General features: G+C 44.6%; 1 protein-coding gene across 1 annotated transcript; it reads right to left on the bottom strand.

The window, feature by feature from the left end:
- Positions 1 to 111,831: 111,831 nt before the first annotated feature.
- Positions 111,832 to 229,858, bottom strand: TGFBI (transforming growth factor beta induced). The gene is made up of 17 exons (XM_063928218.1): positions 229,676 to 229,858; positions 229,129 to 229,227; positions 186,911 to 186,975; positions 183,219 to 183,376; positions 182,907 to 183,071; positions 177,398 to 177,544; positions 175,552 to 175,696; positions 173,175 to 173,387; positions 171,839 to 171,976; positions 167,416 to 167,561; positions 163,969 to 164,105; positions 151,983 to 152,113; positions 129,425 to 129,549; positions 127,513 to 127,615; positions 120,288 to 120,343; positions 116,879 to 116,903; positions 111,832 to 113,756 (listed from the first exon to the last, which is right to left on the bottom strand). The coding sequence occupies exons 1-17, from the start codon at positions 229,792 to 229,794 to the stop codon at positions 113,713 to 113,715; spliced, it is 2,016 nt and encodes a 671-aa protein (XP_063784288.1). The 5' UTR covers positions 229,795 to 229,858; the 3' UTR covers positions 111,832 to 113,712.
- Between the last annotated feature and the right edge of the window lie 39,800 nt (positions 229,859 to 269,658).

Genomic DNA, 269,658 nt, shown 5'->3' on the forward strand with positions numbered 1-269,658 from the left:
CGCACACTGCAATCCAACCTGAATCAGCCCCAAAATCTGTTTTTTTCAAAGTTAGTGTAACATCCACAAGTCACTAAAAGCTTGATTTCCGAAAGGTATTCTGGAGATTTCATCCATTAACAGTATAGAGTAACGCAGGAGGTAACTGGAAGTTTGTGGGCCCCATAGCAAAAAGTACACACGTAATGGGGAGTGGGGGGCATCATTAGCTGATATCAAAGAGGTTATCAGGAGTCCTTATTGGTGACAGACATATTGGGTGGGATGTAATTGAGTCTGAGATCGCCGAAATGTGCGGGATGCCAGATGATTTTACAGGGGCAAATGGGTTTTCCTTGTAAATGATTGCCCCTTTAAAAAAAATGTCAGAGATTTACTGGTATCCCGCATGTCCGGCAATTTTGAACTCCATAACATGCTGCCCATATTATAACAATCAGTCACTGACAACTCTACATCTCCCCCAATAGGACCCCTCCCATGTGGCGGAAGTAAATGTTACATGAGATATGTGGATGAGTGTTTATGGCAAGTGGAATATTCTCAGCTCGCTGAGTAATGCCAAAGTCCCCAAAAAGTGTCACTGGTTTGTCACCAACACCATAAAATACAGCACTTCTTAAAAATTCACAAATAGTGGATTGGAAATCAGATGGAGCTACCAAAATAGTTGCTTTCATGAGTCATTAGCTATGTCAGATATTCAAGCTATATAAAAAAATAATAATAATAATTATATATTCACATATTGGTGAGTTCCTGGAGAGTTGATTTTGTCTTTTAAATGATTGCCACTTTAAAACATCAAACTGACTTTACGGAACCTCACCGATACCGGTAAGCAGTTTTTGTGCTTTTACCATAACATAGAGGGCACAGGGTATAATAAATGTTAAGACAAATCTGTGCACATTTAATAACATTACATTGTGCAAGAAATACTCTGATTTATGGGCTGTCTGACAACCTGGGGACCAAACGTTAGTAATTGGCTACGGTTTTCTTTGCCAAAAATAAAAATATTGGAGTAATAAAAATATTATGGGGCCCTCCATCCTCAAGTACCCCTTATTCAGGTTACAGTACACAGTAGTATCCCTTATATACACATTATGCCACACAGTAGTTCCCCTTACACATAATGTCCACAGTAGTAGTGTCGCTTACACACATAATGTCCATGGTACTTGTGCCGCTAACACACAATTCCCATGATAGTTGTGCCGCTTACACACCTAATGCCCATGGTACTGTAGTAGTGCCACTTACACACGGTGCTCACACACATAATGCCCATGTTGGTAGTAGTGCCGCTTACACATATAATGCCCACTGTAGTTGAGCTGCTTATACACATAATGTCCACAGTAGTTGTGATGTTTAAACACATAATGCCCACCATAGTTTGCCCCTTACATACCAAGCTGGCAGCCTCATGGGTGTAGCATAGCTGAGGCAGCCTGGAGTTTGGAGCCAGCAGTGGAAGCTGGCTGCACAGGTGCGGCCCTTGGCGCAAAGAAAGACAGCTTCTGCAGTATGTTTCCATGCACAGCACTACTTGCTACCATTGGGGCAGGAGGCTAACATCACCGGACAGTCCGGCACTGCACCACACTAACAAACTTAAAATAAACTATTGCTATTGCTGCCTGGAGCTCCTGCCTGCTAGGGTTGTTGGGAGCTGTAGTTTATTTGGAGTTTGTGTACTGCGGTGTCGGACATCGGCACACCTTCAGAGATTCAGCCCTGTTGGCGGCCCACTGGGACCCGCCATGCTCTAAGCAACCACTTTGGTCACAGAGTGGTGAATCCACAACTGAATGGGCATAGTACTAATGAGGGCTTGTACTAGTACTAATACTACGTACTACATAGTACTAATAAAGCTTTGTGCACAAGACCAGGTGCAATGGAGCAAAGAGGTTCACCTACCCCTCCAGGCAGAGGTGGATTTAGACATCATGGGGTCCTAAGCAAGACAATGCTTTGGGACCCCCCCCCCCCCCTTCCTGAAACAATCCATATAACTATATTGTGGGGGGAGATGTATGTGTGTATGCGCTTTCTGTAGACTATAAATTAGGTTTTATTTTTTGTTAAAGACAAATAGTCCATGATTCCATTGGGTTCCAGTTGCAAATGTCTATGGTGTGCATAGCATTACTAACCAGCCACTCAGCCGGCGGATCCATGGGTTGGCAGACAAGTCGGCAAGGTGTGCACCCAGGATTAGAGAAAGCAGTCCCAACCATCCTGACTCTGCAGGAATAGTCACACTTTTGGGGAACTGACCCACAATCCCACCCGCAGTCCGTAGTGTGCAGTACTACCCTGGCACTAGCCTTGCTTCCCTCTACGCCACTGCACATTGTCTGTCCCCCCAGTCAGTGAGTGTATGAAGCTGCTCACCCATGCCTCCACACCCCCAATCATTGTGTGCCGAAGGGTAACCCTCCCCCCCTCACCCGGTCACTGTCTGACATAACGCATCCCCTTATGCGAGACAAAGCCCAGTGCTTGCAGTCTGCCATGATTCAGCCTTATTACGGGCCACCTAAGACCTGTAGGGCCTTAAGCAGCTGCTTCGGTTGCCTAACGGTTAATCCGCTACTGTGTGGTTGATTAATGTTGATTTAAGGTGCACAATATAATACATAGAGCATTGTAGTGAATTATATACAAACAGAGCATTCTAGTGGCCTATATACAATACAGAGAGCAATTTATGAGCCTGTTTACAATAGAGAGTATTCTAATTACCGACAAAATGCAGAGCATTACAGTCAGTGACCTCTATATATTACAGAAAACATTCTAGTTTCCTGTCCTGAGAACATTCTAGTGAATTTTGTCAACACACAGAGCGTAACAGTGGCCTCTGCATAATGTGGTAATCACCCTAGTAAAAACAAAACAAACATAATCGTATTTACAAAATACAGCATTCCAGTGTGATGTGCTCATAAACAGCCTGTAATGCGTTCATCATAGTATCAACAGAAATGTTTATTCCAAAACATCAATAATCTAAGTGTACTCTAGACAGAACCGAATGGTTTGCATATTATCTTAATCCTGTTTATAAAATTTATGGACATAATTTCTGATATAGTTTAGGCTGATACTGTTATCAGGTTGATGTTTGGGGTTGGTCCTTAGATGCATTGCATTGCCTTGATCAGTCTGCATACACAGTAAAATAGTGTATATCAGAGAGGTGACAATTTGGGATTGTGATTCCAGGAATACAGTAATTTTAGAAAACTAAAGTAACATAACAACTGCTGATTTTATTGTGCTGGTAATTTGTATTTTATCTGTGCTTTGGAAATAAAAGCAATGCAAGGAGGTTTTTGGAAAAAAATATATATATCTACAGTATCTATCTATCTATCTATCTATCTATCTATCTATCTATCTATTCAATATCACCAATACGCCCGTTACACATCCCCAAACCCTAGTTTCTGCAGGTTTAAAGTAACAGGTTTCCTTCATTATTAGGGTCCCAATAGGCAGCCTAGTATTCCGCATACTCTGAAAAAGTAAACATTTTTGAGTATGCCTGTGAGAACCAACTCCATCTTTAGATGACGTTGATTCCTGGAGGCCCACGTCTGCTTATGGGAAGGAGGTCTGGAGTTGCAAAGAGTGATCCAAGCAGATCCCGTGCCACCTCTATACTTCATGACCTTCACTCATGTGCAGTCTGGGTAGTCTCCGATAAGTAACCCTGCTACACTGCAGATGTCTTACTGATCGTGAGACAGCTGTTTTCAGAGGAGGCATTTGATATCCTGGCTGTCACGAACCCGGCGCCTACCATACCGACGCCGGAATCCCGACAGCCGACATACCGACAACTATTCTCCCTCTTGGGGTGTTCACGACACCACTGGAGGGAGAATAAATAGCATCACGTGCCACCGTGCCCGCAAGGGGCTCTTTTGCGCTCATCCCGCTGCCTGCATGCCGGCGGTTGGGATCCCGGCGCCGGTATGCTGGGCGCCAGGATCCCAAGCGCCAGCTTAACATACTATACCCATTTTCAGAGTAGATGTCTCCGCAACGGAGCAATAAAGAATTACTCTGGTAATTAAGTATCTACCACTGCAACTCGCAGCGAGGAACTTAAGTAAGGGCCCTTCCAGCCCCCAGTACACATCAAAGAAATATCAGGATATAAAAGTAGAAAATAAAGTACAAATATAACAAAATTCATCATTGCTTATGCGCTCAGAACGATGCGGATGTCACATCAATAGGGAGCATGAATCCTAACTTATAGTAGATTTTACACATCTTTAACATAATCATGTCAGAGAAAATGTTACTCTGCTAAATTCATATTGTAAAAATCATGAGGTAATTTAATAGTTCCACAATCAAATTTACGCAGAGCACAATACTGGGTTCACTACTGAGAAAAACAATGCAGTAGTGACATACGTAAAGTGATTTTGGAAGTGTTAGTTTAGGGGGTACAGATTGTTACGAGTCCCATGTAATGTTGAGGAAACTTGCCTGTGATGTTCTCTTATGAGAGTTTCTGAAGCACCTCTGTATGTGATCCCGCTGATGAGCCTCTGTCAGTGCACACTGATTAGAGTCTGCTGTAGCATGAACAGAAGTGTGTTAGTTCCTTTTAGCAGAACCACAATGGAATCCACAGGCATTTTGGGGGTCATTCCGAGTTGTTCGCTCGCAAGCGGATTTTAGCAGATTTGCTCATGCTAAGCCGCCGCCTACTGGGAGTGAATCTTAGCATCTTAAAATTGCGACCGATGTATTCGCAATATTGCGATTACACACCTCGTAGCAGTTTCTGAGTAGCTTCAGACTTACTCGGCATCTGCGATCAGTTCAGTGCTTGTCGTTCCTGGTTTGACGTCACAAACACACCCAGCGTTCGCCCAGACACTCCCCCGTTTCTCCGGCCACTCCTGCGTTTTTTCCGGAAACGGTAGCGTTTTTTCCCACACGCCCATAAAACGGCCTGTTTCCGCCCAGTAACACCCAATTCCTGTCAATCACATTACGATCGCCAGAACGATGAAAAAGCCCTGAGTAAAAATCCTAACTGCATAGCAAATTTACTTGGCGCAGTCGCAGTGCGGACATTGCGCATGCGCATTAAGTGGAAAATCGCTGCGATGCGAAGATTTTTACTGAGCGAACAACTCGGAATGACCCCCTTTATACGTTACTGGTAATGAATAAATGGACAGCCCCGCATGTCTGTGTGACTGATCGTAGATGTGCTAAATTTAGCACATCTACGATCAGGTCTGAATTAGGCTCACTATCTAGCTAGAGTGCGATATAGCGTACTATGGGGGTCATTCCGAGTTGATCGCTCGCTAGCTACTTTTTGCAGCCATGCAAACGCTATGCCGCCTCCCACTGGGGAGTGTATTTTAGCTTTGCAAGTGTGCGAACGCCTGTGCACCCGAGCAGTACAAAAACAGTTTGTGCCGTTTCTGAGTAGGTCTGAACTTACTCAGCCGCTGTGATCACTTCAGCCTGTCCAGTCCCGGAATTGACGTCAGACACCCGCCCTGCAAACGCTTGGACACGCCTGCGTTTTTCCAACCACTCCCTGAAAATGGTCAGTTGACACCCATAAACGCCTTCCTCCTGTCAATCTTCTTGCGATCGGCTCTGCGAATGGATTCTTCGTTAAATCCATTGCCCAGCAATGATCCGCTTTGTACCCGTATGACGCGCCTGCACATTGTGATGCATACGCATGTGCAGTAGTGACCTGATCGTTGCACTGCGAAAAACGGCAGCGTGCGATCAGGTCGGAATGACCCCAAATATCGCACTGTGTTCACACTATATTGTATGCGATATAGCGCGGTGCGCACTCCCGCAGGTTGGATCCGATGTTCTATATTATTCTATATGGGCCTAATACACACCTGATCGCTGCTGTGCGGATTCGCACAGCAGCCGATCAGGTCTGAACTGTGCATGCGCCGGCACCGCAGTTTGCCAGCGTATGCCAGACAGCCGACGGCTGTCTCAGTCCTGCGATCGTCTCTGCCTGATCGTGGGAGCTGCGCTGGCAGGGAGCTACTCTTCCAGTACAAAAGCATTGCCACTGTGCGATGCTTTTGTACTTGTGCGGGGGGGGGGGGGGGGGGGGGGGGGCGGTCGGGCCTGACATGCGGGGCGGCGGGGCGTCCCCCCCCATATGTCTGTGTGACTGATCGTAGATGTGCTAAATTTAGTATACAGCTAGATGTGAATGGCCAAAATATTCTCTGTAAAGCGCGGCGGAATATGTGTGCGCTATATAAATAACTGGTAATAAATAAAATAAATAAATATTCTGAGTTGGCTGCATTTGCATCTTGCTGCGACTGCTCACTTAAGCCCCTTAAACACCACAGTGCATAACCCGGGTTACTGCTTTGTGATAGGTATTGTATATGCAAGATACAGATTGTGCCACGCTAGTCGTGGCTCCGTCTGTGACTGGCACGCCTATCGCTGAGAGCGTCTCCAGCTGGCCGGGCTCTGAATGGGAGCATCTCTGTGCACTCCCGGCGTGACTAGGCGGACGGATCGCCTAGTCACGCCGGGAGTGCACGTTTGCGATGGAGACGCCTCAGATGAGCGCGGCTCCATCTGTATTTTGTGTGCGGCCCTCGAATATTCACTGGATGTGCTAAGTGGCCCCCCAGCTGAAATAATTGCCAACCCCTGTTCTAGACGATAATAGCTTGAATCTGATTTGTTGCTATGAGAAACATTTCCATTTCTAAAAACCAGCACCTTAGTAAATACACATGTCAGTACCAAAAGTGCTGAAACAGAGAAATCACTCGAAACTCAAGTAGATCAGCGGTTCCCAAATGCTATCCTCAAGACACCCCAAAAGTCCAGCTTTTAGGGATTTCCCTTCTTGTGCACAGATAGTATCATCAAGTGCTGGGGTTCCTTGAGGACCGCGTTTGGGAACCACTAAAGTAGATGTTTCACTTTTTATCTCTATAGTAATCACAATTACACTCAGTTGACTAAGGGGCCTATTTATCACCATCTGCATTCAGGATACGGATGACAGGTGATAAAATCATCACTGCGATTATTGATTACATGCAGGGATGTATCAATTATCGCATGCATAAAAAATACCCCGATGTCCTGCTGCACATGTGCCGCCCCCACCGACATCGCCACTACCACCGCCGCCCGGTCGACCCCCCCCCCCCCCCTCTTCATGACTACCCCCACACGCTGCAAACTCCCCCAAGCAGGATAATATACTAACCTGTCCAGGTAGCCGGTTCGCACTGCTTCAGGAGGCTGCCGGGCATTCTCCTGCGCTGTGACCCCCGGTGCTGTAAAGTGTGCTGCCGTTTGCAGCGTCACTTTACTGCACCGGGGTCACATTGCAGCATATGGGGCACCCGGCGCCTGGCAGTGCTCACTGAAGCAGCGGACACCAGCTGGACAGGTGAGTATGTTTTGTTTTTTTGTTAACACTTATCAGCTTGTGTGTCCATCGGACACACATAGCTGATCACTCTGCCAAGTGATGAACTTTATTTTCTATCATCAATATATTGGGGACGACGGCCGACCTCCATTTGTGGGCAATAGCGGCCTTAGAGGCTATAAGAATATAGCCCAAAAGGTATTTATCACAACTAGACATCTCACCAGAGTAATAATGGAAAAGTGCCAAGAGGGGGTGTTTGGAGCAGTTTTTCATGAAAACTGCTCCAAATGCCCTTTAATACATTTAGGTGATACTAAAATAATGTGAAAAGGGTGTGAAAACACCCCTTTTCACATTATTTTAGTAAAAATAATGTTAATAAATAGACCCCTTATGGTGTGTACACACGGTGAGATATTTTCTTACGATTTTGACTATAAAGTCAAAATCGTGAGAAAAGTTAGTGCAGATCGCGAGGTGAAAGTCACCTTGTGATCCCGATTCAATGCCGATGTGCGGTCCCGCGCGGTCAGCATCGCAAGACTAGATAGATTGTGCAGGCAAGTCAATTTTGACTATCTCTATAGAAGAGAATGACACTTAGCCAAAATCGCACATAGTCAGTATCGCAAGTACACTCATTATGTTCTTGCGATACTGACTATGTGCGACCTAGCCCATGTCGCATAGTGAGAATCGGGCATAGCCCGAATCTCACCGTGTGTATGGGCCTTTACAATGCTAAGCTGCTGGTGTTTTATATAGGATAACTCCTGAATACAGTACATAATGGAGTCAATTATTACAACACAATAATATAAAACAAAATGCAAACAAAGCATAGAAAAATATAAACCTATAATAATGCTATAAAGTTAATGTATTAATAAAATGTGTAATGCCTCATTTGTTTCTATTAAAGAGCAAATTACTTGCCAAACCAGATATGTTCTACATTGTCTTCTCCACATATGAGCAATATGTGGAGCGAAACCTCAAAACAACGTTACCTAGAAGCATCATCAGCCATTTCCCTGAAATCCATACAATTCTGAACCCCACATACATGTTGTTTTGTAGCACTGAAATAATTTCCAGAATGAAGTAGGTTAGCCCATTTACAGAAACAAGAGGCCCCTAATCTAAAGGCCTGTACACACTGGTCGATATATCGGCCGTTCTCTTAAACGGCCGATATATATCGCGGGACCGTCGGACAGTGTGTACGGCTGATACATCTGTGAACTCAGTCGTTCACAGACGTATCGCGTCGGCCCCGCAGCACAGCCGACGGCCAATATATCTACCGATATATTGGCGCGTCGCTGTGTGTGTACGGGGCAGTCGGCCGACCGCCCGTACACACGCTGCGGCGGCCGGTGGTGATTGACAGCTGAACTGGGCGGGCGTGTGTACACGCCCGCCCAGTTCATGACGTCAGTCCCCGAAGGATCGGGCAGTGTGTATGCACAGTACACTGCCCGATCCGTCCATAGGTATATCTGCAGATCAATTGATCTGCAGATATATCTACTAGTGTGTACCCACCTTAAGACTTTAGAACAGTGGTTCTCAAACTCTGTCCTCAGGACCAGGCCCGGCGACAGGGGGGGTCATAGGGGACACCCGTCCCGGGCCCCGACATTGTGAGGGGCCCCAAGGTCCACCGATGGTATAGGCAGCTTGTCATAGATTAAAATAATGATATAAATCGCGCCAGCCGCGGGCCGCCCGCTGTGTAGTTAGACGTAATCAGTAACTAACTGCCTTTTATTTTTAAGCGTTTCTCCCAGCCCTGTGGTCACCACAGTGCCCCCCAGCCCAGCCAGTCCCTGTCCCGATCTCCCCTCCTCTCCGAGTCTTCCCCGCCCACCCGCTCTTTCTCTGCTCTGACTGATGCTGCTGCTGCACCGGCAGCTGTGTGACTATAAAGTGTGGCTCCTCTCCGGCACTTACAGTGGAGTAGGCCAGGCTTCAGCAAGCCCCCTCTCCCCCTGGAGAGTGCGGTATGCCGGTAAGCTCCGCCCCCTTACTCCCCGCAGCGCCTCATATTGCTGCTGCGGCCAGCCATGCCTTGCACCTCCACGTCCACCATGAAACCCCCAGGCCCAGAGTCCCTCATCAGCATACAGCAGTGCACAAGAAGTGCGCTCTCCTGGGCACCAGTGAGTCAGACAGCCGGCGCCGGAGCCAGTAACTCAGCCTTCCTATGGGGTGGATGCAGGTTTGAGCTGTGCAGCACTTTAGGTCACTGGGCTGGGGGAGGGCACGGGGGCACAATGGTTAGCATAACCACTGAGACTGTGTGATCAGTGGTCACTGTTTCAATCCCCCCCCCATGTTCTGTCCCAGCCTTTGTGTCAAACCCCCCCATGCTCTGTCACTATTCCATCCCCCCCATGTTCTATCCCTATTCCATCCACCCCCCCATCCCCGTGTTCAGTCCCAGCCATTGCGTCACCCCCGTGTTCTGTCACTATTTCACCCCCCCTCAATGTACTGTGCCCCTTGTGTTCTGTACCTATTCTGTCCCCCCCATATTCAGTCCCAGCCAATGTGTCACCCCCCCATGTCCTGTCACTATTCCATCCCCCCCATGTTCTATCCCTATTCCATCCACCCCCCCATCCCCGTGTTCAGTCCCAGCCATTGCGTCACCCCCGTGTTCTGTCACTATTTCACCCCCCCTCAATGTACTGTGCCCCCTGTGTTCTGTACCTATTCTGTCCCCCCCATATTCAGTCCCAGCCAATGTGTCACCCCCCCATGTCCTGTCACTATTCCATCCCCCCCATGTTCTATCCCTATTCCATCCACCCCCCCATCCCCGTGTTCAGTCCCAGCCATTGCGTCACCCCCGTGTTCTGTCACTATTTCACCCCCCCTCAATGTACTGTGCCCCCTGTGTTCTGTACCTATTCTGTCCCCCCCATATTCAGTCCCAGCCATTGTGTCACCCCCTACCCCCTCGTGTTCTGTCACTAATTCACAACCACTTCTGTGTTCTGCCCCAGTCTTTATGTTACCCCATCTGTGTTCTGCCACTATTACAACCCCCCCCCCCCATTGTGAAATATGGTAAGGGGCAAGTTTGCAAGGGGGGCGCTGTACACCCTGGCACCGGCCCTGCATGCATTGCATCTGCCCTTTTTTTAATCAGTATTCAGAACACCGTAAACCTTGTATTACTGTAGAATGCATATTTAGCTGTGTCTTAGACATATTCAGCAAATCAGACGTGGCCCCTGAGCCATCAGCTTCATGAGATCACATTTGGCCGGTTATGTGGGCATCTTGGAAGCATTTCGCATTTACTGTAAAATTGCTGCATCTACACGCTCCTTCCAATCCCTGTCCTGATCCCCTTGGCGCATGGAAGTACAAAATACGGGCATATGTGTGTGTGTGTTGGGGGGGGGGGCCCACAGAGATATCAGTGTACCGGGCCCCAATATTTCTGTTGCCGGCCCTGCTCAGGACCCCACACGGTTCATGTTTTCCATGTCACCCAGCAGGTGCACTGTGTATGATCAACTGTCACATTTTAAAAATCTACAGGTGACTTGCAAAACATGAACCATGTGGGGCCCTAAGGACCGAGTTTGAGAACCTGTGCTTTAGAACAAGTGGGATTTAATGATAGTTTTGAGAAGTTACTTACTAAAAAGTATACAAGCTTTAGGTGAGATATTTAAAAAATGCTAAAGAGGATAAGTGGGGGTATTGCCCATAACAACCAATCAGATTAAAGCTATTATGATATACTATGTAAAATAATATCTAGAATCTGATTGGTTGCCGTGAGCAACACCTTCAGTTTACAACTCTTGATAAATCTCCCCGTTAATATTATTCATTATTAATTCGGTTTTATAATATTGAATGTTTTTGTTTTTTGTATTTGTCTTACGGGATTTTGCTGCAACAAATTATTATTTTGCAATTGTATTCATGTAATTTAATGCATCGTTTACCATCATTAGGCAATAACCGATTCAATTATGTTTGGGAAATCACCAGCTGTTTACTATTGTGAGAATTGCCTCTAAATAAATCGCCTGCAAGAGTAATCCAAAATGCAAAGCAGATGAGAACAAATGGGACTGACCATCTGACCCAATGATACGCCTTCTCCTAACAAACTAGTGATAATGCCATTACTATAGTAATAAGTGATAACCATATACTAATATCAAAAGAGCGCTTTCTCTGGTGTCAGTCATCTCCATAGCTATATACACATGCACAGCACTGAGCAGTTACCCAATATCACCAACACTCCTCTGATAAGGAAACACACACGGTTTCCAATTTATTATTATATGTAAAAAGCAATTTGATTCAATAACACGTAGATATAAAACAGTAGAGACATATGTGGAGATTCGAGCACACAACGGGTGTTCCTGTATTAAATGCCATGTGTACCAGAGTGCTGCATGATATTATTCAGGAGTCCATTGGCTGTTCTCACCATATGGCAAATATTCACTTGTTGTCCAATAAAAATATAATAACAAAATATGTGATCCAGGCACATGAGATAAAAGATCCCCCCCCCCCATCCCTATATATAAGCCCACCCTATTCCACATCTCATCTGCCCCTCTAGAATTATCGGGTCCTAGAGATGTGTGCCGCTGTTTCTTCAATCAGACATACAGTAACCACATCTCTCTATCCATGGCTTCCTGCCACGTGCACACGTTCCCCTACAGTTCCCGTCCGCGCACGCTCCTTCCCATTCTGTCCGACAACAACTCGGTCAGGTCAAGTGACTGAGGGGCAGATTTATTAAGCCTGATGAAGTGATAAAGTGGGAGGTGATAACGCACCAGCCAGTCAGCTCCTAACTGTCATTGTTCAAACCCAGCCTGTGACATGGAAATTAGGAGTTATTTGCTGGTGCGCTACCACTAGAGATGAGCAGGTTCGGTTCCCTGAGAACCGAACCCTACCGAACATCACGTTCCGAGCCCAGCTTGGGACTTCCAGCCAGACTCAGAAACCAGAACGAGGCAAAACGCCATCATCCCGCTGACGGATTCCATATAAGGAGCTGCGCATCGCCCCCATTTTCTCTCCAGTCCTGGAGAGTGTTGCGAGAGGACGTGTGTCTCTCCTCAGTGTCTGTCTGTGCGGGAACGTGGTGTGGCGACCTGCTGTTATGTGTCATTCCAGTGCTGACTTGTGCTGCATCAGTCCAGTGGTGGTGGCTTGTGCTGCATCAGTCCAGTCACAGTGGAATGTCCTGTGCTGTCATAAGTTCAGTGCTGCTGTATAAGTCCAGTGCAGTGGTGCTGTGTTGTGCTGCATCAGTCCACTGGTGGTGGCTTGTGCTGCATCAGTCCAGTCACAGTGGTGTGTCCTGTGCTGCCATAAGTCCAGTGCTGCTGTATAAGTCCAGTGCAGTGGTGCTGTGTTGTGCTGCATCAGTCCAGTGGTGGTGTCCTGTGCTGCCATAAGTCCAGTGGTGGTGTCCTGTGCTGCCATAAGTCCAGTGCTGCTGCTGTATAAGTCCAGTGCAGTGGTGGTATCTTGTGCTCCCATAAGTCCAGTGGTGGTGTCCTGTGCTGCTATAAATCCAGTGCTGCTGCCGTATAAGTCAAGGGGTACCGCCATATAAGTCCAGTCCAGTGGTACTGCCGTATAAGTCCAGTGGTACTGCTATATAAGTCCAGTGGTACTGCTATATAAGTCCAGTGGTACTGCTATATAAGTCCAGTCCAGTGGTACTGCTGTATAAGTCCAGTCCAGTGGTACTGCCGTATAAGTCCAGTGATACTACCGTATAAGTCCAGTGGTACTGCCGTATAAGTCCAGTGGTACTGCCACATTAGTCCAGTGATACTGCCACATAAGTCCAGTGATACTGCCGTATAAGTCCAGTGATACTGCCATATAAGTCCAGTGGTACTGCTGTATAAGTCCAGTGGTACTGCCGTAGAAGTCCAGGCCAGTGGTACTGCCGTATAAATCCAGTGATACTGCCATATAAGTCCAGTGGTGGCATCCGGTGCTGCCATAAATCCAGTGCAGCTGCTGTATAAGTCCAGTGCAGTGGTGCTGTGTTGTGCTGCATCAGTCCAGTGGTGGTGTCCTGTGCTGCCATAAGTCTAGTAGTGGTGTCCTGTGCTGCCATAAGTCCAGTGCTGCTGCTGTATAAGTCCATTGGTACTGCCGTATAAGTCCAGTGGTTCTGCCGTATAAGTCCAGTGGTACTGCCGTAGAAGTCCAGGCCAGTGGTACTGCCGTATAAGTCCAGTGATACTGCCATATAAGTCCAGTGGTGGCATCCTGTGCTGCCATAAATCCAGTGCTGCTGCTGTATAAGTCCAGTGCAGTGGTGCTGTGTTGTGCTGCACCAGTCCAGTGGTGGTGTCCTGTGCTGCCATAAGTCTAGTGGTGGTGTCCTGTGCTGCCATAAGTCCAGTGCTGCTGCTTTATAAGTCCAGTGCAGTGGTGGTGCCCTGTGCAGCCATAAGTCCAGTGGTGGTGTCCTGTGCTGCCATAAGTTCAGTGCTGCTGCCATATAAGTCAAGGGGTACTGCCGTATAAGTCCAGTGATACTGCCATATATGTCCAGTGGTGGTGTCCTGTGCTGCCATAAATCCAGTGCTGCTGCTGTATAAGTCCAGTGCAGTGGTGCTGTGTTGTGCTGCACCAGTCCAGTGGTGGTGTCCTGTGCTGCCATAAGTCTAGTTGTGGTGTCCTGTGCTGCCATAAGTCCAGTGCTGCTGCTTTATAAGTCCAGTGCAGTGGTGGTGTCCTGTGCAGCCATAAGTCCAGTGGTGGTGTCCTGTGCTGCCATAAGTTCAGTGCTGCTGCCATATAAGTCAAGGGCTACTGCCGTATAAGTCCAGTGATACTGCCATATATGTCCAGTGGTGGTGTCCTGTGCTGCCATAAATCCAGTGCTGCTGCTGTATAAGTCCAGTGCAGTGGTGCTGTGTTGTGCTGCATCAGTCCAGTGGTGGTGTCCTGTGCTGCCATAATTCCAGTGCTGCTGCTGTATAAGTCTAGTGCAGTGGTGGTGTCCTGTGCAGCCATAAGTCCAGTGGTGGTGTCCTGTGCTGCCATAAGTCCAGTGCTGCTGCCGTATAAGTCAAGGGGTACTGCCATTTAAGTCCAGTGGTACTGCGATATAAGTCCAGTCCAGTGGTACTGCCGTATAAGTCCAATCCAGTGGTACTTCTGTAAAAGTCCAGTGATACTGTCGTATAAGTCCAGTGATACTGCTGTATAAGTCCAGTGGTACTGCCATATAAGTCCAGTGGCACTGCCGTATAAGTCCAGTGGTACTTAAACAGCAATCCAGTCCAGTGGTACTGCCGTATAAGTCCAGTGGTACTGCCGTATAAGTCCAGTGGTACTGCTGTATAAGTTCAGTGGTACTGCCGTATAAGTCCAGTGGTACTGCCGTATAAGTCCAGTGGTACTGCTGTATAAGTTCAGTGGTACTGCCATATAAGTCCAGTCCAGTGGTACTACTGTATAAGTCTAGTCCAGTGGTACTGCCATATAAGTCTAGTGGTACTGCCGTATAAGTCCAGTGAAACTGCTATCTAAATCCAGTGGTACTGCCGTATAAGTCCAATCCAGTGGTGCAGCCATATAAGTTCAGTGGTACTGCTGTTTAGGTCCAGTCCAGTGGTGCAGCCGTATAAGTTCAGGGATACTACCGTATACGTCCAGGGGTACTGCCATATAAGTCCAGGGCTACTGCCATATAAGTCCAGTCCAGTGGTACTGCTGTTTAGGTTCAGTCCAGTGGTGCAGCCGTATAAGTTCAGGGATACTGCCGTATAAGTCCAGGGGTACTGCCATATAAGTCCAGGGGTACTGCCGTATAAGTCCAGGCCAGTGGTACTGCCGTATAAGTCCAGTGATACTGCCATATAAGTCCAGTGGTGGCATCCTGTGCTGCCATAAATCCAGTGCTGCTACTGTATAAGTCCAGTGCAGTGGTGCTGTGTTGTGCTGCACCAGTCCAGTGGTGGAGTCCTGTGCTGCCATAAGTCTAGTGGTGGTGTCCTGTGCTGCCATAAGTCCAGTGCTGCTGCTGTATAAGTCCAGTGCAGTGGTGGTGTCCTGTGCAGCCATAAGTCCAGTGGTGGTGTCCTGTGCTGCCATAAGTCCAGTGCTGCTGCCGTATAAGTCAAGGGGTACTGCCATTTAAGTCCAGTGGTACTGCCATATATGTCCAGTCCAGTGGTACTGCCATATAAGTCCAATCCAGTGGTACTTTTGTAAAAGTCCAGTGATACAGTCGTATAAGTCCAGTGATACTGCTGTATAAGTCCAGTGGTACTGCCATATAAGTCCAGTGGCACTGCCGTATAAGTCCAGTGGTACTTAAACAGCAGTCCAGTCCAGTGGTACTGCCGTATAAGTCCAGTGGTACTGCTGTATAAGTCCAGTGGTACTGCCGTATAAGTCCAGTGGTACTGCCGTATAAGTCCAGTGGTACTGCTGTATAAGTTCAGTGGTACTGCCATATAAATCCAGTCCAGTGGTACTACTGTATAAGTCTAGTCCAGTGGTACTGCCATATAAGTCTAGTGGTACTGCCGTATAAGTCCAGTGAAACTGCCATATAAGTCCAGTGGTACTGCCGTATAAGTCCAATCCAGTGGTGCAGCCATATAAGTTCAGTGGTACTGCTGTTTAGGTCCAGTCCAGTGGTGCAGCCGTATAAGTTCAGGGATACTGCCGTATAAGTCCAGGGGTACTGCCGTATAAGTCCAGTCCAGTGGTACTGCCATATAAGTCCAATCCAGTGGTACTTTTGTAAAAGTCCAGTGATACAGTCGTATAAGTCCAGTGATACTGCTGTATAAGTCCAGTGGTACTGCCATATAAGTCCAGTGGCACTGCCGTATAAGTCTAGGGGTACTGCCATATAAGTCCAGTCCAGTGGTACTGCTGTATAAGTCCAGTCCAGTAGTGCTGCCATATAAGTCCAGGGGTACTGCCTTATAAGTCCACCAATATTGTGCGTGCATTACATCTGGGCAAATTCCAGCACATCCCATGTTTTGCACATACAATTAATTTTGTGGTGCAGAATTTTTATAAAAATGACAGGGGCATGCAGGAGATGCTGTCAGTGGCCCAAAAAATTGTGTGCCACTTTCGACATTCAGCCACTGCATGCCACTCCTAGATGGGCCAGGTGTTTGTGCCGCACACTTGTGTCGCTTAGCTTAGTCATACAGCTACCTCATTGCACCTCTTTTCTTCTTTGCATGATGAGCTGTTTGGGGCCTAGTTTTTAAAAGTGACATCCTGTCAAAATGGCTCCCAAATTCTGTGATTTTAGCTGTTTTTGTGTTTTTCCCCCAAAATATCCAGATCCAAAACCAAAACCAAAACCTGAAAGGGTGGTTTTGGCAAAACCAATCCAGATCCAAAACACGAGCGGGGATCCAGATCCAAAACCAAAATACAAAACACGAAAAGTGTCTGCCGCACATTTCTAGCCCTTTATCACTTCACCAGGCTTAATAAATCTGCCCCTGTGGGATGCGCCTCCTACCCCTAGCTCCCATGATGCCATGCAGGGCCGGATCTAGACCTCCTGGTGCCCAGGGCGAAAGTTTCCTGTGGTACCCCCCCCCCCCCAGGTAAGATAAAGATGGTGCACCCAAAAATAGGGGCGTGGCTTCTTCATAGGGAAGGGGCATGGCCACAGTTATCCCCCTGTACTTGTTCCCCCCTGTAGCTGTGCCCCCAGTAGATGTGCCCCCTGTAGCTGTGGCCCCTGTAGCTGTGCCCCCAGTAGCTGTGCCCCCTGTAGCAGTGCCCCCTAGCTGTGCCCCCAGTAGCTTTGCCACCTGTAGCAGTGCCCCCTGTAGTTGTGACCCCTGTAGCTGTGCCCCTCTTGTAGCTGTGCCCCCAGTTGATTTGCCCCCAGTAGCTGTGCCCCCAGTTGATGTGCCCCCTGTAGCAGTGCCCTCTGTAGTAGTGCTCCCAGCAGTTGTGACCCCTGTAGTAGCGCCACTTGCAAACACCAAAAAACAAAACAAAAAAAAACAATAATCACCAGCCCCACTCCTGCTTACGGACCGCTGCTGCGCTGTCCTCCGTCTCCAACCGCTGGCTCCTCTGTACGGGAGAGACGTCTCTCCCATAGCAGCTCTGCACAAACACTAGAGGTCAATTATGACCTCTAGTGTCTGTCACTGGAGCCGGCTGCAACGGGCGCCCACACAGCCCACGGCGCTTGCTGCAGCCGGGGAGAGCGGGGATCAGGAGTAGCGGCTCTTGCCACGGCGGCGGCGGTGCCCTCGGGGCAGTGGCGCCCCAGGCAAAAAGCCTGCTCTCCCGTGGCAAGAGCCGCTACTGATGCCATGCTCTATAGGCTCCTCCCCTCATGTGAGTTAAGCTAGCCAGCTTGGGATTTTAATACATATACACAGTACATGGCATGCACAGCTGCGTGACAGAGCTGCCTGCTCATTATTAGCAGACCTCCCAGGCAGAGCAGTGTGTGAGCCACATATACTCATCTACATATGAAATGCAATATTAAATATTGCATCAAATATTAAATAACAAATATTAAATATAATTTAACAAATATATAACGATTATTAATTTTAAATATATGACAAGATTAAATAACAAATACAATATGTTACACTAATTGGGGTATCCAGTTACCTATCCTATTAGCCCTGATTTGGCAAGCTCCTCCCCCTGATGCCGGCACTTACGTGGATTATGCTTTGGGTGCCTCAGGTATTTTTGTATACACTTGTCCCTGACAATAGGAGTATCCCTGAAACACTGTAGGAATAAGGGCATAGCTTTATAAATTACAAGTCTGCGGAGTGTCACCTGATTTCTGTGGACATATACACTTACACAGTATATTAGAGATGTGTGCCGGACCATTTTGTTGGATTTGGATTTGGCTCTGTTTGGTTGCATGGCTTTGGATTTGGATTTTTTTGTTTTTAATTGACAAAAGCCAAAATAACTTAAATTTTGACCTTTTTTGGTTCCTAGACTATTACTAATCTCAATAACATTAATTTCCAGTCATTTCCACACAATTTTGACCACCTCACCAACCACCTTTCTATCAACCGTTCTCTTTCCAAGGTATTTTTATTACATAAATAACTGTTAGTCATATAACTATAATTCTTTATACGTACGTCTCAGACATGCACACTGGTAACTGGTACTGTAGCTCCACAGGAGCTATTATGTCCCACTGTAGCAACGGAACATAAGTTAGATGCAAGAGCATTAAACTGTTGGCAATCGGTTGATTATTTTTATCTGTATCTGGGATTCATATATTATTATTTTTTTTGAGAATGATGTAGAAAATGTAGTTTCTGCATACATACCTCCCAACATGACCTTCTCCAGGAGGGACACAATGATCTGCTGCTGTGCTTCCCTCTTAATTTATGATGGCCATCACCTGTGCTGAAACACCTTTTTTATCCATTAACCTGTTCAACACAGGTGCCAGCAATCACAGATTAAGAGAAAAGTCCAGGAGCAGAGCATTTTGTCCCTCCTGGAGAGGGTCATGTTGGGAGTTATGTGCATAAGTATATGTATCGTTTCAATGTAATATTAGTCAAATACAGGAGATATCAAAGAAATTTATTCCGATAGGCCTGTGGTTCTCAAACTCGGTCCTCAGGACTCCAAATAGTTCACATTTTCCATGTCACCGAGCAGGTGCACAGGTGCATTCATTACTCAGGGGCAGATTTATTAAGCATAGTAAAGTGATAAAGTGGAAGGTGATAAGGCCCAGCTCCTAACTTCCATGTCACAGGCTGGGTTTGAAAAGTGACAGTTAGGAGCTGACTGGCTGGTGCTTTATCACCTTCCACTTTATCCCATCACCCGGCTTAATAAATCTGCCCCTCGGTGACACATTTTGAAAGATCCACAGGTGGTGCTAATTATTTCACAAGCGATTATGGGGCAGATGTATTAAAGGGCCCCATACACTTATACGACCACATGTCACAGGCGATCACTCCGGCAGCCTCCCGGAGGACTGGATCACCCAAGATACATTGTATGCTGTCCTTTTCCATATGATGTATCTTGGGCGATCCTGGGCGATCCCAGCCATGCCCCCAGGTCGGACCTGAATGAATGTGCAGCACATTCAATCTGGAGGATCCAATCCGATGCCCAATACGTGCATCGGATCTGATCGGATCGGAAACACCTCCAAAATGCCCGACTTCATCCGATATATTGGGCCGAATGCCCGAAGTCAGATGAAATCGTGCATTATCGCTCTAGTGTATGGGGCCCTTAAGCCTGGAGAAGTGATAAAGCAGTGATAAGTGCAGGGTGATAACGCACCAGCCAATCAGCTCCAATATGTATATTTACAGTTAGGAGCTGATTGGCTGGTGCATTTTCACCTTGCACTTATCACTGCTTTATCACTTCTCCAGGCTTAATACATCTACCCCTCTGTGAGGAGACCTGGAAAACATGAACTGTTTGGGGTCTTGAGTCCTGAGTTTGAGAACCTATGCAATAGGCTAATTAGGTCTGTAGTCCCAATAATTCTCAAAGGGGAATAAGTTCTGACCCATACTGTACAATTTATTTATTTAATAGTATTGCTCCTATGGTTAAAGCCAGCTACAGATGGCGTCATCTGCCTTGTGCCTATGGAGGGATTGTTACAGGACAGAGGGCCTGATTCGTTAAGAATTGCAAATGTAAAGCTGCTCGCATATGCAGCTGCGGGTCCTGCGCATGTGCAGTTTCCCCATCATCGTGAAACTGCACATAGGAATGCTTAAGCGATCCATAATGAATACCCCCCAGAGAGCCTACATTCCTCTTCCACATCTTCAGACTGTCTCTGAAAATTGACAGTGTGTACATGCGATGAGTTAGATACCCCCGAGTAGCATATCCAAAAAAGGCACTTACTAGACCTGCAATAAAATGTAACATTTATATGTGATAGCCGCTGGTATTAGGTATGCAAAAGCTGCAGTCACTGTGTATAGTGCATCACACTTACTCTGCCCCGGCTTATCATGGGTTCAGGCACGGATACCAGAGGGTGCCCTGAATAATCAGGTGTTTAACTGCAAGTGCATTGTGGCTGTGGACTACAGGTGTCGGTGCAGCGCATAAAGAATTGGGCGCCAGGCCATCTCAGATAAACAGCATAAAGTTTATTTAAACATCAAACAGGGAGATTGCAGGGATAACTTGTGAACACTCCTCCAGCACAAAGCATAAGTTACAGTGGATCACACATCAGGGCACCTCCTCCAGCGCATCGCTTAGTCGCAGCGGCATATACATGGCAAACAGCATTACGTACCAGGGCATTCTGTGACCAGTAGTCCTACACATCAGGTGACCGTCTCTCTCTCTCTTACTTAGCGAGGATTCTTTTCCATGGGGGCGCTTACTCACGCCGCGTGGCTTCCGACCACTTCACCCAGATACCTCTCGAGATACTTTTCCATGGGGGCGCTTACTCACGCCGCGTGGCTTCCGACCACTTCACCCAGATACCTCTTGAGACTCACACCATTAGCACACTTTTCTCCTGGCATCACCCTTTCACTGGATTCTGCATACTGCTGCTCTCACACTGCGATGTCTCCCTCTGTCATCAAGTGCTTTGCTGTGGCTGGCATCACTCCCCACCTAAACATGTGGGGAGCCCTCACTGGGGCTACATCTTTCTGGCTAAATCCACCTCACTGTCTGCTCACTCTCCTCACTGACTGTCCTCACTTCACTGACTGTCCTCTCCCTAGGCTGCTGCAGGACAACCTTTTTATAACCCTGCATTCCCAGGTACACATTCTATCTGGGATTTCCCGCTCTGTGTTTCCCGCTCTCAGTTTCCCGCTCTGAGTCTGCAAATGAGTGAGTCATGCCCTTTGCATTTTGCAGACTAATCTGTATAGCTATGAGCTGTGCTGTTAACTCCTTCTGTGCTGCAAGCCGTAGGCTGCTGGCACAGTGCTATGCAACTCCAGCAAACATTTTACTTTTATTAAAGTCATGCTGGCACCTGTAGTGCCACAGTTGATTTGGGCTGCAGTTTCAGGGTATCACATATACATTTAATCAAATATGTAAATCCATAAACAAGCCAACGTTTTGGACCTCGCAGGAACCTTATGGCAGCAAGATATCCCAAATCAACAGCAAGTGACTTTCCCCACCACAAATCTGCCTTTTATAGCACTTCTATTTGTGCAATGTTGGGCAATTGTAATCACGCTCACAGCACTTGAAGTATGTGTAGTCCTGTTATTAACAAACAAATACCACTTATAAATGTATATAAGCATTGGGTAGGAAATACCGGCGTACAGGATGCCAGTGGTCAGAAGACCAACTGCAGCATACCGATGCTTATCCCAAAATGGGGAAGATAAGTATATTGACTATACCTCAATGCCCCCCTAACCCTCCCTCCCTGCAGCAAAGACCTACATCCTCCCCCAGCCCTCCACCCCCTGCAGCCTAACTCTAACAATCCCTGGTGGGGCCTAAACCTCACCCCTTATCCAGCAGCCTAAACCCAACCATCCCTCCCCGCAGCCTAACCCTAACCCTCCCCAAGGGTGCCCAAACTCACCCCTCCTCCCAGCAGCCTAACTCTAACTCTCCCTTTTCCGCAGCCTAATCCTAACCCTCCCCCCATAGCCTAAACCTATACCCCAGCCCCCACCCCATCCCCGTCCATGCCATTCACGATTCCGGAGCCGGGATGGTGCTTCATGTTAGGATCCCGGCTCCGGCATTTCGATCTGTGTCAGGATTCCGGCTGTGGTATTTCAACTGCTGGGATCCTGACCGGATCCCATATATAATCTGAAATACAGTAACTCATTACTGCAGCATCACAAGCTCCTCAAATACTATATAGAGATCACCAAGTCTAGCCTGGACTGTTAAGCTAAGTACACACTGGCAGATATTTTTGATCGGGCCGACATCAGGCCCATTTTTTGCCTAGAGGGAGGTCCCGATATCTGTGCTACACTCTTTATTCTATTTTTAACACAATGAACTATGAAGTCGCCACCCACAGCGCATGACCAATATGAATATGTCCCCCGGCTGCTTCTTGACTAGCAGAGTCTTGTGCTAGTTTCAAAAATACGCGGGATCCCTACGTCCTTTTTTCCCCGTATTATCGGAACCAGTACCGGTCCAAGAGTGCAATGCTGGTTCTTAAACTACTAGGAGACCCTACGCAAATTTTTCCCAGTATTTTAAGAACCAGGACCGGCACAACGAGCCCGAGGCTGGTTGTGCTTAGGGAGGACTCCATGCATTTTTTTTATTTCTGATTTTTAACTGTTTTAATACTTAACACAATGAAGCCCTGAACGGCTCTCACTGATCCAGCCGGGCTTCTTGTGTCATGTTCCGCAATGTTTTATTAAACTCCTCGTAAAACACTGCCCTGCAATACATACAACATTGACATTGGAATACTCGAAAATAAGAAGCACAGGAGCTTAGTAAATTCCCAATTAAAAAAAATAAAAAAGTTACAATCTGAAACGGCCTATGTCAGTAGAGATCAATCTCGGCTAAAATCGTCAGAAACGCAAATCTGCAATAATACGTGCTTTTTTATGCTATGCTCCAAACTCAGGGGTAAATTTACTAAGGTGGGAGTTTTTTTTAGAACTGGAGATGTTGTCCAGAGCAACCAATCAGATTCTATTATCTTCTAGAAGCATTTAGATACTGTAAATGTTAAGCAGAATTTTATTGGTTGCTATGGGCAACATCATAAGTTCTAAAAAACTCCCACCTTAGTAAATTTACTCCTCAGAATCTGCAACGTAATGTGCAAGTATATTTTACCTTTCTATCTTGCCTCTCCCTATCACTGTATCTTCTGTCTAACTTTACTTTTCTATTTTCTAATGAACCTTTTTTTATATTATTTGTTTGTTTGTTTATTTGAACAGTCTTGGTCCAAATGGGGATTGTTTACTTTACTGTTCATAAAGAAATAAGTAGTCAGCAGATTCCACTGCCAATCTGAGGTTTGGGGTAGTTGATTTTGACCTTCAAAGCCAACTGATTGTCTCCACAACACTTTGGGCTCTAGTGGTGTTCCTGGACAGGATTCCTTTACTTTTACATGTTAGCAGTACTAATCAGTTGTGTTTTGGTTGAATATTATAGGGGGGAATTCAAATGTTTGAAAAGTCGGTTGGGTGTCAGTTTTTTCCTGTGTATTAGATAGGAAAAAACAGACACCCAACTGCCTTTCCAAACATTTGAATTCCCTCCTATGTGTGATGTGCTAGAATAAAATTGTTTGTATATTACAATATACAATACAGGCATAAATAAAAAAAAAAGTGAAAATAAAAACATGTAGGAACATAACTGTACCAAAACAACCCCAGGTAATAACAATACGTAATAAAATAACACTTGACACAAACAGCACAATACAGTAGAACACTATTGCCACCTGCTGGATAAACAACATTCCATCTACTTGGAAGTGATTCTATTGAACTGAGGTCATACTATCAGTGTCAGAGGTGCTAGAGCAGAGGAATCATCAAACTCCTCCGATACAGCAATACAAGTATGGCTTCGACCAGAAAAAAAGTCATTATTATTTAATGAAATTGGCTATCATCAAATAAGGTTTTATAATCAATCAATACAAATGATACAATTAGGCAGGTGGAGCACGGCTATTACTGTTGTGCCTAGGGGCGTCCTTACTCCTAAATCCACCCCTGGTTGAGATGACCCAGGCGGTTCTTCAGATGACATATATGAAGTAGCATGTTGGAACAGGATGGATCGGGCTGGTTTGAATGGACAGTCAACCGCGCTCATCCTTCTTAAAGAAACCATACCCATTTAGTGTATCCACTCTGCTTGCCCATTTAGTGTGGATAGCTAAGGGCAAGGGTGGTCATTCCGAGTTGATCGCAGCCAGCAACTTTTTTCTGCTGCTGCAATCAACTAGTACACGCCTATGGGGGAGTGTATTTTAGCTTAGCAGGGCTGCGATCGCTTGTGCAGCCCTGCTAAGCTAAAAGAATTTCAAGCAAAACTAGACTAGCCCTGGACATACTTACCTTGTGCGACGATCTCTGCGATGCTGGAGCCGGCTTTGACGTCACACATCCGCCCTCCATTCTGCTGGACACGCCTGCGTTTTCTTCTCCACTCCCCGAAAACGGTCTCCAACGCTCCGGATCCGCCCAGGTACGCCTTCTTTCTGTCAATCTTCTTTGCGGTCCGCTCTGCGACCGCTTCCTTCGTAGGTCGCGACGTAACGCGGCGACTCCTGTCGCCGGGCAATGTCACGCCCGTGCATTGCGCCCACTGCGCATTCATATTCCGGACCTGTTCGCACCCCAGCGACAAACCGCTGCGTGCAAACGGGTCGGAATGACCCCCAATACTTAATGATTATTATTAACAAAACATTTAAATTCCTGTAATGTGAAGGCAGCCACATTCCCAACATAATGATATCAGGCATTACATGACTTACAAAGAGCTCTCATATGGTGGCAGCAGTAACAGCAGAAGTTTGATACATAACTAAGATCACATTATACCATTCTGAATGAGAGCTAGCTACCTTCACATTTTCTCTCTGAAACGACTCAGCAACTTGTCGGCCAGGATCAGTAGATGAGCGGGTATTTGACTATGCCTGCTCAACTGTGACGTCTGCCCCTCGCTGCAAGTGTACAGGTAGATATATCGGCCAACGGCTATGCTGCACAGCTGATCAGAGCCGGATTAAGGCTTTGCGGGGCCCGGGGCATTTAAGACAGGGGGGCCCTAAAGACTTCCCCAAAAACAGAGCCGGATTAAGGCTTTGGGGGGCCCAGGGCATTTAAGACATGGGGGCCCTAAAGACTTCCCCACAAACTAATCATACACATGTGCAAACACACATAATAATTGAATCACTGTGTCATGTCTCTAGGAATGAAATGGAATAGAGATCAAACAGAGAATGGAGGCTGGACATAGGAAGGGGTGGTGGAGGCAGTGCCATTTCTACAAGTGGGCGAGCCGTGCGATCGCACGGGGTGCCCATTGCGACACCTGCTGGCTGTTATTACCTGCTCTCCCTCCTCCCGCCCATAGCACTCCGCTCAGTGGGCACAGTTTTGTGAAATGATGCAGTTGTGTTATGACATCGCTACACAACCACGTCATTTCGCGAAACTCCACCCGGCCTGTGAAGTACTATGGGCATGGAAGAGTGAGAGTAGGTTATAGTAGTTCTGGCACCAATGAGCATTACACCCCTGGCAAAGAGTATTACACACCCTTGGTTACAAGCATAACCTGGCAAAGAGCATTACACACCCCTGGCAACAAGCATGACTCCCAGACCATGAAACCCCGGGCAACGGGCATTACACTGAAAGCATTAAAAACCCTGGCAATGAGCATTACACAACCCTGGCAATGAGCATGACACAGAGAGAATGAAATCCCTGGCAACGAGCCTTACACCCCTGACAACAATCATGACACCCAGCGCATGAAACCCCTAGCAACAAGCATTACACCCCAAGCAACGAGCATGACACCCAGAGCATGAAACCCCTGGCAGCGAGCATGGAACGCAGAGCATAAAACCCCCGGCAACAAGCATGGAACGCAGAGCATGAAACCCCTGGCAACAAGCATGGAACTCAGAGCATGAAACCCCTGGCAACGAATAACTGCAAACATGGTGGATGCAGTGTCTTTTAATATCATTTAGAAGTCCGCTGAGTGCTGCCTCCATTTGCAAGTTGTCTTATTACTATGAAAGGCACGGAGGCATTTATGTGAAACATCTGAGTGCTGGGGTTCCACACACACATATATAGATATGTGTACACACACACACAGGTATATATATACACAGATATAGATACACACACACACACACACACACACACACACACACACACAGGTGTATATATATATATAGATATAGAGCTATATACATAATTGATAACAAAACAACAACTACAGTAAACACGCTCGCTTACTTATCTAGGTTCAGGTGACTGCAGCATGCTGCTCCTCAAAACACATACAGTATGCCGGCTCGATGAGTGGCTCAGCTGGCCGCCGCCATCTCCTCCCTCCCCCGTCCCCCCCCAGCCTGCACCTCCTTGCAAGCCGCGCGGCCAGTCAGTTAAACTGAGAACCAGTGCAGGCTTTCAAGCTGGGTGGTCGCCGGAAGCACAACACATAGTAGCAGGTGCGGCGCTGTCAGTGTGACGGCTGCTAGTGCCTGGTGTTGCGGCGCTGCAGATCGGTGTTTAAGACCCGATCTGCGGTTGGCAGCGGGGGGCCCTTTTAGATCGGGGGCCCGTGGTACTTACCCCCTGTGACCCCCCCTTAATCCGGCTCTGCAGCTGATGCGATATGTCTGTGAACAACATTGTTCACAGACATATCGGGGTTCACGATATATCGTCCATTTGCTTGAACGCCCAATATATTGGCCCATGTGTACCCAGATTAAGAATACAGGTGTTGTACGGGGACTGTGCTGAGTGCACAAGTTAATGATACATTCCCTGCCTGCATTACTCTTGGTCGAGCAGCCATATCTCCTGGCTACTTCTCTCATGTGCAGGATTCCTGGAACGGCAGCATGTTATAAAGCAAAAAAAACTTTGCAACCTTTTTCCAGAATGCACACGTGGATTTAGGGGTCAGACGACCCTTAGCCACAATAATATTGCCCCCCCCCCTCCCCCACATCATTCACAACTACACTAAGTCTCCATGGTCATGAGGAGGGGGGTAGGAACCACTGGGGTGAGGTTAGGTTTAGGCACTAAGGGTTCAGGGTAAAGGTTAGGCTGCGGGGCAGGAGGGATTAGGTTTAGACATCACTGGGGGGAAGATAGGGTCAGGCACTAAGGGGGGAGGTTTAGAGTTAGAGGGGAAGGGGAGAGGGGGGGGGGGGGAATAGTCTTACCTGTCATGATGGCGTCGGTATTCTGATCGGGTGTGGTATGGAAGGTAGATAGTAACTAGGTCGACAGTGTCTAGGTCGTACACTATTGGTCGACAGTAACTAGGTCAACAGGGTTTCTATGTCGACAGGGTCTTTAGGTCGACAGGGTCTAGGTCGACAAGTCAAAAGGTCGACATGAGTTTTTAATGTTTTTTTGGTGCCGTTTTCTTCGTAGAGTGACCGGGAACCCCAATTAGTGCACCGTGTCCCCTCGCATGGCTCGCTTTGCTCGCCATGCTTCGGGCAAGGTGCCTCACTCCACTACTGCTTCGTTCGGCACAGATTACTGTTTCAATCGTAATCCACGTGGATCATTAAGTATGAAAAGGTTCAAAAAAAGAAAAAAAATTGTGAAAAACTCATGTCAACCTTTTGACCTGTCGACCTAGAACATGTCGACCTAGAGAACCTGTCAACCTAGAAACCCTGTCAACCTAGTTACTGTTGACCTAGACACTGTTGACATAGTTACTGTCGACCTAGAGACTGGATCCCTTCTGATCGCAGGTATCCTGTCTGCCAGGAATTCATACTAAACCCCGGACACCGGATAGTGGGCACAGGATGTATATAATGGGCATGGGACAGTAAGGATATTAGATAGGGGATCAGTATGAGATCCCGACAGTCGGGATCCCGGCGGTAAGGAGACCAGATATCCTTCCAGATAATATAAATATAAAACCACACAGTTAAATTACACCCCACAACCAATTTATCTCCCCAGATAATATACGTATAAACCCACTGATAAATTGCTATACCCCCACCCCCCAAAACGCCTTGTCCCCAAGAGACATTACACACCTCAACCAGTGGTGCAAGTATAAAAAATGTCTTACGGGTATGGCCAAATGCCACATGGGGCGTGGCCAATGAAAATGGGGGCGTGATACACATATGAGGGGAGGGGCAGATACACGTATGACCCCAATAGTGCCAGATACACATTGCCCCACAGTGCCAGATATACATTGCCCCACAGTGACAGATATACATTGCCCCACAGTGCCAGATACACATTGCCTCACTGTGCCAGATACACAGATGCCCCCAGAGTGCCATATACACAAATGTCCCCAGAGTGCCAGATACACATTGCCTCACAGTGCCAGATACACATTGCCCCACAGTGCCATATACAGAAATGCCCCCAGAGTGCCAGATATACATTGCCTCACAGTGTCAGATACACATTGCCCCACAGTGCCAGATACACAAATGCCCCCACTGTGTCAGATATACATTGCCCCTCAGTGCCAGATACAGAAATGCCCCTACAGTGCCAGATATGCCCCCAGTGCCAGATACAGAAATGCCCCCAGTGCCAGATACACAAGTATGCCCCCAGTGCCAGATATGCCCCCCAGTGCCAGATACACAAGTATGCCCCCATTGCCAGATATGCCCTCAGTGTCAGATATGCCCCAGTGCCATATACACATGTCTCCGCAGTGCCAGATATGGCCACAGTGCCAGATACACATGTCCTCCCAGTGCCAGATACACATGTCCCCCCCAGTGCCAGATATGCCTCCAGTGCCAGATATGCCCCCAGTGCCAGATACACATGTCCTTCCAGTGCCAGATATGCCCCCAGTGCCAGGTACACAAGTCCACCCCAGTGCCAGACATGCTCCCAGTGCCAGGTATACATGCCCCCCCCAGTGCCAGATATGCTCCCAGTGCCAGGTATACATGCCCCCCCAGTGCCAGGTATACATGCCCCCCCCCGTGCCAGATATCCCCCAGTGCCAAGTATACATGCCCCCCCAGTGCCATATATCCCCCAGTGCCAGGTATATATGCCCCCCTGTGCCAGATATGACCCCAGTGCCAGGTATACATGCCCCCCTAGTGCCAGATATCCCCCAGTGCCAGGTATACAGGCCAACCCACCCCCAGTGCCAGATATCCCCCAGTGGCAGGTACACATCCCCCCCCCCCAGTGCCAGATATCCCCCAGTGCCAGGTATAACATGCCCCCCCAGTGCTAGATATCCCCCAGTGCCAGGTATACATGCCCCCCCCCAGTGCCAGATATCCCCCAGTGCCAGGTATAACATGCCCCCCCCAGTGCCAGATATCCCCCAGTGCCAGGTATAACATGCCCCCCCAGTGCCAGATATCCCCCAGTGTCAGGTATACTGACAGTGGTGCATGTGTGTGGGTAAGGCGTACCCGTAAGAATTTAGCCGTGGGTACGCCGTACCCACACCGACGGGCTGCCGCTCCTCTTCCCTCCCTCCCTCTGCTGCTCCACGCCATCCCCGCCGCACCGCCGCTGATGTGAGGGGAGGAGAGCGCAGCCTGCGCCTCTCCTTCACCTCAGTCTCCGGCGGGTGTCTCAGTTTAATTCAGCGCCGATCCGTGAGCCAATCAGAGCTCGCGGTGCTCACGGATCGGCGCTGAATTGGCTCACGGATCGGCGCTGAATTAAACTGAGACACCCGCCGGAGATTTAGGGGAAGGAGAGGCGCAGGCTGCGTTCTCCTCCCCTCACACAGACAAACGGCAGCGGTGAGCAGGGGAGGAGGGAGGGACACATGTATACCTGACACTGGGGGATATCTGGCACTGGGGGGGCATGTTATACCTGGCACTGGGGGATATCTGGCACTGGGGGGGGCATGTATACCTGGCACTGGGGGATATCTGGCACTGGGGGGGCATGTATACCTGGCACTGGGGGATATCTGGCACTGGGGGGGCATGTATACCTGGCACTGGGGGATATCAGGCACTGGGGGCATATCTGGCACAGGGGGGCATATATACCTGGCACTGGGGGATATCTGGCACTGGTGGGGCATGTATACCTGGCACGCACTGGGGCATATCTGGCACTGGGGGGGCATGTATACCTGGCACTGGGGGATATCTGGCTCTGGGGGCATATCTGGCACAGGGGGGCATATATACCTGGCACTGGGGGATATCTGGCACTGGGGGGGCATGTATACCTGGCACTTGGGAATATCTGGCACTGGGGGGGGGGCATTTATACCTGGCACTGGGGGATATCTGGCACTGGGGGGCATGTATACCTGGCACTGGGAGCATATCTGGCACTGGGGGGGCATGTATACCTGGCACTGGGAGCATATCTGGCACTAGGGCCACTTGTGTACCTGGCACTGGGGGATATCTGGCACTGGGGGCATATCTGGCACTGGAAGGACATGTGTATCTGGCACTTGGGGCATATCTGGCACTGGGGGCATATCTGGCACTGGGGGGACATGTGTATCTGGCACTGGGGGGACATGTGTATCTGGCACTGTGGCCATATCTGGCACTGCGGAGACATGTGTATCTGGCACTGGGGCATATCTGACACTGAGGGCATATCTGGCAATGGGGGCATACTTGTGTATCTGGTACTGGGGGCATATCTGGCACTGGGGGCATATCTGGCACTGGGGGCATACTTGTGTATCTGGCACTGGGGGCATTTCTGTATCTGGCACTGGGGGCATATCTGGCACTGTAGAGGCATTTCTGTATCTGGCACTGGGGGGCAATGTATATCTGACACAGTGGGGGCATTTGTGTATCTGGCACTGTGGGGCAATGTGTATCTGACACTGTGAGGCAATGTATATCTGGCACTCTGGGGGCATTTCTGTATATGGCACTGCGGGGCAATGTGTATCTGGCACTGTGAGGCACTGTGTATCTGGCACTCTGGGGACATTTGTGTATCTGGCACTCTGAGGGCATTTGTGTATCTGGCACAGTGAGGCAATGTGTATCTGGCACTGTGGGGCAATGTATATCTGTCACTGTGGGGCAATGTATATCTGGCACTGTGGGGCAACGTGTATCTGGCACTATTGGGGTCATACGTGTATCTGCCCCTCCCCCCATATGTGTATCACGCCCCCATTTTCATTGGCCATGCCCCATGTGGCATTTGGCCACACCCATTTTTTTTGCGCGTAAGACATTTTTTCTACTTGCACCACTGGGTATACATGTGTCCCTCCCTCCTCCCCTGCTCACCGCTGCCGTCTGTCTGTGTGAGGGGAGAAGAGCGCAGCCTGCGCCTCTCCTTCCCCTTAGTCTCCGGCGGGTGTCTCAGTTTAATTCAGCGAGCTCTGATTGGCTCACGGATCAGCGCTGAATTAAACTGAGACACCCGCCGGAGACTGAGGGGAAGGAGAGGCGCAGGCTGCGCTCTCCTCCCCTCACATCAGCGGCGGGGACGGCGGGTGCGGCGTGGAGCAGCAGAGGGAGGGAAGAGGAGCGGCGGCCCGTCGGTGTGGGTACGGCTTACCCACGGCTAAATTCTTACGGGTACGCCTTACCCACCCGTACCCACACACTTGCACCACTGACCTCAACCCACCTCACCAATCCCCCCCTACCCCTGCCCCGGTATTATAAGTATATACACAACACTTAACCCACATAACTTAAATAAGTACACAGCCCTCCTCAGGTACTTACCTCTGTTTGCAGCACTGCAGGAGGCTCTATGTTTCCTCATACATCAGCTGCGGCAGCATCCAGACCAGGACCCGGGAAGAGTCAGTACAGACCAGGCAGAGCAGGAGAGAGGGAGGAGAACTTGCTGTGCAGAGGAGGAGAGGTGGTGGTGGTGTGTGTGTGGGGGAATTGGTGCGGGTCAGGCTGTGTGCAGAAGCAGGAGAGAGGGAACAAAGGGGGACTTACAGTGCAGAGCACTGAGCAGGAGAGGTGGTGGTGGGGGGGACTCGGGTCAGACTATGTGCAGAGCATGGAAAAAGGAAAGGGGGGACTTACTGTGCAGAGCAGGAGGGGAGGAGGGACATAGGGGAAACCTGCGCAGAAGCAGGAAAGAGGGACGGGAGGACTTGCTGTGCAGAGCAGGAGGGGAGGAGGGACATGGTGGTAGGCTGAGTGTAGGAGAGAGGGCGGGGGGATTTGCTGTGCAGTGCAGAAGAAAGAGGGGGGACAAGGGAATCGCCTGCGGGGGAGGGGAGGATGGGTCGTGGTCATGCAGAGGCAGAGCCTGGAGCAGTGCAGCACCTGGCCAGTAGAAGCAGGAGGAGAAAAAAGGGGAGGAGATATGGAGGGCAGATCAAATCCCCATGTTGCTGGATCTCTGTGTTGCTTTCTATTTTCACGCTGGGGGTCGGGGACAGATCCAGTATAGACAGGGGGAGGTAAGAGAGGAGAGGAGGGAAGTGGAGTGGTCGGTGCCCCCTCTGCTGTTCTCCAGCCGGACCGCCTTCTCCTTCTTTGGGGCTGTGGCCATCCGTGACATATTGTATGACTCATTACTAGTACTGCCGATGACAGGTGCTGGTTACGGGCCCCTTGAAGGCCCTGGGCCTTGGTGCACTACACCTGCTGAAGTTCCACCTCTGACCTGCAGCTACTCCCAATCATCAGCTTCCCTGATGGGGGGGGGGAATGTAGTGCCGCCCTCAGCAGGTGCCGCCCCTAGGCACATGCCTCACGTGCTTTGTGGGAAATCCGGCACTGCCAGAATGATCACTCAGTTTCCTCATAATAGCCTCTATTAGTGAGCAGCACGCACTGATGTTTGCGGATAGCTTTATTTCCCCAGAAAGTTTCTCAGTTGGCCATGCCCTCCAAATCCAATGGAAAACGTGGGCCATTATAGGATCTTTGGCCATTCATTTTTCTAAATGGTCAGCATTTTTGGGTAGCCCCCTGCACCCAAGGTAGAGAGCAGTGAAGCGGGCAGGATGTGTAGATTATACCCGAGATTTGTGGATCCGTATGGAGTGGGTAGGGATAAATAATGCACCGTGACAGCCAATCCCTGCCTCCCAAAGTGGCCAGCAGGGTTTCCTCTCCGGGCTTCTCCCAGAGAGGAGACCTCGAAGTAGGTAAAATATGAAGTACTGTATCTGCAATGCAGCATGGGCTGTTCCAGATACAAAGTTACAGTACTTGCTTTTTTGCTGTGCTACTAACGCAGCCCATGGCACAAAGAGCCTGAACATGTTAATTTAAAGCCATACAAAAATGTTTTCAATCTAGTTTATCATTTCAAAGCATGATTTTAAATACTTCTAAAACGGGTTGTGCCTACTCATACTAACCTACTTTTATTAAAGAAGATACAAATAATGGCCATTCTTTCTTTGCTTAACATTAACAGTCATTTATTTTATCACATTGTTTTATAAAATTAAAATTGATAAAAAATAATTAGCATTTCCTTATGAAGATCAATTATATAACACTTTTGCACACATATTTATAAATATAACCTAGTAGGCATTGGCTATTACACAGATCTAAAGTTATTTTCATTTTATTTCAAATTTGATGGTTACATTTATTAGAAGAAATAAGCAAACTGATCATTCAAAAAAAGAACATATTTGGGCAATGTCATCGTACTGTATTTAGGTGGATTTTCCATGTTAGTAGAATAATTTATTAGAGTCCGAAACCATTTGAAAGGGTCAAGGGATGGGTTGATATTGAAATACCGGCAGTTGGGATCCTGCAGGACAAAATTCCGAAGGACAGAATCCCCACAGGAGAATCCAGACACTCAGAAGTCTATCCCTAACTATCCCCTCTCACAACCAAACCCTAACCATCCCCTCACTGAGCCTAACCCTAACTGTTCCCTACCTGAGCCTAACCCTGACCCACCCCACCTACAGCCTATCCCTAACCATCTCCTCCCACAGCCTAACCCTAACCATTCCCTCCCTTAGCCTAACCTTGACCCACCCCTCCTGCAATCTATCCCTAACCATCCCCTCCCTCAGCCTAGCCCTAACTGTTCCCTCCCTGAACCTAACCCTGACCTGTGATGTTAGTGTATTAGAATCCTTAATATTTGTAGACACTCCCTTACTAATCTGTGTAAGCCTGAATCAGTGATGGTCCCTGGGACCAGGGGGATGCTGGGAAGTGGGTGGTCCAGTGTGCAGTGTGCCTGGAGTTGGTGAGGGAATAAACAGCACAGCAGTGAACTCACATGTCTCTGTATCCTGATGACTGGATTTACAAACGTATGAACAAAACATGACCCACCCCTCCTGCAGCCTATCCCTAACCATCTCCTCCCACAGCCTAACCCTAACCGTTCCCTCCCTGCACCTATCCCTGACCCACCCCTCCTACAACCTATCCCTAACCATCCCCTCCCACAGCCTAACCCTAACTGTTCCCTCCCTGAGCCTAACCTTGACTCACCCCTCCTGCAGCCTATCCCTAACCATCTCCTCCCACAGCCTAACCCTATGGGCTGAAACACACATGCCGGCTCTCGCCGCCCGGCAAAATCCCGCCCGGCTTTTTAACGCTGCTGTGCTGCAGAGACATATGCAGCACAATGTGTCCTTTCACACGGCACGGCCCCGGCACGGCTGCCGGGTTGCAGCCGGAAATATCCACTTGAAGGTCCTGCTGCCGGGCCGGGGCCGTGCCGTCTTTGTAGGCAGTGGACCATGTGTGTGAAGGGGAGATTTCACACACAACGTTTTTTTTTCAAGCCGTGTCTGCTGCTGCGCATGCGCATAGCAGTACACACGGCTCAAAGCCATTGTGTGTGAAAGACTCTACCAGGTGGCAAAAAGCTGGCTTTTTGCCATCCGGGGAAAACCGGGTAGTGTGTTACAGCCCTAACCGTTCCCTCCCTGAGCCTAACCCTGACCCACCCCTCCTGCAACCTACCCCTAACCATCCCCTCCCTCAGCCTAACCCTAACTGTTCCCTCCCTGAGCCTAACCCTGACCCACCCCTCCTGCAGCCTATCCCTAACATCCCCTCCCGCAGTCTAACCCTTGTATAGTCATAATTGCACAGATATTGTCTTGCCACTGTCTATATAATCAGACATAGTAATACACATTCTCATTAGGTGATTACAGTAATGAACCTAACAGTTCAATTATATTTGTAATTTAAGAAAAAACAAACATGCATTTAATTTATACTAAAACAAAGACATATCATAAAATATTTGAAAAGGTGACAGCGAACTTTGTTATCTTTTTGCGGTAGGGCATTGGCAAGTAGACTACTCATAAAAAAAGAAAATATTTATAAATACAGATCTTTCTTTTGCAAGCACTCAGTCACATCAAACATTTTACATTTTGATTTTATGTTCTTTGTTTTAATATATCCGAAAAAATATAATTGTGAGTATCCACAAATATAATTTGTCTCTTTTAGAACTGTAACTGTAATACTAATATGTGATTGGTCGAAGCATGCACTGAGAGATCACTTCTATCTTCTTTTGTGGACCATACATCAGGGTACTGATTCCCTGATCTGATCCGCTGATATGCCAATGAAAAACACAGATCAGTGGCCATCGATGATCAATGATCCATAAGGGAATCAGGGAAATTCTGAATGATAAAATTTTGATTTGACTATAACGTTGGATTTACCCAATTTCCAAACTAGGCGTTGTGGGATGAGAATTGTGGCAATCACTCAGTGATGTACTATATGAACTCCTTTTGAACATTTTAAAAAAGATTTCAATTCTCTCAAGATCCACCTGGACAGTGACTGTCTGTGACATTAATTGTGACATCAAACAAAACTAAGGATTTATGGATGCTCCACTACTTCTGCAGCCAAGATGCGAAGTCAGGCACAGGCAGCCATTTTCCAGGTTGCCGCCCCAAACCCGCCCCCATTTTCATAGCCACACCCACCCAATGCCATGTCACCGCCCCCAAAATGTCACCTCGCATTACTGAGATGCGGATCCTGCAGATGCGGGTGAAAGTGGAGAGATCTGATTGCATCTGCGGGGAGACCTGATTGCATCTGCGGGGAGATCTGAAAGCATCTCAGTAGTGACTGCTATCAAGTGCCAGCTTTAACATTTATCAAAATGTGGAAAATATATTTCCATCTGCCAGGATTAATAGTAACCCAGCTGTCCCAAGCAATAATGACTGGAACACAATGCAACCTATATAATGCATTTGAAATGGAAAACACATGTTTTATACTCACCTTAGAAAGCAGGGATTCAGTTTAAAGCATCTTGCAGACAGTCTGTTGGTTATAGCATACAGGTGCGTGCAATGTATTATCCAAAGTCTAGACTAGAATTAAGCCTAAAATTGAAAAGATTCCCACAGTCACATAAAAGGATAAAAGTAAATGAAAACATAGCTTATACAATGTGACATAGCGGATGGATTTAGAATGCGCCATGTAAACACATTTTTTTAATGTTTTTCTTCTTTGTTGATCTTGCACTTGAGATAACCCTTGTGCTGGAAGGCTGCTAGGGAACCTGAACTGTAATTTCCTGTTATTCAAAAATAAAAAAAGTCAGGGAATGTCTGTGCACTTCACAAAACAGCTGTTCTTTCTTTAAGTCTATAAATATTCATGTAAATATTCAGTACTGAGGTAGATGGGGCAGTGTATGAACTGCTGGCTGAGTCAGAATATCTTTGCTTTGCCAGATAAATATTGAGAAATGACTTTACAATCAGAAGATACAATAATAACAACATTTGACTTTCCAAATATTTGGGCACTGTGTTTTACATGCACCGTAAATATGTATTATTATTATTTATTTATTAACAGTTTCTTATATAGCGCAGCTTTGCAATTGGAAATAACAATGATATAACAAAACTGGGTAATAACAAACAGTCGAGGTAGAAAGGCCCTGCTCACAAGCTTACAGTCTATAGAATCTATAATCTATGTAGTATGCTGTTTCATGAAGTCATTAATTGAACAAAAAATACTTGTATTTCTATAGCACAGGCAGGGGTGTTTCCTACAAAGGAGGGGGCCCCTGTGCACCTCCGGGTGGGCCCCCTCCTCTGTACGGCGCTGTAGACTCCGGCATCGTCCAAGACCAATTTGGCTACCGCGTATGCGCGGCGGCTATTTTGGCATCAATTTCCGCTGCGATTGCAGCTCCCGGCGCTGGACTCCAGAAAGGTAAGTAATAAAATGGGTGCAATGGGTGCGGTGTGGGCCCCCCTGGACCCAGGGGCCCATGTGCACCGCACCCATTGCACCCATTATAGAAACGCCAATGAGCACAGGTTACTCTGGCAACATGTTTATTAACCACTTTCTTTTCATCTCTCCTTAGTTATCCATGGGGGAATGATGACTATATAGTAGGGATGTGCACTTGCAATTTTTCGGGTTTTGTGTTTTGGTTTTGGGTTCGGTTCCGCGGCCGTGTTTTGGGTTCGACCGCGTTTTGGCAAAACCTCACCGAATTTTTTTTGTCGGATTCGGGTGTGTTTTGGATTCGGGTGTTTTTTTCAAAAAACCCTAAAAAACAGCTTAAATCATAGAATTTGGGGGTCATTTTGATCCCAAAGTATTATTAACCTCAAAAACCATAATTTCCACTCATTTTCAGTCTATTCTGAATACCTCACACCTCACAATATTATTTTTAGTCCTAAAATTTGCACCGAGGTCGCTGGATGACTAAGCTAAGCGACCCTAGTGGCCGACACAAACACCTGGCCCATCTAGGAGTGGCACTGCAGTGTCACGCAGGATGGCCCTTCCAAAAAACACTCCCCAAACAGCACATGACGCAAAGAAGAAAAAAAGAGGCGCAATGAGGTAGCTGTGTGAGTAAGCTAAGCGACCCTAGTGGCCGACACAAACACCTGGCCCATCTAGGAGTGGCACTGCAGTGTCACGCAGGATGGCCCTTCCAAAAAACACTCCCCAAACAGCACATGACGCAAAGAAGAAAAAAAGAGGCGCAATGAGGTAGCTGTGTGAGTAAGATAAGCGACCCTAGTGGCCGACACAAACACCTGGCCCATCTAGGAGTGTCACTGCAGTGTCACGCAGGATGGCCCTTCCAAAAAACACTCCCCAAACAGCGCATGACGCAAAGAAGAAAAAAAGAGGCGCAATGAGGTAGCTGTGTGAGTAAGATAAGCGACCCTAGTGGCCGACACAAACACCTGGCCCATCTAGGAGTGGCACTGCAGTGTCACGCAGGATGGCCCTTCCAAAAAACACTCCCCAAACAGCACATGACGCAAAGAAGAAAAAAAGAGGCGCAATGAGGTAGCTGTGTGAGTAAGCTAAGCGACCCTAGTGGCCGACACAAACACCTGGCCCATCTAGGAGTGGCACTGCAGTGTCACGCAGGATGGCCCTTCCAAAAAACACTCCCCAAACAGCACATGATGCAAAGAAGAAAAAAAGAGGCGCAATGAGGTAGCTGTGTGAGTAAGATAAGCGACCCTAGTGGCCGACACAAACACCTGGCCCATCTAGGAGTGGCACTGCAGTGTCACGCAGGATGGCCCTTCTAAAAAACACTCCCCAAACAGCACATGACGCAAAGAAGAAAAAAAGAGGAGCAATGAGGTAGCTGTGTGAGTAAGCTAAGCGACCCTAGTGGCCGACACAAACACCTGGCCCATCTAGGAGTGGCACTGCAGTGTCACGCAGGATGGCCCTTCTAAAAAACACTCCCCAAACAGCACATGACGCAAAGAAGAAAAAAAGAGGCGCAATGAGGTAGCTGTGTGAGTAAGCTAAGCGACCCTAGTGGCCGACACAAACACCTGGCCCATCTAGGAGTGGCACTGCAGTGTCACGCAGGATGGCCCTTCCAAAAAACACTCCCCAAACAGCACATGACGCAAATAAAAATGAAAGAAAAAAGAGGTGCAAGATGGAATTGTCCTTGGGCCCTCCCACCCACCCTTATGTTGTATAAACAGGACATGCACACTTTAACCAACCCATCATTTCAGTGACAGGGTCTGCCACACGACTGTGACTGAAATGACGGGTTGGTTTGGACCCCCACCGAAAAAGAAGCAATTAATCTCTCCTTGCACAAACTGGCTCTACAGAGGCAAGATGTCCACCTCATCATCATCCTCCGATATATCACCGTGTACATCCCGCTCATCACAGATTATCAATTCGTCCCCACTGGAATCCACCATCTCAGCTCCCTGTGTACTTTGTGGAGGCAATTGCTGCTGGTCAATGTCTCCACGGAGGAATTGATTATAATTCATTTTAATGAACATCATCTTCTCCACATTTTCTGGAAGTAACCTCGTACGCAGATTGCTGACAAGGTGAGCGGCGGCACTAAACACTCTTTCGGAGTACACACTTGTGGGAGGGCAACTTAGGTAGAATAAAGCCAGTTTGTGCAAGGGCCTCCAAATTGCCTCTTTTTCCTGCCAGTATAAGTACGGACTGTCTGACGTGCCTACTTGGATGCGGTCACTCATATAATCCTCCACCATTCTTTCAATGGGGAGAGAATCATATGCAGTGACAGTAGACGACATGTCCGTAATCGTTGTCAGGTCCTTCAGTCCGGACCAGATGTCAGCATCAGCAGTCGCTCCAGACTGCCCTGCATCACCTGCATCAAATTAAAATATATATATATATCACACTAGTACTGCAGCCGGACAGGTATATATTATGTAATGACGGACCTGCTGGACACTGTCTGTCAGACTCAGCACTGCAGACTCCTAAAGTAAGCTACTAGTATCAAGAAGATAGAAAGAAAAAAAAAACCACGGGTAGGTGGTATACAATTATGGATGGACGAGCGACTGCCGACACAGAGGTAGCTACAGCCGTGGACTACCGTACTGTGTCTGCTGCTAATATAGACTGGATGATAATGAGATGAAATCAATATATATATATATATATATATATAATATCACTAGTACTGCAGCCGGACAGGTATATATATTTATTATGTAATGACTGATGACGGACCTGCTGGACACTGTCAGCTCAGCAGCACCGCAGACTGCTACAGTAAGCTACTATAGTAGTATGTATAAAGAAGAAGAAAGAAAAAAAAAAACACGGGTAGGTGGTATACAATTATGGATGGACCAGCGACTGCCGACACAGAGGTAGCTACAGCCGTGGACTACCGTACTGTGTCTGCTGCTAATATAGACTGGATGATAATGAGATGAAATCAATATATATATATATATATATATAATATCACTAGTACTGCAGCCGGACAGGTATATATATTTATTATGTGATGACTGATGACGGACCTGCTGGACACTGTCAGCTCAGCAGCACCGCAGACTGCTACAGTAAGCTACTATAGTAGTATGTATAAAGAAGAAGAAAGAAAAAAAAAAAACACGGGTAGGTGGTATACAATTATGGATGGACCAGCGACTGCCGACACAGAGGTAGCTACAGCCGTGGACTACCGTACTGTGTCTGCTGCTAATATAGACTGGATGATAATGAGATGAAATCAATATATATATATATAATATCACTAGTACTGCAGCCGGACAGGTATATATATTTATTATGTAATGACTGATGACGGACCTGCTGGACACTGTCAGCTCAGCAGCACCGCAGACTGCTACAGTAAGCTACTATAGTAGTATGTATAAAGAAGAAGAAAGAAAAAAAAAAAAACACGGGTAGGTGGTATACAATTATGGATGGACCAGCGACTGCCGACACAGAGGTAGCTACAGCCGTGGACTACCGTACTGTGTCTGCTGCTAATATAGACTGGATGATAATGAGATGAAATCAATATATATATATATAATATCACTAGTACTGCAGCCGGACAGGTATATATATTTATTATGTAATGACTGATGACGGACCTGCTGGACACTGTCAGCTCAGCAGCACCGCAGACTGCTACAGTAAGCTACTATAGTAGTATGTATAAAGAAGAAAGAAAGAAAAAAAAAAACACGGGTAGGTGGTATACAATTATGGATGGACCAGCGACTGCCGACACAGAGGTAGCTACAGCCGTGGACTACCGTACTGTGTCTGCTGCTAATATAGACTGGATGATAATGAGATGAAATCAATATATATATATATATAATATCACTAGTACTGCAGCCGGACAGGTATATATATTTATTATGTAATGACTGATGACGGACCTGCTGGACACAGTCAGCTCAGCAGCACCGCAGACTGCTACAGTAAGCTACTATAGTAGTATGTATAAAGAAGAAAGAAAAAAAAACAACCACGGGTAGGTGGTATACAATATTATATATATATTATATACAATTATATATATATATATATATATATTAAACTGGTGGTGACTGGTGGTCAGGTCACTGGTCACACTATCAGCAACTTGCAAGTAGTACTCCTAAGCAGACAATCACAATATATATTATACTGGTGGTCAGTGTGGTCACAATGGCAGTGTGGCACTCTGGCAGCAAAAGTGTGCACTGTACGTTATATGTACTCCTGAGTCCTGCTCTCAGACTCTAACTGCTCCCCACTGTCAGTGTCTCCCCCACAAGTCAGATAATATACAGTCACACTATCTATCACTTCAGCAAGTAACTAGTACTCCTCCTAATGCTCCCCAAAATTACTACTGTGTCTCTCTCTACTGTCTCACTCTCTTCTCTATAAACGGAGAGGACGCCAGCCACGTCCTCTCCCTATGAATCTCAATGCACGTGTGAAAATGGCGGCGACGCGCGGCTCCTTATATAGAATCCGAGTCTCGCGATAGAATCCGAGCCTCGCGAGAATCCGACAGCGGGATGATGACGTTCGGGCGCGCTCGGGTTAACCGAGCAAGGCGGGAAGATCCGAGTCGCTCGGCCCCGTGTAAAAAAACATGAAGTTCGGGCGGGTTCGGATTCCGAGGAACCGAACCCGCTCATCCCTACTATATAGTCCTAGGCAACTGAACGTCTCCCTTTAACGGATGTATTATGTGAGTTTTGTTCTACTGATCAAAGGAAATAGTTTGACTAGGATAACCAATTGACGGATTATAAATTGAACTAACACTTTATTATGCAAGTAACAAACAAACAAATAACAGACAAGAGTTTGCTGGGCATACACGGTCAGATGGATTGGGTGCGGTATCACGGCGGTCAGCATACTGATGCTGGAATCCCAGCCGCCAGAATGCCGGCAGGGGGGTGAGGGCAACAAAGCCCATTGTGGGCTCGCTGTGCTTGCCACACTGCGGGCTCGGTGGCTTGCTGCGGTCACCACAGGTTTTATTCCCACTCAATGGGTGTCGTAAAGACCCACGGATGGCAATAACCCCTGTTAGCTGGGATTTCGGCTACCGGCATTGTCGGTGGTTGGGATTCCGGCATCGGTATCCTGACCACCAGGATCTCAACTGCCGGCAAAGTAACCGCATCCAGTTCAGATAAAATGCCTGTCAGACTAACAGGCAATTTATCTGAAACTGCCGATATCAGGGACATACACTGTGAGATCTCTCACACTGTGTGTCATGTGATATTGGTGCTCCGCCCCCCTGGGAGGAGACATTTGCCGCTTTATTCCCATGTAAAGGAACAGAGGAATATCCGTCTTCAGCCGTGGCAGGGCATACACTGCCCAATGCGGCTGACATGACACTAGAAAATGTTGCATCAGAGGGACATGCTGGATGATTTAGCGTGGCCGACTGATTGATTTTTTATGGATCGGTCACCTGCATACATGCTGCAATTATCTGGCCATTCCGCTGATATCTGGGATAATCGGCCAGATAATTGTAGCTTGTATGTGCCCAGCACAATACCCAACTTTTTTCTAAGTTATCAGGCAGCACCAATGATTCATCTTCTTAACACAAGATAAAGTTCATGTCATTTCTGGGTGGACCCGGTCATTTGTAATGAAATGCATTTGCATCAGTCCATATATTCATCAGACATCTTTTTGAAATCTCAGATTCTGTGAGAGGCCCAAGCTCTTTGTTTCAGCCTTGTCGTATATACCTTAAACTAGGTGTTGGCTGCCAGATGTTAACCCATTTAACCATTTGCCTGGCATGGTCGCATCAGATGCGACCATACCAGCAAGTTCTTTATCTGACCTGGTCACACAGGATGCGAACAGTCAGATAAACAGTGTTAGCAGCTGCAGGGAAGGAAAACTTCCCTCCCCTGCTGATGTCAGAGGACCCGGAAGGTCCCACTGCCTCCCTGCACCCTCCCCTCAGTGTTACCATGCTGCCGATCATTGCTGATCAGTCAGCACGCCAATTTTAGTATGTTTGACTTGTCTATAATAATTCCAATAGTTACATTACCACTAGTTGCAATGCTGTAGTTTCATCTTTGGTCCAAGAGAAGGCTCCACAAGAGCAAAAAGCACAGAAGGACTTAGAAGTGGTCAGATCCTATTTATACGGTGCATCTGGAAAGTATTCACAGTGCTTCACTTTTTCCACATTTTGTTATTTTACAGCCTTATTTCAAAATGGAATAAATAAATTTTTCCCCCTCAAAGTTCTACACACAGTACGCCACAATGACAACGTGAAAAAAGTTTTTTTGAGATTTCTTTCTAATTTACTAAAAATAAAAAACTAAGAAATCACATGTAGATAAGTATTCACAGCCTTTGCCATGAAGCTGAAATTGAGCTCAGGTGCATCCTGTTTCCACTGATCATCCTTGAGAAGTTCCTACAGCTTAATTGGAGTCCACCTGTGGAAAATTCAGTTGATTGGGCATGATTTGGAAAGGCGCACACCTGTCTATATAAGGTCCCACACTTGATAGAGCCTTTTAAAGTAAAGAACTACTCAGATACTTTGTCAGCCAACTCTTTTTCCAGTACCTTAAAACTTCAAAGAAAAGTCTTATTAAGTTGAAAAAAAAAGTCAGGAAACAAGTTCTGATCAATATAGTAATTCCCTTATGTCTATATCAAGATATAAAAAAAAGTATCTGCAAAAAGATACAGTAATCAAATGATTTTTAATGCAGATCCTTTACTAAAGCTTTATCTTGCTCCTATACTAACATTATATTTACAAAGAGAAAGAATTTAGGAACTTTTTGGACTAAAGACAAAGACACACAAAGTCCCAAAAACCTTTCTTCTTTCATCACTCACTGGCTATCTAAGCCAGTAGCTGGGTACTTTACATTTGGATTTGCCAGATGTAACACGTGTTCATTTATTCAATACTGTATTTTATTATTACAGGTTGAGTATCCCATATCCATTCCAAATATTCCGAAATACGGAAATTCCGAAATACGGACTTTTTGGAGTGAGAGTGAGATAGTGAAACCTTTGTTTTTGATGGCTCAATGTACACAAACTTTGTTTAATACACAAAGTTATTAAAAATATTGTATTAAATTACCTTTAGGCTGTGTGTATAAGGTGTATATGAAACATAAATGAATGGTGTGAATGTACACACTTTGTTTAATGCACAAAGTTATAAAAAATATTGTCTAAAATTACCTGCAGGCTGTGTGTATAAGGTGTATATGAAACATAAATGCGTTCTGTGCTTAGCCTTGGGTCCTATCGTCATGATATCTCATTATGGTATACAATTATTCCAAAATACGGAAAAATCCGATATCCAAAATACCTCTGGTCCCAAGCATTTTGGATAAGGGATACTCAACCTGTATTATCTTTTTTTTATATGGTTCCACAAGGGATCTGCAGCGCCCATTACAGAGTACATAAACAAGTGAGCAAAACAAGAAAAAAGCACTTACAGTTTGAAACAATATAGTACAGTAAAGGGTATATACAGAAAACCAGGGGTTAGGTACCATCAAAGAGAGTATGGAGTATAAGATAGTGTAAGTAAGAGAAGGAAAGGCACATGAGGGGATAAGGCCCTGCTCTATTGCGAGTTTATAATCTAAAAGAGTCTTCAAACACTAAAGAAATGTTCCTATCAAACACTAATAAACTGTAACTCAAGGTTTGTCATCTGTATGGCATGTGGAACACAAAACTTAAATTGAACAACACAAAGGGGGAATTCAATTAGCCACAGTAAATTACTGTGGCTAATTGATCCCCAGGGACTTATTCATTTAGCCCCGATAGCCAGCAGTATCAGGAATTTTTTTCACCTGCCTCTGGTGATTGCCTGATAAGACCATCTGGCAATAAATAAATTTTTTGCACAACAATTTTATGTGATCAGTTGAATTCCTCCAAATGTCTGAAACAATGGTTCTAACAATACAGTAGAACAACTTAAGGGCAATCTTTCAAATATTCATTTAATAATTGTAGAAACAATTCTGCCAACAGAAAGAGAAAGTGACAGGTATTTAAGGGTGTGTTGGATCTCAGCAGACAGCTGCTGATGTGGATACCTGAATCAAGGTGTATAATGAGGCAGGATCCCGCCTCATTATACACCTTGATTCAGGTATCCACATCAGCAGCTGTCTGCTGAGATCCAACGGACTCATATACCGGCACCCTGGTTCCCGTAAGCTGCATATATCAGCACGCAGCTTCTATCCGCTACATCCGCCATACCCGCTATACCAGCCCGGCGGCCTCCACCGTCTCCTTGCTGCACAGCACGAGTGGGCAACGCAGGATTAAGAACCGGGGACGCCCGGCTTCGGACCAGCCCACAGGAGAGGTACTTATTACAACAGTCCAGCTCTGTGATGGGAACTTTGTGCACCACTTGGGACCGTTTTCATCCACCATATGCACAAGTGAATCCAAAAGTGATAACCTTGTGAGTGATTACGGATCTTCAGCAAGTTTATTCATACAAGCTGTTTCAAATTTCTCACGTTATCTATATTCATCAAGGTGTGCTTTATAACATAGCCATACATATTACTATTCCATATTCATTGGTATTATGATTAGTATGTTTTTATTCAGTGCTCTTGGTTAATAAATTGTGATAATTCTTTTAAACGTCGGCTCTTATCATTCTTTTCCCTGATACATTGCGCAGCCGTTCTTTTGTTTCTTGCATCTTCTATATGACACCCACTTAGTGTTGTCGGCCGCGCGTTCTATCAGGGGAATTTCTTTGTATTGTCCAGTCTATTATTGGGCGCTTGTAAGCAGTTATTTAGTTCTCTACTCTTATTATTGGGGCTAGACTATCCATCTCATTTAATTTGAGTCAGATTCATTTGTGACTGTGGAATACCACAATGCTGACAAACTATAGACTTGGTACAGTAAATGTTGATATTTAACTGTCGAAGGTGGTTTTTCAGTAAGGATTGCATAAGCGATCCTTACTGCAATTCCCCGATGTTACGCTCCTGTGCACGACACAAGACCCATTGTGCGCATGTGAGGAATAGGCACTGCAATCGCGGCATAGGTATGCGAACGAACGCCTCTGCCTGATTGACAGGTAGAGGCGTTCACGGGGAGGGGAGGGGGCGGTCGACATTCAGGAAAATGTGGGGGGTGTAGCCCCCATTTTCTGGGAGTCACGAGGTCAAGGACTATGTTGTGAGATGTAGTTTCCTTGGCCCCACAAGCCGCACTGCGACAGCAAGGCTGAGTAAGATGGTCGCGATGTTCATTTGAGATGCACTTCCTCCTGCATTTGCATTGCTAAGGACTGCAAATGTGCATTTGCAATCCTTATTGAATCAGGCACATAAGCAATCAGATGCAAATATACTTAACTTTACCTAAAATCAAGTTTAAACAATAAAGCAAAAATGCTAAAATAAAACAAGAAAGAACCTTCAAATGATCATTTGTTATTACTTCGAGCAATTCAAAAGTCATAAATGTAACTACAATATGCTATATCCCATATAAATTTGTAGCACCTCTTAGGTTAGAATTACAGTACAGCGGTCTCTATTGTGATACAGCGGTTGGCGACTTTTTCCATTGTACATTTTACAAATCCTTAAGTACATAAGTTTGGGCAGCTAAGAAATTTGAACCTCAGCTTGCATATTGGGCAGGACAAACTGGCATTATTAAATAAACATTAATACCTCCAGATATATGTATTTATCTTTGACAGCAAATTTTTATTCATTAAACACATGAGCCGATATATCATATTTCTTCTTTTCAGGTGATTGTTTGTATTAAGTGTCAAAAGTTAATATGGTGCCCAGCAATGCTAGATTATAATAGCTATTCAGTTAAGTGCCATATATCGCTGAAAGTGTTTTTTATTCTACTGATTTCCTTAACTCATTTGTGTCCTTTTGTTAGAACTAATAAATATATATCACCAGTGGCGCCGAGAGAGGGCGGGTACTCTTTACCCGGGCTTGTTGGAGGGTCCTTGGGTCCTGCTGCCTCCACCCCCATTTCCTGATGTAGAAAATCGGGGGAAAGAGAGGATACTGCTGCAGCTGCCTCTCTCCCCAGTGCAGCACACATGCAGATGCAGCAGAGTCCTATCTCCCTGCGTGACATGCGGGGGGGGGGGGGGGGGAGCAACCCCCCTCACTTTCCGCCGACGCCCCCAGCTTGTCACCCGGCGTCCCTCCCCCCATGTGGCTGCACAGACTTTTTTTTTTTTATTATAAAGGAGGGGGCTGGCCATACCTCCTCCATATAATCTGGGCCCGACTCCGCTGTCGGCTCCCCTGTATATCACTGTTTATGGACACGTATGTGATTTATCATCATCTCTGCAGTAATTATTGGGTTACTAAATGGAATGATTATTATACAGAGGTACTGTATAATGCTTCTTTATAAGTGCTAATTTCTATGCTGCTTTACAAGCCATAATGTGGCTGTACTGTATATTGTTACTTTGTAATAGTATTTAGTCAAGTATTTATTATTTCAGTGAAGTCAGTTTGGATTTGCCAATTACTTTTTAATAAGCACACCTGGGCCAATATTTACTAAAAAATCGAGTTTGTCCGATTTGTGGGTTTTTTTCAAAGTCCCAATCCGGGAATTCACTAAGCACAAATCTCGGCAGTGTCTGGTCTATTCGTAATGGATTTAACGGCAAAGTTCTGAAATACGAATGAATAGACCATCGGTCAAACGCGGCTGTTATTTCATACAATACGGGTATTCACTATTCATTCGTATTTGGGTGTTAGTCTCTGAGTGCTCAAGTGCGGGTCTATTTTTTTGCGAATCGTTAAAAAAAGCAGCAAAAAAATAGACCTGCTTTTTCCAGTCGAGTTTGGATAACCATGCACGGATCAGTGAGATCTGTGCATGGTTATCTATGGTAAAGGGTGTGTTTAGTGTAAAAACCGAAAGTAACCTCACCGCTGACCGCAAAGTTCCCACCATTGGATACAATGGAGCGCATAGGCGCTACATTGTATCTCTGCCGTGTGTAGCCTCACAGACACTACAGGAGCACACTGCCAATCAGGAGAGTGCCACGACGTGGCGCTCCCTGATTGGCTGAAGGGACCCTCTTTGACAGGAGTCAGGGGGGGTCCTGGCAGTCGGGGAAAGGGGTCCCATGTGTAAACATGGGACCCCTTTCAGTGCGTGGTCGGGTTTCCGTTTTTTTGTTTTGCCAAGTACGTGGATTATACAAAGAAGACAAGCAACACTGGATTATGTGAGTATAATTTTTTTCACAGGTACCCCGAGGATTGTACATGGAGAAGAAGACCGAGCCTCGTGTGAACATAGGTAAGTATGTATGTTTGGAGGTGTGCATGTATGTAATAAACTTATATTGTCAGGGTGTGTGTGTCCTGTTTTTTGTTGGGTATTTTTTTAGTAGTAGTACTACAGGTACCAGCAGGCCCGGTTTTCCACCGCATGCTGGTACTTGTGGTTCTCCAAGTACCAGCTTGCGGGGGAGGCTTGCTGGGACTTATAGTACTGCTACTAAACACAATATTCTCATTTTTTACACAAGGCTATCAGCCCCCCATCCGCCGCCCTTGGATGGGGGGGACAGCCTCGGGCTTCACCCCTGGCCCTTTGGTGGCTGGAGGGTGGGACCCCTTGATTTAAGGGGTTCCCACTCCTCCAGGGTACCCCGCCAGGGGTGACTAGTTGGGTATGTAATGCCAGGGCCGCCGGGACCACAATAAAAGTGTCCCCCGGCTGTGGCATTATGTACCTGGCTAGTGGAGCCCGGTGCTGGTTTAAGAAATACGGGGGATCCCTACGCTTTTTGTCCCCCGTATTTTTTGAACCAGGACCAGGCGCAGAGCCCGGTGCTGGATGATGAAATATGGGGGAACCCCTGTCATTTTTTTCCCCCTATTTTGTCAACCAGGACTGGCTCAAAGAGCCTGAGGCTGGTTGTGCTTAGGAGGGGGGACCCCACGCAATTTTTTCTGATTTTTTAACACTTTAAACACCTTCTTAAGGTACACAATGAAGCCCTGCACGGATCTCACAGATCCGTCCGGGATTCCTTGTGTTTTGTCAGGCAGTGTTTTACTCATCACTCCCGTAAAACACTGCCTGACATTACGAATCACATCGACATCGGAAAATACGAATTTGGAAAAATCGTCAGCTTAGTGAATGATCGTATCAGAATTCAAAAAGTTGCAGTAAAATGCACCCGATACCATTCGAGTTCAAACACCCTTAAAAACAGCAAAAACACGAATCTTTGTAAATATACCCCCAGGTCTGTCTTTTCCTAGCTGTTTCTTGGCTATTCTTTCAACCACGTTGGTGTGCTTCTCAAATAAATTTACTTCTGATTACCACTGTTAGGTACTGTATGCTGGATTTATAATAATTATTAATGCTAAAATGCTATTTTTAAGAATATTTAAAATTTTAAGAAAGACATCCCCTTAGACTCTTCAGGTATCTGCCAATTTATGTGAAGCTCCTATTGACTCAATTTTCCTTAACTATTCCAGATGCACAAGGATTCTAACATCTTTTTGATCAAAGTGCATTTGTGCACAGATTTGCGCAAGTTTAACTTTGTCAGTGTCCAGAAAAATAGGCACCCTCCAAGCTCATGAGTGTATAATATTTAATTCCAAACAGTCAAGCTTATATCATCATGCAGGGTATAATAATGCAATGTTTCCGTCATACATGACTTTTGTCAAGCATCATACCAAGACGGGGAAAATATTGAACAATCATGCCATGAGATGGTATGATTGTACACAGCTGAACCTAGCTTGGTCTGATATGAACTTGCCTGTTTGAAATTAAATATTATGCTCACATGAGCTTAGAGAGTGCCTATTTTTCTGGAACATTGGAGCCTGAGCCATAGTCGTTGTGGTGAATGGTGTAGTGCACCTCGTCGTTGACATTTGGAGACATAATTGTGGAACCCTTTGGAATATATATAGATATACAGTATGTGTATGTATGTGTATATAAATAGATAGATAGATAGATAGATAGATAGATAGATAGATAGATAGATAGATATGTTGGTGCAGTTTTTTTTTTTCTTTAAATATAATTTTTATTAGACTAGTAGATATGCATACATATACAATGCATATAGTAATAACAAAGAATATAAACAACAGAAGACACAGATACAAGAGCTATTCAGAGTCGTAATATAATCCTGAACCTCATTCCATACCGCCACTACTTTCGGACACAACCATAAACAATGTGTTAAAACCGTGTCTGGCGCATTACATTTATAACAGCATTATCAGCTTCACTTATCAAAAAAGTCAGTTTAGGCATAAAGTAAGCCCTATGCAAGATTTTCAAGTGCATTTCTGTATATGAAATAGATATCAACAAAGACCTATTTAATTTTTGGCATGAGGACAACATGTTGTTACGTTCTCTGTGCTCCGAAAGTAAGATACTGAGTGGGTAAGTTCCGAGCACAGGAACATGACACTGAAATTCAGGACAAAGTAAAGCAGTATCCCTAGGACCCTAACTCCGTTGTTCCACCCACGTGGTCAGTCTACGCCTGCGAGACTATGTGTTCTTGGGCCCACGGCAGCCACGTTTAAAGGGCGGATTAGGTCTGCCCAACTCCGATGCCCCCCGGTCTTAGTATGAGACAAGGCGTAAACTGAGACTGGATGGGAACAAGGGGACCTCTAACTAAACAAAACACAGAGCTAGGGGTTACTGCAGAACTAAAAACTAAATGTATGTGCGGCACGGCCGCCAATGGAAAAGGCAACAAAGGTAACACTGTCCACACCTACACGGCACCATCGTTTACCGGGGAGAACAGCTGTGGTGGAGCACCTCCGCAAAAACACCATCAAAATAATATAACGGAAACTCTTCGGCCAGGGCCGCAAGACGCGGCAAAGACCGCTACTCACAACACCGGGGAAACAACCGCAGGTGAGCAGGAATCTCGAGATCTTAAGACACAGGTTTCTACCAACAGGAAGGCTGGAAGGACCCCAGGAGTCAGCACCGCAGGAACGAGGTAGATCGGACCACAAAACACCGGACAGGGAATTTCTCCAGAGCAGGAACAGCTCACAGGAAGCTATCACCGGCGCCTGTGTGAAGCACTGAGGGAGAATATAATAGGTTTCTATACCAATGGCTGCAGAGAAGCTAATTAGAAAATGTCGTGCAGCTGCCCTGCTGCACGACCACACGCTGACAGGTGCTTGATTAATTGGATAGCAATGGGGAACGCGGTCCGCCTGTGGCGTCCCCCTCGCTATGGACCTGGCGGCTCAGCGCGCACGGCATCCCGGCGTTGCCATGGACCCGGCGGCTCAGCGCGCACGGCATCCCGGCATTGCTAGGCGCCGTGCGGAGAACAGGAGGAGGCGCGGCGGCCGTGACGCGCCGGGACCGTTGCTTAGCAACGGTCGGGTGCTGGCGAGAGCCGCCACCCCCAAAAGTCCCCCCCCCCCCTTGAGGAGGGGTTAAGGAACCCCTATATCCGGGTTTATGAGGAAATTCCTGAAAGAACAACCTCTTAAGCCTAGGGGCATGTAAATCCTTGTCCAGGACCCAAGACCTTTCCTCTGGACTGTACCCTTTCCAGTGAATCAAAAAATAGAGCCGACCATGAGAAAATTTAGAATCTAAGACCTTCTCCACTAGGAATTCTTGTTGACCCTGAACATCCACCGGAGGTCTACCCTGGAAAATTTTCAGAGGAAATCTCCTGGAAAGGACATATGACTTCAATAGAGAACAATGGAAAGTGTTGCCGATTTTAAGTGACTTTGGCAACCGTAGCCGAAAAGCCACTGGATTGACTTTTTTGACAATAAGGAACGGTCCAATAAATCTGGGTCCCAATCTGGCCGAGGGTTATCGGAGCTTGATGTTGTGGGTTGACAACCACACCTTATCCCCTACCTTAAATGTGCATGGGCGTCGGAACCTATCAGAAAAAAAAATTCTCCCGAAAGGCAGCCTTCTTAAGGGCAAGGTGTACTTATCTCCAAATAACTCTGAGATGGGAGGTTAAGGACAAAGAAGAAGTCGGATAATGGGGAGTAAAGGAATTGGCTCTAGGGTGAAAGCCCAGGACCGAAAAGAACGGAGACTCCTTGGTGGATGAATGGCAAGCATCATTGTAGGCGAACTCGGCTAAATGAAAAAAATCTGACCAATCGTTCTGAAGTTTGGCAGTATAAAGACATAAATATTGTTTTAGTGACTGATTCACACGTTCAGTCTGCCCGTTAGACTGAGGATAGTATCCAGACGTTAAACAGAGTTTCATGTTTAATGAAGCACAAAAACGCTTCCAAAAATGTGCAATAAACTGTGGTCCCCAGTCAGAGACTATATCCACGGGTAAACCATGAAGCCTGAAGACATGGCGGAGAAACAGAACTGCCAGAACTTGAGCGGAGGGTAATCGGGGTAAAGCAATGAAGTGGGCCAATTTGCTAAAACGGTCCACAACAACCCAACTTACCCGGAACCCGGATGAAAGAGGAAGATACACCACGAAATCCATGGAAATGTGTGACCATGGCTTGAGTGGAATTGTAAGGGGCATGAGTTGCCCGACCGCAAGGATCGGGACACTTTGTGCTTAGCACAATCCTGACAGGAAAGGACAAATTCCCTAACATCCTTGGAAAGATTAGGCCACCACACCGAGCGAGAGATTAACTCCAAGGTTTTAGCAATACCAGGATGACCAGCAACCTTACTATCATGAAACTCTGCGAGGACACTGCCTCTCAAGCGCTCAGGAACGAAGAGACGACCAACAGGAGTATCACTGGGAGCCTGCTGCTGAACCTGGACAAGTTGTATGAACAAATCCTGTGTGAGACTGGCCCGGATGACGGACGTAGAGACAATGGGGGTTGCGGAAGAATGGTTATTGTGAGCAGGAAGAAAACAACGAGACAGGGCATCGGCCTTGGTATTCTTAGAACCGGGCCTGTAGGTGATGATGAACTTGAATCGTGTAAAAAACAGCACCCAACGTGCCTGCCGAGCATTTAGCCGTTTTGTTGATTCAATATACTGTAGATTCTTGTGGTCAGTGAACACCGTAATGGTATGCTTCGCTCCTTCAAGCCAGTGCCTCCATTTCTCAAATGCCCATTTGATTGGCAGCAACTCTTGATTACCAACATCATAGTTGGATTCAGCAGAGGAGAATTTCCTGGACATGAAGGCACAAGGGTGTAACACCAGAGGCTTGGGGTCTTCCTGAGAAAGAATGGCTCCCACTCCAACCCCTGAGGCGTCCACCTCGACACTAAAAAGAAGATCAGGGTTGGGGTGTCTGAGAACTGGAGCTGAGACAAAGGCCTGTTTAGGGCCCAGAAGGCAGACTCGGCTTGAGGCGACCAGTTGGAAGGATCAGCTCCTTTTCTTGTTAACGCCACAATAGGAGCAACTAAATCTGAAAAGGCATGAATAAAATGCATATAATAATTTGCAAAACCCAAAAATCGCTGGATAGCCTTCAAGTTGGTGGGTTGCGTCCAGTTTAGGATAGCCTGGAGTTTCTTAGGTTCCATAAAAAACCCCTTTGGAGAAATAATATACCCTAAAAAGGACACCTCAGTGATGTGGAAATCACACTTCTCCAATTTCGCGTACAAATGGTTCTCCCGCAACTTTTGAAGCACTTGCCGCACATGGACAACATGCTGTTCAGGAGATTCAGAGTAAATTAAAATGTCATCCAAATAAACGACCACAAACTTCCCTAAAAAGTCATGGAAGACGATGTTAATAAGATCCAGAAATACCGCAGGAGCGTTAGACAGCCCGAACGGCATCACAAGATATTCGTAATGTCCGGACTGAGTACTGAAAGCCATTTTCCACTCATCCCCAGGTCTTATTCGAAAGAGGTTGTAGGCTCCTCTGAGATCGATTTTGGAGAAAATAACCGCAGTGCGGAGCTGATCAAATAACACAGAAATCAACGGCAAGGGGTAGGTGTTTTTAATAGAAATCTTATTCAAGACCCGATAGTCTATGCACGGTCTTAGAGATCCATCTTTTTTCTCAACAAAAAAAAACCCCTGCACTTAACGGAGATTTCGAGGGACTAATAAACCCCTTCTTCAGGCTTTCCTGTACATAGTCATCCTTGGCCTTAGTCTCGGGACCAGATAGAACATAAAGTCTCCCTTTTGGCAGGCTGGCACCAGGGACAAGGTCAATGGCACAGTCATATGACTGGTGGGGTGGCAGGATATCAGCGTTACCCTTAGAGAAAACATCAGCAAAATCCTGATATACTGACAGTATGAGTTCCGGAGTAGCAGCCACGACCAGGACTGGACGAGAAATACATCCTTTAACACAGAAGGAATCCCACCAAGAAATTTCCCCAGACCATCAATCTATGGTGGGATTATGAAGGGTAAGCCAGGGGTGACCTAAGACGACAGGCACAGCCAGACAATGGGTGAGATAGAACTCAATTTTTTCAGATTGTAAGGCCCCCACTGTCAGTTGTACTGGAGGAGTAATTACTCCATTTGAGAGTGGACCACCATCTAGTCTGTGCATAGTAAGACGGTCTATCTAATTGGAGCTGCGGAACTCCCAAGGCTTGAGCCCAAGCAAGATCCATAAAGTTCCCGGCAGCTCCGCTGTCAATGAAGGCTGAAACAAATGAACTGAGACTTCCAAAATAAATTTTAACAGGAATTAACAAGGAATCATTTGAGGAGATTAACTGCAGACCCAAGTGAACCCCCTCACAATTCACTTGGTCAGAGCGTTTCCCTGTTTATTTGGGCAGTTACGCGCAACATGTCCCTTGCCACCACAATATAAGCAGAGCCCTGAATTTAGCCCTCTGACTCTTTCTTCTGGAGACAGCCGGGAGAGACCCACTTGCATGGGCTCCTCGACGTCCTCTGGGAAAGCATACACACATGGACTAGACCTGAAATTAGCTCCTCTTTCAGCCCTCCGCTCTCGGAGACGACGATCAATCTTAATAGCAAGCTCCATGAGCTTATCTAAAGTCTCCGGAGCAGGATACTGAAGGAGACTATCCTTGATTACTTCAGACAGACCGAGGCGAAACTGACTGCGCAGGGCAGGATCATTCCAGCCACAGTCGTTCGACCAACGGCGAAATTCTGTACAATATGCCTCTGCGGGATTTTTACCCTGTTTAAGTGCACGCAGGTGGCTCTCAGCCGATGCTTCCCTATCTGGGTCATCATACAAAAGGCCTAATGACTTAAATAATGCATCTACTGTTAGCAAGGCTGCATCGTCGGATTTCAACCCAAAAGCCCAGGTCTGTGGATCGCCTTGAAGCAAAGACATCACTATGCCCACCCGCTGAGACTCAGTACCTGAGGACCGGGGCCTTAAACGAAAATAAAGTTTACAGGCTTCCTTAAAATTAAAGAAATCTTTTCAGTTACCCGAAAAGCGGTCAGGAAGGTGCAGCTTTGGTTCAGGAATCATACCCGGGGAGGCTCGTAAAAGATCTTCCTGCGATCTCACCCGAAGGGTAAGATCCTGAACCATCTGAGTGAGTTCCTGAATCTGATTGGCCAAAAGCTGGTTGGGATTTTGTCCTAGCACTGCCGGATTCATGAGGACTGAATTTCAAGGCCACCCAGGAAAAAATAACAGATTTTTTTTTTGGTTTGCTTAGGCCAGGGATAATGTTACGTTCTCTGTGCTCCGAACGTTAAGATACTGAGTGGGTAAGTCCCGAGCACAGGAACGTGATGCTGAAATTCAGGACAAAGTAAAGCAGTATCCCTAGGACCCTAACTCCGTTGTTCTACCTACGTGGTCAGTCTACGCCTGCGAGACTATGTGTTCTTGGGCCCACGGCTGCCGCGTTTGAAGGGCGGATTAGGTCTGCCCAACTCCGATGCCCCCCGGTCTTAGTATGAGACAAGGCATAAACTGTGACTGGATGGAAACAGGGGGACCTCTAACTAAACAAAACACAGAGCTAGGAGTTACTGCAGAACTAAAAACTAAATGTATGTGCGGCACGGCCGCCAATGGAAAAGGCAACAAAGGTAACACTGTCCACCCCTACACGGCACCGTCGTGTACCAGGGAGAACAGCTGTGGCGGAGCACTTCCGCAAAAACACCATCAAAAGAATATAACGGAGACTCTTCGGCCAAGGCCGCAAGACGCGGCAAAGACCGCTACTCACAACACCGGGGAAACAACCGCAGGTAAGCAGGAACCTCGAGATCTTAAGACACAGGTTTCTACCAACAGAAAGGCTGGAAGGACCCCAGGAGTCAGCACCGCAGGAACGAGGTAGACCGGACCACAGAACACCGGACAGGGAATTTCTCCAGAGCAGGTACAGCTCACAGGAAGCTATCACCGGCGTCTGTGTGAAGCACTAAGGGAGAATATAACAGGTCTCTGTACCAATGGCTGCATAGAAGCTAATTAGAAAATGTCGTGCAGCTGCCCTGCTGCACGACCACACGCTGACAGGTGCTTGATTAATTGGATAGCAACGGGGAACGCGGTCCGCCTGTGGCGTCCCCGTCGCTATGGACCTGGCGGCTCAGCGCGCACGGCTTCCATGGCGTTGCCATGGACCTGGTGGCTCAGCGCGCACGGCGTCCTGTCGTTGCCAGGCGCCGTGCGGAGAACAGGAGGAGGAGGCGCAGCGGCCGTGACATGCCGGGATCATTGCTTAGCAACGGCCGGGTGCTGACGAGAGCCACCACGCCTAACACATGTCTTGCAGAGGGATTTTAGGGAAGTCATTTTGCAATTTTTGCTAGTCCTGTTGTTACCTTGGATAAATCCAGTGTGGGGCAAATAAACAAGTAAATTAAGGGAGTCTTAAATTGAAAAACCGCACCCTTCCACGTAAAGTTATCTAAGGTGCAGTCGAAGCTGGACAGTGATATGTTCTTAAAAGCCATTTGAACATAACTGGTAGCCTGCAAAAATGGGAATAGTTGGACATCTAAACTAGGAAACTTTGACTTTAGTTCTGAGTAGGTAAGGGGTTTGGTGCTTTAGAAATTGGTATAGGTATATAAGACCGTTTGTATGCCAGAGCAAAAATTGCCCTGAAGCTTTATCAGGGGGGAAGGAAGGATTACCCCAAATTGGCAAAAACAAAGCGTACAGTACAAGCTGGGCGTATTGGGAGTTTGCGGGTCATCTGCCACACTATCCAAGTGGTATACAGCAACACATTATCTTTAGTAGCCGTATGTAAGGAACCTCTAGGGGAATGTAGAAAGGATACTAAATGTTGACCTCCTAAGAAGGATTGATCAGTCTGTGATCTAGAGTATACATTTATGCCGCACAGCCAGTCCATGGCAATTCTATAATTTGCTGCAAGCATATAAGTGTACATACACGACAAATTTACCCCACCGGACTCTGGTTGTTGTTGCAACTTAAAAAGAGATATTTACCTGCCTATATGAAGTTTTGAAGTGATCTGTTCAAAAGTTTAAGGTCTTCATCTAGAGGAATAAGCTGTAATATCTGCAGCACATACAATAACCTAGGGAAACTAACCACCTTATAAAGATGGCATCGTCCTATGTATGACAGTGGAAGATGGGCCCATTTAGTGAAATCATAAATCGTTTTTTCTGCAGCAGGTTACATTGGTTTCCACAGGGAAAACATCGAGGTGTAGAGTGGATCTTGATTCAAAGGCACCAACTGGCAAAAAATCTTTAGCTGTCCCAGGATGCATTGGGGCCTCCCAGAGCCGGCCCTATGCATAGGCAGACTAGGCAAATGCCTAGGGCATAAGCACCTTCCGGTGATTAAAATGATATGCGGCATGCCTATAATCTGTGTGTGACTGCAGCTGTATCTGCATACGAAATGTTACGTTAAAGTGTATTCCTGGAAATCACTGTAACGTAGCATTTCGTATGCAGATACAGCCACAGTCGCAGACAGAATATAGGCATGCCACATATCATTTTATTCAGCGGAAGCTGCTTGTGCATCCTAGCAACATAGTAATACAAATAAGATGTATTTTCATCAAAAAACGCACCCGACGTTAGCAGACCTGCCAGCTGACTCATGCCAGGCATCTCCTGCTGCATGGCGAATTGAGGCAAGATATATATGGACACATCTGTATCCAAGCAGAGGCAGATGTCACAGTGTTAGCAGCCATGTGATTGCTGTGTGCGGGTGGGTTGGTTGTGCAGTAGTGTTCGGTATATGTGTAAGGGGCATTATGTGTGTCATGTATAAATGCATTAGTAATGTACGGCATATGTGTAAGAGGCACTATGTGTGTCAGGTATAAATGCATTAATAATGTACAGCAAATGTGTAAGGGGCACTATGTGTGTCATTATGTGTATAAGTGCAGTAATGATGTGTGGCATATGTGAAAGGAACATTATGTGTGTCATAAGGGCATTAATAATGTGCAGCATATGTGTAAGGGAAATTATGTGTATAAGGACATTAATAAAGGTTGGTATAATATGTAAGTTGCATTATGTTCATAAAGTAATTAATAATGTGAGTCATATGCGTAAGGGGCATTACCGTGTGGTATATGTATGAATGCATTACTAATGTGTGGCATTATGTGTATAAGGTGCTCTACTGTGTGGTGTAATGTATAGAAAGGGCACTACTGTGTGTTCTAATGGGAATAAAGAGCAATGTGGTGTGATGTAATGTGAATAAGGAGCAATTTAGTGTGATGTAATGTGAAAAAGGGGCACTACTGTGAGGAGTAACGTATATAAGGTAAAATGGTACTACTGTGTGATATAGTGTGAATACAGTTGCGCTATTGTGTGTCATAATTTGAATTGGGGATACTGTTGTTTGGCCATGCCCCTTCACAGCAAAAGCAAACACCTTTTTGGGCTGTGCGCCGAATGTGCGCCCTGTTCCTATTTATAGTATAGGTGGTAGGAACACCAAAATGAGAACTGCTATGGGTGAGGGGTGATAGTGCTGAGAAAAGGAGTGCAGGGTCAGAGACGGAACCACCCAAAATTTTGCCTAGGGCATCATATTGGTTAGGACCGGCTCTGGGGCCTCCTCTATAATGCCGCCTCCAGGCACTGAGAACTCAGTTCCGAGTTGGTGCCTGCAGCAGCAGGTCACCTAACAGAAGGGTTGCACTTTCTAAGAAGATTTCTATCTCTCTGGGCTGTCGGTGCTGTGTATCTGTGTGACATTCAGTGGTGAAGCTCCATCACCTCCCAAGCGGTGTTGCATACTCCCGCGGCCTGGTTCCTGGGTACATGCGGTGGAGAAGTCACGGCTTAGGCACAGAGTCGCAGACCACTCTCCTGGTTCATGTGGCTGCTAAGGGAAGGAGGTAAGAGGATCCCCCTGGCGGGACCCACCATTAAATCATGTTCTGTCTGTGACCTAGGGAGACAGGTCGCAGTGCTGACGTGGACACTCACTGGGCAGGGTCCCCACTAGACCACCAGGGAGATTGAGTACAGGTCAGGTGTACTAACACCCCATTTGGTAAGGCTCAGAGTACATATGGTGGAAGTCCAGCATATGGGAGGTGGCGCTTGACCTGTAGCCCCTCCCCCAGCCCAGGGCGCCATCTCCTTGCAGATTTCCCGCCCTGGAGCTGCCTCACACTCTCTCTCACTCCCTTACTGAGACGACGGGTGCCATCTTTTGAGCATAGCTGCTGCTGGTCTCCGGGATTGCAGGGCAAGGTCTCCCTTGTAAAGCTGCCTATACACAACGCTGAGACTTTACAAACACTTGAGTATCCTACATGTCTTGATACAGACAGCGTTAGTTGAGAAAGAGTGTAATTATTACAGACTATAATGTACGAATATTCTGATATATCCTCCGGTCACTGACCGCGCTGTGATATAGATAGATAGATAGATAGATAGATAGATAGATAGATAGATAGATAGATAGATAGATATGATATATATATATATATATATATATACTAGTCCAGAGCAGCTTTATTGTGATAATAATTTATGCATTGCCTGTGACTGTGTGCCTGTATCTGCTGTGGGGTTTCACTCTCAGTGTTTCTCAGGTATAATTATCACTGTATTCTGTACCTTGGGCTAGGTGTGTTTGGGTCTTATAAAATAGTAATACACAGTATTTATCAAGTACGTATATTCCACTGTGTTACAGTCATATACAGTAATACCAGGTGTTTATTCGCAGGTATTGTATTTTGTTTGGCTTTATCGTACTAAATAGCCCTGTTGTTGCATTTCTGTCATAATGTCTAACAGAAAGGGCAGTAAATCAGTGGAAGCTCCTGCATCATGCAGAGCATGCTCCAAAGATTTACCAGAGGGGGAAGTGTTGTATGATGGTCTATGTACTTCTTGTCATGCACCTTCCAGTCAGTCCACGGCTCCTGCATCTACACAGGAGCCACCCTGGGCTGCAATCACCAACCTACTGGGTACTCTGGTGGAACGCCTAGTGCCCCCTATGGGACCACTGTTGCCATTACCACCACAAATTGTTCCTATGATTAATCTGCCTTGGGTGGAAAATTGGGTTAACCAACTGCAGCAATTAAATCAGGCTCTGGTTAGACAGAAATCTACCCCAGGTCATTCCCATGTCCCTGGGTCCTCTAAGCGGGCTGCTTCCTCCTCACATGGCCGTTACATAGACGATTTATTTATTATTTGGAATGGGGGAGCACTATTAGCGCAAGATTTTGTCACTTTTTTAAATGATAACGATTATAATTTAAAGTTCACTCACAATTTTGATTTATACACTACTCATTTTCTAGATATCACTTTATCAGTTAAAAATAATAAAATCATTTCAACCAATTATGTTAAACCAGTAGGAGCAGGAAATTATCTTCATTATTCAAGTGGTCACTATAAACCGTGGATAAGAAATATTCCAAAAAATCAAATTATTAGAATAAGACGTAATTGTTCGGAAGATTTAGCTTTTCAATCACAAGTTGAAATTCTGTTACATCAATTTAATGAGAGAGGTTATCCATCACATATCTTGGAGGAGTCCAAAAAGTTTGCTAATTCACTCATGAGAAATAATGTAGAGGTTGAATCAACAAATATAACCTCTACAGTCACTGTAGTAAAAAAAGAATCTAAGACTGAGACTAAAAATACATCCATAGTAGGCTCTTTGAAGTTTATCTCCAAGTTTAATAACAAATCTAAAGAGATAAAAAAGATGGTTCTTGATAATTTTGAGTTGGTCAAACAAGACCCTATTCTAAAGAAATGTTTAACAGATAAACCGAAAGTTATCTTTAGGAGAAATACAAACTTAAAAGAGTTGTTGGCTCCCAGTTATTTGAAACCGCTTGACCTTACTGTAAACTCCACTTGGCTACCAAAAAGACCATTGGGTAATTTTAGATGTAACAAGCAAGTCTGTCTGACATGTAAATTTATGTTAAACAAAACTACAAATGTTAGCTCTACAACGAATGGTAATATTTTTCCAATTAAACAATTCATTAATTGTGATACAGAATATTGTGTATATCTGCTACAGTGTCCTTGCTCCCTCCAATATGTAGGAAGAACTACAAGACCTTTGAAGTCCAGATTCAGGGAGCATAGATTAAATATTATCAAAAAATTACAAACTCATAGTGTATCTCGTCATTTTTCTAGGGTACATAATGGTGATCCATCTTTTCTTAGTATTGTAGGCTTGGAACAATTTACTTGTACAAAAAGAGGGGGTGATAGGTTTAGAAAATTGTGCATTGGAGAATCCTCCTGGATTTTTAAGTTGGACACCTTACACCCGAATGGCCTTAATGAAGCTTTGGATTATTTATGTTTAGAGTGATTTATATTTATATATATGTATGTACATATATATAAAAACATTTTTTTTTTTTTTTTTTTTTATACAATTATTCATATATATTTTTTATTTATTTTTTATTATTTATTTACAATTATTTATTATTATTATTACCATTTTTATTATTTTAAATTTATTCTTATTTTTATTTATATCTTTATTTTTATTTTTATTTTATAATTTTTGTATATATATATAATTTTTATATATATATATTTTTTTAATAATTTCACTTATACATATATACATATATATATGATAATATTCTAATATATATATATATTTCATTATTTACTGTTATATCTTTAGATTATTATTTTCTGGTTTTTATGTTTTATGTTTTGTATTTTATGATTTATGTGATATCAAGTCCACTCATGGGCTAATAAAAAATCAAATTATCAACAAAAAGAAAATCTATAGATAGTCCATTTGGGGTTATTCTCTATCTGAATTTGCTCACTAAACATGGAGTTCTTTATATCTATTATGGAAATAATTAATTAGTGCAAGACAAATGCTTGAAACTTGTGTTTTAGATATGTACTGATTGATTATAGATTCGTTACTGGTAGATTATATATATATACATAAATAAATCGAAATATTATAAAGATCTAATTATTGATTATTGTGTCCAGGAGTTTCATAATGTTTGGGGACTCTTGTCTACTAATAAAAGTAAATTGTTTAGCCAATTGTTTAGATAATAAAGAAACATATGTCTGAACCCGATGTTTGGCTAATGGACAGAAATTATGGTAATTAAGTCTAAACGGAAAAGAGATATTTATGAATGTATAAAACCGTTAGATTGACTCAGTAGATTTTTTAACATAATATTGATTGTGTCATATAATCAATCTCTAATTACAAAGAAAGATTTTTTATTATACGTAGCATATAATTTAAATATTTCAATCTATCAAACAGATCAGCTGTTATAAGTAATCTCATTAGTAAGAGTATAAATATGCGATCCAACAGAGGGGAGGTATTCGTCCTGAGGAAGTCTCCGGTTACCTAGGAGACGAAACGCGTTGACGCCCACTTCTCTGAGTTCAGCTGTTCGGTATCACCCGTTGGTCGATCCTGCTAAACGGCCACACAGCTAACCTTCTTCACAGCCTCATCGTATCACGGTTTGGATTCACGCCGGGCGCTTCAGCCGGCGGCTCCCGGCAAGTGCACTGATTCCATCATATGTGCCGCACTGTAGATGTCCGGTTCTCCGCTCACCTGCTCCAAGTGATTGCTACGAGCTGTATTGCAGACATCCAGTTCTCTGCTCACCCGCACCGAGTGACTGCTACTGGCCTCCGCAGCGAGGTCTAACACCCGGTTTGAGGAAGCGAGCCTCTTGGAGATTTTTATACAGGTTACCAAGAACTTTTAATTATTTGAAGCACAACAGTGGTAAATATACGGCTTTTTCCAAACAAGCTACGGTTAGCTAAAGTTATTTATTCATATATGTGCACAGATATCTTAAACGGACCCTGTTTATTTGTAATCTCAGGAACCAGCACATGAGTAATTATACCTCAATTTATACAAAAATTCATCAAGAATAAGGCTGTGATTAATTTTACGAGACATTTTTCAAAACACTGGGACGCCAGTGTATTTTAGTTTTATTTAGCATCATAACTAAGATATTTATCTCATTATATGCTACACCAATTGTGGTCACAAATCAATTGTTGCTGAATATATGCTGCTTGTTATGTATGAAATGCAAACCTTTTTTTATTAGATAAAGAATTTATTGTTATAACTATTAATTCTACTGAGTCAATCATTCTATATGACAGACTGCACACTATAGTCTAATTATACACAGTATACATATAGCGCGGAGTATACACCCTCGTTTTTTTTTTGTTTTTTCAAATTACTTGGCAACCTAGCTAGTTGTCCTACTCAGCTGCTTTTGATACACTTTAATTGAATTAATAATAATTAATATCAGCGCCGGAAGAATAACAGTTAAGGACTGGTGTCCCCTTCTGTTTATTCCTTTGAAAACATCTCCTGCTGCATGGCGAATTGAGGCAAGATATATATGGACACATCTGTATCCAAGCAGAGGCAGATGTCACAGTGTTAGCAGCCATGTGATTGCTGTGTGCGGGTGGGTTGGTTGTGCAGTAGTGTTCGGTATATGTGTAAGGGGCATTATGTGTGTCATGTATAAATGCATTAGTAATGTACGGCATATGTGTAAGAGGCACTATGTGTGTCAGGTATAAATGCATTAATAATGTACAGCAAATGTGTAAGGGGCACTATGTGTGTCATTATGTGTATAAGTGCAGTAATGATGTGTGGCATATGTGAAAGGAACATTATGTGTGTCATAAGGGCATTAATAATGTGCAGCATATGTGTAAGGGAAATTATGTGTATAAGGACATTAATAAAGGTTGGTATAATATGTAAGTTGCATTATGTTCATAAAGTAATTAATAATGTGAGTCATATGCGTAAGGGGCATTACCGTGTGGTATATGTATGAATGCATTACTAATGTGTGGCATTATGTGTATAAGGTGCTCTACTGTGTGGTGTAATGTATAGAAAGGGCACTACTGTGTGTTCTAATGGGAATAAAGAGCAATGTGGTGTGATGTAATGTGAATAAGGAGCAATTTAGTGTGATGTAATGTGAAAAAGGGGCACTACTGTGAGGAGTAACGTATATAAGGTAAAATGGTACTACTGTGTGATATAGTGTGAATACAGTTGCGCTATTGTGTGTCATAATTTGAATTGGGGATACTGTTGTTTGGCCATGCCCCTTCACAGCAAAAGCAAACACCTTTTTGGGCTGTGCGCCGAATGTGCGCCCTGTTCCTATTTATAGTATAGGTGGTAGGAACACCAAAATGAGAACTGCTATGGGTGAGGGGTGATAGTGCTGAGAAAAGGAGTGCAGGGTCAGAGACGGAACCACCCAAAATTTTGCCTAGGGCATCATATTGGTTAGGACCGGCTCTGGGGCCTCCTCTATAATGCCGCCTCCAGGCACTGAGAACTCAGTTCCGAGTTGGTGCCTGCAGCAGCAGGTCACCTAACAGAAGGGTTGCACTTTCTAAGAAGATTTCTATCTCTCTGGGCTGTCGGTGCTGTGTATCTGTGTGACATTCAGTGGTGAAGCTCCATCACCTCCCAAGCGGTGTTGCATACTCCCGCGGCCTGGTTCCTGGGTACATGCGGTGGAGAAGTCACGGCTTAGGCACAGAGTCGCAGACCACTCTCCTGGTTCATGTGGCTGCTAAGGGAAGGAGGTAAGAGGATCCCCCTGGCGGGACCCACCATTAAATCATGTTCTGTCTGTGACCTAGGGAGACAGGTCGCAGTGCTGACGTGGACACTCACTGGGCAGGGTCCCCACTAGACCACCAGGGAGATTGAGTACAGGTCAGGTGTACTAACACCCCATTTGGTAAGGCTCAGAGTACATATGGTGGAAGTCCAGCATATGGGAGGTGGCGCTTGACCTGTAGCCCCTCCCCCAGCCCAGGGCGCCATCTCCTTGCAGATTTCCCGCCCTGGAGCTGCCTCACACTCTCTCTCACTCCCTTACTGAGACGTCGGGTGCCATCTTTTGAGCATAGCTGCTGCTGGTCTCCGGGATTGCAGGGCAAGGTCTCCCTTGTAAAGCTGCCTATACACAACGCTGAGACTTTACAAACACTTGAGTATCCTACATGTCTTGATACAGACAGCGTTAGTTGAGAAAGAGTGTAATTATTACAGACTATAATGTACGAATATTCTGATATATCCTCCGGTCACTGACCGCGCTGTGATATAGATAGATAGATAGATAGATAGATAGATATATATATATATATATATATATATACTAGTCCAGAGCAGCTTTATTGTGATAATAATTTATGCATTGCCTGTGACTGTGTGCCTGTATCTGCTGTGGGGTTTCACTCTCAGTGTTTCTCAGGTATAATTATCACTATATTCTGTACCTTGGGCTAGGTGTGTTTGGGTCTTATAAAATAGTAATACACAGTATTTATCAAGTACGTATATTCCACTGTGTTACAGTCATATACAGTAATACCAGGTGTTTAGTCGCAGGTATTGTATTTTGTTTGGCTTTATCGTACTAAATAGCCCTGTTGTTGCATTTCTCTCATAATGTCTAACAGAAAGGGCAGTAAATCAGTGGAAGCTCCTGCATCATGCAGAGCATGCTCCAAAGATTTACCAGAGGGGGAAGTGTTGTATGATGGTCTATGTACTTCTTGTCATGCACCTTCCAGTCAGTCCACGGCTCCTGCATCTACACAGGAGCCACCCTGGGCTGCAATCACCAACCTACTGGGTACTCTGGTGGAACGCCTAGTGCCCCCTATGGGACCACTGTTGCCATTACCACCACAAATTGTTCCTATGATTAATCTGCCTTGGGTGGAAAATTGGGTTAACCAACTGCAGCAATTAAATCAGGCTCTGGTTAGACAGAAATCTACCCCAGGTCATTCCCATGTCCCTGGGTCCTCTAAGCGGGCTGCTTCCTCCTCACAGTCCACAAACCTCCCTGATGTCTCATCTGAAGAGGAGGGAGAGCACACGGTCCTATCAGACACTGAATCCTGTGTTACTGATAAGGATTCTCCCTTGCAAATTCATTTCCCTGCCTTAGTGGTTGCTCTTAAGCATATCCTACAAATCTCTGATGATGAGGATTCCAATACTATGGCAAAGAAAACTGATAATTTTAAAAAGCAGAAAGTGGTTAAAACTGTACTACCCCATTCTGATCATCTTGTGGTCATCAGGCGGGAACCCTGATCTAATCCAGGGAAGAACTTCCCTCTGCCTAAACAGGCCTTGGCTCGCTATCCTCTCCCTGCAGAGTTGTGTAATAAATGGGAGACTCTACCGCCGGTGGATTCTCACGTCACCCATCTTGTGGTGTCATCCACTCTGCCTGTCACCACTGTCACCTCACTGACGGAAAACGACAGATAAGTGTGTGGAGGGATGCCTGAAATCTATATACTCCCTTACAGGGGCTGTTCGTTGACCCACTATAGCTGCCTTCTGGGCTGCAAAAGGAATTGAGGCATGGGTACAGGGATTAGAGGAAGAGCTGCCCGAGGATATTTCTGACAATTGCCAGACAATACCTGTCTCACATTACCATCACCGCCTGTTACATTCAGGAGTGGCGTCCTCTGAGGCAGGAGTATTGGCAGCCAAGGTGTCGACCACGTCTGTCCTAGCTCACCACATACTGTGGTTGAGGTCATGGAAAGTGGACCTAGACTCCAAAAATATCTTGGAGGTGCCCCCCTTCACTGGGGACATTTTGTTTGGGGAAGACCTGAATAAAATTGTGTCTGTCTGAATTAACAGCCGACAAGACGGCTTTTCTCCGAGACGTCCACCTTGCTAGTTTTGCACTACGGATATCCCTTCAAATCCATTAAAAGCGCAAGCTTTACAAATGGTAGTGAGTTCTCTCCTGAGTACAGGAGTGAGTGTGCCGTTACCTCAGTCCCAGAGAGGCAGAGGTTACTACTCAACCCTGTTTCTAGTCCCGAAACCAAATAGGTCTTTCTGGCCTTTGCTCAACCTCAAATCTCTGAACAAGTTTGTGAGAGTGTCCAGGTTACATATGAAAATGCTGCGCTCAATTGTGCTGTTTATGGAACCCGGAGACTATATGGTATCCCTGGATATACAGTATGCATATTTGCATATTCCTATTGCCATGTCGCATCAGCAGTTCCTGCGTTTTGCTATTTGCAACTCTCACTACCAATTCCAGGCTCTGCCATTTGGACTGGAAACGGCTCCTCGGATCTTCACCAAGGTCATGGCAGTGATGACGGCACATTTGATTCGTCAGGGAATCAGAATTGTGTCATACTTAGATGACCTGCTGATTCTGGCGAATTCCCATGAAGTCCTCCTCAGTCATCTGCAACTGACGATAACCTTCCTGCAAGCCCATGGGTGGCTAATCAATTGGAAGAAGTCCTTGGTGGTCCCAGCTCAGAGCATGGTGCACCTAGGGAACTCCTGGAAATGCACAGTCAGAGACTGTTTCTTCTCCAGACAAAGTCTTGAAACTTCAGGACAGGATAAGATGCTTCCTTCGTCACCCGAGAGTGTCGGTACACTCGGCGTTGCAAGTACTGTACTTGGCCTGATGGTGTCGGCATTCGACATGGTAGAGTACACTCAATTTCATTCACGACCACTACAAAGGTAAATCCTTTCCAAGTGGGACGGCCTACCTCAGCAGATCAGATCTCACTTGATCTCTTTAACTCTGGAAGTTTGTCTGTCGCTGACCTAGTGGCTCCAGGACCAGCGGTTGAGCAGGGGCTATCCCTACTGTATCCCCGACTGGGTCCCGCTGACAACGGACACCAGTCTGAGGGGGTGGGAACCGGTGTTGGAGCAACACTCTTTTCAAGGTTGTTGGACTATGGAGGAGTCTCTCCTACTCAATAAATATTCTGGAGCTGAGGGCAGTGTTCAATGCACTATCACTTGACCTGCCTCTGGTACAGAACAGGCCTGTTCAAATATGAACAGACAATGCCACCACGGTGGCATACATAAACCATTAAGGTGGCACTCGAAGCCGCATGGCAATTAGGGAAGTGTCAAAAATCCTTTGTTGGGCGGAACGCCATCTGCCAGCAATATCGGCAGTGTTCATTCCGGGCATCCTAAACTGAGAAGCGGACTTCCTCAGTCACCAGGACGTGCACGACAGAGAGTGGAGTCTTCATCCAGAAGTCTTTCAGCTACTAGTGGACAGGTGGGGCCTACCGGATGTAGACCTCATGGTGTCTCGCGCACAATCACAATGTTCCCGGTCTTCGGATCTCGGACCAGGGATCCTCAAGCAGCATTCGTGGATGCACTGACAGTTCCATGGAACATTTAGCTGCCCTACGTGTTCCCTCCAGTGTTGCTCCTGCCCAGGGTCCTACAGAAGTTCAAACAAGAAGGAGGAATGCTACTTCTAGTAGTTCCAGCGTGGGCCAGACGGCAATGGTTCTCAGACCTGCAGGGTTTGTCAACAGGGCATCCCATTTTACTTCCCAGCGACCAGACCTCCTTGTTCAGGGACCTTGTCTCTATCCAGACCTGGCCGGACTGGCTTTGACAGCGTGGCTCTTGAAGCATCACTCCTGAGGGCCAAAGGTTTTTCTGTGGTGGCTTTATTTTATGTTGAAGGCCCACAAACTGGCCTCGGCCCGGATTTATTACAGGGTCTGGGATTCTTACTTCACCTGGTGTGCTGATAAGAATTACAAATTACAATGCCTATAGATTCAGAACTTCCAGAATTCTGGCTTTTCTGCAAAGAGGCCTGGTCTTAGGCCTTCGTCTGGCCTCCCTCAAGGTTCACATATCTGCCTTGTCGGTGTGGTTTCAGAGAAAAATTGCGTCTCTACCTGACATTCATACTTTCACTCAGGGTGTTCTATGGATTCAGCCTGCCTATGTCCCTCCTGTGGCTCCATGGGATCTGTCTGTTGTGTTACATGCCCTGCAAGAGTCTCCATTTGAACCTTTTGAATCAGTGGACCTTAAATGGCTCACGGCCAAGGTCCTGTTCTTGCTGGCTATTGCCTCTGCAAGACGGGTGTCTGACTTAGGCGCTTTGTGCTGTCGTCCACCTTTTCTGATATTTCACCGTGACCAGGCAGTTCTACAAACTCGACCAGGTTATTTACCTAATCACCTTAACCAAGAGATTGTGGTTCCAGCCTTTATCTCTCCGGACTTGTCTTACAAAGAGTGTTCTTTGGATGTGGTTAGGGCTCTCCATGTATATGTGGAGAGGTCTGCCTCTATCAGGAGGTCAGATGCCCTTTTTGTCCTGTTTCGTTTCCATAAACGTGGCTGGCTTGCGAATAAGCAAACTTTGGCCAGGTGGATTAAAATGGTGATTGTACAAGCTGGACTCCCAGCTCCTGCAGCTTTTAATGCCCATTCTACTCGGTCTGTTGGACCTTCTTGGGCGGCCCACCGTGGCGCGTCCACAGAACAATTGTGCAAGGCGGCTACAGGGTCCTCAGTGAACATGTTTCTTTGGTTCTATGTCTTTGATACATTTGCCTCCCAGGATGCTTCCTTTGGACGCCGGATTCTCACATTCACTAAGGCGCGTCCCCTCCCTTGAGGAACTGCTTTAGGACATCCCCGATGTTTTCCCTGTGGAAACCAATGTAACCTGCTGCAGAAAAGGAGAGTTATGGTAGACTTACCATTGTTAACTGTCTTTCTGCAAGGTACATTGGGTTCCACAGGGATCCCACCCTGATGCACCTAGCTTCTTTGAGTTGTATGGCATTAGTCCCTGGTGTCTTCTTCTGTTGTGAGAATGTGGTTCTATGTGACTAACATCTGCCTTTTCTCTTGCCTGCTCCTGCATTGGACTGGTTAACGAAACTAAACTGAGCTCTCTGTGTCTGGAGGCGGGGTTATAGAGGAGGCCTGAATGCATCCTGGGACAACTAAAGCTTTAGTCTGTTGGTGCCTCTGGATCAAGATCCACTCTATACCCCAATGTTTTCCCTGTGGAACCCAATCTACCTCGTAGAAAGAGAGTTAACAATGGTAAGTCTACCATAACTCTCAATATTTACAAACAGAGTAAAGTTAGCTTCATATAACTGAGAAGGATGAGGATGGATATGTGTTAGGGTCTCCTGCCCTGTGCTGCCACGTCGTCATGGCAACCGGGAGACAAGTGCTAGTGGAGTAACCTGAGCGCAGCTGATACTCCGGTTCAGGTCTTTTGCTGTGCAGTGGTTATAGGCTCTGTGCACGGCAGGGGATCCGGTGCTGGTTTTTGTGCTCACAGTCTGTGAGGTCTGAGTGGGGCGTGGACAGCACCTGCTTTATAAGGCCTCTTTTCAGGGTAAGCAGATGCTGCTGAATCTTTGTTGGTTAGTCAGTTCATGAAAGTTAGCCAGTACTGTGTAGCTTTGTATTTGTTTGTTGCTTACTGCAAATAGGCCTGGGGATTTGGTATTACACTCTGCCAATCCAGACCTAGCAGTAAGACTGGAGTCAGTCGTTTAGCTTGCTGGGGTTCTGTTACTACTCTGTGAACTTAGCAAGTTTGCGGCTGTATTCTAAGACTTGCCTGTCTAATCCTGTCTCACTGTGCTAGGTGTCAGGGGTCAGTTTAGTGGCAGTAAGCTAAAACCTGTGCACTGCAAGTGAGAAATAGGATTGTGGAGACTCTCCTTGTGTCTATCATTCCATCTCTGACCAAGGAGTTTACTGCCACACCCGTTGGTAACCCTTTAGGGTTTTGCTGTTGCCCTTAGCAACAGCATTTCAGGTTCTCTACGTATTAAAACACAACATCTTGCTTTTTCCATCTGTGCAGTTCTAATACAAGGGAGATACCCAGTTCCTTAGCCTCTGGGCTTCTCTGTTCACTTTGTGTGTATTTTGTTACCCTATTACCTTCTGTGTACGTTATGTCATATTCCCCAGTTTGTCTGTGAGTCAATTTGTTTTGCATAACATATTCAGCAGCCTAATACTCCTGTTGAAATTTTGTGGGAATATGGAGCATACCCCTCAAAATACGTTGCAACAGGTGGTCGATCAGGTGCAGGTCCTGACTCGACAATTTAATGATTTGTCCATTAAAATGCACACCTCCCAGGCTGCTGGCGGAGCTCCCGCAGCAGCAGCACCTGCAGGGGTTAAGGAGCCGAAAGTAAATCTCCCGGATCGTTTTTCTGGAGATCGCTCGCAGTTCTTTTGTTTCAAGGAGAGCTGCAAGCTATACTTCCGGCTTAGGCCTCAGTCTTCTGGGTCGGAGATTCAGCGGGTGGGCATAGTGATTTCCTTGCTACAAGGAGACCCACAGGTCTGGGCATATGGGTTGCAGCCTGACTGTCCGTCGCTTAAAAGTGTTGATGCTTTTTTTACGGCACTGGGCATGTTGTATGATGACCCTGACAAGACGGCCTCAGCCGAGGCTCAGATTTCGATCCTTAAGCAAGGGCGAAGGCCAGTTGAGGTTTACTGTACGGAGTTTCGGAGGTTGGCCCATGATACCCAGTGGAATGACCCAGCCCTGAGACACCAGTACCGAAGAGGTCTTTCTAACCAGATAAAGGACCAACTGGTACAATATCCCTTGCCTGATAGCTTGGATCAGCTCATGCAGTTATCCATCCGGGTGGATAGACGGCTGAGAGAGCGTAGGCTTGAAAGGGAGACTGAGATTTCCTTCCTTCCCAAGGGAACCTCAGACTCTGAGGAATTTTCTGAGGAGCCTATGCAGATTGGGGCTACCCGCCTCTCCTCGCGTGAGAAGACGCGGAGGAGACAGCAGGGGTTGTGTTTGTACTGTGGGAATAAAGGTCATGTGGTAGTATCATGCCCAGAAAAGCCGGAAAACTTCAGGGCCTGAGGGTGATGGGAAATATCCTGTCAGGCCAGAAGTCAGAATTTCCCAAGAAGACTTTTATCATTCCGGTGACCTTGAAGATCCTCGGTCAAACTGTCAAGACTGAGGCCTTTGTGGACAGTGGGGCCGACGGGGTTTTTATGGACCGCCAATTCGCCCTGAAACACTCTGTTCCCTTAGTACCCTTGGCATCGGAAATTGAGATTTGTGGGTTAAACGGGGAACCATTATCCCAAGGTAAAATTACCTCTTGCACTAGCCAGATTTCTTTGTTTATTGGAGCCACACACTCTGAAAAATTGTCCTTTTATGTGACTGTCTGTACTTTTGCCCCATTGGTGTTGGGGTTACCCTGGTTAAGGGCCCACAATCCTCAATTTGACTGGGTCTCTGGGGAGATTCTTAGTTGGGGTACTGATTGTTTCAGGAGTTGCTTGAGCCTTCCAGTCAGGCTCTCGCAGCTAAGTTTGCCAGGATTGCCAGGGTGTTATGCAGATTTTGCGGACGTGTTCTCCAAAAAAGTTGCAGAGGTACTACCTCCCCATCGCCCCTATGACTGTGCCATTGATTTGTTGCCAAATGCTAAGCTTCCCAAGAGTAGGTTGTACTCCCTGTCACGTCCTGAGACTCAGGCTATGGCAGAGTACATTCAGGAGAACTTGGCTAAGGGATTTATCAGACCTTCACAGTCTCCAGTTGGGTCGGGGTTCTTCTTCGTGGGTAAAAAGGACGGTTCGTTGCGACCCTGCATCGACTTCAGGGAATTGAACCGTATCACGATTAAAAACTCATACCCACTGCCTCTCATTTCGGTCTTGTTTGACCAGCTTCGTACTGCCACCATTTTTTCTAAGATTGACCTACGCGGTGCGTACAATCTAATCCGAATAAGAGAGGGGGATGAATGGAAGACTGCCTTTAATACCCACTCAGGGCATTATGAATATTTGGTGATGCCTTTTGGGCTCTGTAATGCCCCGGCAGTCTTCCAGGATTTCATGAATGATGTGCTCAGGGAATATTTGGATAGATTCTTAGTTGTATACTTAGATGACATCCTAATCTTCTCCCATTCCCTGGAGGAACATCGGAAGCATGTACGCTTAGTCCTCCAGAAACTCAGAGACCACCGGCTTGGGGCAAAGCTGGAGAAGTGCGAATTTGAAGTTCAGCAAATCGCATTTCTAGGATATATTATCTCCCCAGAAGGTTTCCAAATGGAGGGTTCCAAGGTACAGGCAGTCCTGGATTGGGTGCAGCCCTCTAGTTTGAAGGCGCTTCAGCGTTTCCTGGGCTTTGCGAATTTTTATAGACGATTTATCGCTGGATTTTCGTCTATAGTGGCGCCCTTGGTGGCACTCACTAAGAAAGGGGCGGATGTTGCTCACTGGTCTTGTGAGGCTAAAGCGGCTTTTGCCCGTCTCAAAAGGGCATTTGTTTCGGCCAAGGTGCTGCGACACCCAGATCCAGAGCGTCCTTTTGTGGTGGAGGTGGATGCCTCTGAGATGGGTATTGGGGCAGTGCTTTCTCAGATGGGAGTGTCTGATAATCGCCTTCATCCCTGTGCTTACTTTTCCCGTAAATTTTCGCCTGCCGAGATGAATTATGACGTTGGTAACCGGGAATTGTTGGCTATTAAGGATGCACTCGAGGAGTGGAGACACTGGCTTGAGGGGGCTAAGTTTGTGGTATCAATTCTCACTGACCATAAGAATCTGGCATATTTAGAGTCAGCGAAGCGTCTCAATGCCAGGCAGGCACGATGGGCTTTGTTTTTTGCTCGCTTTAATTTTTTGATAACATATCGCCCTGGGTCAAAAAAACATCAAGGCTGATGCGCTCTCGCGGAGTTTTGCTCCAATCCAGGAGACCACCGAGGAGCCGTTGCCCATTGTTTCCCCATCATGTATTAAAGTGGGCATTACCCAGGACCTCTTATCATTAGTCCTTAGAGCACAGGAGCAGGCTCCTCCAGACCTTCCGGTAGGTCTTTTGTTTGTGCCTCCTAGGTTAAGACAGCGAGTGTTCCTGGAATTCCATGCCAAGAAGTCGGCAGGTCACCCGGGTATTGCCAGAACTCGGGAGTTGCTATCTAGGGCGGTGTGGTGGCCCTCGGTGGCTAAGGATGTGGATCAGTGGGTTCGGGCATGTGACATCTGTGCCCGAAATAAGACTCCTAGAGGGGTTCCTGTTGGCCCATTACATCCACTCTCTATCCCATCTAAGCCATGGACCCACATTTCAATGGATTTTGTGGTGGACTTGCCCAAATCCTCGGGGATGACAGCCATCTGGGTTGTCGTTGACAGGTTTTCGAAGATGGCGCACTTCGTTCCACTGGTTGGGCTGCCATCAGCCAGACGCCTGTCTGAATTATTTATGCTGCATGTTGTGCGTCTCCACGGGTTGCCACTTGATGTGGTCTCTGACCGCGGATCCCAGTTTGTGGCCAAATTCTGGAGGGCATTTTGTTCCGATCTCCAGATTTCTGTCAGCTTGTCGTCAGGCTACCATCCGCAGTCTAATGGGCAGACTGAAAGGGTGAACCAGTCCTTGGAGCAGTTCCTCAGGTGTTATGTCTCCAAGTGTCAGACTGACTGGGTTGCTCATCTGTCCATGGCGGAGTTTGCCTATAACAACGCGGCTCACTCTGCTACAGGGATCTCTCCCTTCCTTTGTGTGTATGGGCATCATCCTAAGGCCAATTCTTTTGACCCCCTGGACTCCACGCCTGGTGGTTCCTCTGTGGTTTCGGTCCTTAGAGGTATTTGGCGGAAAGTGAAGAAAGCCCTTGTGTCTGTGTCATTAGTGACCAAAAGGGTTTTTGATAAGCGGAAAAGACCCTGCAGCTTCAAATTAGGAGACTTCGTCTGGTTGTCTACCAAGAATTTGAAGTTGAGACAGCCATCTCATAAGTTAGGGCCCCGGTTCATCGGCCCTTATAAGATCACCAGGGTTATCAATCCGGTGGCATTTCAGTTAGATCTGCCCCGTTCTTTGGGTATCAATAAAACATTTCATTGTTCCCTTTTAAAACGGGCGATTAGTAATCCTTCTTCCAGTGGAAGACCTTCCCCTCTTCTGATACGTGGCCAGAGGGAGTTTGTTGTTGAAAGGATTCTTGACTCCAAGGTGGTTCGGGGTCGGCTGTCATTTTTGGTGCACTGGAAGGGGTATGGCCCGGAGGAGCGGTCGTGGGTGCGCAGTTGTGATCTTCATGCCCCCAGACTGATACGCTCTTTCTTCTCGCAGTTCCCCGATAAACCCGGTGGTAGGGGTTCTTTGACCCCTCGTCAGAGGGGGGGTACTGTTAGGGTCTCCTGCCCTGTGCTGCCACGTCGTCATGGCAACCGGGAGACAAGTGCTAGTGGAGTAACCTGAGCGCAGCTGATACTCCGGTTCGGGTCTTTTGCTGTGCAGTGGTTATAGGCTCTGTGCACGGCAGGGGATCCGGTGCTGGTTTTTGTGCTCACAGTCTGTGAGGTCTGAGTGGGGCGTGGACAGCACCTGCTTTATAAGGCCTCTTTTCAGGGTAAGCAGATGCTGCTGAATCTTTGTTGGTTAGTCAGTTCATGAAAGTTAGCCAGTACTGTGTAGCTTTGTATTTGTTTGTTGCTTACTGCAAATAGGCCTGGGGATTTGGTATTACACTCTGCCAATCCAGACCTAGCAGTAAGACTGGAGTCAGTCGTTTAGCTTGCTGGGGTTCTGTTACTACTCTGTGAACTTAGCAAGTTTGCGGCTGTATTCTAAGACTTGCCTGTCTAATCCTGTCTCACTGTGCTAGGTGTCAGGGGTCAGTTTAGTGGCAGTAAGCTAAAACCTGTGCACTGCAAGTGAGAAATAGGATTGTGGAGACTCTCCTTGTGTCTATCATTCCATCTCTGACCAAGGAGTTTACTGCCACACCCGTTGGTAACCCTTTAGGGTTTTGCTGTTGCCCTTAGCAACAGCATTTCAGGTTCTCTACGTATTAAAACACAACATCTTGCTTTTTCCATCTGTGCAGTTCTAATACAAGGGAGATACCCAGTTCCTTAGCCTCTGGGCTTCTCTGTTCACTTTGTGTGTATTTTGTTACCCTATTACCTTCTGTGTACGTTATGTCATATTCCCCAGTTTGTCTGTGAGTCAATTTGTTTTGCATAACAATATGTACCCATAGATATTTAAATGAGCTAGTGGCCCAGCAATCTGGTCATCAAAAAGGCCATAGCACAGTTTTAGAATAGTTAACTTTGAAACCTTTGACCAGTTCAAAGTCACATAACAGATGCACTAGGTCAGGGATAGCTTGAGCAGGGTCTCACACTGTATATAACATTAGGTCGTCTGCTAACTGTGACATTACCAATTGTAATGCCTTTCCATGCTGTAGACTTTTCTATGTGTCTCAGTAAAGGATCTAGGGCCAGGTCGAATAGTATTGGGGAAAGTGGGTAGCCCTGTAACGTGCCCCTAGTTAAATAAAATGGTCTGGTATTTATAGAATTGATGGTTAAAAAAGAAGTGGGGCTATGGTATAATGTATTAAAGACATAAAGAAAATCCTCACCAAATTGTTGATACTGAAATAGTCTTGACAGATGCGTCCAGGAGACCCTGTGGAAAGCTTTATCGGCATCACAACTAATCACTATGGCCCTCATTCCGAGTTGTTCGCTCGTTCTTTTTCATCGCATCGCAGTGAAAATCCGCTTAGTACGCATGCGCAAAGTTCGCACTGCGACTGCGCCAAGTAACTTTACTATGAAGAAAGTATTTTTACTCACGGCTTTTTCTTCGCTCCGGCGATCGTAATGTGATTGACAGGAAATGGGTGTTACTGGGCGGAAACACGGCGTTTCAGGGGCGTGTGGCGGAAAACGCTACCGTTTCCGGAAAAAACGCAGGAGTGGCCGGAGAAACGGTGGGAGTGCCTGGGCGAACGCTGGGTGTGTTTGTGACGTCAACCAGGAACGACAAGCACTGAAATGATCGCACAGGCAGAGTAAGTCTGAAGCTACTCTGAAACTGCTAAGTAGTTAGTAATCGCAATATTGCGAATACATCGGTCGCAATTTTAAGAAGCTAAGATTCACTCCCAGTAGGCGGCGGCTTAGCGTGTGTAACTCTGCTAAATTCGCCTTGCGACCGATCAACTCGGAATGAGGGCCAATATTTTTTCTCTTTTTAAATAAATGAGTATGAACCATCGCCGCTAGGAGGGTGTGAACATTATGTGTAGAGTGTCTGTTTTGAACGAAACCAGTCTGTGCTGGATGCAATAACTTTGGCAAGAGCAACTGCAATCTTTGCACTAAGAGTTTCCTGAAGATTTTCAGGACCTGATTTAATATTGATATAGGCCAATAAGAGGAAACCTGGGAGGGATCCTTATCGGGCTTGGGCAAAAAAATCACGCTTGCTTGGTTAAACTCAGGAGGAGCTGGATTGCCTGTGAGAATAGAGTTGTATAATGAAACTAAGGGGAGCACAATCTTTTTAACATTTTATAATAAGAGGCAGTGAGGCCACCCGGGCCAGGAGATTTACCTGTGGGTTAGGAAGTAATTATTTTTTCCAATTCTGGAGCCGTAACTGGGGCCATTAAAAGTTTCTATAAAATCAAGCCCTCAAACAGGTTGGTCAGTACAGGCCATGGGGGTTATTCCGAGTTGTTCGCTCATTGCCGATTTTCGCTATACTGCGATTAGTCGCTAACTGCGCATGCGCGTGGTACGCAGAGCGCTTGCGCTTAGTTATTTTACAAAAAACTTAGCTGTTTTGCTGTAGCGTCTATGGCGCTTTTCAGTCGCACTGGTGTTCGGTAAATGATTGACAGGAAAGGGGCGTTTATGGGCGGCAACTCAGCGTTTTCCCGGCGTTTGCTAAAAAACGCAGGCGTGTCAGGGAAAAATGCGGGAGTGTCTGGAGAAACGGGGAAGTGGCTGGCTGAATGCAGGGCGTGTTTGTGACGTCAAACCAGGAACGAAACGGGCTGAGCTGATCGCAGTGTAGGAGTAAGTCTCGAGCTACTCAGAAACTGCTAAGAATTATTTATTCGCAATTCTGCTAATCTTTCGTTCGCAATTCTGCTATGCTAAGATACACTCCCAGAGGGCGGCGGCCTACCATGTGCAATGCTGCTAAAATCTGCTAGCGAGCGAACAACTCGGAATGAGGGCCCATATACTGTATAATATTTCATAATATTGTAGAAAGGCATCCGCAATTTCAGTAGGCGTTGTAAGAGGTTTTGGGGATGGGGTTTTAATAACAGAGATATGTCTAGGTGTATGTGACGATTTAATAAAGTGCGCCATTAGGCGGCCAGGTTTGTTACCCTAACGGGAAAAGGGCCCTAATTTGCACACCTTAATTAGGTAGTGAGGTGCTACTCTGCTTGAGACTTAGTAAAGTGTACAGAGGGTAAAGGTAGCAGGTGCACTATCTCACACTAGCTCAACCTGTAGTAACCAGAGGGTAAGCTCATAGCCCTGGCCAGGAATATGCTAAGTGCCTCTGGTTACTACAGGTTGAGCTAGTGTGAGATAGTGCACCTGCTACCTTTTCCCTCTGTACACTTTACTAAGTCTCAAGCAGAGTAGCACCTCACTACCTAATTAAGGTGTGCAAATTAGGGCCCTTTTCCCTCTGTAACTGATGTATTCATACATTTTTGAAGGTAGGAGACACCTTCACCCTAATTTAGCACCCTGCCCCACCCACCCCTCTGATTTTAAATAGTCCAACACTCTAGCCTTTACATTTGGAATGAGCACACTGAGGTAAGACTCCTACATTTTGTTTAATATGGCAGTCCATAATGGAGGGAATTCTCTGGGGTGAGGGGCTCCCTGTGCCTACCGTGGCTGGGTGTCCCTGGGGCATCGCAATTTAACACTATTTCATTACTCCATGGCACTTATAGTTTGTTTTATATATATGTAACACCTTCACATAATTTTCCCTTACTCCTCACATTATTCACACATGCAGCAATAGCTGCTCCTACCTCTTTAACCCTATATTTTTATCACTTCTGCGATGCCCTGGGGTTGTCTGGCTGGGTGGCTCTGGGGTGTCCTGCCCCCCGGACCTGAACTCCTATAGTTATTGTTAGGCACTTACCCAATGAGAGGCTACCTTGATGCGGTGGGTAAGCTCATAGCCCTGGCCAGGAATATGCTAAGTGCCTCTGGTTACTACAGGTTGAGCTAGTGTGAGATAGTGCACCTGCTACCTTTTCCCTCTGTATACTTGTTACCCTAACGGAAATATCTATTATGTTGGAAATTGATGCTGAGTTGGGCCATTTATGTACATAGATTATCATATCAAATTTGTGCGACCTTATAAGCCTGTACATTAGCATCTGATGCATCTGACTTCAAAGCAGTATAAGACTTTGTCACCAAAGTACTAGCTGAGAGGAATCGTTGCTGCAGCAATTTATATTTGTATGCAGTATGGCCCTCATTCCAAGTTGTTCGCTCGCTAGCTGCTTTTAGCAGCAGTGCAAACGCTAAGCCGCCGCCCTCAGGGAGTGTATCTTAGCTTAGCAGAAGTGCGAACGAAAGGTTCGCTGAGCTGCTACACAAAAAGATTGTGCAGTTTCAGAGTAGCTCGATACTTACTCCTAGCTAGCGATCACTTCAGACTGTTTAGTTCCTGTTTTGACGTCACAAACATGCCCTGCGTTCGGCCAACCATGCCTCCGTTTCCCCCGCCACGCCTGCGTTTTTATCTGGCACGCCTGCGTTTTTCCGCACACCCCCTAAAAATGGTCAGTTGACACCCAGAAACACCCACTTCCTGTAAATCACTCTGCGGCCAACAGTGTGACTGAAAAGCGTCGCTAGACCTTGTGTGAAACTACGTCGGCTTTTGTAAAAGTACGACTCGCATGTGCACTGCGCCCCATACGCATGCGCAGAATTGCCGATTTTTGACCTAAACACTGCGCTGCGTACAACGGCAGCTAGCGATCAACTCGGAATGACCCCCTATATGCAATGATATGTCCACAACAGGTTAATGTCATGGCTATGTGATTCATTACCTACCATGTAGTGATGGACAGAAGTTGTCGAAATTCCTCAGAAGATGAATAACCATCTGGAAATTTCCAGTTAAAACTAGAAGGCCTTGGTGACAGTAACCTCAGCGTAAACCATGTGGATGCATGATCAGACAATAATATCTCCTCTAGTTTAGCATTATGCAGCAACCAATGGTCTATCCTAGAAAAGGTTTTGTGCGGGTGGGAAAAGAAAGAGTACTCCCTGCTACCCGGATGCAGAAAGCACCATACATCAGAAAGTTGGAACGCATCCAGCATCATAGACAATGATTCCAGAGCTTCTCGCCTAACCGGTTTCCGCCCAATCGGCACAGAGGAGTCTATGGTCAGATTCATAACCGTATTGAAGTCACCCCCTATTCCCCCTATAATTAAGGAACCTTCTTGCCAATCCAGCAAGAAGGCATACAGTATAACTAAGAATAGTAAGAGGCATTCCTCTCGTTAGGGGCGTATATACAGGCTAAGGTGAGGAGCTCCAAATCTATTTTTACTTTAAGAAATATAAATCTCCCTTCAGGGTCGGCTTTTAAATCTATTATAGCACAGAGGAGAGATTTGTCAAAAATAATGGCAACCCCTCCTTTTTTAGACGTGTTAGAGGTATGTCTGTAATCCCCTACCCTTTTGTAACGTAAGGTGTTCATATCACCATTTTTCCAGTGTGTCTCTTGTAAAAATATGACATCAAGCTTAAATTTATGAATATGTTGCAATTTTTTTTTGCGTTTTATTGTCGTATTCAACCATTCTACGTTCCCAGAGAGGGACCTAACGGAATGTGTAGTTCTGGGGTTAGAAGGTATAGGTGCAGCCATCAGCCGACACCTGTTTTTGGAATGTCATGCAGAACAGTTGAAAATAACAGGATTCCCAGGCTTTCCCAGCGAGCAGCCAGGGAGCAGTATAGGCTAATGTGTCTGTGCCTTACAAAAAAAAAACAATGAAAAATAAATGAAATAGTATGACTTAGCCGGCGCTGCCAGAATGTAGTTCTTATCGTGACAACTTCCTCAAACTTCCATTTTCATGACACTCAGTTTCACCATAGGGAAATGAAACAAAGGTAGCAATAGTGAAGTTTGTTTATTACACAAGTGAACATAAATGATAAGTACAAAATTGGTCAAATATTCCACCAAACAGCTCCTGGTAACATGTAAATGCAGTGTAATTACCGGAAAACAATGGAACCGTGGCCAAACAGTTCCAAATAGCGCATGAATGAATGATGGAAACTGGAACAGGTTCAATCAATATCCACACTGGTCACCGGTAACAAACTCTGTGTGCCCTGTTATCGCAGCAGCTACCAACGCGTTTCCACCCCTATCCGGGGTTTTTCTTCACCTTGAGAAAGACCCCGGATAGGGGTGGAAACGCGTTGGGACACAATATCTGATATACTACAAAGTTACTATTACAGGTCAGGGAATGACAAATAGAATTTTTTTTTTACCACTATGTGTTTAAAAAAAATGTTCACCTGCTATCAAAAAGTTACATCTGGTACAAGTACAATGAAAGCAACAGAACTTTGTCTTGCTATAGGTAATCGATATGATAATCCAGACAGGGGGTAGGTAAGTATACTTACCCTCCCCCATTACCCCCTAACCATCCCCGGGGGTGCCTAAACCTAACCACCCCTCCCCGCAGTCTAATTCAACCCTCCCTTCCCCACAACCTAACACTAACCCTCACTGCAGCTTATCCCTAGTCGACCCTGGGGGTGCTTAAACCTAAATCTCCCCACGGGATAACACAGTGACAGTCCCTGAATACTTACGATCGGGATGCCGGGTGTTGGTATTCCAGCATTAGCATTTCGTCCACTGTCTAAGTTCCGGCTTTGGCATTGAGTCCGGGTGTCGGGATTCCGGCGCTGGGATTCTGACTGCCGGCATCTTGACCACAGAGACAGGACAATAGACAGGACAATAACCAGGGGTATGCACCTGATGCCAATACACAGAGCACAGAGAACCGTCGTTGGCCCATGGCTTTTGCTTCTGGTTAGCAGGGTCCATGGAATGGCACCCTACAACAGGATCTCTGCTGCAGCACTGATGAAGTGTTCTTTAGATGCTCCAGACAGGCATCCAGCAGCATGTACTGCTGATCAGGCAAGTCAGCACAGGGCGCATTTCAGCCCTGTTATGGCGCTGTGCAAAGACTCCAAGATAAATCAGATGTAATTAAAATGTATTCTAATGGGCTGAAATGTTGGAGCTCTGTGCCAAGCAAAGCAAGGTGTGTCAGACACAGTTATATGTATATATATATATATATATATATATATATGGATGTGGTGTAGACCTAACTCCGCGCTATATATGATCTACAACCTTAAGATGTACCCTCTGTTAGCTGGAGTACCAAGATAGAATAGAAGAAAGAAATGTCTAAGGGAGCTATATAATTAAAATTTTAGATGAAAATTCTCTTCCAAGATTATTTGACCACAGAATCATTAAAATACGTTCAATTTATTCACATATTGCCATTGAACAGTACATTTGCAGTAAGTAATGTGTACATGACAATATTTAAAATACAGACTTCAATTTAGGACTTGACATAAAATAACTAAATATGTTAATCCAATAATGTCTTTCAATGAATGTTTGATGTTTTCACATCTGAACCGCAACCCAATGCGTTTCGTCCCAAAGGACTTCATCAGGGGTTCATATCTGGATGAAAATATTATACATGTAAAAAATATATTAAGAAGATTTGTGTGTACTGCTATGGTGGTCGTGTTTGGGATAGTAGTTATATACATACCAATGGATATTGGAAGAGCTCTATGGGGTCAATAACCGATTTATCAGTAATGTTGTTCCCACAGGAATATCTGAAAGAACCATATCAAAAATAATAAATTCCTCAATAATATCAGAGGAAATGAGGTAGTTACTTTGTCCGATACAGTAGGAGGGGGTGAGTATCCAGGGCATATCTATAAGTTCATAAAAAAATGGCCCTGTTTGCATAATTAAAATGTCATACTATAGCAGAGGGTTAAATCAGACGAGGAAAGTTAGAGTTTTTCCTTAATGTAAATTACATATTTATATGTTAATCCTTTTTGCATTCTAACGATTCTAATAATAATAATAATAATTCATTGTTAACATTATGCATAGTTTTCATACATTATACAGACAAGCTTTCACAGCGGGATGTAGAGCATATATCAAGATATCAGTGAGGGATTCAGAATAGCGCAATACAAGGAAATCCATCAACCGTACATAATTTTTACATACCAGTATGCAAATAACAGAATAAGGACGCTGAGTTCGTCAGTATTTGACAATGGATCAGGCCTATAATACAAATAATATACATATATAGTATTTTTACTAATTATAATGTATTCCCATTTAATTAACGGTGTGGAAATGGGGAAAAAGACATTTTTTTCCTAAAGAAGCTAATCATACATACCAATATGATATTGTAATAAAGAAATTCAATGCTGTATTCGCTATCAGTTACAACCACAATTGTGTTGATCAGGCCTACAAAACAGTAATTAACATCATATAATGTTTTCCATGGTAATTTATAAGCTATACAGAGTACTTCAGTACATATAGACTATGCCTTTTTCATATTCTCAGATAGTCAGTAAACTGGTTTCAGATCTCAAAAAAGACTGTCACAATACTCTTCGAACAGACAATGGTTACAATTACTTTATCTAATGTGGATAAACATTCATGTATCAACTCAGTATTTCAGTGTAAAAACCTTACAATATCCAACAAGTATCTATGTACCAGTTTAAACAGTGGGTATGTAACAATATTAGCATTTCTGTGAAACCTAAGTGAAGATAGCAACAATGTAACTTACTTTGTAGTCTGACAGGCTCTCCAGAACAGCAGCGAACACTGTGCTGGATGGGAGGGTTTAAATACCTGATAGGCTGGTACCTCATTTCCTGTATGTCTTACAAATAATTAACACTAATATCTTCTTTAATCAGTGAATGATTTATTCAGTGTATCCACATATTAACATATCTTCATATATTGTATCAGCAGTAAAATGTATTAGAGTGAAAACTACTTAATTAGAGGCCGTGGGCGCAGTGGTAACTGGATGCGTTCCACTGCGGTCCCGGCGTGCATTCCACACGCTTCACTTCTGGTTTTGTAAACAGAAGTGATGCGGCAATCGGTCCGGCTCAATGCGGCCGTAGATATAATGTGGCAAGACCGGCCCAGCGCGGCCGCAGGCTATATATACAGCCCACCAAAGATGGCCTCAATAGGGCATGTGGGCTGTAAACGCTGATTTACATACAGGACTAAAAGCAACACTTTAAAAACACATTTCATACACTTTAAATGAAGCCGCTGCGGCCGCTATACTTAATCCACAATCTACGTACTTATTACACCATTAGCGTACAGAGTCCCGTACCGTGTACGGACTTTGCGTACAAACGCCGCGCTGACTGTACAAAGTACACACAGCGCGTACACACCCAAAGTTACGCAGTGAACCCTTAACAGATATGCATGCGTTAGTAATACACTTTAAACCTTAGCAGGGAAAGGAAAACACAACACCAGATTTGTATTTAAAACTGCTGGGTTCCGACACCACAGCATATTATTACTGAAAGGGGGTTACAATCACAAAGCAATACAATACAATAGAATAATGGCTACAGTCAATGGTACATACTTGTTTGAATTTCGCCGCGCTACCCAGTCTGGTCCTCGGTCATCTAGATAGATAACTTTGTGAGTCTTGATAGAGAGAGACCAGGCCTGCCGCTGGCTCCTTTTATACAATCTTCCAAAACTTTACACAATGGATACTGTAATCTCTTTGTCCATTGGACACAGGGATTGTCATTTACAGTACAGGAGAGGTCATAGGTTGGTTTGAATAGGTGGGCGATGTCTGTTCAAGATGCACTTGTGGGTGGTCTCCTCTGGGTTTCCACCGCATACCTAATGTACAGTAAATACAGTTTATATCTATATTCTGCTCCTGCACATAACTATTCGCAGGAACGTGCGATCTTCTGCAAACCAACACTGGAATATTACCCTTAAAATACCCTACAGCTGGATACCAAAAGTCATCTTATAACCTTGTTCTGTCCCCTCCTATCCTGTAAAGGTGAATCCCTTTGTTCTGATACCATTTAAACTGTTGTAACTTGCTGGTGTGATGCAGGGAGACTATGTGTACATTGTGCACTATTTGGATTAAATATGTAATGTATTCTGATACCTTTTCCATGCGTCCACAAACCCTACCATAAATACTCATACCACGCGCTAATGCACAGGACCGCGGGAGCAACCATACGCAAATTGCGAATATGCGCACGTACGGCAGAACAAGTACACGCACGGAGGCCATCTGTGTGTAGTTTGTACGTGATGTGTGTACTGCAATATTTTTCGACTTTGGCAGTCACCAATAACTGCCACTACCTAATCAATAAACAGAAAAATATCTATACAATATCTACAGAAGCTTGGATGGTCGAGGGAGAGTTGTCGGTGGGAAATGTATGACCTAGTGGAATAGTAAAAGCATGTATGTATGAATCCATGTCTGAGGGGCATGTATCATCGTGCCGTATAGGTTCTACATAAGCTTCGAGGTACAGGTACACCACCGATTTTCCGGCATCCTCAGTTCCAGTGCCGTGCCGGATTATCGATTTTGCCGGATTAAGGGTGGAAACTAATTTTGCATCTTCAGAACTTTTCTAAATCAATAAATAGTAAAATATATGCTACAGTATAATATTAATTAATGAATAAATACAGTAGTGTATGCAAAACTGTTTATAAGCAAAACAGGTATCAGGCTCAGGCTGTGTGTTCTGCCCATGTGCGGTACTTGCTGTGACCTTGGACGCCATAACAGCGCCACTGATGCTTGCTGTATCACCTGCAGTGTCCGTGGAAGCTGTACCCACTGACACTTGCGCGTATTGCGTGTTACGCCCATGCGCAGAAAATGTTCCGATTTAAAGGATGTCCCTAACCCCCTTTAATCAGGACAAATCAAAATTGTCCGGATTAAAAGAGGTTCCGGATCATCGGTTGCCGGAAAATCGGTGGTGTACCTGTATTGCGAAGTATACATTAAATCCTTCTCATCCCGTATTAAGGGTCTGTAAATGGGCTAACAAACACTACCGAGCTCTTTTCGGCTTCTAATACCAACAAATGGGGTGCACATTTAGTTGATGATACATGGATGGGGAAACATATGTGAGTGCTAGTATATGTGGATATCACCTGTCGACTATGTGTGCCATTAGCTGGAGGTTGCAGAGATGAAGATAAGACACATATATAAAAATACATTCACATAAACATTTTGGGTAGGGCTGATGTCTTTTCCGGATGGATGTATCTGGGCAGAGGGGGAGACAAAAGAAAAACGGGTGAATGAAACAGGCCATGAAATTCATTTGCAATCCTTATCATAACACTGTCTCTATGGATGGGTCGTAAATTAAATCTGCTGCTATAACAGCGCCCTCGCTCCTTAGACTTATTAAATTTGTGCCGTGCTTGCGCCGCATTAGAATTTGAACACACCTAAATATCGAACCAATAATTATGACGACTCCCAGGATACAAAGGAGAAACTTCCTAACACTCATAATGACATTCTGAGCCCACTCTCCTAAACCTGAGAACCATTTGCATGGGTTCAACCATGAGACCCAACCGGTCAGTTCATTACTCACAGTCGCTACGGTAAGGTTGTGCTTCCTCCTGAACTCCCACTTCAGCTGCAAGATATCGTCCATCTTTTGATCGATGATCTCCGTTGGGTCGTCAGTGCTGTTCGTAATATAAGTACAGCACTTCACACCATATTGAGTTGCCAGAGTAACACAGTACCTACCTGTCACGGCTGTGACATAATTAAGGACCATCCTGTGCTGAATCAGTTCCTTCTTGTAAGCTTGTAACTCCCTTCCCGTATACCTGAAGGTGTCGTCATACATCTCAGTGATATTATCTATCAAGTTCGCTAGCGCATGGATATACCTAGAATTTTTAGTTCCTCTGGCAGTACGGGTAATGTCTAATGCGAGAAGGAACTGAATCCCGGAGGATTCGTGGATCAAATCAGAGGCTGCGTGCTCTGCCCTATCTATGAGGTGTCTCTTGATGATGTGTTCGTAGTGAGTATGAGTATAAGGAGCCTGAGCACTGCGGTGAACGTCTTTCATTTTATCATGGGTTATGGTCATGACCTCTGGTAGTACTCTCCCAATATAACACAATCCCTCTGAGCTCGGGGCAAGCCACTTGTACGCCTTCCTCCCACATATGAAATAGGCATCATCTGGGAGAACATAGGGGACAAAATATAACATCACCATATTACTAATTTTCCAAGTAAAGAAACCAGTCCTTAGTTCTCCCATCTGCTCAGTACAAGTATCGGGCTGGATGATATGAGCACAATACCCTGGCGATACTTTTCCAACCCACATGGTTTTGCTTCCACGAGTATACCTATACCGAAAATACCTCCCACTATTGGCTATTTGGCGTACAAGTTCAGAGTCTATGGGTATCCTATCAGCTCTGTTTGAAAAGGTCATTGTCTGGTTATTCCAAGCCACTTCCCAATTTCCCGGTTTTCGGTAATTGGAAATATTAAAACACAATAAGGACCTGTCTACATGATACTGGTGGAGCTTCAAACTAGGGGGCCTAGAGATATTGAGTTTCTTGGCCACCGGTCTCCCACCCCGCAATTCGAGTACCTCATCTATTGCTAAAGGGTACGGTACTAATCCTGACTTGCTCTGACCTTGAGGTACTTGTGAGCACACCCAGCATTCTGTCTGGTTTAAGACCTTACCCACTAGTGAGTGGTAATCACTCAACGGATGGCGGTCCATGTTGATATTAAGGTTGGACTGACATCTCTGGATGCACCCATCCTCTACTATATTCTCACAATTCCTACAAATACAATATTCATTAGACAATAACCCCTCACAGTGCCTCCGAGCTCCCTGACTACCAGAGCGCTTACTGATGCCAGCCTTTACTAAAGTGATGTGCTGCTCCTGAGATCCTACAACTTCGTACTCGCCATCAGAACCCATTCTGGATCCCTGCTCGACCTCTCTGGGACCCTCACCAAAACAAACTGTCCTGATCAAAACCAGAATTACTAACAGAACCCGCAGTCTCTTGTGATCGATCCATTTCGTTAGGGGAAAGGAGGAAAATAAGAAAGAGAAAAAGAAAGGAAAATGCAGAGGGAGGTGAAAAAAGAAAAATGGTACGACAACCGTTCTAGATCTTGTTACTCTGTGCTCAGATGCCCTTCAACAGTCCTGCCACTCAACTTTCCCGAAACAGACACTCCAGTGATACGAGATTCTCTACACTCTGCTCTTTGTCACGAGTTCTCTCCAGGTCAGCAACCTTCTTGCAGTGGGACGAGTGGACCCAAGTCTCTCTTTTGGCGACCTTCAATGCTGTCGTGCTGGTTAACAAGACTTGATATAGTCCTTCCCACCTGTCTATGAGGCAACCTGAGCATAAGAAATTTCGAATCATCACATAATTACCAGGCTCAATGTCATGACAATTACTGTTCGGTAGGTCAGGGATCACCAGCTTTAAATTTCTTTGTTAATTTCTCAGCTGCTGGCTCATCCCAACCAAATATTTTACAGTCACTTCATTATTACATTTCAAATCATCCTGGGGGTCTATCATTACATGAGGTTGTCGACCAAAAAGAATTTCAAAGGGTGATAAGTTAAGGGGAGACCTGGGAGTGGTTCTGATGCTGTACAACACTAGTGGCAAAGCTTCTGGCCACGACAATCCAGTTTCAGCCATTAATTTACTCAGCTTGTTCTTAATAGTGCTGTTCACTCTCTCTACCTTTGCACTCGCCTGTGGACGGTACGGAGTATGTAGCTTGCTATTAATTCCCATCAGTTTGCACATGACCTGAAAGACTTCACCTGTAAAATGGGTGCCACTGTCACTTTCAATTATTCTAGTGATGCCATATCTACACACAAATTCCTGCACAATTTTCTTTGCTGTGAACATAGCAGTATTTGTGGCAGCAGGGAACGCTTCTACCCAGTTGGAAAATACATCAATACAAACTAACACATATTTCAAATTCCTACAGGGTGGTAACTGTATGAAGTCGATTTGTATTACCTGAAAAGGTCCGTCTGTAGGAGGGATATGGGATGGCTCTGTTGGTATTGTCTTTCCAATATTCTTCCTCAAGCAAGTAAAGCATGTCATTGCTCTCTTAGCTGCATGAGAAGAGAATCCTGGCGCACACTAGTAGGCTCTTACCAGCTTGCACATACCCTCTTTGCCCAGATGAGTCAGACCGTGTGCCGCCTCAGCTAGGCTTGGAAGATATGCTCTGGGGGCCACCGGCTTACCTTGTCCACCTGTCCACAGTCCTGAGGATTCCTGGCCATACCCCTTTGGCCTCCAGACTGCCTTTTCTTGTATGGAACTCAAATTTTGCATTTCGATTAATTGTTGTGTTTTGATCGTGTTAAATGTCATCAGTGATGTGATATTCGTTTGTATGGGGGTGCTTGCTGCTGATTTAGCAGCTTCATCTGCACGGCTGTTACCAAGTGATATTGGGTCTTGGTTGTAAGTGTGTGCTTTGCACTTGATAACAGCCACTCTGGTTCCTGTATTGCTGTCAAAAGCCTTCTGATGTGGGATGCATGCGCTACAGGTGTGCCACCTGCCGTTATGAAATTTCTGAGGCACCATAGGGCCCCGAAATCATGCACCACTCCAAAGTCATACCTAGAATCTGTGTATATATTTGCTGACTTACCCTTGGCCATTTCACACGCTCTGGTTAGGGCAACCAACTCAGCAACTTGTGCTGAGTGCGGTGGGCCCAGGGGTTCAGCTTCTATAATACCTTCGTCATCTACAACTGCATATCCAGTGCACATGTCTCCCGATTCTGTCTGTCTGTGGCAACTACCGTCAGTGTAGAAGGTAAAGTCTACTCCATCCAGTGGGTTGTCACTGATGTCAGGTCTCGCTGTGAAAGTCTGATTCAGGTATTCCATACAATCATGCGTATCAGTGTCTGCACTAAATCCTCCTTCACCAACATTCTCATCCTCCACCCTTTGTGCCTGTCCAGTCACACTTGGCAAAAAAGTTGCAGGATTTAGTGAGCTGCATCTCTTAATGGTGATGTTTACCAGGGCCATCAGTGATAATTCCCACTTTGTAAACCAAGTAGATGAGACATGTCTGGTTTGGGCTGAGTTTAGTAAGGCTGATACTGCATGAGGTGTATGAATGGTCAGGTCATGTCCTAACACTACGTCCTCGCTTTTACTTACCAGCAAAGCTATCGCTGCAACACTTCGCAAGCGGGGAGAGACCGCGCTACAGTGTCCAACTGGGCACTGTAGTAAGCTACCGGTCTGCTGGCATCACCATGTCTCTGAGTTAAAACGTCTGCCGCGCACCCTGCACTTTCTGTACCGTACAATTCAAAGGGCTTCTCATAATCTGGCATACCTAATGCAGGTGTTTGAGTCTCTCAAATGCTAGTTCGGACTCATCTGTGTGCGAGATCCATTCTGGTTTGTTCGAAGAGACCATTTCTTGCAAAGGTAAAGCCAGTATAGAGAACCCTGGAATCCAGTTTCGACAGTACCCACACATTCCAAGGAAAGTGCGGATCTGTTGCTGCGTTTGTGGCAGAGTCATGTCGCGAATCGCCTGTATTCTATCTGCAGTGAGGTGTCTCAGTCCTTGAGTCAAGCAATGTCCCAAATATTTGACCCTGGTCCAACACAACTGCAACTTATCCTTTGAAACCTTGTATCCCGTTTGGGAAAGATGAAACAGAAGCTGTTTCGTGTCTTTCAAGTTCGATTCGAGTGAGTCAGAACACAACAATAAGTCATCAACATACTGTTTTAGTACTGATCCACTCTCAGGTTGGAAGGATTGTAAACAGTCATGCAAAGCATGGGAGAAAATACTTGGGCTGTCAATGAAACCTTGGGGAAGACGAGTCCAGGTGTACTGTACTCCCCTGTATGTAAAAGCAAAAAGGTACTGGCTGTCAGGGTGAAGAGGGACAGAAAAAGCAGAACAGAGGTCAATGACAGTGAAGAATTTTGTAGTAGAGGGAATTTGAATGAGGATGACAGCTGGATTGGGCACTACGGGGAATTGGCTCTCAACTATCTTGTTTATCCCCCTTAGATCCTGCAATAGTCTGTATCCCCTCCCCCCACTCTTTTTCACAGGGAAGATGGGGCTATTGGCGGTGCTGGATGTCCTGACTAGGATGCCCTGCTGTAGCAGCCGCTCTATGACGGGGTACACTCCTAATTCTACCTCTGGCTTCAGAGGATACTGAGGGATTTTTGGAGCTATCCTATCATCTTTTACTTGTACTACTACTGGAGCTACATTCGCCATCAATCCAGTGTCTTGTCCATCTTTGGTCCAAAGGGAACCCGGTATTTGTGAGATCATTTCCTCTACCTTTGATGGACACTTGTCTATAACAGTAGAATGCGACATTAGCCTTTGAAGGGTGTCTAATATATCTTGCACTTCTTGCGCGTGGTTCTCAGGTATATCCAAGAAGACACCCTCAGGAGTACAGTATATGACACACCGCATTTTACACAATAAATCTCTGCCAAGTAGATTAGTCGGAGCCGATGCAGCCAGCAGAAAAGAATGTTTGGTTTGCAAGGGCCCTATCGTAATCTCTGCAGGTCTACTCAAAGGGTATTGTTGCACCGTTCCTGTTACTCCCATTGCCGAAATTATTTTTCCCGTGGTCTTTATACCTGATGTGGAATTCAACACTGACCTGGCCGCCCCTGTATCTACAAGAAATGGTAATGGTACACCAGTACATCAACCGTGACCTCAGGTTCGCTTCCAAGGCTAGCAATCAATTTCACTGGCTGCAGACTACAGGTGTGGTCCAAACCCTATTGTGTATGGGTACCCTCTCGCAGTGCATTGGCAGCTACAATATGTGAGGGGGTAGCTGAGAATTTTCGGAGGTCTGCCAATCTCTCCTTGGTGGGTTCCTCCTTGTTTCCCCTCTATGTGGCTCATAATCTCTTCTATATGGTCCCTGATCCCAATTATGTGAGTTGTTGTGTGGTTCATATTCTGGTCTAGGGGGTCGGTATATGTTATGTGTACCTTTATTCCTACAGTCCCTTGCAACATGTCCTTCCTTTTTACATTAGAAGCATATTATTGACCGTGACTTACCATCAGGGGTCTGGAGTTTTGGCTGATGTGGTTTTGTTGTAAGAGCATTTATACTTATTGTCATCAGCTTATCCCCCTGAGACTCCCTGTGTTTACTGATGTTCCGGTCGTGCTCGATAGCGGATTCTCTCAATGCAGCCACCGAGATACCTCTCCAGTTAGGTAGAGAGGTTTGTACCCTTGTTTTTAATGCCTCCTTTAACCCGTCCATTAATACAGTAACGGCTACCTCCCTGTGATGCGCATTATCTTTAATGTCCTCGATCCCAGTGTATCTAGACATTTCCTGCAGTGCCCGATGGAAATATTTGGATGCCGTTTCACCTTCCTTTTGTCTTATGGAGAAAATTTTATTCCATTTGACAACAGTAGGGAAATATACTCCTAATTGCAGATTGATTTGCCGTACATTTTCCTGATTGTATTCATCAGTGAGAGGTACTTCTGCATCTAACTTACTGTCTGCTATAAATTTCGTGATGTCAATATTTGAAGGTAAACACACTTGTAGCACTGTTCGCCAATCTTTATTTGTAGGCTCATGGGCGTTACCTAACTCTTTGATGAATCTCTGACATCCGACTAGATCTTTCCTGGGATCGGGAAATTCAGACATAATTGACCTTAACTCTGCCCGGGACCAGGGACAATGCATGGCAATGTTCCTGATGGGAGTTACTCCCTGATTGTCAGTTTTCCCGTTGGGGACTGCAATTACCCTGACAGGATTTAATTCAATTACATCCTTCTGGTTTGATTCTACAATGTGGGGAGATATAGTTTCTGCATAATGTATGGTACCATACTTACCTGTGGACACGATCTCACTTATCCCTCCGCTAGTGGGCCTTGCTACAACTCTTGATGGTTGGGCCGTGCCCACTTGAGTATCTTGTATGGTGGCTGCTAGAGAAAGTGCCGATATCGTGCTGGGATCATCTTCTTGCTCACAATCCTGAGGAAAATTTAAAATGGGATACAGCTGGCAAGGGTTAGCGTTAGTACATTTATCAATCACATTCCTATCCTGTACCAATGCAATATTGCTTGTAGCCACTTTCTCCCCAACAATATATGGTGATGGTGGTGCGGTCGTCATTGTTTTACCGCTAGGTTTGGAACCTGCTGCGCAAGCTAATTCCCTTTGCACATCCCCCTCTTGCTGCCATAAGTTTAAACAATCTGTATGTCTAATCCTTTGTTTTCTGGATTTTATCAGACATATCCTTATCCTTAAATTCTGCAATACCTCCGGTTCAAAGCTGCCCACCTTAGGGAATGGTACCCTATCTTTGTCAGTTATACATAACCATTCATTGCAAAAAGCGTCCGTGTGTGAACCATACTTTTCACACATAATTAACCTTGCTGACCCTCTCGGTCGCAATTTTGACCTTTTCGGTCCCACTTCTTCAGCCTGAACCCTAGCTACTAAACGCCCACCGCTTGTGCAATTGGATCCCATCGCGGACTTTTTGCCAATAAACGCAATCCCCAATGCATACCGCAGATAGACGGTGAAAGACACCTAGCGTTTTCACGCGCTCCTTCTCCACTGACTCCCTATACACTTATACACAAATCACGCTTGCGTATGCTCTATACAGCGCTAATGATACTGCAATTTTATGCAAAAAGCTTGTAAAAGGGGTATCAAGCTGAGCTATATATTACACCCACAAATGCGCGGTCCAATTGCACAGCGTATAGGTACTTGTTACCTATCTGCCGTACAACCATGGGTCGATGTACAAACTGCGACCCTCAGCTCGGAGCGTAACAAAAAACCTTTTTACTTCAATACTACACAATGCACAATTCCCTATTACGCTCCTCTGCAAATCTCCTCACGATTTGCGTATTTCAATCTATATTAACGTGAGTCAGCCGCCTCACGCCACCAAGCCTCCACTTACTTGGTGTACCACGGGACCCGATTTCCGGGGGTTCAAATCCACTCTCTCCTACGTTCGCTCACTCAAACACACTTTGGTTTTTTTGTACAGAAAATTTTAATTCATTCAGATAGGCAGCTTTACCCCAGAGGCAATACAGTTTAAACAAAAGTTTTATACTAATCTGCTTTAGAAACCGAGTAGTTTTGTGCTATTGTAGCATGGCTACTGTCCCACCTTTGAACTAAATGACACTATTGTGTAATTTGTACTTATCGCCCGCACTTCTTACGCACTTTGCGTAAACACGCGACCGTGCATGTCTTTTTACGCTGCTTGCGCAGTCCTGTACTTTGTCCGAGACACGTGTACAAAACCGTGCGTCTGCAGTAAAACAAATCCCACAACTTCTATAAATGTGAGCAATGCTAACTATAATCGCTCACTTAATACAACACCCAGTTTTTTTCTGTATAAACCTTTACAACCAGGCCAGACTGAGTTTGTGTCTTTACACTTACTTCCTTAAACACTTATTTTATTTTTAACTATATAGCAACAAATATCTTTGGTTTCACACAGATCTAAATGAAATTAGCAATCTGAGTTTTATGGCAACAATGTGAGAGGGTATGCAAAGTATGGGTGTCTTTTGTGTACGCTATTTGGCGCCCCAAAAAAAATTCACAGGTTTTTAAATAGCTTTTTTCCTGTTGAATTACTGGTTCTACCAGCACCTCTGCAAACCATACAGAGCAGACGTCATCTAATCAGCACACAAGTAGGGTTTTCAGTGCATCCATCGACCACGAAAAGGTTACGTAGGATACATTCTTTTCGCCCTTTGCTGATAGATTAAGTCTGCTATGACCTGTTAGGCTGTGAGTATGTGGAAATCGGACAATGCCCCCAATTGTAAACGCTGATTTACATACAGGACTAAAAGCAACACTTTAAAAAGACATTGCATACACTTTAAATGAAGCCGCTGTGGCCGCTATACTTAATCCACAATCTACGTACTTATTACACCATTAGCGTGCAGAGTCCCGTACCGTGTACGGACTTTGCGTACAAACGCCGCGCTGGCTGTACAAAGTACACACAGCGCGTACACACCCAAAGTTACGCAGTGAACCCTTAACAGATATGCATGCGATAGTAATACACTTTAAACCTTAGCAGGGAAAGGAAAACACGACACCAGATTTGTATTTAAAACTGCTGGGTTCCGACACAACAGCATATTATTACTGAAAGGGGGTTACAATCACAAAGCAATACAATACAATTGAATAATGGCTACAGTCAATGGTACATACTTGTTTGAATTTCGCCGCGCTACCCAGTCTGGTCCTCGGTCATCTAGATAGATAACTTTGTGAGTCTTGAGAAAGAGAGACCAGGCCTGCCGCTGGCTCCTTTTATAAAATCTTCCAAAACTTAACACAATGGATACTGTAATCTCTTTGTCCATTGGACACAGGGATTGTCATTTACAGTACAGGAGAGGTCATAGGTTGGTTTGAATAGGTGGGCGATGTCTGTTCAAGATGCACTTGTGGGTGGTCTCCTCTGGTTTCCCGCCGCATACCTAATGTACAGTAAATACAGAATGTACAGTAAATACAGTTTATATCTATATTCTGCTCCTGCACATAACTATTCACAGGAACGTGCGATCTTCTGCAAACCAACACCGGAATATTACCCTTTAAATACCCTACAGCTGGATACCAAACACCACCTTCTGATACCATTTAAACTGTTGTAACTTGCTGGTGTGATGCAGGGAGACTATGTGTACATTGTGCACTATTTGGATTAAATATGTAATGTGTTTTGATACCTTTTCCATGCGTCCACAAACCCTACCGTAAATACTCATACCACGCGCTAATGCGCAGGACCGAGGGAGCGACCATACACAAATTGCGGATATGCGCACGTACGGCAGAACAAGTACACACACGGAGGCCATCTGTGTGTAGTTTGTACATCACGTGTGTACTGCAATATTTTTCGACTTCGACAGGGCTCTGTGTGGCGGGATGCTCTACCTTAACCGTTAACCGTGGACGCATCAATGCGTTCCACAGCGGTTCCGGCTTGCGTTCCACAGAGCGTCACTTCCGGTCTATTGGGCGGAAGTGATGTGGCGGCCTAAGTAACCATATACTACTATGTATAGCCATCTGATTAACCCTCAGTGTTCTGTGGATGACCCGATCAATATTGATTAAAGTGACTAATTTTTTAAGGAAATAACCCCTATTAATTCTTACCAAACTCAAGTGAAACTTTTAAATTCATATTGTATTTACTATTAATGGCTGGTGGATAATTATTCTATACACATTTTTATATAATTGGATACTATGATAATCATAAATATATTTAGTATATACGGACTGGATTAAATTACGCCGCCGTGCTACCGGTCTATTAAACAGGAGTATAGTGACTTCCTAAATGGCTCGCTGCAGCCAAATAAGGGTTATTTATTAACTTACCGTGTACAGACTGTACAATAAGTGAGCTATGACGCGGCGAGCTCTGATTGGCTCGCTGCAGCGTCTTGCCATTGGCTGCCAAGGCGCGAGCTCCGATTGGCTCGCGCTAGGCGCGCCCTTCAAAATGCGGCAATGTGATTGGAGGGGCTTGAATCCCTATGGATGCAAGTCCCTCCAAGCTGGGACCTAGCCGCCGCACCCGCCGCCGCGCCCGCCGCCGCGCCGGAGGGAAACGGGGGACAACCCCCTTCACAGATACATGAATGTTTATCCACATTAGATTAAGTAATTGTAACCATTGTCTGTTAGAAGAGTATTGTGACAGTCTTTTTTGAGATCTGAAACCAGTCTACTGACTATCTGAAAATATGAAAAAGGCATAGTCCAGTGGTTTCCAAACTTTTTTGAATCACGGCACCCTAGAATATCAGAATTTTTTTCACGGCACCCCTAGGCCAAAAATTTCTTATTGAGAAATTTAGAAAGAAATATTACATTAAGTCGATCGCGTTTATATGTCATCCTTAGGGTCAGTTGTGTGGTGAGAGACAAGACTTGCTTCTGTTTGGCCACATATTTTATGACTGCCAGCCACCAGCACTGGTTTTGCCTATTATATTGACCATGAACAATTTGAATTGGTCCTTGACCACCAACCCAGGGCACCCCTGCAAGTGTCCCGAGGCACCCCAGGGAGCCACGGCACACAGTTTGGGAACCTCTGGCATAGTCTATATGTACTGAAATACTCTGTATAGCTTATAAATTACCATGGAAAACATTATATGATGTTAATTACTGTTTTGTAGGCCTGATCAACACAATTGTGGTTGTAACTGATGGCGAATACAGCATTGAATTCCTTTATTACAATATCATATTGGTATGTATGATTAGCTTCTTTAGGAAAAACATTTTTTTCCCCCATTTCCACTCAGTTAATTAAATGGGAATACATTATAATAAGTAAAAATACTATATATGGATATTATTTGTATTATAGGCCTGATCCATTGTCAAATACTGATGAACTCAGCGTCCTTATTCTGTTATTTGCATACTGGTATGTAAAAATGATGTACGGTTGATGGATTTCCTTGTATTGCGCTATTCTGAATCCCTCACTGATATCTTGATATATGCTACTGTCAAAGTCGAAAAATATCATGATTCACATGCCTTGTACTAACACCAATGCACATGCCCGCTGCACGTGCACCCAGTCTGCGGTGAGTGCACATGTCCGCAAATTGCATAAACTCGCTCCGGCGATCACGCGTGTGTTATGCGCATTTACAGTAGAGTTTGTGAGCGTGTAGCGGGTGACTCGATCGTAACATATTTAACCTGTATAGTGTGTTTTATAGTGATTATTTCCCTTAACAATGTCAGTAAAAATGTTTAGTTTAAATGGTTTGTGGACATGGGGATTCCTCTTTGCATGATATGAAGGGTCAGACAAAGGTTAAATGGGGGTGTCTAGTGTCTAACTAAAGAGTATTTTATTAGAAACATTTAAGTGTTGGTTAGGAAGAGATTGTTCGCTGCTGCGTATAGTTATGTTTAAAAGTAGTTTATAGACATTCACTGTATTTGCAATTCATTACACATGCAGGGGGGAATCCAGAGGATACCTCCCACCTGGGCAGTTGGAGAAGGACACAGCCCATCTGTTTAAACCCACTTATGACCTTTTGTTATAATGCAGAGACACATTCCTGTGTCCAATAAACAATGAGATTGTAGGGACCATTGTATTGTACTGTAGGATGTGTATATAAAGACCACCATAGCTAGACCAGCACTCACTTCTCTCTACAAAGGTTTTCATGGTGAAAAGCTGAGGGCTGGTTTCCAGATAGCGCCTGCGTGTCATTCCCACGTGTGTAAGTTTCTCTGTGGCCATTTCGTTACTCTGTGTGTATGCAATTGTTCTCTTTTTGTTATCCTTTAAGTGTTTGCCATTTATTCTCTTTCTGTTTATGTGTATTTGCGATCGTTCGCTATTGTTTATATTTCTGTTTAGTTATTCTGTTTTAGGTATTAATGTTAGGTCTGTAGTGTATGAGCTGTAACTGTTTTCCCCTTTTTACGTGCAAAATATCATCTATAAAGGTGTTGGAACCTTAGCAAGCAGTGTGTGTTTCACCAGTCATTACTAAGGGTTTCTGAGCATCTCAATCGCTCAAACAGCTTTCATATTATCAGGGTTAACCAGTGTTACATCATTGCAGTATCTCAGTACTGAGGTTTACAGTATAAGCATATTCTGTGTTTAAGGTTTAAAAGGTTATTAACTGTGTGTATGCTCGCTGTGTGTATTCCGTACACCCAGCGCAGCGTGTGCACGTAACTTGCGTACCACGTGCGAGGTCTTTGTACGCAAATAGCGTACGAAGTGCGTAGCACGTGCATGTGGTTTAGCGGCCATTACGGCTTCACGGTATTAGTAAATAGCTTATGTTAAAAGGTAGATATCTGACTCTATCAATTGAGGGCTCATCCGTCCACCTCATATCCGCAGTCAAGCGAAAACAGGCAGACTTTATCGATCAGCAAAGGGCGGAAAGGTATCCCCTGTATCCGTGTTTGTGGTGGGGGATACAGTAGTGCTGATCGGATGAGCATCTGCGTCTGCTTCTCTTGGTTTGTAGGGATGCTGGTGGAATCCGGTTCCAGAAGGTAAGAACGTTAAGCTATTGTCTTTTTAAATCTGGTTTTAATTTCTGTTTGGTGCCAACTGCACACGCAACACATGTAACACACGCGCACACCTGTACTCTGCATATCTGACCATATTGTTGCAAAACAAGGTTCAAATGAGTCATATTGTGTTTGATTCAGATTGGATTGCTTATCTGTTTAAGTAGGTTTAAAAGTATTTTTAAAAGTTTGCATAGCTTGATAGTTTTATTTTTAACTCAGGCCTAAAATAACTTCAGGGGCTTGCATGGTGATTTTTTTTGTGACAATAGAAGCCGCATGGTATGTCCTCCATTTTGTGTAACCCTCATGGATGTGGAAGGGGGAGGAGCAGTGGCCATTTTGGGGAAAGTCATTTTTTATTTTTTTCAAAATAGCTGATTTTCAGTTGACTCAGGAATAATCAGCCGTCCCTTGTCAAAAAGAAATCACCATTTACGAGTTTCCAATGCATTTATTTAACCCATGTCACAATCAATTATAAATAGTTCAGATGGGGCTTAATGAAAATTAATAATAAAAAGAATATTTGATTTAGGAACGACACACAGAGAAACAAAGTTTTGTTTTTTTGTTTTTTCCCCCTCTCCTTACCTCTAAGATTCTGTTGAACTGCTTGTTGTGAGATGGGAACCTGTGTAACTGTTTTTTTTCCCCAGCAGTGAAGAGAATCACCTTCACACACAGTCAAGGGCACATTCATATGCAAATTAGAGGAGTGAATGGGTCTCGGGAGACCAGTGATTAGTACATAGATGTAATATTATAATTAGAATTGTATTGTATCTGTATATTTTCACCTATCTACCTTCCTGTTTGCCATTTGCATTGATAACGTGCTGAGGAAATTTGGTGCTTTTTTAGTTAAAAGTAAACAGTAATACTTAAGGGAGTAATTGTAAAAACACGCACACAGCATAGCAGATATGGTGTCAGTGATTATAGTGAAATATTGCTTACATTTATAGAAGCATGTTATTTGTGTTACTGTAGACGTATCCAGCCTGTGTACACGTGTCTCTCACCGAGTGCGAGTCTAGCGTACGCGACGCAAAGGCCTACACACGTAGCGTAAATTACGCAACGTGCGTACAGATACGCCCACTAAACACAAATCACACGATAACATTGTTTTAGTAAGGCGACACGGAAGCCACGAAGATAATAGCACACATTTGTTCAGTTTCCAAAATTTAGTTTAAATACCTTACTTTACTGTAATACCTCTGGGGAGAGCTATCAGATTACGGGAAATTTTTTTTTTTTTTCTGATCAGAAAACTATAGAATGATAGTGTGGGCAAAAAGGAAAAAGGTATGAGTGTATTGAACTCCGCTTGGTGGTCTTGGTGAAGTCTTGGTGAAACTTGGTGAATCACGGTCTAGGTGAAAACGTGCGAGCACGGTCTTGGTGAACACGTGCGACGGAGTGTGATAGAAGTTTTCGTGGTATTACGCTCCGGCTGTTGTGGAGCACAGTAGGAAGACTCCAGTGATCCTACCACTTATAGATAGCAAGTGTCTATAAGCTGTACGATTGGACCGCACGGTTGTATGGGCAACACGGCGCAACGTGATACGAAGTTTTGCATATTTGTGCGTAAATCTCGTCATCATAAGCGTTATGTGAAGCACATGTAAGCGTGATTTGTGTAAAATATAAAGGTAGGCTGGTAGGGCCTGCAACGACTACACGTGTCTGCTAAAAGAGGCGGATCCGTGATACTCGGAGCAGAAGAAGCTGGTGGAAGAGCTTGAAGAACTCCCACCGTAGACTTCTGTGTTTGGTGCATTTTAGGAAGTTTTTCTGTGTTTAAAAGTTCCACAATGGAAGCCAAATGCACAACACAGGGACGTTTAGCAGTCAGGGTTCAGACTGAAGAGGCTTGCAGACCCCGAGGGTCTGCTCGGTTAGTAATGTGGGGGAAGTATGGTCCCCACACTGAGACCTTTTGTGATGAATGGACACGAATGACTGTGGGGGATAAAGCACCATTTCCTGGGATAGGTAGTTTTGACTCAGAGGTATTGCATAATCTAAGGAGAAGGATCTGTCTCATAAAATCCAGGAAGCAACGGATTAGACATTATGATTGTTTACAGATATGGCAACAGGAAGGTGAGATACAAAGGGAATTATCTTACACAGCTGGTTCTCACCTTAGCAGGAAACACATGGCAACTAGAGAAGCAATGGCTACAGAGAATGGCATACTGGGATATGATGATAATAATGCATTTAGTAACTGTATTAATGATGATCGTAATAAATGTAATAATGATAGAAGTAAAACTGATGAATGTACAAATTCTAACCCGTGCAAGTTGCACCCCATGTTAAACTCCCCTCAGGATTACAAGCAAGAAAGTGAGCCCAGCACGATGTCGGCACCTTTTCCAGCAGCCATCATACGAGACCCCCAGGTGGGCACGGCCCGATCGGTAAAAGTAGTAGTAAAGCCCCCTAACGGAGGGTCAGGTGAGGTCGTGTCCACAGGTAAGTATGGTATTGTATGTCATGCACAGACAATTGCACCTCACATTGTAGAGTCAACACAAGATGGTGTAATTGAACTAAATCCTGTCAGGGTGATCACAGTCCCCAATGGGAGGACTGACGCTCATGGAGTCACTCCCGTCAGAGACATTGCTATGCATTGTCCCTGGTCCCGGATGGAATTGAGGACAATTATGTCTGAATTTCCTGATCCCAGGAGAGATCTAGACGCATGTCAGAGGTTTATTAAAGAATTAGGTAACACCGCAGAACCCACAAACAAAGATTGGCGAACAGTGCTACGAGTATGTTTACCTTCCAACATTGATCCTGCAAAATTCATCACTGATTGTAGATTAGACGCAGACGTACCTCTCACTGAGGAATACACCCAGGAGAATGTACGACAAATCAATCTGCAATTAGGAGTATATTTCCCAACTGTTGTCGAGTGGAACAAAATTTTCTCCATTAGACAAAAAGAAGGTGAAATGGCAGCGGAATATTTCCATCGAGCACTGTAGGAAATATCTAGATACACTGGGATCACGGATATTGAGGATAATGTACATCATAGGGAGGTAGCTGTGTCCATATTAATGGACGGCTTAAAAGACACACTAAGAATCAGGGTACAAACTTCTCTACCTCACTGGAGAGGTATCTCGGTGGCTGCATTAAGAGAGTCCGCTATCGAGCATGACCGTAATATCCAAAGAACCAGGGAAGCACAGGGAGAGCGGTTGATGGTGATGAGCATCCAAGCACTAGAAGAGACATCAAATCGACCAAAACCCCAGGCCACTGGCACATGGAGGAAGCCAAGGGTTTGTTATCTTTGTAGCAACTGTAACAGCCCACATAAAGTCAGACCCCCTAGACAAGAACACGAGCAAAGTTATGACACACGCAATTGTAATCAGGGATCACATATGAAGAAGTTTGGGCCGCACCTGTAATTTGCAGCCAGTAAAGTTGATCATTAGCCCTGATAGTAAGCCTGAGGTTACAGTCAATGAAATTGGGAGGTCTGTCCCTTGTAGATACAGGGACGGCCGGGTAAACTTTGTAATTTATCTTTAAATGTTTTCTTCTCATCTCTAATGTTCACCAACAGAACTCAAACGTCACATGACTACTTGGTCTTTTTCAGAGGTCTACCCAACCCCAGTATATCTTACCAGCATCATTGTGTTTGGCCAGACACAAAGGGTGGAGAGTGGAGATACTGGTGGGGGAGACTGTGCAGAGATACCGGTGGACATGTTGATGCGACAGCCTGTTGATGAATCTGACAATGTTTTCCTTTTCTATTTGTTCTCTCTCTCTTTTTGTTCTATCATGTTGTACGGATAGTATGTCACACCTCAGTTAGACAAATGGTAATGCAAGATTTATGCTCCTTACAGAAAGATCGCTGATTTGGAAAGAATATTGTATCACCGGAGTGTTCGTTTTGGGAAGACTGAAAGACAGCACCTTTGAGATGACAACTGAGCAAGAAGAACAACAAGACTAGAGGACAAATTATCGTAACAAGTTTTTTTCCCTGCAATTATTTTCTGTACCCCCATTACAACTTTCCATTTCTCCTCCTGTAAGATGGACTCGCCCCAAGAGACTGCAGTCCGTGATTTTCCTGTTGACCCTGTTGTTGACCAGAGCAGTTTGTTTCGGTGAGAGTACCAGTGAGGTCGAGAAAGGATCTGGAATGGGTTCTGATGATCAGGATGGATTCGTAGAATTCCAAGAGCAACACAATCACCGAGCAAAGGCGAGTATCAGAAAACGATCTGGTAGCCATGACATTAATAGACATTGTGAAGGATTGTTAGCTGAGGAGAACTGCATCTGTAGGAATTGTGAAAATATAGTTGAGGACGGTTGCATCAAGAAATGTCAGTCCAGTTTTAATATCAACATGGACCGGCATCCATTGAGTGACTATCACTCATTGGTGGGTAAAGTGTTGGGTGTGCTCACAAGTACCTCAAGGTCACAGAAAGTCAGGACTAGTGCCATATCCTTTAACGGTAGATGAGGTACTTGAGTTAAAAGGTGGGAGACCGGTGGACAAGAGATTTAATATTTCTAGTCCTCCTAGTTTGAAGCTCCACCAATATCATGTTGATAGGTCCTTAATATGTTTTAACATTTCCAATCCCCGAAAGCCGGGAAATTGGGAAGTGTCATGGAACAACCAAACCATGACATTCTCACCCAGAGCCGACAGAATGCCCGTAGACTCAGAACTTATACGCCAAATAGCCGACAGTGGAAAATATTTCCGGTATAGGTACACTCTAGGAAGTAGGATCATGCGAGTTGGAGAAGTATCACCAGGATACTGTGCACATATCATACAAACTGATACGTGTACTAGACAAATGAGAGAGTTAGGGATAGGACTTTTTACATGGAAGGTTTGTAAATGGTTATGTCATATTCTGTCCCATATGTTCTCCCCGATGACGCATATTTCATATGTGGGAGGAAGGCGTATAGGTTCCTTGCCCCAAACTCAGAGGGATTGTGTTACATTGGAAAAGTGTTGCCGGAAGTGAATTTATGACCCAACGATTGAGACGATGTTGTGATAAGATATGACTCCAAGGACCGTTTCTTTCACCCATTTCTCCTTTGGTTTTCTCCAAGGTACCAAGAAATCCACCTGGAAGAAGAATTTGATAACCTTTTACACAGACCACTGATGAACTGTGTCACAGACCCCTAATGAGCTTTTAGAGACTGTAATTCTTTCTTTATGGACACTTGAAGAAGCTTTCGATTGCCAATAACCGCAAAGCTACAGTAAAGATACGACAATCCGGACCAGACATCAACAAGACCCCAATCGGTGAATACATACATAATCATATGACTGCATTTATAACGCATGTTTCTTATCTTCATCTCTACAACCTCCAGGTAGTACCCCACATAGTCGACAGGTGACTTTCACATATTAGCATTCACATACTTTCCCCCTTCATGTATCATCAATTAATGTGCACCCCATTTGTTGGAATTGAAAGCCGAAAAGAGCTCGGTAGAGTTTGACAGCCCATCCACAGACCCTTGATACGGGATAAGAAGGATTCAATGTATACTTCGCAATACCTCGAAGCTTGATTTAGAACACGTATGGCACGATGATACATGACCCCTCAGACATGGATTCCATACACACATGCTTTTACTATCTCACTAGGTCATATCTTTCCCACCTTCTCCTCTCCTCCCTCTACCCAATCATAATAAGGTATTCCATGATGCCATATATATTTTTCTGTTTGGATTATTTAGATAGTGGCAGTTATTGTTGACTGCCAAAGGCTGGACTGTCAAAGTCGAAAAATATCATGATTCACATGCCTTGTACTAACCCCAATGCACATGCCCGCTGCACGTACACCCACTCTGCGGTGAGTGCACATGTCCGCAAATTGCGTAAACTCGCTCAGGCGATCAGGCGCGTGTTATGCGCATTTACGGTAGAGTTTGTGAGCGTGTAGCGGGCGACTCGATCGTAACATATTTAACCTGTATAGTGTGTTTTATAGTGATTATTTCCCTTAACAATGTCAGTAAAAATGTTTAGTTTAAATGGTTTGTGGACATGGGGATTCCTTTTTGCATGATATGAAGGGTCAGACAAAGGTTGAATGGTGGTGTCTAGTGTCTAACTAAAGAGTATTTTATTAGAAACATTTCAGTGTTGGTTAGGAAGAGATTGTTCGCTGCTGCGTATAGTTATGTTTAAAAGTAGTTTATAGACATTCACTGTATTTGCAATTCATTACACATGCAGGGGGGAATCCAGAGGATACCTCCCACCTGGGCAGTTGGAGAAGGACACAGCCCATCTGTTTAAACCCACCTATGACCTTTTGTTATAATGCAGAGACACATTCCTGTGTCCAATAAACAATGAGATTGTAGGGACCATTGTATTGTACTGTAGGATGTGTATATAAAGACCACCATAGCTAGACCAGCACTCACTTCTCTCTACAAAGGTTTTCATGGTGAAAAGCTGAGGGCTGGTTTCCAGATAGCGCCTGCGTGTCATTCCCACGTGTGTAAGTTTCTCTGTGGCCATTTCGTTACTCTGTGTGTATGCAATTGTTCTCTTTTTGTTATCCTTTAAGTGTTTGCCATTTATTCTCTTTCTGTTTATGTGTATTTGCGATCGTTCGCTATTGTTTATATTTCTGTTTAGTTATTCTGTTTTAGGTATTAATGTTAGGTCTGTAGTGTATGAGCTGTAACTGTTTTCCCCTTTTTACGTACGAAATATCATCTATAAAGGTGTTGGAACCTTAGCAAGCAGTGTGTGTTTCACCAGTCATTACTAAGGGTTTCTGAGCATCTCAATCGCTCAAACAGCTTTCATATTATCAGGGTTAACCAGTGTTACATCATTGCAGTATCTCAGTACTGAGGTTTACAGTATAAGCATATTCTGTGTTTAAGGTTTAAAAGGTTATTAACTGTGTGTATGCTCGCTGTGTGTATTCCGTACACCCAGCGCAGCGTGTGTACGTAACTTGCGTACCACGTGCGAGGTCTTTGTACGCAAATAGCGTACGAAGTGCGTAGCACGTGCACGTGGTTTAGCGGCCATTACGGCTTCACGGTATTAGTAAATAGCTTATGTTAAAAGGTAGATATCTGACTCTATCACTCTACATCCCGCTGTGAAAACTTGTCTGTATAATGTATGAAAACTATGCATAATGTTAACAATGAATTATTAACATTATTAGAATGCAATAAATTGTCAATATCGTTAGAATGCAAAAAGGATTAACATATAAATATGTAATTTACATTAAGGAAAAAAACTCTAACTTTCCTCGTCTGATTTAACCCCCTGCTATAGTATGACATTTTAATTATGCAAACAGGGCCATTTTTTTATGAACTTATAGATATGCCCTGGATACTCACCCCCTCCTACTGTATCGGACAAAGTAACTACCTCATTTCCTCTGATAATATTGAGGAATTTATTATTTTTGATATGGTTCTTTCAGATATTCCTGTGGGAACAACATTACCGATAAATTGGTTTTGACCCCATAGAGCTCTTCCAATATCCTTTGGTATGTATATAACTACTATCCCAAACACGACCACCATAGCAGTACACACAAATGTTCTTAATATATTTTTTACATGTATAATATTTTCATCCCGATATGAACCCCTGATGAAGTCCTTCGGGACAAAACGCGTTGGGTTGCGGTTCAGATATGAAAACATCAAACATTCATTGAAAGACATTATTGGATGAACATATTTAGTTATTTTACGTCAGGTCCTAAATTGAAGTCTGTATTTTAAATATTGTCATGTACACATTACTTACTGCAAATGTACTGTTCAATGGCAATATGTGAATAAATTGAACATATTTTAATGATTCTGTTGTCAAATAATCTTGGAAGAGAATTTTCATCTAAAATTATAATTATATAGCTCCCTTAGACATTTATTTCTTATATATATATACACACACACACACACACACACACACACACACACACACACAGATAAAGTCCAGTTTAACTAGGTTTGGTACATTTGATTGGTGGACAGGATGCCAGTGGACACAATACCGATGGCGTATCCCAATCTTTAAAATCCCAACAGGGATGAGGTAAGTATGCTCTTCCCTCTCCCATACCCACCCTTCACGCAGCCTAACCCTAACCTCCCCCCGTTGGTGCCTAAACTTACCCCCCTTCCCTGCAGCCTAAGCTTAACCCTCCCCTCTTAGTGCCTTAACCTAACCTCCCCCCATTGGTGCCAAATCCTAACCCCCCTCCCTGCAGCCTAACCCTAACCTACCCCCCACACTGCAGCCTAACCATAACTCTTCCAGGTGGTGCCTAAACCTAATTTCCCTCCAACCCGCCCACTATACGGGTGGTCTTCAGTATGCCGGCTGTCGGGATCCTGGCGCACAGTATACCGGCGCCGGGATCCCGACAGCCAGCATACCGACACTTATTCTCCCTCGTGGGGGTCCACGACCCCCCTGGAGGGAGAATAAAATAGCGTGGCGCGCGTAGCGCGCTACTGTGCCCGCAGTGTGGCGAGCACAGCGAGCCCGCAAGGGGCTCATTTGCGCTCGCCACACTGTCGGTAAGCCGGCGGTCGGGCTCCCGGCGCCGGTATGCTGGTCGCCGGGAGCCCGACCGCCGGCATTCCATACTACACCCCACTATACTTATGGTCGGGCTGCTGTCTGTCGGGATTCTGGTGTCAGCATTCTGATGGGTGTCGGGATTCTGACTGCCAAGATCCCAAACAACCTGTATCTTAACTGCATCCCATTTAACTAAGTGGTGCACCTCTCAGTTGCCTCACCCAACTATGCAATGAAAAAAAGGAGGGCACACAATAAGTGTGTATTAAAAATAAATTCTTTCCCAAAAGACAAATTCAACGTACAATACATGCATTAACATCAAGCACATCATATCATTCCTGGTTTAGTGTATATAGTGTGGATTTTATTTTTATTTTTTTAGTTGTACAACATACTTTGCTGTGCTGGCAGGTGTTGGTTCCAGCAGTGTGTTTCTCCAGTCTATGGAGTTATCAAGCTGACTCCGAGTCCACCACAGACAGCAGAGCTGAGTTCTTGTGCTTGTTCCTCCTCCATGCTCCCAGCATTCAGTACGCGCAGCCAGTAGATCCGTTAGAGAATGTGACAGCTGCAGCGCGGACATGATGTGATGATGCCGCTGTGGTCCTTACCACCACCACCCCCACCCCCTCTCCATCACATGGGGCCATGTGCCGCGGCCAGCATTTAAAGAGGCAGTTTGACTCGCCAGAAGGCCCCTTCACTGTGGCGGGCCCCGGTGCAGTGTCGCTGAATGGATAGTTATCAGTTGTCAAAATGTTGTCTTAACCTGGTTGTAGCTATTATACAGTACTGATAAAAATGTTACTTTTGGATGCTTTTATGTTGTTGGTTTTTGCAAATGCAGTTTAAGTATTCCAAAATAACGGGTACATTTTATATAAAATGAAAGTATATGTGGCAGTAGTTTTGCATGTATTTATTTTTTGCTAGAATTGCGGAAGCAATTCCTTTTGCATTGTGTACACAACTAATATGCGTATATTTACTGCTATGCTGAGGTATACACATCAATGTGATCACACTGCCCTATCCTTATTTGTGGTTTCATAGAAGTTACTATCATTAATAGATGTCACATACACCAGGGGGTTAATTTACTAAGATGGGAGTTCTATTTAAGGTGTGATGTTACCCATAGCAACCAATCAGATTCCAGGTATTATCTTCTAGAAGGTTCTAGATAAATGAGAAGTAGAATCTGATTGGTTGCTATGGGCAACATCCCATCTTAAATAGAACTCCCATTTTAGTAAATTTACCCCCAGCTCTATCCTTTGTGCAAAGGATCTGTCTCTATAACTCATCAAAACCAACTACATGCCCTCATCAAGCCATCAATACATTTATCATAAATTGCCGTTACTACCCAGATACATCCATTCAGCCACAAGTGGAGATGTGACAGATATGTACAGCATGGAATAGCCTGTAGAAGCGCCCCCTCACCTATGCAGCATACCTATAGCTAAAATATCCAAAGCGGACTCACATCAAGCCCTGAATGTGTATCTCACAGTTTCATTGTTCTTTTTGTGATTAAAAACTCCTCTTTTTGAAGATGCAGTGCAATCCTTTTTTACTTTCCATCCTAGGGTGACTTTGTGTCCTTTACAGAGACCTGACACTATGGAGTTTGTGCAGAAGCATCTAAAGTGTATGAAAGACACAGGGAAAAATATTCTGTTAAAGGGCTTTCCCACTTTTGGCGATGTACAAAAGAGCTGGTGTCCTAAACCCAAAATTTGTTCTCACTGAATAATGCTTATGTTCCTTGTAGAGTCAAGTGCATTACATCCTATCTATGAAGCTTAAATAGGTTTCATACAGCCATTTTGTAGACCTATGGACAGACAGAGATCTCCATTGCTGAAATCCTCTGCAGGGGACAGCTATAGGGGGTCATTCCGATCCGATCACATGCTGCAGTTGTTCGCAGCGCAGCGATCGAGTCGGAACTGCGCATGCGCTGGTGCCACAGTGTGTCGGCGCATGCCAGATGGCCAAAGGTCGTTGTTACCTAGCGATTGCCTCTACCTGATTGACAAGCAGAGGCATTCACTGGGCAGGCGTGGCCGGACCATGTGGGGGGCAAGCCGCAGCTGCTGCGTGACGTCACACGCAGTCGTTGTGACCCGGGGCGGACTGACATGTGGACGGACTAGCCCTGTGCTGGGCGTCCCCCCACATGTCTGGGAAGATGACCGTAGCTATGCTAAATTTAGCACGGCTATGATCAACCCGGAATGACCCCCATAGCCTCTACATGTATGGGGCATGTTAGATTAAGCAGGGACCTTTCACAGCATGTCTTCTCTCTAGTATAAATACATCTGTGTTGGACAGTGTTTTCTAGCATGTACTGTACAATGTTTTCTCAATACTGAGATCCTTTGTACATTACCTAGTAAATACAATTTTCTGTACTGTCCTTGGAATCATTTAATGAATTGGTTCCAAGTTTTTTAATGCATTTTCAAGGCCACATGAGTGCTATAAAAACCTTTTTTCTCGATCTTTTGTACTGTATTTCAATGCTAGATAATATCCTTCTGGCTCTAAATGTCATGGACTATCTTTGCGTACTATTGCCTAGCCTATTATCTCTAGAAGACTATAGTACCTTTCTTGCACACATCTATGTTAATAGGAGAGAAAGGTATTACACTAGTTGCTCTCTCAGGGAACAGCTTGCTGTTACTCATACCCTTCGGAAGAGTAGCTACGCTATCAGCCAAACCGTCATAATAAACAGGAGAGCTCTTGCTACAATACAACAGACATGTTTAAAAAATATCAGATAAAGGCTACCAACTTTAATTTCCAGAGTTTTATTATAATGTTTCAGCAAAGACTTAACCAATAAACGAGAGTATTATTATTAAAATGTGTTGTTTATTTTCTACATTTTTTGAATGACGGATTGCTGTGAGGGATATTTCGTCAGGTCAGCGGTAAACAGTACAATACCGTCATTGAAAACGACTTCATTGAATATAAAGAATAAACGTACAGTACAAACATATTAACTATCTTGCAAACACTCTAAGAGAAAGAAATGTGTATCCTGGCACTCCTGACAGGGGGGAGAACACAATTATAAAAATGCATAATGTACAGAAAATGTCTATTGATAATGATCCTTTCAGTTTTAACTGAATTAAATGTATTTGGGTTGCATGATATAAATGTCTCCACACATGGCACAAAAGTTGTGTTTGCAATAGGACTATAAGTTAAAAACATTGCGTACAATGATTTATTATTAAATCACACACACACACACTGTAAATTTTAATAGTATCAATGTATGTTAGGGTATATGACAGAATCTCAATCATTCGATTACACTATACACGGTGCAATCCAGTTGTGATAGGAGAAAACGGTTTCTAATTAATTTATGACTACACTAACTCCAACACGTTAACTCTTCCATACAATACAATCAAAATATAAGGAATTGCAAGATCCATTTTGAATGTGTGTTTATAGTTTAATACAATGTTGTTACTGTCACATAAGAGAAATGTGTCCTTATGCATTTACTTATTGCTCCCACCTTACCATGCACATGGCTATGGATGTGCACTTACCAGCCTGTTCTTTTATATAAAATGTTTGTTTCCTGCTCTATGTAATGTGTTACAGCTAACCCTCCCACAGCTTTCCACTTATAATCTCAGCAAAAACATTTATGTCATTGATTTGCAACGTTACCGTCACCTATAGGCAATGTTGGCAGCCATTTCATCACCTGGACAACATACAATATGCACTCAGGGACACTGTCAGAATATAGGCCTGATTAAGAGGGGGACGCAGTCCAGGTCGCTGCTGTGTCTTTGGTATATGTGGATCTGAGATATGGAGCAGGAGGAGTCTTTTGTAAAAAGCCGCTCATTCCCGACTTCCCAGATCCGCTGCCTGCGTCCAAAGATGCAGAATTGGATCAATATTGTGACCATTGCGCCCACCATCAAACATCTGAAGAATATCCACCACAACTTAGATGCTGAGGCCAATGACTCTGCATCAGAGGATGGCTATGGCACTCCCCCAGACACACCGTTACCTCCCTCTAACACCTGCAGCCTGTCAATCACACTGCAGCTAACACCACACTGTGACTGGAGCTGCAGCCACATCACGGCACCCGTGCATCGCGGCTCCCACACATGTGCAGAAAAGAAAACATTGTTCATATGTGACAGACTTGGGAGATAGCTTTACTTCTGAATCAGGTCCTATGTCACCAGTTTACTTAATGGACAGACTGCATATAATGTCTGCTGTCTGTGAAGCTAGTCATCAATAGAACCTTATTTTTTATAGGAAAAGTCTTAGGGTAAAAAAAGGAGCCAATAAAATCTTAAAACAAACACTTTATGGGGGATTGCAGGGTAACTTGTGCATGTGGCCATTAATTATGAGGTCACTGTATAGGAGCAGGTCTTCAGTTTACTGGTTTCTGTTGCTTTAAGATGTCATTGTCTGTTGTACATAATCTCAGAGTTATTCTGGAAAATAAACTATTTACAGTATTGTCAACAAGTATGTTTTCTTAGATCATCAACATGTGCATCTAGCACAAACGCCTCCAGCAGGGATAACAGTTACAATAGTTTGGCTGGGTCTTTAACATGTTAAAAGGAAAAACGAAGTCATTTTACAGGCAAAATGTGATTCTTGCTTTAAAATACAAGGAGGCACTGATGGTGGTGACCGCTTGTCCGTTCTCACTCCACAGACTTCACTACTGTTGTTTCATTCTTGACATTAACCTGGAATATGCAGGTGCTGAGAGAGACATTGGAGGTGGAAGCATTAGTAAGTAACACAATACAATTAGTTACAGACATGCTAACATGACATCTATGCCTGTACTCTTTCCTATTTAAATATTACCTCTCAACTTTCTAAAGTTAGGAGGTGGGGCCTCAAATTAGGGGGCATGGCCTCATGGCTAAAGATCATGGCCTCACAGGAAGAGCTGCAATCGCAGGCCACGCCACCATTTTCACTAATGTGGGGGCATGACCAGCGCTCTGAGCTGCAGGCCATGCTCCCAGCCCCTCTCTCATGATGAATAGACACAGGGGGTCATTCTGACCTGATCGCATGCTGCCATTCATCGCAGTGCAGCAATCAGGTCAGAAGTGCACATGCGCCGGCGCCGCAGTGCGTCGGCGCATGCCAGACAGCTGACGGCTGATGTTGCCCAGCGATCGCCTCTGCCTGATTGACAGGCAGAGGCATTCGCTGGGCGGGAGGTGGCGGCACGGAGGCGTTTGGCTGCAATTTTGTGGGCGCGGTCCGGCCACGCAGCCGCTGCGACCATCACAATGACGAGTAACTTTCTGCCAGCACGCAGGAGCTGCGCTGGCAGGGAGTTACTCTTCATGTACAAAAACATTGCTGCTGTGCGATACTTTTGTACTTGTGCGGGGGGGGGGGGGTCGGGCCTGACATGCGGGGCGGACTAGCCCTGTGCTGGGCGTCCCCCAGCATGTCAGTGTGGATGATCGTAGCTCTACGATCAACTCTGAATTACCCCCACTGTGCGCATGCACACAGCGGCTATTCACTGCTGCTCTGCTAAGCTAAGCAGAGGGTGAGTGAGGGTCTCCCAACTGCACCCCACCCCCCATCCCCGAAGTGCGGTACACAAAATTGGGACAGTTGGAAGGTATGCTTCAATGATAACTTAGAACCTGACTCTTATGCATTAAAGTATTGTCCATACCTACCCAGAATCTATTTACATGCAGTGCATCCTGAAAGTATTAACACCGCTTCACTTTTTTTCCACATTTTGTTATGTTAAAGCCTTATGCCAAAATGGAATAAATTCATTTTTTCCCTCAAAATTCTACACACAATACCCCATAATGACAATGTGAAAAAAAGTTGTTTTGAGATTTTTGCATATTTATTAAAAATGAAAAACTAAGAAATCACATGTACATGTATTCACAGCCTTTGCTCAATACTTTGTTGATACACCTTTGATAGCAATTACAGCCTCAAGTCTTTTTGAATATGATGCCACAAGCTTGGCACACCTACTGTATCTTTGGACAGTTTCGCCCATTCCTCTTTGCAGCACCTATCAAGGTCCATGAGGTTTGATGGGAAGCGTCGGCGCACAGCCATTTTCAGATCTCTCCAGAGATGTTCAATCGGATTCAAGTCTGGGCTCTGGCTGGGCCACTCAATGACATTCACAGAGTTGTCCTGAAGCCACTACTTTGATATCGTGTGCTTAGGGTCGTTGTCCTGCTGAAAGATGACCCGTTGCTCCAGTCTGAGGTCAAGAGCGCTCTGGAGCAGATTTTCATCCAGGATGTCTCTGTACATTGCTGCATTCATCTTTCCCTCTATGCTAACTAGCCTCCCAGTTCCTGCCACTGAAAAACATCCTCACAGCATGATGCTGCCACCACCATGCTTCACTGTAGGGATGGTATTGGCCTGGAGATGAGCGGTGTCTGGTTTCCTCCAAACATAACACTTGGCATTCATGCCAAAGAGTTCAATCTTTGTCTCAGCAGACCAGAGAATTTTGGCAAACTCCAGGCAGGCTGCCATGTGCTTTTTACTAAGGAGTGGCTTCCGTCTGGCACTCTACCATACAGGCCTGATTGGTGGATTGCTGCAGAGATGGTTGTCCTTCTGGTAGGTTCTCTTCTCTTCACAGATGAATGCTGTAACTCTGACAGAGTGATCATCGGGTTCTTGGTCACCTCTCTGGCTAGGGCCCTTCTCCCCCAATCGCTCAGTTTAGATGACCGGACAGATCTAGGAAGAGTCCTGGTGGTTCCGAACTTCTTCGATTTGCGAATGATGGAGGCCACTGTGCTCATTGGGACCTTCAAAGCAGCAGATGTTTTTCTGTACCCTTCCCCAGATTTGTGCCTCGATACAATCCTGTCTCCAGGGTCTACAGACAATTCCTTTGACTTCATGCTTGGTTTGTACTCAGACATGCACTGTCAAGTGTTAAACATTATATAGACAGGTGTGTGCCTTTCCAAATCATGTCCAATCAACTGAATTTACCACAGGTGGACTCCAATTAAGCTGTAGGAACATCTAAAGGATGATCAGTGGAAACAGGATGCACCTGAGCTCAATTTTGAGCTTCATGGCAAAGACTGTGAATACTTATGTACATGTGATTTCTTAGTTTTTTAACTTTTAATACATTTACAAAAATCTCCCAAAATCTTTTTTCACGTTGTCATTATGGGGTATTGTGTGTAGAGTTTTGAGGGGAAAAAATTATTTATTCCATTTTGGAAAAAGGCTGTAATATAATAAAATGTGTAAAAAGGGAAGTGCTGTGAATACTTTCCAGATGCACTTTATATCCTCTCTATGGATGAAATACAGACTTAAATTTAGCCAGCCACAGTACTTGTGTTAATCATAGGTGTCACGGACTAAAGGGACATTATGGCAAGCCTAACCATAAATTATTATTAGAATGGTTATTATTGCTTTTGTTATTATGATTATTAACTTTTTATTTGGCAATTACAGATACAGTATTGTTATCAAATCTGTGATTTATTTGTGTGTTTACAATATTTTCATATGGATATAACTGGAGATGATTATAAAGCACATGTCCAGGTGTTACAGATTTGTCCACGGAAATGTACACTGTAACGGTAAATAAAGATGCTCAGTACATGTATTATGATGGAGATATCTACATCTACTTTTTATTTTTTCAAATGGGACATGCCTAAATGCACCTGACGAGCAGCAATAAGCAACTGGGAAATATATTACATTTCGGAAAGTAATTACATTTCAGAAGAAAGGATTACTAACACCAGTCAACCTTTATGTTACACTCATCACATAAAGTGTAGTCTAAAAGTTCTTACAGCATTAATAAATAAAAGGCTTACCTAATCGGGCATTTATTAGGGACACCTGGAAAGAAAGCACACATTTTTGTAAATGGAATTATTTGACAGCAAGAAATTGACACTTCATTAAGTGACTGATGACTCTACATTGTTCTATGTTCTGGTCTGGGAAAGTATTTCTAAGATCAATACTAGCTTTTGTCCTTAGTGCATGAGCTAGATACTACGACATTCTGGCATGCTGTGCCATGCTAGTGGCAAACATTATGACAAAGAATGTATGCTTTGCCAGTTGTGTGCTTAAACATTATATATACAAGTTTATTTACACATTTTGTCTGGCATTTCAAGACCCCAAACTAGGAGAAAACCTATTTAGCGCATGTGAATGTGTTCACAATACTTGGTCTGTGGCTCATATAATTACTGTTTACTTAGCAAACATCAACATATTTGAGTTCTTTCCTGGAAGAGGTATTATTTTGCCTTTCTACTTGCAAATATCCATATTCACATAAACATGCTCCCGAGACTCAATAACCAGATCAAGGAGGAAAATAGGATGATAACCTAGCTGTGATGTGAATAAACCATAAACACCATGGGGTATATTTAATAAAGGTCGATTTTGTTTGTTTTTGTTTGATGTTAGATCGATTTTAAATCGTTTTTAATCGAAATTGGGCTTCCAGAGATAAAACACATATTTACTAACATTTAAAAATGAATATAAAAAATCATCTGCTAATAAATGTGTGTTTTAACCCTGTAAACCAAACATCAATTAAAATCGATCTAACATCAAACAAAAACAAACAAAATTGACCTTTAGTAAATATACCCCCATTTGAAAGTTCTCAATAAAGGCAAAAAGATCATTGAATTTATTGCCAAGTAAACCATCAGTGTAGTGTTAATCATCTGTCTCATGTCTCATGCATTTCTGTATGTACAGGTGCAAGAAACAGATATAAAGTTTCTATCCCATTCATAAAGGAAATTTGTAGCGATTGTATATATACAGTACACACTTCCATTGTACTGACACAAATCACACTTCTTGTTGTGTTAGCGTAACTGATATACCTGTTACATTGTACTTCTGAAGGTGTAACAATAGAGGGAGAATTTCTGCACAGATCAGGTCCTTGAGTGATTTTCCTTAAATTTATTGCGTAGTACAGGTTGAGTATCCCATATCCAAATATCCGAAATACGGAATATTCCGAAATACGGACTTTTTTGAGCGAGAGTGAGATAGTGAAACTTTTGTTTTCTGATGGCTCAATGTATACAAACCTTGTTTAATACACACAGTTATTAAAAATATTGTATTAAATGACCTTCAGACTGTGTATATAAGGTGTATATGAAGCATAAATGAATTGTGTGAATGTAGACACACTTTGTTTAATGCACAAAGTTATAAAAAATATTGGCTAAAATTACCTTCAGGCTGTGTGTATAAGGTGCATATAAAACATAAATGCATTCTGTGCTTAGATTTAGGTCCCATTGCCATGATATCTCATTATGGTATGCAATTATTCCAAAATACGGAAAAATCCGATATCCAAAATACCTCTGGTCCCAAGCATTTTGGATAAGGGATACTCAACCTGTATATAATGATACCAACATGAGTTCTCATATAACCCTTCATGGGATTCTCTTGATTCTAATTACATTGTTGGTGGTGTTCCCTAGAGTCAAAACATATGAGAAGGAAAGAAGACTCTATGGGTGGAATTCAATTGTTTGAAAAGTCGGTTGGGTGTCTGTTTTTTACTGTCTATTAGATAGGAAAAAACAGACACCCAACTGACTTTTTAAACACTTGAATACCCCCGTTTTTGTTGGGACACTTCTTTTTGTTAAAATAATATTTTATTGATATACTGTACATTAAAAAAATATTGAAACACAGTCAATCTCTAACAGGATTATATGTAGCCCAATGCACAGATACACACAGACACGTGAAAAAAAGTGATACATGTAAAAATTATTTTTGTACCAGCCCTTGGTTAGAGTAATTCACATGTATGGATAGTTAAGTATCCTGACAATCCAACTGTAACCTGGCTGTGTTTAATTGATATGCATTAATTTGGTATACTGCATTATTCAATTATTATTATTACAGAATGGGTGCACATGCATGCTGATAGTGATGTTGGCAACATCAGTGTATGAAGAGGGACGGTGCAGATGCCTAGATGTGTGCAACTGTTAATATGGGTCAATATCAACATTTATTTCCAAGCCCACACTCTGGATACACCTGTGCAGGGCCAGATTAAGGGAGGGGCGACAGGGGTGGCCCCCACACACAGCAGTTTTTAACTGTTGTTTTACTCCTCCGGCGGCTGAGTTGTGCCGCCACAGTGGATGTTCAGAGAGTCTCGAGGGTTGGGGAAAATCCTGCAAGACAATAGACGGGCTGCAGCTGCACGTGGCGCTCCGGCACAGGTCCTATCTCAACTGGTACTCTGTGGACAGTCGGTGCGCAGCCTTGAAAAAGGGACAGAATAGTCCCGAAACGCGTTGGATTTGCCCTGCTGTGCTTTCTTACCACCGGATAGACACTTATGAATGCTGAGGGTCACGGGGACGGTTAATGGGAATTTAATCTTCGGAGCCATCAGCAGGGTATTTCTCGGGGTACTCTGCTTGATCCAACACCTGCGGCTCCCATCTACCTCACGGGTATGATAACCTTCCTGCCATCCATGTGATTTTACTTCATGTTTTTATTTTGACATTTTAGATTTTATATATTAAATTTCATTTTATCACACTTCATATTCATCATTTACGTCTGACACTTAGCAATAAGAAGTCACAAGATACAGCGCCCAAACGGGAGAGTCCACATTTCTTACTGTGTGCAGCTGCTACTCTTGGGGGGAGTCTGTGTGCTGTGCGGCTGCTACTCGGGCCAGAGGGGCTTGAGGTTTGTGTGTGTGGCTGCTACTTGGGAAAGGGGGGTGTCTGTGTGCGGCTGCTGGTCTGGGGGCAGTGCTCCATGGATGGTCTGTGTGCAGCTGCTACTACAAGGGGGAGTCTGTGTGTGGCTGCTACTCTGGGGGTGGGTGGGGGTATGGTTTTTTGTGCAGCTGCTACTCTTGGGGGATGTCTGAGTGTGGCTGCTAATCTGGGGTGGTTGCTGTGTGCGGCTACTACTCCAGGGGGAGTGTCACGGGGTGGTGGTGGAGTGTTTATAAGCAATTGTACTGGGGGCCCCCCACAACCTTGTGGCCCCTGGGCTCCCACCAGCTTTAATCCATTTCTGCACCTGTGGCCATCTTCCATACAACTTTACATTAGCCCTCTTCTGTCCTCAATTTCCCAAGTTGACTCAATATGACCCCGACCAACATTACTGGTACATCATAGTGTATTATCAACAAATGTGTAGTCATTCAAATACATTTTGTGATATTACCTTGGAATATGCAGCTAGCCTTCGGTTTTGAAGGCCAGAATCTGAGGGCTCATTTCCTGGGAAAAAAAAAATGTTGAATAAGAAAACATATGTATTATTTCATTTGAAAACTTGTGTTAAAATAATATGTGGGTTTTATGCAACAGGTGTGTAAGAGGTGTGGCTATAATTTAGAAGAAAAAAAAATGTCAAGCCCTATAAATCACAGTTACTTATGTGTAATAAATGGAAAACGTTTTATATAAATTATAACGTAAAAAAAATGGGTCAATACATTGAGATTGAGACAAGAAACTAAGGGGCAGATTTAGTAAGCTCGGTGAAGTGATAAAGTGGAAGGTGATACCAGCCAATCAGATCCTTACTGCCATGTCACAAGCTGGGTTTGAAAAATGACAGTTAGGAGCTGACTGGCGCATTATCACCTTCCACTTTATCACTTCACCGAGCTTAATAAATCTGCCCCTAAGTTTACTAACCAATGGATTTAAGGCAGCAACAGAAAGAAATGCTAAACCAGACTGGGTTAGCATTTATTTCTGTTGCCACTTTAAATACATCACTCATACAGTCGGTGGCCTTGCCAAACTGCAGGTAAGCAAATCTCGGCCTAGGGTCCCTAACATCTTATGACCGCTGGAATCCCAAACGCCGGTATTCTGTATCTCACCCAATGATAGGTAGAAGCTAATTGGTTGCTATGGGCAACTTCTTCACTTCTCCAATCTTTAAAAAATGTAATACATTTCCCCCCTAAGTACTCATAGGACTAAATATGAGGGTGTCATGTGAGCGTTACTGCCAGCCAGCATCGTGAGGTAAAGCTTGGTAAGTTATGCATGTTATGGTCCTTATACTGTACTAGGTGATTCATCGTGCCCTACGGGCGCTCTTCACACCGTCGTAAGGGGCTACGCCCTCTTAACCCTTGCACACCCTTGTGGCGTGCAATATTTTTATTATATGGGAGTATTTCCTACAATCATAATTGTGTGAGTGGTTAAATATTGCACGTACAAAGGGCGTGCAATGGTTAAAGGGTCGAAGCCCCTTGCAATGGCGTGAACAGCGCATGCAGGGCCTGATGAATCACCTAGTAGGTGCTTTGGTTGGGGGAGTGGCGGGTGCGGGGGAGATGCGGATGGGATCCGGGGGTGCCGCGGGAGGGGTGGTTGCGGTGGTGCCGCAGGTGGGGGAGGGGCTGGTGCGGTGGTGCTGCAGGTGGGGGTCCGGAGCCACCGCGGGTGGGGGAGGGGCGAATGCGGTGGTGCGGTGGGAGGGGCCGGTGCGGGGTTATTGCGGGTGGGGGAGTGGGTCCGGAGCTACCGCCGGTGCTGGAAGGGGTGTGGTGGTGCCGCGGATGGGGCCCGGAGGTACTGTGAGTGGGGGAGGGGCGGGTAATGCTTATCCTGCTTCTCCCATCAGCAGCTAAGCTGCTGTCCTCCCTTTGGCAGTGGCTCTCCCGGAGACTCGCACAGCAGCCAGTCACTATTGTTAGCGCCGGTGTCCCAACGCGCTGCATTATAGGGAAGAAGATACACTCAATAAACTACAGCTCCCAGCAGCCCTACGGGCTGGAATGCTTCGGCGCTAAGGGCTACTGGGAGCTGTAGTTTATTTAGTGCATCTACTTCCCTGTAATGCGGCGCGTTGAGACACTGGTGATAACAATAGTGACTGGCTGGCAGAACTGAGTGACTGGCTGAATCAATATAAAAGGTGAGAGTGCTGTGCAGTGTCAGTGACACTGCACACCCACTGCACTGCACAGCACTGTCACCTTTTACATTGATTCAGCGTCCAGACATTAACCTCCACGATATCACCCACTCTATCCGTTACATTAGCCATCTCGGGGCTTACAGACTGGCAGCCCAGGTGCTGTGTTGCGGAGTCAGGGCCTCTGGGGATTTGGGCGCGGCTGTGGCGGGGAGGCAGTTCTGTGACATCATGCACAGAGGAGGCTCTGGGGCTCAGAAAGTATGCGGTGCAGGGAGGGCTATGAAAGCCTTCTGCTGCGCCGCTTTCATACACATCTATGCCAGTGGCCGCAGAAGCTTTTGTTCCACCTGCGCCGCGGCTAGGGAGTGGGGATTATTGATGCTGGAGGGGGCAGGTGGACTGGCAGCAGGACATAGGACGCTGCAGTAAAAGGATGTTTTTCCCCCCCTATCTACAGCACAGAGACTTGCTGCAGATGCAGTGGCATACCCTCTAGCTGCACCTTTTTGGCAGGTACAGTCCCTTTTTTTTATGGTCTATACCGATTTTTGACTCTCCAAGCTTCCATTGAAAGTATAGGGAAAGGGGCGTGGCCACGCCTCCTTTTCAAATTTGTATCAATTTTTATGTGTAAATTGTTGGAGGATATGTTGCTGCAGATGCAGTGGGCCTATTTTGGGGTGTGGGGTTGGAGCTGCAGCTCCATCAGTCCCATTGCTAATCCTGCTCTGTGAAAACACAGCAGCCAAAGGGCAGAGCCTCCCATTGGATGCAACTGTGTGGGAGGGCGTTTCTCGCCCAATCAGCTGTGGACTGCGTGTGATAGACCTGCCACTAACCCAATGAGAGATGCGTTATACACACAGGCACAAAGTCACAGTCCTATTATATTGGAGATGCATATATGAGATGATGCTAGCATATCCCAAAAATGTATTCAAGCACTATGGGGTAGATGTACTATAGTGGCATGTATCATGCCGGTATAGCTCTTCTTGCATCTACTCTTTACTGAGGTGAAGCAGGAAGGAATCCCAACAAGACGTATTAACATCCCAGCTGCCACAGTGGGGGAGTGAAAACTATCCCCGCCGAAGCGCACATTGCATCACCCAAGTGTGCTGTGCCTGACTGGCTGGCCGGCTTAACTGGGAATGAGCAAGATCTTGCTACTGTAGCGTAGATCTCCCATCCATCCCACAGCAGCCTGGACAGTGGCTGTGAATGGGGCAATGACAGCTGCAGCTGTCAGAATCATCATCCCGCTGCTGACCAGCGATGATCATGCTCTTTGTTGTTGTCCAACACGCGTGCACATTGCGTTGCATGCGTATTTAGTACCTGATTGCCCGCTAAAATACATAGCGGCGATCAGATCTGAATTACACGCAGAATCATTGTTGGCTGCTATTAGTATCGCAGTAGCAATGTTTTAATATGCTAATGCAGCAGGAGGTGTCAGAGGAGAAAAGACGCCTCCTTATAGCATTGCAGCTCCGTATGCTGCTTCAGAGAAAACCGGTTTATACACACAGCATGGGTAGAGATTCTGACCAACACAATCCCTCCCTTAGACAGAAGCTCACCTGGGAACAGGTATAGACGTTCATATAAAGGTTTTTTTTGCATTTTGCCTGAATTCCCCTTTCCTTCCTGTGTGCTGGTCTCTCAATAATGTATTTAGGAAAAGGTCCAAAACACCTCCATTCGTAAAAAAAAATGAACATTTATTCCACAGCAAAAGGTGGGGGGTCATATACTGTCAATCAATACATAAGCAAGATTCAAAAAAATGAAAAAGTGAAAAAAGTAACCCCAGGGGGAAAAACTTGTGCAGGTGTGAACCTGCCAACAAACACTGCTTCCTCTCACCCGGTCTGAATGGTGCAGGAATGTCTTCCACAGATGACAGAAAGGATTCAGGTTCACAAAAGCATCAAGCTTCCCTTATCTACCAACGCGTTTCTGACAATGGTCGTCCTCAGGGTGTATACCATGTCCCTGCACATACTCAGTACACATCCTGTGCATGCGCAGTCCTTCCATCATCATAGTTATACTCCATGCCTGTACAGGCCACACCCCCACATTTAAACTATACTTAAAATGCTTACATAATACCATATTTTGATGGGTTGAGTACGGGAGACCAGTGCTTAGAATGCCAGTATTATTCAGGCAGCTGTATTCCGACACTTAGAATCCCTACACCTGGTAGGTAAGTATACTAACTCTCTCCCAACCCTAACCCTGCCTTCTTGCAGCCTAACCCTAACCTCTCTCCCAGCAGCCTAACCCTATCACTCCCCGGCATACTTAGGTTCAGGATGTCAGTTGTCGGGACTTCGGCATTGGCATTCTGATGGGTGTTGGAATTCTATTGCCTTTGGGTTCTGATTTTGCATCTACTGTAGTCTACCTAGATCATCAATCATTTGTTTTACCCCTTCCAGTGTGTCTACCCTGTTCCATTCTTTTGTGTCATCTGCAAACAGGCAAACTGTACTTTCCCTTCATTACCACTTTCAATGTCACTAATAAGATATTAAAAAGCATTGGTCCAAGTACAGATCCCTGGGTACTCCACCGGTAACATTCCTCTACTGTGAATGGACTCCATTTACTACCATTTTCTGGGGGTAATTCAGACTGCATCGCGGCAGCGATCGCAGTATGAATTACTTTGTGGAGTGCGCACGTGCAGCGGCTGCACTGCGTGTGCGCACCCCGGGAGCCCAGTGAGATGCTATCAGCATCTCACTGGCTGCGATCGCCTCTGCCTGATTGACAGGCAGAGGCGGTTGTGGGATGGGAGGGGGCGTGGCAACAGCGCTAGAACGCCATTGGTGGGGCGCAGTCCGGACAAAGGAGGCATGTCCCGGACCATTGAGGGGGGGGGGCGGTCCATGGCAGCTGCATGACATCCCATGCAGCCGCTGCGTCCCGGAATGTCATGCATTGCTTCTGTACCTGTGTGTGTGTGTGGGGGGGGGGGGGGGGGGGCAGGTCCTGACATGCGGGGCGGACTAGCCTTGTGCTGGGCGTACCCCAGCATGTCAGAGTAAATGATCATAGATGTGCCAAATTTAGCACATCTATGATCAACTCTGAATTACTGAATAACCCCCTCTATTTTCTATCCTGTAACCAAGATCTTATCCATTCAATTATCTTATATCCAATCCCATGATTTTAAGCTTATTACTGTCTGTGATGTGGGACAGTGTCAAAAGCTTTACCAAAGTCTAGATAAGCTATAGCTATGCTCCCCACCCCCCTTTATCTTTTACTTTAGTCACCCAGTCAATAAGTCAATAGGATTTGTGATCTACAGATGGAGACACGCTCATCAAGCCAGCGAGCAGACAGAGACGGTCCCATTCACTCTGAATGGGGCGCGTGCCCGTCTACGACGCATGTGCATCCCATTCGTACCCAGCAGTCTGCCTCGCCAGGCACACTCAGGCTCAGATGGAGCCACGATTAGCGTGGCCCCATCTGTATCTATCTATCTATCTATCTATCTATCTATCTATCTATCTATCTATCTATCTGAGTAACAGTTTTAATACTATGCATTAGCAAAAAATGGTTTTACTTAAAAGATATCTGCAACAGATGTGAATACTTTTGTACACTGAATGCATTGCTTTGCATATCTGTGCCAGCTCAGGGTTAAAGAAGGTTGTAAGACACAGACAAAATACTGGGCCTGACACACGGAAAGTTGGAGCACAGCCTTGAATCTGGCCTAGGATGTACATGTCACATGGTCTTGCATTATTTATTGAGGAGATTTGCATGTGTTATGAGTGAGCTAGATTTCATTGATTCACAGCCTTTACCTGGGGACTGCCAAGTATGTCGAATCATTGAGACTAATGATTTCAGCATATTTTGTAAAGAGTTTCAAAGCTGCCAGCCAAAACGCTTCAGGATCAGGCACATATTAGTACTGTACAAGCAAGGGGCTACACGCCTATAAGTGGACTCAGGAGACATCTAATCTAGGAGCATACTACAGAACTGATTACCCAAAACTCATGATTCAACATTTATATGCTTCTACCTCTGGCATTGTGACCAAAAACCACAGCAAGCTGGAAAACAGACAATGGTTGGGATGTACTAATGTACATCGCCGCCCATAGCCGCCCTGCGTCACGATGCTGAACGCATATGTACTAACATATGCGATCAGCATTGCGGAGGACAGCTCTTCCGATAAGAGCTGACCTCCACGATACGCAGCGGCAGCCTGACTTCCGGGATTCGGCCCGGGAGTCAGTCTGCGCATGCGCGGGGTGACGGGGGCAGCCGCAGGGCATGCTGGGAGGGATCCGATCGGATCCCTCACACAGCGCCGCGGAGAGAAGCCCATAGGCTTCTATGGACTATCGCCAGCTAAAGCTGGCGTACCCCGCCGCGGCGCTGATCTGGCGGCCGGGGGTTAGTACATCAGGAAAATGCGGTAAACAGGGAGTTTACCGCATTTTCCGCTTAGTACATCCGGCTCAATAGGAGGTAGGAAAGTGCTGCTAGGTTCACCATTTGGTAGCAATGAAATGGACCTATTTGTGTCCTCATTTTGGTCTTTGTTTGCCGCCACTTTGTAAATAGAGTCCCTTGACTAACTTCCCTTCCCCATCCCTCTTCATCACAGCTGCTGTTTATAGTCAGGGCTAGAGTTATTGCACCATGAAATGGACTAATGAGTTGAATGACTTTGTTTTCGAGGCATTTTGTACATTTGTAATAAAAGAAATCGACTAATTGTACTGTTCTGAATTTTTTCCTTCATGTGTGCATATTTGCCGAGCATGACCTGTGGATTGTGGCTGGTAAGTGCAGGGTGATCTGTTCGTCTTTTCTTCTTTACTTGTCGTAGTGCGTCCCTAACATTTGCACCTTTTGCCATTAACAACCTGCTTAAGCGACTACCCTTTGTTTGTGTTCTTATGGTGCCAGTTGCCAGTATAGGCCACTTTTTTAAATGAAATTTGTGTTTGATGATGTTGATGATAGGGGCCTATACATTATGGCAATTATCAGAGAACAGACAGCCGCCGATAATTACATTTTAAATTCGCCACGGGTGCCGGAGCTATTGCTCTGACATGGAGGCAGCTGACTGGAAAATCAGCTGTCCCTATGAATCTTTCAATGCTACTTAGTAGCGGTGAAACTTCAGTGCTATTGCACTTGTGTGAATCTGCTCTGGCTGAAGGAGCTGAGCAGTGGCTGAGTACGAATGGACCCCACTTTGTTACCGGGAGCTCTTCCAATAGATAAGCAAGACTATTTTAGCAAACCCCTGGCCCCCAAAAAAAAGAAAACTCCAGAAACGTTTACAAAAAAATCTATTGTCTAACAGAAAAGGCTGGACTTTGTACACCTGGAGTCATGTTATTTTACAGCACACACACGACGTCACGGCCACATGTAGGTTTATGCTTCATTACATAGCAAACACTGATTTAAAGCAGACTCTACTTAAACTCACCTGGCAGCTGAAACACAGTGCTGATAGCATGGACCACACCGTTTGTCGCCATCATGTCTGCCTCAGTAACAGGCTCTTTATTGACATGTAGTGTAGAATTTCTCTGCAATAATATCACAAGTTAGGTATGCGCTTACATTTTATGATTATTGTAATGAATGTCATGAAGTTGCATGTCGTCTTTAATGGAGCAAAGCGAAGTAACAATTTGGATGTAAATTTTTTGTGTCTACATATCACCGAGCAGTTTACTTTATATCAAATTTATAAGAGAATTTAATAATTACTGGCTATTCATAATGACATATAGGGGTTTATTAACAAAGTGTTGGGTTGTAAAACCTGGAGCTTCTGATTGTGTGTATGCCCAAAATTTAAAAAGTCAATGATTTTTTTAGCAAAACATGGCTAGTAAAAGAATTGCCCTTTTAAATTTCAGGTTAAAACAACATCAGAGATGCTGTGTTTTACAACCTGATACTTTATAAACTCCATAATGTGATCCTTCACAAGGGTAAAATATACTGTTGTTGCACTTCAAATCATAACTGCAAGGGGCCAGAAGTTTGTGTGCTCCATAGCAATATTTTAAAGGGGCCCTCGTCCTAATGCTTCTAGAGAGACAACTCTCCGCCAGCAGTTGTTAATTTTATGGCCCATAATAGTGCCCTAGTTCATTTTCTGAACTACGTATAGTAGTACCTACCAATATCTGAAGTGTCCTCTCCAGGAAAAGCCAGGAGAGAAGAAGTAGGTGGGTGGTGATGGGGGTGGGGGCGGACTAGTTGTGATTTTAGGCCCCGTCCCCTTAAATAGGGGTGGGCCTAAAATGACACTATTACCATAGAATCACATCATTAGACCACGCCACCTCCAGACGGACTGTGGAATTATGGTAATTATCTCCGCATTCTGCCCACTTCACTATGAAGTGGACAGGATGCAGGAGGGGTGCCCACTTTCCTGAGGGTGATGGGGACTACCTGAAACATTGTGAGTCTTTCACAGGTTCTAGGAGAGTAGGCAAGTATGTACTACTGCTTTATGTAATGTTATGTCCCATTGCGGAGCTGCCAGTACACATTATGCAACACGGTACCCCCAATTCACATTATACCATATAACATCCTCAGTTCATTATTAATAATAATAATAATAATAATAATAATAATAATAATGTTATTTATATAGCACTTTTCTCATAATATGACTCAAAGTGCTTTACATTTAACTTTACAGCACAAAATTCAGAACAAGCTGAACAGGGGACATTAGTAAAATGCTTGCTAGAACAGCTAAGTCTTGAGTCTATCTTTTAAAGGATTGTAGAGTGGAGGCTTCTCGAAATGTGCGTGGAAAGGGGGCAGTTGGGAGGATCCCTGTCACTTGCTTCTCTGCAGTGAATAGATGTCTATTCATGGGAGACAGGGAGGATGGAGGCATTGCCAGCTGCTCACAAAGCACTGGACATGCCCCCACCGTGACGAAAATGGAGCATGGTTCACGATTGCCGCATTCCCACAAAGCCATGCTCCCTTTCCTCGCGGCCATGACCGCTTTCAGCATGCGAAAGAGCCCCGAGTTGGGACTTATGAACATTGGGAGGTATGGCCTAGGGCCCAGGGGGCACTGAGGGCCTACATCACAATAGCCCTTTTTGTGTTTGTTTTACATGCAAAGGGGAAGTGGGGGGCGCAAACCAGTATGTTAACTAGGATTCTTAATCCGGCTCTCTGTTCAATGTCCTGAGAGTTTGTATGGAGTTATTTTTGCAAAATAAATGATTAAAATGATTTCAGGAACACATACTTTGCATTAACAGGCAGCTCTAATTATATGTCAATAGGATGTATATTACTGATGTGTATCACTAATACATGCACTGAAACAGAACATCAAAATAAAAACTTACAGAAATAGCTTCCAGCTTTTCACCCTGTAGCGTCTTTATCCTTACAAGTTGACTAACTGCCCCACTGACCAGGATCTCATCCCCAATATGGTATTTTAATAAATTAGACAATTCATTAGCATTACCTTGAAAAGAATAAAAACATATATATATTAATATATTGTCATTAAAAATTAGAGCCTTTAATATGGAAACATAGAACAGTAGGAGGCTGATTAGGCAATTACAGTAAAATACAATTAAAAACAGAGTATAAAGATGAACCTAAGCTGATGAAAAACATTTATTACATATCTAAAAATATTCTAATGGTTCTAAATATTTCATCTCCCTCTGCCTTTCCAAATATATCACACTGACAGGTTAGTATTCTCTGGGATGCATGGGGAGCTTTATTTCTGTAGGTCCCCAATAGTACGAAGTATCAGCATCTTATTTTGGTAGGTTTATTTTATTTTTATATATAATAGCAGAAGCTCAATTAGCTTAGTGATATAATTCAGGTGCTTGAAAGGGAGGGGTATTTCTAAGCAAAAAAAAAAGGCATTTTGTTTCCCCCAGCACCCTGAATGATAACAGTAACCAGATTTAAATCCCACACAATATTAGAATTCAGAGATCTCGGTTACATATATTTGCGCAAATTTATGAATAAGCCCCAAAGCCGCATATCAAGGCATCTCTGTATATTTGGGGTCCCTAGCGCTATATCTAGGTGCAGTGTGTGTGGCACCTCAAAGCACCAGCAAAAGCCAGAAAGCCCAGCGTAGCATACCAGTAAAAAAACTATAGTGTTAATAAAATAGTGTTAGGAAGCCGAAGCTATAAAGGTGATACAAAAATGAGATGTAATTAAAATGGATAAATAGTGTTAAAGAAATTAGTATGTGAAAAGTGTTAATAGAATGTAAAGGTATGCCACACTAAGGCCATCCAGCTCAGCCAGTCCAGAGGCACCACACCCCACACCTCCAATATTTCATCTCCCTCTGCCTGTCCAAATATATCACACTGACAGGTTAGCATTCCCTGGGATGCATGGGGAGCTTTATTTCTGTAGGTCCCCAGTAGTACGAAGTACCAGCATCTTATTTTGGTAGGTTTATTTTATTTTTATAACTAGTTCTAGAAACAGGAATACATCAGTGAAATATGTTAATGATGTAAATATTCTTTGTACAGTTCTGTGGTATACAGTAAGTGTGCACTTTATAAATAACTGTACATAATATATTAGGTCATGGTAAGATCTAGATGGCTCAGTGGATAAGAACTTAGGGGTCTATTTACTAAGCCTTGGCTGGAGATAAAGTAGCTGGAGATAAAGCACCAGCCAATCAGCTCCTAACTGCTAATCCACAGGCTGTGTTTGAAAAATGACAGTTAGGAGCCGATTGGCTGGTCATTTATCTCCAGTGACTTTATCTCCATCCAAGGCTTAGTAAATAGACCCCTTAGTGAAAGAGAGAGGGACTACCTTACAGTATATACTGTACAGTAAGACTGACCTTGTTTTTTTTTTCCAATTCAATAGTTTTTATTTGTTTTCCAAGACAATAAACACCTTATTCCATACGACATTGTACAGTATAAACACACAACTAACATCATTACTTATACAATTATCTATCTAAAAGTAAAAATATTAAGATTATACCAGATATTCATAGGTTCAAATATCAAAAATTGTTTTACAATCAGTGCATACAGTATTACAAATATCGGAATTACCTCAGAGCTACCCATATCTTTTTAAACTCTCTTATTTGTACTCCACCCTCGTTGACAGGTGACCTTTACCCCCATATACATATATCCGAACTTCAGGTCGCATATATACTAGGCACCATATGAATCATTATAAAACATAGATTTGGTTAAAGCCAAATCCACATGCACAGAGAATCCACAAGCAGATGAGTCTCAATATCTCCAAAAATATACTGTATGCTGAATTGAGTCATACTAAGCTATCATGACTTGTGAAAAAGCAAAAATATATTTAAAAAATGTGTTACATGTGATTTGTGTATTGCTAAGTGCCATATTTCATTAAGTATTATAGTGGAAGAGGGGAAAGTGTTTTACAATGATTAATGATTACTATGATTATGATTATTATGATAAAAAATATTCTTACTTTAATAAAACTGTAGTATATTGTGCTAGTGAGCTTATAAATAAAAACATTCTATACTCTCATATATCTGTGCATAAGGACAATCTTCCCCTCTTTCCTTTTTTCCCCTTTTTCCTTTCCCTCTCCCCCCCTCTCCGTTTTTTTCCTTTACAAAAACAAACCACGTATAGCATATACCATCTCATAGGGGTATATTCAATAAGAGTCGGATCCATTCCGACATGCAGTTTGTCGGAATGGATCCAACAACCCCTATTCAATGGATGGCCAAATCCGACTGTCAGATTTGGCCATACAAAGGGTCCCTGTCCTGCCGCTGCTGTCAATGGCTGCGGAGGCACTGACAGCAGCGGCCAGGAGTGCAGATGGCGGCGGCCGTGAGCGGGACGGCGGTGGGGGTAAACTGGGCGGCGGGGGGAGCAGAGATCGGCGGCCGGAGCTGGCTGCGGGGGCACATGTCTGGGGAGGCGCTGCAGGGAGAGAGGTGCCTGGTTGGGGTACGGCCAGGCACCTCTCTCCCTGCAGCACCTCCCCCTGCCACCGTAGACATGTCCCCCCGCAGCCAGCTCCCTCTACCAGCCGTCGATCTCAGCTCCCCCAGCCGCCCGCAGCACCACTTGTCTCTTCACCTTAATCCGACTTGTTTTCAAGTCGGATTGAGTTTGTCGGAAAGGGGGCCAAAACCTGTCGGATTTGGCCCCATTTCCGCCTGAAGCGCGTGGACGTGTTTTCCGACTTGTCGGAAAAAATCAGCCCCTGTTGAATAGGTCGGAACCACTTCCGACCTATTTCTGTCGGAAGCTGACGTCTTTCCGACAAGATGGCAGCTTCCAACAGTTATTGAATACAATCCATAGTATAAATGAAAACATAACATCATTAACTATACTAATATCTATTTGACAGTGAAACGTGCATTCTTTATATATTATAGTGACCTTGTAGTGACTATCTCAGATACTTCTGTAACAAAAAGTTCAGAGTAAAAAGATGCCAGCTCATTGCAATCAGAAAGGCTCCATCACATATCAATATGGCTGCCACCGCAGGCAAGGTCTACTCTGAAGCCCCTTGTTACTTGCCAGCTCATAGCATGGATGACAGTGGAGCCTGGAGTTGCAGTGGGCATCGATGCATGGGTGTACACTAGGCCATAATACAATACACAATACAATAAAATCCTGTGTATATGGCTACAGGTTGCTTCTATAATGCTATAGTTAGAACGCAGCCCAGACTTCAAAGCCTGGATGACCTAAGTGCAGGTCCAGGGATCCAGTAGTTGCACTCCTGTTGGTGCACTCATCAACATATGAGGCCTAGAAGCAAATGCTACCTTAGCTGTGGAAGTTATGCAACTGCTGACATAATCATAGCACTTTCTGTTGATCAGGCTACTAATTTACTGTCTGAATGGTAAAGTCAAACCCAAAGAAAATCATGTTGGTTCATTTAAAATCTCGAATTTGTATTTTTCATACTGCCTTTATTTATAAATATAAAATATTGATAAGCAAGAAACTCCATATACTTTATTTATATATATAACCCATTATTATTCTTCTCAGATAACAAACTGATGTATAAAGCCAATTAACTGTTGTTAAGAATTAAACAGAAGATTTTTTTTTATAAATAAAGTATAATATTGCTCCCCAATTATAGTGTGTTTTTACACAACAATTTCTAGTAACCCATTTCTTCCTCTCTTCCTCTATTTACTGTTTGTTATACCAATGAAGCAAATACACCAAATTAGACTGCTCTATCCTGGCCCAATCCATAGTACTACTAAATGAGGCCAGTATGGGCAGCAGTTGGCTGGTGAGTGTGTTTCCCAATAAGACTTCCCCCTCTGTATGTTGCATATTTGTTAATGGAAGCAAAAGCATGTGTGGGTAATAATAGTGAATTTGCATAAACTTTTTTTTCACATGAGTACATTTGCAGTTCTCTGTCAGAAAGGTTTGGTCTCTTCCATACTCCGTGCAAAGAATGCCACATCACACCAGGATGGGTTGTTAGGAAAGAAAGGGGGAGGATAGAGATGAACAAAATCTATATAATATATAATAACAGTTTGATAATTACAGTAGATAAATGTGGAACTAACCTTATTTACAGGGAACAGTGCATCGTCGTAGAAATAAATGCAAAATATGTGTTATGTTGCAACATCTCTATTCAGTTTAACTCAGAATTGCCAAGTACAGTGTATTCAAACGTACAGTACTCTCAAAAAACCCCATAAGGGGCTAGATTTACTATGGCCCAGATTTATCAAGCCTTGGAAAGTGATAAATATCACGGTGATAAAATACCAGCCAACCAGCTCCTAACTGCCATGTTACAGGCTGTGCTTGAAAAATGACAGATAAGAGCTGATTGGTTGATACTTTATCACTGTGCAATTTATCACTTTCCAAGGCTTGATAAATCTGGGCCTAAAGGACAGTTTGGAGGCCGCAGGATTTACTAAAGGACAACCTTTTTTTTTTCATGGTAAAAATCAAACTCATGTTTTTTTCAAGCAGCAGCTGGACAAATAGTTGGAAAGACAGACAGAAAAAATAGATGGTTGTGTGACCAGTATCTGGCCAATCAGCACATGAAGAGGCACAATACACTCATTATGAAGTCAATTGTATTTATTTATTGTAAAGACAGAAACAATAATTATGTTATGGAGACATAGGGACTGACTGAATTGAGAACAAATAAAAAAACAGGTTATAGGGCCCATACACCAGCAAACACAATATTTTGTTTTGCAGATCCTGTGATTTATTTGCCAAATATATTGTTTCCCCAATCCATCTGACTTCATGACTTGCCCATAAATAACAGATATATTTCAGTGATTTGCAGATCATTTTCAGTTAAACACATCTGCCAATCTTGAAAGACTAAAGGGGGGTACTCACGGAGCGATAATCTAAGCAATCTGACTAGATTGCTTAGATTTTAAGCATGATCGCTCCGTGTGTACCCCCCACAGCGATAGCGATGTGCAGCTCCGTGCATCGCTATTGCTAGGCCAATCTAGCAGGTCGCTCATTAAACCCGCTGGGTGAAATGAGCGCCCCCCTCCCCGTCTCCCCCTGCACGCTCAGCACACATCGCGCTGTGCTGAGCGGTGGGAGAGATGTGTGCTGAGCGGCTCGCTCAGCACACATCTCTCCCACATCGGCCCATGAATACGGCCTTAAAGGGGGGTACACACGGAGAGATCTGTGCTTAAAATCTAAGCAATCTGACTAGATTGCTTAGAACTTAAGCACGGATCTCTTGTGTGTATGCCCCCCAGCGATGCAGGCTCAATCTAGCAGGTCGCTCGCTTCAGCACTGTGTGAACTGAGCGGGGGGAGAGATGTGTGCTGATCGGTCTGTGATAGATCGCTCAGCACACATCTCTACGTGTGTACCCCCCTTTATCAGTTTGCTAGAAACGGTCTGCAGATCTGCTGATTGTTTACCCATACACTACCAAGCTACAGTCCCAATTTATCTGTGAAATTAAACATTTTGAAAAACCTGATTTGACAATCCCGATCGATTTGTGGCCAAAATCTGCGATCTGTGAACCCCATACATTGCAGATTTATTGACACAATCGTCTTTAAAACGTAAGATTGACCCAATTTATCACAGGTGTATGGGCCCCTTTACTTTGCATCTGGGGAAAAAACATGCTGCACTGCACGTAAGGCAGATGTAACGTGCAGAGAGATTTAGATTTGGGAGGGACGTGTCTAAATTGCTGTGTACACACTAGGTGATTAATTGGACGATATATCGCTTTGACACAGATCGGAACGCTATATCAGCCACAATGTTCAGTGTATACCCGTGATTGCATGCTTCTGCTATGTATAGTGCCATTGCATTACGCTGTTGCAGTTTACACACATCGTTTAGTGTGTACCCAGCATATGAATAAAGCCTATCCAGCATTTGTCGGTGACATGCAGAGGTAGCCAGTATTTACCCTGCATGTAACGAATATATGTATTTGCACCCCTTGCATTGCAACATGGTTTGTCCAGATGCAAAGATACTGATTTGATTTTTGCTTTGCTCCCAACTCAGAATCATGCCCAGTATAACTTTATAAATATATTATCGAGGTCAAGTTAATATATATTAAGAGAGCAATATTATTTATTAATTTTCTTTTAGGAAGGTAATATAAATATGTATTTCAGTCAATTAATATTTGCCTATAAGATAATGAATAGATAATATTGCCCTCTTAATGTAATTATGCATGATATTGTCCCCATAATATACAAATTCTCTACATGATTTTGTCATATAAGAAAATGAATAATTATTTTGACCCTTTAATTAATACATAATGATTGCTTCCATAGTAAGTGTACTGTATCCTCTCTTGCACTGACTGGCCTGGTAGCTGTGGTCAGTGGCGGATCTACACTTTGCTTTTAGGGGGAGCGGATCAATAATTAATATTGAGGCCTCCCCTCTACTCATTGTTCCTCCTCCAGTATATGATCCCGCATCCTCCTCTCCCCCACAATATTATGCACCAGACCAGACAGCCTCCAGTATGTGATACCAGATTCCTCTCACCCCCACAATAATATGTACCAGAGCAGACAGTCCCCACTGCCCTAGTAATAATATGCTCCATCTCTGCCTTCACCCCCATCAATAATCTGCTGCTTTGCAGTGTCAATTATGATCGCTGGGACCCAGTGTCAAGCGCAGGATTAGCAAGTGCAAAGTGGGTGGGGCTTTTGTCTGTATTGGGGTGATCACCCTTTTTGCCTCTCCTGGATCTGCCATTGGCTGTGTTTTTTTCCCATGGTTTTGTGTAAAACCATCAGCGTTCTTGTTGTTTTGAGCCTGCCACATGTCTATTAAAGTGAGTTTTCACCCCCAAACAGCTGGACAGTAAATAGAGCAGTTTGGAGGTGGAAGCCACCAGAAAATATGCAGCAATTTGAAACTGCCACACAAAACGATTTTTAGTAATTTACCCCATAGTGTCATGGAATAGGACAACATGCCAGCAGTACTGCTGATTCATTTAGTAAATAAGACAATATTATTTGGAATTTATTCCCTAATGTAAAACAGACACAAGTTGTACAATGTGAGAGCATGTGTAGTGTATATGTGGTTAATACTGAGGAAATATGAACCAGTTTTGTGTTAGTGTGGACATGTTCTTTCAATTTATCCCTGCTCTTAGGTCTGGGCCATAGCTTTATAGTTCTCTTTCATGTGTGCATGTTAACAATTCCTCCCTACAGGATGCATTCAGCCCTCTCACTGTGCATCTTTATAGACTCTTTCAGTATTGTCAGTATTTTATTCTTAGCTGTACATTTTTGACAGAAGGTCAGTATTTTAACAATTTCCTTATTAAAGCTCTCCATTAGTTTTATGTTGCATTTGGAAAATGCTGGTGATTTAGCTCAGCTGTGGAATATAAAACATTTATTTTATACTTTGTTGTTCTTTGGTTAAACATTGGCAGCATATTATCTTTTTGTAATGTACAGTAGGCCAGGGGTGTCCAAACTTTTTGCAAAGAGGGCCAGATTTGGTGAGGTGAAAATGTGCGGGGGCCGACCAGATACACAAATGCCCCCAGCAGTGCTACCAGATACACATTATATGTCCCCACAGTGCTGCCAGATACACATTAGATGCCCCCAGCAGTGCTGCCAGATACACATTATATGCCCCCAGCAGTGCTGCCAGATACACATTATATGCCCCCAGCAGTGCTTCCAGATACACAAGTGCCCCCACAGTGCTACCAGATACACATTAAATGCCCCCACAGTGCTGCCAGATACACATTATATGCCCCCAGCAGTGCTGCCAGATACACATTATATGCCCCCAGCAGTGCTACCAGATACACATTATATGTCCCCACAGTGCTGCCAGATACACATTAGATGCCCCCAGCAGTGCTGCCAGATACACATTATATGCCCCCAGCAGTGCGGCCAGATACACATTATATGCCCCCAGCAGTGCGGCCAGATACACATTATATGCCCCCAGCAGTGCTTCCAGATACACAAGTGCCCCCACAGTGCTATCAGATACACATTAAATGCCCCCACAGTGCTGCCAGATACACATTATATGCCCCCAGCAGTGCTGCCAGATACACATTATATGTCCCCACAGTGCTGCCAGATACACATTATATGTCCCCACAGTGCTGCCAGATACACATTATATGCCACAAGCAGTGCTTCCAGATACACAAGTGCCAACACAGTGCTACCAGATCCACATTATGTGCCCCAACAGTGCTGCCAGATACACATTATATTCCCCCAGCAGTGCTGCCAAATACACATTAGAGAACTACTTACAGGTGAAAATGCTTTAGCCCAGAACACCTATGAGGGGGTGAAGCACTGAACTTATTGAGACCGCTGATCACTGCACACTGCTGCGGAGCTGCAGTAAAGATGGCCATCGTGATGATCCTCCCTGGTATCTCCTTTTATAGATTCGTACACACAGCAAGGCTGGGTTAGTTTCGGCGGGAGAGGCAACTCCAGCCCTCATGTCTCACCAGATCATCAGCAGACCAGCCTATAGTCTGCACGCAGAGGAGGGGAAGATAGCTGTCAGTCACCGTGCAGCACGGCTAACAGCAACGGGTGGGGAGTGTCAGTGCGGCGGGGTGCAGCAGTCTGCAAAGGCAGTGTGACTGAGAGCTGAGGGCTGCACAGAGGCTGCGGGCCGGTGGAAATGTGAGTACGGGCTGCTATTGGCCCCCGGGACGGACTTTGGACATGCCTGCGGTAGGCACATACCTTCCAACTTTGTTGATGTAGGAAGCATGATCTTGCATGTGCCAAAGGTGCACATGTCCAAAAAGAAGGCAGAATATCATGAAAAGGGGGCAGAGTGTTGCGATCATAAGACCACACTCCCTGATGAGTGAGGTTTTAGGGGGTGTGTCAGTATGACATGCCCCCTTTACTTGTCACACTGGGGCTAGCCCTGCACTCCGGAGGCTGCTGGACTACCGCTAGCCTATCCCAGGAAAAGAACATCCAGTCACCGCTACTCTGCAGGCTGCAATGCAGCTAGAGCAGCGGTTACACAGTGTCTCCCAGCCTCCTGCCCGCCCGTGGGACACTGAACATGTAAGTGGGACAGTGCCCAAAAAATAGGACTGTCCTGCTGAGATCAGGAGTATTGGGAGGTATGTAGTAGAGATGAGCGGGTTCGGTTCTCCGAGATCCGAACCCCCCCGAACTTCATCTATTTTACACGGTTCCGAGGCAGCCTCGAATCTTCCAGCCTTGCTCGGTTAACCTGAACGCGGATGAACGTCATCATCCCGCTGTCGGATTCTCGCGAGATTCGTCGCCATTTTCACTCATGCATTGGAGATTGAACGGAGAGGACGTGGCTGCATTCTCTCCCTGAAAAGCTCCGTAATCTGTGCTCAGTGTGCTGCAAATATCTGTGCTCAGTGTGCTGCAAATATCTGTGCTCAGTGTGCTGAAAATATCTACGTTCTCTGCCTGAAAACGCTCCATATCTGTGCTCAGTGTGCTGCAAATATCTGTGCTCAGTGTGCTTTATTGTGGGGACTGGGGACCACCAGTATATAATTATACTTATAGTAGTAGTAGTAGTAGTACTACAATACAGTAGGCCATTGCTGTATCTTGCAGCTCTGTGTCACTGCAAGTATCCATTCCATATCTGTGCTGCATTTTTGTGAGCAGAATATATAGTATTACAGTGCATCATTTTGGTGACCCAACAGTATATAGTTGTGTACAGTAGGCCATTGCTGTATCTTGCAGCTCTGTGTGACTGCAAGTATCCATTCCATATCTGTGCTGCATTTTTGTGAGCAGTATATATAGTATTAAAGTGCAGCATTTTGGTGACCCAACAGTATATAGTTGTGTACAGTAGGCCATTGCTGTATCTTGCAGCTCTGTGTCACTGCAAGTATCCATTCCATATCTGTGCTGCATTTTTGTGAGCAGTATATATAGTATTACAGTGCAGCATTTTGGTGACCCAACAGTATATAGTTGTGTACAGTAGGCCATTGCTGTATCTTGTAGGTCTATGTCACTGCAAGTATCCATTCCATATCTGTGCTGCATTTTTGTGAGCAGTATATATAGTATTACAGTGCAGCATTTTGGTGACCCAACAGTATTTAGTTGTGTACAGTAGGCCATTGCTGTATCTTGCAGCTCTGTGTCACTCACTGTATCCATTCCATATCTGTGCTGCATTATTGTGAGCAGTATATAGTAGGACAGTGCAGCATTTTGGTGACCAGCAGTATACATATATAGTATAGTACAGTAGGCCATTGCTGTATCTTGCTGCTCTGTGTCACTTCTAGTATCCTGATCAGTGCTCAATATCTGCTGCATTGTTGTGACCAGTATGTATACTGTACTTTGCGACGTGTGTTATACACCTGGTGGGGTGATTATACATCCTGTAATCTGTACTGAGCGATGTGTGAGATACACCTGGGGATTATACACCCTATATACTGTACTGTGTGATGTGTGAGATACACCTGGGGATTATACACCTTATATTATTATTATTATTATTATTATTATTATTATTATTATCCTTTATTTATATGGCACCACAAGGGTTCTGCAGCACCCAATTACAGAGTACATAAATAATCAAACAGGAAAACAGCAACTTACAGTTGATGACAGTATAGGACAAGTACAGGGTAAATACACATAGTTACATCAGCAGATGGCACTGGAATAAGTATCAGGTGGCAGAAGACTGCTGGATGTGGTACAGTTGAAGATTATTAAAGTAAGACAAAGGATAAGCACATGAGGGAAGAGGGCCCTGCTCGTGAGAGCTTACAATCTAAAGGGGGGGGGGGGTGTAGACAGACATGGGTGACACAGATGGGGTACATAAAGAATGTGGAACAGAGGGTTAGGATGAGATTTGGCTGGGTTTGGTGAAGAAGTGGACCCCCAGAAGGCACAAGTCAATACTTAACATTGCAACATTTTACTGGGCTATGCAGGAGAAAATTAAAAATAGGGGGAAAAAAAAAAGAATCGATAACTTCTACCGCTTTCATAAAGGTCAATGGAAGCTGAAATAATGGACAACTACCTCATGGAAGCCAGATACAGTATACCAAACAGTACTTAGCAGAGTTAGGAATGAGTGCTTATGAAATAAAGTAACATTTTGTCATAATATTTCAGAAACTGCATGGCTGGTCTCTTGCACTCTTTTGCTCTAATACACCACCTGCTTTAGGATTTATATTCAAAAACATTATGTCTCCATAATCCCAAAAACGTCAGTGTTCTTGGAAAGTGGTTTGTTCCTTTGTAAGGAAAAGAGAACAAACGTTCTCAAACAACAGTTTCTCAATTTCTTTTTCCTCTGGGAAGGGATTGTGGATTCGCAGGAATATCTGAGCATTTCTGTAATCAGAAAGCAGTGACTTTCTACAAATGTTTACGAATAACTCCAGTGATTTTGTCATTTTCTTCCAGTGATTTGGACCAATAATACCATTGATTAGAACAAATAATTCCAGTGATTTTGTCATTTTCTTCCAGTGATTTGGACCAATAATACCATTGATTAGAACGAATAATTCGTGTGATTTTGTCATTTTCTTCCAGTGATTTGGACCAATAATACCATTGATTAGAACGAATAATTCCTGTGATATTGAGGTGTTTGTGTCGCTTAGCTTAGCCGTCCAGCAACCACAGTGCACCTCTTTTTCTCTTTTCTTTGCATCATGTGCTGTTTGGGGCCAATTTTTTTAAGTGCCATCCTGTCTGACACTTCCGTATATGTCCAGTGGTACTGCCATTTGATATAATTCCCGACATTACTGCCATTTAATTCCAGTGATTTTGTCATTTTCTTCCAGTGATTTGGACCAATAATACCATTGATTAGAACGAATAATTCCAGTGATTTTGTAATTTTCTTCCAGTGATTTGGACCAATAATACCATTGATTAGAACGAATAATTTTTGTGATATTGAGGTGTTTGTGTCACTTAGCTTAGCCGTCCAGCGACCACAGTGCACCTCTTTTTTCTCTTTTCTTTGCATCATGTGCTGTTTGGGGCCAATTTTTTTAAGTGCCATCCTGTCTGACACTGCAGTGCCACTCCTAGATGGGCCAGGTGTTTGTGCCACCCTCTTGGGTCGCTTTGCTTAGTCATTCAGCGACCTCGGTGCAAATTTTAGGACTAAAAATAGTATTGCGAGGTGTGAGGTGTTCAGAATAGACTGGAAATGAGTGGAAATTGTGGTTATTGAGGTTAATAATACTATAGGATCAAAATTACCCCCAAATTATATGATTTAAGCAGTTTTTGAGGGGGTTTTGAAAAAAAACACCTGAATCCAAAACACATCCGAATCCGACAAAAAATTTTCAGGGAGGTTATGCCAAAACGCATCTGAATCCAAAACACGGCCGCGGAACCGAATCCAAAACCAAAACACAAAACCTGAAAAATTTCCGGTGCACATCTCTAGTATGTACAGTAGGTGTACTCATGACAGGCAAGTACAACTTTACAAGTGATACCTTAAAGTGTTGATATGTCCTATTGGTGTAGACCAATAGGCACCAGTGGAATGTGATATGGAGTTGAGGCCATTTTATCCTTAAGCAAACTTGGAGGTTTACTCAGGATAACAGCCGTTGTCAGTGGTAACAGTATAGACAGTACTCAGTAAGCCAGAGCCGGCCCTAACAAATATGATGCCCTAGGCAAGGTTTTGGCTGGTGCCCCCTAGCAGCACCGCTAGTTCTGCCTCTGATCCTGCACCCCTTTCACAGCATCATCATCCCTCACCCATAGCAGTCCTTATTTTGGTGTTCCTACCTCCTATAATTTAAATAGGAACAGTGCGCACATTCGGTGCACAGCCCAAAAAGGGGTGTGTTTTTGCTGGCAAAGGGCATGGCCACACAATAATACTGCCTATTCAAATTAGGCCACACAGTACTGCAACTTTATTCACATTTTATCATGCAATAGTGTCCCTAATTCACTTTACATCACACTGTAGTACCACTTTACCTTATATATGTTACTCCTCACAGTAGTGCCCCTTATTCACATTACATCACACTGCATTGCCCCTTATTGCTCTTTATTCACATCAGCTTACACAGTAGTGCCCTTTCTTTACATTACACCACACCACACAGTAGAGCACCTATAACACATAATGCCACACACTAGTAATGCATTTATACACATAATACCACACAGTAATGCCCCTTACATATATGACACACATATTTAATGTCCTTATAAACATAATGCACGTTACACATTATGCCAACCTTTATTAATGCCCTTATACACATAATGTCCCTTACACATGTGCCACACATTATTAATGCCCTTATAAACACAATGACACACATAATGTCCCTTACACATATGCCGCACATTATTAGTGCCCTTATATATATAGTGACACACATAGTGCCCCTTACACATATGACACACATTATTAATGCCCTTATACACATAATGACCCACATAGTGCCTCTTACACATTTGCCGCACATTAATGCATTTATACACATGACACGCATAATGCCCCTTATACATATGCCAAACACTATTGCACAACCAACCCATTCACACACAGAACTCACATGGTAGCTAACACTGTGACCTCTGACCCTGATTGGATACAGATGTGTCCTCATAAATCTTGCCTCAATGCACCATGCAGCAGGAGATATCTGGCGTGAGTCAGCTGTCAGCTCTGCTAACGCTGGGTGCCCATTTTTGATCATTTATAATTTATTTGCATTGCTATGTAGCTAGGATGCACAAGCAGGTTCTGCTGGGTAAAATGATATGCGACATGCCTATATACTGTGTGCGACTGTGGCTGTATCTGCATATGAAATGCTACACACAGTATAGGCATGCTGCATATCATTTTAATCAGCAGAAGCTGCTTGTGCCCCTAGGCATACCAAATGCCCTAGGCATTTGCCTAGTTTGCCTATGCCTAGGGCCGACTCTGATGTAAGCAGTTAAGTTACCGAAGACAACATTGGCATTAGTGGTAATAGAGTTATCTGTAGAATGATTTTCCATAAGGAAAATGTGTTGAAAGCTGTGCAGTACATCACAGTCACACTGCATCTAAGATGGCGCACGGGCACAGGCTCACTCACGTGCAGTGTGGTTGCGGGGCCCATCTTGATAAAGGTGGCTGCCTGGCTTCACAGTAATGGAGATAGCATAAATCTAACTATCTAACATAAAAGAATAGCTTATGCATCACACAAAACTTTTAACGGTTTTTGTTCGTTTTTTGCAGGCAGCATAGTGTATTTATGGCTCAGAAAGAAAATGCTTACGCTATTTCTGGTCTTACTAGTTAAAGTGTAACCAATTTAGTTGTCTATTTATCATGGCAGCAGAGAAGCTTTAGTGCCTTTATATAAAAAAAAAAAAAAATTTTTGGGGGGGAGAGTGACTTTAAAAGCCGCATACGTCTGTGAAGGTGTTTACAGGGGGGAGCAGCATGGGAGCAGCCGGGGATGGATCAGATCATCCCTCTCTGGTGAGGGTTTCTCCATAGGGGAGAAAAGAGTAGCTAGCGATATCTCAAGATGGTATAAGCTAACAAGCTCTGAAAAGCTACATACATGAAATATCTTTGGAGATCTCCTGCGTGAAGCAACTATTAAATTGTTGCAGAGAAGTGCAGCAAACCCCCGTGTTTTGGTTTTGGTTCGGATTCTGGTTCTCATTCAATTTGTTGAGTTTTGGTTTTGCTCTCATGTGTTTTGGTTATGGTTTTGGATCTTTTTACAAAAAACAACTCGCACTGCTGACTCATTTATTACTGCAGTTGGCCTGGCCCTGAACACACACAAGTTTTTTGGGGGGGTTTGTTTTTATGTGTGTAGTATGAGTGGCTGGCAAGCGGGATCCCGCCGGCCAGTATACCGGCGCCGGGATCCCGAATGCCGGCATGCCGGTAGTGGGGCGAGCGCAAATGAGCCCCTTGCGGGCTCGCTGCGCTCGCCACGCTATTTATTCTCCCTCCAGGGGGCTTGTGGATCCCCAAGAGGGAGAATAGTTGTCGGTATGCCGGGTGCTGGGATCCCGACGCCGGTATACTGAGCGCCGGGATCCCAACAGGCGGCATACTAAATGCCACCTGTTTTTTTTTACACACTGCTGTGAATCACTGCAAATCATTTATATTATCAGCACAATGGTACGACCTGGCCTTGAACACACACAAGTTTTAAAAAAACAACAACCTTTTTTTGTTTTTCAATAGTTGACAACAATTCCACACTGCGACTCACATCGCTTATTTTATTAACGCAGTGGCATGGTCTGGCTCTGAAAACACACAAGTTTACCTTGTCGAATGACCATAAATAAATAAATGTATATATATACACATATATATATATATATATGTGTAAAAAAAATTGAAAGAGTAAAAAAACAAGCTAAGATGTCACAGAGAAAATATATAATGAAAACAAAATTCAAGAGTATTTAGTTAAAAATATATTTGGTAAGAGAAAAAATAATAAGTATTTTAAGATATATGAAAAAATAAAAAAAAGCATAAAAATGAGTGATGAATAAAAAGACAATAAAGTTCATAAGAGATGCTTATCTTTCAGAAGTAAGGAAGGGTCAGGATCCCCGACACGTTTCGTCCTATAGACTTTGTCAAGGGGAAGAGGGAAGCTGCCATCAGGCTGATATTTATACCAACAATAACCAGGAGGTTTATAAATTGTTGTCTTTATTGTCTCTTTTTATTTATCACTCATTTTTATGCTTTGTGACAAAAAAACACCAGTGTGCACGAAGGGTTAATGCTGGGCTGCACTGTGAGCAGTTTCAGCACTAGTGTGCACCAGTAAAAGGTTAATGCTGCCCTGTGTTAAAAGCTCTGGGTAACACTGCGGTCAGGGAGAAAAAAAAGAACATCAGTGTGCACCAAGGGTTAATGCTGCTGCCCCTGAATTAGGAGCTCTTGGTAGCACTGAGGGCAGTTACAGCACACGCGATAAAGGGTTAATCAAATAATGCCATTTAAAAAAAAATAAGAATTTACTTACCGATAATTCTATTTCTCGTAGTCCGTAGTGGATGCTGGGGACTCCGTCAGGACCATGGGGTTTAGCGGCTCCGTAGGAGACAGGGCACAATAATAAAAGCTTTAGGATCAGGTGGTGTGCACTGGCTCCTCCCCCTATGACCCTCCTCCAAGCCTCAGTTAGGATACTGTGCCCGGACGAGCGTGCATAATAAGGAAGGATATTGAATCCCGGGTAAGACTCATACCAGCCACACCAATCACACCGTACAACCTGTGATCTGAACCCAGTTAACAGTATGATAACAACGACGGAGCCTCTGAAAAGATGGCTCACAACAAGAATAACCCGATTTTTGTAACAATAACTATGTACAAGTATTGCAGACAATCCGCACTTGGGATGGGCGCCCAGCATCCACTACGGACTACGAGAAATAGAATTATCGGTAAGTAAATTCTTATTTTCTCTAACGTCCTAAGTGGATGCTGGGGACTCCGTCAGGACCATGGGGATTATACCAAAGCTCCCAAACGGGCGGGAAAGTGCGGATGACTCTGCAGCACCGAATGAGAGAACTCCAGGTCCTCCTCAGTCAGGGTGTGCCCCTGACCAAGTAGCAGCTCGGCAAAGTTGTAAAGCCGAGAACCCTCGGGCAGCCGCCCAAGATGAGCCCACTTCCTTGTGGAATGGGCTTTTACTGATTTTGGCTGTGTCAAGCCTGCCACAGAATGTGCAAGCTGAATTGTACCACAAATCCAGCGAGCAATCGTCTGCTTAGAAGCAGGAACACCCATCTTGTTGGGTGCATACAGGCTAAACAGCGAGTCAGATTTTCTGACTCCAGTCATCCTGGAAACATATATTTTCAGGGCCCTGACAACGTCAAGTAACTTGGAGTCCTCCAAGTCCCTAGTAGCCGCAGGTACCACAATAGGTTGGTTCATGTGAAAAACAGAAAACACCTTAAGGAGAAATTGAGGACGAGTCCTCAATTCTGCCCTGTCAGAATGAAAAATTAAGTAAGGGCTTTTATATGATAAAGCCGCCCATTCTGACACACGCCTGGCTGAAGCCAGGGCTAATAGAATCTTCACCTTCCATGTGAAATATTTTAATTCCACAGTGGTGAGTGGATCACCAATGTGACTTTAGGAAACTCAAAACAACATTGAGATCCCAAGGTGCCACTGGGGGCACAAAAGGAGGCTGTATATGCAGTACCCCTTTTACAAACGTCTGAACTTCAGGCACTGAAGCCAGTTCTTTTTGGAAGAAATTTGACAGGGTCGAAATTTGAACCTTAATGGACCCTAATTTTAGGCCCATAGACAGTCCTGTTTTTAGGAAATGTAGGAAACGACCCAGTTGGAATTCCTCTGTAGGGACCTTCTTGGCCTCACACCACGCAACATATTTTCGCCAAATGCGGTGAAAATGTTTTGCGGTTACATCCTTCCTGGCTTCGACCAGGGTAGGGATGACTTCATCTGGAATGCCCTTTCAGGATCCGGCGTTCAACTGCCATGCCGTCAAACGCAGCCGCGGTAAGTCTTGGAACAGACAAGGCCCCTGCTGGAGCAGGTCCTTTCTTAAAGGAAGAGGCCACGGTTCTTCCGTGAGCATCTCTTGAAGTTCCGGGTACCAAGTCCTTCTTGACCCATCCGGAACCACGAGTATCGTTCTTACTCATCTCCTTCTTATGATTCTCAGTACTTTTGGTATGAGATGCATAGGAGGGAACACATACCCTGACTGGTACACCCACAGTGTTACCAGAGCGTCCACCGCTATTGCCTGAGGGTCCCTTGACCTGGCGCAATATTTGTCTAGTTTTTTGTTCAGGTGGGACGCCATCATGTCCACCTTTGGTTTTTCCCAACGGTTTACAATCATGTGGAAGACTTCCCGCTGAAGTCCCCACTCTCCCGGGTGGAGGTTATGCCTGCTGAGGAAGTTTGCTTCCCAGTTTTCCACTCCCGGAATTAACACTGCTGAGAGTGTTATCACATGATTTTTCGCCCAGCGAAGAATCCTTGCAGTTTCTGCCATTTCCCTCCTGCTTCATGTGCCGCCCTGTCTGTTTACGTGGGCGACTGCCGTGATGTTGTCCCACTGGATCAATACCGGCTAACCTTGAAGCAGAGGTCTTGCTAAGCTTAGAGCTTTGTAAATTGCCCTTAGCTCCAGTATATTTATGTGGAGAGAAGTCTCCAGACTTGATCACACTCCCTGGAAATTTTTTCCTTGTGTGACTGCTCCCCAGCCACTCAGGCTGGCATCCGTGGTCACCAGGACCCAGTCCTGAATGTTGAATCAGCGGCCCTTTCATAGATGAGCACTCTGCAGCCACCGCAGAAGAAAACACCCTTGTCCTTGGAGACAGGGTTGTCCGCTGATGCATCTGAAGATGCGATCCGGACCATTTTCCCAGCAGATTCCACTGAAAGGTTCTTGCGTGAAATCTACCGAATGGGATCGCTTTGTAAGAAACCACCATTTTTCACAGGACCCTTGTGCAATGATGCACTGATACTTTTCCTGGTTTTAGGAGGTTCCTGACTAGCTCGGATAACTCCCTGGTCTTCTTCTCCGGGAGAAAACATCCTTTTCTGGACTGTGTCCAGAATCATTCCTAGGAACATTAGACGTGTCGTCGGAAAAAGCTGCGATTTTGGAATATTTAGAATCCACTCGTGCTGTCGTAGAACTACTTGAGATAGTGCTACTCCGACCGCCAACTGTTCTCTGGACCTTGCCCTTATCAGGAAAGCGTCCATATTTCTTTTAGGAAGAATCATCATTTCGGCCATTACCATGGTAAAGACCCGGGGTGCCGTGGACAATCCAAACGGCAGCGTCTGAACTGATAGTGACAGTTCTGTACCACGAACCTGAGATACCCTTGGTGAGAAGGGCAAAATTTGGACATGTAGGTAAGCGTCCCTGATATCCAGTGACACCATATCGTCCTGGTTCGCTATCACTGCTCTGAGTGACTCCATCTTGATTTGAACCCTTGTATGTAATTGTTCAAATCTTTTAGATCTCACCGAGCCGTTTGGCTTCAGTACCACAATATAGTGTGGAATAATACCCCTTCCCTTGTTGTAGGAGGGGTACTTTGATTATCACCTGCTGGGAATACAGCCTGTGAATTTTTTTCCAATACTGCCTCCCTGTCGGAGGGAGACGTTGGTAAAGCAGACTTCAGGAACTTGTGAGGGGAAGACGTCTCGAATTTCCAATGTACACCTGGGATACTACGTGTAGGATCCAGGAGTCCACTTGCGAGTGAGCCCACTGCGTGCTGAAACTCTTGAGATGACCCCCCACCGCACCTGAGTCCGCTTGTATGGCCCCAGCGTCATGCTGCGGACTTGGCAGAAGCTGTGGAGGACTTCTGTTCCTGGGAATGGGCTGCCTGCTGCAGTCTTCTTCCCTTTCCTCTAACCCTGGGCAGATATGACTGGCCTTTTGCCCGCCTGCCTTTATGGGTACGAAAGGACTGAGACTGAAAAGACTGTGTCCTTTTCTGCTGAGATGTGACTTGGGGTAACAAAAGTGGATTTTCCAGCTGTTGCCATGGCCACCAGGTCCGATGGACCGCCCCTTTATACGGCAATACTTCCATGTGCCGTCTGGAATCTGCATCACCTGACCACTGTCGTGTCTATAAACATCGTCTGGCAGATATGGACATCACATCTACTCTTGATGCCAGAATGCAAATATCCCTCTGCGCATCTCGCATATATAGAAATGCATCCTTAAAATGCTCTATAGTCAATAAAATATTGTTCCTGTCAAGGGTATCAATATTTTCAGTCAGGAAATCCGACCAAGCCCCCCCAGCGCTGCACATCCAGGCTGAGGCGATTGCTGGTCGTAGTATAACACCAGTATGTGTGTATATACTTTTTAGGATATTTTTCAGCTTCCTATCAGCTGGCTCTTTGAGGGCGGCCGTATCTGGAGACGGTAACGCCACTTGTTTTTATAAGCGTGTGAGCGCCTTATCCACCCTAAGGTGTGTTTCCCAACTCGCCCTCACTTCTGGCGGGAAAAGGTATACCTCCAATAATTTTCTATCGGAGGAAACCCACGTATCATCACACACTTTAATTTATCTGATTCAGGAAAAACTACAAGTAGATTATTCCCACCCTACATAATACCCTTATTTGTGGTACTTGCAGTACCACAAATAACACCTCCTTCATTGCCCTTAACATGTAACGTGTGGCCCTAAAGGAAAATACGTTTGTTTCTTCACCGTCGACACTGAAGTCAGTGTCCGTGTCTGTGTCTGTGTCGACCAACTGAGGTAAATGGGCGTTTTTACAAGCCCCTGACGGTGTCTGAGACGCCTGGACAGGTACTAATTTGTTTGCCGGCCGTCTCATGTCGTCAACCGACCTTGCATCGTGTTGACATTATCACGTAATTCCTAAATAAGCCATCCATTCCGGTGTCGACTCCCTAGAGAGTGACATCACCAATACAGGCAATTTGCTCCGCCTCCTCACCAACATCGTCCTCCTACATGTCGACACACACGTACCGACACACAGCACACACACAGGGAATGCTCTGATAGAGGACAGGACCCCACTAGCCCTTTGGGGAGACAGAGGGAGAGTTTGCCAGCACACACCAAAAACGCTATAATTATACAGGGACAACCCCTTATACAAGTGTTTTCCCTTATAGCATTTTCACATATGTAATCATATCGCCAAATAAGTGCCCCCCCTCTCTGTTTTAACCCTGTTTCTGTAGTGCAGTGCAGGGGAGAGCCTGGGAGCCTTCCTCACAGCAGAGCTGAGCAGGAAAATGGCGCCGTGTGCTGAGGAGAATAGGCCCCGCCCCCTAAAACGGCGGGCTCTTCTCCCGGAGTTTGTGAGATCTGGCAGGGGTTAAATACATCCATATAGCCTCAAGGGCTATATGTGATGTATTTTAGCCATAAAAAAGGTATAATACATTGCTGCCCAGGGCGCCCCCCCCAGCGCCCTGCACCCTCAGTGACCGCTGGTATGAAGTGTGCTGACAACAATGGCGCACAGCTGCAGTGCTGTGCGCTACCTTATGAAGACTGAAAGTCTTCTGCCGCCTGTTTCTGGACCTCATGACCTCTTCAACTTCGGCATCTGCAAGGGGGGTCGGCGGCACGGCTCCGGGACGAACCCCAGGGTGAGACCTGTGTTCCGACTCCCTCTGGAGCTAATGGTGTCCAGTAGCCTAAGAAGCAAATCCATCCTGCACGCAGGTGAGTTTACTTCTCTCCCCTAAGTCCCTCGTAGCAGTGAGCCTGTTGCCAGCAGGACTCACTGAAAATAAAAAACCTAACTTAAACTTTTATTCTAAGCAGCTCAGGAGAGCCACCTAGATTGCACCCTTCTCGGCCGGGCACAAAGATCTAACTGAGGCTTGGAGGAGGGTCATAGGGGGAGGAGCCAGTGCACACCACCTGATTCTAAAGCTTTTATTATTGTGCCCTGTCTCCTGCAGAGCCGCTAAACCCCATGGTCCTGACGGAGTCCCCAGCATCCACTTAGGACGTTAGAGAAATAATGCTGCCTTAAGGAGGAACTCTGGGCTGTCTGCAGTGCACCCGTAAAGATCCTAATAATAAATATTGCTGTAATGCCCTGGCAGTCTAGTGGATGTGCTCTCTTTCCGGAGTCCCGTGTGAACTGGCGCCGAATCACCACGGGAGGGACTTATAGCGAATTCAAAACATGAGAGATCCCAACACCAGGAAGATGACGTGTTGCCTTGTTTTGGAATCCGAGCCTAGTGGGAAATGTCAAGTCAGCGCTTGGATTCCCTCAGATACCTGAAGTTCATCTTTAAATTGCAGGTCCTTGTGGTCATCATCATTGCACTGTCATGACGATGGGCCTTATTTTATGTGGAGGCCTGGAGCTATAGTCCCATCTACCCCACTATTAATCTGGCCCTGACTACGGCATTCTGTCTAGTGATTGTTTAAGCTTATATACTGATTCTGCAAATTCTCATGAATTTATGGAGCCAACTTTATTATTGGCTCATAACCTTCATAAGGATATTGATGTTTTCATTTTACCAATGAAGCATAAGCAAGTGAAGAACACTAAGTAGTCAGAGTATGTTAAATTCCATTTCTCTGGCACAGATTCTTGTTGGAGATTGTTTTAGAGAATGGGCATCACCCTGTGCCTGCATGGTTTTCATTTGATTTCTGGCATGTAATCTAACTAATACATTTCCTTGTACAGTGTGTTGCAATTTCAAGACAACATGCATACCTAATAGTTTGTTTAATTCTCCTCTTGGAAGTGCGCGGAAGGCTTCATTTGTTGGAGCAAAGACGGTAAAAGTGCCTTCTCTGTTCAGCGTCTCAGTGAGGCCTGCAGACTGGATTGCAGTCACCAACGTGCTGCAAAAACAAGAATCAGAATTAGCTTGCTAGCATGACGTTCTCAGAGAAAGGGCATCATAACAAATGACCAAACAACAACTCATACAGCATTCAGTTTTACACTAAAATTATCAGTAATCAGAGGCAGAACTCTGGGAGGCAACGGAGTCATCTGCCGCCGGGCTCCTGCTCTGAAGGAGGGCTCTTCCCCCCCCCCCATTCTGTGACACCATTAAAATAAGTTAATTGATGGCTGCCACTATCTTTTCACTATATGAAGTTACTTCTCTGACAATTACACATAACTTCATATAGTTACAATTCTCATACTTCCTGTACTGGAGCAAATAGCTCCATCAGTAAAGTGCTGTCAGTGGGTTCTAATCCTGGGTATGACTGCTAAGAAATGTGTGATTTAAAATAAAAGACAATGAAATGTATATATACACTATATAAAAAAAATTCAGAACACTCCACACACACACACACACACACACACACACACACACACACACACATGCACACATACATACATACATATATTTATCTAGATATAAGGGGGGGGGGCAGCTGGTATGAACTTGCCTCCGGGCAACTGTGACGAACTTACGCCACTGTCAGTAATGTGTACATGCACACATTCTGTCAGCCAGCCAGCACTTTCTCTGACAGGATGATCCCACTGTAACTCCTAAACAATGCGGGTAAGTAACCCTTGCAAACTGGCAGATCTCTTTGAGAGTTCTGTAGAATACTTTCTGGGGTTTGCATGAAAACTCTTTTACGAAGAGTATACAATTTATGAGGAAACACCAAGTATTTTATAAGACAAGGTCAAGATACAAAAAAACTCCCACGCATCTTGAGTTAAGGGTAATGTCACATTAGCAGTTCTAAGTACCACATTTTTCCAATCCCAAAAATAGGGAATGTCTGTACAGTGACCCATTACATAAGAAACTATGTAATTCAATGGTTTGTATGGTGAAACATTACATTTCATCAGAAACTCTGCTTTTCTCTTTAACACAAAAAAACGAACTATGGAGACAGTGGGGGTCATTACGAGTTGATCGCTAGCTGCTTTCTTTCGCAGCGCAGCGATCAGGTCAAAAAATTCTGCGTATGCATATGGGGCACACTGCGCACGCGCGTCATACTTTCACAAAAGCCGATGTAGTTTTACACAAGCTCTAGCGACACTTTTCAGTCGCACTGCTGATCGTTGAGTGATTGACAGGAAGTGGGTGTTTCTGGGTGGTAACTGACCGTTTTCGGGGAGTGTGTGTAAAAATGCAGGCGGGCCAGATAAAAACGCAGGAGTGGCTGGGGAAACGGGGGAGTGGCTGGCCGAACGCAGGGCGTGTTTGTGACGTCAAAACAGGAACTAAATAGTCTGAAGTGATCGCAAGGTAGGAGTAGGTCTGCAGCTACGCTGAAACTGCACACATATTTTTTGTGGCAATGCTGCGATCCTTTCGTTCGCACTTCTGCTAAGCTAAGATAAACTCCCAGAGGGCGTCGGCTTAGCGTTTGCACTGCTGCTAAAAACAGCTAGCGAGCGATCAACTCGGAATGAGGGCCAATGGGCCTAATTCTGAGTTGATCGCAGCAGTAAATCTGTTAGCAGTTGGGCAAAATCATGTGCACTGCAGGGGAGGCAGATATAACATGTGCAGAGAGAGTTAGATTTGGGTGTGGTATGTTGAAACTGAAATCTAAATTGCAGTGTAAAAATAAAGCAGCCAGTATTTACCCTGCACAGAAACAAAATAAGTTATAAATAACCCACCCAAATCTAACTCTCTCTGCAAATGTAATATCTGCGCGCCCCCCCCCCCCCCCCCTGCAGTGCACATGGTTTTGCCCAATTGCTAACAAACTTGCTGCTGCGATCAACTCAGAAATACCCCCAATGTACGTAATATGTCTGGCATCATATGATTTGTAAATAAGGCCAGTCCTATATTAGCAGCAACATGGTTTTTACAAACCAATGGGATGTGTGTAATTTGGTTGTGCAATATGAGTGGCAATTATTGCATGTAACATGGACATGAATATACTGTAAAATCCACACAAGGATACAAATAATAGTTTATTGTACAAATTCAGGGTTAAGCACACAAATAACACACCTTTAGGACACTCATACTGTAAGTGGGGTTAGAGAGCCTGTGGTATATTGGTGGTCATTCCGACCCGATCGCTTGCTGCGGTTGTTCGCAGCCCAGAGATCGGGAGAGAAATGTGCATGCGTTGGTGCCGCAGTACGCTGGCGCATGCCGGACGGCCAAAGGCCGTCGTTCCCTAGCGATCGCCTCTGCCTGATTGACAGGCAGAGGCGGTCGCTGGGCGGGAGGGGGTGGCACGGCGGCATTTGGACGCCGTTTTGGGGGCGTGGTTCGGCCAACGCAGGCATGGCCGCACCGTGTGGACGGTGGGCCACAGCGGCTGCGTGACGTCACACGCAGCCGCTGCGACCTGGGGCAGTGACGATCAATTCCCGTTCAGCCGCAGGAGTTGCGCTGCCCGGGAGTTACTCAACAAGTACAAAAGCATCGCCGCTTTTGTTCTTTTACAGGGGGGGGCGGACAGACATGCGGGGCGGACTAGCGCTGTGCTGGGCGTCCCCCTGCATGTCTAGGAACATGATCGTAGCTGTGCTAAATTTAGCACAGCTACGATCAACTCGGAATGACCCCCTTTATCCTGTTCTGGTAAGCATATACACTTATTACTCGGCTGCATAATATGTCTGGCCAGACATTTAACATTGTCAGCAGTTCCTGTGGTCAGCATATTGGTCAGTTGAAAACACTGGCAGATCTACAGATATATCTGCAAGACATAGCTGCACCTGCTGAGCTAACACATTCAAGTAGTGGTTCTCAAACTCTGTCCTCAGGACCCCCACACGGTTCACATTTTCCATGTCACCCAGCAGCTGCACTGTGTGTCACCAACTGTCACATTTTAAAACTCTACAGGTGACCTGCAAAACATGAACTGTGTGGGGTCCGGAGGACCGAGTTTGAGAACCTGTGGTAGATGTACAGTAATAGGGTGCGAAGTTTTTAGGTGTCTAAAAAAACGCTCCAAATCGTATGTTTGTAATTTGTGATTTTTTTACTAAAAATCGCAAATGTAATAGGGTGCGAATTTTAAGGTTAAAACGGAATTCGCATGCGATTCTTTGAGGTTATTAGTAAAGGAAACATGCAATTTTTAGTAATAAAAACATGCAGATTTTAGGTCATGTTTTTATTACTTAGTTAGATCAGTGAGTTCTGTGCATGCTTCTGTCTGTAAAAGTAAAGAAAGTGTTAAAATATATTTAAAAAAAACGACACGCAGGTCCCCCCCCCAAAAGCACAACCAGCCTCGGGCTCTTTGAGCTGGTCCTGGTTGTTAAAATACAGGGAAAAAATTGATTGGGGGTACACATTTACAAACAATGGTAATAAATAGTGATGTGCACCGGAAATTTTTTGTGTTTTGTGTTTTGGTTTTGGATTCTGTTCCGCAGCCGTGTTTTGGATTCGGATGCATTTTGGCAAAACCTCCCTGAAATTTTTTTGTCGGATTCGGGTGTGTTTTGGATTCGGGTGTTTTTTTACAAAAAACCCTCAAAAACAGCTTAAAGCATAGAATTTGGGGGTCATTTTGATCCCATAGTATTATTAACCTCAATAATCATAATTTCCACTCATTTTCAGTCTATTCTGAACACCTCACACCTCACAATATTATTTTTAGTCCTAAAATTTGCACCGAGGTCGCTGGATGGCTAAGCTAAGCGACACAAGTGCCCGACACAAACACCTGGCCCATCTAGGAGTGGCACTGCAGTGTCAGGCAGGATGGCACTTCAAAAAAATTGTCCCCAAACAGCACATGATGCAAAGAAAAAAAGAGGCGCATCAAGGTCGCTGTTTGACTAAGCTAAGCGACCCAAGTGGCGGACACAAACACCTGGCCCATCTAGGAGTGGCACTGCAGTGTCAGGCAGGATGGCACTTCAAAAAAATAGTCCCCAAACAGCACATGATGCAAAGAAAAAAAGAGGTGCAATGAGGTAGCTGTGTGACTAAGCTAAGCGACCCAAGTGGCTGACACAAAGACCCAAGTGGCCGACACAATCACCTGGCCCATCTAGGAGTGGCACTGCAGTGTCAGGCAGGATGGCACTTCAAAAAAATAGTCCCCAAACAGCACATGATGCAAAGAAAAAAAGAGGCGCAATGAGGTAGCTGTGTGACTAAGCTAAGCGACCCAAGTGGCCGACACAAACACCTGGCCCATCTAGGAGTGGCACTGCAGTGTCAGGCAGGATGGCACTTCAAAAAAATAGTCCCCAAACAGCACATGATGCAAAGAAAAAAAGAGGCGCACCAAGGTCGCTGTGTGACTAAGCTAAGCGACACAAGAGGCCGACACCAACACCTGGCCCATCTAGGAGTGGCACTGCAGTGTCAGACAGGATGGCACTTCAAAAAAATAGTCCCCAAACAGCACATGATGCAAAGAAAAAAAGAGGCGCACCAAGGTCGCTGTGTGACTAAGCTAAGCGACACAAGTGGCCGACACAAACACCTGGCCCATCTAGGAGTGGCACTGCAGTTTTCTAGCGAGAGGATGAGTGTTTCCATCCTCATGTGAAACTGAACCACTAGCCATGAACATAGGCCAGGGCCTCAGCCGTTCCTTGCCACTCCGTGTCGTAAATGGCATATTGGCAAGTTTACGCTTCTCCTCAGACGCTTTTCATTTTGATTTTTGGGTCATTTTACTGAACTTTTGTTTTTTGGATTTTAAATGCTCTCTACTATGACATTGGGCATCGGCCTTGGCAGACGACGTTGATGGCATTTCATCGTCTCATCCATGACTAGTGGCAGCAGCTTCAGCACGAGGTGGAAGTGGATCTTGATCTTTCCCTATTTTACACAAGAGTTGGGTATCTGCACACTCAATATATATTAACGATATTATGAATGTATGTGAACCATCATCACATCATCACTTGTTTGAACCCCTTTTCCCCTTTATATCAAACAATGCTTAATATGGTAAGGGGGTGCTGTCAATTACAGTGTATAAGCGATCAGTTTGAGAGGAAAAATAAGAGGGAACTGTAAAGTTGACGCAATGGAAAAAAGTTTACTTTATCTTAAAACTTAACCTTTATTAGATATACATTAAATTATCAATTATTACCCAGACAACAGTGAAACATAAGAGTTAAAATCAGACAAACTAACAAATATGTGACACCTATAAGATAGGAAATTGTGAAAAAAAGAGAATTTAAAAGGCGTGTCCGCATGTATTTGATACGTGTAATATTCGTGGGATTATTGTATCTATTTAAATATTGCCATTATCTGATCCATTGGCAATATAATTCTTACAATGCGATGGCTGTTACTTTAATATTGTTAAACGGCTATCTGTAATGTCTATTCAGCAAAATCTTCTGGGGATAAATCCCAATTCAGGGACTATAAATATCATCAGATTATATAGATGTAGATTGACTACCAATAAATGAATAAAACATTTTTATATAGTCAATTAATATTCCTACATCTCAATATTGTGATGCTGGGCCGGAATCAGCTGCAAGATGAATATCTCTATCTCCAGATTATTCTACGGGAAGGTAAGTATTAATTTGCACTCACTGTCTATGTTAGTACACAGATACAGATTTTACACGGGTATGTGTAGAGAAGAATAAAAGGGATTTGATTTAGGGGATACGGCAGTCCCAATTATGGTATGGATCATTAAGGGATATAGCAGTCCCTATTTCTAATATCTACCACAGATTTTGCAAGGGTATGTGTAGAGGAAAATAAAGTGAGAGGGGATTTTATTTAGGGGATATAGCAGTCCCAACTATGGTATGGATCATTAAGGGATATAGCAGTTCCTATTTCTAATATCCACCACATATATTTCCCACCTCATGCGGTATTCTGTATTTTGTGCTATCAGATCCGCTTAGGTCACTTCTCTGTTAAGATGTTTAGAGATGTAAGGCTGTAGCATTCTAAGAGACCATACTTCTTTAAGGATATATGTCAATCCCACATATCATATCCCTTGCTCATATTTCATTAGTATAATACAATCAGATATAAAGAAGGGGGATTTTATTTAGGGGATATAGCAGTCCCAACTATGGTATGGATCATTAAGGGATATAACAATCCCTATTTGTAATATCCACCACATGTATTTCCAGCCTCATGCGATAGTCTGTATTTTGTTCTATCAGACCCGCTTTAGTCACTTCTCTATTAAGATTGTTTTATTTAGAGATGTGAAGCTGTAATGTTTCTAGAAGACCATACTCCTTTTAAGATTATATATCAATCTCACATATCATCTCCCTTGCTGGTATTCCACTAATAGACTTTATAAGTCCCACATTTATTATACCTTCCCAGTAATGGTGAGTAAATTCATCTATTAGAACACGTGGCCACCTTATAGTTTCAAATGTTTGCCACGTTATTTGCTATATTGTAGTGCATTACAGTGTAATATGCAAGTGTTATAACTTCTCTATCCCTTAATTTCTGGGAATACTTCACTGTAACATTTTAACACACCTACAGTATATCCCAAATATTGCAGCTGATACATATGATAGTAGCTATATCGTCCTATATATGGGGTCGCTTGTCTCCCATTCAATAGGATTATTCCCATCAACAGGACTTAGCTAATGTCACTATATACTATCTAGGACAGGGGTGGCCAACCAGTCAGAAACAAAGAGCCCAAAAATCTTGTTAGGCACGTCAAAGAGCCGACATCAAGCCACAGGCGCACATGCAAAAATGGGGTGTGGCCTTGTGCCTGCTAGGCCACACCGCTGGTATAAAATACATTTAAAAAGCCAGATCCACATAAAATACATTTTTAAAGCCAGATCCAACATAAAATACATTTAAAAAGCCACTTCCACATACCCTACTGTGTCACCTCAGCCAGCTACCTCATGTGTCACTCCTGCTAGCACACTCCTACAGTATGTCACTACAGCCAACTCCCCCATGAGTCACTCCTGCCAGCACTCTCCTGTGTCACTCCTGCCAGGACCCTCATGTGTCACTACAGCCCTCCGAAAATACACCTCATGCCATTGCAGCAGCCCCTTATGTGTCCTCTGTTTGCCAATCGGTGTCTCACCTCTAGTATCTGGCTTTCTCAGTTCTCAGTTTCCGTAGTGCTGCTGCGTGTATGGCTGGAGTGCAGCAGTTTCCGGATCTGTTGTGGTCACGTGACTTTGAGTGTCTGGAGCCACATTTGAATAAAGAAAGAGCCACATGAGGCTCAAGAGCAACAGGTTGGCCACCACTGATCTAGGACCTCAGCTGCTGTGTTTAGAATATTAAAGGTTCTGCTGCAAACAGCGTGTAGTATTCACAACATCAACTACTGTCAGCATATAAAACTTGAAACATTTGTTGCAGACTCTGATGATACGTATCCTAATTTTAAGTACATGTTGTTAGAGTCAGCAGCTATCAGCAGGTGGCATTAGATACATTTGTTACATTTTTTCATGCTTCATATCCTTTCCTCAATTGTAAGCAGCCACATACAGCTTCACTAGTAACAGCCATTTCCCTACAAATAAATATACATTTTGTTTTATAATATCATATGTAAACTACACGCGGGCACGCTGTGCCCTACACGCGTGTTTCACTGCACTAACAGGCAGCTTCGTCAGGGAGCAACACGAGCGTCTTCCCTGCACGTGATTAAATCAGATTGGCATCCACCAATCATGTCGTTGTGAGCGGTCACGTGCAGCCGCCGGCCAATAGGTCGCGGTCACGTGCTCTCGCTCTCCAATCACAAGCCGCACATTGCAGTTTGTATTATATCCATGGGACGGGGATCTCGTCCTCCCTACGCCCCGAAGTCTGTATACTCCTACAGCAGCCTTGTCATTTTGCTGCGGGTCCGATCTTTATTGATCTCATTCGGGGCCGCATATTCTCCCCGAATATGCGGCCCCGAATGAGATCAATAAAGATCGGACCCGCAGCAAAATGACAAGGCTGTTGTAGGAGTATACAGACTTCGGGGCGTAGGGAGGACGAGATCCCCGTCCCGTGGATATAATACAAACTGCGATGTGCGGCTTGTGATTGGAGAGCGAGAGCACGTGACCGCGACCTATTGGCCGGCGGCTGCACGTGACCGCTCACAACGACATGATTGGTGGATGCCAATCTGATTTAATCACGTCCAGGGAAGACGCTCGTGTTGCTCCCTGACGAAGCTGCCTGTTAGTGCAGTAAAACACGCGTGTAGGGCACAGCGTGCCCGCGTGTAGGTTACATATGATGTTATAAAACAAAATGTATATTTATTTGTAGGGAAATGGCTGTTACTAGTGAAGCTGTATGTGGCTGCTTACAATTGAGGAAAGGATATGAAGCATGAAAAAATGTAACAAATGTATCTAATGCCACCTGCTGATAGCTGCTGACTCTAACAACATGTACTTAAAATTAGGATACTTATCATCAGAGTCTGCAACAAATGTTTCAAGTTTTATATGCTGACAGCAGTTGATGTTGTGAATACTACACGCTGTTTGCAGCAGAACCTTTAATATTCTAAACACAGCAGTTGAGGTCCTAGATAGTATATAGTGACATTAGCTGAGTCCTGTTGATGGGAATAATCCTATTGAATGGGAGACAAGCGACCCCATATATAGGACGATATAGCTACTATCATATGTATCAGCTGCAATATTTGTGATATACTGTAGGTGTGTTAAAATGTTACAGTGAAGTATTCCCAGAAATTAAGGGATAGAGAAGTTATAACACTTGCATATTACACTGTAATGCACTACAATATAGCAAATAACGTGGCAAACATTTGAAACTATAAGGTGGCCACGTGTTCTAATAGATGAATTTACTCACCATTACTGGGAAGGTATAATAAATGTGGGACTTATAAAGTCTATTAGTGGAATACCAGCAAGGGAGATGATATGTGAGATTGATATATAATCTTAAAAGGAGTATGGTCTTCTAGAAACATTACAGCTTCACATCTCTAAATAAAACAATCTTAATAGAGAAGTGACTAAAGCGGGTCTGATAGAACAAAATACAGACTATCGCATGAGGCTGGAAATACATGTGGTGGATATTACAAATAGGGATTGTTATATCCCTTAATGATCCATACCATAGTTGGGACTGCTATATCCCCTAAATAAAATCCCCCTTCTTTATATCTGATTGTATTATACTAATGAAATATGAGCAAGGGATATGATATGTGGGATTGACATATATCCTTAAAGAAGTATGGTCTCTTAGAATGCTACAGCCTTACATCTCTAAACATCTTAACAGAGAAGTGACCTAAGCGGATCTGATAGCACAAAATACAGACTACCGCATGAGGTGGGAAATATATGTGGTGGATATTAGAAATAGGGACTGCTATATCCCTTAATGATCCATACCATAGTTGGGACTGCTATATCCCCTAAATAAAATCCCCTCTCACTTTATTTTCCTCTACACATACCCTTGCAAAATCTGTGGTAGATATTAGAAATAGGGACTGCTATATCCCTTAATGATCCATACCATAACTGGGACTGCCGTATCCCCTAAATCAAATCCCTTTTATTCTTCTCTACACATACCCGTGTAAAATCTGTATCTGTGTACTAACATAGACAGTGAGTGCAAATTAATACTTACCTTCCCGGAGAATAATCTGGAGATAGAGATATTCATCTTGCAGCTGATTCCGGCCCAGCATCACAATATTGAGATGTAGGAATATTAATTGACTATATAAAAATGTTTTATTCATTTATTGGTAGTCAATCTACATCTATATAATCTGGTGATATTTATAGTCCCTGAATTGGAATTTATCCCCAGAAGATTTTGCTGAATAGACATTACAGATAGCCGTTTAACAATATTAAAGTAACAGCCATCGCATTGTAAGAATTATATTGCCAATGGATCAGATAATGGCAATATTTAAATAGATACAATAATCCCACGAATATTACACGTATCAAATACACGCGGACACGCCTTTTAAATTCTCTTTTTTTTTCACAATTTCCTATCTTATAGGTGTCACATATATGTTAGTTTGTCTGATTTTAACTCTTATGTTTCACTGTTGTCTGGGTAATAATTGATAATTTAATGTATATCTAATAAAGGTTAAGTTGTAAGATAAAGTAAACTTTTTTCCAGTGCGTCAACCATACAGTTCCCTCTTATTTTTCCTCTCAACCTGATCTTTCCCTATTTTACCCTCCGCATTTTTGTTCTCCATTTTTTAATGTGTGGAATTATATGCCAGTATCAATAGCAATGGCCTACTACTATATATACTGCGCACAACTGAAATGCACCACAGGTATGGATGGATAGTATACTTGATGACACAGAGGTAGGTAGAGCAGTGGCCTTCCGTACCGTACTGCTATATATACTGGTGGTCACTGTCAGCAAACTGCAAAACTAAAATGCACCACAGGTATAGAATCTAGATGGATAGTATACTTGACGACACAGAGGTAGGTAGAGCAGTGGCCTTCCGTACCGTACTGCTATATATACTGGTGGTCACTGTCAGCAAACTGCAAAACTAAAATGCACCACAGGTATAGAATCTAGATGGATAGTATACTTGACGACACAGAGGTAGGAAGAGCAGTGGCCTTCCGTACCGTACTGCTATATATACTGGTGGTCACTGGTCAGCAAATCTCTGCACTGTACTCCTCCTATATAATATACTGGTGGTCCCCAATCCCCACAATAAAGCAGTGTGAGCACAGATATATGCAGCACACTGCGCACAGATATGGAGTGTTTTTCAGGCAGACAACGTATACTGGTGGTCACTGGTCAGCAAAACTCTGCACTGTACTCCTCCTATATAATACAGCTGCTCCCCAGTCCCCACAATTAAGCAGTGTGAGCACAGATATATGCAGCACACTGAGCACAGATATGGAGTGTTTTTAATGCAGACAACGTATACTGGTGGCCACTGGTCAGCAAAACTCTGCACTGTACTCCTCCTATATAATACAGCTGCTCCCCAGTCCCCACAATTAAGCAGTGTGAGCACAGATATATGCAGCACACTGAGCACAGATATGGAGTGTTTTTAAGGCAGACAACGTATACTGGTGGTCACTGGTCAGCAAAACTCTGCACTGTACTCCTCCTATATAATACAGCTGCTCCCCAGTCCCCACAATTAAGCAGTGTGAGCACAGATATATGCAGCACACTGAGCACAGATATGGAGTGTTTTTCAGGCAGACAACGTATACTGGTGGTCACTGGTTAGCAAAACTCTGCACTGTACTCCTCCTGTATAATACAGCTGCTCCCCAGTCCCCACAATTAAGCAATAAGCAGCACAAATATTATTAATAAACGGAGAGGACGCCAGCCACGTCCTCTTCCTAACATTTCCAATGCACGAGTGAAAATGGCGGCGACGCGCGGCTGCTTATATAGAATCCGAATCTCGCGAGAATCCGACAGCGGGATGATGACGTTCGGGCGCGCTCGGATTAACCGAGCCATACGGGAGAATCCGAGTATGCCTCGGACCCGTGTAAAATGGGTGAAGTTCGGGGGGGTTCGGTTTCCGAGGAACCGAACCCGCTCATCACTAGTAATAATACACTTGAACACACAAGAACAGTGTGACGTTAACCATTACATTACTCCTTTGTGCTAATCTACTAGTGAAACTACTTCCTATTATTTTAGTGTATGTCATTTTTAATATTGAGCTTGCAGCAATAGACAAATGTGTACCTGAAACGATTGTCAGCTTTAAGGACATCCATGACATTTCCTGATGGTGGAGTTAGCAGTTTGTCCACAATAAATAAAGTTCCATATCTTCCCTTTTTGTCATGGGCATCGATGCAGCTATTTTCAATGCAGAGGGCCTAATAACAATAATCAATAGCTCGTTAATGCTGATGGAATATTTACAGTTTTAGGTAACATAAGCATAATGGAAAATAGTATTAACGTGGAAGGCACACTTAATTGTGTGTGTGTGTGTGTGTTTTTTTTTACAACAAACATGTGTTTACAATATGTGTAGTGTTTCTGTTTAGTATGCATGCATTATTTCCATGAAATGCTGGTTTAAGGTATGTTATATTGTATACAGCCTTCGATGGTATGCTAAATGTTTTCCCTTTGCATGTGTTTAGTGGAAATACTTACAGATCAAGGTATAATACTTTGCACACAGTTGGAGTGCAACAATTTGTATGAAGGTGCTGACAGAACTCTGCTTTATAGTATACCCAGTTTACCTATCAACAGATTCCTCTTGGAAATGTTATTCATGTGTCATAATCCCCCAAATGCCTTTCACACACAATGGCTTTCAGCCGTGCTTACTGCTGTGCGAATGTACAGCAGCAGTAGAAGAAAAAAGCAGTTGTGTGTGAAAGCTCCCATTCACACATATACTACACTGCCTTCAGGGATGGCACGGCAACGGCCCGGCAGCCGTACTTTTCAGTGGATAGGTCCGGCTGCAAGCAGGCAGCCGTGCCATGACCGTGCTGTCTGAAAGCCCCCAATAGCAACAATACTTCATTAAAAAACACACACGGGAAAAAAACAAACAGCTTTTTGCCGCCCGGTCAATACCATAGTGTGTGAAATAGCCCTAAGGGTGCATGGCAATATCGTGGCCCCCATTTAAATTCAATAGTGATAAAGAGAGCGTGGGAGAGTAAATTCCTATGTATATATATCTTTGAAAGGTACTATTTATATACTGCACATTTAAATATGTAAATAAACATGTATATTTAAAGCATTTGGCTTGCAGTGTATAAATATAGACTAAGTGTGTTTCCTAAAACAAATGTAATATCGAAATTATTTTATTATGTCATTCCATTCGTTGATCAGGTATATAGGGAAATAAGGCCAAGGAGTTGAGAACCTATGGATTATCGTTTTAACCTTAATGCTAAACTTTAGAAAAAAGTAAAAGTAAAATAAAGTAAAGCAATCTAGAGCAGAGGTGCTGCCATTTTGTGTGTGACCAACTTATACTTAAACCAGTGGTTCCCAAACATGGTCCTCGAGGCACAGCAACGGTCCAGGTTTTAAGGATATCCATGATTGAGCACTGGTGAATTAATAAGTAGTTCAGTCATTTTGATTTAAGCATCTGTGCTCAGCCATGTATATCCTTAAAACCTGGACTTTTGGATTGCCTTGAGGACCGCTTAAATTGGCTTAAACTACTTAGCCCACCCAATCCCATAAAACTTTATGTGAATGCAGTGTGGCTAAAGACACCTGGGCCAGTATTTACTAAAAATCCGAGTTTGGCCGATTTGTGTTTTTTTTTCTAAGTCCCAATCCGGGAATTCACTAAGCACAAATCTCGGCAATGTTTGGACTATTCGTAATGGTTTGAATGACAATGTTCAGAAATACGAATGAATAGACCATCGGTCAAACGCGGCTGTTATTTCATAGAATACGGGAATTCACTATTCATTCGTATTTGGGTGTTAGTCTCTGAGGGCTCAAGTGCGGGTCTATTTTTTTCCGAATCGTTAAAAAAAGCAGCAAAAAAATAGACCTGCTTTTTCCAGTCGAGTTTGGATAACCATGCACGGATCAGTGAGATCTGTGCATGGTTATCTATGGGAAAGGGTGTGTTTAGTGTAAAAACAGAAAGTGGGAACTTTGCGGTTAGCGGTGAGGTTACTTTCGGTCAACCGCTGACCGCAAAGTTCCCACCATTGGATACAATGGAGCGCATAGGCGCTACATTGTATCTCTGCCGTGTGCTGCCTCACAGACACTAGATGAGCACACAGCCAATCAGGAGAGTGCCAGGACGTGGCGCTCCCTGATTGGCTGAAGGGACCCTCTTTGCCAGGAGTCAGGGGGGGTCCTGGCAGTCGGAGAAAGGGGTCCCATGTGTAAACATGGGACCCTTTTCAGTGCGTGGTTGGGTTTCCGTTTTTTTTTGTTTTGCCAAGTACATGGATTTTACAAAGGACAGAATCTACACTGGATTATGTGAGTATAATTTTTTTCACAGGTACCCCAAGGATTCTTCAGGGAGCAGAGGACAGAGCCTCGTGTGAACATAGGTAAGTATGTATGTTTGGAGGTGTGCATGTATGTAATAAACTTATACTTTCACAGTGTGTGTGTCCTGTTTTTTTGGGGGTATTTTTTTAGTAGTAGTTCTACAGGTACCAGCGGCCCTGGTTTTCCACCGCATGCTGGTACTTGTGGTTCTCCAAGTACCAGCTTGCGGGGGAGGCTTGCTGGGACTTGTAGAACTGCTACTAAAAACAATATTCACATTTTGTAAACAAGGCTATTAGCCCCCCATCCGCCGCCCTTGGATGGGGGGACAGCCTCGGGCTTCACCCCTTGCCCTTGGGTGGCTGGAGGGGGGGGACCCCTTGATTTAAGGGGTTCCCACTCCTCCAGGGTACCCCGGCCAGGGGTGACTAGTTGGGTATGTAATGCCAGGGCCGCAGGGACCACTATAAAAGTGTCCCCCGGCTGTGGCATTATGTACCTGGCTAGTGGAGCCCGGTGCTGGTTTTAAAAATACGGGGGACCCCTACGCTTTTTGTCCCTCGCATTTTTGGAACCAGGACCAGGCGCAGAGCCCGGTGCTGGTTGATGAAATATGGGGGAACCCCTGTCATTTTTTCCCCCATATTTTGTCAACCAGGACCGGCTCAAAGAGCCCGAGGCTGGTTGTGCTTAGGAGGGGGGACCCCACGCAATTTTTTTCAGAATTTTTAACACTTTAAAACCCTTTATAAGGTACACAATGAAGCCCTGCACGGATCTCACAGGACCGGCCGGGATTCCTTGTGTTTTGTCAGGCAGTGTTTTACTCATCACTCCCGTAAAACACTGCCTGATATTACGAACCACATCGACATCGGAAAATACGAATTGGGAAAAGTCGGCAGCTTAGTGAATGACCGTATCAGGATTCAAAAAGTTGCAGTAAAATGCACCCGATACCATTCGAGATCAAACACCCTTCAAAACGGCCAAAACATGAATCTTTGTAAATATACCCCCTGGAATAATTAGTACACTTGGAAAGAGTTTCAGGATCAGGCATTTGTCTCACGCACACTCGTCATCTGTATGTTTTCAAATTAAAGCCAAAATAACACAACAAAGCCATGACAAGTTGTAACGTTACAGGATAGAATATAAATCATTGCAGCTTACATTTCGGTATACAAAAACTCGAAGTTTCTTTCCACCAACTGTCTCTAGAATTTGTCCATGATAAAGATATTTGGAAGAAAGCTGATCTTTTATAATGTGATTCTGAAGTAAACTTTTCATGTCTCTGTCAATGGCGGGAGTTCCAGCTGTATAATCATATAAAATGTCACAATATGCACGTAAAACACAAACAGAAACCCCAAGGTACAGTATAAGAGAGTCATTTGTCATTTAACCATAAATGAAACATTTTTTTGAATCCTAAAACAAAACTAACAAAAGGAAAAAACAACAAAATGTAGCGTTATAAGGAGAAATGGAAACAGAATTACTAGAATGTAATGTAGTCATTTTAAGAACTGGTACATGGTGTAAGTAGGAAATTCTGTTAAAATAAAGTACAATTTATTTTGAAATAGCCAGAATATTACACTGATTTGGGCACAAAATGTTTGTAAACAAAATAACACATAATTCCAAATTTAATTACAGTACAATTATTATGATTTAGAGCAACTTATCGCTTCTTGTAACAGTAGCACATCGATTCACAAGTAGCCAGTGAACTAGTGGTATTACAGTACCACTGGTCTATAGTAAATTGATAGGATGTATTTTTAGGAAAATTGGTTCAGACCATGGCCCTCATTCCGAGTTGATCGCTCGCTAGCTGCTTTTGGCAGCAGTGCACACGCTAGGCCGCCGCCCTTTGGGAGTGTATCTTAGCTTAGCAGAAGTGCGAACGAAAGGTTAGCAGAACTGCTCGTAAAAATTTTCATGCAGTTTCTGAGCAGCTCCAAACCTACTCCTACCTTGCGATCACTTCAGTCAGTTTAGTTCCTGCTTTGACGTCACAAACACGCCCTGCATTTGGCCAGCCACTCCCCCGTTTCCCCAGGCACGCCTGCATTTTTACCTGTCACGCCTGCGTTTTTTTGCATACTCCCTGAAAATGGCCAGTTACCACCCAGAAACACCCACTTCCTGTCAATCACTCACCGATCAACACAGCGACAGAAAAGCGTTGCTCGGCCTTGTGTAAAACTGCATAGTTTTGTGTGAAAATACTTCGCGCATGCGTACTGCGACCCGTACGCATGCGCAGAAATGCTGCTTTTTCAACTAATCGCCGTGTTGCGACCGAACGCAGCTAGCGATCAACTCGGACTGAGGGCCCATGACGTGTCTGCATCTATTGTTCCTGAGTTGTGGATGTATTATTTAACATATTATAATACCCTCTTGCTGCCTCTAGGTGTCACTGTTACTTTTATTGCACACAATGGGGGTAATTCCGAGTCGATCGCAGCATCAAATTTGTTAGCAGATGGGTAAAACCATGTGCACTGCAGGGGGGGGGGGGGGGGGGGCAGATATAACATTTGCAGAGAGAGTTAGAGTTTGGATGGTTATTTTGTTCCTGTGCAGGGTAAATACTGGCTTTATTTTTACACTGCATTTTAGATTTCAGTTTGAACACACCCCACCCAAATCTAACTCTCTCTGCACATGTTATATCTGTCACACCTGCAGTGCAAATGGTTTTGCCCAACTGCTAACAAATTTGATGCTGCGATCAACTCAGAATTACCCCCAATGTACTGTATAAAGGGCCGTAACTAGGGGGGGCTATGGGGGCATGCGCCCCGGGTACAGGATTTGAGGGGGCGCCAAGGAGTTACAGAGGAACAGGTTTTTGTTTTGTTTTTTACCGGCAGTGAGGCAGCAGACAGCACCCTTGGCAATGTCTCTGACCCACCTGTCTGCCCACAGCTGGCTCCAATGCTGTGCGGTTGAGCTCCAATACCTGGGATCTCTTCTATGCCGGCTACTGTCTTAAACTCTCTTCTTTGCCACGCAGTGATGTGACTAGCGTGCGGTGCACTGTACAAGCTATAGAAGTGCACTGTGCTCTCAGTTAGCAGTATCAAGCTCCACTTTGCCTCCCAGATGGGGGGATTTGGTGTAGCTTATAGGGGGATGTAGTGTAGGGATGTAGTGTACCATATAGGGTATGCAGTGTAGTAATGTACTGCAGTATATAGGGGCATGTAGTGCACTGATGTGGTGTAGCATATAAGGGGATGTAGTGTAGTGATGTAGTGTAGCATATAAGGGGATGTAGTGTAGTGATGTAGTGTAGTATATAGGGTATGTAGTGCAGTGCATAGAGGCATGTAGTGTAGTGATGTAGTTCAGTGTGTAGGGGATGTAGTATAGTGATGTAGTGCAGTGGATAGGGGAATGTAGTGCAGTGACGAAGTGTTATGATATAGTGCAATGTATGGGGACACACAGTGGAGCACGTAGTTGAACACACTGGTGGGGCATGTGACGCATACTGTAGGGCATTTGAGGCACATAGGGGAATATTGTCCAATAGTATCCCCTTTTTTCAAATTTCCTGGTAATCTGATATTTCAGTCTGACAGAGTTTATTATATTCTTGTAGTTTTTTTTATTTTATTTTTATTATTATTATTATTTTTTTGGGGGGGGGGTCTCAAACTATTGCCTTGCCCCGGGTGATGAAAATCCTAGTTTCGGCCCTGCTGTATATGAAGCACTTATAGCCAGGAATTGAGATACGATCAGGTGGTTGACCACTTAACAGCAGGTTTAAAGTTACAACAACTGCACGGTTATAATTCATAGTTTCCTGGCATCGGCATTGCCAGGTCGACGTACTCAATGTCCACATAATGTGTTAATATCCCGTACTGAACCCCAAGCAAATCTCTTCTGTACTAGTGACAGCAACACCCAAAGGTCAAAATAATATTCTCTCCAAAAAAAGGTTGTCATTATAAGAAATTAAACTGAACAACATGATACAATTTCTAATAGTTTTTAGTTTACACAATGGTATTTTAATGTTTATGATGATTTGGAGTATTTCCTGAAGCCTTGAAAATTATGATTTTATATTGTGACAATATGAGGTTAATTATCAGGGAAATTTGTGAGAAAAAAAAAATCTTCTGCATGGACGCAGGCTGTTAGTAGAAACCCATCCCTGCAAACTGTAAAGTATGCTACAGTCAGTGACGCTAAGAGGGGGAGTACTCTTTACCCAGGCTCGGGCATGTTGAAAGGGTGGGGTGGTGTCCTGCTGCCACCCCCTCTTCCCCATTGTAGACAGCAAGCAGGGAGTGCTGTGTGCTGCATTGGGGATAGAGGTAGCCACAGAGGCAGTATCCTCTCTTTTCCGTGTGTGTGTGTGTGTGTGTGTGTGTGTGTGTGTGTGTGTGTGTAATCGCACCTGCCATCTACCCCCCCCCCCCAGCAGCCATCACCATCGCCCCCTGCTCCTTACCTGGCTCCGCCCCATACAGCAATATTCCCTGGGGCTGGCCACAACTCCCTCCATTTACCACTCCCCCCTCCGAGTACCTTGGCCCGGCACAGCTGTCGATGTCCCTGGCTACAGAACTTCAAATTTGCAGCTGTCTGTTTATGCATGTGCAAGTGGCAAATAATGAAGAAGGTTTTGCCCATTAACAAGAATGTAGCCCATAGGCTACAAAAGCTAATGCCAGAAAAGCTGGTGTAAGCTATCATTGCATGGCTAGCAGCAAGAAGCTAAGCTTTTTGGAGCTTTATACATTTACCCAGATTGCAATTCTCATTGGCTGCTACAGCAACTGCATTTGTGAAAAGAAAACACAGGATCTGTATCAGATATTGAACATAGGGCTTTATTTAGACATGGAGACTTTTTACCCCTTTCACATCACAAAAATAACCCGGTATCGACCCGACATATTGCCGGGTTGACATAGGTCACTGTGAGATGTGAAAGGGCCCATGGAGAATTCCCGGGTGACCTGACTCAGTAATTCAACCCAGGTAATAAGAAGGGTTATTCCCGGGTTGAATACTGGGTCAGTGGCAGTGTAAACGGGTTATCGGGCCGATGCGACCCGGAACCTGTTCACTACAAAGGGACTTTTGAGCTCATCTCCCGCTGCCGGCTCCGCCCCACCTGCTGCCGGCTCCACCCCCCTCCGCTATGGCAACCTGACCCGGTATATTCCGGGCCAGGAAGCCTGCTATTAGGGTGCAATGCCGGATCCCAGCCGGGAAGGACTCGTTTCCAATTCCTTTGTGGGATCCGGCATTGGAGATGTGAAAGGGGTATTATTTAGATGTGTACACTTACCTTGATCAGCCGCTCAGTCGGCGCGACAGCAGGACCACTGACATATCTGTCAGGTGTGTACCCAGACTTACACTGGCCTTACAACCAAAGAAAGAAGTTTGACTCAGAGGTTAATTAGGTTCACAGTGAGTATATTTTTTGATCATAGTAGTAGTAGTAGCTGGTAGTATCCATTTAGTGAGGTTGGATCCTTCATTATATAAACTTTACTTAATGACACATAAACAGTAAAATACATTTGACATTCCAGAAAAGACAAACCTTTAAATGCATTGTTGTGTGGAGCGATGACTGTTACACTTTCATTTGTGACAAGGTGACTGTTTAGTCCAGCTTGCCTGAATAGATCAATCACTGTAGAAACCACAGAATCTTTGCCCAATTCTGATATTGTTTTAGCTGCAAGAGAAGGTTAGACATTTTAGAATGAAGAATATGTGTGTATGCTTCCTAGACCAATGCTACCTGAACTTTATTTTTTAGAATGGTAAAGTAGTTTGCATGAAATGTAATATACAAAATAGTGACATCCCTTTGTATCAATGTAGCTGAGTTATAATCCTCAGTGATGTGGAAAGTGAAGCAGTTTTGGAGAGTGCCAATAATTTAGTAAGAAAACATGAGGTGAAAAGTCCTTTCCAGTACCCAAGCACTCTTTGCAAAACTTTCCAGAAACCTCCAGTTATTCCTTCAGTGTGAGCCTACACCCTTATGTCCAAGATAAAACTGTCTATAGAGGTCTATAGTGTTCCTGCTATCCCCATGACCATCTGATATGCAGTGAGGCTAGAGATAGTGCCAACTGCTGAGTGACAAGTGTGAGTCAGCATGCACGGAGGTGGTGCAGCCAAGCCAACTGTTGGCAAACTTACTTGTCATGAAGTTATTAGTTAGAAGTGTTGCTAGTCGCACTGAGAGGCATCCTGAGTGAAGTGTAAAGGACCCTACACACAGTACAATTTTTTAAAAATGATATTGCCATTTTCAACCGATTGGTACGACAAATCGTTTAAAAACTGTCTGTGTGTAGGCATGATTATGATGCGATATACGTTCTGGTTGAATGCAGCATGGCCCTGCACCCCCCCCTCCTCCCCTAGCTCGTCAATGCTCACACCCCACTGGGATCCACGTAGCTAGCGATGTGTAGTTTGGGGACACATCGTGCCGTGTGTAGGGCCTTTAGGTCTGTGTACCCATGAGTACTGAGTGGGCCACAATGCAGAGCCTTAAACAGGAGCAGATAACGTAGAGTGAGATGAAATCAGGGAAAATGAGACGCTGATTGCACAGAGGCTGCAAAACTAGTGCTAGAGTGATAGTACTTATAAAAGAGAGTGCCAGCTTTGGGGACAACTGTTATAGTGGAGCTGTGATTTATGCACTGTGCATGATATACTAAAAAGTGATTATTTAATCCATTAAAATTTTATTTTACTTGGGTCATTGCTTTAGGCATGTAATTTTATTATATGTATGTATTTTTATGACCTTTCTAATGCTGCCATAGATACATTATTATATAATGAAGAAAATAAAATTAATTGCCAGCATTTTGACCTGAGTTTTCTGTACTTAAATATAGTCTCAACTGTACCTGACTCTGGAATCAATAATTCATCAATGAAATGAACAACACCATTGGTAGCCAAAATGTCCTTTTTAGAAATGATTGCTTTTCCATTAAGTGTCAGCTCATCACCAAGGCAGCCAACTTCCAGCGGTGTTCCCTCCAATGTTTCAATGGACGATCCAGAAATAATGGCTTCCGAGCACTGGGCAGAGTGTAAGAGATGATGGTTCAACAGATCTAGAAAATGTAAAAACAGCAAAATATATTCACAAATATAAATAGTCCACTTGAAATGCTGGTATAGCTCATACTGTATATATATATATATATATATATATATATATATATATATATAGTCACAAGAAAATGCTGGCACTCTAAGAGACTTGTAAAAAAACGACACAAATGCTGTAGTTAAGGTCTACAGCATTTGTGTCGTTTTTTTACAAGTCTCTTAGAGTGCCAGCATTTTCTTGTGACTATATTTCCCAGCTTTGACTGACGCAGGGCACCGGAGCAATTTGCATATATGCTTACTGGGAGTGCCATACTGTGCTTTGTATTATATATATATATATATATATATATATATATATATATAAATTAAGCTGCATGTATACTAAGGTGAACAAATTACATTACCAATACATGTTTTATGCTTGCTTGACATTTCAGTACCATCCAGAAATATAGGCAATTGGGGAACAGTACTAACATGTACTTCATATTGATTTTAAATGGCTGCATTATTGTACCTTGACTGCAAATGCGTATGAGCCCTGAGGACAGGGTTGAAAAAAAAAACATTTTATTTTTTATTTTAAACCAGTTTTTTTTTTTTTTTGCATTAATGTTTTAATGAAAACAAAAATAGAATCAAGCCTGTTATATTAATACTGTGAAACTTGACTATATATTAGAAACCTTGATCAACCATTAATGCTTTCTAACAATCCAACTTTGGGATGTTAAAGGGGGTCATTCCGAGTTGATCGCACGTAGCGACTTTTTGATGGTCGTTCGATCAACTAGACGCCGCCTATCGGGTAGTGTATTTTAGCATAGCAGGGCTGTGATCGCTTGTGCAGCCCTGCTATGCTAAAAAAGTTTTGTGTAGAACAAGACCAGCCCTGCAGTTACTTACCCTGTGCGATGGATCCAGCGATGAAGGTCCCGAAATTCACGTCAGACAACCGCCCTCCAAACACCTGGACACACCTGCGTTCGGATCTCCATGCCCGTAAAATGGTGAGTAGACGACCCGGAACGCCTCCACACTGTCAATCTTCTTGCGATCGTGCTAGCAATCACTTTCCTCTTTCTTCTGGTCGTTGGTAACGACGTGCGTGCGCATTACAGGTGCCGCACAAGCGCATTTCCAACCCGTTCACACCGCAGCAATGAACCGCAGCGTGCGAATGGGTCGGAATGACTTCCCCATGTTAGAAAGCATTATAACATGGGGGGGGTAATTCAGAGTTGATCACAGCAGCAAATTTGTTGGCAGTTGGGCAAAACCATAGGGGTCATTCCGAGTTGATCACTAGCTGCATTCGTTCGCTGTGCAGTGATGAGGCAAAAAAAGGCAATTCCGCGCACGTGTATGTGGCGCAATGCGCACGCGCGATGTACTATTACAACGAACGATGTAGTTTCACACAGGGTCTAGCGAAGCTTTTCAGTCGCACTGCTGGCCGCAGAGTGATTGACATAAAGTGGGCGTTTCTGGGTGTCAACAGCGTTTTCAGGGAGTGTTTGGAAAAACGCAGGCGTGCCAGGAAAAACGCAGGCATGGCTGGGCGAACGCAGGGCGTGTTTGTGACGTCAAAACAGGAACTGAACAGTCTGAACTGATCGCAAGCGCTGAGTAGGTTTAGAGCTACTCAGAAACTGCACACAAAAAATTTGTAGCCGCTCTACGATTCTTTCGTTCGCACTTCTGCTAAGCTAAAATACACTCCCAGTGAGTGGCGGCATAGCGTTTGCACGGCTGCTAAAAACTGCTAGCGAGCGATCAACTCGGAATGACCCCCCATGTGCACTGCAGTATTTTTTTCATCCCTGTCTTTAAGGGGAATGTGTGCAACTGATGAAATACAAATGACAGTAAACAAAAAAATTATTGCTTAATGACACATATGGTTTAACATTAGGACTCTATATGATTTAGAATTACAGTAGGTCTCTATTGAAACATTAGATTACAAACCAGGAGCCCTGAAATACATCATGTGGCTTCTAGAATATTTAATAATTTCAAACAACCTAATAAAGGTAACAGTCTATCTTGGTTTGCTTTGTGATATTTACCGTCAACTGTATTCTACTATAGACTGATACCTACAGCACTACAACATATCATATATAGCAGGGGTTAGGCCATCAGTCCACAACAAATTACCTTTCAGGGCTGCTGGATCAGCAAGAATTCTTTGCAGAGTCTCTGGTGGAACTTTTTCAAAGGCTTCATTGGTGGGAGCAAGGAGGGTGTACTGTTTGTCTTCACTCTCTAGGAGCTCATTGAGACCTGCTGCTGCTATAGCTGCCTGTTAAACAAATAATATTGTTTGGTGACTAACATGAAATTTTACATTGTGTTCCCTCTATTTCAGGAAAATAGTTCTATACAACAACCGTATTATGCAATGTAATAAAATGTTCACATTGCTAAATTTACTGCTGTGTGATCTGAGCAGTATATGATATGTAACTGCTCAAAAGTCATGGGATAGGTGCTTAGCATCACGTAGGTAACTCAACGACGCATTGATTACAAGTGAACAGTAGACCTCTAGAGAGATGCTGACCCATGCCATTTGGATGGTTTCCCACAGCTCCCTGATATTTCTTGGTGCAGGATCTTGGGTGCGAATGGATGTCCCTTAAATGCTTTATTGATTTGATGTCAGGCAAATGTGGTGGCCACACCATCCATTGAAACTCTTCAGAATGCTCCTTAAACTGATTCTGGACAACTTTGGAAAGATGACACAGTACACTATCCCGCTGGAATATTCCATCATTGTAGGGATACATGAAGTCTATGAATAACTGCAAATGGTCACCAAGCACTGCAATGTAGCGGTTACTGGTAAATGAAGTGTTCAGATGGACCAGCAGACCCAACCCGTACCACTTGAATACACTTCACACCATTATAGAACCATCACCAGCCTGCCTGGTGCCTTGTTGACAACTGGGGTCCATGGCCTCATGAGGTCTGCACCACACCCGAACCCTACCATCAGCCTGAAACAACAGGAACTGTGGCTCATCGCCACATGTTGCCAGTCCCCCAGGGTCCAATTAGGTGAGTTACAGTGTACAGTGTCATAGTGTTAACAGGGAGACTCTGGTAGGTCTTTTGCTCCCATATGCTGGATATGTGTCTGGTACCTCCTGAACTAAATGTGGTTGTGATCTGAGTAAGTGTCGCTTGCCTGTTGCCAACTCTGGCCAGATGGCACTGGTAACAATCATTAAGCACCCATGGTCGGTCACTACGCTGTTTTACGGTGGGTGGATATGCCTTCCATGAGGTATTCCAGATGCACACCTGACACCATAGATTGAGGAATGGTGAATGTCTACAAATGGAATGTCCCATGTGTCAGGCAGCCACTAACATGCCCCACTCGAACTCTGATAATTCATGTTGTCTTGCCATGAGCAATGCGACATGTGTTCACACTGACTCTCGAGATGTCAGATTACAACAGATGCAGGTCTGGTCATTTCCGAGACGTCACATTACCGTTGTGCCACCTACCATTTCCTTTATATACTGCTATCCCATGACTTTTGGTACTTCAGTGTAATTGCTACATCTTGTTATTATCTTATTATATTAACTTCTCTATGTCCCATACACTAATGATTTAAAATATACACATTGCACTTTATTAATTCAGTGTTGGCCCCTTATTTCTGCCTTTTTGACAATGCATGATACAACAGCATAGTTGTGTACGCCGACATGTATTCTCATTTTCCTTGGCTTTTTACTACAAATAGTTATTAACAACATATGTTCCTGAATGTTGCCAGTTCCCACAGTGAGCAATTACGAAACAGAAAATACATACTTATTACTTTTCTATAAAGTGCTCATTCATGGAACTGGCCCCAAAGTAGGCAGCCTACTGACATATCTCTACGGTGGCTGAAAGACACTGGTATGAGCATTGGTCAGGCAAAACCAAATACTGTTCTGTAAAAATGCCATTGCAGCATAAATAATAACATACACGCAGTGTTTCCAGGCTGTCTTCAGTTTCTACTACTTGGTCAATGTTATTTGTCACTGCTGTGATGACTTTATCAATCACATGGACAACGCCATTGGTTGCATGATGATCGGCCTTTATCAGTCTGGCACAGTTTACTGTTACAATCTATAAGAGAAGAAAATTAGAAAATTCATTGGACAGTTACAGATACAGGTCAACTTATAAAAATGACTTTGCAGTTTGATATCTGCCTAAAACCCATTTACTACAGAATTATGAAGCTAGTTGTTATTAAATAACAAGTGGTACACCATGATATCAATTAATGAGACTATACAATATGTTTTGTATTTATTTGAATATAAATATTACATATATTCACATAATATAAATTTTATGCCCACAGCAGCAATTAATGGTACTTGTTAAGTATTATACAGTGTGATTGTGTTAAGGTGTGTACACACGGTAAGATATTTTCTTCCGATTCTGACTATATAGTCAGAATCGGAAGAAAATATAGTGCAGATCGCAAGGTGACAGTCACCTTGCGATCCCGATCCGATGCCGATGCGCGGCCCCGCGCGGTCGGCATCGGAAGAAAAAATAGGCTGTGCAGGCAAGTCAATCCTGGCTATCTCTATAGAAGAGATAGTCAGGATTGAAATCGCACATAGCCAGCATCGCAAGCACAGTTATTATGTGCTTGCGATACTGGCTAAGTGCCGACCCGGCCCCCTGTCGCACGGTGAGAATCGGATAAGTCCGAATCTCACCGTGTGTATGCACCCTTACTTCAGTCTTCAGTAAGTGGGGTAAATTTACTAAGATGGGAGTTCTATTTAAGATGGGATGTTGCCCATAGCAACCAATCAGATTCTACTTCTCATTTTTCTAGCACCTTCTACAATATAATACCTGGAATCTGATTGGTTGCTATGGGCAACATCCCATCTTAAATAGAACTCCCATCTTAGTAAATTTATCCTAATGTTTTTATCTGAGGTTGCTCTTATCAGACTCTCCCTGTGTACTTTTTCCCTCAATCTTGCGTCTTAGTTTGCAGAGTATACTAGGTTTTTGTTGTGAAGGAATTGCTATAAAGTTACAGACTAAGCATACAGTAATTATGCACGGTAAGGGTCATGTGTATCATGCTTGCCTTGTGTACTTTTACCTCAACTTTGCTACTTTTTTCCTTCATTGTGCTTTTTTGTAATTTTTGCAACTTAGTACATATAGTAAGATTAGTGTCTTGACAGGGCTAAGTAGCAAGGTTTGTGGCACGATAAATGTAACTATTTGGAGTATGTTTAGATGTATTTGGTAATGTATCTTCTATGTATGGTGTATGTTTTTATATGTTTAAAAAAAATATATAAATAGGTTTTAAATCATTGAAGCACCCCTGTCTATATTTTACTGTAATTTAGACAGTGTCGGACTGGGGCATGTAGGGCTCATTGGGGTAATGCAGTGATAGGGGCCCATGTTTAGGGGTGTGGCCAGTCTGCAGAGGGGGTGTGGCCTGCCACATCATTGATTGGACTAACCATTAGAGCAGTGATTTTCAACCTTTTTAAACTCGTGGCACACTAAACAAGATTTTAAAATTGCCAAGGCACACCATCAGTTTTTTAATCAAATATAATACAAATAATAATAAATATCGACATATATTTAATATATGTTGACGATTTGTTATTATTTCTCTTAAAATTAGTAGAAATAAATAGGTTTTACTTACATAAGAATATCAGTGGGAAACCTGTGCTTGCTGATGTCTCATGATGTCTCTTGTCCGAGGACGGATGGTTGACAAGCATTCCCTCAACACACCAGCTCCCCCTTACCAGCTCCACCCTTAGTAATTCCTCACACCAGCTCCCCCCTTACCAGCTCCCCCCTTAGTAATTCCTCACACCAGCTTCTCCCTTACCAGCCCTCCCCCCTTAGTAATTCCACACTCCAGCTCCCCCTTACCAGCTCCTCCCATAGTAATTCCTCACACCAGCTTCCCCCTTACCAGCTCCCCCCTTAGTAATTCCACACTCCAGCTCCCCCTTACCAGCTCCCCCCTTAGTAATCCCTCACACTAGCTCCCCCCTTACCAGCTCCCCCCTTAGTAATTCCACACCCCAGCTCCCCCTTACCAGCTCCCCCTTTAGTAATTCCTCACACATGCCCCCCTTAGTTATTCCACACACCCACCCCTCATATTTCCATACACCTTCCTCCCCCATGCTTTATATAAAAAATAGCGGTGAGGAGTGCCTGGACCTCACCACGGAGCAGCAAGCAGAGCAGGCTGTGAGTGGGCGGCCGCATCGACAGCCGGACCGTGACCTATGGTGAGTCATAGTTCACGGTCCGGCTGTCGCTGCGGAATAGATATGAGAAGGGCTGGATGCTGCAGGTCTGTCAGGCGGGCGGTGGGGGGCGGGCGGTGTGCGGCACGCGGCGATCTGCTTGGCACCAGTGACAGGTCTTGCTGGCGGCAGCGAGCGGGTCTGTGCGGCGGGGGCGGGGGGCGGGCGGTGTGCGGCGATCTGCTTGGCAGTGACAGGTCTTGCTGGCGGCAGCGAGCGGGTCTGTGCGGCGACACACCTAGCAACTCGTCGCAGCACACTAGTGTGCCGCTGCACACCAGTTGAAAAAGGCTGCATTAGAGAGTGCAACATCTGGGCCCCTTCATTAATATATACAGTAAATTCAGCTGCTGCATGCATGATAATGTACCAGATTAATAACAGCAATGCACTGTAGAAAATACACCATAATCCAGTATAAGGTAACATATGCATAATGTATAATTCAAGTGCACAGTCTGGAACCTGATCCTTAGAGCAGGAGGTGGGCCCCCAGGCAGTGGGGGCCCCCGGTGGTTTCCCCTGTACCCCTGTGGGCCAGTCCAAGCCTGAATTTGGATACATACCCTCCAACATTTTGCACACAAAAATCGGTACAAATTAGAAAAGAGGGCGTGGTCACGCCATTTTCCTATACTTTTAATGGGAGTTTGGAAAGCCAAAAATTAGTACAGACAATAAAAAAAGATACAGTACCTGCCAAAAAGGTACAGTTGGAGGGTATGTAGATACCTATGCTATAGTTAGATAGCATGTATACCTTATCAAGTCTGGTTTACCTTTCCCTCTACTGTATGTACTTATTTCCATGTTTTGGAAATGTACAAACTTTACAGCTTAACAATGATAGAGAACACTTGGCATTGTGTATCCTTGTTAATTATACTTTGATCTATCATGGCTACCGGTATAATTATGATCTATCATGGCTACCGGAACCATGCAGCTGAAATTGAAACACGTGGTCTTATTTTTTTAACTTACACTGGTAAACTCCCACAAAACTAGTACATATCCTGATAAGTACGCTATAGATGCCATTTATAAAAGTTGTAGAAAATAAAACAGGTAGAAGAATAATAAAAATCACAACATGTCACTGTGTTATGTGTTTTTGTTTTGCAGGTTTTGTGTTGCAGCCCATATTATTAAGTGGGTATTGTATAAGCAACTGCAGTATTTGTCATATAGCCTGGCTAGTACTTTACTAATAGTTGAATTCATTTTGTGCTTATATTACTTTGCATTTTCTTACATTTCATGACTGCATTCATTGTATAAGTATCTCTCATCCCATTATACCAAAGAATTTGTGATCTTTTTAATGTTGCAGAAAATTGCAGCATGGGGGTAATTCCAAGTTGATCGCAGCAGGAAATTTTTTAGCAGTTAGGCAAAACCATGTGCACTGCAGGGGGGGGGGGGGCAGCTATAACATGTGCATAGAGAGATAGATTTGGGTGTGGCGAGTTCAATCTGCAATCTAAATTGCAGTGTAAAAATAAAGCAGCCAGTATTTACCCTGCACAGAAACAAAATAACCCACCCAAATCTAACTCTCTCTGCAAATGTTATATCTGCCCCCACTGCAGTGCACATGGTTTTGCCCAACTGCTAACAAAGGGGGTAATTCCAAGTTGATTGCAGCAGGATTTTTTTTAGCAGTTGGGCAAAACCATGTGCACTGCAGGGGAGGCAGATATAACACGTGCAGAGAGAGTTAGATTTGGGTGGGTTATATTGTTTCTGTGCAGGGTAAATACTGGCTGCTTTATTTTTACACTGCAAATTAGATTGCAAATTGAATACACCACCATTTCGGAATGACATATTGTTAATATTGTCCAATGTGTACACACTATGGTGGTCATTCCGAGTTGATCGCTAGCTGCTGCACAGCGCACTTTTGCACATGCGCATGCGGCGCAATGCGCACGCACGAAGTAATATTACAACGAACGATGTGGTTTCACACAGGGTCTAGCGAAGCTTTTCAGTCGTACTGCTGGCCGCAGAGTGATTGACATGAAGTGGGCGTTTCTGGGTGTCAACTGACCATTTTCAGGGAGTGTTCGAAAAAACGCAAGTGTGCCAGGAAAAACGCAGGCGTGGCTGGGCGAACGCAGGGCGTGTTTGTGATGTCAAAACAGGAACTGAATAGTCTGAAGTCATCGCAAGCGCTCAGTAGATATTGAGCTACTGTAAAACTGCACAAAAAAATCATGCCGCTGCTCTGCGATCCTTTCGTTCGCACTTCTGCTTAGCTAAATTACACTCCCAGTGGGAGGCGGCATAGCGTTTGCACGGCTGCTAAAAACTGCTAGCAAGCGAACAACTCGGAATGACCACCTATATCGTCAACGATGAGAGGTCCTGCAGTTTGTCAATGACATCCCCTGTCGCCCATATATGAGGTCAACCTGGGGATGTCACTGATAATGCCATCTTGCCACATGCAGCATGGCCCACCATCGCTCGTCGCTTGCGGCACTGGCAAGTGTGTATGCACTTGTCGATGCCGCCAGCCCACCGGGGCCTGCCGTAAGCAATATTGCTGGGTACATACTGTCGTCTAGTGTGTACCCAGCTTAACACACATCACACATCCTGCACCCAGAGCAGTAGAAGAGCAGTAAAATGGTGCCCTCCCCTATTTTGTGTGCCGTGGAGCCATTTTTCCAGTGATATGCTACCACGCAGTGAAAGCAAAGACTGACACTGTGTAAGAGCCTCTGCTATCTTTTGTGATTACGCCATTCTACCGAATATCACTAATGCCACAACAAAGATGAGCGGGCTGCTGCACTTGTTCCATACCCGGGCACTGGTACACTCCGGAAAAGGAGGCACAATAGTTCTCAATGATCCTGTACCTATTGTATGGGTGAGCAAACAGATTCAGAGCAGCTGAAGGGGACAAGGAGACAAAAGATAAGGAGCGCTTGTGATATGGATAGTGCTAGGAAATAACGAGGTAAAAGTGACCTGCCATAACGCATACCCATTAAAGGGAAGCAGTAAACAATTGGAGGGTGAACTAGGAAGGAGTCAAGAGATGGACAGATGGATGCCATGATTTTTCCACAACTATAAGTCTTGTGCATTTTTAATTAAACAATATAAACAAGATGTATGTTAGTGAATAAGAGAACACTTACTCCATTGGGATAGTGGTGTACGTGTATGTCCAAGTTTTGGTACATTGATGGTATAGTGATTCCATGTCTCAGCTCATCTGTGAGAAGGCGTCTGTCAACCATATGATATCGCAAAGCATTAAGTAGCTCAATGTTAACATTGCTCACTAAAGCGTCCAATATTTCCTGCAAAACATCATTTAGCAATCAGTGTCAAACAGAGAGAAAAGAACTCTGCACATGTTTGTGTTTATTTGCAGTCTTTGAGCTCATTTACTGTACAACACAATAATCATTTTTTCATCCCTTCTACAGACTGGCTGGGATACTTACAGCTGGTAGGGCAGCCCACGCTTCGTTGCTTGGTGCAAAAATAGTAAAACTGCCTGGACCCTCAATTTCAGGTCTTAAGTTAGCGCTGTCCGAGTACAATTTTGTTGTAGCTGCTCCAACAATCCCCAGTGTATCATAAATATTGGAAAGAGGAAGTGCTGCGGATGACAGGAAAGTAATGATATGAAATAACAGTGTCACCATGCTGTTTATATCTTGTTCTGCTGGCTTCATTTTTTTACGTTCTATTAATACATCCTTTAATCACAATTTGCCCAAGTCACAGTTTAGGATCTGCATTTAGGCAAATAAACAGAAACGTTCTTTTTCATCTCACTTGTAACATGAACTAGCAGCTTTGAATCTAACATCAATATTAGTTCATGAAGCTGTTTACACAATAACACAGTAACTCTGCAGAGTTCCATGCCTAGCATATTTTCAATATATTTTTAAAATACTGGCTTTAACATTTGTATAAAGGGTTATACTGAAAGTGCCTCAAATATATGCTAACATACACATTTAATTAAGAAGCAATAACAAATTGCTTGGTTAAAAGCTGTCCGAATACAGGCCCTCATTCCGAGTTGTTCGCTCGCAAGCTGCTTTTAGCAGCTTTGCACACGCTAAGCTGCCGCCTACTGGGAGTGAATCTTAGCTTATCAAAATTGCGAACGAAAGATTTGCAAAATTGCGAATAGACACTTCTTAGCAGTTTCTGAGTAGCTCCACACTTACTCGGCAACTGCGATCAGTTCAGTCAGTTTCGTTACTGGTTTGACGTCACAAACACACCCAGCGTTCGGCCAGACACTCCTCCGTTTCTCCAGCCACTCCCGCGTTTTTCCCAGAAACGGTAGCGTTTTTTCGCAAACCCATAAAATGGCCAGTTTCCGCCCAGAAACACCCACTTCCTGTCAATCACATTACGATCACCAGAACGAAGAAAAAACCTCGTAATGCCGTGAGTAAAATACCTAACTGCATAGCAAATTTACTTGGCGCAGTCGCACTGCGGACATTGCGCATGCGCATTAGCGACTAATCGCTCCGTTGCGACAAAAAAATAACGAGCGAACAACTCGGAATGACCCCCACAGTTCTGCGTGAGTCAGGAGTTAAACGAAGTGATCGCATGATGTCATTTTCACCCAGTGTAAAGGACCTATTCACCATTACTGCAACACATTAGATATCAGTGATATATGGGGTAATTCAGAGTTGATCGCAGCAGCAAATTTGTTAGCAGTTGGGCAAAACCATGTGCACTGCAGGGGGAAGGGGGGGGGGCAGATATAACATGTGAGGAGAAAGTTAGATTTGGGTGGGGTGTGTTCAGTGGTGCAAGTGTGTGGGTACGGGTGGGTACGGCGTACCCGTAAGAATGTAGCCGTGGGTACGCAGTACCCACACCGATGGGCCGCCGCTCCTCTTCCCTCCCTCCCTTTGCTGCTCCCCGCCGAACCCGCCGTTCCCCGCCGCTGATGTGAGGGAAGGAGAGCGCAGCCTGCGCCTCTCCTTCCCCTCAGTCTCCGGCGGATGTCTCAGTTTAATTCAGCGCCGATCGGTGAGCCAATCAGAGCTCGTGGCACTGGGGGATATCTGGCACTGGGGGGGCATGTATACCTGGCACTGGGGGATATCTGGCACTGGGGGCATATCTGGCACAGGGGGGCATATATACCTGGCACTGGGGGATATCTGGCACTGGGGGGGCATGTATACCTGGCACGCACTGGGGGATATCTGGCACTGGGGGGGCATGTATACCTGGCACTGGGGGATATCTGGCACTAGGGGCATATCTGGCACAGGGGGGCATATATACCTGGCACTGGGGGATATCTGGCACTGGGGGGCATGTATACCTGGCACTGGGGGATATCTGGCACTGGGGGCATATCTGGCACTGGAAGGACATGTGTATCTGGCACTGGGGGCATAACTGACACTGGGGGGACATGTGTATCTGGCACTGGGGGGACATGTGTATCTGGCACTGGGGGGACATGTGTATCTGGCACTGGGGCATATCTGACACTGAGGGCATATCTGGCAATGGGGGCATACTTGTGTATCTGGCACTGGGGGCATTTCTGTATCTGGCACTGGGAGCATATCTGGCACTGTGGGCATATCTGGCACTGGGGGCATACTTGTGTATCTAGCACTGGGGGCATTTCTGTATCTGGCACTGGGAGCATATCTGGCACTGTGGGCATATCTGGCACTGTGGGCATACTTGTGTATCTGGCACTGGGGGCATTTCTGTATCTGGCACTGGGGGCATATCTGGCACTGTGGGGGCATTTCTGTATCTGGCACTGGGGGGCAATGTATATCTGACACAGTGTGGGCATTCGTGTATCTGGCACTGTGGGGCAATGTGTATCTGGCACTGTGAGGCAATGTGTATCTGGCACTCTGGGGGCATTTGTGAATCTGGCACAGTGAGGCAATGTGTATCTGGCACTGTGGGGCAATGTATATCTGTCACTGTGGGGCAGTGTATATCTGGCACTATTAGGGTCATATGTGTATCTGCCCCTCCCCCCATATGTGTATCACACCCCCATTCTCATTGGCCACGCCCCATGTGGCATTTGGCCACACTCATTTTTTTGCACGCAGTACCCGTAAGACATTTTTTCTACTTGCACCACTGGGTGTGTTCAAACTGAAATCTAAATTGCAGTGTAAAAATTACGCAGCCAGTATTTACCCTGCACAGAAACAAAATAACCCATCCAAATCTAACTCTCTCTGCACATGTTATATCTGCCCCCCCTGCAGTGCACATTGTTTTGCGCAAACTGCTAACAAATTTGCTACTGCGATCAACTCTGAACTACCCCCAGAGTTATGATGTGTCTTACACTAGAGGCAATGCAGAGTTTTATGCATATGCGTTGCACCTCAACTTGTGACTGCAGGGATGTAACTGGACTGTACCTGGGCATTATCATGGAGGCAACGCTCTGAGATGGCATGTCAAGAGAATTGCAATCTGTGCAATGTGTATGTTTTAAGATGGACCTTTTGCACCAAGGATAGGGCTGCTGCAAATAATGCACATTGTTGATTGTGACATGTAGTGAATAAAGCCTGCAGATATGGGGCATACAACTCTGCAGACTGGCACATATATATCAGTGACGTGCTGTGATGTGAGGAAGGTGAAGCAGCGCCTTTCCTGTCATACTAACGTTTGTGCGAGAGTTTTAAAGTATATGAAAAATACAAAGAATATTTTAGAAATATCTTCTTTGCATTATTCTAATCATTTTTATAGCCAAAACTCTGGAGTAAAAAGTCTATGGCAGGTGAGGCAGTGCCTCCCGTCTATCTTTTCTGCACATCTCTAATCAAAACTCACCAAATGTCCAGGAGTTTATACTGCTGCACCTGTGTATAATGCCCAGATGTACCCTTTGGCTCATATATTGTGTGTAAATCTGGCTCTAGTGCTAGCCAGTGCCTCCTGAGCCATTTACCTCACCGCACGTCCCTATATATCCAGTTGGTTCTGAGCACACAAAGCGGGAGCAGTTAGGTCTGATGGGTTTTACTTTCAATCAGCCTTATATGGATTTCCTTGCACACAGAGCACAATGAGCACTAAATGGAAAGCTTATAGTACACAGTATGACCAATAGGCAAAGTGGGTAAGATATTGCGAGGTGATGTACCTGCTGGACACCCTTTCTCTCCTGGGATCTTTTCATATCCAGGACAGCATTCATAGCTGATTACACTAAAAGAAAAAAGTAAGAAGAAATATATTATGAAATATGGTTTAATTAATATGATATACAGCAAAAACACATAAACAGTGAATAGAAAAAAAAGTGGTGGATACACGAACTCAAAACACTTCAGCCGAGGGGCTTGAATGGCAGCTTCAAGCTGAAGTGGTTCCTGAATTAAAATCATTAAATATAAAAAAGATTATTCTATCTGTAAGAACATTTATGTGTTTCCATATGCATTTCCTTATGGAAAAGATGTCTTTCCAAATTGTTTTTTGAGTAAACATTCATTTACAATGTATATATTTTAAAACCATGTGTACCCTTAAGAGAACCTCGGTCTATGGATGGATATACCCAGGAGTGAGTATAATATATACTCTATAGGTAGTATAAAGGTAGTATAAAGAGAGTGACCAGACCATGTCCACCTGTCAACTAAATGAAATTATATTAAACAGCTTTATGTGATCTAAATACTGTATAACATATCAAATAATAGCAAATACAACCATAATGATATGTGTTGGGAAGGAAATGCCAGTGTTCGGGATGCCAGCAGTTTGAAGAATGACTGCAGCATACTGATGCTTAGAATCCTGACATGGGGAAGGTACGTATGCTTACCTTACCCCAATGCCCTCCTAACTCTAACCATCACTCCCCACAGCCTAACTCTAACCCTCCCCAGTGGTGCCTAAACCTAACCCTCACACCCCCACGGCCTAACCCTCCCTGGAGGTGACTCAACCTAATCCCCCTCCCGCAGACTAACCCTAACCCTCCCCAGTGGTGCCTAAACCTAACCCCACCACCACCGCAGCCTAACCCTAACCCTCCCTGGAGGTGACTAAACCTAACCCCCCTCCCGCAGCCTAACCTTAACCCTCCCCAGTCGTGCCTAAACCTAACCCTCCCACCCCCGCAGCCTAACCCTAACCCTGCCTGGAGGTGACCAAACCTAACCCCTCTCCTGCAGCCTAACCCTAATCCTCCTAACCCTAACCTCCTGGTGGTGCCTAAACCTAAACCTCCCACCCCCGCTGCTTAACCCTAACCCTCCCTGGGGGTGAGCAAACCTAACCCCCCTCCCGCAGCCTAACCCTCCCTAGGGTAACTAAACCTAACCCCCCTCCCGCAACCTAACCCTCCCAAGGGTAACTAAACCTATCACCCCTCCCGCAGCCTAACCCTAACCCTCCCTTGACTGCAGCCTAATCCTAAACCTCCGCCCACAACCTAAACCTAACCTACCCCCCCCCCCCCTCCACCCCTCTGTGCAGCTTACCTGGCTGGCGACCCGGTCCACGCTTGTTTAGGTTCCCGTTGCTCCTTGTCGGGATGCCAGCATTTCGATCAGTGTTAGGATTCCGGCATCGTTATTTTGACTGCCGGGATCCCGACCAGATCCTCATGATATACTATAGTCCCAAAGCTAATTAGAGTTGTAGAGTTGTAGATGGTGCTGCTGATGCACCAGCAAGAGATACACATCCTAGGGATGTGTATAGGGATGTATTCACATCTAATGATGCATCTCCTGGGGCGGGTGCTACACTTACTGGAACACACCTTTTGGGCGGTTACACCCCAGAACGACAACCAATCGTCCAGATGGTCGGGCCTAATTCCCTTACTCAGGAACAGTACTTAGCTTACAATTGCCTGTCCTCTTTCTGCTACACAAGGCATAGGGAGATACAAGTCTACAATATACACTACAACTCTAGGTACAAATGCATGTGCAGCACAGAAATGCATGTATCCACACCGTAAAACTGATGTGCGGCCAAACCTAAATAAGTCTCTTTATTTATGCAAAGTGTAACAAAATGATACTGAAAGATGAATACTATTTAGAATAGAACTGCCTTATGATCCCATTGCATATTACTAAATAGCCTGCTGTGTGCATAAATACTTCATTGTTTAGAAGAGATCTCGCTCCTCACGATGTGTTTACAGTTAACTGAAAGATCTCTGTTGTGGGTATAAGACAAATGACTAAAGCCAGCACATGCCAACAAACTCTGTTTCATTTAATGCTAGCTCCCTAAATCTTTTGGGTAAAACAGTAATTCCTTAGTCATACACATAAACAGTTGCAGATGACAGCTCTGGAGTAATTTAGTGCTGTTCATAACCAGAAGAATTCCGACATGAAACAGAAGTGTTCACTATTCTTTCCGTGGATTCTCTAACCTTTGGCTTAAGAAGCTAATACAGTAAGTACCTCCTGCTGAGATGAAGATGCAGAAAAAAATTTGACTTTTGATTGTTTCATCATGAGTATGAATGGACGTGCTTCTTATAGAAGTGGCCAAAGTCTGTTGGAACATTGCAACTATTGAAAAGAATTAAGGAGCGCTTAATATGCTTTACCAAATTACTCTTTCATAATTTTGGCTATGTATACATAGTTAATTAGCCAGATACGGGAAAGTAAGAAAAAGTGATACACACTGGCACTGCCTAGTGTACCCAAAGCAGCAGTAAACTGCTTATAAAAAGATAACAGATATTAGCAATCAAAATATAAATCTTCAATAAATATAATGGAACAGCTGATAAAAGTAATAATTCAACATATGCATACAATCAGTGCCATAACTAGACATTTTGGTGCCCTGTGCCAGAAAGAGAATTGGTGCAAACCCCGCCCCCCTCCCACCGCACACATTCAAAGTAGGGACAATGCTTGTTAAAAATCTAGGGGTGTGGCCTTATTGGGAAGGGGCATGGCCACAGAATAGTACCAATTGACATTGCACCACACAGTAGTGTCTGTTAGTCCCACTTAGGGCCAGTAACATAAATCTTGGGGCCCGGGGACAGCAGTATCTTAGGGGCCCTCACACCCGCCTTGACCCACCCCCTTTTAAAGCAGAGGGTAGCTTAAAAAGAAAGATGTAAATGTATATTATACAGCAGCACGACAGAAACTATAGGATTAGAAAAGGCAAAAAAAAAAAGAGCTAGTAACCAAGAGCACAGGACAGCTCACACTCCAGCAAGGAGTTACAGGACTTGTCCATCCACAGAGAGACACTCGGGGGAGCAGCCCATCAGGGTGACCCCTCTCCAGGTAGGCAGACAGGGAGAGCTCAGCGAAAGAATACAACCAAAGTGAAAATTGCTCCAGCTCACCTCTCTTGGAGCCTTTGACTGTTGGTGAGTCTGGCAAGTGGATTTTCTGCTGGGCTGCCCGGCTGTTGGCGGTGGTGGAAGCAGGAACATGCAACATCATGCGTAGTGACTGCATTTCAACGGGCACCGAACCAAGTGATGGAGTAAATGGGAGGGGGCTAGAGGGTGTGTGGCTGCGGATGTGGATCATCAAATCGACAGTGTCTAGGTCGACAATGTTTAGGTTGACCACTATAGTCACTAGGTCGACAGGGTTGGAAGGTCGACATGTGCTAGGTCGACAGGTCAAAAGGTCAACATGAGGTGTTTTTTGTGTCGTTTTCTGCGTACAGTGACGGGGAAGCCAAATTAGTGCACCGTGTCCCCTCGCATGGCTCGCTTTGCTCGCCATGCTTTGGGCAAGGTGCCTCGCTCTGCTACCACTTCGCTTGGCACAGATTACCATTCCAATCGTAGTCCACGTGGATCATTAAGTATGAAAACATTCAAAAGAAGAATTTAAAAAACAACAACTCATGTCGACCATTTGACCTGTCGACCTAGTACATGTCGACCTAGAAACCCTGTTGACCTTCCAACCCTGTCGACCTATAGTGGTCGACCTAAACATTGTCGACCAAGACAGTGTCGATCTTCAAACCGGATCCCGTGGCTGCAGCCTGTTAATCATTTTGTTATTAGTCTGAGGGCAATCTTTAGTAAGCATTTTTAGGCACTGAAGTCCCTTTTTTGTGCCCCTGATCCTTGCGGCCTCCTTGAGCCTTGGAGCCCTGTACAGGTGTCCCCTTTGACCCCCCGTGTCGCCGGGCCTAGTCCCATTACACCACACAGTATTAACCCTTATATATGTTCCACCATATAGTAGAGCCCCTTATACATGTTACACCACAGTAAAGCCACTTATACACGTTAAGCCACAGGTAAAACCCCTCATACACATTATGCCAGGTAGAGCCCCTTATACACATTATGCCAGGTAGAGCCCCTGCACCTCTTTCTTCCTTTATCTCTTCCTCTTCATTCCTTAGAGTTATAGCTAAGTAGGTGAGGGGTGTATAGTGTTATAGCTACAGAGGCAAGTGGTGTATAGGGTTACAGTCTGGGACAGTCAGTCTGTGGAGGAACAGGTGGCATGTGGCTGGATTGGCTGACCTCATCTTATAGCTGATGAATGAGCGGACCGGGAAGTACCCGAATGTGGCACTATGCTCTCTGTGACCTGGGCGAGATGAGGATAGCAGCTGTGTCAGCACAATGCGCCAGTGATGCAACAGCCACACACTACATCAGTGAATTGATATTCTGGAAATGTGGGAGGCATGCTAAATTATTTCTAGTCTTCTAACTATACTGCACTTTCTCTATCCAGCAAACCTCCATTAAGTGCCTAATAACCCAACTGCTGTCTCCTCTTTTCTACCTTAAGTGCTTATATGCCTGCCCCTTACTTCCTCACTGCTTTACACTTTCCTGACTATTTCTAACTTCCATCAAGACAACTGCTCCCACCTTTCTACTGCTCTTACCTTCCACCCTCATTTATTCCTATCATCCCCTCCTCTCACTGTAGTACTGGCCAGCAAGGTGGTGGTGGTGGGAGGAAGGTGGGCGTTGCCATGTTGCCGGCACGGTGTGTCTCTCCCTCAGTCCTGCACCTGTACAGCACTGCTCTTGACCCCAGTCATCTCCTCCTCTCACCTTAGTGATGGACAGCGAGAGGACTTGGCACTGCCATGTTGCTTGCGCTGTGTGACTCTGGCACTGACGTTGCATCACTTGTTACAACCCTGGGCCACCACTACTATTATCGGGATGGCAGCGCTTCAGATGGCATACTCAGGCGGCCACACAAATAACTTGGTGGATGCGGATAGTGTGCTCATAGGGCAAATGCACGGTGTGCTATGCACCGTTCGCACAACCCTAGTTATGGTCCTGACAACAATATACTAGTATAAAACAGTGAATTCAGGTCTGGCTTGTACCCACATAAATGAACTGCTAACGTCCCTGCAATATAAGCTATTAGTCTTGATAGGCCATTTCCATTTAGGGATATTTACCAGTGCTTGCATTTTGAGGTCCAAACAGTCCTTAAGCAAAATAACTTACATGTGGTAGGGAATATAGATTGTAAGTTCCACTGGGGCAGGGACTAATGTGAATGGCCAAATATTTTCTGAAAAGTGCTGTGGAAAATGTATGCACTATATAAATAACTGGTAATAATAGGATTTTAATTACCTACCGATAAATCCTTTTCTCGTAGTCCATAGAGGATACTGGTGATCCATTTAGTACCATGGGGTATAGACAGGTCCACTAGGAGCCTTGGGCACTTTAAGAATTTGATAGTGTGCGCTGGCCAGTAGCGGCACCTGCCACGGGCAAATGTGATTTTTTTTTTGCCCGGGGCGCCCTTCCCACTGGGGCATTGTGGGAGCGGCGTCAGATGCTAGAGGTCATAATTGACCTCTAGTGTCTGTGTGCAGTGCTATGGGGAAAAAAACACAATGAAAAACATGCGTCGACTTTTTGACCTGTCGACATTTTAAATTATGGTATTTTAAATGACGGGATTTTGACCTTGTTGGGATTTTGACCGTTGGTCAATTGTTGTCTGTATTTTGAACGTCGGGATTTTCAGTGTAGGTATTTCACAGCAACAGGGCACAACTATTGAGGGCACAGCAACAGGGGGCACAACTACTGGGGACACAGCAACAGGGGGCAAAACTACAGGGGCACAACTACTGAGGGCATAGCAACAGGGGGCACAACTACTGAGGACACAGCAACAGGGGGCAAAACTTAAGGGGCACAACTACTGAGGGCACAGCAACAGGGGGCAAAACTACTGAGGACACAGCAACAGGGGGCAAAACTACTGAGGACACAGCAACAGAGGGCACAACTACTGAGGACACAGCAACAGGGGGGCACAACTACTGAGGGCACAGCAAAAGGGGGCAAAACTACTGGGGACACAAATGCTGAGAGCACAGCAACAGGGGGCAAAACTACTGAGGACACAGCTGCTGAGAGCACAGCAACAGGGGGCAAAACTACTGAGGACACAGCAACAGGGGACAAAATTACAGGGGCACAACTACTGAGGGCACAGCAACAGGGGGCAAAACTACTGGGGACACAACTGCTGAGAGCACTGCAACAGGGGGCAAAACTACTGAGGACACAGCAACAGGGGACAAAATTACAGGGGCACAACTACTGAGGGCACAGCAACAGGGGGCAAAACTACTGAGGGCACAGTAACAGTGGGAAAAACTACTGAGGGCACAGCAACAGGGGGCAAAACTACAGGGGGCACAGCAACATGGGGCAAAACTACAGGGGCACAACTACTGAGGGCACAGCTACAGGGGGCAAATCTACTGGGGGTAAGGCTACAGGGGGCATAACTCTACTGGGGCACAACTACAGGGGACATAATTGTGGCCATGCCCCTTCCCTATGAAGCCATGCCCCTATTTTTTTTGCACGCATTAACCCTGTTTTACCTGTCGGGGAGGTGTGTGTCTGTGGGGGGCGCCAAAGGAAACTTTCGCCCCGAGCGCTACAAGGTCTAGAACCGGCCCTGGCTCCTCCCTCTATGCCCCTCCTACTAGACTCAGTCTAGGAAACTGTGCCTGAGGAGACGGACATACTTTGAGAGAAGGATAGATAAGGATAGTGGTGAGATTACGAACCAGTACACAGAACAATAGGAAAGCGATGCTAACCAAACTTGAAACATGAACAGCAACAGCTGAACCAACCAGAACACTTAACTAAGTAACAGTGCAGGAAGAACGAAGCACTGGGCGGGCGCCCAATATCCTCTACGGACTACAAGAAAAGGGATTTACCGATAGGTAATTAAAATACTATTTTCTCTTACGTCCTCGAGGATAGTGGGGATCCATTTAGTACCACGGGGAAGAACCAAAGCTCCCAAACTGAGTGTGAGAGTGCTGAGGTATCGAACTTGTAAAACTTTGCAAATGTGTTCGAAACTGACCAAGTAACTGCTCGGCAGAGCTGTAAAGCCGAGACACCCCGGAAGAACCCACCTAGTAGAGTGAATCTGTAAAGATTTTGGAACCGGCAGTCTTGCTGTGGAATAAGCATGCTGGATCGTGGGCTTGATCCAGCGTGCAATAGACTGCTTTGAAGCAGGACACCCAATTTTATTGGGATCATAGAGAACGAACAGCGAGTCAGATTTTCTGTGATGAGCTGTTATCTTCACATACACCTTCAAAGCCCTCACAACATCCAAAGACTTTGAAGTAGCAGAGGTGTCCGCCATAGCCGGAACCACAATAGGTTGGTTGATGTGAAAAGCGGACACCACCTTAGGAAGAAATTGCTGACGAGTTCTGAGTTCAGCTCTGTCCTCATGGAAAATTAAGTAGGGACTCTTGTGAGACAACGCCCCTAGTTCCGACACACGCAGCACCAAATTGAGATCCAAAGGTGCCACGGGAGGCACAAAGGGAGGCTGGATGTGCAGAACACCTTTCAAGAATGTCTCGACCTCAGGCAGAGAAGCCAATTGTTTCTGAAAGAAAATAGACAAAGCCGAAATCTGGACTTTAATGGAACCTAGGCATAGGACCACATCCACTCCCAACTGCAGAAAAAGCAGGAGACGTCCCAGATGAATTTCCACCGCGGAATATTGTCTGGTCTCACACCAAGAGACATACTTCTTCCATATAACATGTTAATGTTTAGATGTTACCCCTTTTCTGGCTTGGATCATAGTCTGGATGACCTTGTCAGGAATCCCTCTCCTGGCTAGGATCAGCCGTTCAACCTCCATGCCGTTACACGTAGCCGCGGTAAGTCCTGATAGACAAACGGGCCCTGTTGCAGAAGATCCTCGCGAAGAGGCAGAGGCCACGGATCTTCGAGGAGCATCTCCAGAAGGTTCGCGTACCTGACCCTTCTTGGCCAGTCCGGAGCAATAAGTATTGCCCAAACCTTTTCCCTTCTTATTCTTTTTGGAATTCTTGGGATCAGAGGAAGTGGAGGCAACACATACACCATCTGGTAGACCCACGGAGTTGTCAGAGCATCTACCACCACTGCTTGTGGGTCTCTCAACCTGGAACACTACCGCTTGAGTTTCTTGTTGAGACGAGAGGCCATCGTGTCGATTTGTGGATATCCCCACTGACGTGTAAAGCACCTGTATACCTCCGGGTGAAGGCTCCACTTCCCCGGGTGCATGTCGTGTCTGCTGAGGAAGTCTGCTTACCAGTTGTCTACTCCCGGAATGAAGACCACGACTATGCCACGGCATGTATTTCTGCCCAGAGGAGAATTTTTGACACCTCTGACATTGCTGCTCTGCTTTTCGTTCCGCCCTGTAAGTTTATGTATGTTACCACCATTGCATTGTCCGTCTGGACTTGAATGGCCTGATTCTGAAGTATGGATGAGGCCTGCAGAAGGGCGTTGTAGATAGCCCTGAGTTCCAGGATGTTTATTGGAAGGACGACTTCCTGACTTGACCATCTACCTTGAATCTGCACCCCCTGGGTGACTGCTCCCCAACCTCTGCGGCTGGTGTCCGTGGTTAGCAGAATCCAATTCTGAATTCCGAACCTCCGACCCTCGACGAGGTGAGAAATCTGTAGCCACCACAGAAGGAAGATCCTGGCTCTTGGCGACAGACGAATCCTCTGGTGCATGTGAAGATGCGATCCTGACCATTTGTTCAATAGATCTAGCTGGAAGGGCCTCACATGAAACCTTCAATACTGAAGCGCCTCGTAAGAGGCCACCATTTTCCCAAGAAGGCGAATGCACAGATGCACTGAAATCCGGGTTGGCTTTAGGACAGCCCAAACCATCGACTGGATTTCCATAGCCTTCTCCACGGGAAGGAACACTCTCTGAGGTTCCATGTCCAGTATCATTCCCAGAAAGGAAAGCCTCTGCGTCGGTTCCAGGTGAGATTTTGGTAAGTTCAGAATCCACTCATGATCCAGGAGTAGTCTGGTTGAGAAGCGAATACTGGCCATCAACATCTCCCTGGATGGTGCCTTTATCAGAAGATCGCCCAGGTATGGAATTATGTTCACTCCCTGTTTGCGAAGTAGAAACATCATCTCTGCCATCACCTTGGTGAACACTCTCGGTGCCATGGGGAGACCAAATGGCAGGGCCTGTAACCGGTAGTGGCAGTCCTGCAGTGCAAACCATAGATAAGCCTGATGAGGTGGCCAGATCGGAATGTGAAGGTATGCATCCTTGATATACAGAGACACTAGGAATTCCCCTTCCTTCAGACCTGAGATCACCGCTCTCAGAGACTCCATTTTAAATTTGAACACTCGTAAGTACGGGTTCAATGACTTGAGGTTCAAAATCAGCATTACAAACCGTCCGGTTTCGGTACTATAAACAGGTTGGAATAATATCCCTTGTTTTGAAGATGATGTGGAACTGGAACAATGACATGAGTCTGTACCAGTTTTTGAATGGCGTCCCATAAGGTTATACTTGCTTCCTGTGAAACTGGTAAGCCTGATTTGAAGAATCTGTGAGGTGGGAGCTCCTGAAACTCCAGTCTGTAGCCCTGGGAAATAAGATCTATGACCCAAGGATCCTGGTATGATGTTTTCCAGATGTGACTGAAAAATTTAGTCGGGCTCCCACCTGCCGGTCTTCCAGGCATTGCGGTCCACCATCATGCTGAGGGCTTTGAGGAAGTAGAACTTGAGCTCTGTTCCTGTGAACCTGCAGTTGCTGGTTTTCGTGGTTTACCTCTAGTGCCTTTGGTGGCTGTATATGAACCTCTGGTTTTGCCCTTAAACTTGGTAGTCCGAAAGGACTGTAGATTAGGTCCTGAATAAGCCTTCCTGGCTGGGGGAGCTGCAGAAGGAAGATACGTGGACTTACCCACAGTAGCTTTGGAGATTCATTTGTCTAGTTCATCTCCAAATACCGTATATACTCGAGTATAAGTCGACCCGAATATAAGCCGAGGCACCTAATTCTACCACAAAACCTTGGGAAAACTTATTGACTCGAGTATAAGCCTAGGGTGGGAAATGCAGCTCTAGCCGTACACTGCCCTCAGTGCCAGATATGCCTTCATACTGCCAGATATGCCCCCACAGTGCCAGATATGCCCTCATACTGCCAGATATGCCCCTCATGCTGCCACATATGCCCCACTGTGCCAGATGTGCCAGATATGCCCTCATGCTGCCAGATATGCCCTCATGCTGCCAGATATGCCCCTCATGCTGCCACATATACCCCACAGTGCCAGATGTGCCAGATATGCCCTCATGCTGCCAGATATGCCCTCATGCGTCCAGATATGCCCCTCATGCTGCCAGATATGCCCCACAGTGCCAGATATGCCCTCATGCTGCCAGATATGCCCCTCATGCTGCCACATATGCCCCTCATGTTGCCACATATGCCCCTCATGTTGCCACATATGCCCCTCATGTTGCCACATATGCCCCTCATGCTGCCACATATGCCCCCTCCCCAAGTGCCAAATATGCTCCTCCAGTGCCTGTTACTTACCCATCCGTCGATCCCGCGCTGTCTTCTGAAGGAGGGACACGGAGCGCACAGCGCGCGCCTCTCCTGTGTTCCTCCTGCATCTCCGGCGGCCATGGCGGGTCTATTAAAGGAAGTGCCGGTTCGTGATCAGAGGTCACGAACGGGTACTTCCTTTAATAGACCAGCCGCTGCCGCCGGAGATGCAGGAGGGACACAGGAGAGGCGCGCGCTGTGCGCTCCGTGTCCCTCCTTAACACTGCTCTGCCTGTCACACTGCACTGCCACTGACTCGAGTATAAGCCGAGGTGGCTTTTTCAGCACAAAAAAAAGTGCTGAAAAAGTCGGCTTATACTCGAGTATATACGGTAAGATCTCTCCTGTGAAGGGTAGGCCTTCCACGCCTTTCCTGGAGTCCGCGTCGGCAGTCCACTGGTGTAGCCATAAGCCTCTGCATATTGACACTGCCATAGCAGTGGTGCATGCATTAAGTAAGCCTATTTTTTATGGCTACCACCATAAAATTAGCAGAGTCCTGTATATGTTGCAGGAGTAAAATAATCTCCCCCTGAGGCAAGGTACCTAACCCCTCAATTAGGTTACCCGACCATTTAGCGATGGGCTTAGTAATCCACCCACATGCTTTAGTGGGTCTCTGTGCCACCCCAGCAGCGGTATACAAAGATTTGAGTGTATTCTCAATTCTACGATCAGCCGTGTCTTTTAGGGAGGCTGCACCAGGGACAGGCAATACAATTTTCTGTGACAGCCTGGATGCTGATGCATCCACTATCTGTGGATTTTCCCATTTTTTTTCTATCCTCAGGAGGAAAGGGAAAAGACGATATCAACCTTTTAGGGATCTGAAATTTCCTATCAGAATTAAACCATGGTTCTTCAAGGGTATTTAGTTCCTTTGACACAGGAAAAGTGGCTGAGGATTTCTTTTTTATATTAAAACAAGACTCCTCAGTCTCCTCTGTTACCTTATCAGGGATATGCAGAACATCTCTGATAGCTTCTATGAGAGCCTCTTTTCCCTGTGACAGAGTAGCCTCCCCCACTTCTTAGTCCACCTCCAACTTTTCCATGTCTGACCCGTCATCATCAGAGTCAGACTGCAGGATTTTAGCCAAAGGACATTTTTGTGGACAAATGACAGGGGACTGAGACGCTGGTTTGGGTACTGAGTCTCTGTTCATAAACTCAGACATCGATTGTCTTAAGTATTGCGTCTCTTTCTCATTGCGGGACAATTTAGAAGAGATATTGGAAATCATTCCCCTAATGTTATCCAGCCAAGCTGGCTCCGCCCCGCTAGCTTGGGAAGGAACACTGCACTGAGTATACTGCAGTGAACCCCCTGGAGAAGAGGAACACTGTGACTTACATGAAACACACTCTTTGTCTGACATACTGTGACAGTGACAGCACACACACACAGGAAAAGGTTAAATGCACAATTAACCCACAAAGAGCCCTTCAAGAGAGACACAGAGATATCCTGGAGCCAGCACACAGCACCCTTACTGCTAATGCCAAGCTTAGCCAGGATGCAGACTAAGGGGGTCATTCCGACCCGATTGCTCGCTGCAGTTCATCGCAGCGCAGCGATCGGGTCAGAACTGCGCATGTGCCAGCGCATGCCAGCTGTCATTGCCAGCCATCGTTGCCTAGCGATCGCCTCTGAGGCAGAGGTGATCGCTGGGAGGGAGGTGGCTGGACGGCGGCATTATGCCGCCATTTTGGAGGCGCGGTCCGGCCAACTCAGGCATGGCTGGACCATTGGGGGCAGCGAAGAGGTTCTCCCGACCAGCCGCTGGAGCTGCGCTGGGCGGGAGTAACTCCTGAGAAGCAAAAGCATCACCACTGTGCGATGCTTTTGCATTTCTGGGGGGGGGGGGGGGGGGGGCTGACACTGACATGCAGGGTGGACTAGCCCTGTGCTGGGTATCCCCCCGCATGTCTGAGTGCCTGATCGTAGCTGTGCTAAATTTAGCACAGCTACGATCAACTCGGAATGACCTCCTAAGTACCCAGATTGGGGACTAAGGGGGACATTTACTAAGCAGTGATAAGAGCGGAGAAGTGAGCCAGTGGAGAAGTTGCCCATGGCAATCAATCAGCACTGAAGTAACATCTGTAATTTGCATACTATAAAATTATACAGAGCTGCTGATTGGTTGATAGGGCAACCTCTCCACTGGCTCACTACTCCGCTCTTATCACTGCTTAGTACATGTCCCCCTTACTACACTATTGTACTCCTAGAGCTGCCTGGTAGCTGCCAGGAGAGTTGCAGGGGAAATCATAGGATACTGGTTGTCCTATTGTTTGGTCACCATTAGAACCTAGAATTCCTTCCTCAAAGTAATATATCTTATTTAGGTTCAGGCTTCCAAAACATTGTATCATCATCATCATACCTCCAAACTGAATGTCCCGCCAATTTTGTTTTACGGGGCATTTTCGTTGTTTTTTTTTTATTATAAAGTAGTTTCTATTCATTTTACATAAAAAGAAAAAAACAGTAGTAAGAGCATGCATTATGACAAACTTGCAAGGCACATCACATATGTAATAAGCACAAATACAAAACTGCATGTCAACAAAGCGTGTCGAGGTTAAGGATATCACCATTCATCAGATTGGGAGAAAGGTAATCACAACTATTGATTATTATCTCAAAGAATAGAAAGCAAATCAACTTATAAACTGAAATATCTCCTCACAATTATTTATCACCAGTTATTTATATAGCGCATACATATTCCGCAGCGCTTTACAGAGACTATTTGCCCATTCACATCAGTCCCTGCCACAGTGGAGCTTACACTCTATATTCCCTACCACATGCACACACACACACACACACACACACACACACACACACACACACACACACACATTTATGCTAGTGTTAATTTTGTTGGGATCCAATTAACCTACCTGTATATTTTTTTAATGTGGGAGGACACTGGAGTACCCGGAATCCCATGCAAGTACGGAGAGAATAAACAAACTCCACACAGTTAGAGCTATGGTGGGAAACAGACCCATGACCTCAGTGCTGTGAGGCAGTAATGCTAACCATTACACCATCCGTACTGCCCGATGCAAATACTAGTGGTAAATAAGACATTAAAAAATAAAAAATTTTAATAAACAGAACCAAATAAAATAAAACTAATTATAATCAAATCAAATACAATAAAATAAAATAGAGAGAATGCCACAATTGGTATATTGTCTAAGATAAAAATATATAGACCAAAATATATGTTCCCAGTGCTTACTAATGATTACTTTTACAGAGGGGTGAGATGGTGCATATTCTGACTAGCCATCTAGTTCAGATGTGATCACATTTAGTTTCTGCCTTATAAGCAAGGTATAAGTTTAGCTCACCTTCCACATGCTGGAACGTCTGGTCCAGTGGATGCCATTCACAAGACAGTCAGACAATCTTTATTATTAATAGCATATTTAGTACTGTAGCGATCCATCTCATCATCCTCTCTGGTACCTAAGCTACAAAACTTTGGTGTACTGTACCGTAAAAACAACAGTGTTCGACATAGCAGATTTTGGGATGCAGTTAATATGCCGGCTGTCAGGATGTCGACGGGCAGGATAACGACACCTGAATCCCGACAGCAGGCAATGCCGCCAGCCAGAATCCCGGCGAACAGGGGCTATTCCCATTCATGGGTGTCCACGACACCCATTGAGTGGGAATAGAACCTGTGGCAAGCGAAATGAGCCACCGAGCCCGCAATGTGGCGATCGCAGTGAGCCCGCAAGGGAACTCTTTGCACTTGCCCCACTGCCGGTATACTGGTGACTGGGATGCCGTTGCCGGTATAATGACGGCCAGGCATCCTGGCCTGCCAATAAATCATACTGATTCCGCAGATTTTAAATATCTAAGGGAGACATTTACTAAGCAGTGATAAGAGCAGAGACATGAGCCAGTGGAGAAGTGCCCATGGCAACTAATCAGCACTGAAGTAACATCTATAGTTTGCATACTATAAAATGATACAGAGCTGCTGATTGGTTGATGGGGCAACTTATCCACTGGCTCACTTCTCTGCTCTTATCACTGCTTAGTAAATGCACCCCTAAATCACAGAGCACTCCCATAACAGATACCAGAAAGTCACCTGAGCATTACCACATTTGGGGCACAGATCGGACTGCAGGCCTCCCAAAACACACCAATCGAACTGGAGATAGGTATACTATATGGACAAAAGTATTTGGCCACACCTATTAATTATTGAATTCAGGTGTTTCAATCAGACCTGTTGCCACAGGTATATAAAACTAAGCACCTAGTCATGCAGTCCCCATTTGCAAACATTTGTGATACAAAGGGGTAAATTTACTAACATTCGTATTTTCCCGTTTCAGGTCAAAGTTCAATCACGAATGACATCGAAAGTGTAAAACTGCAACTTTTTGAATTTGTTACGACGGATTTACTAAGCTGCCGTATTCGGGTTTTTCTTTTGTTCCGATGTCGATGTCATTCGTGTTTTTATTTTTATTTTTACGGCAGTGATTAGCAAAACACTGCCGACTTTTTTACAATGAATCTCGGCCGGATCTGTGTGATCCGTGCTGGGGTTCATTTTTTTTTTTTTTTTTTTTAAATTAAACACTGTAAAATCCTTAAAAAAAATTGCGTGGGGTCCCCCCTCCTAAGCATAACCAGCCTCGGGCTCTTTGAGCCGATCCTGGTTGCAGAAATATGGGTAAAAAAATGACAGGGGTTCCCCCATATTTAAGCAACCAGCATCGGGCTCTGCGCCTGGTCCTGGTTCCAAAAATACGGGGGACAAAAAGAGTAGGGGTCCCCCGTATTTTTAAAACCAGCACCGGGCTCCACTAGCTGGACAGATAATGCCACAGCCGGGGGTCACTTTGATATAGTGCCCTGCGGCCGTGGCATCAAAAATCCAACTAGTCACCCCTGGCCGGGGTACCCTGGGGGAGTGGGGACCCCTTCAATCAAGGGGTCCCCCCCCCCAGCCACCCAAGGGCCAGGGGTGAAGCCCGAGGCTGTCCCCCCCCATCCAATGGGCTGCGGATGGGGAGGCTGATAGCCTTTTGTGATAATGAAAAGATATTGTTTTTAGTAGCAGTACTACAAGGCCCAGCAAGCCTCCCCCGCATGCTGGTACTTGGAGAACCACAAGTACCAGCATGCGACGGAAAAACGGGCCCGCTGGTACCTGTAGTACTACTACTAAAAAAATACCCAAAAAAAGACAAGACACACACACCGTGAAAGTAAAGATTTATTACATACATGCACACAAACATACATACATACTTACCTTATGTTCACACGCAGGTCGGTCCTCTTCTCCAGTAGAATCCAAGGGGTACCTGTTGAATAAATTCTACTCACCAGATCGCGGGTCCCAGGCTCCTCGGGGCATCCATTTGTAATCCACGTACTTGCATAAAATAAGAAAACGTAAAGCCGAGCCACGAACTGAAAGGGGCCCCATGTTTTCACATGGGACTCCTTTCCCCGAATGCCAGAAACCCACTCTGACTGATGTCTAAGTGGGTTTCTTCAGCCAATCAGGGAGTGCCACGTTGTAGCACCCTCCTGATCGGCTGTGTGCTCCTGTACTGTCTGACAGGCGGCACACGGCAGTGTTACAATGTAGCGCCTATGCGCTCCATTGTAACCAATGGTGGGAACTTTCTGCTCAGCGGTGACGTCACTTTAGGTCAACCGCAGGGCAGAAAGGCACAGAAGGCACGAGCGGTGAGGTAAATGGCTCAGGAGGCACTGGCTAGTAACAGAGCCAGATTTACACACAATTTATGAGTCCAAGGGTGCATGTGGGCATTATACACAGGTTCTGCAGTTTATACTGCTGGAAATTGGCGAGTTTTGATCAGAGATGTGTGGAAAAGATAAGCAGATGAGGCACATCTGTGACTGACCTCATAAATGTTGTACAGAATGAATGGCCACAAATTCAGACGGAAACACTCCACAGTCTTGTGGAAAGCCTTCCAAGAAGAGTGGAAGCTGTTATAGCTGCAAGAGGGGAACCAACTCTATATTAAAGAATATATATTTGAATACAATGTCAGTACAGTCAGGGCCGGTGCTAGGGTGTTCGGCGCCCCCCTGCAAATTATAAATTTGCGCCCTCCCATACGTTATAAAGGGACAGCGGGTGCCTCAAAAAGGGGTGTGATCTCACAAGGAAGGCGTATGGGAACACACTAGTAACCCCAATTCAAATTACGCTACAAAGAGACACAATCTTATGCACATTGCACCATACTTAGTGCCCATGAGTAGTGTACCTTATTCACATTACCATACACAGTAGTGTTCCTTATACACATAACGGCAACAGTAGTGCCACACAATGTCCACAGTAGTAGTGCCACACATATTTCCCACAGTAGTAGTGCCACACATATTTCCCACAGTAGTAGTGCCACACATATTTCCCACAGTAGTAGTGCCACACATATTTCCCACAGTAGTAGTGCCCCACATATTTCCCACAGTAGTAATGCCCCTTATACGTATGTCCACAGGAGGGGAGGGGAGAGATGAGGAAGTGAGGTAATTACTAGTGATGAGCGGATTCGGTTTTACTCGGTTTTACTCGGTTCTCAAAACAGCATCTTATTGGCTCTCGGATGTCACGTGTTTTGGATAGCCAATAAGATGCCGTTTTGAGAACCGAGTAAAACCGAGTAAAACCGAGTAAAACCGAACCTCGCTCATCACTAGTTATTACATGGGAAATCAGCGAGAGACTGAAGAGATGCGGCTGCCAGGGCCCCCTCTTTGGCACCACGGGGTAATAAAAAATAACACACTTTGGCTCCCACATGAAAAAAAAAACATACTCAGCACTGCAGGCACAGTATATGACCTACAGTGCCCTTAATTCACACTATTTGCTGTACAGTACCTGTAATTCAAATTATGTGCCACACAATGCCTGTAATGCACATAATATGCTGCACAGTGCCCCCAATTCACAACACTTGCCACACTGTGCCACCAATTCACATACAACTGATCTCCAACTTGCTCACCTGTTTCACTTTATCAACAGTGCTCAATGTGTGACTGGGTGCAAGGGGACTGGCGGGCCCTGGAGACAGTCCGGACCTCATAGCACCGTCATCAATGGCGCCCACAGTAGTTAGACCACAGACATCATGTGTGTGTGTTAGTTTATATAAAGATCACATCAACAACAACCCAGTTTTTCATACAAACAGGCTCACTTTCTAGAAGAAATATATATTTATTTTGTAGGTCACAATGATTCACCATTAGCAGAGTAGGTAGATTGTAAGCTCTTTGGTCCAGCTATTTATGAGTGTTGTATGACTTTGTACTAAGGCATTTGATCCAATCAGTACACAAAAGACTTAGGGCCTAATTCAGACCTGATCTTAGCCCTGCAAAATTTTGCAGGGCTACGATAAGGCACACAGACATGCGGGGGGACGCCCAGCACAGGACTGGTCCGCCCCGCATGTCAGGCTCTACCCCCCTGCAGAAGTGCAAAAGCATCGCACAGCGGCGATGCTTTTGTACTTCAGGAATAGCTCCAGCCCAGCGTACCTCCTGCGTGCTGGACAGGAGCTACTCGTTGTTGCCTGGGTTGCGTGTGACATCACGCAGCCACCGCGGCCCGCCCCCGGCACGGTCCGGCCACACCTGCGTTGGCCAGACCACGCCCCCTAAACGGCAGCTTAACGCTGCCATCCCGCCCCCTCCCGCCCAGCGAATGCCTCTGCCTGTCAATCAGGCAGAGGCGATCGCTAAGCTATGACAGCCGTCGGCTGTCAGCCATGCGCCGGTGCACTGCGGCGCTGGCGCATGTGCACTTCAGACCCGATCGCTGCTGTGCGAAATAGGTGTGAATGAATCCCTCAGTACTGCACCACCCACCAATGCAGAGGGGGCTGACCGGGACTGTGTGGCTGACTCGGAGGAAGGGGGTTTGCACCTACCGCTGTCCAGCCTACAGATCGTCCATCCCCCCACTCTAGTATTCAGTCACCCCCCCCCCCCGTAGCACACAGCAACAGGTGGTATACACTCTTCCCTCAGGTCACAGTCAAAATTTCACATGCACTCTGCAGCATACCCCCTTCCTTCCTCTCCATGTGCGGGCATCGGCAACTACCTTGACCCAGGTCATACCCACCATCCCAGGAACTCTGCATCCAGCTCCTCACCTCCGCACATGCAGGCGTCGGCGCACTACCTTTCCCCAGCAGCGTCTGCACCGGCGGTCAGCCAACTAATGACTGCAGCCTCCCTCACGTCTAACCCGATGGAGCTGCCAGTCACCTTCATTTGTCTGCTGGCATGAGATGGGCACAGCAATCAATCCACCCCAGCATATTTCCATAGACAGCACACTTGTGTCCCCACCACTTCCTCCTCAGGCAGCAGACTTCTCCACAGCCCTGCATAGCACTCTGCTCAGCCAACTCTTCCCCCAGCACACAGCCCAAGACAGCATGCTTGTGTACCCCCCTAGTACTGGGATGCACAGCCACCAACATACACACTTAATAGGGTACTCTGTAAACCACCCCACCCTCAAAGACAAGCAGTCAGCCATCACTCTTTCCTGCCCACAGCTGTGTCCGCCCGCTCCTCCAACTCCCTCCCTCCAGTAGCAAAGCCTGCAGCATCCCTGACCCTCTGCCGTCACCTGGGGCAGCAGGATGCGTGGGCGCCGCTGGTTCCTCCACTTGCCACTGCTAGTGTCTTGTACACATGGTGTGAGTGCAGCAATAGGACGTCCGCGGCGGGCGTCCGATCTGCGCGACAGCAGATGAGAATGAGATGTCCTTTTGGGGGGGAGCAGAACTTTGAACTGACGGCGCCGCTGCCAAGGGGGAGAAAGGACACCTGAGCTGTGTTTTACTGTGCAGTGGTAACCTGCAGAAATAGCAGAGCAGGGAGAGCGCCTCTTCGGTCCGGCGCCTCCCTGCATTGCAGGATCTGCTGAGCGGGTTCCGCCGGCTCTGAGTACAGTCCCTGTTGGTGTAATAGTCAGGCGTCCGAATACTTTTGTCCGTATAGTGTATGTTCTGTGTAAAACAAATAACTGGAAATTGTATAGATGCGGTAGCTTTATGGGGGAATTCTAAGGCTGCTTCCCACTCTAGACTCAGTATAATTACACTATATCAGACACATCCTAACTGTCCAATACATCAGCTCAACTCCAGTTTGTTAGATCATACCCTCAATGTCCCACAGAAAATGAAGACTGTCCACTAAACATTAGCAGTTCATACTTTAAAAAAAAAAATTGCATCTAAATGAAGACTTCATGAATATTGTACATTTCAAATACGATAGACATACTGACCCTCTCATATTGGGCCATTAGTGTACATTCGACTTGCAAGAGAATATTCCAACTGGACTTTTAATGTGGTAAATACTCGATGATAGGTGTTTATATTTCATTACAATTATATGGACTTTTCAATTTTTTACCCACACTCTGGGGGAAGATGGGGGTATACTAATGTGTAGGTTTTTAGAAGTCGAGATGTTGCCCATAGCAACCAGTCCAATTCTAGCTATTATCTTCTAGAAATTGCTAGATAAATGTTTGTGGAATCTGATCGGTTGCTATGGGCAACATCTCAACTTCTAAAAACCCGCACTTTAGTAAATATACCCCTGAAAGTACATTTCATTACATTAGTATATTGTGTACAAAGAGGGTAATGTGACTTTAGCATTTACTACTAACATTATCAAGGCACATCTCTATGATATAAATTAGGCATAGTATAAAGTCTCGTAAGAGTACGCGAGCATCATGTTGAAGTCACTAGGTCGACAGTGACTATGTCAACATGACAATGCTAAAGTCAATTAATAAAGCTAATTATTTACCTTTTAACATAAGCTATTTACTAATACCGTGTAGCCGTAATGGGCGCTAAACCACGTGCACGTGCTACGCACTTCGTACGCTATTTGCGTACAAAGACCTCACACGTGGTACGCAAGTTACGTACACACGCTGCGCTGGGTGTAAGGAATACATACAGCGAGCGCACACAGTGACAGTAACCTTTATAAACTTTAAACACAGAATATGCTTACACTGTAAACCTTAATACCGTGGTACTATAATGGTGTAACACTGAACCTTTGTGAGTATGCAAGCTGTTTGAGCAATTGAGATGCTCTGAAACCCTTAGCACTTATATGGTGAATCACACAAACACTTGTTAAGGTTCCAACACCTTACCAGATGATTTTTAGTAAGTAAAAGGGAAAAGAATACAGATTACAGCTTATACACTACAAACCTAACATTAATAACTAAAAGGAATAACTAAATAGAAATATACACAATAGCGAACGATCGTAACACAGATACATATAATAAACACAAAGAGAATAAAATGGCAAACACTTAAAGGATAACAAGATGAGAACGAATTGCATACACACACAGTAATGAAATGGCCACAGAGAAAACTTACACACGTGGGAATGAATCGCCTGCGCTATCTGGAAACCAGCTCTCAGTCATCACGGGGAAAACCTTGTGGAGAGAAGTGAGAGCTGGTCTGGCTATGGGGGTCTTTATATACACAGCATACTGTACACTACAAAGGGCCCTACAATCTCATTATTCATTGGACACAGGAATGTCCCTCTGCATTATAACCAAAGGTCATAGGTGGATTCGAACAGGTGGGCTGTGACTATTTCAAACTGCTCAGGTGGGAGGAATCCTCAGGATTCCCGCCGCATGGATAATGAACTGCAAATACTGTAAATGTCCATAAACTTCTTTTAAACATAACTATACGCAGGAGCGACTAATCTCTTCCTAACCAACACCGGATTGTTTCTAATAAAATACTCTTCAGTTAGGTACTAGACACCACTGTTCAACCTTTGTCAGACCCTTCGTATCATGCAAAGAGGAATCCCTATGTCCACGAACCATTTACACTAAACATACTTGCAGACATTATTAAGGGGATTAATATCTACAAAACACACTATAAAAGGTTAACTATGCTATAAACGAGTCGCCCGCTACAAGCTCATAAACTCTACCGTAAATACGCATATACCGCGCGTAATCGCCGGAGCGAGCGTACGCAATTTGCGGACATGTGCACGTACAGCAGACTAAATGCACGAGCAGCGGGCATGTGCATGGGGTTAGTATATGGCAATGTGAAGCACGATATTTTTCGACTTTGACACAGTATACCGACACAGTCCTAATGCTTTATAGAACAGTTCTAACGCCTACTATACCATTTTAATCATGTGGTTATTTTCATTTTAAACATGTGTATTAGCTATATGACCCACACAGTTCAAATGCTTTAAGTAGCATTAGAATTGTGTCAGGATACTGGTGCCAGCATTGTCATGTCAGCAGTCACTGCCGACATAGTGACTATCGATAAAACATACCCATTCTCTCATACAGTAGTCCAAATGGAAATGACAAATCCGTAATGCAAATAGACCTAATATTACTTGACCTAATGTTGCTGTTCTAATCAGCTTTAAGGATTATTATGCAATGGACCAATCACGAGCAGCTAAATAGTGTTGCAGACAGTCATCTGTACCAGCTTTCCAGTACTATCCAAAAGAGAAACTCCTCCTAAGACATGTATCTGGGGAAGTGTCCATACTATCATTATGCTTCCCATCCTGCTTAATCTTATACAAATAATATTTGCTCAGTGATTTATTCATGTGGTTTTGAGCAGGAGCAGCACAAACTACAGTAACTCTTCATCTAACTCATAATAGAGTTACATACTGTACTGTACGTATAGTAAGGAACAGCTCCATCTGCAGACAACACAGCAGAGTCCAGTTTCCAGTCCTAACATTGTATACCAGACAGGGTGATTCAGACCTGATCACTGGGATGCTATATTTGTTGTGCTGCGTTCAGATAGTGGCCGCCTAAGGGGATTGTATATTCACCGTGCAAGTGTGCGATCGCATGTGTACACCGGTCTGCAAAAAATCCCTCAGTCAGCGGACACCATTGAATGATTTTTCTACTGTGCACAGTCCAGGACTTACTTCTACGGGTGGTCTTCAGTTTGCCGGCGGCCGGGCTCCCGATGACCAGCATACCAGCGCCAGAATCCCGACCGCCGTCATACTGACAGCTTTTCTACCTCTTGGGGGTCCAGGACTCCCCTGGGGGGAGAATAGATAGCGTGGTGCGCTCGCCCAGCTGTCAGTATGGCGGCGGTCGAGATTCTGGCGCTGGTATGCTGACCGCCGGGAGCCCGACTGCCGGCATAACATACTACACCCACTTCTACAGTGCAATGAGAACAGGCTGATCGGGTCCGGAGCTGACGTCACACACCCACCCTGAAAATGCTTTGGAACACCTGCGTTTTCCCTGACACTCCCAGACAATGGTCAATTAACACCCCCAAATGGCCTCTTCCTGTCTATCATCTTGCGAATGGCTGTGCAATTGAAAGTTTAGCACCAGCCTGTCGCTGTTCAGTGATGCCTTTTGTTGTTTGCCGACGCATGTGCGCACTGCAGTGCATACACAGTCTATCCATGATCGCCTGCTGTGCGGATAAAATTTCACAGCAGTGATCATGTCTGAATCACCCCCATTGTACAGATGGGAGTTTAGTGTCTTTACACTGTTTAACTAGGGGCAAAGGTTCTCCAGTATATTTGTGTACAGCATAGCTGTGTGTTTATGTAGGGATTTACTGTGTGCATTCGTGAGGCTTTGGATTCAGTGGGGGAGATTCAAATGTTTGAAAAGTCGGTTGGATGTCTGTTTTTTCCTGTATATTAGATGGGAAAAACAGACTCTCAACTGACTTTTCAAACATTTGAATCTACCCCAGTGAGTTGTCCAGATTTACCCATTATATATTACCGTATTTGCCGGCGTATAAGACGACTTTTTACCCCTGAAAAACATGCCTCCAAACGGGGGGTCGTCTTATACGCCGGGGGTCGTCTTATACGCCGGGCGGGAAGTCGCGCTGTGGGAAGTCGCGGAACAGGGGCGTGGCCTAGCATAAGGGGGCGTGGCCTCGAGGTCGGACCGCCGTTTTCAGCAATCCAGGGGGTTAAGAAGGTGATGTTGGCTGCCCACCCCACTTCCCCCGTGAAGTGCCTCTATCTGTACGGTGAGTGTACGGCTGCCGGCGGGTGAAGCTGTGTGAAGTCCGGCTCCTACACAGGGACAGGAGCCAGGTGCTGCACGTATTGTTACAGTGCAGCACCCGGCTCATGTCACTGAGCAGGAGCCGACATTCAGCAGTGACAGGCGGTGCATAAGAAGGGGGGGGGGGACAGCGGCTTAGGCAGGGGGGACAGCGGCAGCACTGCAGGGAAGCTTTATGTGGTGGGTTAATACTGGTACTAATACTGGTACTACAGGTACCTTGGATTCAAGGGCGGACTAGACAGCTGCTAGTGACAGGGAGACGGCAGGGACCAATCCAATCAGGCTTTGTATACAGCCAACAGCCAACCACAGTACTGCACCGTTGTACAGTACAGTATAGCATAGCAAAATACAGTGTGTTGCCAGAGTTCCTCTGGGTTGTGGGCTGCCTGCCTGTGTTCCTGAGAAATCAAATCAAATCTGATGTTCTTTTACGTTTTATTTGGTGTGTGGAAGGTGTGCGGAAGAGGGGGTAGTCTTATATGGCGAGTACATAACAAACTCTATATTTTGAGTGGAAATGTTGGGGGGTCGTCTTATACGCCCAGTCGTCTTATACGCCGGCAAATACGGTACTATGTTTTTATAACAAATAGACTTGGAAATGATTTACAAGCTTTAGAAACTATTGTTTAATATAAAGTTTCTCTTGCAGCATTTTACTTATATGCAATATTAACTTACGATTATTGTGCTTCTTTTTGTTTGGTATAGCTTGCTTACACACAGTATAGAGTACTCTAAAAAAGTGGATGCTTCAGATGACTGACACACCACACCATTAGTCCTATAGGAAGAGGCGAGAGTCATACGGACACAGAGAGGCATATGGTGGAGGACAAAGGACACAATCATACAAATGGATCGAAGAATTTACCAGACAATCCGGAGACTATACAATTTATATAACTATATAAGTATAAAACACCACCACATATTTTCTTAGTGCCCAGTACAGGAACCAGGGAACAATACTTGAACAGATAGCGACCCAAAACTTTACATTTTGGCGCCTGGTGCAAAAAAGAAATCTGATGCCCTCCAAGCCTTCAACTGCAATCAAAGTAACTTAGAATATTAGAATAATAGCGTTTGTTTGCCTGCGGCTTTGCTGTGTGGATGTCTGTTATTGCTCAGCGGAACTACAGTGCATCTGGAAAGTATTCACAGTGCTTCACTTTTTACACATATTGTTATGTTTCAGCCTTATTCCAAAATGGAATAAATTAATTTTTTCCCCTCAAAATTCTGCACACAATACCCCATAAATGACAACATGAAAAAAGTTTTTTTTAGATTTTTGCAAATTTATTACAAATAAAAAATTAAGAAATCACATGTGTTCACAGCCTTTGATCAATACTTTGTTGATGCACAAGCTTGGCACACATATCTTTGGCCAGTTTCGCCCATTCCTCTTTGCAGCACCTCTCAAGCTCCATCAGATTGGATGGGAAACATCAGTGCACAGCCATTTTCAGAACTCTCCAGAGATGTTCAATCGGATTCAAGTCTGGACTCTGGCTGGGCCACTCAAGGACATTCACAGAGTTGTCCTGAAGCCACTCCTTTGATATCTTGGCTGTGTGCATAGGGTTGTTGTCCTGCTGAAAGATGAACCATCGCCCCAGTCTGAGGTCAAGAGCAGGTTTTCATCCAGGATGTCTCTGTACATTGCTGCATTCATCTTTCCCTCTATCCTGACTAGTCTCCCAGTTCCTGCAGCTGAAAAACATCCCCAGAGCATGATGCTGCCACCACCATGCTTCACTGTAGGGATGGCGTTGGCATGGTGATGAACAGTGCCTGGTTTCCTCCAAACATGACGACTGGCATTCACGCCAAAGAGTTCAATTTTTGTCTCATCAGACCAGAGAATTTTGTTTCTCATGGTCTGAGAGTCCTTCTGGTGCATTTTGGCAAACTCCAGGTGGGCTGCCATGTGCTTTTTACTAAGGAGTGGCTTCCGTCTGGCACTCTACCATACAGGCTTGATTGGTGGATTGCTGCAGAGATGGTTGTCTTTCTGGAAGGTTCTCCTCTCTCCACAGAGGAATGCTGTAGCTCTAACAAATTCACTTCTCTGACTAGGACCCTTTCTTCCCCGATCACTCAGCTTAGACGGCCGGCCAGCTCTAGGAAGAGTCCTGGTGGTTCCGAACTTCTTCCATTTATGAATTATGGAGGCCACTGTGCTCATTGGGACCTTCAAAGCAGCAGATATTTTTCTGTACCCTTCCCCAGATTTGTGCCTCGAGACAATTTCTTTGACTTCATGCTTGGTTTCTATTTAGACATGCACTGTCAAGTGTGGGACCTTATAAAGACAAGTGTGTGCCTTTCCAAATCATGTCCAATCAACTGAGTTTACCACAGGTGGACTCCAATTAAGCTGTAGGAACATCTCAATGATGATCAGTGGAACCAAGATGCACCTGAGCTCAATTATGAGCTTCATGGCAAAGGCTGTGAATACTTATGTGCATGTGATTTCTTCGTTTTTTATTTTTAATAAATTTGCAAAAATCTCAAAAAAACTTTTTTTTACGTTGTCATTATGGGGTATTGTGTGTAGAATTTTGAGAGAGAAAAATATATATTTTTATTTTGGAATAAGGCTGTAACATAACAAAATGTGGAAAAAGTGAAGTGCTGTGAATACTTTCCAGATGCACTGTAATTTTACAAAGACAGTAGTGGCATCTAATATTATGATGTATATTTTATATTGTAGACACTGATCAGAAAATGTCTTTGTAAACAATAATAGCATTTTCTCATTCAGGGATTAACAGAAAAAAAAGATGCTTGGGGCTACTAACTCATGAGTAAGACAATTAAAGCTGCCCATGGGAGAAACAGCTGATCCTGAGATCTATGCCTGCAGCACTGAGCATTTGTTCCTGTGACAGTACACCAATAAGCTATAATCCACAGTTTTCTATTTTTTTTATGTAAACCACAAAATCCAATTCATGGTGTAATCATTCTCACGGCCCAGTCTAAGTTCACTTTAGTCAAACAAATATTATCTTGTAGAACCCAAACCCTTTGCTACTTAACCTACAGTAACACTGTAAGGTTACAAATAACATGACCAGCGACTCTGATACTGTATGTAGTATTTGCACCATCTATAGATCTGACATGTATACTGCAACGTCATGAGTAAATATAAGCTGCCTGATTATAGTTGGAGTTCCCTGCGAAATAGATCTTGAAATATATATACATATATCTATGTATTTATATATGCATACATATATAACTGTGTTTGCAGTGTGCAATATATGTATATATTGTATATATAAATTTATATTAGAGCTATGTGCCGGGCCATTTTTATTGGTTTTGGTTTAATTTGTCGTCCGGTTTTGATTTTGTAAAAATGCTGTGACTGGTTTTGCTTCTGTATTTTCCCCCCCAAAATTTTACAAAAAAGCGAAAATCAATAATTTTGGCTTTTTTTGTTCCTACAGTATTATTTACCTCAATAACATTAATTTCCACTAATTTCCAGTAAGTTCTGACCACCTCACAACCCATGTTTAGGGGTGTGGCCAGCTAATACAGATGTTTGGCTAACAATTAGAGAGTGTACGGTCTGGGCCCCTTTATAATTATATGCCATGCATGATAATATGCCAGGTTAATAACAGCAATGCATTGTAGAAAATACACCACAGTCCTGTACAGTATAATGTAAATATGTATAATGTATAATTCAAGTGCACAGTCTGGAAGCTAATCCCTAGAGGAGGAGGTGGAGCTCCAGGTTGTAGGGCCCACCAGGGGTTTCCCATATGCCCCGGTGGGCCAGTCCAACCCTGCTCACAGCTCACAATATTGTTTTCATCCAGTTTAGGCTAAAAGCTGAAGTGATTTTGGGGCTTACTAAGCGACAGAGCATGGGCACAAACACACAGCACATCTATGAAACCTTGCCACACAGCATAAAAAAAAAGGGGTGCAAGTCAAATGGAACTGTCCTCTCCCACCCACTATTATGTTGGATATTAAAAAGGACATGCACAGTTTACCAAACCAAGCACTTCAGCAATGGAGACTGACACTTGTGTGGCTGAAGTGCTTGGTTTGTTTGAGCCCTCGCAAAACAACTTTTTGAAAGGACTACCTCCGATCACTAATGAGGAGGTTAATGATGAGGGTGTTAATTAGATTGTAATCTTGTAAAATAAATTTCATGAACTAACCATAAATGATGTAAAATGGAGGAGGTTGCTAGATAGCTAACGTTCCTACACTACCTCTACTAACTTTGGCCTCACAAATGGAGCAGATGCTTTCACAACACTGTCAGGATTTAGATAAAAATAATTCCACACCCAAAAGTTGGCTTTTTGGTCTTTTGCTCAGGCATCCCAATGGCTTTCTTTTTATCATGGTGGCTGACTTACACAAACAACATCCTCAACATCCTCATCTTCAGTGTCAGATAGTAGTACTACACACATACTGTATCCCCCTCATCCTGTTCCATTTCCAGTATCCTCAATTTCTATTATGTCCTCATCACCATCTTTGTTATGGCACATGCCAGGACAACCCATATTAACCCTGGTTGCTCAAATGAAACATTGTTGCAGAATAACTTTGTAGCAGTAATGCCTCCAAGAACAATTATGCATAATCCTTACCCAACTAACAATTGCAAGGGGCTGCGGTAATGTTATTTCCATGTAGGATTACCTTTCCTGGGGTTAAAGTACACACTCTTTCAGGCTTAAAGTACCACATTATTGAACTTTCTGCATAACTGAAAAATAATGTAGCTTTTTCATACTACAAAAGACATATTTACAACAATATGATTTATAGGGGCAGATGTATCAACCTGGAGAAGGCATAAAGAAGTGATAAACCAGTGATAAGTGCAAAGTGATAAATGCACCAGCCAATCTGCTCCTAACTGTTCATTTACATATTGGAGCTGATTGGCTGGTGCGTTTATCACCTTGCACTTGTCACTGGTTTATCACTTCCTTATGCCTTCTCCAGGTTAATACATGAGCACCATAATTTGTTAGCATCACAAGTGAAGACATTGACCCTCCTTCAGCTTCAGTTGCAGTTTTGCTAATTTAGCAAAACTACAACTGCTATCACTCGCATGCTGGGGGCCACACAGCACAGGACAAGACCACCCAGCATGTTAAGGCTGCCAGCTATTCGATCACAATTCAATTGCAATCGCATCGCTTAATAAGGGAACAACCCCCTCTCCCTGCACAGTCTGGCTGCAAAGGCAGTCAGGCCACCGCCATTTTCCTCATCGCAGCGGCCGCTGATGTGATCCATACTGAATAAGGCCCATAGGCTTTTGCAAAGCATAGTGACTTAGCAATGACTTATGTCCAGTGCCGGCGCATCCCGCTCAGCAAGGGTATGCCTTGAAGGAGATGATAGGCTGAGGGGGTGTTCTCCCTGCTCTGCTACCCTGCTGTCACATTGTATGACAGGCAGCAGGACGCTTGGCTCTCAGTATCAGCACAGCTCTTCTCCTCATCTCTCCTCCCTGCTGCACCTGTCAAGCTGTATGACAAACGGTGGCGCTGACAGCTTCAACCTGAACTCCATGTAAGCATCGTATACTCCCCCCTCCTGTGGACATATGTGCAAGGGACACTACTTCTGTGGGCAGTATATGTTGCACTACTATGGTGAGCGTTAAGTGCAAGGGCCACTAATACTGTGGGCAGTATGTGTGACACTACTACTGTGCGCATTATGTGTGGCACCACTACTGTGGGCGTTAAGTGTAAGGGGCAATACTACTACTACTGTGGGCATTATGTGTGGCACTACTGTGGGCATTATGTGTGGTACTAGCACTGGGGGTGTTATGTGTTGCACCACTACTGTGGGCATAATGTGTAAGGGGCACTACTACTGTGGGCATTATGTGTAAGGGGTACTACTACTGTGGGCATTATGTGTAAGGGGCAGTACTACTGTGGACATTTTGTGATGCACTACTGTGTAGCGTAATGTGCATAAGGGGCATTACTGTGTAGCTTAACATGACTAAGGGGCACTACTGTGTGACGTAACATCATTAATTAGGGGCACTACTGTGTGACATAACATGAATTAGGGGCACTACTGTGTGCTCTAATGTGAGAAAGGTAGACTACTATGTAGTGCAATATGAATCAGGGACACTGCATGAAGTGTAATGTGAATAGGATTGTGCTATTGTGTGGCGTAATTTGAATTGGGCGTAGTATTGTGTGGCCACGCTCCTTCCTTTGAGACCACACCCTTTTGACATATGCTGTTCCTTAATTATGTATGGGAAGGAGATAACAAACGTATAGTTTGCAGTGCTAACACCCTAGCACTACCCCTGCTTATGTCAATCAAGCCCTATAATGCATGTTGACATCCTATCAGTCATGCTTGCTTCCAGAGGCATTTTTCTGGATTCAGGATCGCTTAGCTGTTCCCCATAAGACGCTCCTCTACTGATTACAGTACTGCACTTCTCCCATGTATTAAAAAAAATTAAACAAATTGGACATTGCATTATAAAGATTTCAATTTTCAGAGAAATTCTGGTTGGGTTCCCTGAGGAATGTATATGTCTAGAAATTTATTTATTGGCTTTTGTTTCATATTTCACTAGGATTAGAGTACACATATTGTTAATCTTCAACTCCTGCTTATCCATTGTTCCAGTTTTATAGTTAGCTGTACAGAACAACCTTTTGCCTATCATACATCATTACAGTGGTTCAGCCACTCAGGTTTCAGTTTCTACTTAATCAAGGAGATAATGTGGCTATCTGGTCAGAAGGTCAACATATCGACAATCATAATGGGTACACCTATTTTTGGAGGATATTCCACATACTGTACTGTATATTACTTGATAAATATGGGTGGTATTCCGTATGCCGGCTGTTGGGATCCCGGCGCTCAGTATACCGGTGCCGGAATCCCGACACCAGGCATACCGACAACTAATCTCCCTCTTGGGGGTCCACGACCCCCCTGGAGGGAGAATAAATAGTAAGGCGCGCGTAGTGTGCAACCGTGCCCACAAGGGGCTCATTTGCGCTCGCTCAGCTGCCGGCGATCGGTATCCCAGCACCAGTATGCTGGCTGCCGGGATCCCGGCCGCTGGCATAACATACTACACCCGATAAATACAGTAGGCCACTTAAACTAACTTCTGCATTGCAGGACAGCTTGATTTCTAGAGCTGTGCCCATGTATATGCAAATTACATCTTCAAGTCCTGCCCACCTCAGTGAATATTATGTGGGCAGTGGGCATACTCATGTACATTGCCCTGTCTCTGGGAGTGAAGTATAACAACTAGTGTGGATTAAACTTGTTATATGTAACCCTACATGGAATCTATGGCCAACTGAAATTGCATACTACACTTACCTGGATAGCAAATCTTCATAACAATTGTGTAAGGCTGTCCCATTTCCTCTATACTCGAGCCCCAACAGCCTTAGGAGAGGAGGATCAGCTGAAGGGATAAGTATTGGAGTAGGGGGAGTGGGGTCAGGACAGAGCTGCAACAGGAAGGGGAGGTCGGGGCTTTACATGGAGACAGGATTTTTCACCCTCTGTCTCCTGCCCCTCTCTGTCTGCATCTTTTTCTCTCTCCTGCTCCTCTGTTTCTTGCTCTTCTCTCATCTTTATCTTTTTTATCCTCATTAGTTCCTCCTACTTCTAGTCGCAATTGCGCGGACCAGACACTGGCTGCAGCGTGCACTGTGCATGTCACTGCACTGGCTCTCATGGTGGATCTAACGTGCATGAACTTGTGCTTGGATTGTGTTTTTATGGAGCTAGTGTAATTAGGTCCAACGTGCGCGCTTAGCAACGTAATTACATCATCTTAATCACCACTTAATTGTATTACATACTGTAGATTATCCATAGCACTGTTTTCTTTTTTATCTTTACTATTAGAATTTTTGGGACGTCCTCTCTTTTTTTTTTCTGTCTGGGAGATTTATCAAATCTTAGCGAGAGATAAAGTACCAACAAATCAGCTGTCATTATCGGGCACATGATCTAGTGTGTGTCCAAAACCGCATGCTCACACAGGTCATTGGCTGGGTCATCCTGTCGGGTGTGCTGCACGCCCCGATGGGATGACTTTTCTAACACAAATTTTAGATTTGCCTGTGTGTCTATCAGAGGGGGTCATTCCGAGTTGTTCGCTCGCAAGCTGCTTTTAGCAGCTTTGCACACGCTAAGCCGCCGCCTACTGGGAGTGAATCTTAGCTTCTTAAAATTGCGAACGAAAGATTCGCAATGTTGCGATAAGACATCTCTGTGCAGTTTCTGAGTAACTCCAAACTTACTCGGCATCTGCGATCAGTTCAGTGCTTGTCGTTCCTGGTTTGACGTCACAAACACACCCAGCGTTCGCCCAGACACTCCTCCGTTTCTCCAGCCACTCCCGCGTTTTTCCCAGAAACGGTAGCGTTTTTTCACACACACCCATAAAACGGCCAGTTTCCGCCCAGAAACACCCACTTCCTGTCAATCACAGTACGATCACCAGAACGAAGAAAAAAACGTGAGTAAAATTCCTAACTGCATAGCAAATTTACTTGGCGCAGTCGCAGTGCGAACATTGCGCATGCGCACTAAGCGGAAAATCGCTGCGATGCGAAGAAATTTACCGAGCGAACAACTCGGAATGACCCCCAGAGTTTTTTTTAGTGCAATAAAGTACAACCATAAAATATTATATCAGTAAATCACTGTTTTAATACATTCCTGTGGAATTGTGAAGTGATTGTGGTGAATCACTTATAATGTATGTACTAAATATCTGAATCATTGTGGAGACACAAAAAATGAACGTGTCACACTTGTATAATGTACAGTAAACTACAATACAAAAGCAGACTCATTTAGTCTAGACATTGAAAATTCCATGTGGAAAATGCTTGCATAAAGAAATCCTTTTCTTTGTCTGACAGATCAGCTCTGCAGAACCCTCTCTGAATCTATACCCGGATTTTTTATGCAAATGTATTTTTGCTGCTTTATGATTTTGAAAAACAAACCTGATAAATTTCTGTCAGATAAATGATAAGAATTTAGTCCCTCACCTTTATTTAAAACAAGGATTTAAGATGGATAGATAGATAGATAGATAGATAGATAGATAGATAGATAGATAGATAGATAGATAGATAGATAGATAGATAGATAGACAGATAGATAGATGTTACATTTATTCTAATGGTGATCATCTAATTTAAGATAAGTTACTTAAATTATACATAATGATATGTGCACCATGTTTATCATTTTGTATTTGAACCATATTAGTACCTTACCTTATAACTGAAATGTAGTTACGTATGTCCCATATGAAGTGGAATTGCCACTGTTATCACAGGTGTGCCAAAATCTACATACATATCAATCATCTATCCATTACTGGAGAAGAACGATTAACTGTTTATCACTGTCCCTAACGAGTGATACAAGGATAATAAATGAGTATTCTAAGTGATGTATTGCTCATGATGTAATCTAGTTTTTGATAATTTTCCACAAGACATAGTCGATGTTAGGAAGCAGGCATGTGTAGAGCGTCTTGGAGGTCTAACCTACATTTCAGGACAAGTTACTCCCCCATACAGATGCAGCTCATTTTCCATTCATTGCAAAGATTTACTTTACACAAAGAAACAACTTAAGATTCTGCCAACTCACAAGCTGCTCAGCAATCATTCACAAGGTCGCCAATTACTACATTAAGCATCTAGTCTTTTTCACAAAAATGCTTCCAAATAGACAAACTGAAACAAAAAAAAATCTTAATGTTGTACATAGTACTTACTTAATGCAACAGTTTTTAACATTGTAAAAAAGTGTTCTTTAATGCCGATGTGGCTGAACATTAACTTTCTGTATATAACGCTATCATACTCAATACTATTTAACCATTTTTAAAAAGTAACAGTGAATATGCTGTTAAATACTGTAAACTCTATAGATGTTTAAATGTACAATAGTGACTCAGAATATTATTTGTTCATTAACATTTAAATAGCACTTTGCAGATAATGGCCCTCATTCCGAGTTGATCGCTCGCTAGCTGCTTTTAGCAGCAGTGCAAACGCTAAGCCGCCGCCCTTTGGGAGTGTATCTTAGCTTAGCAGAAGTGCGCACGAAAGGATCGCAGCGCTGCTACTAAAAAAAAATTGTGCAGTTTCAGAGTAGCTGTAGACCTACTCCTACCTTGCGATCACTTCAGACTATTTAGTTCCTGTTTTGACATCACAAACACGTCCTGCGTTCGGCCAGCCACGCCTACGTTTTTCCAGCCACTCCTGTGTTTTTATCTGGCATGCCTGCGTTTTTACACACACTCCCCGAAAACGGTCAGTTACCACCCGAAAACACCCACTTCCTGTCAATCACTCAACGATCAGCAGTGCGACTGAAAAGTGTCACTAGACCTTGTGTGAAACTACGTCGGCTTTTGTGAAAGTACGACGCGCGTGCGCATTGCGCACCATACGCATAAATGCCGATTTTTAGCCTGATTGCTGCGCTGCGAACAATGGCAGCTAGCGATCAACTCGGAATGACCCCCTATATTTCAGTCATTTACATAAGTCCCTGCCCCAGTGGAGATTACAATCTAAAATCCCTATTATATGGACACACATACACACTCGGCACTTTATTTATGAGGAAGTGGCTTCCTGGTAAAACCGCACTTCCAGTCAGTATATAGCCCGATGGGCTTTACAATACTTGTTAGTATCATTTAAATTTTTTACCTCCAACCTGCTATGAAGCGGATGCTTAGAAAAGCCGCCGCTTCATAAATAAATCCTGAGGTTCAATATATGTCAGGAGCCAATTGCTTACCAGTATATTTATTTATATTTATTTAAAAGAAACCCACACAAACATAACCAGAACACACACATTCCATACAAGCCTTGGTTGGGAATTGAACTCTCCATACTGTGAGGCAGTGATACTGGCCACTATACCACTGTGCTGCCCACAGATTACATTGTATTTCTCTTTGCAAAATGAAATGCATTAATGCTATAATTTTGATGCTTGTGTGATTATGGGTCATCACAATGATATATATACTCACCAACTTGTACATAGTATGTGGTTGGAAATATTTTTGTCAGTTACTCAGCTTGGTAAATGAATCAACATAAGAGCAATCTTTGTGTCTCTCAACTAAGTGCCAAAGAAAATAAGAATAAAAATCCTCTTTGTGGAACAGGTTGAGGTTTCCTCCACTTCTGACCTGATGCTGGGATTATGGTTTTGAAAATTCTCCAGTGAGCAATGATTGGAAAAAGGTTACACGCAGCTCAGTAGATGAGCAGTATAGTAATAAGAAACAGTTTTTTCTAATTATATATTTTATGTCTTATTTGAAACAAAATGTATACATGAGCACACTTACATACTAGGGTTAGTTTCTTTTTATGAGGAGCCAATTAACCTACCACCACATTTTTGGATTGTGGGAGAATGTACAAAGTGCACACTTATATGGTCGTGGTGGGAATCAAACCCATTACCTCAGTGCTATGAGGCACTAATGCTAACCATTACACCATCCTTACAAGGGTATCAACAAACATTCACATTTAAAGCTGCTAAGGTAATATGGTATAGCTACCACTAGATATTAGTTTAACAATAAATATATTAAGGATACAGAGTCACTTAACACACTTTAAAAAATAACCTTGCCAACTGCAATACAAAGTAAATACTATTAGCCTCAATGAGGTTTTTTCCTTCAGACATACACTACCTTGTCAGATGACTACAGTCCGTCAAAGACAAGACCATTATATTTAAGTGATAAAGCCACAGTAAGTTGCACTGTACATACATAAAAAATATAACAATGAAATAAAATAGGTAAACAGGATATACAACATGAAAGCAATATCTATTGTTTTGTGTATACGTTTATTAGTATTTTGTGTCCCATACTACAATACATTTTCAACAAGATCTTAACGAGTAATTTAATCAGTTAATATTTTATTGAGGCAATGTTTCATAGACATGCTAACAATTCTTGTATACATAAGATATAGTCAATCGATAACAGTTTTGATCTGTACACTTGGGATACAACTAGTATATACCAGGAGTGCTTATTATTCACTTACAAAGTTACATAGTTGGTGAGGTCGAAAAAAGACAAAATGTCCATTGAGTTCAACCTGTATTTTAAAATTATATATCATTTAGATGCTGTAACCTTGGATATTTCTTTCAGTTAGGAATTTATCCATTTTTAAACTTATTCAGTGAGTCCACCATTACTAACTCTTCTGGTAGAGAATTCTAAATCATTACTGCTCTTACTGTGAAGAACCCTTACCTCCATTGGGTTTGACTTTTTTTTCTTCTAACCTCAGAGGGTGTCCTCGTGTCCTGTGTAGCGTTTTTTTTAATAAACAGATCGTCTGATAAGTCCCTTGTATTGTCCCTTAATGTATTTATAAATATTAATAGTGTGCCTTCTCAGCCGCCTCTTTTCCAGTTTAAACATACAGTATCTAACCTTGTAAGTCTTTCCTCATAATTCAGTGCCTCTAACCCCTTAACCAGTTTGGTGGCTCGCTTCTGAACCCTTTCGAGTTCCAAGATATCTTTTTTATAGTGTGGTGCCCAGAACTGTACACAATATTCCAGATGTGGCCACACAAATGATTTATACAGTGGCAGGATTACACTCTCATCCCTTGTCTTCATTCCCCAGTTTATGCATGCTAACACCTTATTTGCTTTTGTTGCTGCATTTTGACATTGCATACTGCTACTAAGTCTATTATCGATGAGCACACCCAAATCCTTTTCAACTACCGTTATCCCTACAGTACCAAAGTGCATAACGTTACATTTTTTTATATTGAACCTCATTCTCCATTTGTCTGCCCAGGCCTTGCTAAATAATTTCGTAGAAGACTCAACATCCTTGTCTGAATTTATTACTCAACACAGTTTAGTATCGTCTGCGAAAATTGACACTGTGCTTTCTAGGCCCACTCCTAGGTCATTAATGAATATGTTAAACAGCAATGTCCCGAGTACTGAGTCCTGCGGTATTCCACTGAGCACATTCAGAGAACTTCCCATTAATCACCACTCGTTGTTCCCTGTTGTACAGCCAATTACTTACCCAAGTACAAATAGTTTTACCCACCCCAAGCTCTCTCAATTTGAAAAGTAGTCTCTTATGTGGCACTATGTCAAAGGCCTTAGCAAAGTCCAAAAAGATTACATCCACTGCTTGACCCTGATCAATATTATCGATCACTTTCTCGTAAGAAGCTTATTAAGTTAGTTTGACATGACCTGTCCTTCACAAAACCATGCTGATTCCTAGTAATAACCTTGGAGGTATCCAAGTACTCTAGTATGCTATCCCTTAATATACCTTCCAGTATTTTCCCCGCTATAGATGTCAAATTTACCGGCCTACAGATGCTGGGATGAGTTTTAATTCCCTTTTTAAATATTGGGATTACCTCTGCTAAACGCGAGTCCTTTGGTATCATTCCTGATGTAACTGACTCACTGAAAATCAAATATAGGGGTCTAGATATCTCTGCGTTAAGTTACTGTAAGTCACTTACTGTAGTTACGTTTGTACTATGTAGTGTATGTACAATAATGTGGATAAAATCTATGTAAATCCATTGTTAAGTTTGGATGATATAGTGAATGGAATGTTTAGCGCACATAATGACAACGGCGGTGATGTATCAAACAGTGAAAACAAAAAGGGAAGTGGACAAGTGAACAGTTGCCCATTGCAACTAATCAGCTTTGAGGTGGCCTTAATCAGGTACATTCTATAAAATGGTAATTATACCATTTTAGCATTTAGCATTTCAATTTGTTAATTTCCCTATTTCCCTTTTCACTGCTTCATACACTGTATATCAGCCCCAATATCTGATGTCATTGTGAAAGCATTTTTCTAGAGCTAAACCATTGGTATCAACACACTGATTTTCCAGGTCCTAAAGATCATTCCCACATTGATCTTTACAATTTTATCATTACTACTTTATCATTCTTCACTAATGATTAAGAAATCACCCAATTTTGACCACTGAACATATACATCACCTTCAGATTGTTAGCTCACGTGAGCACGGCCCTCTTCCCTCTGCCTTCCTTCATAATTATGCTACCTGCTCACAGTAATTATCTATTTATATGAAACTGTTAACTTGTTTGTACAAGCCTATTGTCAGCTGTATTCTCTATGTTCGGTGCTATGGACCCTTATAGCACCTTATAAATACATAATAATAATTATAATAATAAATAATAACAAATGCTTTGTCACTCTTAACGTAGGGGTTCAAGTTGGGCAGAAAGATCCCTATCCTAAATCCTCTTCATATATGTAAAAATAAAATTTACCAATAACCCTTGGAACCTTCTTTCAAAATAATTTATTACTGCACACAATCCCCACCCACTCTGTTGACTTTTATTAGAAAATAACATGAAGTATTTAAAGAATCAAAAGTAATCAGTACTGAATAATAGTTTATGGATGAAGCAGTATACTGTACGTCTGTCTGCAGGTTGCACTGCTTCTAATCTACCAAATCACAGCAAAGCACTGGAGCCAATCTACTAAGGACTCAGTTTATGGATGTGCCAACAAATGATAAGTGAGGATAATGAAAACGGGCAGCACTTTGACCCTGGGCACAGTTCTACCCTTGGTAGCATGGAGATTGTATGTTATGGCTGCAATTGTAATCTCCCAGGATTGCAGACCCCCCCAGTAAAATCTGCCACCTCAGTGAGCCAATTGCATTCCGTGACTGCACTGGCTACACTGTGACTGGCAGTAACTTCCTATTGGAAGTACTACATGTCAATCACACACAGGACAGTCATTCCCATTGGGAGGTGTTTTCTCCCACTGGGACTACCATTACGGGGTGCGATTAACAGAGAGCATGCTTCCTGTAGGAAGCCACTTCCTGCCTTTTGTGCAGTCCTACCCGGCTTCTATGGGATGTGGTCCCAGCACCGCTTGCAGTATGTGCATGTGCTGGTCCCGGCGCCTGCCAGATCCATTGCACAGGTGCCAGACTAGGCTGGTTGGGGCTCTTCTTCTCTCCTCCTACTGCGGGCAGCATGGGTAGTGACAGCCCCCCTCATCCAAAGAGGTAGAAGCCGCTGCTGCACCTAATCTAAGGAAATTACAGTGAAAGCTCTCCTGCAGCAGAGACTAATAAGAATGGAACAAAAATCTCTCATTGCTATGGAATATGGTCGCACTACATTAAAAAAAGCAAAACACAATAATAACAAAGCAAAAATTATAAAAACATAATTGTCTTTTTGCCTGGAAAGTATAAGCTCTAAGCATCATCTATAAATTGTTTAGGTAATTAATAGTGCTGTACTCAGACATATATGTATAAATACATACAGTAGGTTATGTACATATAAGCACAAATATGTTATATGAGGCATTTCCGGGTTCGGTATGCTTTTTCTGCTGTTCGGTACAGGTGGAATGCCGTCAGGGAGCATAGCATGTAACCTCGCGGGCTCGCTGCGCTCACCACACATCAGGCACCATTCTATTCTCCCTCAGGTGGTGGCGGGGACCACAACGGGGAGTAGGAATACTGTGCCTTAATCGGGATTCAGATTGCTGGATTTCACTGGCTGTCGGGATTCCGGTGTCAGTATCCTGAATGCCAGGATCACGACAGCCAGTAAATGAACCACATCCCGGCATTTCCAGACAGGGCCAGATGTACTAAGCAGTGGTATAACTATGTAGGGTGCAAGGGATGCGATTGCTATGTGGCCCAGCGGCTTGGGGGGCCTGCCAGCCCAGCAAGCAACCCACTGCACCGTGAGCAATAGTTCTACCTCTGCAGCCACCTCCAGACCACGGTCATATAAAATCCATGTGACCACAATCCATGAAGCCCCATGTGGTGGAGACACAAGTGTTCAGTGTCACTCTAGTGTACTGGAGGGATTCCTGGAGAATTGGCCACTGAGGGGACTAATCTCCTTAGGAACCGGAGATCGAGCTCGGACGACTGCTTCACAGATCTCCCACCAGAGGTAAAGACTGATTGCCCACATGACAGCAACAGTTCATAACCTCTGCGACACTTGCCGATTAGTGGATGGCAGAGGCGGGCTGCCGACATTTGCAGGATATGACTGGACGGATTATACGTTCCCCGGACTTTCCTACCCAGGCTGTATGAGGCTGGGAGACCAGACTCTGGAAGAGACACAGTTAAACTTAAGGCATCTCAAGAGACTATTCAGAGGTTTTTTTTGCAGTAGTGTGAGCACACCCTTAGGGAACTCAAAGATCTGAGTCAGAGATTGAGCACTACCAGAAAGGACTGTGATTTAAGCTGTTTACATTTGATTTAATAAATGCATTTTATCTATTACAGACCTCACGTACGCTTTGTAGATTACATACATATCAATTTCATCCCTATAATCCCATTGACTTTTTGCTGTGCTATAACATAGATTTTTCATTTATTTCTCATAAGGGAAGACTGGACACCTTCCAGCTCACCAAAAACCCATCCCTTCCTAAGAGTGAACACAGTGTATACCTAATATACAGTATATACTGCTGACATGTACACCCTAACTCTCTGCTGGCATGTATTCCCCCTATCCAATGTACTGACATGACATCATCCCCCACTGCTGACATGTATTACCCCCCCCCCCCCCCCAACCCCTCCACCCCCGCTGGTATGTATTCTTCCCCAGTCTACTACCATTCCCTGCTGACACCGCGCCTTCCCATTGACATACCCTGCCTCTGCTGATATTGTCTCCCCAGAACCCTGTACATGATAACTACCAGGGGCCTGGGACCCTGATATATCACCCCTGTCCCCCCAGCAGCCTCCTCATCTGCTGACAAGTACTGTACTATGAATTGGGGGCCCTGCTTTGTAGCTGTAAATATGTATGTGCGTGTTAAAAAGAGAGGCAACACTAACCACTCCTCTTGTGCGGCACTAGCCATACCCATTATGGTAGACACCTGAGTTGGGGGCCCCTTAAACATTTTGGTATGGGGCCCACAATGTTCTAGTTACGCCCCTGGTACTAAGCCTTGAAAATTAATACATTTCACGGTAATAAAGTACCAGCCAATCAGCTCCTAGGTTTGATACAATAGGTCAGTGATGGCTAACCTTGACACTCCAGCTGTTTTTGAACTACACATCCCAGCATGCCATGCATCAGTTTTAGCATGGCCAAATAGCAAAACTGTAGCAGGGCATGCTGGGATGTGTAGTTCAACAACAGCTGGAGTGTCAAGGTTAGCCATCACTGCAATAGGTGAAGGTATCCATTGTGGATAATACTAGATGACTACTTTAAGTCTGGTGTGTGTTGCAGGCAGCTCGGTGAGGTAATCAGAAGTCATTGAGAAGTACTGTTACCCAGCTGCACCACTGACTAATACTACAGTGATAAAAGTTATGAATAAGGATTTACACATACTATGACAGTATATTATATTTACTGATCGCTTTTACTGCTAAGTTTTAAGATAAAGTGTCTGCATACATTACAGCTTCCAGGACTTGCATGTTTCAATAAAATAATGTGGAAACGTCACTAATGAGGCCAATGATATTAAATAACAAATCAACTTCTACAATGCTACAGTATGTGCAAAATCTAAAGCAGGGTACCCACAGGTTAATAAATTGTTCAATTGATCGAACATATAACATATCGGTAGCAGATCAGTGGTTGTGTACACCAACTGACTGTACACTGGCTGCAGGAACTGCTGACGCTGACATCACATCTTGGCGGATATATCTTCAAGGTATGTACCCAGCTTTAGTTTCAGTCCATATCAGCCAATTGTGAATCAAAAGCTAAAATGACTAAATAACTAAAATATCTGAATTCCCTGTAAAATAAAGTGTTTTAAATAAAACAATTGCCCAATATGGCTGCAATCTCCATATTTACACTCTTACTAAGCCCTTATCACCAATACAGTGTTAGTGGTATTATTAGCAGGGAAGCTTTTCACATTAGCTTGGTGATTGCGGGTTCTGTACTTCCACAGTCACTGTCCACATTCCCAACACCCAACAGTCAGCAAACAGTAGCAATATTCCCCACAATACACTTGAGATGACTTACGTTGACTTGCCACATATTTTTCTCTGGTACCACTGCTTGCAGTTTGTATAGTATTGCTTGTTGGACCCAATGACCTTCTGAATTGCGCACACGTTTGGGCTAAAAAATCCAAATTAGAAATATTTAAAAAAAACACTAAAACAAACCTAGATCACACAGAGAAGCTGATTAGATGTAGTAAAATATCATTATTACTGGAGGGAAATATCTGATTTGTCATTTTACATCATACTTTACTTTAACTATGTACTGTATGTAGTGACTCCATAACCCACCAAACAATGCATCATGTTACGTTATACAGCAATAGGGGGACTACTGTAAACTTGTGAACCATACAGAACAATCACTTATAAAACATAACAATCATTTTTGGACTATTTGATCCCAATAAACAGTGATACATGTTTAAACACTTTCTGCAAAACTTTGTGGAACAACACACAATATAAACCACAAAGCTCTTTACTTTCATTAAGGAGCATTTCCAGCAATTACAATCTATATGTGGTCATTCAGAAGAAACAAGCTGTGGAACGGATCTCACCCATGCTGTCTGCCTCTGATCCTGCTATGCTGTATAACTTGCTGATAAGGATTCCTTGCTGTATAGACTAATGTGGCCAGCAAGGCAAGAGTCAAAGCGAGCAGCACAATGCGATTCATTCTGCGAGGAGTAAGTGCAGGTTGCGAACTCCCACTGCTCTGAACTAAAAGCCAGGAAACATAAACTGTGCTGTGTTAAATAGACCGAGAGTTGGAATGGGTGGGGAAAACGAGCTACTGCTGCAATCTGAGCCTGACTTTCCAAACTGACTCTTTGGGGAATATGTAACCTCTTGGCTGTACGTCTGAAAGGGCTTCAGCAATGCAGTTACAATTATTAGGACTAACTTGTGTTATCCATGCAGAATGGAGGCTTTATTTCAGACACTGGATATACAATGCGTTGCATATTTATACTTCATTAAGCATATTGAATAAGGTTTCCAAATCAGATTAGATGTGTTGTAATCTAGCAATAAGACTAACATTTAAATGGGATTTTTTTTTGCCTAAATTTTAGCTTAAACAGTGTACATATTGTTTGTACATCAAACTTAGGAGGTAAGCTTCCAGTAAACTATTCAGTTGTACATTGCTTGGAAAATAAGCTGCTAATGGAATTTGGGTTAAACAAAAATGTGTACAACACCGCTCTTACAGCTTGCTACATAGAGGAGGCTAGGAAGGAATGTCTGTCATTGTTTCAGATTGATGAGGACAGGCACTTTACATTCATGTGTTATATTAGGCACATTTTCTTCTCACTCCATCTACAAGGGGAAAACAAATACATTACATTACCCAAATGGTTAGAATAAGAACATGTTTGTACTCAAATAAAAATAGAAATGTGCCACAAATTGATAGACCGTATTGCTAACTAAGAAGAAAATACATTACACTCTTTTTTGTTGATATAATATAATATCAAGGGTTGGAGATGAATTGATATGCCGGCACTGGGGATGCCGGTAGTCAGAATACCAACCGGGGAAGATAAGTATACTTACCTGTCCCCAATGTCCCCTCAACCCTCCCTTCCTGCAGCCTGAACCTAACCATCCCTGCAGCCTAACCCTCCCCGTGGTGCCTAAACCTAACCACCCCCTTCCCAAGCCTAACCCTAACCCATCCCGGGGGTGCCTAAACCTACCCCTCCCCCTCTCCGCAGCCTAAACCTAACCCCCCCCCCCCATCACAGTTTAGGAGAAGGTCTTGAGTAAAGTGTCCATTATTGCAGATGACAGTAAACTATGTAAGACAATTCATTCAGATCAGGATGTTAACTCTCTTCAGAAAGACTTCATTAAATTGGAGGTTTGGGCAGCTAAGTGGAGTATGAAGTTTAATATAGAGAAATGTAAAGTTATGCATTTTGGGACAAAAAAACAAATATGCAATCTATAAATTAAATGGGGTAAATCTAGGGAAATCAGAAATGGAGAAGGATTTGGGGGTGCTCATTGACTGTAGACATACCCTCTTCAGACCTCCAGCTATGAACACGGGTTTTTGGCACATGAATGCGCATAATCTGTGTTCATGTGCAGACTGAAAGGTGCCAGGGTTGAAATACTGGGTTGAGCTACCTGGTATTCCAACTCGAGTAGCGAGCAGGGTTGAACACGTGTTCAACCTGGCTCGCTGTGCGGTGTGAATGCATTTCTCGTTCACTGTGTGTGCATGGGCGGCGGTTGGAGATCATGTGATCTCCAAGCACCGCCCCCACCGTGTCACCGCTGAAGTCATCAACCCAGCAATATGCCGGGTTGCTTACAGCAGCGACGGGACGCCTGCAGCGGGTCGCACCCTGGGAGCTCCCATGTCAGGTTCCCAGGTGCGACCCGCCTCAGACGGGCTGAAAGGGGTATTAGCAGTAGTGCCCAATGTCAGGGTGCAGCAGTAAAGGCCAATAAGGTTTTAACATGCATAAAACGGGGAATAGCCACAAGGGATGAAAGTGTAATCCTGCCACTGTATAAATCATTTGTACGGCCTCATCTAGAATATAGCGTACAGTTCTGGGCTGCACAAAATAAAAAAAAGACATTATAGAACTTGAAAAGGTTCAGAGAAGAGCTACAAAATTGATTAAAGACTGTCTTTGGATTATGAGGAAAGGCTTACTAGGTTAGATATGTTTACACTAGATAAAAGGCATCTAAGAGGTGACATGATTAATATTTACAAATAAATTAAGGGTCAGTACATGGAACTGTCAGGCGATTTGCTTATCGAGAGATCTGTACACAGGACACGCGGTCACTCCCTAAAGTTAGAGGAGAGGAAGTTTCATACTAAGCAAAGGAAGGGTTTCTTCACAGTACGGGCAGTAAGGAAATGGAATTTGCTGCCAGAGAAGGTTGTAATGGCTGACTCAATAGATGTGTTTAAAAAAGGGTTAAACAAATTTTTAGCCAAAAAAGGTATCTGAGGCTATAACTTGTAATAATAATGTATGACAGTATCTGGGTCAGTGAAAGTAAATCCATTGCATAGCAGTAGATCAAAATATAGGTTGAACTCGATGGACAAATTGTATTTTTTCAACCTCGACAACTATGTAACTATGTAACCAGGGCCGGCTCTGGCGCTCTGTGCGCCCCGGGCGGCAATAGGGGGCGTGGCTTCGTACAGGGGGCGTGGTCATTTACGCCCCCCTGTACAGACTGAAATGATGTGCGGTGCGCGATGACATCATCGCGCACCGCACAGTAAAGGTACTCTCCACGAAGGGAAACTAGACGCGTACGCGTCTAGTTTCCCTTCACAGCGGCAGCGGCCAGCGGCAGCAGGGGGGCACACAGCAGCAGCGGATCTTGCCCTGGTGCGGCGCCCTCCGGATGGCGCCCTGCGCCCTCCGGAAGCCGGCGCCCCGGGCAAAAGTCCTACTTGTCCGTGGCAAGATCCGCTACTGTATGTAACCTCTCCTGCTGCCCGACAAACACTCGTTTGGGTCAGGATTCCGGCACTGAGATTGTGAACCTAGTTGGGATTCCGGCGCCGGTATTCCAAGCAGTGTCAGAATTCTGGTGTCTGTATTTCTTTTTTTTTTTTTTCAATATATATTTTATTGAGGTTCACAGAATACAATAAGTAATGGCAGGAGAAAACATAGGACCTCACCATAATCTAAAACAAGTTGAATCATACAATAACTAATTATAAGGGTAGTGGGGCCTATAGTAGAACCTCATATTTTCCATTTTCTAATATTAAATATCAAAATTATTATGAACATCAGATTTACATAGATCAAATAAGAGCTCTTTTAACAAAGGTATCAAACGTAAATCCGGTGTGAAAATAGAACCAAAACATAAACAGTGTAACATACTAATGTGTTCATCCCTGTGGGGAACACAGAAACCAAAAACAATAAATCAATATAAAAGAGCAAAACAGTACCTGCCCAGACTGGGGGACCACCGACCCATCCATGGAGACATCATCAGAGTTAAAGGGAGTGTATAGTAGACGGAGAGCCATGGAAAGGAAATAGAGGAGGGAGGCACAAAAAGCTAAGGCGGGCTTCAGGGATTAGTGCGACAAGGAGGGGAGGAAAGGAGGAGAAGAAGCGAGGAGGGGAGAGGGTTCAGGCAGTAGTAGGAGAGAGAGAAATTGGAGGGTTGTCAGCCAGGAGTTGTTGGACATACCATGTGGTGCAACAAAAGCTCTGCTTAATGGCAAGTTTAGTTACATTGGGCAATCTGCGAATAAATCGTCCCCAGCATTGAAACAACGCAGGGGTAAGTACGTCCTTATTGAGAGATGTTTCCAGCCAATCCATCGTGAATAGAAAGAGTAACCTAGAGGTCACCAGTGGCAACGTAGGGGGGGTATCAGAGATCCACTGCTGGAGTATGGCTTTCCTGCCTACCGCTGAGAGAATCATCACTAGTTTTGCGTCCTGAGAGGGAATATCAGGTTGATCAAGGACATGTCCAAAGAGAGCCCAAGAGGCAGTACATTGAAAGTGCAAACCCAGCTCGGAGATGCCATAGTCTCTCACTCCAGCCCAGAAAGCCTGAATGGAGGGGCAATGCCAAAAGCAATGCATAAGATCAGCCAATGGCGCAGAGCACTTTTTGCAGTCTGCCGAGTCAGATAAACCCATCAAGGAGCTCCTCTTTGGAGAGATATAGGCTCTATGCAGAATTTTATAGGACATTTCCTGATACAGGCTAGCCGGGATAAGTTTCAATGAGGCATAGAAACTATCCATTATGTTATCGGGGGACATTGAGGGAATTTGAGAGGACCATGTTTGAACTTGAGCGAGATCAGTGGTGGGTATATGTTCCATGCGAATGCGGGCGTAAATGGTCGAGATGGAGTATGTTCCAGAACGCAGGAGCGTGTCTAGGGAATTAAGAAAATCTGATGGATGAAGATGAGAGAGGACCGATTGTATATAATGTGAGGCCTGAAAAAAGTAAAATGTGTGGTGAGGATTAATGTTATACTTGGTTAAAACTTCGGCAAAGGAGAGTATCTTTTTCCTAGTGTCAAGAAGGTCACCAATTTGTGTAATCCCTGCCATACGCCAATCAGTGAAAAGAAAAGGAGGCCTAACATCTCTGGAATTGCAGGTTGCCAACCAGAGGGAGAAACAAAGAGTAGGAATATTGTAATTTTAGAGATTTTCTAGATAATCGCCATGCCGCAACGGTAGAGGTTAAGAGTAAGTTGTCAAGATGAGGGGGCAACAGTTCAGATTTATTTGTGTGGAGAAGAAAACTAAGGGACAGGGGGGCACAGAGTTGGGAGTCAATTAACGAGTCAGTAAAGATTGACGTGCCTCTAATCCAGTCCATAGCAAAGCGGAGAAGGCATGCTCTATTGTATTGCTCTATGTCCGGCAGATTCATTCCCCCATTCTGTACCGTTTGGGACAGCTTGAAGAAGCTTATTCTGGGTCGTTTATCGGCCCAGATAAATTTAGAAATAGATGGATTAAGGGAGGATAAATCAGATTTTGAGAGCAGAACTGGAACCATCTGGAGGACATAGAGCAATTTGGGGAAACTAGCCATCTTGACAAGGTTACAGCGCCCCATTAAATAAAGGGCAGTTTTTGCCAAAGCGCTAGTTCAGTCTGAATTTTAGCGAGGATAGGGCGTATGTTATCAGAATAAATACGAGTAGGGTCGGAGGGGAGAAGGATTCCGATATATGTGATATGAGTGGGGGCCCAGCGAAACGGGAAAGGGGTGTCCCAACCCGTGGTGACCTGAGTAGACATGGCCAATGCCTCTGATTTGTCATAATTAATGGAAAAGCCGGCAAAGTAGGAGAAACATTCAATGATGTGTTGTAATACCGGAATAGATTGTCTTGGGTTAGAGGTAAAAAGGAGGACATCATCAGCAAATGCCATCAGTTTCACCTCCCTATTGCCTATCCCAATACCCCGGAAGGTGGGAATATTGAGGATATATCATAAAAAGTGTTCTAGAGCCAAATTAAAAAGAAGGGGGGAAAGAGGGCAGCCCTGTCTAGTACCTCTTTCAAGAATAAAAGGGGGTGAGGGAACATTATTTACTACCACCTGTGCAGAGGGATTGTTATTAAGGGAACTGACAAGACCGCGGAAGTTCTCACCGAATTGCTGATGAATCAGAACCCTTGTTAAGTGAGGCCAAGCAATTTTGTCAAAAGCCTTTTCCGCATCAAGGTTTATCAGAACATTATCTGTATTATTGTGAGAGCGTGAGTAAATGATGGCCGCTAAGGCGGTTCTGATGCCCTGTACAGATTGTCGGTTTTTAATAAACCCCATCTGTGCGGGTGATACAATACGGGAGAGGCAAGGTTGTAATCTGTTGGCCATCAATTTCGTGAGGATCTTGAAGTTTTGATTGAGTAAGGAAATCGGTCTGTAAGAGCTGGGTAGGGAAGGGTCTTTGCCAGGCTTTGCCAGAACTATTATAGTTGCTTCGTTGAATCTAAGTGGCGTGGTCTTGGAGGTGAGAATGTGTTTATAAAGAGATGTAAGAGTGGGGGCTATTTCGTCTCGTAGCATCTTATAAAATTCTGCGCCAAAGCCATCAGGACCCGGCCTTTTATTATTAGGTAAAGTCTTAATGACTTCAACCACCTCCTCGACCGTGACCGGACATTCTAGAGAGTCTCTCTCCTCCTGGGTCAGGACTGGGAGGGCAGCAGCTTCCAAAAAGGAGTGATTGGCCTCTAGGTTATTAGGGCCCCTGGCGTACAGAGATTGATAAAAGCTCCTGAATTCGGTGCATATAGTTTCGGGGTCAGTAGTCAATGTGCCCGAGCTATTGATGGCATTAACCCATGTGCGGGATTTAGGGCCTTTGATGAGATTGGCCAGCAGTTTACCCGACTTATTGCCCCACCTGTGAAATCTGTTTAGCTGGTAATCATAAGATAATTGGGCTCGTTCCGTAAGGAAAGTGTCATAAATAAGTTTAGCGGAAAGATAAGCTTCTTTATGTGCGGGGGGGTGTCATATTGGGTATATCACCTGTAAGCGGAGGTGAGAGTAGTGCTTAAAGTCTGTAGTTGGGAAGAAAACTTCTTCCGTTTAGAATGAGTGTAGGACATAATGTGGCCTCGAAGGACGGCCTTGGCTGCACCCCAGAATATTGGCGAATCCAAGGTTTGATCACCATTATCCAGAACGTAATTGAGCCGGGACTGTTTAAGATGGAGAAGAAAGTCTGTAGACTGGCATAAGTATGCAGGGAAGCGCCACCTAGGGACACTATGGGGGGGTAAAGTTAGTCGGATGTGGAGAGAGATCGGGGCATATAATATAATAATAGTCTCAATGGAGGTGTAAGAATCTTTGGGGAGGAGATCAGTGACAGTAAAAATGTAGTCTATTCGAGAGTGAGAGGAGTGCGGGTGGGAGAAGAAAGAGAAGTCTCTCTGTGTGGGATGAAGGATGCGCCAGGGATCTAGAAGGTCTAGTTGAGTGCAGAAGGAGGAAAGCAGTCGAGCATAGGATGAATGAGTGGTCGAACTTACCCAAGATCTGTCCATGGATGGGTCAATAACCAGATTGAAATCCCCACCGACAATCAGGTTTTGGCTACCCCAGTTAAAAAGAATCGTTAAAAGATCTGCGAAAAAGGAGTCAGGTGAAACATTAGGTGCATAAACATTAAGAAGGGTGTACACGATGTTGTTTATGTCTACATCTAGTAATAGGAATCTTCCCTCAGGGTCACAGAGTTTCCTAATCACAGAATATTGAAGATTGGCGTGAAATAGTATCGTTACCCCCCTAGATTTAGAGTGATATGGAGATGAGATACATTCTCTGATCCAAGGGGCACGTAAGGTGTGTGTAGGGTCATCTAACCAGTGTGTCTCTTGGAGAAAGACAATATGGGGAGACATGCGTTTCAGGTGAGATATCACCTTTTTCCTTTTGACCGGATAATTAAGACCCTCCACATTCCAGGATATAATGTAAAGTGACGGAATATTTGGGTTACCGTCTACATGAGATATATGGTGGGAGTCAGAGGACATATCAACCCACCCCCACCGGGAAAAATGTAAGCGACAAAATGTGAAGAATAAGATAGGGTCCCATCCCGTCCCAGCGAGTGGGGGGTGACTCCCCCAATGGAGTGAAGGGGTCTCGGCCTAGGCAGACACAGCTAACAAAATACAAAAACTGTAACAAGAACATCAATGAAGTACAACAAAACAACATCAAGAAAAAAAAAGAAAGAAAAAAAAGGGGAGAAACAAATCAAGAGTGTGCGATAAACACCCTCAAGGCAATATGTATGTGAGACCCAGGCGTAGGCTCGGGTGACAAATAATCATCAGTTGGCAAAGTCACATCTCGTTCAAGTGTTGGCTAGAGGGAAATGCCATCGGGCCTCCTCGGGATCCTCAAAGAACCGTGGCCTGCCATCCTCAAAGACTCTGAGAAAAGCTGGGTAGAGTAAGGAGAATTTGATCTTTGCCTCAAATAGATGTTTGCAGATGGGGCAAACTCCCTGCGCTTCGCGGCCACCAAGGCAGAAAAATGAGGAGACGGTCACCGTTGACTGAAAGGCCAGCCGTCTTGCGGTAGTGGTCAAGGAGTCTCGACTTATCAGCATAGTTCAGGATTCTCATTATGACTGGGCGAGGGCGCCCAGAGGAGGTTTTGCGTTCAGGCCCCAGCCTGTGGGCTCTTTCGATGACAAGAGGGACTCCTTTTAGGTCCATGGATAGTTGTTCCGGAATGCCTGTCGAAAGGAGATCGATGAGCTCGTGGCCTTTTATCGACTCTGGGATGCGGACGACCCTCAAATTGTTACGGTAACTGAGATTTTCGAGGTCATCTAGTTTCTCCGAGAGGTCAGAGACCTCTTGTTGCTTGGCTTGTAAGGAACGTTGCGCTTCCTCTAAGTTGTCTTCCAGAGTCGATATCCTTTGTTCCGCTTCATCAAGGAGGTGGAGTGTTGGTTGAGCAGGGTCAAGGAGGACTCTATGGCTTCTTTGATGCCCGCCAACTTCTCATCAAGGAGTGGACCCAAAACCGCTAGTAAGTCCTTATGTTTCATTTTAGGTTGCTTTACAAGCGGTCGTGATTTACGAGAACATTGAGATAGTGAGCGTGTGGTCGAGCGGTCGGAGTCAGATGAGTCGCCACAGGGAGTGTCCTCTCGAGATTGCTGGGTAGTGCCTGTGGACATTACGGGCAGGGGTATCAGGAACTTTTCCATGCAGGGACGTCTTGCGAGAAGGGGTGGCTACAAGGCGCAGGGAGCCAGAGTAGTAAAGGATGAAGCGGGCCTCACATACTAGAAACGTAGATTCAGAGTAACCACATGTTGGTTACATCACTCAGAGAGTGGGAGAGGTGCGGAGGTTCCCCAGCCAGGACCAGGGCTGATATCTGGAGCAAAGATGTGATACTAGGCAGCAGTGTGTGCAGAGCTATCCTATCACCTCCTCAGAATTTCCAAGGTGTGTAGCCGTGTAGATGGGGGGTGGGGAGGATGGCAATCTAATTGTGCAGCGGAGGGACAGCAAGAGCTGGAGCCCACCTCCAGGCCAAACGGGTGCAGAGTAGATGGAGGTGACTGACCAGGAGAGGTAGGCATAAGCAGAGCAGAGCAGCGGCATCTCCTTCCTTCCCCACACCGCAGTGGAGAGCAGCGGTTATACGGCTGCCAGGCTGGGCAGCGTGTGAGGCAAAAATCCGTTTGCCAGCAGTAGCAGGAGGATCCCGGTCCCAAGCGGGACTTATGTCTGCAGGGTGGATGGGTGAAAGGCGCACTGTCCCCACTGTCCCAGCCCACCCAGCGGCTCAGCCTCCCGGCGCTCGCGACCCGGCCCCGGCAGCAAGGCACGTGGCCAGACCGTCTCTGCACCGTTCTCCGATCACACCGCCGCACGGCTCCAGGCGGCAAGAAGCAGCGCGGTAAGAGGAGGCGATGTGGGGACACTCAGGGGTGGCTTGAGGGGAGAAGATGGTCCCCGAGGTGCATCTGCAGCACTTCCGGAGGTCCGGCGAGATCGTGCCAAAATCAAGGCCCCGGCTTCAATGTAAGGACCAGGCCGCAATCCGCGGGAGCCTCCACGGCGCTCCCCGATTCCGCGGACCTGCTCAGGCTGCTGCAAGGTGTGTAGGGGGTTTGAGGGGGTCGTATATGGTAGAGGAGCGGACCTAAGCAGGCCAGGAGGGCAGGAATGATGTTAAATAAGCAGGAGCTCAGGGTAGCTGCGACTGCTCTCCTCCAGTGCTCATAATAGCTCCTGGTGTCTGTATTTCAATTGCCGGGATCCCGACTGCCGGGATCCTGACCGAATCCCAATATTAATGTTCATCGGGATCACACAGTACACACGGGAGCTGATGCAGAGATGCATGAGTGCATTTTGCAGCCGAAGAAAAGATTTCCAAAAACTAGCATACGAGGTGTGGCTATTAAAATGATACAGATGCTTTAATTTACCTTTAATTATATTAAATATATTTTAACTCTGTTTCCCTTCTATGTACTCCAATTCTGCATCCACACTCCGCTGCATTCTTATGTTCCATTGGTAAAATCCATTCTGTAGCTCTTTATCTGTCCGCTGTCTCTAGAGCTCCATCATTTTCTTCTTCACTTCAGTAACTGATGCAAACGGCGTTCCCTTGAGTACAGATTTGACTTTAGGGAAAAGGAAGAAGTCACATGGTGCTAGGTCCCGCGAGTATAGATGATATTCTAGCACTGCAATCTGTTTCTTAGCCAAAAACTGCTTCACAGAGAGAGCTGTGTGGGCTGGTGCATTGTCCTGATGGAGGATAAAACCATTTTTCCACAACCCTGGACTATTTCTTCTGATTCTTGTCCTCAAAGTTTCTAGAACAGTTTTGCAGTAATGTTGATTCTCTGTTTCACCTTCTGGTACCCAGTATACCAAATTAACATGCTTGATATGAAAGAAAACAATTAACATGGATTTGAGTTTGGATTTGCTTTGGAGTGCTTTTTTCATTCTTGGTGACGATGGTGCTTACCAGTGCATGGACTGGTGTTTTGTCTCAAGACCGTACTGGTAGTACCATGTTCCATCACAAGTAGTAACTGTATCTAAAAAATGTGACTCTTCATGAATTTGTTCCAAAATGTCTGTACAAATTTACTCTTGATTTTCTCTTTCTGTGAAAAGCCTTGGAACCATCTTAGCACAAATTTTTGTCATGTTAAGATCTTGATGCAAAACTTGAAAAGAGTGAACTCTGGCGCAATGGGATTGGTCAGCCCAATCACATCCCTATACCTGCCCACAACACAGGTAAAAATACAAATGAGAGAAAAAGGGGTGAGGGAATGTGATCAAAGGCGCCCAAAATTTAGGAGGAAAGTTTGGTAAAGATGTAAGTCATAAACAATAAACAATAAATGTTACATAAAATGGAAATGGTGGATGCAACAATACTTGTGAATTCTTCTAGATGTTCTCAATCAGCTGTCCGTCTATGATTTAAATCCTCAGACAATAAGTTTTTTGTAGATGGTTACCAATTCTGCTTTTTGATGTGCAAGGCCTACTGGGATGTACATCATCTTCAACATCCTCACGACTATCACTAAATCTTTGTGCCAGGCAAACACACATACACGTAACATACAATTTGCCCTGGAAGCCTCGGTTAGCATAAGGAAAGATATCCCTTTGCCAAGGATCGCCTCTCTTATGCCTGATCTGTGTAACGCCATATATTCCTTAAAGGTCTGATCAGCCAATTGCCATGCATTTTGTGGAATTAACAAACAATATTGCGAGCCTCCAACATATGATAATAGATCATTTGCGGATGATGGAAAAAGACTGGACAGAAACAAGAGTTTATTGCGCTTAAAATCAAACAATGGTGGTCATTCCGAGTTGTTCGCTCGCTAGCTGCTTCTAACAGCATTGCAAATGCTAGGCCGCCGCCCTCTGGGAGTGTATATTAGCATAGCAGAATAGCGTACCATGCGCATGCGCATTTGGCAACAAATCGCAGCATAGCAAAAATCGGCAACGAGCGAACAACTCGGAATGACCACCAATATTAGGTGTAGATCGCAGAGCTCGTTATTTACAAGGTACATGTTTTTAATGTTGGTGAACATGTTTGTCTTATTGTTTGTAATCACAGTGCATGTAAACACCAGTTACCATGGCTGTAGCGGGAAGCGGCCGCAGGTGGACGTTTCGGTGGATTCACTGGAAGTTCGGCTGTAGCTGTAGGAAGCGCGGCGGGTGACTCGGCATCTGCAGCAGGGACACTGAAGGTATTTAAGGTAACTAAATGTATTTTATTGTTTGTTTGTGCTGCCTGAAGATGGGCAAATAAAGCCCAAAATGTTGCTAAGCTGGCCTCATTGTGAATTATTAAACAGACCACTGAGTGTCACATATTGCCTTTATGCATCCATTACAGTGTTCACCGCGGCTAGCTGATCGATAGGAGGGAGAGTGCACACTGTTCGGTATAGGTATATATACATATATATGTACCGTATTTATTTAGGCAGGTGTGGAAAGAATGGAATGGGTAGAGGTGAGGGCTGCGCTTAATCACCAGCTATATTTAGGCAGCAGCTGTGCAAGCAAATGGAGGGGATCCACACTCCCTTCCAATATAGACAATGAAAATGTGGGTGTGTTACACTGCGCTTACCATATAGCTTTACAAGTGGCAAATTTTAGTGAAAAACTGTATTCCAATATATACAAAATCAAGAGGAAGCATGTAAATATACATTTTTTTTTTATTAATAATAAGATAAAAGATTATAATAACCTAATACCGGTATACTATACAGGTAGGACAAAACATATAGACAAACACAAAACATAAAAAAAGGATTGTATTTTGTGGGGTAGATACACAGAATTGCGTTTTACTCGTCCCCCATAATAAAAGTCCAAATGGATTAACTGGAGAATGAGGCACGAGTATAAGTGCCTGAATGTTTCTATAAAACACCCTTTGCTGGGATGTAAATCCGTTTCTTATGTCCAGAAATCAAAGTCAATGTTGTATACGAGAGCAGTTTTACCCACAGTAATAACAGGTGTCCGTAGTGAGCAAATATTGTCCCTGGTATGCAGAAAAGTTCTCCGTCACTTGTGCTGAAAAGGGAAGAAATCCAAGAGTCTGCCGGCAGACTGAATCACTTGTGCTGAGATCGACCGGTTTCTATCCTGATGAAGCCTGGGTTCAGGCGAAACCGGTCGATCTCAGCACAAACATCTTTGAGGAATAACTACAGATCTTCTGTGGATGTAGGCTTGCTCAAATGCGTTGGTCTCTTCATGTTATCCCAGACAGGCTTGATGATGTTGAGATCAGGGGTCTATGGGGGCCATATCATCACTTCCTGGACTCCTTGTTCTCCTTTACGCTGAAGATAGTTCTTAACCACTTAACTGAAGACTGTTTTCCCGAAAATCCGCTCAGAAATTGTCAGGTTTTTTATGAGTGAATTAGAATTTAAGCAAAATAATTTTAGTTAAAAAAAAGATTTATTTTTTATTTTTTATATTTTACAATCATTTTTCTCAAACATCGGAACGTCGAATGGGAAGATTGGTAACATCGGAACATCGCAACATTACTCTTTACAAGGTGGAGGAATACTCTCTGCGCAAGTCCTTATATAGCACAGGGAAGAGAAAAAGTTTAGATGAAGATAGAAAAAGATGTGCAACCATTGAATAAACTGGTACCCTTACTAGTCTGATTTATACAAATAAATGAGGTTCTTGGCACAGCATTAATAGGTGTGATATAGAAGAATGAGGGAAAGGGTTGAAGAAGATTACAAGGAAAGATGTCAGACTAAATAGGTTAAAAACACATTTAATCTCAGCAAATTTGATTTTAAATCATGAGCTTATATATAGCTAATAAAAAATCATAGAATGCACAGTTTAAATGTATATGCACCCTGTCAAATGGTACAAAAAAGAAATTATATAGACAAATGAATATTCCATATTGTGTGTGTAATAGTGCTAAGAGCTACTGTATATGTCTGATCGGCAGTGATTGTCTCGGGACCTGATATCCCATGCCAGATAGGCTAAGTACCAACTAAATTTAGTTTCCAGAGAAAATAAAAAAAATGAACAGCCCTTGTCTGATAATGTTGCTTCTTCATTCGCCAAATCTTAATAGTACTCACGGCTTGCCCCCTCTCTGTCCAGGATGGTGAGCGCTTGCACAGCGCCTTAGCCGGGTCCATATCTTTTAGTGTCCTTTCGTCCTTGGCTGGAGCCAGCCACCTCCCAGAGCTGTAGTATTCCTTTGCGCTGCTTGACACGCAGGATTGGAACGCAGGACTACAGTTTCCGGTATCATGGTTTCCGGGTGTGTGGTCAGCGCAGGTTGTGGGCTGGTGTGTGATGCGTCCAGCGCATACCCCCACCCCCCTCAGGGGCTTCATCAGGTGTACTTTTTACACCCAAAACAGCTTCCAAGAACACAGGGGGGCACTGGGGGTGGCTTGGTTTATACTTCCCCAGCGGCTGCCATTGTCTGCAGCCGCTGGGTGGGGGGATCCTGCTGTGCTGACCGATCAGTAATGATCGGCAGCACGGCAACACTGAGGGGAGGGTACACAAGTAAAATGTACCAGCGCTTACTGCTATGAACCAAATGGTAAACGTCTGAACGGTCTACATAAAAAGATTTTTTTTCACATTTATTATTGAAATAAGATGAACAACAATTAAAATTAATTCTTTGAATAAAAATGACTAGTTCATTGTGGCCATATCAACAACCTGCATAAATCTCATACTGAAGAAAGGAATGTTCCTTGTAAGCTGGCTAGGATTCACTCTGATGGAAAAGTCACTGGAAATACCTCCTTAATCGGCTGTATAGCAATTCCGATACCTTGGCGTGTAGGAGTGTCCTCAGTGAATGATAAATGGTAAGTCCACCTTGTAGGAAAAAACCTCAGACTTAATATGGTTCTGATTGATCTGCAGTAGAGTGGATACCATGGAAAGTTCCAAAAGCAAGAGTGACCAAGTGATGCCAGCAAGGGTTGTGATGAGGCAGGTTGCAGGTAGGTAGGCAAGTTCAACGCGTTTCGCTGGTGTCTCAAATCCAGCATGCTCCTGAGGAAGCTGGATTTGAGACACCAGCGAAACGCATTGAGCTTGCCTACCTACCTGCAACCTGCCTCTTTACAACCCTTGCTGGCATCACTTGGTCACTCTTGCTTTTGGAACTTTCCATGGTATCCACTCTACTGCAGATCAATCAGAACCATATTAAGTCTGAGGTTTTTTCCTACAAGGTGGACTAACCATTTATCTATCACTGAGGACACTCCTACACGCCAAGGTATCGGAATTGCTATACAGCCGATTAAGGAGGTATTTCCAGTGACTTTTCCATCAGAGTGAATCCTAGCCAGCTTACAATGAACATTCCTTTCTTCAGTATGAGATTTATGCAGGTTGTTGATATGGCCACAATGAACTAGTCATTTTTATTCAAAGAATTCATTTTAATTGTTGTTCATTTTATTTCTATAATAAATGTGAAAAAAAATATTTTTATGTAAACCGTTCAGACATTTATCATTTGGTTCATAGCAGTAAGCGCTGGTACATTTTTCTTGTGTATTCACTGTGTATATAGGGGAATTTACCATCCCCGTACCGGCTGCGAGTGATAGCACACCCTGAATATTTTCTTCTCTTTACTGAGGGGAGGGTGCAGGAAAGCAGAGGGACCTTCCGGTCCCTCTGAGAGCAGCAGCGGAGGGAAGTTTCTCTGCGACCAGGTCAGTGGCGGATCCAGGGGGGGGGGGGCACTCGGGCCCGTGCCCCCCCTATCATTTGTGGCCTTCTTCCCCCCCCCCCGGCGCCGCACAGGGAGATGACGGGCGCCCGCTGAGATTGTGTTACCAGCGGGCGCCCGTCTCCCTGCACAGCGGCAGCCGGAGGCAGGAGCTCAGTACTGAGCTCCGGCTTCCGGCGCTGTCACTGTGCGCCGTGCGCTATGGGAGAGACGTCAGTCATGACGTCTCTCTCATAGTGCTGACTGAGGAGCGGACGCCCAGGGAGGAGGAGGACTGCAGTGGCCTGGAAGCGGGAACGGGGCTCGGTAAGTATGTTTTTTTTCTTCCTTAATGCAGCGGGGGCATCTACTGGGGGCAAACTATGGGGGACATTACTACTGGGGGGGCATCAACAAGGGGCATTACTACTGGGGGGGCAAACTACTGGGGGCATTATAACTGGGGGGCATCTACTGGGGACATCACTACTGAGGGGTCATCTATTGGGGGCAGCTACTGGGGGACATTTTTACTGGGGGCCATCTACTGGGGCATTACTACTGGGGGTTCATATATTGGGGCATACTCGTAGGGGGCATTATTACTGGGGGGTCATCTATTGGGGGCAGCTACTGGGGGCATTATTACTGGGGGGCATCTACTGGGGGCATTACTACTGGGGGGTCATCTATTGGGGGCAGCTACTGGGGGAAATTTTTACTGGGGGCCATCTACTGGGGGCATTATTACTGGGGGGCATCTAGTGGGGGCATTACTACTGGGGGGTCATCTATTGGGGGCAAACTCCTAGGGGGCATTACTACTGGGGGCAAACTACTGGAGGACATTATTACTGGGGGCAAACTGCTGGGGGATATTATTACTGGGTGGCATCTACTGGGGGCAAACTACTGGGGGACTATTACTGGGGGCCAACTACAAAGGTGCTAACTACTGACGGCGTAACTACAGGGGCATTACTACTGGCGGCTTAACTACAGGGGCATTACTACTTGGGGGCCAAACTTCTGGGGGCTTAACTACAGGGGCCAAACTACTGGGGGATAACTACAGGGGCCAAACTACTGGGGGCATTACTACTGAAGGCTAAGCTACAAGGGGGCATAACTACAGGGGCTAAACTACAATGGGGCATAACTACAGGGGGGCATTACTACTGGTGGCTAAACTACTGGGGGCATTACCACTGGGAGGCTAAACTAAAGGGGGGGGGGTAAACTACTGGGTCATAACTGCAGGGGAATTACCACTGGGGGCATAATGACTGTGGGCATTACTACAGGCAACATTACTACTGGGGGCAATACGGGCATTGCAAAAGGGGCACCACTACTATGGGGTCTATATAAGGGGCACTACCAGTACAGTGTACATTGCATAATGAGCGCTACAACTGTGGGCATTGTATAAGAAGCGCCACCTCACATGCACCGAAGCCGCACGCAAATGTACTTGCCCCTTCCATGGTGCCCCCCCTATCATTTTCTTCTGGATCCGCCCTTGTACCAGGTCATATAAAATACTTGCTGGTATGGTCGCATCTGATGCTCACACAACAAACTGATGCTCACACAACAAACTGATGGTTTGAAGGGTTTGCGATTTCTGCTGGAGAGGACTGGCAGCCCCTTATATTACTGAAAAAACGAAAGAGCATGTGCTGGATTACAAACTGACAAAGCTGAATGGGCAGTCCCTTGCGTGTAACATCCCCAACCCTTGAGAGCAGAGCAGTGTACAGATCAAAGGTCATAACCTGACAATGAAACCAAAGGCTGCACCCACACTTTGTGCTAGGTTAGCAACTTGGACAACCCACCTACTGTATTATTATATTATTATTGTTATTATTATTATTACATTTTATTTTTTAGGTGTCGCACGGTATACACAGCCCATATAAAGGGTAACATATAACACAGCAAAAATATTTAAAAGCTTAACACAAATATTACAATTAAGCCACCAATATGGAGTGAAGAGTAGAAGAGGAAAGGGTAGGGTATCTAGCTAAAGTCAGCAGGGTGTGGTCAGTTGCAGAGGAAGGCACAACCAGTGCCATAGTAGGGCATTAATGTGCATTGGGCCAACCCCTCAAGTGTGGCTTGAGGTGGCATACCTATGACTTGCATTCTACAGTACTTGATTGAGGAAATGGTTGTGACTACCGAGCAGGGGAGTCATGGATGGGATTCCTGCTGACATACTTCTGGAAACTCTCACGGACAGCATAGTCAACAATAACACACTCAATAACAGTGTCACGTTAAACTTGCACGCTACATCTACTGTAGGTAACTCTCAAACTCATTGTTTTTTCTGACCTGTACTGCCACTGGGGCCCCCATAACAAAGAGAATTTCTTGTGAGAATCAGTTCTGACCCCTTCGCTCTCAATACAACATAGGATCAATAATGCTAATATGCATGGGACAATGTGGCCGTCATTAAGCATTACAGAGCCAATCTGTTGCTCTAGATTTACTGAGGTGTCAGGTGTAATTGTAGGTTTTAGATCAGAAGTGCTAATACAGTGGCTTGCAAAAGTATTCAATAACCTTAAAAAGTCATCAGGAGTGTTTATATTACAAATGGCAGTATTTTTATTGTGAGTCAATAGGTTCTTAAAGTAAATGTCAAAGTTATAATTCACTATTTATCAGCACATTTGTTTTGAATTTTTTTTTCAGAAGTATTTAAACGCAGCAGACTAGTACTTGGTAAATCCACCTTTTGCTGCAATAATAGTTTCGGGGTAAGTCTCTACCAGGCTTGAATACTGTTTTAGAGCGATTTTTGCACATTCTACTTTGCAAATATGCTCCAGGCCATTCACTTTGGTTGGATGATACTTGTGGATTGCAACTTTCAAATAGTGCCACTGATTCTTACTTAGATTGAGATCTTGGCCATTGTATTCACATTTTATTGTACAACTACACCAGTGTCGAAGAGAGATTTTTTTTTATCTATATTAATGCTCAAATCATTGTAGTTACCAAGAGGCATCCTATACATTACTGTATATAGGACAACTATCACACCATCCAGGTACATTTCATCTGGACAATAGCATTTCTAAGTGCACAAAAATAAGTGTTATAACAACACAAAAATGTGACAAATAGCAAAGACAATACAAAGGTCATCTTATTCGCAAGAAATTAAATTAAGGATATAAAAGATATTAAACTAGCACTTTTTAAGAAGAAATATGTTTTCATTAGTGAAATGTACAGTATGACTGTAGTAGAGAGGCCAATCCCAGGATCGGGATCAGCGGGATCCTGGGATTTAGGCCAAAAAATTTCTGGGGATTGTGAGAAATACCTGCCCCATTGTTTTTTTAATGCCGGGCAGTGTTGAGCGTCCTCAGACGCTGACCGACTTCCTCCCAGCAGTGCTTAGTGCGCACAGTGACATGATGTCAGAGGTCACGCAGCTGCGTGGACCGCACCTCGCTGCCCACAGCCCGCAAGCCACCCCACCTTGCCGCCTGCAGCCTGTGAGCCTGGCTCTCACTCACAATGGTGAGTATTTGTGTGGGATAGGCTGGGGTGGGCAGGTCTTCAACCCAATTCCGGGTATCCCGGGATTGGCCTTTTTTCAACCCTGATACCCGGGATTGGAAAAAAAAGGCCCGGGATTGGCCTCCCTAGACTGTAGAGTAGAAGTATGGAAATAAGCAGGAGGGGTAGGCAGGATTTTGTATTGTCTTTCTTCGCACTTTCTACAGATAGATTTTCAAGTCAAAAGTAGAATAATATTTTACAAGATAAGTATCCAAATGTGAAACGTGGGTATGCACCATTTCATGCACCAATACATATTTCTTTCTCTGCACATGAAGGGTAATCTATCACTAAGGGGTTGGAATAGAGCATTTGTTAAATAATTAATATGGCAATACAAAACTTTTATACCACGCTACAGTACTTTTATACCACCCCTCAGCAACTTGGAGCTGCTTCAACAAGTATCTACAGTATGACAGTGTTCTCTTAGTAGTTACAGATCCTATGTGCTCTGTTTTTCTCCAAATAATTCTGTCTTGTTTTGTGTCTGTGGAGCTTCACAATTAAATACTATGTTTTCTATCATTTGGACTCCTGATAACATGGGATTTTAATGATTATGGGTGACAGTTATATATAATTGTAGTGTATGAAACACCAAAGAAAGGTTACACTGACTTTTATGGTTCATGAAAACTTTCTCACAAGTTTCGATCGCCCCAAGTTGGGACACAATGTGTATGCAGCAGCTTCGCGATGGAAAGCTAATGTCAATAGGCTGTGGCCTTGTTACATTGGGGGGGGGGGGGGGCAATGTCACCTGGGATTCTAGAGATGAGCGCCTGAAATTTTTCGGGTTTTGTGTTTTGGTTTTGGGTTCGGTTCCGCGGCCGTGTTTTGGGTTCGAACGCGTTTTGGCAAAACCTCACCGAATTTTTTTGTCGGATTCGGGTGTGTTTTGGATTCGGGTGTTTTTTTCAAAAAACACTAAAAAACAGCTTAAATCATAGAATTTGGGGGTCATTTTGATCCCAAAGTATTATTAACCTCAAAAACCATAATTTACACTCATTTTCAGTCTATTCTGAATACCTCACACCTCACAACATTATTTTTAGTCCTAAAATTTGCACCGAGGTCGCTGTGTGAGTAAGATAAGCGACCCTAGTGGCCGACACAAACACCGGGCCCATCTAGGAGTGGCACTGCAGTGTCACGCAGGATGTCCCTTCCAAAAAACCCTCCCCAAACAGCACATGACGCAAAGAAAAAAAGAGGCGCAATGAGGTAGCTGTGTGAGTAAGATTAGCGACCCTAGTGGCCGACACAAACACCGGGCCCATCTAGGAGTGGCACTGCAGTGTCACGCAGGATGGCCCTTCCAAAAAACCCTCCCCAAACAGCACATGACGCAAAGAAAAAAAGAGGCGCAATGAGGTAGCTGTGTGAGTAAGATTAGCGACCCTAGTGGCCGACACAAACACCGGGCCCATCTAGGAGTGGCACTGCAGTGTCACGCAGGATGTCCCTTCCAAAAAACCCTCCCCAAACAGCACATGACGCAAAGAAAAAAAGAGGCGCAATGAGGTAGCTGTGTGAGTAAGATTAGCGACCCTAGTGGCCGACACAAACACCGGGCCCATCTAGGAGTGGCACTGCAGTGTCACGCAGGATGTCCCTTCCAAAAAACCCTCCCCAAACAGCACATGACGCAAAGAAAAAAAGAGGCGCAATGAGGTAGCTGACTGTGTGAGTAAGATTAGCGACCCTAGTGGCCGACACAAACACCGGGCCCATTTAGGAGTGGCACTGCAGTGTCACGCAGGATGTCCCTTCCAAAAAACCCTCCCCAATCAGCACATGATGCAAAGAAAAAGAAAAGAAAAAAGAGGTGCAAGATGGAATTGTCCTTGGGCCCTCCCACCCACCCTTATGTTGTATAAACAAAACAGGACATGCACACTTTAACCAACCCATCATTTCAGTGACAGGGTCTGCCACACGACTGTGACTGATATGACGGGTTGGTTTGGACCCCCCCAAAAAAGAAGCAATTAATCTCTCCTTGCACAAACTGGCTCTACAGAGGCAAGATGTCCACCTCATCATCACCCTCCGATATATCACCGTGTACATCCCCCTCCTCACAGATTATCAATTCGTCCCCACTCGAATCCACCATCTCAGCTCCCTGTGTACTTTGTGGAGGCAATTGCTGCTGGTCAATGTCTCCGCGGAGGAATTGATTATAATTCATTTTAATGAACATCATCTTCTCCACATTTTCTGGATGTAACCTCGTACGCCGATTGCTGACAAGGTGAGCGGCGGCACTAAACACTCTTTCGGAGTACACACTTGTGGGAGGGCAACTTTGGTAGAATAAAGCCAGTTTGTGCAAGGGCCTCCAAATTGCCTCTTTTTCCTGCCAGTATAAGTACGGACTGTGTGACGTGCCTACTTGGATGCGGTCACTCATATAATCCTCCACCATTCTATCAATGTTGAGAGAATCATATGCAGTGACAGTAGACGACATGTCCGTAATCGTTGTCAGGTCCTTCAGTCCGGACCAGATGTCAGCATCAGCAGTCGCTCCAGACTGCCCTGCATCACCGCCAGCGGGTGGGCTCGGAATTCTGAGCCTTTTCCTCGCACCCCCAGTTGCGGGAGAATGTGAAGGAGGAGATGTTGACAGGTCGCGTTCCGCTTGACTTGACAATTTTGTCACCAGCAGGTCTTTCAACCCCAGCAGACTTGTGTCTGCCGGAAAGAGAGATCCAAGGTAGGCTTTAAATCTAGGATCGAGCACGGTGGCCAAAATGTAGTGCTCTGATTTCAACAGATTGACCACCCGTGAATCCTTGTTAAGCGAATTAAGGGCTCCATCCACAAGTCCCACATGCCTAGCGGAATCGCTCCGTGTTAGCTCCTCCTTCAATGTCTCCAGCTTCTTCTGCAAAAGCCTGATGAGGGGAATGACCTGACTCAGGCTGGCAGTGTCTGAACTGACTTCACGTGTGGCAAGTTCAAAGGGCATCAGAACCTTGCACAACGTTGAAATCATTCTCCACTGCGCTTGAGACAGGTGCATTCCACCTACTATATCGTGCTCAATTGTATAGGCTTGAATGGCCTTTTGCTGCTCCTCCAACCTCTGAAGCATATAGAGGGTTGAATTCCACCTCGTTACCACTTCTTGCTTCAGATGATGGCAGGGCAGGTTCAGTAGTTTTTGGTGGTGCTCCAGTCTTCTGTACGTGGTGCCTGTACGCCGAAAGTGTCCCGCAATTCTTCTGGCCACCGACAGCATCTCTTGCACGCCCCTGTCGTTTTTTAAAAAAATTCTGCACCACCAAATTCAAGGTATGTGCAAAACATGGGACGTGCTGGAATTTGCCCATATTTAATGCACACACAATATTGCTGGCGTTGTCCGATGCCACAAATCCACAGGAGAGTCCAATTGGGGTAAGCCATTCCGCGATGATCTTCCTCAGTTGCCGTAAGAGGTTTTCAGCTGTGTGCGTATTCTGGAAAGCGGTGATACAAAGCGTAGCCTGCCTAGGAAAGAGTTGGCGTTTGCGAGATGCTGCTACTGGTGCCGCCGCTGCTGTTCTTGCGGCGGGAGTCCATACATCTACCCAGTGGGCTGTCACAGTCATATAGTCCTGACCCTGCCCTGCTCCACTTGTCCACATGTCCGTGGTTAAGTGGACATTGGGTACAACTGCATTTTTTAGGACACTGGTGAGTCTTTTTCTGACGTCCGTGTACATTCTCGGTATCGCCTGCCTAGAGAAGTGGAACCTAGATGGTATTTGGTAACGGGGGCACACTGCCTCAATAAATTGTCTAGTTCCCTGTGAACTAACGGCGGATACCGGACGCACGTCTAACACCAACATAGTTGTCAAGGCCTCAGTTATCCGCTTTGCAGTAGGATGACTGCTGTGATATTTCATCTTCCTCGCAAAGGACTGTTGAACAGTCAATTGCTTACTGGAAGTAGTACAAGTGGGCTTACGACTTCCCCTCTGGGATGACCATCGACTCCCAGCGGCAACAACAGCAGCGCCAGCAGCAGTAGGCGTTACACGCAAGGATGCATCGGAGGAATCCCAGGCAGGAGAGGACTCGTCAGAATTGCCAGTGACATGGCCTGCAGGACTATTGGCATTCCTGGGGAAGGAGGAAATTGACACTGAGGGAGTTGGTGGGGTGGTTTGCGTGAGCTTGGTTACAAGAGGAAGGGATTTACTGGTCAGTGGACTGCTTCCGCTGTCACCCAAAGTTTTTGAACCTGTCACTGACTTATTATGAATGCGCTGCAGGTGACGTATAAGGGAGGATGTTCCGAGGTGGTTAACGTCCTTACCCCTACTTATTACAGCTTGACAAAGGGAACACACGGCTTGACACCTGTTGTCCGCATTTCTGGTGAAATACCTCCACACCGAAGAGCTGATTTTTTTGGTATTTTCACCTGGCATGTCAACGGCCATATTCCTCCCACGGACAACAGGTGTCTCCCCGGGTGCCTGACTTAAACAAACCACCTCACCATCAGAATCCTCCTGGTCAATTTCCTCCCCAGCGCCAGCAACACCCATATCCTCCTCATCCTGGTGTACTTCAACACTGACATCTTCAATCTGACTATCAGGAACTGGACTGCGGGTGCTCCTTCCAGCACTTGCAGGGGGCGTGCAAATGGTGGAAGGCGCATGCTCTTCACGTCCAGTGTTGGGAAGGTCAGGCATCGCAACCGACACAATTGGACTCTCCTTGTGGATTTGGGATTTCGAAGAATGCACAGTTCTTTGCTGTGCTGCTTTTGCCAGCTTGAGTCTTTTCATTTTTCTAGCGAGAGGCTGAGTGCTTCCATCCTCATGTGAAGCTGAACCACTAGCCATGAACATAGGCCAGGGCCTCAGCCGTTCCTTGCCACTCCGTGTCGTAAATGGCATATTGGCAAGTTTACGCTTCTCCTCCGACAATTTTATTTTAGGTTTTGGAGTCCTTTTTTTTCTGATATTTGGTGTTTTGGATTTGACATGCTCTGTACTATGACATTGGGCATCGGCCTTGGCAGACGACGTTGCTGGCATTTCATCGTCTCGGCCATGACTAGTGGCAGCAGCTTCAGCACGAGGTGGAAGTGGATCTTGATCTTTCCCTAATTTTGGAACCTCAACATTTTTGTTCTCCATATTTTAATAGGCACAACTAAAAGGCACCTCAGGTAAACAATGGAGATGGATACTAGTATACAATTATGGACTGCCTGCCGAGTGCAGACACAGAGGTAGCCACAGCCGTGAACTACTGTACTGTACTGTGTCTGCTGCTAATATAGACTGGTTGATAAAGAGATAGTATACTCGTAACTAGTATGTATGTATAAAGAAAGAAAGAAAAACCACGGTTAGGTGGTATATACAATTATGGACGGGCTGCCGAGTGCCGACACAGAGGTAGCCACAGCCGTGAACTACCGCACTGTACTGTGTCTGCTGCTAATATATAGACTGGTTGATAAAGAGATAGTATACTCGTAACTAGTATGTATGTATAAAGAAAGAAAAAAAAACCACGGTTAGGTGGTATATACAATTATGGACGGGCTGCCGAGTGCCGACACAGAGGTAGCCACAGCCGTGAACTACCGCACTGTACTGTGTCTGCTGCTAATATAGACTGGTTGATAAAGAGATAGTATACTCGTAACTAGTATGTATGTATAAAGAAAGAAAAAAAAACCACGGTTAGGTGGTATATACAATTATGGACGGGCTGCCGAGTGCCGACACAGAGGTAGCCACAGCCGTGAACTACCGCACTGTACTGTGTCTGCTGCTAATATATAGACTGGTTGATAAAGAGATAGTATACTCGTAACTAGTATGTATGTATAAAGAAAGAAAAAAAAACCACGGTTAGGTGGTATATACAATTATGGACGGGCTGCCGAGTGCCGACACAGAGGTAGCCACAGCCGTGAACTACCGCACTGTACTGTGTCTGCTGCTAATATATAGACTGGTTGATAAAGAGATAGTATACTCGTAACTAGTATGTATGTATAAAGAAAGAAAAAAAAACCACGGTTAGGTGGTATATACAATTATGGACGGGCTGCCGAGTGCCGACACAGAGGTAGCCACAGCCGTGAACTACTGCACTGTACTGTGTCTGCTGCTAATATAGACTGGTTGATAAAGAGATAGTATACTCGTAACTAGTATGTATGTATAAAGAAAGAAAAAAAAACCACGGTTAGGTGGTATATACAATTATGGACGGGCTGCCGAGTGCCGACACAGAGGTAGCCACAGCCGTGAACTACCGCACTGTACTGTGTCTGCTGCTAATATAGACTGGTTGATAAAGAGATAGTATACTCGTAACTAGTATGACTATAAAGAAAGAAAAAAAAACCACGGTTAGGTGGTATATACAATTATGGACGGGCTGCCGAGTGCCGACACAGAGGTAGCCACAGCCGTGAACTACCGCACTGTACTGTGTCTGCTGCTAATATATAGACTGGTTGATAAAGAGATAGTATACTCGTAACTAGTATGTATGTATAAAGAAAGAAAAAAAAACCACGGTTAGGTGGTATATACAATTATGGACGGGCTGCCGAGTGCCGACACAGAGGTAGCCACAGCCGTGAACTACCGCACTGTACTGTGTCTGCTGCTAATATAGACTGGTTGATAAAGAGATAGTATACTCGTAACTAGTATGTATGTATAAAGAAAGAAAAAAAAACCACGGTTAGGTGGTATATACAATTATGGACGGGCTGCCGAGTGCCGACACAGAGGTAGCCACAGCCGTGAACTACCGCACTGTACTGTGTCTGCTGCTAATATAGACTGGTTGATAAAGAGATAGTATACTCGTAACTAGTATGTATGTATAAAGAAAGAAAAAAAAACCACGGTTAGGTGGTATATACAATTATGGACGGGCTGCCGAGTGCCGACACAGAGGTAGCCACAGCCGTGAACTACCGCACTGTACTGTGTCTGCTGCTAATATATAGACTGGTTGATAAAGAGATAGTATACTCGTAACTAGTATGTATGTATAAAGAAAGAAAAAAAAACCACGGTTAGGTGGTATATACAATTATGGACGGGCTGCCGAGTGCCGACACAGAGGTAGCCACAGCCGTGAACTACCGCACTGTACTGTGTCTGCTGCTAATATATAGACTGGTTGATAAAGAGATAGTATACTCGTAACTAGTATGTATGTATAAAGAAAGAAAAAAAAACCACGGTTAGGTGGTATATACAATTATGGACGGGCTGCCGAGTGCCGACACAGAGGTAGCCACAGCCGTGAACTACCGCACTGTACTGTGTCTGCTGCTAATATAGACTGGTTGATAAAGAGATAGTATACTCGTAACTAGTATGTATGTATAAAGAAAGAAAAAAAAACCACGGTTAGGTGGTATATACAATTATGGACGGGCTGCCGAGTGCCGACACAGAGGTAGCCACAGCCGTGAACTACCGCACTGTACTGTGTCTGCTGCTAATATATAGACTGGTTGATAAAGAGATAGTATACTCGTAACTAGTATGTATGTATAAAGAAAGAAAGAAAAACCACGGTTAGGTGGTATATACAATTATGGACGGGCTGCCGAGTGCCGACACAGAGGTAGCCACAGCCGTGAACTACCGCACTGTACTGTGTCTGCTGCTAATATAGACTGGTTGATAAAGAGATAGTATACTCGTAACTAGTATGTATGTATAAAGAAAGAAAAAAAAACCACGGTTAGGTGGTATATACAATTATGGACGGGCTGCCGAGTGCCGACACAGAGGTAGCCACAGCCGTGAACTACCGCACTGTACTGTGTCTGCTGCTAATATAGACTGGTTGATAAAGAGATAGTATACTCGTAACTAGTATGTATGTATAAAGAAAGAAAAAAAAACCACGGTTAGGTGGTATATACAATTATGGACGGGCTGCCGAGTGCCGACACAGAGGTAGCCACAGCCGTGAACTACCGCACTGTACTGTGTCTGCTGCTAATATAGACTGGTTGATAAAGAGATAGTATACTCGTAACTAGTATGACTATAAAGAAAGAAAAAAAAACCACGGTTAGGTGGTATATACAATTATGGACGGGCTGCCGAGTGCCGACACAGAGGTAGCCACAGCCGTGAACTACCGCACTGTACTGTGTCTGCTGCTAATATAGACTGGTTGATAAAGAGATAGTATACTACTAATATTATATATACTGGTGGTCAGGTCACTGGTCACTTGTCACACTGGCAGTGGCACTCCTGCAGCAAAAGTGTGCACTGTTTAATTTTAATATAATATTATGTACTCCTGGCTCCTGCTATAACCTATAACTGGCACTGCAGTGCTCCCCAGTCTCCCCCACAATTATAAGCTGTGTGAGCTGAGCACAGTCAGATATATATATACATTGATGCAGCACACTGGGCTGAGCAGTGCACACAGATATGGTATGTGACTGAGTCACTGTGTGTATCGTTTTTTTCAGGCAGAGAACGGATATATTAAATAAAACAAACAACTGCACTGTCTGGTGGTCACTGTGGTCGTCAGTCACTAAACTCTGCACTCTCTTCTACAGTATCACAGCCTCAGGTCAATCTCTCTCTCTCTCTCTCAACCCTAATCTAAATGGAGAGGACGCCAGCCACGTCCTCTCCCTATCAATCTCAATGCACGTGTGAAAATGGCGGCGACGCGCGGCTCCTTATATAGAATCCGAGTCTCGCGAGAATCCGACAGCGTCATGATGACGTTCGGGCGCGCTCGGGTTAACCGAGCAAGGCGGGAGGATCCGAGTCTGCTCGGACCCGTGAAAAAAACATGAAGTTCGTGCGGGTTCGGATTCAGAGAAACCGAACCCGCTCATCTCTAGATTATACCATATACTTATGTGGTGGGTTGTACCTAGTCCCCTTGCTTTACTCTATACACACTCCTTCAATGCAGTGAATACCTGCTGCACCAGATTTTGCCTTTAAAAAAATCTCCACTTTAAATTCTGAAGTAAAATCATAGAAGAATGTGCATTTTTTCAGACTCCATTACATTAGGCCCACAGTTCTATATAGAGCAATCATTGGTACCACAGTCAATGGAAATATTTCAAAGTTTAATAAAAGGAACAGGGAAAAATTGAAGAAAGCAGTGATGTGGTCTGACCTTGCACCCTAATGTGCTATTAAAGACAATAGGGGAAGACAGACGCACGCTCAACGGCACTAAAGTAGATGGCAAATTTATAGAGTGCACCAGTAGGTTGTACATACATACCTGTGTGTCTTATTATCCATCTGAAGTACCACGTAGACACAAAATTATTTTGTGTAGATCCCAAATTTTTTTTATTGAACAACAATTTTTATTGTTTTTTTTTGCGATAGAACAAAAGAATGAGGGGTACATATAACATAAATACCATAAGAAATTGTAGAGACACAATAACATGGAGCAGGCGATACTCATGTGTAAAAAGTGAGATGAAATAAATGAAATGAGATCCAAATTTTAGTGACTCACATGTTAAAGTGAACCCCAAAAATGTAACACTCTCATGGAGAGACCATCCCTGCAGTAAACTGGTTATCTTGGCTTTTGATCAGCATGGAATTTGTGTGCTGTTCCTCTGTCCATCCATATTCTTGGGCCAAAAAACATTCTAGGTTAATTAGCTTCTTACTAAATCAGCATGTATGTGTATGAGTTTGTCTGCGGTAGGGAAATTCATCTGTATGGGGGAGGACATGAGGTGGAAGAATAAACATTCACTGTGAAGTTCTGCTTTATGCAGTATTTTGCCACTCCATAAAGAGTAATACTGCCCTCTATTGGTAAAAAGATGAACACTGCCTGACATGACATTTATGTAAGACCCCCAAACAGTCTGTCTATAATATCACTAATCAGACAACATACCCTGGAGAAACTAAACACAAAGGTTACAAAAACTATGAACATTACATCTTGTTCCTTTCTTTCTTGGAACATATAGATGTGTTCCAGTTCCCATATACTCTTAGCATAGGATTATCATGCTAATATAACATGTCCTGGTATTATCATTATGTATTATGACATCTCCACTGTATAATAAAAATGTAATAGTACACTGATCGACTTGGTTTTCTAAATCAGCAGTTATTCTATGTTGTATTGTCAGAAAAAAATATTACACCCGTGCAACAATGCTTGTCTCCAGCACATACACAAGTGCAAGGTGTGTCACCAGTGCTTACATCAGTGTGAGGTGTGTCCAAAGCACTTACATTAGTGGGAGGTGTGTCGCGCTAACATCAGTGGGAGGTATGTCTCCAGCACTAACATCAGTGGGAGGTATGTCCCCAGCACTTACATCAGTAGGAGGTTTGTCCCCAGCGCTTACATCAGTGGGAGGTATGTCTCCAGCACTAACATCAGTGGGAGGTTTGTCTCCAGCACTTACATCAGTGGGAGGTTTGTCTCCAGCACTAACATCAGTAGGAGGTTTGTCCCCAGCGCTTACATCAGAGGGAGGTGTGTCTCCAGCACTTACATTAGTGGGAGGTGTGTATCCAGCGCTTACATCAGTGGGAGGTGTGTCTCCAGCACTTACATTAGTGGGAGGTGTGTATCCAGCGCTTACATCAGTGGGAGGTGTGTCTCCAGCACTTACATTAGTGGGAGGTGTGTATCCAGTGCTTACATTAGTGGGAGGTGTGTCTCCAGCACTAACATCAGTGGGAGGTTTGTCTCCAGCACTTACATTAGTGGGAGGTGTGTCGCGCTTACATCAGTGGGAGGTTTGTCTCCAGCACTTACATTAGTGGGAGGTGTGTCGCGCTTACATCAGTGGGAGGTTTGTCTCCAGCACTTACATCAGTGGGAGGTTTGTCTCCAGCACTTACATCAGTGGGAGGTTTGTCTCCAGCACTTACATTAGTGGGAGGTGTGTCGCGCTTACATCAGTGGGAGGTGTGTCTCCAGCACTTACATCAGTGGGAGGTTTGTCTCCAGCACTAACATCAGTGGGAGGTTTGTCTCCAGCACTTACATTAGTGGGAGGTGTGTATCCAGCGCTTACATCAGAGGGAGGTGTGTCTCCAGCACTTACATTAGTGGGAGGTGTGTATCCAGCGCTTACATCAGTGGGAGGTGTGTCTCCAGCACTTACATTAGTGGGAGGTGTGTATCCAGCGCTTACATCAGTGGGAGTTGTGTCTCCAGCACTTACATTAGTGGGAGGTGTGTATCCAGTGCTTACATTAGTGGGAGGTGTGTCTCCAGCACTAACATCAGTGGGAGGTTTGTCTCCAGCACTTACATTAGTGGGAGGTGTGTATCCAGTGCTTACATCAGTGGGAGGTATGTCTCCAGCACTTACATCAGTGGGAGGTTTGTCTCCAGCACTAACATCAGTGGGAGGTTTGTCTCCAGCACTTACATTAGTGGGAGGTGTGTATCCAGCGCTTACATCAGTGGGAGGTGTGTCTCCAGCACTTACATTAGTGGGAGGTGTGTCTCCAGCACTAACATCAGTGGGAGGTGTGTCTCCAGCACTTACATTAGTGGGAGGTGTGTATCCAGCGCTTACATCAGTGGGAGGTGTGTCTCCAGCACTTACATTAGTGGGAGGAGTGTATCCAGTGCTTACATTAGTGGGAGGTGTGTCTCCAGCACTAACATCAGTGGGAGGTTTGTCTCCAGCACTTACATTAGTGGGAGGTGTGTCGCGCTTACATCAGTGGGAGGTTTGTCTCCAGCACTTACATCAGTGGGAGGTTTGTCTCCAGCACTTACATCAGTGGGAGGTTTGTCTCCAGCACTTACATTAGTGGGAGGTGTGTCGCGCTTACATCAGTGGGAGGTATGTCTCCAGCACTTACATCAGTGGGAGGTTTGTCTCCAGCACTAACATCAGTGGGAGGTTTGCCTCCAGCACTTACATTAGTGGGAGGTGTGTATCCAGCGCTTACATCAGTGGGAGGTGTGTCTCCAGCACTTACATTAGTGGGAGGTGTGTATCCAGCGCTTACATCAGTGGGAGGTTTGTCTCCAGCACTTACATTAGTGGGAGGTGTGTATCCAGCGCTTACATCAGTGGGAGGTTTGTCTCCAGCACTTACATTAGTGGGAGGTGTGTATCCAGCGCTTACATCAGTGGGAGGTGTGTCTCCAGCACTTACATTAGTGGGAGGTGTGTATCCAGCGCTTACATCAGTGGGAGGTGTGTCTCCAGCACTTACATTAGTGGGAGGTGTGTATCCAGCGCTTACATCAGTGGGAGGTGTGTCTCCAGCACTTACATTAGTGGGAGGTGTGTATCCAGCGCTTACATCAGTGCGAGGTGTGTCTCCAGCACTTACATTAGTGGGAGGTGTGTATCCAGCGCTTACATCAGTGGGAGGTGTGTCTCCAGCACTTACATTAGTGGGAGGTGTGTATCCAGCGCTTACATCAGTGGGAGGTGTGTCTCCAGCACTTACATTAGTGGGAGGTGTGTATCCAGCGCTTACATCAGTGGGTGGTGTGTCTCCAGCACTTACATTAGTGGGAGGTGTGTCTCCAGCACTTACATCAGTGGGAGGTGTGTCTCCAGCACTTACATTAGTGGGAGGTGTGTCTCCAGCACTTACATTAGTGGGAGGTGTGTCTCCAGCACATACATTGGAAATGTGTCCCCAGTGCTTTTTTTTGTACGAAGTGTGTCACATTTACTAATTCCACAGTGTAGGCAGTGTGATTGCATGGGCATGCATGGCTTTCAATGGCACTGGATCAATAGTATTATTGATGATGTGACAGAAGACAGAAGCAGCCGCATGAATTCTGAAGTTTTTAGGGATATACTGTCTGCTTAGATTCAGCCAAATTCAGCAGTTAATTGAACGGTATGACCCAAAACATAATGTAAAACCAACCAAAAAGTTTCTTAAGGGGAATATTCAGCAATGGCCAAGTCAATCGCCTGATCTCAACCCATTCGAGCATGCATTTCACTTGCTGAAGACTAAACTAAAGGTAGAAACACCCACTAACAAACAACTGAAGGAAGAAACCCAGCATTTGGGGATATCCATAGGTTCCAGACATCAGGCAGTCATTGCCTGCAAAAAGTTCTTGACAAAGTTATTAAAATTAGCATTTTATTTATGATTTATGTTAATTTGTCCAAGTACATTTGAGCCATTGAAAAGAGGGGACAGTGTATAAAAATGGTTTAAATTCCTAAACGTTTCATATGCTATTTTTTGTTCAACCACTTATAAACAAGTTGAAAGTCCACACTTCAATTGCAACTCCATTGTTTAATTTCAAATTAAATGTGGTGGCTTACACAGCCAAAATTAGGAAAATTGTGTCAAGTGTCCAAATAAGCGTCCAATTTGTAATGTGTAGCAGTTTTCATATAAAGGCAAATTATTTCGTAAATAGACCAAAAATGTTAGAAAATATACAAAAGCTCTGATTAGAGAAATAAAACAAAAGTTTAACTAAATAACATTTTACTATGAAATTAATTTTATTGTGACTACAGATGTGTCCACATACATCTAGCTTCCTGGTAAGTTTTTTTCACATTGCTATGTAAGTAGGATGCACCAGCAGCTTACACTGATTAAAATAATATGCGGCATGCCTACATCCTATGTGCAATCGTGGCTGTATCTGCATGTGAAATGGTTCATTACAGTGGTTTCCTAGCAAACACTGTAGCATACCATTTCGTATGCAGATACAGTCGCTTACGCACACAGAATATAGGCATGCCGCATATCATGTTAATCAGCATAAGCTGCTTTTGCATCATATTCTCATAGCAATGTGAATAAGACGCATTTTCAGAAAAAAAAAGACGCCCATTGCTAACGGAGTTGCACAAGACCAGTCAGCTCACTCATACCAAGCATCGCCGACGCCCACTGCATGGCATATTGAGGCAAGATGTATGAGGACACATCTGTATGATTTAATAATTAACTACATTTATTATTTTATACTTTTATTATTACAATAATTATTTTATAACTAAGTAACAGCAAAAACAAGTGTTACATTCATTTGTTCAATTTTAACAAAGCTTACTGATAATATTTGAACAAATACTAATTTTTATATTATAACTTATACTAATTTACAAAGTTTCAAGTAAAATTAGAATTTACAGAACTTCATTATATACAATATTGCAAGTTTTTTTGCAAAGGAGAGTATGCATAAAGAATTTCATCTCTTACTACTCTAAAGCATCCTACATACAATTGACTATGCCAGAAGCAGTCCTCTTGTAGTTGAAGCCCAACAACTTTAAGTGTTTGTTCCTGGGATTTATTGATCGACATGGCAAAACGTAATCTTACTGGAAATTGCAAGCATTTACCCTACTATTTACTAACCTTTCTTTGAAGTATTTTTTCCTTAAATTTCTCCCTCCAGTCTCAGTGCATGTCTTTGAGTTCTAATATTTCTCTTCCTTTGAATAGAACTCGAAGGATTGTTTACCTCCTGGACTTTGCTAAAACCCTTGATATATTTGACCGTTTCTATCATGTCCCCCCTTTCCCTTCTCTGCTCATAACTATACATGTTAAGATCTTTTAGTCTCTCCAGATAAGTTTTGTGATGTAGGCCATGCACCATTTTAGTTGCCCTTCTTTGTACGCTCTCTAATGTTGTTATAGCCTTCTGGAGATATGATCCTCAGAACTGGACACAGTATTCCAGATGGGGCCGTACCAATGACTTATACAGTGACATTATTACTTTTTTTTCTGCTACTGATTCCTTTACTTATGCAATAGACTTGCCTTTCTCATTGCTTTATTGTATTGGTTTCCTGCCTTTAAGTCACCTGAAATAGTGACTCCTAAATCCCTTTCCTCAGTAGTTTCCATTATAGTACCCTTGATACTATATTTAGCCTTTGTGTTTTTGAGACCCAAGTGCATGAGTTTGCATTTTTTAGCATTAAACTGTGGTTGCCACATTCTTTACCATTTTTCAAGTCTACCTAGATCATCAGTCATTTGTTTTACCCCTCCTGGTGTGTCTACCATGTTGCCTATACAGTATTTCTGTCATTTGCAAAAAGGCATACTTTCCCTTCAATACCATTTGCAATGTCACCAATAAAGATAATAAAGATCACTGGTTCAAGTACAGATCCCTGGGGTACTACGGTTCATTTACCTTATTTTTATAAATGTCCTTGCAACTTAACTGTGGTCCCTTCCCTTCTACTTCTGTAGTGAATACTGAGCAAAAATAATTATTTAGATGATCTGCTACTACCTTGTCTTCCGCCACCAAATTCTCACTCTTTGTCTTAAGTCCTATTATTCATCCATTTTTATTTTCTCCTTTCACTTATATACGTAAAAAAAGTATTGCCCCATTTATCTACTGACTGGGCCATTTTCATCTCAGCTTCTGCCTTAGCACGCCTGATCACCTTCTTAGCCTCCTTCAGTCTGGAAAGATACACCTCTTTGTCATTATTTTGAGACTGTCTATATTTCGTAAAGACCATCTTTTTTGCTTTCACACTAGTTGACACCTCTTTTGTGAAACACACTGGCTCCGTTTTACTGGTGCTTTTGATATAAAGGTCTTTAATACAAAGGTCTGTTGCCTTTAGTAATGTAATTTTTAGTTTGTACCACCTTTTCGGCACTCCTTTCATGTTCCTCAAATGAATAGCTAATACATGTTCCAATTTTTGCAAAGTCAGCTGTCCTAAAATCCAAAACTTTTGTTTTGATGTGACAGGAGTTGGACCCTGTCTTTATACCATACTTGCCTGCTCTCCCGGAATGGCCGTGAGGCTTCCAAAAATTGGGTGGCCCTCCAGGCCCCCCGGAATAGCAGGCAAGTCTCCTGATTTTCAAGGTTACCCCCCTGCCCAGCTGTCCACTTAGTGAGTAAAGTTAGCATTCCAGGCAGTTGATGACGCGATTCTTGCTGAATCGCGTCATCATAGCCACGCACCCTGCAGTATAATGCCGGTAATATCGGCATTACAGAGTGGGTGACGTGGCTTCAATAATGTCACAGTGTAACCACGCTCCCATTTCGCCTCCGCTCTGCCCCCTCTGTGCATCATACAGCTGAGCCGCCCCCTGCTGAGCCGACCTGGCTTCTCTCTCCCAGAGAGAGCAGCCAGGATGTCGGCAAGTATGCTTTATACCACAGGTTCTCAAACTCGGTCCTCAGGACCCCACGCGGTTCATGTTTTGCAGGTCACCTGTAGATTTTTAAAATGTGACAGTTGGTGATACACAGTGCAGCTGCTGGGTGACATGGAAAACGTGAACCGTGTGGGGACCGAGTTTGAGAACCACTGCTTTATACTAGAGATGTGCACCGGAAATTTTTCAGGTTTTGTGTTTTGGTTTTGGATTCGGTTCCGTGGCCGTGTTTTGGATTCGGACGCGTTTTGGCAAAACCTCCCTGAAATTTTTTTGTTGGATTCGGGTGTTTTTTTTTTTCAAAAATCCCTCAAAAACAGCTTAAATCATAGAATTTGGGGGTAATTTTGATCCTATAGTATTATTAGCCTCAATAACCATAATTTCCACTCATTTCCAGTCTATTCTGAAAACCTCACACCTCACAATATTATTTTTAGTCCTAAAATTTGCACCGAGGTTGCTGGATGACTAAGCTAAGCGACCCAAGAGGGCGGCACAAACAACTGGCCCATCTAGGAGTGGCACTGCAGTGTCAGACAGGATGGCACTTAAAAAAATAGTCCCCAAACAGCACATGATGCAAAGAAAAGAGAAAAAGAGGTGAACTGTGGTCGCTGGATGGCTAAGCTAAGCGTGTCGCTTAGCTTAGCCATCCAGCGACCACAGTTCACCTCTAATATCACAGGAATTATTCGTTCTAATCAATGGTAATATTGGTCCAAATCACTGGAAGAAAATTACAAAATCACAGGAATTATTCGTTCTAATCAATGGTATTATTGGTTCAAATCACTGGAAGAAAATGTCAAAATCACTGGAATTAAATGGCAGTAATGTCGGGAAATTTTATCAAATGGCAGTACCACTGGACATATACGGAAGTGTCAGACAGGATGGCACTTAAAAAATAGTCCCCAAACAGCACATGATGCAGAGAAAAGAGAAAAAGAGGTGCACTATGGTCGCTGGATGGCTAAGCTAAGCGACACAAACACCTCAATATCATAGGAATTATTCGTTCTAATCAATGGTATTATTGGTCCAAATCACTGGAAGAAAATGACAAAATCACAGGAATTATTCGTTCTAATCAATGGTATTATTGGTCCAAATCACTGGTAGAAAATGACAAAATCACAGGAATTATTCGTTCTAATTAATGGTATTATTGGTCCAAATCACTGGAAGAAAATTACAAAATCACTGGAATTATTTGGCAAGATCACTGTAATTAATAATTATAAATCACTGATATTAATTGGTAAAATATCGCTATCGCCTGCCTAGTGACATGGAATCTAGATGGGATTTTGTACCGGGGACACAATAACTTCATCAACTGTCTAAATCCCAATGCACTAATGGCGGAAAACGGGCGCACGACTAACAGCGCACTGATTATATTGAGAACCGATTTTACTGAGCACTGATTTTACTGAGCACTAATTATACTGATCACTGATTATACTGAGCACTGATTATACTGAGCAAAAGGAGTTAAAGTGGGCTGGAACAGGGCGGAACTGCGTTCCGCCACTTCTAATTGAAGCCGGGATCAGTTCTGCCTCCGTCCGTCCACCAACCAACAAGTAAATGCGTCAGGTCCTAGCAGGAGTTGGAAGCAGCAAAAGTAGCTGCCAGCCAATCTCTGCTCGCTGGACCGGCGTCAGAGCCAATCACGGCTCGTGGATCACCAGCCAATGAGAAGCAGCCAAATGGCAGCTTTTCATTAGCTGATGGCCCGCAATCCGTGGTTGCTTCAAATGAGCGTCCCCCTCATTATAGCAGACAGTGGCGGCGGCGGCGCTGCCAGGCAGCCTACCCGTAACTCAGGACTGTCTGGCGGCCGCTAACAGGACGCTCGTCGGACGCGGAAGGTGGATGTGATCATGTGAGATGGCGGGGTCAGGGGGATGATGAAAAAGCGGGAGGTGAAATGGGCAGGGCAGTGCAGTGAGATGGCAGGGGATGATGAGAACTGCAGGGGGTGAGATAGTGGGGGGCAGTGATGAGAGCTGCAGGGGGTGAGATAGTGGGGGCAGTGATGGGAGCTGCAGGGGGTGAGATAGTGAGGGCAATGATGAGAGCTGCAGGGGGTGAGATAGTGGGGGGCAGTGATGAGAGCTGCAGGGGGTGAGATAGTGGGGGGCAATGATGAGAGGAGCAGGGGGTGAGACGGTAGGGGGATGATGAGAGGAGCAAGGGGTGAGACGGATGATGAGAGAAGCAGGGGGTGAGACGGCAGGGGGATGATGAGAGGAGCAGGGGGTGAGACGACAGGGGGATGATGAGAAGAGCAAGGGGTGAGACGGATGATGAGAGAAGCAGGGGGTGTGACGGCAGGGGGATGATGAGAGGAGCAGGGGGTGAGACGGCAGGCGGATGATGAGAGGAACAGGGAGTGAGACGGCAGGCGGATGATGAGAGAAGCAGGGGGTGAGACGGCAGGCGGATGATGAGAGGAGCAGGGGGTGAGACGGCAGGGGATGATGAGAGAAGCAGGGGTGAGATAGGTGGGGGGAATGATGAGAGAAGCAGGGGGTGAGATTGGGATGGGGTAGAGAGGAGCAGAGGGTGAGATTGGTGTGAGGGTGGTGAGAGAAGCATGGGGTGAGATGGGAGAGTAACACCCCTTTCAGACAGCCTAAGGCAGGTTGCACCCTGGAGCATGACACGGAAGCTCCCAGTGTGCGACCCACCTCAGGCGCCCCGCTGCCGCTGACTGCAACCCGGCATATTGCCGGGTTGGTGATGTCAGCAGTGACACAGAGGGGGACGGTGCTTGGAGATCACATGATATCCAAGCGCCACCCGTCCATACACAGTGAACAAGTGCCAGGTCACCTCAACCCGGCTACCATTCACACCGCACAGCGAGTTGAGCTGAACATGTGTTCAACCTTGCTCGCTACCCAAGTTGGAATACTGGGTCGCTCGACCCGGTATTTCAATCCTGGCACCTTTCAGACCGCACATGAACATGGGTTATGCACATTCATGTGCCAATAACCCGTGTTCAGAGGTGGCGGTCTGAAAGGGGTATAAGAGAAGATGTGGCTGAGATGGGAGAGTGAGGGGCACAGGGGTGAGATAGAAGCAGAGCCTGAAAGGGTAGCAGGGAGTGAGAGGAGTGAGAGGTGTAAGGGGTAAGTAAAGGAGAGAAAGATTCAGGTGATCAGACACAAAGGAAAGTACAGTATATAGGGAGTAAGGGTTGCCTAGGATGAAGATATGGACACAAGGGCCAATATTTACTAAGAATTCGAGTTTGTCCGATTTGTGTTTTTTTTTCTAAGTCCCAATCCGGGAATTCACTAAGCACCAATCTCGGCAGTGTTTGGACTATTCGTAATGGTTTGAATGACAACGTTCAGAAATACAAATGAATAGACCATCGGTCAAACGCGGCTGTTATTTCATAGAATACGGGAATTCACTATTCATTCGTATTTGGCTGTTAGTTTCTGAGTGCTCAAGTGCGGGTCTGTTTTTTTTCGATTCGTTAAAAAAAGCAGCAAAAAAATAGACCTGCTTTTTCCAGTCGAGTTTGGATAACCATGCACGGATCAGTGCGATCTGTGCATGGTTATCTATGGGAAAGGGTCTGTTTAGTGTAAAATCTCAAAAAAAAATTGCGTTGGGTCCCCCCTCCTAAGCATAACCAGCCTCGGGCTCGTTGAGCCGGTCCTGGTTGAAAAAATATGGGGGGGAAAAATGACAGGGGTTCCCCCATATTTAATCAACCAGCACCGTGCTCTGCGCCTGGTCCTGGTTCCAAAAATACAGGGGACAAAAAGCGTAGGGGTCCCCCGTATTTTTTAAACCAGCACCGGGCTCCACTAGCCAGGTACATAATTCCACAGCCGGGGGACACTTTTATACTGGTCCCTGCGGCCCTGGCATTACATACCCAACTAGTCACCCCTGGCCGGGGTACCCTGGAGGAGTGGGAACCCCTTAAATCAAGGGCCCCCCCTCCAGCCACCCAAGGGCCAGGGGTGAAGCCCGAGGCTGTCCCCCCCATCCAAGGGCGGCGGATGGGGGGCTGATAGCCTTGTGAAAAAATGTGAATATTGTTTTTAGTAGCAGTACTACAAGTCCCAGCAAGCCTCCCCGCAAGCTGGTACTTGGAGAACCACAAGTACCAGCATGCGGTGGAAAACCGGGCCCGCTGGTACCTGTAGTACTACTACTAAAAAAATACCCCCAAAAAAACAGGACACACACACCGTGAAAGTATAAGTTTATTACATACATGCACACCTCCATACACACATACTTACCTATGTTCCCACGAGGCTCGGTCCTCTTCTCCATGTAGAATCCTCGGGGTACCTGTGAAAAAAATTAAACTCACATAATCCAGAACTTTGCGGTCAGCGGTTGACCGAAAGTAACCTCACCGCTGACCGCAAAGTTCCCACCATTGGCTACAATGGAGCGCATAGGCGCTACATTGTATCACTGCCGTGTGCTGCCTGACAGACACTACAGGAGCACACAGCCAATCAGGAGGGTGCCACAACGTGGCGCTCCCAGATGGGCAGAAGGGACCCTCTTTGACATGAGTCAGGAGGGGTCCTGGCAGTCGGGGAAAGGGGTCCCATGTGTAAACATGGGACCCCTTTCAGTGCGTGGTCGGGTTTCCGTTTTATTATTTTGCCAAGTACGTGGATTATACAAAGGTCTGATTCTACACTGGATTATGTGAGTATAATTTTTTTCACAGGTACCCGGAGGATTCTACATGGAGAAGAGGACCGAGCCTCGTGGGAACATAGGTAAGTATGTGTGTATGGAGGTGTGCATGTATGTAATAAACTTATACTTTCACGGTGTGTGTGTCCTGTTTTTTTGGGGGTATTTTTTTAGTAGTAGTACTACAGGTACCAGTGGGCCCGGTTTTCCACTGCATGCTGGTACTTGTGGTTCTCCAAGTACCAG

This window comes from Pseudophryne corroboree, chromosome 6 (assembly GCF_028390025.1).
Source record: "Pseudophryne corroboree isolate aPseCor3 chromosome 6, aPseCor3.hap2, whole genome shotgun sequence".
NCBI lineage: Eukaryota > Metazoa > Chordata > Amphibia > Anura > Myobatrachidae > Pseudophryne > Pseudophryne corroboree.

Excerpts from the sequence above, each read along its gene's own strand:
- TGFBI (XM_063928218.1), bottom strand. The coding sequence starts at position 229,794 with ATGAATCGCATTGTGCTGCTCGCTTTGACTCTTGCCTTGCTGGCCACA. Across the intron at positions 186,976-229,128 it reads AAAATATGTGGCAAGTCAAC|TGTAATCAGCTATGAATGCT; the intron begins GTAAGTCATCTC and ends TTTTTCTTTTAG. Across the intron at positions 183,072-183,218 it reads CGTGGGCTGCCCTACCAGCT|GAAATATTGGACGCTTTAGT; the intron begins GTAAGTATCCCA and ends GATGTTTTGCAG.